Source organism: Macaca thibetana, chromosome 9 (assembly GCF_024542745.1).
Source record: "Macaca thibetana thibetana isolate TM-01 chromosome 9, ASM2454274v1, whole genome shotgun sequence".
Classification (NCBI taxonomy): Eukaryota; Metazoa; Chordata; class Mammalia; order Primates; family Cercopithecidae; genus Macaca; species Macaca thibetana.
The window spans coordinates 89087129-89330921 of NC_065586.1; the positions used below are offsets into that span (position 1 = coordinate 89087129).

A 243793-nucleotide genomic window follows, 5' to 3' on the forward strand; every position below is an offset into this window, starting at 1 on the left:
ATTTCTAGGAACACTATGATTAATTAGCCAATGCTAGAGCTCTACACGAGTCAGACTATTCTGATTGGTGCTTTGTCTCTGCTGTTCATTATGGTAGCTATGCCCACCTTGCCTTTGATGGTTGACTGCCGACACTTGGCCCCTGCCACGTCGGGATCCAATTATTCCCATCATATTTAAATTTTGTAGTTGAGTGACTGTGTTTCCTACTGTTAGATCCGACATATAGAGAAGAGAAATTACAGGGCTCTTCAAAGATACAGGTTCTTGCCTCACAAATCTCTTTTGCAGGGCATTGGTCAAGGATATATCTTCTGGACCCTCCTACGTGGAATGAGTAGGTCTAAAGTGACTAATCCACTCCACCATCCCACTCTCCCTAAGCGTTTGGATCCCTTCCTCTACGTTAAACCAAGAGATCAGGCATTTCCAGCTTGCTCACAGTGGGCCCTCTTTTAATCCATATTCCAGCCAACCAAGCAAATAAACTATTAGAACCTTTTTTAATTCCCCGAGCTGCAACATTAAATGCAGAGTCCCTACTTAGTGGGTCCAAATCAATAAATTCAGCCTGATCCAACTCTATATTCCTTCCACCATTATCCCATACCCTTAATATCCATTCCCATGACTGTTCTCCAGATTTCTGTTTATATAAATTTGAGAATTCAAGCAGTTCTTTTTGAGTGTAGTACGCTTCCTCATGGATCATGTTCTCAACCTTGCCTCTAGGTGCCTGCCAGGACTTCAGTCTAGTATAGGTCTAGAAGCAAACAGAGGTGTTGAGGGTGGCTCCTGAGAAGAATCAACATTACTTTACCTGGCAACTGCCACAGGGGAGGCCATCACTGTTGCCTCAGGCAGTGCAGAGTTTATCTCCTCAGACAAAGGTGGAAAGGCTGATGACAGCATGGGTCAGGGAGGGGATGTTGCCACTACTGGGGATGGTGAAGCTGTTCCTTCTGGCAAGAAAGGTTCATCAGAGCTTACAAACTCAGTGTCCCCAGCTTCATCAGGGTCCTCCCACACATCCCCATTCCAAGTTACAGGGTCTCATTCTTTTCTAATCAATGCCCTCGCTTTAACAGTAGACACCAGTGAGGTGCACGCACCTTTCATTGCAGGTCAGCCACGCACATGATAAGAGCTTGTGTCTGTTTCTCCACAGTTTCAGCTCTTTCTCTAAGGAGATAAGACTCTCACTCAGGGTAATCTTAGAAGACTTGAGGCTCAGTATCTGCTTCTGAAGCCAGGAGACAGAATCCCTGAGTTCATCATTTTCTCTCATCACTTTGTCCACTGAACTTAGGAGCAATCAACCAGCTTCCTTATGTTCCTTGGTTCTCCACATACGGTCAAAGGTATTGTATAGAGAGTTAATGAACTCCTTGCCTCTCATGAATGGTGAATCAGGAGTGTCAAATGCATTTATTTCGCATAACTCTCTGAACAGTTCATGCCAAGGACTATCAGTGTTCTCCACACTATTAGAAGTAGAGTCCTTAGCATTTTTGGGTCTAATCATATTAAGCAGCCAACTCCAGAACCCCAAAACCAATAAAAGAACTCCATCCTTAATATTCTGTTCCTGGTTGAGTGCGGTGGCTCACACCTGTAATCCTAGCACTTTGGGAGGCCAAGGTGGGTGGATCACTTTAGGTCAGGAGTTCGAGACCAGCCTGGTCAACATGACAAAACCTCATCTCTACTAAAAATACAAAAATTAGCCCGGCACGGTGGCAGGCGCCTATAATCCTAGCTACTCGGGAGGCTAAGGCAGGAGAATCACCTGAACCCGGGGGCAGAGGTTGCAGTGAGCCGAGATTGCGCCACTTCAGTCAGCTTGGGCGAGAAAGCAAAACTCTGTCTCAAAAAAAAAAAAAAATTATGAATTTTGTTCCTCTAGAACCACTCCTGGTACAAAAATCTGCATTAGTCAGGGTTCCCCAAAGGGACAGAACTTATATATATATATAAAATATAATATATATAGGAGTTTATTAAATATTAACTTACATGATCACAATGTCCCACAATAGGCTGTCTGCAAGCTTGAGGAGCAAGGAGAACCAGTGCAGGTCTCAGAACTGAAGAATTTTAGAGTCCGATGTTTGAGGGCAGGAAACATCCAGCACAGGAGAATGATGTAGGCTGAAAGCCAGTCTTGCCATTTCATGATTTTCTGCCTGCTTTATATTCACTGGCAGCTGATTAGATTGTGCCCACCAGATTAAGAGTGGGTCTCTTTTCCCCAGCCCACTGACTCAAATGTTAATCTCCTTTGGCAACACCCTCACAGACACACCCAGGATTAATACTTTGCACCCTTCTATCCAATCAAGTTGACACTCAGTATTAACCATCACAGAGATGGTTCAACACAATCCATTTGAGCCCAGGTTCACAGCTCAGTCGGCGTCAATAGACTTTGACAGGCACACTTCCTGGGAACAGATAAAGGATCTGAGCTTCCAAGAGTTCAGAGTCTGAGTACTAGTTGCCTCTGCTTGACTCTTCTCATCCTCTTGAGACCTGGTGGGGTGAGGAAACTGACCTTGAGTAACCGAGCCTCATGACCTGTCCTGGAATGTGGATTTCTCATGCTATCCCAAGTGCTTCCTCTAAAGTGAGTTTCTAGAAATCAAATCTTCGTTACACAGAGTGCTGCTTCCCACAGAAATATTTCCATAATTCTAAAAGGAGGTCCATGGCAGTGTATCCTAAACCCAGCTGCTCATCAGAATCATACAAAATCATCAGCAGGGCTGGTTAAACCACAGATTGCTGGGTCCAACACCCCCAGTTTCTGACCTAGTGAATCTGAAGTGGGCCCTTGAATCCATATTTTTAGAGAAATGCCCAGGTACCTCTAATTTGGAAACGGGTATCGAAACCACAGGACAGGTGACCTTTAAGGAACTTTCTTACTCTGGGTGTATCTCCACTTAAAAATAGAGAATTAAAACATAGACACACTTAAGAAACAGGAGGAAACTTTTCCTTGCTCAATCTAGTCGTATGATGGTAAACCTCTTCTGCTAAGATTCAAAGGCTGCAAGGTAAGTAATACTTAACTGCTTCTGAGTGCATTAAATAATCGAGCCTTGAGTCTTGAGGTTGGAAAGGTACTTTCAAATGTCGCAGACGCTGGGTATTTGGATCAGGAATGTGGTCTGGGTGCCTTCCAGACAGAGCCTGCCTGTGCCAGGCTGGCAGGGTCTCAGCACGGCCCAAACCCTGTCTCCCCTGGCTTCTGAGAGCTTTGTTTCTGCCATGTGGGAAGGAAACCGTCTGGGTCTAGAAATACACCAAAGCGCCAAATATATCTGTGGATGCTAGAAGTCTGGAATCAGAGACGATTAGTGCTCAGAAGAACTAGCTAGCCATTGTCTAGTTTTCTTCTCTTGCCATTTTAGAGGTCGGGAGCTGTGAGCTCCAGAAAACTTTGACGCATGTCTGGGAAGTGTCAGAGATGGGTCTAAACCAATGACTGGGTCTAGTCTCTCTAGCTTATCTCTGTTTGGTTCAAACATTACTGTTTTTAGGTATCTGTCAAGATAATAAAAATCAAGCATTGAGTGAAATAAGAAGGCTAACTCAGGAAATTTAGGACAAGCTCTTTGTGGCAAAAATATAATTAATAAGTTTTGGAATTTTTTCCCCTTTGTTTCTTCCTTGGGCTTTTTCCCCAAAATGAATGCTTTCAGTGTCTGTTCATCTTTAAAAGTAAACAATAAGTAGGACTTCATGATAATGGGAATGATTTCTTTTGCTATCAGATTTTGCCTGATTGAGGTGAACTACAAATTAAACAAACCAATCTCATACAGAAAAATACTATAAAATTGTTAGCTTGCAACTGCACTTAAAAGTGGGTATTTAAGGGCCCGGCATGGTGGCTCACACCTGTAATCCCAGCACTTTGGGAGGCCAAGGTAGGTGGATCACCTGAGGTCAGAAGTTTGAGACCAACCTGACCAACCTGGAGAAACCCCCCTTTCCACTAAAAATACAAAATTAGCTGGGTGTGGTGGCGCATGCCTGTAATCTCAGCTACTTGGGAGACTGAGGCAGGAGAACCACTTGAACCTGGGAGGCGGAGGTTGTAGTGAGCCGAGATTGCGCCATTGCACTCCAGCCTGGGCAACAAGAGTGAAAGTCCATCTCAAAAAAAAAAAAAAAAACGTTATTTAAAATACTTTAATCAAATATTTATGTTCCAGAAATTGTTCTAGGTACTAGGGATACAGCAGTGAACAAAACAGACTAAAAATCAAAAAGCACTTTCCTCCTGGAAATTGCTATCTAGCCAGTAAAATATTAGACATTAATTCAATTGGCAATTTGTAGTTATAGTCTAAATAAATACAACTTTAAATGTTAACCATCAAACACAGTTATGTCATGTGAAAACAACCTAACATGTAATACCTTTTCTTGTTCTTAAAAAAGACTTTAGGACCGGGCGTGGTGGCTCACACCTGTAATCCCAGCACTTTGGGAGGCCAAGGCAGAGAGATCACCTGAGGTCAGACGTTCGAGACCAGCCTGGCCAGCAGGTGAAACCCCATCTCTACTAAAAATACCAACAATTAGCAGACTTAGTGGTGGGTGCCTGCAATCCCAGCTACTCAGGAGGCTGAGACAGGAGAATTGCTTGAACCCTGGAGGCGGAGGTTGCAGTGAGCCCAGATCGTGCTATTGCACTCCAGCTTAGGCAACAAGAGCAAAACTTCGTCTGGGAAAAAAAAAAAAAAGTCTTTAGAATTATAAGATACTAGCTAAAACTATTGCATTCATTTGCATGTCTATGATCCCTTTATAAAAACAAACAAAACAAGTTAGCCTGTCCACATATTACATTTCCTAGAAACTTTACATCTCTTAATGGGGCTTCCAGGATTTAAAAGGATTAGCAGTGTTTGCCTTGGGCCAAACTTTCCTGAGGCAGCAAATGCTTGCCTTCACAGTCTGGGGGATTCTGGTCAGAATCCTTTTGGTTACAAAGAGACCCAACTGAGTGTGCTCAAGAAAAGGGGCCTTAGTCATGAGAACCCAGTGGAAAAACACAATACAATCTGTGGACCAGAGCCCAGTGCAGCCAGTTCTCAAGGGACTAAGATGGGAAACCCCAGATAGGAACAGGATCTCTCTCTCTCTCTCTCTCTCTCTCTGTAATGGCTTCTCAGCTTTTCTCAGTGCATGTACTTCCCCTCTTTTCTCCCTCTGGCTTTCTCTGTGATTTAATTGCTCCTCTCCCAAAATCTCATCTTGCTTATGGGCCATAATGGCCACCCAAGCCTCAGTTCTGTCTTGCTTTTCAACGGTAGTTGCTATCACTATCACCACTTGGGAATTTCCCTTTGGAGGCTCTTCTCTAGAGAGAGGCCTGACTAGTGTGCCTTCTTTTCTGGAGCCAACCATATAAAGTGTAGGTTGCTGGCTAGTTTGTAGTTGATTCTTTTCACTGGGTTAGATGTCACTCCTTATTCTACTGGCTGCAGCCAGAGTCAGATGGTATTAAAACGACAATTGGGGTCATTTTTTTTTTTTTTTTTTTTTTTTTTTTGAGACAGAGTCTCACTGTGTCGCCCAGGCTAGAGTGCAGTGGCATGATCTCTGCTCACTGCAAGCTCCACCTCCCGGGTTCAGGCAATTCTCTGCCTCAGCCTTCCAAGTAACTGGGCTTATGAGAACCCACCACCATGCCTGACTAATTGTTTTGTATTTTTAGTAGAGACGGGGTTTCACCATGTTGGCCAGGCTGGTCTTGAGCTCCTGGCCTCATAATCCACCTGCCTTGGCCTCCCAAAGTGCTGGGATTACAGGCATGAGCCGCTGCGCCCAGCCTGAGGTCATTTTTATGCAGCAGCACCTGTCAATGAGGCATGCCTGGTTAATTTTTGTATTTTTAGTGGAGACAGGTGTTTGACCATGTTGGTCAGGCTGGTCTCGAACTCCTGACCTCAAGTGATCCACCCATCTCGGCCTAGCAAAGTGCTGGGATTACAGATATGAGCCACCATGCCCAGCCTTCCTGTTATCCTTGACTGCTTTTGAATTCACATCAAATCCCAATATCTGAGCTCAGGGTAAGCTTGGGCCAGGGTGGACCCTTGGTGGAAGTTAAAGGAACAGCCTCCATCTGGGCAATTTTCAGGTGAAGATTATGGTAGATTGTTGGCAGATTTCTGCCTAGAATGGAATCAAGGGGTGAGCTAAGTATAGATAGTGAGATTTTGGTTTAATCAATCCAGAGAGGATAGTGGATCCTGGAAAAGTATAAATGGTTGAGCTTTAAGCTCAAAATACTCTTCTTGTCAGAGAGAGGTTGGCTGAGAATTTCATCCTAGAAGCCCAAGTAGGCTGGTGAGATGGAATACTTAGTATTCCAGGAAAAGCAGGAGGGCCACTTGGAAGGCTGCTGTCCTTTGATCAAGTGGGGTGACAATGCAGCAAGTTTTGTAGAGCTGGTGATCAGCAAGACCCATGCTGACAGTGAAGGTGGGTGAGCAAAGATTTGAGAGTGCAGACTTTGGGGTCAGACAGAAAGTTCCAGAGCTGCACAATTGGGTGAGCCTCACTTTCCTCATCTGTAACACGGAAGTTCTATCTATTTCTTAGGGTTGTGAGGAGGGTTAAATATGACATTGTCTGTAAAAGTTTAAATGTTAGTTATAATTAAACCAACTATAGTTGTTAGCATCAGAGTATTTGTCCATGACCATTGACGAAACACATGACCATGCAGTATTTCACTTGGCTTTTACCATTCAGAATTGCATTTCCTGACCACAACAATGGGTAGAAATTAGGAGGAAAGGAAAGCACTTTGATACTTCCTTTGAGGTGATCTCTTCTTTCTAGAATTCTCTTTTAATCTGGGCTCAAAGCTTCTATTCTAAGGTTGAGGGCTAAAAACCCCTGGGAAGGACAGGACTTGAATCAAAATTTACACTGAAGTTCTAAATTATTTTTTAATGAGAAATATGTTTGGTGGTAAGGGCAGGGCTGGGGAGGAGAAAGACATAGTATACTGGGTACTTAAAAGGAGCAACAGTGAATGAAAATAGGTCAAGGGAACCAAAGACCAGGTATTCACTTTTTCTTATGACCAGCTTGGCCTGTGTTTCACCAAAAGGTACTCTGTTAAATTGGATGACCTCTCTCAAAAATTCATAATGTGCGCTACTGTATTAGAGGCTCTGAGAAGTTCTACAGCCAAGAAGATGCCTTCACTTCATTTAGTTCAGCATTCTTAGGTTTACTGTCCACAGAACCTCTTTATCAGCATAAGTCCTATCAGCCTCCTGAGGAACCAGGAACACACTTTGTAATTCTGCTCCACATCTAATCAAAGAAGGGGGTCCACCCAATTCCAACTTCTCCCGTATCTTCTCACTTTGACTTATCTAGGTGCATTGAAGACGACAAGATTAGGCAAATATGATAATTGTCTTCAAATGTCTGGAGGGTTGGCATTAGACAGTGGGATTTAGATTTGCTCTGTATAGCTCCAAAGAATAGAGTGAAATTCAGTTCTTTGGATCCCAGGAAAGCAGACCTCACTTCTGAATAAGAGAGAATTTTTAAAAATTGCCTTAGTTGGGGGCCGGGCGCGGTGGCTCAAGCCTGTAATCCCAGCACTTTGGGAGGCCGAGACGGGCGGATCACGAGGTCAGGAGATCGAGACCATCCTGGCTAACACAGTGAAACCCCGTCTCTACTAAAAAAATACAAAAAACTAGCCAGGTAAGGTGGCGGGCGCCTGTAGTCCCAGCTACTCGGGAGGCTGAGGCAGGAGAATGGTGTAAACCCGGGAGGCGGAGCTTGCAGTGAGCTGAGATCTGGCCACTGCACTCCAGCCTGGGCGACAGAGTGAGATTCCGTCTCAAAAAAAAAAAAAAAAAAAAAATTGCCTTAGTTTTTGAAAAGGCATTATAAGCATATGGTATACAATTTAAAAGGTGTTAATACTAAGTGAGGATGTGGATCAAGAAATCTTTACAAACTGCTGGTGGTGTAGTCACTTGGAAAAGTGACCGTTTCTATATTCTGTAACCCAGCCATCCATCTGGTGGTATACACGCCAGAGAGACCCTTGTGCACATGCACCAGGAGGTGTGTACGAGAATGTTCCAGGAAAGGCTGCGTGTGCCAAACTGGAAATGAGCAAATGTCTACCAACAGGAGAATGGATAAATTGTAGTATTTTCATACAATGAAATTGTACACGGTAATGAAAATGAAAAACTACAGATCTATGCCACAACATAGACAAATCTTTGAAACTTAATGTTGAATGAAAAAAGTAAGTTGTAGAAGACTCCATATAGCAGGATACAGTTTTTATTAACTCAAAATCAAGTCAGATGAAATAATATATTGTTTAAGAATATATCTGTATAATTATTTTTAAAAGATAGCAAGAGACAGCATTATTGATTATACTCAAAAAACTTAAAAAAAAAAAAAAACAACTGTCGGCCTGACACAGTGGCTCACGCCTGTCATCCCAGCACTTTGGGAGCCCGAAGTGGGCAGATCACCTGAGGTGAAGAGTTCGAGACCAGCCTGGTCAACATGGTGAAACCCTGTGTCTACTAAAATGCAAAAATTAGCTGGGCGTGGTGGTGTGCACCTGTAATCCCAGCTACTCTGGAGGCTGAGGCACAAGAATCGCTTGAACCCGGGAGGCGGAGGTTGCAGTGAGCCAACATCTTGCTAGTGCACTCCAGCCTGGATGACAGAGCAAGACTCCGTCGCCAAAAAAGAAACAACAACAACTGTATTTCAGGGGATAAATGAAATGTGGTTGTCCATACAATAGAATGTTATTTGGCAATAAAGAGAGACAACATGCGGAGACACGCTACAACATGGAGGAACCTTGAAAGTATTTTGCTAAGTAAAAGAAGCCAGTCACAAAGGACTGCATATTATATGATTCCACTTACAGTATATGCCATTTCAGAATAAATAAATCCATAGAGACAGAAAGTAGGTTGTAGGTTGCCTGGGTGGATAAGGGACAGACTTGGAGGACAGAGTTTTTTGGAGGGGTAATGAAAATATTCAAAAATTGTGATGACAGTTGCACAACTACAAATACACTAAAAACCATTAAATTGTACACTTTAAATGGGTACATTGTATAATATGTGAATTATATCTCAATAAAGTTGTTATACAAAGTAGCGACAGAATAATAGACATACAATTCAGGAAGCGGGTATTTATGGAGGAGGAAGTGCAGTAGGGAGAGGGGACACTCAAGGAAGGGTTAGAGAAAGCGCCCAGAAGTAGCCTCTATAGAGCTGAAAATGGTCTAGTAATAGCTATGAGGTTCTGTCTGTGTGTGTCGGGGGTAGAGGGCATTGGCATTCTTGATTTTTAAAACTTAGACTACATAATTTGCATATATGTTGCAAATATTCTTTTGTTGGTATCAAATAATTCATAATGAAATCTTAGTACAAAATGTACAAAAAGACTGCCTAGGTGAGGTGGCTCCCGCCTGTAATCCCAGCACTTTGGGAGGCCGTGGCAGGTGCATCACTTGAGGTCAGAGGTTCAAGACCAGCCTGGCCAACATGGTGAAACCCCATTATTACTGAAAATACAAAAATTAGCCGGGTGTGGTGCCCACGCCTGTAATCCCAGCTACTTGGGAGGCTGAGGCAGGAGAATTACTTGAACCTGGGAGGTGGAGGTTGCAGTGAGCTGAGATCGTGCCACTGCACTCCAGCCTAGGCCACAGAGCAAGGAGAAGGAGAAGAAAGTATAAAAAGACATGTAATAAAACTCGGCCTCACTCCTCCCAGTTTCCCACCTTGAAGACAGCCACTGCTTGCTGGTTCTTGTGTGTCCTTCCAGAGAGTCTACATGTTTATAACCAGGATGTGTGTGCACATGCAGAAGTGACTGTGCTCTCTGCACACTGTTCCACACATTGTTTCACAAACCCAATATGCTTTGGAGAACTTTCCAAACCTGTATGCAGAGTAGCCTTGATCATGTTACTGGCCAAGAGGCTTTATGTCTTATTTGGGAAGAATGTATGTTCTGGAGTCAGGCTGCCCTTGGTTAGCTCACAGCATGTTCCTTTGCTTTATTCAGACCTGAAACAAAAAATCCACTTCATCTCAAACGGCTCTCTTCCATCACCCTCTGCCTGCTTCCCTTCTATTTCTACTTAGCATAACTTGGCATGATATATGTGCTTGTTTAGTTGTGTCTCCTCCTCCTCCTCCTCTTCCTTCTCCTCCTCCTCCTCTTCCTTCTCCTTCTTCTTCTCTTCATCTTCCTCCTTCTCTTCCTCCTCCTCCTCCTCCTCTTCCTCTCCTTCTCCTTCTCCTCCTCCTCCTCCCCCTCCTCCTCCTCCTCCTCCTCCCCCCCTCCTCCTCCTCCTCCTCACCCACCTCCTCCTCCTCTCACTCTACCACCCAGGCTGGAGTGCAGTGGTGCAATCATGGCTCAGTGCAGCCTCTACATCCTGAGCCCAAGCAATCCTCCTGCCTCAGCCTCCTGAGTAGTGGGGACCACAGGCACAAGCCACCATGCCCAGCTTAGTTGTTTGTTTTCACCTCCCCCATTAGAAATCGAGCTCTGTGATGGCAACGACCCTGTTCCTTTGCCCTGTAGGGCATATTGCAGTAGGCACACAATAAGTATTGATGGAATGACTGAACAAATCAATGAAATCCAGCTCCATCATGTACTAGCTATAAAATTTTGAGCAAGCTACTAAATCTCTCCTTCCCTCGGTTTCCTCATTGCACAATAGTATAATAGTGGCCATGAAGATTAAATAAATATATATTTCCAAAACACTTAGAACAGGGCCTGGCACATAGTAGCATTCATTCTATGTGGGCTCTTCCTATTAGAGTATCCCAGTGCAGGAATGTACCATAATTTCTTTCACTGGTCTTCTATTTAGGTTGTTTCCGAGTGGGGCTGCAATGCATACTTTTCTACTTCATGCCATTTTGCTCATGAGCAAGTCTATCAGTTGGATGAATTTCTAGAAGTGGAATTGCTGGGTTCAAGGGTACATATATTTTTAATTTTGAGAGAGAATGCCAACTTGAAGAGATAATGATGAGCAGAACTGGACCACACTGGAAGATGCTGTTCCCAACATCAGACACTATTTAGTCACAAGGCTCTGTGAGCAGGTCTCAAGTATGGGGTGGCAGTAATTCCTCCTGCAGGTGGGAGGCTGGGCTGTGTGATCTGCAAGGTGCCTTTAGATCCAGAATGCAGTATGTTCCATACTATTATTGGGTAAGTGCCAGGCATAGTTGCAACATAAAAATGCAAACCTAAAATATTTCATTTTCTATCCCACTGGTGGTAATGGAGATACTCTTTTAACTTATTTTTAAAGTAAGAGCCAGTTTTCTATTCACACTGTAGCGTTTTTTATTTTTTCACTATTTTTTGGACCTTTTTGAAGGTATTTGGTATAAGAATTTTTAAACGTCCAGCAAAGCTTTAAAAAAAAAGTGTGACCAATTATTTGAACTCTCCTTATACAAATTAAACTTTTCTATAATGATTGGGGTAGGAGGTGGGTCAAGAAATATTGTATTTCTTTTTTTTTTTTTTTAACTTTAGTGGCTCTTTTTTTCCTGTTGAGTCTAGTCAATAATCCACATTCTACAGCCACTCAAATGTCAAAATGTTTCAAAAATATATAAAAAAATAAAGAAATGAATAGAAGCGTCCTTGTTCTTTAAATTATTTCTGTGTTACCCTGAACTGTAAGTGAACCCTCCTTGCTTATAAAAGAAGCAGCTGTTCATGCAATTGAAACCATGGTTCATTACAAGCTGACCTCGGATTCAGGAGTAAAACTTCCTCTATTTTACTACGACTATTCAGACAGGGACTGGAGATAAACAATAATCAAAATCAGGATGGAACTTGACTGGGAAACCCTCTATGTTCTTTGGCAGAATTATAGCAGCTCTGGAATTGCCAGGAGTGAGGCAATGTGAAATGACCCTCAAACATTCCCTTCGAAATGCAGTGGGCCCAGGCTGCCAACTCTGAACCGACAAAGGCCGATTGTGACGACTTCTTAAGCATATACTTATAGAAACATTAATTATCACCAACCCTATTTTAAACATTTATAGACAGTTGAGATGAAAGGACCCTTTTAGATCCATTTTTATATTCCCTCTTGTGAGAAACTATGATTACAGAGTGTTGGGTGTTTTTTTCCCCCTCCTTGGAAATTTTTATTTCTAGGTCTCATTCCTAAAATACTAAGTTTGGTTTGAGGCTTAAATCAAGTGAGATATGAGAAGATAGCAGGGAAATTCAATGGGTAAGTGGAGGTGATGACAGGAAACTGATTGCAGTGTGGGAGGTTTGGGCATCTTCATCAGGAAATGACCCATTTTGGAAATGTGGACAACCAGTTTGCCAGGGTGCCAGTGGGAGGTTATTCTAGAGTGAATCCGCTAAGGTCTAAGACAGTGGTTCTCAAACATTAGAGTTCATCAGAGTCTTGGGGTGGAGCTGCTTTAAAATGGACAATATGGGGTCCCACCCATGAAGAATTCCATCAGTGTGTCTGGGGCAGAGGTGGGGGTTGGGGGAGCAGCATTTTAACCAACACTCCTGGTCATTTGAATGCAGGGAGCTTGAGGCCACACTTTGAGAGGAATGTGGCTTGAAGATTGATTATTCCTAGGCTGTCACTCAAAGGGCCTTCAGGCATGTGTCTACTCAATCTACATTTATATGCTCCCTTTCCAGAACCCAAACCTACCGCCTCTTCCTAGGTCTCCCCCATGGTGCATGGCATCCTGTGTGAAGGTTGGTCCCCAGAATGGTCTGTGGTAGGCCGTGTGCAAGGGGGTTCTTGGCTGAGGAATGCTTTAACTTATTGGAGTCAATCATAATTCTTTATAGAGTCATGAAAAAAGAGGAGGGAGAAAGAGAGGTCACAGGCCAAACTAGCCACCCTTAGGGAGTAAATGTCCTTAGCATTTAGGATCCCGAACTGGGCATAGTGGAGTGAATATAATGGAGAGGGCCCGGACTTGGCTTTGGTAGGGATGACAGTCCAATGGCACAGTGCAATATGGCAGCCTATATAAAAAGCGAGGTGGTTTGAAGAAATCACAAAGGTGAACAAATTCAATGAGCCTTTGTTTGAGACTTGGCCCTGCTCATGTTTCCCAGTGCCCACTCTTCCTCTCCACCCTCCTTTTCCTGTACTCCCTTCTCCAGGCCAAGAGAACATCTGTCTGTTAGTAGTTCACCTTCTCATTCTCTGCTCTGTACATGTGAACATGAATCACTAGACATACAAAATAGGGTGTCAGGAGGACAGGAATGTGCCTCCCGTCGGGCCCAATGTCTCTTCCATCCAATTCGCAGTGTCTGAAAAGCACCTCTGGACCAAGGCCAGCACAGACTGTTGCTCTTCTTCCTTCTGCCTCTAGGTTTCTGCACATGATACCCAAGTTCAATCAGATAGGAATATGTGCCATTCACCCTGAAGCAAGCTCTTTCCCAGTACTGCCAATGCCAGGAGGTTCCAATTTAGGATTGAGAGAGGGAGCTGTTATTTATTAAGTACTACTATGTGCCAAACAGTTTGCATCCTCATCATGTTTAAACCTAACAATAACCCGGCAAGGTGGGCCTCTGTGTTACAAGTGGGGAAGCTGAGGTTGAGAGATGCTGTGACTTGTCCAAGATTGTACACATAGGACTAGAATGTGTAGGTGGAGGGAGGGCTTTATGCTTTCTGTTTCTGGTTGTTTTTATGATTTGCTCAACTTTGAAGCATTTGCTGTAGCTGCATTTTATGCCCATTTAGGAAGCAGTATAGTGGAGAGGTGAAGAATTGGGCCCGGAGACAGATCACCTGGGGCTCTGCCTCTCACCAGCTGTGCAACTTCTGGCATGTTGCCTTCTCTAGCCTTCATTTCTCTTGGGATAACAACAGTAGTGATCATAATAATTCTTGGCTCATCAAAAACAAGTGACAACGAAGGCCAGCAAGGTGTCTCCTGCTTGTAATCCCAGCATTTTGGGAGGTCCAGGCTGGAGGATCACTTGAGCCCAGGAGTTCAGCCCAACCTGGGCTATATGGCAAGAGCCTGTCTCTCTACAAAAAATTAAAAAATTCAGCCAGGTGTGGTGGCTCATGCCTGTAATCCCAGCACTTTGGGAGGCCGAAGAGGGTGGATCACCTGAGGTCAGGAGTTTGAGACCAACCTGGCCAACATGGTGAAACTCTGCCTCTACTAAAAATACAAAAATTATCCGAGTGTGGTGGCACATGCCTGTCTGCACTCCAGCCTGGGTGACAAGACAGAAACTCTGTCTCAAAAAAAAAAAAAAAAAAAAAAAATTCACCCAGCGTGGTGGTGCGTGCCCGTAGCTCTAGCTACTTGGGAGACTGAGGTGGGAGGATTGCTTGAGCCCAAAAGGCAGAGGCTGCGGTGGAGCCGTGTTGGGCCACTGCACTGGAGCCTGTGCAACAGAGTGAGAACTTGTCTCAAATGAGAGAGACAGAGAGAGAAAGAGAGAGAAAATGAGAGAGTGAGAGAGAGAAAATGAGAGAGCAAGAGAGAATAAGGTGCTTAGCACAGTGTAAGTGCCTCAACTAATATTGGCTATATTATAATAATCATCATGATCTTTACAAGCTCCCTTAAAATGGGATATAAATACATGATGAAAACAATGGCTAAGTGGTGCAGAGCGAAGGCACAAAGAATGCATGCATGAACAAAAGAGTTACAGTGATGGTTTAGTGGTGGGAGGGAGGGATGGGTCACAGAATGACTCAGGGGCAGATGTGCTGGGGCAGTCACTGACAAAATGGGCCAATGCTGTTGGGGCAGCCTCCTGAGATACCTCCCCTGTTCCATGCACGGGCTGAGCAGGCGGATCCAGGTTAGCAGAGGCCAGATGGGCTAGCACCCTTGCAGGGGGTCGCTCCCCAGGACCTCAGCAGTCTAGCCCCAATTATGGTGGCTGCTAATTACCTTCCCAGCTGCAGCTGTGGGACCCTGCTGGGTGGGTGGAACTGAGGTTGTGGAAGTGGGGGTGATTCTCAGAGATTAAAGAGGGAGGCGGGTCCTGACCCCGCCCATCTGGGAGCTCCTGATCCGCTTGGTACATCCCAGCTCTGTGCCTCAGGTGGATGCACCTTGGTCTGGCACCCCGGGGAGGGAACCTGGGACAGAGCAGAGGATATCCTGAGGGGTCGATTAGAACAGGTCTAATTGATTAGACCAGGAAGGCAGAGGTTCTGCTGGAGAGAGAGGTGGGGCAGGAGCGGCTAAAGGCATTCCTGTTTGATCCTTATTTTCCAGATGGCAAATTGAGGATTAGAAAATTAATCCAGGTTTGAATTCGGAGAGGCTGAGTCCTGAACAGGCTGTTAGAACAGTGGGCTGTGGCCCCAGAGAGAGGAGAATCATAATGAGAGACAGGACTAGCTGGATTTCCTAGGCTGACTAAGAATCCCTAAGCCTAGCTGGGAAGGTGACAGCATCCACCTTTAAACACGGGACTTGCAACTTAGCTCACACCCCACCAATCAGAGAGCTCCCTAAAATGCTAATTAGGCAAAAACAGGAGGTAAAGAAATAGTCAATCATCTATTGCCTGAGAGCACAGCAGGAGGGACAAGGATCTGGATATAAACCCAGGCATTGGAGCAGGCGACGGCAACCCGCTTTGGGTCTCCTCCCTTTGTGTGGGAGCTCTGTTTTCACTCTATTTCACTCTATTAAATCTTGCAACTGCACTCTTCTGGTCCGTGTTTGTTACCGCTCTGAGCTGAGCTGAGCTTTCGCTCGCCCTCCGCCACTGCTGTTTGCCACAGTTGCAGACCCGCCGCTGACTTCCACCCCTCTGGATCCGGCAGGGTGTCCCCCGTGCTCCTAATCCAGTGGGGCGCCCATTGCCACTCCCCATGGGCTAAACGCTCGCCATTGTTCCTGCATGTCTAAGTGCTTGGGTTTGTCCTAATCGAGCTGAACGCTAGTCACTGGGTTCCACGGTTCTTTTCCCTGACCCACGGCTTCTAATAGAGCTGTAACACTCACTGCATGGCCCAAGATTCCATTCCTTGGAATCCCTGAGGCCAAGAACCCCAGGTCAGAGAACACGAGAGTTGCCACCATCTTGGAAGTGGCCCGTGGCCATTTTGGAAGTGACCGGCCACAATCTTGGGAGTTCTGGGAGCAAGGACCCCCGTAACAATAATACCTGCACTGGGCAGGTTGCTTGTGGAGTCCGATAGTGATAATCTGGGACCAGTAATTAGTCAGCTATATTTCCCTGTCTTCATCCATGTATCCAGTATTTATGATGTGCCTGTGAGCTTGGTAATTATTAGTATGTCTAAGTCTTTGTAGGGCATACAGATTTTCCATCCATTGCCTGAAGGTATTTAATTGTCCAAGGATAAAAACTATAATAATAAAAGTACTGAATCCCACTGATTTAATATCTACTATGTGCTGTTTATAGTCTCACTGTATTGTGACAACAATTGTAATTACGTATTATCAGGCCATTTTATAGATGAAGAAATTGAGGCTGAGGGAGGATAAGGAGCTTGCTCTCCAGTCAGGACACAGCTTCTGGTCAGTGCTGAAGCCAAGATTCATATCCAGACTCTGCACTATAACGCCCTTGCTCTTAGTATAACTACAAAGCCCTTGCTCTTGGTTGCTGGTCCAGGGAGGAGTCTATTGACGGTGAGAGATCACCCACTAAATCAAGGTGGATTTTTGAGCTCTGGCTTCAACGAGAATGGTCAAAAAAGACTTCTTGCAAGGGCAGGACACAAAGTGTTCTGCAGCCTGAGGAGAGGAGGTATTTCACGAAGGCGAGAGAGGTCAGCGAGGAGGAGCAAGGACCAGAGACATTGAGGATGGTCACAGCTGCTGCTGCCTCCCCTGAGCTTCCCAACAGCCCCATGAGGGAGGAGGGACAGGGATAACACCTCCATTTTGAAATGATGGGAGCTCAAAGAGGTTATGTGGCTTGTGCAAGGTACCCCGCTACTAAATGATAAAAGTGTGTCCCTGGACTCCTTTCATTTTACAAGTAGAATGGAACCATGGAAGTTTTGTGGCTAGAGTGTGGGAGATGGGGAGGTGGATCCTCTTGTATCATTAAATGTATAATTTTCATTATAAGTATGAGAGCATCATTCTTAACTTTTTTTTTTTTTCATGCCACAGATCCCTTTGGCAGTCTGGTGAAGTCTGTGGATCCCTTTGCCAAAAAATAGTTCTGTTTTTAAAATTGTGGTAAATACAAATAACATAAAATGTACCATCTTAACTATTTTTAAGCATACAGTTCAGTGGCATTAAGTACATTCATACTGTTTTGCTACCTTCACCACCTTCCATCCACAGAATTATTTTTATCTTGCAAAATTGAAACTCTGTACAATAACTCCCCATTTTCCCTACCTTCTGGCTCCTGGCAACCACCATTGTACTTTCTGCTTCTATGAATTTGACTACTCTGGACACCTCATTTCAGTGGAATTATACAGTCTTTATCCTTTTGCGACTGGCCTACTTCACTCGGCATTTTGTCCTCAAGGTTCATGAATGTTGTAGCATGTGTTGGAATTTTCTTCCTTTTTAAGGATGAGTAATATTCCATTGTATGCATAAATCACATTTTGTTTACCCATTTATCCCTTGACGGATACTTGTGTTGCTTCCACCTTTTGGCTATTGCAAATAATGAGCCACATAATGTTTTAAAATACATAAAATTACATATATGTATATACAGTAGATATCATATATGTATATTTACAGAAATTATATGCAATGTAATTACAAAGGAAAATGTTTATGTTGATATACAGGTATCTATCTATCTGTATCTATCAGGGTCTCACTCTGTCACCCAGCAAGAGTGCAATTGCACAGTCATGGCTTATGGCAGCCTTGAACTCCTGGGCTCAAGTGATCCTCTCACCTCAGCCTCATGAGTAGCTGGGACTACAGGCACACACCACCATGCCTGGCTAATTTTTAAATTTTTTGTTGAGATGGGGGTCTCGCTTTGTTGCCCAGATTGGTCTCAAACTCCTGGCCTCAAGCTATCCTCCAGTCTCAGCCTCCCAAAGTGCTGGGATTACAGGCACAAGCCACCACTTCTGGCTTTCAATATGCTTTTTAAAAATTGGCCAGGTGCACTGGCTCACACCTGTAATCCCAGCACTTTGGGAGACGAGGTGGGCAGATCACTTGAGGTCAGGAGTTCAAGACTAGCCTGGCCAACATGGTGAAACCCCGTCTCTACTAAAAATACACAAATTAGCCTGGCGTGATGGTGGGCGCCTGTAATCCAAGCTACTAGGGAGGCTGAGGCAGGAGAATCACTTGAACCTGGGAGGAGGCGGTTGCAGTGAGCCGAGATTACACCACTGCACTCCAGCCTAGGTGACAGAGCGAGACTCCATCTCAGAAAAAAAAAAAAAAAATTGATTGTGATATAGAAATATGTCAGTTCCTTTACTAATGCAGTTAATAAAATCTAGCACAGGCTTAATAACTACCCTAACTTGGAAAAAGCAATGAATGTAAGTGATATTTTGAGATATGCTCCATTACTAGCATATGCTATGAAAATATCAGTGATTTCCATTGCTAACAAAGTCCCAGGTATGGCTAACATTCCTGTGGTTTGTTGCCTACATTCATAATAGAAGGAAATGCCAAATTTCAGTTGGATATTTGTGAAAATACAATGATTATTTCTCATATAAGTCCAGGATCCCCCGGAATTCTCTTCCCAGGCCCTGGGAAATTACAGTCATTATGAGAGCACAGCTTTAGAGCTCAGGGAAAGCCTTATTTATAACCCTCCAGGCCTGAAGTGAGGGCTCTAAATTCAAACTTTTTGGTTTGGAGTGATGTTTTCCTGGCTTGGCCCAGCTGTGTGAACTTGCCTGTCTGAGCCTCTGTTTCCTCATCTATGGTTGGACACCAATATCTGCCCCTTAGAAGTTATGGCTTCCTGTATGAGCCTCCTTTAAAAAGATGAATAGACTGGGCATGGTGGCTCATGCCTGCAGTTCCAACACTTTGGGAGATCAAGGCAGGCAGATCACTTGAGGTCAGGAACTTGAGATCAGCCTGACCCACATGGGAGAGAAACCCTGTCTCTCCTAAAGATACAAAAATTAGCTGGGCGTGGTGGCAGGTGCCTGTAATCCCAGCTACTCGGGAGGCTGAGGCAGGAGAATCGCTTGAACCTGGGAGGAGGCTGGTGCAGTGCTGAGATTATGCCACTGCACATCAGCCTGGGTGACAAAGTGAGACTCTCCATCTCAAAAAAAAAAGCAGAAAAGGATAAAGCCAGGCAAGCATTTTGGCCCAGGTTTATCTAAATCTCAAAAATCCCCTTCTCTATCCATGATGGATGGCAAAATAGAAAGCTTTTTACATCCATGTTTTCCAGAACCTCAGTTTCTTCCTTCCATTCAGGGTAAACAAGACAACTCAGCCAGACCCTGACTCTTCCTTCTATCTCAGTCTTTTGGGAGCCAAGAGTGGCATCTTGTTTTCACAGACCCTAAGTTGTCTAAAACTTTTACATACCAGGGGGTGGTCTGGGATCCTATCAGGGGCCATAAAAGACCATAGGCAGCAAAGATAGGGGATCAGCAGGGATATTCTTAAACAATTCACTGGAAAAAGGAAGCCACAAAGGGAGGTTTACACGCAGGTGTCCAGGCATTCTAGCTATGTGCCTTAAGATAACCAAATCCCTGGCTGAAGATGGCAGACAGGAATGCACTAAATTTGCTGCCTGTTGGACAGGTTTCATCTCTTCTGTTTTTTTTTGTTGTTGTTGTTTGAGATGGAGTCTCGCTCTGTCGCCAGGCTGGAGAGCAATGGCGCGATCTCAGCTCACTGCAACCTCTGCCTCCCGGGTTGAAGTGATTCTCCTGCCTCAGCCTCCTGAGTAGTTGGTACTATGGGCACATGCCACCATGCCCAGCTAATTTTTGAATTTTTAGTAGAGACGGGGTTTCACCATGTTGGCCAGGATGGTCTCAATCTCTTGACCTCGTGATCCACCCGCCTTGGCCTCCCAAAATGCTGGGATTACAGGTGTGAGCCACCACACCTGGCCTAGTGTCTTCTGTTTTATTACTGAGTATCTCATACTGAAACCTTTTTTTTAACTATGAGATAGGATAATAGTAACTAGCTCATAAGATTGTGGATTGATTGAGATAATGCTTATGGAAGCTCTTGTCCAACCCGAGCTGAAGCTGCAACACCGCTGGGAGGGGATTTGGGTGCTCCCCACCCCCTTACCCCAAGGTCTATTTGCATAAATTGATGTGCACATCAGTTTGTTTCTTAATTGAGAGAAAACAGTGGAGTTCCTCCCACCAACCTCTGCCTCAGGAGTACCTGGGAGGGAGAGGAGAATGGAGGGCATGAACCACTGTTTTTGTCTCCCTGTCCCCAGTACTGGGGTGGGGAAGGAGCTGTGTTTATATGATACTTTTTGAACCTGTGTGCAAGCACTGTTGGCTCAGAGTCCAAGGGACAAAATGTGACACTGAACAAACAGGGAGAGGACAGGTCTTCCCACATCCCTTCCACTCTGCCCAAAGGGACCGCCGGCAGGGGCCCTATGGAGAGCAATGGCATAGTGGGGAGAGAGCATCGGGCCTCACAGAGATAGACTATCATGAGAAACTCAGTGCTGTGTATATGGAGACCAGAATCCCCTGGGAATTCTGGAAAATAAATGTTGAGGGAGAGGGAAGATGTCAAACAAGGCCTAATTTGATGAGCAGATGGGGGCTGGGAGCTGGCAAGAATCTACTATTAATGTCGACATTACCTCATTTGCACTGCTTCTCTTTTGAGCCTGGGACATAATGAGCAAAACAACATCTTCCCAGAAACCCAAGAAATTCCTCTTCTATTTCTGAGTCTGAGATACAGTAAAGTATCACACATATACTTGCTTACTAGCAATATTGTTGTTAAGGTATTACTCTGCTATCAGCTGTGTTGGAGAAAGGTTAACAGGGTCAAATGGCTGCTTGTTAATGATCGGGGATTCAGTCAGGTTTCTCTGACACGAAAGCTCATACTTTTTCATTCTAGGATAACTTTTTCCCTAAATTTATCTTGGAAAAAAAGAAAATATGTTCAGTAAGTTAAACATAGAAATACCATATGCCCCAGCAATTCTACTCCTAGGAATATACCCAATAGAATCCAGGACAGATAATCAAACAGAAACTTGTACATGAATGTTCACTGTTCACAATAGCCAAATATGTAAACAACCCAAATATCTACAAACAGATGGGTGGATAAACAAAATGTGATATGCCCATACAACGGAATGGTCTTGAGTCACAAAGAACGAAATACTAATACATGCTACAATAGGGATGCACCTTGGAAACATCATGCTAAGTGAAAGAAGTCAATCATCAAAGACCACTCATTGTATGATTCCAAATATATGTTATGTTCAGAAAAGGCAAATCCATGGAGACAAAAAGCAGATTAGTGTTTGCTGGGGTTCAGGGTAAGGGGAATGGGGAATGACTGCTAATGGGTACAGGGTTTCTTTTGCAGGTGATAAAAATGTTCTAGAATTAGATAGTAGTGACACAACGGCTATACAACATCATAAATGTACTAAAAGCCTTTGAATTGTATACTTTCGAAATGGTTAAAATGGTGCATTTTAGTTTTTTTTTTTTTTTTTTAACCATAATAAAAAAGAAAACAGCAAGGAGTGAGTATTTAAATAGGGACATTAAGCACATTCCAGCACTTTCCAGGTGCTCTCTTTCCCAGAAATCTATTTTCTAGATTTTTAGTACAATAAGAACTTCTCCATTTGCAACTACTTAGGCAACTTCATCTAAGCCGAGCACAGCTGAGAATCAAAGAAAACACAGCTCTAAGGGTCTCCTTCAATGTCTGTGAGAAGAAGGCCTGAAGGGTGAGCTAAGTCCATCTATGTCTTATAACTTGGTATGTTCCTGGATTATAGTGATTTTCTAAGTTATCAAGACAAAGTTAACTCCATTCTGAGTCTCTAGAAAACAATTTTAGTCATCTCAATTTGCTTTCTGCCTTGCTGCATAGCAAATTATGTGGTCCTTGATTCATTTCTGAGAACTTTGAAGACTTGAATGGAGTTTTAGGATAGACTCAATTTTGTAATAAACTCATGTTCTTCAATGCGCTTGATTAGGACATTACTCTGAACCTAGGACTAAGTGTTGAAAGACGTGTGTTCCACAGAATAGCCACAACGACTCCAATATGACACTGGCCCTTGGATTTTTCAACCGTGGGACAGGGTGGTCTTCAACACAAGGCTATCATGAGAGTTAAATATGATACTGACAAGCTATTAATTATTGGGTTGGCAGCAAGAAATCTCTGGGCTAATATAGTACTAATACTAGCTAACATGTATGATGCATTCGTGCATTGTATATATTATGCATAGGCTAAGTTCTTCTTTAGTCCCAGTTAGCACATAAAGATAAATAACTTACCCAAGGTAAATAACTTATCCAAGGTGCCAGAGCCAGTAAATGTTTGAGCCAAGATGTGACTCTAGCAGCCTGAGCACTGCCTCTGATGCATAATATATTACATTTTTCCTATAAGGTCAAGGAAAAAGTCAAGCAGAACTGAGGGATGTAATCAATGCTTTTAAAAGTATCTTGAGTATCTTTGTATGAAATGGCATCCAAAATCATTGGAGCCGGCTCAAAGCTGGTTGTTCGCATTTCTTTCAAAAATCCGCACTCAGTAAGAGTATTTACATTATGGAAATTAGCAAATGCTCCTAATTAGGGCTTTTTTTTTCCTTTTTTTTTTTTCCCGAGAGCCTGTTAAACATTTGCCAGCATACCACTAGCTAAAATAATTTCTGGGCCAGGTGTGGTGGTTCACACCTGTAATCCTAACAGTTTGGGAGGCTAAGTCGGACAAATCAGTGGAGTTCGAGACAAGCCTGGCCAACGTGGCCAGGCTTAGTAGAGACAACCCTGTCTCTACTAAAAATACAAAAATTGGCTGGGTGTGGTGGTGCATGCCTGTAATCTCAGCTACTCTGAAGGCTGGGGCAGGAGAATTGCTTGAGCCCAGGAGGCACAGGCTGCAGTGAGCCAAGATTGTGCCACTGCACTCCAGCCTGGGCAACACAGCGAGACCCTGTCTAAAATTTAAAAATAAATAAATAAATAAAATAAAATAATTTCTATTAACAGAAAGAATATCTGATAATGATAATAAAAGTATTTTTCTTCATTTGCAAAGCTGCAAATATAAATCCACAAAAGCAGGAGGACTTCTCTTGATGAGTCTCAACTTTGAAAGAAAGAGAGGAAAATCATAACAGAAAGAAACCTGAGACTGGGCTCAATGGCTCACGCCTGTAATCCCAGCACTTTGGGAGGCGGAGGCAGGTGGATCCCCTGAGGTCAGGAGTTTGAGACCAGCCTGGCCAACATGGTGAAACCTCGTCTCTACTAAAAATACAAAAAAATTAGCCGGGCGTGGTGGCAGGTGCCTGTAGTCCCAGCTACTAGGGAGGCTAAGGCAGGAGAATGGTGTGAACCCGGGAGGCGGAGTTTGCAGTGAGCCGAGATCGCGCCACTGCACTCCAGCTTGGGTGACAGAACGAGACTCCATCTCAAAAAAAAAAAAAAGAAAAAGAAAAGTGAGTTGAACATTAGGGCCTTTACCTACTAATATGGTAGTTCCCCCTTATCCATGGTTTCAGTTGCTGGTGGTCAACCACAGTCCAAAAATATTAAGGTATTTAGAGAGAGAGGGAGAGAGGGGAGAAAAGCAGGCCACATTCACATAACTTTTATTACAGTATTTTTTACAATTATTCTGTTCCATTATTATTTATTGTTGTTAATCCTCACTATGTCTAATTCGTAAGTTAAACTTGTCATAGATATGTATGTACAGGAAAAGCATAGTATACATAGGGCTCAGTACTATCACAGTTTCAGGCCTCCACCACAGGTCTTGGAACGTCTTCCCCTGTCAATGAGAGGGGCTCATTGTACCTAAAAAGGATGCTCATTCTTCTGCCTTATACAAAGGATAAGGCAGTTTTTGGTATCCTTAAGGGGGTTTGAATAAGGTGTCCAAGTTTCTCAATGTCCTGGAAACAGCCCTCAGAATAGGTGAGCTATCACAGGTCACAGAGCTGAGACACGCCACGTATTGCCTGGCTGTGTCATGATTTGTGTAACCATCACAGAGCTCGTAGGTTAGTTGTGTTTGACTCTTCCAAGCAATGCTAAGAAGGCATTCTGAACCTATAGCCTTGTACCATTGTGTAAATACATTCCTAGAGGGAAATTGCTGGGTCAAAAGCATTCTCATAAAGATTTCGTTTTAAAAACTCAAATATTAGAAAGTGCCTGTGTGAAACCTGGCTAATGACAGTTACCTCAAAGGCAAATACCTCAAGTACCTTTTCCATGGACATGTTATTTATCTATTCTGACTCTAAGATTTCACAGCTCTCACAGCCCTGTGTTCTCTGAGATTGACATTGCAGTAAGCAGCAGGAATGCCCAGGAGAACTTGTCAAGAGGAAGAAAAGACAGAGTCACAGACAGCAAGAAAAACAATATAGAAGAAAGTGAAATAGAAAAGATGGCTTGGGGCTGAAAGAAAGGCATTTCAAAGTCAAAAGAAGAGGAAAAATAAAGCTAATTTTTACCTGAAAGAGGATCTTTTAAAGTTTTCTGGCCAGGCACAGTGGCTCACGCCTGCAATCCCGGCACTTGAGGCTGAGACACACAGATCACGAGGTCAGGTATTCAAGACCAGCCTGTCCAATATGGTGAAACCCCATCTCTACTAATAATACAAAAATTAGCCAGGCGTGGTGGCATGCACCTGTAGTCCCAGCTACTCGGGAGGCTGAGGCAGAAGAATCACTTGAACCCAGGAGGCAGAGGCTGAAATGAGCTGAGATCGTACCACTGCACTCCAGCCTGGGCAACAGAGCGAGACTCTATCTAAAAAAAAAAAAAAAAAAAAAAAAAACAATGTTTTCCTTTGAAAAACCCATAATGCTAGTAAATAGTAAGGTTCTGATAAGAAAAGCCCTGAAATAGGAAGAGACCCCTTGTTTTGTAGACGGAGAGCTGAGTCTCAGGGGCCAACCAACTTGCTCAAGGACACATGGCTAGTTGAGGACCAGAGCTGTGGCTCCTCAGTCTTGCTGCATCATGGCCTTTATTTTTCGTTCCAATTTTCTCCACTTATCCCTTTATAATTACTCTACTTAAGCAATATAGATTATTCATTCAAAGCTGGAACATCATTTTCTCATTTCAGTGAGTTTAAATAGCGATGACAGGGCCTGTTCTTAGTGTCTAACAATCAAAACCAATTATGACTCTTTCTTTCCTTCATGTAATAAAACACACTGTCCTTTTCAGAATGTAGTGTTTTTATTCTATGACATCAACAGGCTAATGAGAACAATAATATGGCAACAAAACCTCCAGAGAAGATGTATACTAAATATAATCAAGTAAGCCCAGTTATTCAGGATTGTGGAAATAGTGTCATGGATACAAAATAAAGAAAAAAAGTAGCTCAAAGGATACTGAACTCATGAGCATGAGTCAGGGCACACTCATGTGTGTTCATCCCAGTGATATGACCAGCTACAACAAGCTCAATTTCCTTCTGCCTTTTGGAGGGCATTGACAAGCCCCTGGATACTTTCTTGGTACTGAATCCAAATTCCCCAAACTGCCCACGCTATGCTTGGCAAACCCAGAAAATGTTCCCATTTTGTCCCTATAGCAGAGGAAAACCGAGTCAAGAGCCACCCTAAGCACTCATTCAATTAATTACCCATCCATTCATCCATCCATTTATCCATCTTTCCCTTCATCTATCCCTCCCTTCTTCCATCCATCTATCAAACATTTGTTGAGCTCCCATCATGTAGGAGTTCAGTTAGTGTTTATGGAAATGGTTCACTGATTGGAAATAACAGCGCAGTCTTGACTTTTGGCTTTTTACTATCCCTGGGTGTTTGTTCCTTGTTTATAGAGAAGGATAGCCAATCCTGAGGTTTTGGTTCCGCTATGGAATTGATATGGATGTGGTTGCTCTTCTCTCTGTCATTCTGTGTATAGCTAGAGAAATGAAGCAAGAAAAAAATGAATATTAAAGGCAATCCTATTTTTCTTGGACTCTAATTTGAAAAGCTCATTTATTTTTTTGACATCCAAGGAAGAGTATTTGCCAATGAGCCCTTCAATGAGGCAAAAAGAATTCCAGTGGATCCCAGGAAGACAGTCTGTGTTTAGGAAGGAAGTATCCTGGGAGGTCCCTGTCTCATGCAGAGAGAATCCTGGCCTAGTCCAGCACTAGAGGCATCTGACACCAACGCCACTGGGAAATTGCATCCTCAGTTGTCTAAGGGGCTCTGGTCATGACCATGCCCTTTTTCTTCCTTGGCAAAATTGTCCATGTTTCAGTTTCAGGGGACTGAAGAATCTACAATCTTCTCCTAAAATCCCAGGATAGGTTCATAAAATGTGACTACCTGAAATTGAAGAAAGGAGAGTGACAAAAGTAGATGAGATAATCTATTCCTCCTTCACCCATCAAGACTGTAAGCTCAATAAGGACAGGAATTCTGTTAATCATGTTCATTGTTTTATCCCTAGGGTCTGGCAATATGATATTCAATGCTCAGCAAATATTCATTTAATTAATAATAGTACTGTTGCAGTCTTCTCAGGAAATATTTGTAGCACCCAAACTGCTAAGCAATAGAAAGTACATCAGACTCAGAGTAAGAAAGCTGGAGTCTGATTTCTTTTTCTTTTTCTTTCTTTCTTTTTTTTTTTTTTTTTTTTTTTTGAGACAGAATCTCACTCTGTTACCCAGGCTGGAGTACAGTGGCTCAATTTTGGTCCACTGCAACTTCCACCTCCCAGGCTCAAGAGTGATTCTCCTCTGTCAGCCTCCCGAGTAGCTGGGATTATAAGCACACACCACCATGCCCGGCTAATTTGTGTATTTTTAGTAGAGACGGGGTTTCACTATGTTGGCCAGGCTGGTCTTGAACTCCTGGCCTCAAATGATTGACCCACATAGGCCTCCCAAAGTGCTGAGATTACAGGCCAAGCCACCGCACCTGGCCCCGAGTCTAATTTCTGTTTACTAGCTGTGGGTACCAATTTTCATGTTTTCAAAATGGGATCAATAACATCTACCTCACAGAGTTATTGGGAGGATTAAATAGAATTACATACTTAAGGGGCCATAGCACAATGCCTGACACAGTGAAATGTTCTTAAGAAATGCCAGGGGACTGCGCAAATCTTAGAAAGAGGCCTACAGTGAGCCTAGAAAGGAAGCATCGTTGGGTGCAGTGGCACATGCCTGTAGTCCCAGCTACTTGGGAGGCTGAGGTGGGAGGATCTCTTTAGCCCAGGAGTTTGAGTCCAGCCTGGGCAATATAGCAAGACATTGCCTCTAAAAAAAAAAAATATATATATATATATATATATATATAAAATAAAAAGGGAGCACCAGTGAGAATGTAACCACTGAAAGAGAAGCTAAATTCATGAAAAGTATAAGGACAATAACTGAATCCAAATTTCCCAAACTGCCCAAGCTATGCTTGGCAAACCCAGAAAATGTTCCCACTTTGTCCCTATAGCAGAGGAAAACTGAGTCAAGAGCCACCCCAAGCACTCATTCAGTTAATTACCCATCCATTCATCCATCCATTTATCCATCTCTCCCTTCATCTATCCCTCGCTTCTTCCATCCATCTATCAAACATTTGTTGAGCTTCCACTATGTAGGAGTTCAGTTAGTGAATATGGCAATGGCTCTCTGAGTGGAAATCAGTGAGGCAGTTCCTGTCCTTATTGAGCTCACAGTCTTGATGTGGTGAGGGAGGGATAGATTATCTCATCTATTTTGTCCCTCTCTTTCCTTCATTTTCAGACAGTCACACTTTAAGAACCTATCCTGGGATCTTAGGGGAAGACTGTAGATTCTTCAGCCCCCTGAAACTGAAAATCATTTGTCATCCTATTATAATGACAATTTTTTTTGTTTTTGTTTTTGTTTTTTTGAGATGGAGTCTTGCTCTGTCACCCAGGCTGGAGTGCAGTGGCACGATCTTGGCTCACAGCAACCTCTGCCTCCTAGGTTCAAGCTATTCTCCTGCCTCAGCCTCCCTAGTAGCTGGGACTACAGGTGTGTGCCACCACACCTGGCTAATTTTTTGTATTTTTAGTAGAGATGGTGTTTCACCATATTAGCCGGGATGGTCTTGATCTCCTGACCTCGTGATCCAACTGCCTTGGCCTCCCAACGTGCTGGGATTATAGGCATGAGCCATCATGCCTGGCCTATAATTGCAAAAATGTTTTATGACTGACAATGAAAAAAATTTTTTAAAGGAAAATCAGTAGAAAAGTTTTGCTGGTGTTTCTTTGACAATTTTCAGTGCTGAGCTTATTTTCATGTGAACAAGACAGGCTTTCAGCTTTCCTGAGTTATCAGGTGATAGCTCAATAAAATTTGCTTTCAAAGTACTTATTAAGAAAAATCATCCAAAATTTGGAAATAAAGCAAAGACATTGTTGTGTGTCCTTGTTTCAGTGACATACTAGAGAACGGTCCAACAAGCTCACTTAGGGATCAACTTGTGCTCTTGGAATTATTATTTTGCTTTACTTACTCTTTACTATTTATATGAACTGAAGGTTTGTGTCCCTCCTCAAATTTGTGTGTTGAAGCCTTAATTCCCAGTGTGGCTGTATTTAGAGATGGGGTATCTAAGAAAGCAATTAAGGTTAGATGAGGTCATAAGAGTGAGACTCTGATCTGATAGGATTAGTGTCCTTATAAGAAGAGACACCAGCTTGAACACATTGAAGAAAGGTCAGGTGAGGACACTGTGAGAAGGTGGCCATCTGCAAGCCACGAGGAGGGCTCTCACCAGAAGCCAAACCAGCAAGAACCTGGATCTTGGATGTCAAGCCTCTACAACTGTGAAAAAGTTAATTTACATATTTTAAGCCACCTAGTCTTAGTACTTTGTTGCGACAGCCTGAGCTAAGACACTGTTGCTTAATGTTCAGACTCTGTAACTTTGGGCATTAACCTGTGGAAGACTGATAAGTTGCTTGTGGATGTTTCTAGTAGAGACGTAAATTATTTCTATTTGTAGAAACGAGAGTGCAAAGATCAGTTTTACTGACCTGTAGGACGGTAACCATTTTATATCTAATGCTGTCATCTGAGTTTCAGTTTTCCTGATTTGTAAAACGCCAATAACAGTTCCTCCTTCATAGGGTTGTTGTACGATTAAATGTAACATGTGTAGCAGTTGTAGGGCACTGCCAGACATGTAGTAAGCTTTCAATTAAATTACACTCACTACAATTATTTAGATCGGAGGTCTACAGATGTGTTTTGTTGGGTTTGCACAGCGTTTAAAAATATGAGTGGCCAATAGGTAAAAGTCAGGATATTTCATGTAATTCAGGTGTTAACGTCTCTTTAAAAATCAAAATATTAGTCAGTACAAGGCTTAAATTATTATATGGGAACCAACAACTCTAAGTTGGTGGCATCTGCCCTTTGGGATGGGCGGGTATTATTCCACTTGCCATAGGCCACACCTGGGCCCCTTTGTTCCTTTATATTATCTTGCAGGTCTTTGAGGCATCAACCCCTGGTTTAGAGCATCATCTTCTTGTTCCCCTATTGAAATAACCTTCAGCCCAGTTTCCAGAGGCCCCAGAACCAGGACCCGCCCAATAGGACCCCAGTGGTACTTTAGGGGAGCCCTTCGAGTGCTCATGGCTCACCACGATAGTATGGGACGTCTTCACAGAAAATTGTCCCCTTCTCATCTCTCCCCCAGCCCTGCAGGAAGGGTGTGGTATACTCAAAGTACATAGAGTAGACATCCTCTTGGGGCTTTCTGAGATGTAGCATCCTGCCTAGATAGTCTTGGTGACTTAGCAGCTTGTAGCCCTGTGCCAAAGTACTAGACTAGCTGATAGTAATAATTACCTTTAACGTGAGTCCCACTCCCCGCCATGCTGGCCACTTGATGTAGAATCCTCCAAACAACTCGAAGTAGGTATCACGGGTCCACAATCTGAAATTCCAAAGCTCTAAAAACCCAAATTCTTCTTGTAGCGAATCTAACCTGAACCACCATGAAGCTGCATATAGTCTTTATTTTTCCCGTCTAATATAAATATCCTGACATTTTGCTGCAGAAATGGTAATGTGTTTGATTACTGGGTACTGCCCCAAACCCTGCTAGAGGTATGGTGTTCAGACTGTTCCTTCCAGGGTTTGAAAACCTGGCTCCAAGTGTTTCAGATAAGGTATCGAGAATATCTATTATTCCCATTTTATAGATGAGGAAGCTGAATCCCTGAGAAGTTAAAACAAGAAAATCCACATTATCTCCTGACTATTCATCAGTCAGTCCTTCCTGGATGGCCTTGGGCACCTTACATTGACTGTCTGGATTTCAGTTTCTCTTTCTATAAAATGACAGGTAGCACTATTAGCTGTCATACACTGAATGGATTTTAGGTCATTTCGTTCTCTCTAAACCTTCCCCACAACATGGGTGTTATGGTTATCATCCTTATTTTGCTAATCAAGAAACTGAAGCTCAAAGAACTGAAACAATTTGCCCAAGGTCGGCCAGCCAGTCAATGAAGCACTGACATGTGAACCAGGTCTGTCTGTATTTGGCATCAAACACCCTTTCATGGGATTCAAGAGCTTCTTGCAGCTCTTGGAAAAGTCCCTTTCTCTTGTATCCCTATCAGATTTCTTCACCGAAAAAAACAATTCCTGCCCCATTTTATCTTTCCCTCTTCATATTTCAGCAGCCACCACCCTGATAGAGAAGCCAGGAAAGCTTTGAAAATGATGTTTACTGTCCCCCATCTCCTGCCTTCCAGGGAAGGGTTCAAACATGTCAACTTTTAGGCTATTGCAGGCATTTCTAGGACCCCGCCTCAGTGGTCTGTCTCTCCGGCTTCCTGCTGTAAAGATTTCTGCAAGTAGGTGCAACATTTCTCTAGGGGCTCTTGGCCCCAGTAGGTCTGAAACCAACAGGCCCCAGCTTCTGTTAATGAGATCTGTTCCTCCTCCCACCATCTCTCCTGGATGATTCTCCTCCTCTCACATGGGGGACACAACAGAAATCACAGGAGCTTCTGGCTGCCTGTGCTTAAGAACCCTGGCCTCACTGAAAGTGTTGAAGGCCTGGCTGGAGGAGCTGTCATCTTCCAACCAGTTCAGTTGACCAAGGAAGGAGTGGCTCATTCTTATAATGTCATGTTTTCCAACCCAGTTGCTGAGAAAAACTGTCTCTTGGTGAGAAATACTACAGCGGTTTGGGAAGTCAGCTGCCTGTAATCATGGGCACTAGTAGATTCTAACTGCCCATCAAGAGAGGCTGCATGGAAGCAGAGGTGCAGACACAGGGAGCTGGTTTCTCCTTCCCCATTCTTTATCCCTCTGACTTTGAGCAAGACACTTGATCCATTATAACTATTTCCTTGTCTGGAAAATGGGGATAAAAATCTCCAGTTCTGCCTATCTCATAGGACTACAGGGCGAATTGCAGTGGTAATAGATGTGACAACCTTTGCAAACATCACATACAAATATGTAAGCCTGAGGGCAATGGATGAGTTATGGTTATGTGAGTTATGGTTACCTGTGTAGGGTATCCAGGTTCTTGGTATCTTGAACAAAGAATTGGACAAAACACACAAAGCAAAGAAAGAATGAAGCAACAAAAGCAGAGATTTCTTGGAAATGAAAGTAAACTCCACAGTATGGGAGTGGGCCTGAGCATAGGGGCTCAAAAGCCCTGTTACAGAACTTTCTGGGGATTAAACACCCTCTAGAGGTTTCCATTGGTTACTTGGCATAAGCCCTATGTAAGTGAAGAGGATGAAATAGAGTTACAAAGTCATTTACTCTGTGTATGCCCTATGTAAATGGAGAGGATATATGTTTCTATTTGATTTAGTTCTAGGAAGTCAGCATGAATTGGCCTTATGTTCTCTGCCTCCAGACCCTGTTCTCCTGTCTCAGTTAAGCATGAAGAAGAGAAGCTAGCTTTATAAAGAGATGAGATCAAAAGTTTAGTACATTGGACTCCAATAGGTCCTGACAATAATCCTTACATATATATTTCCAGAACATATCTCTTTTTCTTGTTTCAAGATGACTGCAAACTACTGGGTCTTAGAAATGATTGGAGAATTGTGTTTCTTGTGTCATTTAAAAGCATTTTTATGTCTTAAGATTGTGGTCAACACAAGGAATGTAACAGGAGTAAAAATCAAGAGAAACAACAGATAGCAGAAACAAACCCACACCCACTTCTGGAAGTGAAATTATCAGGGACATATTGTAAATAAGTTTTTTAATGTAAATTACAAACTTGAACATATTTGAAGGAAATAATAGGCTCTAAAAAATCTAGTGGATATGAAAAAGAACCAAATAAAACTTCCAGAAATAGAACACATAGGAGCTGAAATTAAACACACTGGAGTTTCACAGACAAGTTTAAGGGACTGCCCTAGTTGGGAGAAGATGAGAGGCAAGGCCTTCAATGGAAAGGAACATTAGGCTTGGAATAATCGGAATTGTGGGTGATGAGTGGGAGGAAAGGAAATTAAAAAGCTGTATGAATTGGACCTCTGAGAGCTTTAGGAATCTCAAAGATGTCAACTATTTTGATAACCATAGTAGCATTAGCATTGGCACTAGGGCCATTTCCTCTTGCACCAGACGCCAGAACTTTTTTGAGAAAAGTGATGGAAGAGGGAGGCACCACCAGCTCTTACTGTCATTTAGAAGTAGTGCCCTGTCTATAAATTCCAACTGCAATCCAGAACAAGAAAGAATAATTGGCAAACTCAGGAATTATTCTTGAAAATAAGCTCTAATTAAATGAAGGCTACTTGTATTTTCTAATTTCATAGTTTGAAAATTGAAGCCTGGAATTCAGGTTTATGAAATTTTTTTTCAGAAAGTGAGGCTTCTTATCAAAGTGAAAGGTTACAGGAATGAATAGAAATAGACATCTGTAGGGAACCTCAAATATCTGAGACAGGTCTCAGTCAATTTAAAAGTTTATTTTGCCAAGGTTAAGGACACCCCATGACACAGCCTCAATATGTGTAAAATGTACACTAGTTGCGTCCTCCGGTAAGGTGGGACAACTTGAAGTGGGGGCTTCCAGGTTAGAAGTAGATTAGAGACAAAAGGTTACATTCGTTTAAGTCCTTGATCAGCCTTCCACTGAGTATACAATTCAGTCTGCCTCAGTGAATGTGCATTTTTACATAAGCAATAGGTGAGAGGAAGCAATCAGATATACGTTGTCTCAGGTGAGCCTCCCAGGGATGACTTCGAATAGAATGGGAGGCAAGTTTGCCTTAACCAGTTCCCAGCTGACTTTCCCCTTTCGCTTAGTTATTTGGGGGTCCCAAGATTAATTTTCCTTTCACACATCAAAGCTCAGAGTCATAAAACTTGGCACTTGGGGAAAAAAACCCCAGAGCGACTGTAGTACAATGCCTTCACTTACAGAAGAAGCAACTAAGACCTAGAGAAAATGTGGCAGCCCCAGATTACAGGCAACCTCCTAACTTCTAATTTGATACTAAAGCAATACAATCAACCAAAGCAGTCTCCCTTGGGTCAGTTTTATAAAAACAAACAAATAAATAAATAAATAAAGTAAATGTTGTAGGTGAGATTGTGAACAGCAGATCATCTGGTGAATGGTTGAGGAAATCAAAATATAAAGAGACGAGGCTGGTTTCAGTAGAGGGAGGTGAGCCTGCCAGGAAAGGCTTGGAGGAGATGAGCCTTGAAGCACGCCCTAAACATAGTATCCACAGACAGGATGTGATGATGAGAAAAGGCACTTGAGGCAGGGGAAATGTCATAAGCCAAGACCATGAGGTGGGAGCAGATGCAGACTGGCTTGTGGCTTGGTGGATACATTTACTCAACAAGCATTTACCAAAGGCTGGTCATGGGTTGGCACAGCACAGGTGCACTGGATACAGTCCCTGCTCTCATGGAGCTTACAGTCCAGTGGGCTGGGGAGATGAAGGAGGGAGATGGGACAGTCAGTAGGAGTTCAAATATCAAGCTGTTGAAGAATTTTTGAAATGTTCTGGGGAGGAGCAGGACATCAGCAAAAGGGTTGGGAGAATAATCAGGGCAGTGACCTGTCTTGCAAGCAGAGTCCTCAGGAAGTGGGAACCATCAATGCTGTAGTGTCAGGGATGGATGAACCCCAGAGGCTCTGCACCTGCCTCCCAGTCCATGCGTCATTGCAAGGTTGCAGTTAGGACTGAAGGTCATGGATGCACCAGCACCAAGCTCCTGATAAGCGCTCACTTAATAGTGGCTATCATTACCGTGACTGTGGGAACTTCCTGCCTCTCAGGGCCTTTTTATACCAAGTTATTCTTCCAGGAAACAGACCAAATGGGAAACAACTACTTCAAAGGGCTGGAATTGTGGGTGCTTTGTGTTTTTTTCTTTATACTTCTCTATGCCTTACAAGTTTTTCTACCTTAAATATACACTACTTTTAGAATGAGAAAAAAATAATTATAACAGCTTTTTTTTTTTTTTTTTTTTTTTTGAGACAGAGTCTCACTCTGTTGCCCAGGCTGGCGCACAATGGCACGATTTCGGCTGACTTCAGCTTCAACCTCTGCCTCCCGGGTTCAAGCAATTCTCCTGCCTCAGCCTCCCAAGTAGGTGGGAGTACAGGCGTATGCCACCACGCCTGGCTAATTTTTTATATTTTTAGTAGAGACAAGGTTTCACCATGTTGGCCAGCCTGGCCTCAAACTCCTGACCTCAGGTGATCCACCTGCTTTGGCCTCCCAAAGTGCTGGGATGACAGGCCTGAGTCACCTACAACAGCTTTTTGTAAGGTATCTACTTAAACTACTGATATTAACCATGGGTATCAAATGTACTGATATAAAAAGATATCCACAATATATATTACTGAGTGGGGAAAAAGAGCAAAGGAGCTATGGGGCAAAGCATGTACTGCAGTCGCGTTATTGTAAACAACCTTATGTATATGTATTTGTATATACAAAACATTCCAGGCCAGGCACGGTGGCTCATGCCTGTAATCCCAGCACTTTAGGAGGCCAAGACGGGTGGATCACCCACCTGACGTCAGGAGTTCAAGGCCAGGCTGGCCAACATGGTGAAACCCGTCTCTACTAAAAAAAAAAAAAAAGAAAAACCATAAATTAGTCAGGAGTGGTGGTGCATGCCTGTAGTCCCAGCTACTTGGGAGGCTGAGGCAGGAGAATCACTTGAACCTGGGAGGCAGAGGTTGCAGTGAGCCAAGATCATGCCACTGCACTCCAGCCTGGGTGACAGAGTAAGATTATTGTCTCGGGAAAAAAAAAAAAAAAAGTTCTGGAAGAGCCTACACTGAACTCTGGGGGCGGGGTGGAGTTTTACTTTTCATACTCTTCCATAATGTTTGAACATTTGCAACAAACGTGTTGGTCTTGCAATTTTTCAGCCAAAACAACAGATACTAGGTATCACTTAAGGATTTATTGTGTGCTGGATACTTACTAAGCACGTTCCTTCTCATTCCTAGTGGCTTCTACTGTTTTCCTGTTCTGGGACCACAGGGAACAAGACCTGTCTACTAGATGGACCCTTTCTCAGGCCCCTTGGATCTTCCTTTCAGGGTCTGCACCTCCTCCAGGAGGGATCAGGATTTGAAGCAAGAGACGCCATGAGGTTATTTTTCTGTCTCCTCTGCGTCTCTGTCCAGCTTTCTTGCTGGGAGACATGTTTGAGATGGAGATAGTGACAGGGAAGGGAGCTTCAGGGGGCCATGGCACGTCCTGTCCCGAGCGAGCAGGGAACTGGAATGGGAGAGGATTAGGGAGGCACCCTCCCTTCCACCCTGAGCACTCACCTCTGGCCAGCAGTCCCACCAGGCTTGCTTCCTCTCACCCTGCCCAGCCCAGGAAGGAGGAGGTGGAAATAATTAACACCTACATGGAAACTCTTTCACACAGGTTGTGAACTCCTCCAGAAATTTGCATTTTAAACCCTTGGTGGCTAATTGTGGAATGCAACGCTTTGTCTGGCCTGAAAAGAAGGGCAGGCAATGGAAATCAGGTGAAGAGAGGAGGGGGTCCTCTTTGTGCTGGGGTGTGTGTGTGTGTGTGTGTGTGTGTGTGTGTGTGTGTGTGCTGGGGGTGCAAACATTCTACTTGCAAGCCTGGTGCAGATAAAAAAGCTGAGTTGAGGGGGTGGGGCTGTCACCCAGAACAGATGACTTCCTCCCCACTCTCCACAAGGTTTCTGGACATGAACTCCATTTCCAAGTCACCGGCCTGCCTGTAATCTGGGGCTGGTGCCCCAGCCCAGGTGGCTGGCCTATGTGTGAAGAAACAGGTCTGAGCCTGCTTTGAGGGGCGGGGGACTCCAGAGAGGAGTGACCCAGCTTGAGCTGGAGAACTCTTCAATTATTAATTAATTAATTAATTTTTTTTTTTTCAGACGGAGTCTCACTCTGTCACTCAAGCTGGAGTGCAGTGTTGTGATCTCAGCTCATTGCAACCTCTGCCTCCCAGGTTCAAGCGATTCTCCTGCCTCAGCCTCCCGAGTAGCTGGGATTACAGGCACGCGCCACCATGCCCAGCTAATTTTTGTATTTTAGTAGAGGCAGGGTTTCACTATGTTGGCCAGGTTAGTCTCGAACTGCTGACCTGAAGTGATCCGCCCGCCTCGGCCTCCGAAAGTGCTGGGATTACAGGTGTGAGCCACTGTGCCCGGCCTAATTAATTTTTAAATAAGTAAAACATGCATGAAGAATTCCAAAGGTTCAGAAGTGAAAACCAAGTTTCCCTTTTAACCCTAGTTCCTATGTTCTTCTCTCTATATGTATAAATACACGTATGTATAAATATGTATATATGTATATGTGTGTATTTACATTTGGGCAGTCTATACAACACACTCTTTTGTTTTGAGATGGAGTCTCGCTCTGTCACCCAGGCTGGAGTGCAATGGCATGATCTTGGCTCATTGCAACTTCCACTCCCTGCATTTAAGCGATTCTCCTGCCTCAGCCTCCCAAGTAGCTGGGATCACAGGTGCACATCACCATGCCGGCTACTTTTTGTATTTTTAGTAGAGATGGGGTTTCGCCACGTTGGCCCAGCTGGTCTTGAACTCCTGACCTCAAGTGATCTGCCTGCCTCAGCCCCCCAAAGTGCTGGGATTACAGGCATGAGCTGCCGTGCCCGGCCACAACACAGTCTTAATTATCTTGTTTTTTTCCACAAAGCAATGCTTTTCAGGCCTGCTACTTGTAAGATCTTGTTAATGTGATTAATTTCCCTGTACTCAATCTTCTCATCTGTAAAATGGGAGATAATAGATATATTTCCCTCATAGGGCTGCTGTGAGAATTAAATGAGTTAACGCATGTAAAATCATCATGTCAGAGGCCAGAGTGACTCCATCTTGAATAGGGGCTGAGTAGGATAAGGATGAGAGCTGCTGGGCTGCATTCCCAGGAGGTCAGTCATTCTTAGTGACAGGATGAGACAGGAGGTCAGCGAGACTGCTATCACAAATTATGGGTCATAAAGACCCTGCTGATAAGATAGGATGCAGTAAAGAAACTGGCCACAGCACACCAAAACCAAGATGGTGACCTCTGGTCGTCCTCACCGCTCATTATACGTGAATTATAACACATTAGCTTGCTAAAAGATACTCCCACCAGTGCCATGACAGCTTACAAATGCATGGCAAGTTGTAATGAAAGTCACCCAATATGGTCTAAAGGGGGAGAAACTCTCAGTTCCTGGGGAAATCCCTGCCCTTTTCTCAGAAAACTCATGGATAATCCACCCCTTGTTTAGCATATAATCAAGAAATAAACATAGAAATAGCCAGCAGCCCTCAGTGGTATTCATCTATGATGTAGCCATTCTGTTGTTTCTTTACTTTCTGAATAAACTTACTTTTACTTTACTCTATGGGCTTGCCCCGAATTCTTCCCTGGGCAAGATTCAAGAACCCTCCATTGGGTCTGGATCGAGACCCCTTTCTGGTAACAATTAGACCAGTGATTGGCACGCAGAGAGCTCTAGAAAAGTGTCAGCTATTGTTATTATTGTGGGAATTGAAAAAGTAATAAAGAATTAACCCCAAGATCCTGAATTTTTGTGTTTTAAGATGTATAAGGGCCGGGCACGGTGGCTCACGTCTGTAATCCCAGCACTTTGGGAGGCCGAGGCGGGCAGATCAGGAGGTCAGGAGATTGAGGCCACCTTGGTTAACACGGTGAAACCTTGTCTCTACTAAAAACACAAAAAATTAGCCGGTGTGGTGATGGGCACCTGTAGTCCCAGCTACTCCGGAGGCTGAGGCAGAAGAATGGCATGAACCCGGGAGGCGGAGCTTGTAGTGAGTCAAGATCATGCCACTGCACTCCAGCCTGGGCGACAGAGCAAGCCTCTGTCTCAAAAAAAAAAAAAAAAGATGTATAAGGGGTGTGTGTGTGTGTGTGTGTGTGTGTACGTGTGTATATGTAGAGAGAGAGCTTTAATGTTATAGGAAAAACTGGTGATTGATTCTGAGATTCTAATCTGGAAATTGGGATATTAATATGATGAAAATATAACAATAACCACAACAACAACAACAAAGTTCTATTTACTGCCTGCCTACTATGTGCCCGGTGCTGTTCAGGCCTTTGACATACCTTGGTTAATGCCTGCAACAAAACTTTTACTAGTGAGTATTTTTATTCCCAGGGTATAAATGAAGAAACAGAAAGTCTGGTAAATTAGCAACAGATACACAGTAAAAGAATAGAGACTTAGTCCTTTATGTTTCCTGTTGATGTCAATCACATAGTGCAACAGCAGTCATGAGTAAGTGCAGATCAATGCTGTGTATTTTATCAGAGTCCACACTGTTCTCGTTCCTGTGGCATGGTCTGTGCTTAAAGAGAATGAAAATAAGTAGGGGAATGAGTGACCTCAAACTTCATCAATACCTCATTTGTTGATATTCTACAGTATGTGATTTTAAGGTAGTCATTGAAGCTGTTCTTTCTAAGATGAAATACTATTTTCTCTTTCTTTCTTTCTTTCTTTCTTTCTTTCTTTCTTTCTTTCTTTCTTTCTTTCTTTCTTTCTTTCTCTCTCTCTCTCTCTCTCTCTCTCTCTCTCTCTCTCTCTCTCTCTCTCTCTCTCTCTCTCTCTCTCTCTCTCTTTCTTTTTTTGAGACAGAGTTTTGCGCTTGTTGCCTAGGCTGAAATACAATGGTGCGATCTTGGCTCACTACAACATCTGCCTCCTGGGTTCGAGTGATTCTTGTGCCTCAGAGTCCCAAGTTGCTGAGATTACAGGCCTGTGGCACTACGTCCAGCTAATTTTTGTATTTTTAGTAGAAACGAGGTTTCACCATGTTGGTCAGGCTGGTTTCTAACTCCTGACCTCAGGTAATCCTCCCACCTCTGCCTCCCAAAGTGCTGGGATTACAGGTGTGAGCCACCGCACCCAGCCCATTTTCTTTTTCCTTTTCTTTTTTTCAAGACAGAGTCTCACTCTGTTGCCCATGCTGGAGTGCAGTGGCAGAATCTCAGCTCACTGCAACCTCTGCCTCCCAGGTTCAAGCAATCCTCCTGCCTCAGTTCCCCCTAGTAGCTGGGATTACAGGTACGTGCCACCATGCCCAGCTAAGTTTTATATTTTTAGTAGAGATGGGGTTTTGCCATGTTGGCCAGGCTGGTCTCAAACTCCTGACCTCAGGTGATCCACCTGCCTCAGCCTCCCAAAGTACTGGGATTACAGGTGTGAGCCACTGCGTCTGGCCCATTTTATTTTTATTTTTATTTTTGAGACGGAGTCTCGCTTTGTTGCCCAGGCTGGAGTGCAGTGGCACCATCTTGGCTCACTGCAAGCTCCGCCTCCTGGGTTCATGCCATTCTCCTGCCTCAGCTGCCAAGTAGCTGGGACTACAGGCGCCCACCACCACGCCCGGCTAATTTTTTGTATTTTTAGTAGAGATGGGGTTTCACCGTGTTAGCCAGGATAGTCTCGATCTCCTGACCTCATGATCCGCCCGCCTTGGCCTCCCAAAGTGCTGGGATTACAGGCGTGAGCCACTGCGCCCGGCTCCATTTTATTTTTCAAATGGGTGACAAGCTGCCTCTTCTTAAACGCAGCAGGAGAACTACGCTTGGCCCTTCTTTCAGTCTGTCCCTAAGGCATCACCTCAGTGCTGCCCTTGACTTAGTGGACCTTGGATCAGCCTTTCTGGTATGGGTCTGTTAGCATGGCAGACCCCTGTCTGTAGTTTTCATATGCTGCACTCTGAGAAATTCACAGAGCGTGTCTCAATAGAAATGTACATAAACCCAGAACTGAAGCGTGTTCAAGGAGAGTCAGTCTTATGGGGTAAATAATGACATCTGTTTAAGAGGCTTTCTTTTTTTTTTTTTTTTTTTTTTTTTTTTGCCTGCACTCTGGGTTCTCTGCATTACAGGTAGTTGGAGGAGGCTGGGCATGGTGGCTCACACCTGTAATCAAGCACTCTGGGAGACCAAGGTGGGCAGATGGCTTGAGTCCAGGAGTTCAAGACCAGCCCGGGCAACACAGTGAGGCCCCATCTCTACAAAAAGTACAAAAATTAGCCAGGAATGGTGGTGGGCATCTGTGGTCCCAGCTACTCCAGAGGCTGAGGTGGGAAGATTACTTGATCCCAGAAGGTTGAGGTTGTAGTAGCCGAGGTTGTACCACTGTACTCCAACTTGAGCAACAGAGAAAGACCCTACTTCAAAAAAAAAAAAAAATTACAGGTAGTTGGATTTGCAGGAAGCCCAACTCCATGGTGAGTGAGCTTTAACAGTAGGTTCCACGTTTATGGAAGCCAAGAGGGGTAAGGTATTACCAGGAGGTGACACGAATGAGTGTTTGGTGACATTAAAGTGGCGTGGGTTTGGTTCCCTTTCTCAAATGCTGGAGGGCAGCTCCATACCTGCCCAGTGGCTTTCTCCTTCTCCACCCCAACATGGAATTTAAAAGGCTTGGTGACCTGCCCATCTGGAGACACCAAGGAGGATTGGCAGTGAATTCTTTGGCTGGCAGGCAGTGTGAAGTGGCCCTTGCGTTTTCCTGGCTTTGCTAGCTATGCCTGGGACTCTTCCCATTGAAGAGCTGGCTCAGGGAGAACAAAAATAGCAATGACGATTCTAAGCAAATGTACAACTAAAAATTCCACTGATGGATTTTCTGATGAAAATAAGTCATAGGAAAGATTGCTTAATGAGCTGAAGTGGAACCATTGTAAGTTCTGCCTGGTTACCCTGGTTCTTTTGTTCTGTGAACTGCCTGTTCATATCCTTTGCTTATTCTTCTATTGAGCTGTACATATAGATCTTGCTGATTGATGTGAGCTCTTTGTGAAATAGGAAATGAAACTTCCATCAGTCAAAGATTACAGTTTTCCCCAATGTTATCTTATTTTGTTCATAGAATTTCTTTTGGTTGTGTATTATCTAGTCAAATTTATCAATTGTTTCTTTGGCTTCAAGGTTCTACGCTCTACTTAGAAAGTTCCACTCTTATGTGATACATTTTACATGTTTGCTTCAAGACATTTTGTGGGTTTTTTTAAAGTTTAAATCTTTGATCTAACCAAATTAATTTTGGTGTTAAGGGTTGAAATGGGGGTCTAACTAATTGCATTACTTTTTTCTTTTTTTTTGTTTTCGAGACAGTGTCTTGCTCTGTCACCCAGGCTGGAGTGCAGTGGCCGGATCTCAGCTCACTGCAAGCTCCGCCTCCTGGGTTCACACCATTCTCCTGCCTCAGCCTCCTGAGTAGCTGGGACTATAGGCGCCCGCCACCTCGCCCGGCTAGTTTTTTGTATTTTTTAGTAGAGACGGGGTTTCACCCTGTTAGCCAGGATGGTCTCGATCTCCTGACCTCGTGATCCACCTGTCTTGGCCTCCCAAAGTGCTGGGATTACAGGCTTGAGCCACCGCGCCCAGCCTGCATTACTTTTTTCTAACTGATATTCAATGGTCCCCAAATGATTTATTGAGTGATCTCTCTTTTCCTCACTAAATGCCACTTTCCCCATAAACTAAATTTCTGCATGTATTTCACCCTATTTTTGGTCCCCTCCAATTTGTTATACTATTTTTTCTCTATCATAAACCCTTAAAATTATTGTTGTTTCTTAATGTATTTTTTTTTGGAAACAGGGTCTTGCTATGTTGCCCAGGCTGGACTCAAATTCCTGTGTTCAAGCAATCCTCCTGCCTCAGCTTCCTGAAGCCTTGAAAGGATTGCAAAGTGCTGGGACTATAGGTATGAGCCACTACATCTGGCTCTCATAGTGTATTTTAATATCTAGTTGGAGTAGTCCTTCCTAGAGTAAGAGACAAGATCTTACTCTGTTGCCCAGACTGGAGTGCAGTGGCATGATCCTGGCTCACTGCAACCTCCACACTGGGTTCAAGTGATTCTCCTGCCTCAGCCTCCTGAGTAGCTGGGACTACAGGCACCTGGCGTCACACCCAACTAATTTTTGTATTTTAGTAGAGATGGGGTTTCGCCATGTTTGCCAGGCTGGTCTGGAACTCCTGACCTCAAGTGATCTGCCTGCCTTGGCCTCCCAAAGTGCTGGGATTACAGGGATTACAGGCGTGAGTCACCACGCGTGGCCAATTATCCTTCTTTGGACCTTTTCTAGTCATTTTCATGTTTATTTTTTCTGATAAATTTAAATATCAGGCCGGGCACGGTGGCTCATGCCTGTAATCCCAGCACTTTGGGAGGCTGAGGCGGGCAGATCACCTGAGGTCAGGAGTTCAAGACCAGCCTGGCCAACATGGCGAAACCCCATCTCTACAAAAATACAAAACTTAGCTGGGCCTGATGGGGAGTGCCTGTAATCCCAGCTACTTGGTAGGCTGGGGCAGAAGAATCACTCGAACCCGGGAGGTGGAGGTTGCAGTGATTGGAGATGGTGCCAGTACACTCCAGCCTAGGCAACAGAGTGAGATTCCATCTCAAATAATAATAACAATAATTAAATAAATATCATTTTATCAAGCCCCTTTACCCCGTTTTCTTGACATTTTAATTGGAAATGCACTGAGCTATAGATTAAATTAGGGAGAATTAATAAAAAGAAGGGCATGTTTTCACATTTAGTTCTGTTTTCTTTTATGAACCCCATTGGAACCTGAGAGTTTTTGGTTAAGCATGGTGGCTCATGCCTGTAATCCCAGCACTTTGCAATCCTTTTGAGGCCAAGGTGGGAGGATCGCCTAGGAGTTCTAGACCAACTTTGGCAACATGGCAAACCCTGTCTCTATAAAAAAATACAAAATTAGCTGAGTGTGGTGGCTTGTGCTTATAGTTCCAGCTACTCTGGAAACTGAGGTGGGAGGATCACCCGAGCCCAGGGAGGTGGAGGCTGCAGTGAGCTGTGATCGTACCACTGCACTCCAGCTTGGGCAACAGAGTAAGATCTTGTCTCCAAAAAAAAAAAAAAGAGTTTTCTTCTTGTTAAATGTTTTCCTAGAATTTTTACCTTTTTAGCCTCTACAGCAAATAGGTGCTTCTCATATTTTCCAACTGGCTGTGTGACATTAGACAAATCACTCACCTTCTTCAGACCTCAATTTTCTTGTAGGTAAAGAAAAGCATGTATCTCTAAGATCCCTTCTTCTAAAGCTAGTTGAGGCGTTTATGATGTGGTTCTTAACAATGCAAAATGTTGGTATTTTCAGGGGCAGCTTTGCCCTCATTGAATTTTCATGAGAAAGACCTGGGTCAGCTCAGTTTCTCTGGTCCCAGCTGTGCAAACAAATACCTGGGTCAACCCTAATTGGAGCCCTCTGTGAGCCCCCAACCCCCTCCACTGATTCACCAAGACTCCACTGTGCCCTGAGATTCCTCCTGCAGGCTGGATACCTCAGCAGGATGGGCATACCCCAGCTTTATTCCACACCCAGTTATGAGGCATCTATCTACCATGTGCCAGGCGCCATGCTAGCCTCTGGCTGTGGCCATTGACTGTTTATCTGATCGGGGTGGACAACCACTTTGGATGATTCAGGCCTCCAAGTGCAATGCATTTCAGGACTGATTCTGAGATTGTTTTGGCCTCCGTGTATTCTGAGCCAATTAACTAGTCAATAGCCTTTTCTCCAGTGCGCAATGAAGACACAGACCGGCACACGACCAGGTGCTAAGTGTTGCTTGGTAGCGCTTCGGGGAGAGGATGCGCAGAGAGAGTATTTCTTAGTGAGACTAAGACTGTCAGGACAGGCCGGGCCCAGCAGGGCCGGTTCAACCCCCTTCCAGGGCGGAATCTGCAGGACTTTCCGGCTGCCCGAGCACCCCACTGCGTTGATGACTGGGTGGCAGACTCACACTCCTGGCTAATTCCAGGAGAGACTCATTTAAGCATTTAGCCTAATTGTTTCTTTAATTGAAAGTCTGCAGATAAGCACAGGTTTCTTTCCTATGCAAAAGAGGCTTGAGCTAGAAGAAGCAAGCCAGTGGTATAAGAAAACAAGTGCTAATTTTAGCCTGGCTTTGGGGAAGGGGGCTTTGTGCCTCTGGGTTCTTGCATCATAATGTGTTCGAGTTAATTTGACGGGTGGGGGTTCTTAGTTACCCAAACACTTTAATAGGATTGAAATAGGCTACTTTCAGGCCTTGCATGGATAAGAATGGACTGGCTAAGCCCTCTTTTCTTTAAGAAAACAGCTCCCACACTTGCGCAGGCCAAAATAATTAAGTAATTAGCAAAGGCATTTGTCAAAATGCCCAGTGGGGCTGACGAAAATGACAGCTTTGAGAAGGATGAAGAGTTCACAAACAGCATTTTCTCCCAGCTCCAGGTTGGGGTCAGGCCTGGGGCCTGTGAGGAACACGCCTGCCTGGGACTCCGGGGTCCCAGCTCAACCTTTGGGGTTCAAGTTCACTTCCCTGTGGCAAAAGCCAAGCTCCTATTTCTAAGGAGGCAGTCTTGAAAGGCCTTTGGAACATCAAAGGACTCTACAAACGCAGTAAGTAAAAAATAAAGGAGTCATTTTCCTTTTCAAAGGATTGAAACCGTTAAGCAGCCAAGTCCATGGCAGAAAAAGCATTTGTGGTTTGTGGAAATTAAAAAGACTGAGGAAATAGCTAGAGGTTACGAGGCAGTCATTACCCTCAACAGTGAGCTTACTCTGTACCTACTGTGTGCAAGGCAAATAACCTGGATTTTCTTAGAGCCATAAGAGTCTGCCCTTACGAGGCCCACACAGTGATTGCTGTTGTTGGTTACAGGTTAACTGAGATAGTCTTTGTTTTTGAGAGAGAGTCTCGTCTCGCTCTGTTACCCAGGCTGGAGTGCAATGGCACCATCTCGGCTCACTGCAACCTCCGCCTCTGGGGTTCAAGCAATTCTCCTGCTTCAGTCTCCTGACTAGCTTGGATTACAGGCACCCACCACCACACCCGGCTAATTTTTGTATTTTTAGTAGAGACGGGGTTTCACCATGCTGGCCAGGTTGGTCTCAAACTGCTGACCCCGTGATCTGCCCGCCTCGGCCTCCCAAAGTCCTGGGATTACAGGCGTGAGCCACCGCGTCCGGGAACAACTGAGATATTCTCTCAGCACAAGAGAGAAGGCGACATTAATAATAACAACCACTTAGGGGCTCCTTCAATATGCCAGGGATGTGGGATCTCATTCAGTGCCCACAACAACCCTATCATGTTGGCATTTGTTTTTCCTCCTTTAATGGATAGGGAAACAGGCCCAACAAAGTCAGGAAATTTAGAGCTGAGAGTCAATGTCAAGGAGACGTTAAGACCTCTGGAGTACAAAGGACCTGGGTTTGACAGCAGATTCTACTTGTGTCGGTCACAAGGAATAAGAACTAGGGAAAGATCATCAGATTTAGAAAGTAGGAGTTGTTGGTGGCTGGAGAGTGGTGTTTCAGAGGAATCACACTGTTACAGGAAAGGGGTCCCGATCCAGACCCCAGGAGAGGTGTCTTGGATCTCGTGCAAGAAAGAATTCAAGGGCCTGGCGTGATGGGTCATGCCTGTAATCCCAGCACTTTGGGAGGCCGAGGCAGATGCATCACTTGAGGTCAGGAGTTTGAGAACGGCCTGGACAACATGGTGAAACCCTGTATCTACTACAATTACAAAAACTAGCTGGGCCTGGTGGCAGGCGCCTGTGATCCCAGCTACTCAGGAGGCTGAGGCACAAGAATCACCGGAACCTGGGAGTGGGCGGTTGCAGTGAGCTGAGGTCGTGCCACTGTACTCCAAGTTGGGTGATAGAGCGAGACTCTTTCTCAAAAAAAAAAAAAAAAAAAGAAAAGAAAAGAAAAGAAAAAAGAAAGAAAGAATTCAAATTGAGTCCATAGAGTAAGTGAAAGCAAGTTTATCAGGAAAGCAAAGGAATAAAAGAATGGCTATTCATAGAGCAGCCCTGAGGGCTGCCGGTTGCCTATTTATTTATTTATGAGACGGAGTCTTGCACTGCTGCCCAGGCTGGCATGCAAATGGTGCAATCTCAGCTCACTGCAACCTCCGCCTTCCAGGTTCAAGCGATTCTCCTGCCTCAGCCTCCCAAGTAGCTGGGATCACAGGCACCTGCCACCATGGCCGGCTAATTTTTTGTATTTTTTAGTAGAGACAGGATTTCACTATATTTGACAGGCTGATCTTGAACTCCTGACTTTGTGAACCGCCTGCCTCAGCCTCCCAAGATGCTAGGATTACAGGTGTGAGTCACTGCGCCCGGCCCGGTTGCCTATTTTTATGGTTATTTCTTGATAACATACTCAACAAGAGGTGGATTATTCATGCCTCCCCTTTTTAGACCATATAGGGTAACTCCTGACATTGCCCAGGCATTTGTAAACTGTCGTGGTGCTGGTGGGAGTGTAGCAGTGAGGACGACTACAGGTCACTCTCATTGCCATCTTGGTTTTGGTGGGTTTTAGCCAGGTTTTTTACTGCAACGTGTTTTGTTTTGTTTTTGAGATGGAGTCTCGCTCTGTCACCCAGACTGGAGTGCAGTGGCACAATATTGGCTCACTGCAACCTCTGCCTCCCGGGTTCAAGTGATTCTCCTGCCTTAGCTTCCTGAATAGCTGGGATTACAGGCTCGCACCACCACGCTCAGCTAGTTTTTGTATTTTTAGTAGAGACAGGGTTTCACCACGTTAGTCAGGCTGGTCTCGAACTCCCGACCTCAGCCTGAGGTGATCTGTCTGCCTCAGCCTCCCAAAGTGCTGGGATTACAGGTGTCAGCCACCACGCCCAGCCAACACTGCAACGTGTTTTATCAGCAAGGTCATCATGATCTGTATTTTGTGCCAACCTCCTAGCTCATCCTGGGACTTAGAATGCCTTAACCATCTGGAAATATAGCCCGGTAGTTCTCAGCTTCATTTTACCCGGCCCCTACTCAAGATGGAGTTGCTCTGGTTCACACGCCTCTGACAACATGGCAGGTGAGCCATGGTGAGAATCAGGCGTGAAGAGTGAGTCTTCAAAAGCAGCCGTGGGGGGAGAAGGAAGGCATTCTCCGTCCACCTGGGGACTCTTCCCAAGCTGGTGGGAAGACCCGAGCAGGTTTGTAGGTTGAGGGCAGTGGCCTGAAGAGAGAGCGAGTTTGAGGGTGCCAGAAACAGAGGGAATATTTGAGTAAGACAGGTCCTTCCTGGAGGAGGTGTCCCTAACTCGAAGCTTAGAGGGGAGTAGGTTTAGGGGGCAGGGAGCGGCAACCGTTTCTGAGAAAGAGGAAGGAAAAGAAGATGGAAAGGTTGTGTAAAGTTATTGTGGCATTTGAAGTTAAAATGAAGGAGTCAATTCACAGGCACTTAGAGGGGCAGGGGAGGAGAGCTGAGAGAACTCAGGTTGAGGGGAAATGGCTGACTTGGCTCTGTCTATGGGGAAGTTAAGTGGGCTAAGAACCAGTGGGGTTGGGTAAGGGGGTGATGGAGTGGGGACTTAAGGTCTTGATGCTGCCTCTGTAGGGGCTGAAGGTTGTGGCGGAGTCAGGAGCTTGGAGCCCATACCTTGAAGGCACAGTATTTCCATAGGGTTAGCAGGGGAGGGAAAAATGGCTTCCCTCTACCCTTCTAGGTTCTTCGGCCAGGCTACAAATTAAATTGACATAAAACAGATGAACTGGAGAAGAAGCATTTTGATTACATGCATACACAGGGAGTCACACCAAATACGAAGGGCCAGAAGATGGACGCTTATATACAGCATCCTGAGCTAAAGACAGGAATAGGGGCCCGGAGCTTCTGGGGGTGGTGGAGACCGGCAATGGGAGGGTGAGGGGAGGAGATGTGTGGTGAATGGAGGTTGTCTTGTTACACAGATGAAAGTCGGGCAATAAACGTTTTCCGGAGCAGCCCTCTTCCTGATACAGATATTTTTACTGATGTCCATTTTCTTTATGGATGTAAATTTCTTTTATAAAATAACAGCTTTTCAGAGCTGCTGCTGTGCCTGCAGTTTCTCAGAATAAGCAGCTCAAAATATGCCAAAGAAGTATATTTTGGGGTGGCATATTCTGGTCTCCTATAGTCATATTTTGGGGTGGTGTGTCCCAAGGCCCAACAGGTACGAGTGGCATCTGAGTTGGAGGTGGTGGGGGAGCCTCCAGTGGAGGTAAAACTGAAACTTACAGCATCTTAGAAGGCCAAAGGTCAAAGCATTGGGGGCATCCCCGTGAGTGTTGACAGACAAGAGTGTGTCAGGTACCAAAGTATTCCAGGAACAATGGCAAGGAGGGCAGAGGGGGGTGGTGATGAGGATGAGGGGAGAACTTCATAAGTGATTTGAAGAGGTGGGACAGTGGTGATGGTTTAGTGACTTGGAGGAGAAGGAGGAAGCCTCAACCTTTTCTTTTTAGAAGAAGTAAGAAATACTGGGGCTTTGAGTATCAGTGTTACAGACTGAATGTTTGTTTTCCCCCAAATTATTATTATTTTTATTTCGAGACGGAGTTTCACCCTTGTTGCCCAGGTTGGAGTACAATGGCATGATCTCAGCTCATTGCAACCTCCACCTCCTAGGTTCAAGCAATTCTCCTACCTCAGCCTCCCCAGTATCTGGGATTATAGGTGCCTGCCACCATGCCTGGCTAATTTTTTGTGTTTTTATTAGAGATGGGGTTTCACCATGTTGGCCAGGCTGGTCTCGAACTCCTGTCCTCAGGTGATCCGCCCGCCTTGGCCTCCTGAAGTGCTGGAATTACAGGTATAAGCCACTCTGCCTGGCCTGTCCCTCCACTCCCCATTCATAAGTTGAAATCCTAACCCCCAGTGTGACAGTATTGGGAAGGGGAATCTTTGGGAGGTGATTAGGCATGGAAGTGCCCTTATACAAGGGACCACAGAGAGCCCACAGCAGCTTTAAGAAGTGTCCGAGCTAGAAGAGCTCTCAGGTCATCCAGTCTAACAGAGGGGAAAAAAGGAGGCTCCAAAAGGCCACAGATGAGGGAAGATGACGGAGTTGCAGGGGGTCATGCTGTTTAGGGCTCTGCTGGAAGCCATATGAGAGAGGGAGTGCAGTGGGGAAATGGTCAAAAGTTTGTCCAGAGTGGACAGGCTGAAGTCAAATCCTGGTTCTCTTATTAGCACAGGGCCAAAAACTCAATAGATGGGAGTTATTGTTATTGTTATTATTATTATTACTTCAACAGAGGACTAGAAATAGGTTAAGGATGGCTCTGGAAATGACTGGGAGAGATCCCAGAATCTGCAAGTTTCACAGCCAGGCCTGACATTGAGTAGATGGGGCTGTGTATGTGTGTGTGTGTTCGTTCGTGTGTGCACATGTGTTGCAGGGGTGGGCCTTATCTCTTTCCAGGTGCACACAGGGGCGTAAAGCTTGCCTTCTAAGTGTGGGTGACATTCTAATCCACCAAAAGAGCATGCTGTCGGCAAGTGAGTGTTCCTTGTTCATTTGCTCTTGGTCTGAGTCCCAGGCACTGGCCTCCCTCTGGTGAAAGGGATACGCAAATTCTGTTTAATCTCCAGTTTCCAAGCTTGGCAGAAGCCGTCTGCCTGGAAATCGCCTTACTCTGCAGTTGATAGTGCTTACCTACCTCTGCACGCTCAGGGTCTGATAGAGAGTGGGTGCTCTCAGGCTGGGTGCAGTGGCTCATGCCTGTAATCCCAGCACTTTGGGAGGCTGAGGTGGGTGGATCTCTTGAGGTCAGGTGTTTGAGACCAGCCTGGCTAACATGGTAAAACACCGTCTGTACTAAAAATATGAAAATTAGCCAAGTATGGTGGTGGGCACCTGTAATCCCAGCTACTCGGGAGGCTGAGGCAGGAGAATCGCTTGAACCCAGGAGTTGGAGGTTACAGTGAGCCGAGATGGTGCCTGGTACTCCAGCCAGGATGACAGAACAAGACTCTGTCTCCAAAAAAAAAAAAAAAGTGAGTGCTCTCTTGTTCAATCAGTGAATTAATACACCTTCACGGCTTTTGGGCTTTCGGTGGGGAAATGGCTCTCTTACCACCTCTACCGTGGGTTGGCTGTATGGGGTTAAGTAAGGAGGAATTTGACAAATGGGGGTATAAATCCCACCTTTATCATTTACTACCTGTGACTCTCACCAAATCATTTAACTTCACAGAGCCTCAAATTGCTCATCTATAAGATGACAATAATAATTATTTCACCTTAGGATTCAGTCATATGTGGCTGTAACGTTCTCAGCATCATGTCTGCCTGGCACTCTTGGTAATGATGAGTATTTCTTATTGTCATCATAGAGCTGGGTATGACAGCAGGCGCAGATATGCCTTCTCTTTATTTATTTAAAGCTGAGTGCCTCTCTTGTCCCACATTCTAGAAAGTGCTAGGGATAGAAGACATACTCCCTGCTTCCCTCTTAGTATCCACTTGATTTGGTGCTTCAGTGAAAGAAAAGCCAAGCAAACTTTTCCTTGATTCCAACCCTGAGGTGCCTTCAACCCCAGGCGTGTTTCCCCTGCAGAGCAGCCAGGTAACTGCAAATAGCCCTGGTGTTTTGGGGTGCTCACCACAAGCAGAATAAACCCCCTGCCTGGAAATTACTTTAATTTTCAGTTGACAAAAAGGTAAATTGTTGGCATTTTTTGCTTGGAGCCTGGAATGTAACCTTGCATGGCTGCCCCAGACATTCCAGGTGGCAGCTTCCATTAGCCAGCCCAGATTTCTAGCTTAAAGGAGGGGGAGAAAAAGAACTTCAGTAATTTTGCAGGGGCAAACCCCTCAATCATTATTTAATTCTACCAATTTCTCTTTCTTTTTTTTTCGTTTCGTTTCTGTCTTGTCTTGTCTTTTCTTTTTTTTGACAGTCTTGATCTGTCGCCCAGACTGGAGTGCAGTGGCGCAATCTCAGCTCACTGCAACCTCCACCTCCTGGGTGCAAGCGATTCTCCTGCCTCAGCCTCCTGAGTAGCTAGGATTATAAGCGTGGGCCACCACGCCCGGCTAATTTTTTTATTTTTAGTAGAGATGGGGTTTCACCATGTTGGTCAGGCTGGTCACAGACTCCTGACCTCGTGATCTGCCCGCGTCAGCCTCCCAAAGTGCTAGGATTACAGGCGTGAGCCACCGCGCCTGGCCAATTCTGTCAGTTTCTATCCCTTCAAGTTCCCTGCCACTCCTGTCCGTGTATACAGCAGAGCCAATGTGGACATCCCGTCAAACGGTCTGTTTTCCTTTTTAACCTTCAATCCTGTATTATGACAGTCTGCAGGCTTGTAATTTTTCGTTGCATGAGAGACTCCTTCCCGTGATCTACCACTGTTTGATTTGCGACTGGCTATGGGTCATGAGAGCAGGCCCCTCTGTTTTATTCCTTTGCAGGATAACTGGGATGCGGTAGGCTTTTAGTACGTGTAGAAGGAATGAAGGGGCGAATGAATGAATGCGTGGGTTCCAGTGTTTCCCAAGGCCAGAGCGTTTTTGTCTGTCTAGTCATAGATTTCCATAGCATTCCAGAAGGAAGGGCATCGTTTAGATGCGGTGCTGGTCGCCTTCCACTCAAAATATGTCCCAGAGATGCCTGTCTGGGGTGGGGTTCCGTGGAATGCAGACTGAATGGAATGCCTTTTAGGCCCAGTGAGAACCTGAGGCCACTGCTGCCATCTTGTGGACAGTATTTGAAACATAGGAGACGTGATTGCCGTTTCTCCCAAAGAAACCTTGGCAGATTCTATTATATGATGGAATATTCTCCTTAGCAGTGTATTAGGCCAAGTTACCAGACCCGTCCTTAACCTATTTCTATTCCTCTGTTGAAATAATAATAATAACAACAACAACAATAACTGCCATTTACTGAGTTTTAGGCACTGTGCTAGTAAGAGAACCAGGATTTGACCTCATCCCATCTACTTGGGACCCAACTTTTGGTCATTTCCCCACACTCTCTCGTTTTTTGAGTTCTTTCTCTTCTTTCTCTTCCAACTCTCTACTGTGATAGTGTATCAGTCCCTGTACTCACATCTTGTCTCAATGATTTGCTTATGTGTTTGCCTTTCCAACAAGACAGTGACCACCTTGAGGACTGGTCAGAGCTGTTGAGTACAGGGATTTTATTGACCTCTGTGCACCAATTATGTACCAGGCCCTGTGCTAGATTAGGAGTGCGTGAACACACATCAAACTGGACTGTAGGCCTTCCCAGTGTATATGTGCAGGGTGGGTGTGTGCAAAGCCATGGGAGAGACGTGGAGTGTGTTTCTGGAATATATTGTAACTGAAGATGGACAAAGGCAGTGGTGGAGGGATTGGTAATTTAACTAGTTATTTACAACCTCATTTTTATATAAACTGGCCTCCCCAGCACTGCTCAGGAGAACCTTAACCATTATTATTATTATTTTTGAAGCAGAGTTTCGCTCTTGTTACCCAAGCTGGACTGCAATGGCGTGATCTCAGCTCACTACAGTCTCCACATCCTGGGTTCAAGCGATTCTTCTACCTCAGCCTCCTGAGTAGCTGGGATCACAGGCGTGTGCCACCACGCCCAGCTAAATTTTGTATTTTTAGTAGGAATGGGGTTTCACCATGTTAACCAGGCTGGTCTGGAACTCCTGACCTCAGGTGATCCACCCGCCTCGGCCTCCCAAGAGTGCTGGAATTACAGGCATGAGCCACCACACCCAGCCAACCATTATCAAATTTATATGTACAAATGTTTCTTTGCTACTTACCACGGAGCACTTGATATAGAGTCACTTGTATGCGAAGCAATTTACTTGCAGCTGGGGATGTAGAGGGAGAAGAAATAGCCTCTCTCTTTGAGACTCTCCGGGATGGAAGGGGACACAAAGTGAATATCACATATGCCATATAGCCTCTATTTTAAGTTGGACTGCCCCCAACATGTCCTCTGTGTTGGATGAAGAAAACACAGGCAGTTTTCATTTGAGGCAGTACTAGACAGAGTCAAAGCTGATTAAAAGATTGTGAAATGGAATGCAAGAATGAGAATAAATGTATAAATTAAAGCAAAACTTTCAGAAAGCTTTAAACCTACAGGCAAAACCTAAAGGTTTTTAGTCAATTTCCTTTTGTATTGGGCTATTTGGGTAAAAGTTCACCAAGGGCTCATATGTCATGCCAGTATATAAAGCAATGTCACACAGAGTGACTGGACTCAGGGCAGCCATCTTTTCTCCTTTATTCAAGACCTGAGTATGGCACACTCATCATTGGTCAGGCACAAGGCCAGGTGCTTCCGGGACAGGGAAAGAAGAGGACAAAGTCTCTACTCCTGTTGGGGGCTGGCAAGTTTCCTGGCTTTAAGTACCAGCATCACCAGTACCACCTGTACTATACCAGTAACAACATCTATAGGGGCTAAAGACAAAATGGAGAGACAGGGGATACAGAGAGGAAAACAGTGAGTGAGAAAGCAGCAGAGGGAGGAGAGGGCGGGCGAAGAAGAGCAGAGTGAGGAGATGGATTCTAGAGGAGGTGGCAGAGATGACTCGGAGGCCTTGGAGGAGGCCTGGACTCAGCTCAAACAAGAAGTGTCCTCTTTGGGCCCTTCTAAAATGCCTGGCAGCAACCAGTGTCCCACGACTGTCCCCAGCAGGCTGCAAAGTTACTATCCTTTGTGACTGCGAGGAGGTCTGATTGCTGGACCTGCATGGTGTGTGTCCGCAGCACCGGCATGTTTGTTCTGTTGTCAGGAGTGTTGCAGAGAAAGCAGTCTCACTAGTATTCACATTTTTCCATCATCATGCTGTCTGAATGTGCCAGCCTTCTGGACAGAGGAGTTTGGCTTGTGACCCGGTTGGGAGTGAGAAAAGGGCATGAATGATGGCCCCCTCATGTGAGGGAAAGCTTCTGAAACAGGCATGCCTGCAGGAACCTGAGCGAGTATGTGCATGTGGCACTGGCATGGACCCACTTCTGCGCAGAGGTGGCATGGCTTCCACCCAGGTGTGACCTCTGGATGCCATCCCCACCTGCATGCTGGGCTCACAGAGATGTCCCCCGGCAGCAGCAAAGGGCCTGGAGGCCCATCCTCCCTGAGAGCAGAGCTTTGATCTTTTCACCATCAGGCTCATTATCAAATGTCTCGGGGAAAGGAAAAATATTTGGGAAAGAATTTAAAAGCTGTTCTCTTTGAAATAGGTATGAATGCCAGCCATCTCAGCATAGTTCTTCAAAGGATTGTGCTTTTGTAGTATGCTGTGACTTTTATTAAAAGCTGTTATGGGAAACATTTGTGCCCTCTACAAATATACAAAGAAGAACAAGGCTGGGCACGGCGGCTCACGCCTGTAATCCCAGCACTTTGGGAGGCCAAGGCAGGCAGATCACCTGAGGTCAGGAGTTCAAGATCAGCTTGGTCAATGTGGTGAAACCCCGTCTCTACTTAAAATACAAAAATTAGCTGGGCAGGGTGATGGGTGCCTGTAATCCCAGCTACTTGGGAGGCTGAGGTGGGAGAATTGCTTGAACCTGGGAGGGGGAGGTTGCAGTGAGCCAAGATCATGTCACTGCACTCCAGCCTGAGCGACAGAGTAAGACTCTGTCTCAAAAAATAAAAATAAAAATAAGAACAACAGTTAATATTAATGGGGACTTCACAAATGTGGGAACTGCACTAAGATCCTGATGAGCCATTTCTGTCACCTTTTGGTATAATAACTTTTTTTCTGAAGGCATGTATGTTTTTACTATGAACCCTAAATCTGAGACAGGTCTCAGTCAATTTAGGAAGTTGATTTTGCCAAAGTTAAGGATGCGTGCCCATAACACAGCCTCAGGAGGTCCTAACAACATGTGCCCAAGGTGGTCGGGGCACAGCTTGGTTTTATCCATTTTAGGGAGACATGAGACATCCATCAATATATATAAGATGAGCACTTTTTCCATTCAGAAAGGCAGGACAACTCAAAGTGGGAAGGGCCAGATCATAGGTAGGTAAGAGATTGGCAAAATAAACTTTCTAAACAGACTGAGAACTGTCTCAGATATTTGGGGCTCACAAGACAAAGGTTGCATTCTTTTGAGTTTCTAATGAGACTTTTCAAAGGAGGCAGCCAGATACGCATTTATCTCAGTGAGCAGAAGGATGACTTTGAGTTCTGTCTGTCCTTTGTCCACAACAAATTTCCTTGTGACGGAGGTATGTAGCTTTTCTTATCTTAGCAGGTATCTTTTTTTTTTTTTTTTTTTTTTCTTGATGGAGTCTAACTCTCTTGCCCAGGCTGGAGTGCAGTGGCGTGATCTTGGCTCACTGCAACCTTCACCTCCCAGGTTCAAGTGATTCTCCAGCCTCAGCCCCCCGAGTAGCAGGTGCCCGCCACCATGTTCGGCTAATTTTTTGTATTTTTAGTAGAGACGGGGTTTCATCATGTTGGCCAGGCTGGTCTCAAACTCTTGGCCTTAAGTGATCCACCCGCTTGGGCCTCCCAAAGTGCTGGGATTATAGGCGTGAGCCCACTGTGCCCGGCCTTTAGTGAGTATCTTTTTTAGGAATAGAACGGGTGGCAAGTTTGCCTCAAGCAGTTCTCAGCTTGACTTTTCACTTTGGCTTAGTGATTTTGGGGTTCCAAGATTTATCTTCCTTTCATATTACCAACCAGTTAAGAACAGCCAGAGGATAAATATTCCCCTCACGGACGTTCCAAGTCAAGTTTTGTTTTTTATTTTTATTTTTATTTATTTATTTATTTATTTTTATTTTTTTTGAGGCGGAGTCTTGCTCTGTCGCCCAGGCTGGAGTGCAGTGGCCGGATCTCAGCTCACTGCAAGCTCCGCCTCCCGGATTCACGCCATTCTCCTGCCTCAGCCTCCGGAGTAGCTGGGACTACAGGCGCCCGCCACCTCGCCCGGCTAGTTTTTTGTATTTCTTAGTAGAGACGGGGTTTCACCGTGTTAGCCAGGATGGTCTCGATCTCCTGACCTCGTGATCCGCCCGTCTCAGCCTCCCAAAGTGCTGGGATTACAGGCTTGAGCTACCGCACCCGGCTGTTTTTTATTTTTATTTAAATTTTTTTTTTGAGACGGAGTCTCGCTCTGTCGCCCAGGCTGGAATGCAGTGGTGTGATCTCAGCTCACTGCAAGCTCCGCCTCCTGGGTTCACGCCATTCTCCTGCCTCAGCCTCCCAAGTAGCTGGGACTACAGGCGCCTGCCACCACGCCTGGCTAATTTTTTGTGTTTTTAGTAGAAACAGAGTTTCACCGTGTTAGCCAGGATGGTCTCAATCTCCCGACCTCGTGATCCGCCCGCCTCGGCCTCCCAAAGTGCTGGGATTACAGGCCTGAGCCACTGTGCCCGGCCACTTTTTAAACCCAAATCAGAGCAGTACATTGCCTCTTAGAACATTTGCTTTTCTTCGTATACTTTTATTTTAATCTTGTGGAAATTCTATTTTACTGCTTGATTCTACTTTTTGTCATTTTTTGTGAGTTAACTCAAAGTGCTCACTCCTCTTTTTAAAAGAAACATGAAGAAGTTTAATTTGAAAATTGATGAGGCTTCAAGACAGACTTGTAGATCTTAGCGTACTGGATGGGGACTTGCTCAGCGTACTTGAAGCATATTGAGGATTCTTTAGTAGAATTCACATTTTTCAAGAGCAGAGAGTCCAAGTACATGTTCTTTAGAAAGAGGGGAGACTACTGTCCTCTCCAGACCCAGAGGGGAGACTATTGTCCCCACAGGAGGTCCTTAAAGCAGACTTATGGCAGGCCGCTTTTTCCCCATTGCTCTTGGGGGCCAGCAATCAAGGTGGAGAAAGGCACCCCATGGAGATGGAGAGTGGCTAAGGAATGGCCATTAATTCCAGCTGGAACCTTCTCAAGACTCTACTTGGGGCAGGGTATAAATTGGTACTCAATTTCAGGAAGCAATTGGCAATGTATCTCAAGGGCATTAAATATGCTCGTGCCCTTTGACTCAGGAATTTCCCTTTGACTCAGGAATGAATGAGAAATTCATTCGCCTATTCAATGATGCTGCTCTGTCTCATGCACAAGGTTGGGTGAACAAGACAAACATTGTCCCTGCCCTTATACTGTTAGCAGTTTAATAGATCTAGAGACTCCAAAATACAAGCAAAGATCTTTGTCCATGGATGTTTAAAGCAGCATTGTAAATAGCAAAGAATTCGAAATAATGTATATTGTTATATATATCCTCAGTGATAGGAGATTAAATTATAGTAGATCCATGTGATGGAATTTTAAATGACCATTATAAATTAGGTTTTCAAATTCATTATGTGTGGAGAATGTTTATGAAGTATATATGTATATATATATTTTTGAGACAGAGTCTCGCTCTGTTGCCCAGGCGGAAGTGCAGTGGCGCAATCTCAGCTCACCACAACCTCTGCCTCCCAGGTTCAAGCGATTCTGCTGCCTCATCCTCCCTAGTAGCTGGGACTACAGGCATGCGCCACCATGCCTGGCTAATTTTTGTATTTTTAGTAGAGACAGGTTTCACTGTGTTGGCCAGGCTGGCCTCAAACTCCTGACCTCGTGATCCACCTCGGCCTCCCAGAGTGCTGGGATTACAGGCGTGAGCCACTGTGCCTGACCTGTGAAATAAAATTTTAACAGAGGGAAGAAAAGCAAGATATAAAACTGGAGAGTTGGCTAGGCATGGTGGCTCATGCTGGTAATCCCAGCACTTTGGGAGACTGAGGTAGTTGGATCACTTGAGCCTAGGAGTTCGAGACCAGTCTGGGCAACAGGACAAAACTCCTTTTCTACAAAACAAAAACAAAAACAAAAATTAGCCAGACATGATGGTGCGTGCTTGTAGTCCCACCTATTTGGGCGGCTGAGGTGGGAGCATCATCTGAACCTGGGGAGGTCAGGGCTGCAGTGAGCCATGATTGTGTCACTGCACTCCAGCCTGGGCAACAGAGCAAGCTCTTGTCACAAAAACAAACAAACAAACAAACAAAAAGGCCTTGGAGAATCATGAAGGCAAGGCCAGGGAAGTTCTGGAGGTGGGATCCCAATTGTATGTCTTTAAAAAGGGCAAGAGTAGAAGGAAACACCACAAAATAATGTTAACAGTAGTTATCTCATGATAGTGAGATTATGGATTTTTAATGTTATTTTTTATGCTTTTTCCCAATAAAGTGTCTGCAGTGAATATAAATGAATTTTAAAATTTTTGAAGAAAAACTTTTTTTTTTTTTTTTGAAATGGAGTCTCGCTCTGTCACCCAGGCTGGAGTACAGTGGTGCAATCTGGGCTCACTGCAAGCTCTACCCCCCAGGTTCACACCATTCTCCTGCCTCAGCCTCCTGAGCAGCTGGGACTACAGGTGCCCGCCACCACGCCCAGTTAATTTTTTGTATTTTTTTAGTAGAGACAGGGTTTCACCGTGTTAGCCAGGATGGTCTCGATCTCCTGACCTTGTGATCCGCCCGCCTCAGCCTCCCAAAGTGCTGGAATTACAGGTGTGAGCCACTGCGCCTGGCCAGAAAAAACATTTCTAGGAGTTATGTTTGGGGCTTCTGTGCTGTGGTTGTAAAGGAAGAATTATCCCTTAGATTCCCCCAGCTGCAACATTCCTTCTAGGCTAAGCTTGTGTAACTTGCGGCCTGGAGGCCACATGCGGCCCAGGACGGCTTTGAATACGGCCCAACACAAATTCGTAAACTTTCTTAAACTGTTATGAGAGGTGTTTTGGTTTGTTTGTTTGTTTTTTAATCTCATCAGCTATTGTTAGTGTTAATGTATTTTATGTGTGGCCCAAGACAATTCTTCTTCTAGCGTGGACCAGGGAAGCCAAAAGATTAGATACCTGTGGTTTAGGGTTTATTCATTTGTAATGTGTAGCTACAGTGCACTCACATTCACCACTTTATGGTATTTTATTAAATGACTATACCTCAATTTATTATCCAATCTACAGTTAGTGGAAAACATGAGAGTTTCTCCAATGTTCTGCAATTTCAAACATTTAAAAATTTTTCTTCAGGTGCACTGTGTTAATATCTCTTTAGAGTACAATCTAAGAGTAGCATTGCTGGGTCACAGAGCAGGGACTGTTACCTTTAGTAGATAATGACAAATTGGTTTTCACTGTGGTTTTACCTGTTTAAACACCTACCAGCTATGTATAAAAATATATGTTGTTGCACAGCCCTCTTGAGTCCTTGATATCAGACTTTTAAATTTTTTGCCAGTTTGGAAGATGTGAAATGATAGTTCATTGTGGTTTTAATTTGCATTTTCCTCCTTTTTAAACAAATTGAGCATTGCCATATTGGCCATGTGAGTTTTCATTGCTGAGAGGAGCCTGTTTAGGAGATGCTGTTTGTATGTCCCTGGAATGTTGGGGTCGTGGCTGACTTGGAGCAGCTGGGGAGGGTGAGGAGGGTCCAGGAAGGAGGGAGGTGCTGCCCTGAAGTCCAGTGTGGAGCCATGAGGAGCAGCGGCCTTGCCACAGTGGCAGAGACAGGTAGAGAGTGCTGCCCAGCCGGGGAACTTCTGGTTGATTCTCTGTCTTGATTAGAGGAGAGCCTACTCTGGTTACTTCGATAACAAAATTCACCCACTTCCCACCCTCCGCATCCTGAGGAGCTGGGCAGCAAATGTCCATGGAGCGAGGCAGGGGACTGGGGGTGACTGGCAGGCACGCGACTCCAGCCAATTTCTGCATGGTGAAATGCTGGCAGACTTTTCAATGTGTCGGGAAAAGCTCAAAATACCATCTTTAATGTGAAGTTTTCCAACGGTTAAACATTGTCAGCTAGTTAAATAAAGGTGGTTTGGGCCAAATCAACAGTCTGTGGTGCTGAATGTCGCTGTCAGAAGGCTGAAAGTGACCCGAGCTTTGGTTGTGAGACAAGATTCACTTCTCAGACAATCAGCAAGTATTACCTGTCTCCTGAGGCCTGGGGACCTACTTTTGTGTAGGGAACAGGAGAAAAACTAGGCCCCTGACTTCATGGAGGCATCAGTCTGAGAGGATACTTCATGCTTTTAGCACTTTTGTGTGTGTGTGTGGTAAAACAGGCATGACTTAAAATGTACCACTTGTAGCTGTTCAGTTCACTGGCATTAAGTGCATTCACACTGTTGTGCGCCACAGAACTCTTTTCATCTTACAAAATGGAAATTCTGTACTCGTTAAACAATGACTCCTCATTCCTCCCCTTCAGCCAGCCTCCTCTGGCAGCCACCATTCTACTTTTTGACTCTATAGATTTATTTATTTATTTATTTATTTATTTATTTATTTATTTAGAGACGGACTCTTGCTCTGTTGCTAGGCTGGAGCACAGTGGTGTGATCTTGGCTTACCGCAACCTCCATCTCCCGGGTTCAAGCGATTCTCCTGCCTCAGCCTTCCGTGTAGCTGGGATTACAGGCATGTACCACCACGCCCTGTTAATTTTTGTATTTTTAGTAGAGACGGGGGTTTCACCATGTTGGCCAGGGGGGTCTCGAACTCCTTACCTCAGGTGATCTGCCCGCCTGGGCCTCCCAAAGTGCTGGGATTACAGGCGTGAGGCACCGCACCTGGCTGTCTCTGTAAATTTGACTACTCTAGGAACCTCATTTAAGTGGAATCATACAACATTTGTCATTTTGCATCTGGCTGATTTCACCTAACATAATGCCTTCAAGATTCACCCATGTTGTAGCATGGGACAGAAAGTCCTTTCTTTTTAAACCAGAATAATATTCCATTGTATGTAGATACCACATTTGGTTTATCCATTCATCCATCAATGAACATCTTAGTCTGTTTAGGCTGCTCTTAGAGAATACCATAGACTAGGGGCTTATAAACAACAGACATTTATTCTAGCAGTTCTGGAGGTTGGGAAGCCTAAGCTCAAGGCTCTAGCAGATTCAGTGTCTGGTAAGAACTTGCTTCCTGGTTCACAGATGACCATCTTCTTGCTGCGTCTTTACATGGTGGAAGGGACAAGGGACCTTCTGTGAGTCTCTTCGATAAGGACACTAATCCCAGCCATGGGGCCCCTACCCTCATGACCTAATCACCTCTCAAAGGTCTCACCTTGTAATGGTTCCATTATGAACCTTTGCCTTGGGGGTTCAGATTTCAACACAGGAATTTGGGTTAGGGCCACCAATATTCAGTCTATAGCAGATTGCTTCTACCTTTTGGCTATTGTGAGTAATGCTGCTGTGAACATGGGTGTATAAAAATCTCTTCAAAGTCCCTGCTTTCAATTTCTCTTTTGGACATATACCTAGAAGTAGAATTGCTGGATCGTATGGTAACGCTATATTTAATTTTTTGAGGAATTGCCCTACTCTCCTAGCATTTTTTGTTTTAGAGACGAAGTCTCACCCTGTCACCCAGGCTGGAGCGCAGTGGTGGGATCACAGCTCACTGCAGCCTCTGTCTCTCAGGCTCAAGCCATCCTCCCACCTCAGCCTTCCGAGTAGATGGGACTACAGGCATGCACCACCATCCCTGGCAATTTATTTTTATTTTTTTGTAGTGACAGAGTCTCCCTATGTTGCCTAGGCTGGTCTTGAACTCCTGAGTTCAAGCGATCTTCCCTACACAGCCTCCCAAAGTGCTGGGATTACAGCCATGGGATTACACCATGCCTGTCCTTTCTTAATATTTTTTACCTGATTTCTTTAATTCTGATTGTGCAGTTAGAACTTGAGGGAAAATCAGCCTCATTTTGGACAGTGTTGATTTATTTCTTTTCTAAGGCCACATTGCAAGAGCAGAATGGCTGTTCCCTTCCAGCTTCTATCTATTTGGCTGTTCTCGTCCAGTAATGATGATGGCAATTAGAAATCATGATTGGAATGATAAAATATGTTGAGGTCTTACTTTGTCTCAAGCACGATTTGAAACACTTTGACATATTGTAAATCATTTTATCTTCACAATCATTCTATGGAGATTGTTGCCCTAATTTTACAGATGAAGAAACTGAGTCACAGAGAAGCAGACCCATAAAACGATGCTGGGGTGGACGAGATCATTTCATTCAATGCTTACTTTCACCAATGAGGGAAAGGAGCCCCTGAGGGGAGATGCCTCACATCGTAAACCAAGCTGGGGTGAACTTGCAGGCTTGCAGACGTCTGGAATCCCCTGGCCCCATGCTCTTGCTGCCTCTAAGACAGGATTCTATTCATTTATTTTGTTTATCCCAGTGACCCAGGCAAAACCTCATCTGAGAGGCTTCCGTGCTGTGTCTGAATCCAGCTGGATCTTCCTGGTCGTCGTCCTGATCATTACTGGGGCAGGACTGAGCTGAAATATGATGGGGGAGGATTACAGGTTTGGCTCTAGGATTTTGTGAAAACATATGGAAGTAGCATATTAATATTAGTCAAGGACTGAAAGAGCCTTTTTAAGAACTCGAGATAAATTCTGGCAAAATCAGGTTGCCCCGAGAAGCATTCAATGTACTGTGAGAGAGTTGCTAAAAAAAATTACGTTTTTTCCCCCTTGTTCAGTTTATTTAAATAGTAAAAACCTGGAGTCTGCATTTCTTGTAAACTTGCACCCCTGAAATTATGAGTCAGACCCTACATATGGTGGGCCTGTGTTTTTCATTATGTTCCCTTACTCGTTAGGGTTTGCAGTTAGTCCGTGTTACACGTTTCCTTCATGTTTTTCTTGAACTTCATGAACTCTGGCATTTCATTTCATGGATGTATATCCAAGGGAAAAGTAGCCTTCCTTTGATCTTCCTCAGGACCCCATTATGTTTAACCTAAGAAAGATTAGGGAGTTTTCATTCAACGCTGAACAAACACAAAATTCAGCTGCAAAAATGGCGGGTGCTTAATCTATTTACAACATCAACTCCATTATGAACTAATTCCACAGCAAGCCGACTTTGAAAAGAATTCTTCTGAATGAATTCCCATCTGCCTTTGGAGGCTGGATACATATGGTCTCGAGTACTAAATGTATTAGCCTCACAAAGGAATCTATTTAGCACAAAATATGTACGCCGTACAGGGTGTTCAAACTTTGAGATCACCATGGCTGTTGGTTCCCTAGATGGGAGTCGAGTTGCTCTTTGTGTCCTCTCTGTCTCCCCAAAGAGAATGGGCAATTTCTGGAAAGTTCCCTCACCTTCTAGTTGCGTTTGTCACAACATCTGCTTCACGGTGGTGAAACAAGTCAGCTCCGGTCCTTGGGCAAACAATCCTGTGAGCTGGGGTGAGCTTGGAGGGGCAGAGAGCTGCCACTTGGCCAACACTTGGATGCCAGACAGCTCAGCTTCCCTCTGCCCGTTTGGGGTTTCCCAAATGGGTTTTCGAATCTGTCCATCTTTTAAATAGCCCTTTAACGCAACATGCAGGTCTAATTGTGACATTTTTTTTTTCTAGCCTTAAAACGAGAAAAGAAGAAAAAAACAAAATCAAGTGTTAGCCTGTCAGGATTTTCAGTTCCCTGTCATCTCATGGCATTGATGGAGATTTATTTTCCTAATGAAGGCTCCAGCGTTAATGGTGGTAGTTGCTAGAATCAGTTAGGACTAAGTGTTATTTAATTCACAGTGAAGTGACAATCTGACTGGACTGTGATTAGTTCCAGCTTTTAGCTATCATTTATAGGTCACCAGGCGGCTAACAACCTCAATTGAGAGACCATTATCTTTTGACAAGATGAAGCTTTTTTTCTGGGGGAGAGGAGGGGAGAGAGAGGAGCTCTACCGAGAAAGCCCAGCTCATTGCTCTCCATGGGAATAACTTCATTCCTTTTTTTTTTTTTTTTTTTTTTTTTTTTTTTTTTTTTTTTTGAGACAGAGTCTCGCTGTGTCGCCCAGGCTGGAGTGCAGTGGCCGGATCTCAGCTCATTGCAAGCTCCGCCTCCCGGGTTTTTACGCCATTCTCCTGCCTCAGCCTCCCGAGTAGCTGGGACTACAGGCGCCCGCCACCTCGCCCGGCTAGTTTTTTGTATTTTTTAGTAGAGACGGGGTTTCACCGTGTTAGCCAGGATGGTCTCGAACTCCTGACCTCGTGATCCACCCGTCTCAGCCTCCCAAAGTGCTGGGATTACAGGCTTGAGCCACCGCGCCCAGCCAATAACTTCATTCCTACTAGAGCTTTGCTGCTACTTACTCAAAGCTTCCACGCTACAGTCACACACTGTTTAAGACCAGGATATGTTAGGAGAAATGTGTTATTAGGTGATTTTGTTATTGTGTCAACATCATAGAAGGTATTTACGCAAACCTGGATGATACAGCCTGCACACACCTAGGCTCTATGGTACAGCCTATTGCTTGTAGACTACAAACCTGTCCAGCATGTTACTCTACTAAATGCTGCAGATAATGTAATATAGTGGTAGGTATTTGTGTATCTAAACATCGTAATATAGAAAAGGTACTCGAAAAACATGGGATTATACACCTACAGTTCAGGCATCAGGGTGAGACCTTCTCTCCAAAAAACTATGATGTTATAATCTTATGGGATCACTATTATATCATCCAGTCTGCCAATGACCACAATGGCACAAGACTACCGTAGATTCTGGTTAGGTATTGTGAAGTCAAAGAAGGAAAAGACTTTCCTCACAGCCACTCGTTTATCCACTCTGCAACTGTTCCTTGAGGGAGTCATTGCAGGAGAGTGTATTGGCAGGGTTCCCTGGTACGAAGGCTATTATTCAGCCTGCACATACTGGTATGGCTGTTGTGCTTTTTGTTTGTTTGTTTTTGTTTTTAAATAGCATGTATCCACCATGATGGGTTGCGCATCTCTTCTGATTGGTTGGTGCCAGTGCCATACTGATTGTTAAAAATTCCAGATAACACCCTTGCCCGGAGCATTCTTTTGTGAAACCTACTTTTTCTGCAAGAAAATGCCGTTTTCAGTTAAACTCCCTTTCATCGTTAGAGTGTCTCGTTTATTAGATAAAAGCTGTAGACTCTTAGTTAAAGTCTAAGCAAGATGACATGACGTTGTTAGAAAGTAGTAGTTTGGGTGTAGGTATAATATGATTTGAAAAAATTGGGAGGTTATATGTGCTTTGGGGCCTGGACCCAGAAGAGCTGGCTGCTCTTGAGGGCTATGGCAATACTCAGTCGGCCTCCTAAGACAGAGGTCTACAGGGGGAGCCTGAATCGCAAATAGGAATTATACCCTCTGTTCCACTGGAACAATGCAATTGTTCCCACTACCACCCCACACACGGCAACCTGCACCACGCTGCTCGGAGTGGCAAGAGCCGACCTCTTCCTACCCCCTGAAACTGGGATCTTCCTCCTTTCCTTCTGGGTCTTGGGAAAGTACTTACGTCTTATCTTGCTTTTGCTCCCCTCCTATATGTGAGTCTGTGTTTTCTGTATAAAAGTCCCAGGGTTAAAACGAAAAGAACCTTTTTTTAGTTCTACTTTTGGAACCAGAACATCCGACTTTAACCAGTCGAATGCAATGCCTAAAGCTACCTGCTGGGCATTGGGAGTTGTGAAGGTGCTTTACACACATGCTGCCATTCAACTTTCACCTCAATCCAGTGAGACAGGATTATTTCTCCCAAGTCCTGGATGAGGCTGAGGCAAGACCTGGGATGCAAACCCAGGCCTGCTGCTTCATGGGACAGCTCTTATAGGTGCTACCTCTGCTCTAAAGGGGCTTACAGTCGGTTGGGAAGATGAACCATGCCCCTATAACTGCAAGGTGAAACTAAATATCACAAAGTTTGTCAAACTTGAGGTCCTGGTTTTACCAAAAAACAATTGTAATGAACCTCACAAATACAAACTTTGCATACATTTCTTATACTAGTAATAATTTGGTGCATTTCCTTGTATATGTACCCAAGTATTTGGGTCTTGTCTTTAAATCGATTTGTAATTATGCTCTTCAAAAATTTCCGATACACTAACATTTTCCTATGCCAGTCACAAAATGTAGAAAATTGTTGTTCTGGGCCGGGCGCAGTGGCTCACACCTGTAATCCCAGCATTTGGGAGGCCGAGGTGGGTGGATCACCTGAGGTCAGGAGTTTGAGACCAGCCTGGTCAACATGGTGAAACCCTGTTTCTTCTAAAAATACAAAAAATTAGTCAGGCGTGGTGGTGTGCGCCTGTAATCCCAGCTACTTGGGAGGCCGAGGCAGGAGAATTGCTTGAACCCGGGAGGTGGACGTTGCAGTGAGCCAAGGTTGTGCCATTGTACTACAGCTCGGGCAACAAGAGCAAAACTCCGTCTCAAAAAAAAATTGTTCGTGTCTACGGCCATACTGTCCTGAACATGCCCGCTCTTGTCTGAACTCAGAAGCTAAGCAGGGTCAGGTTAGTACTTGGATGGGAGAAAATTGTTGTTTTCATTCTTGCATCAATATATGGGATTTCATTATGTATTAAATGATTCCCCTATAAGTTGGCATTTAGGTTGTTTCTGATTTTTGTACCATGATAAAGCACACTGTAACATACGTTTTTGCACATGAACCTTTGGCTGCCTTTCTGATTTTCTTGGAGTTACTAGTCAGGAGTGAAATTACTCATTCCAAGGGCATAAACAGTTTTAAAGCTTTTAACATACATATTTCTCCAGAAAGGTTGTACTAATTTTTCTACTTCTAAGATTGAATAATCACTTTGGGGTATAAGAGGTGTCAAAGAGAAAGTGGCATTGGATGGCCGGGTGTGGTGGCTCACGCCTGTAATCCCAGCACTTCTGGGATGCCAAGGCAGGCAGATCACCTGAGGTAAGGAGTTCGAGATCAGCCTGGCCAACATGGTGAAACCCCGACTCTACTAAAAATACAAAAATTAGCCAGGTGTGGTGTCAGGCTCCTGTAATCTCAGCTACTCAGGAGGCCGAAGCAGGAGAATCGTTTGAAACTGGGAGGCAAAGGTTGCAGTGAGCCGGGGTTGTGCTGCTGCACTCCAGCCTAGGTGACAGAGTGAGACTCTGTCTCAAAAAAAAGAAGAAAGTGGCATTTGAACCAGAACATTGAGGGCAGGCAGGAGTTCCACCAATGAAGGCAGGGGTGCCATTGAGAAAGGAGGGGACAAGGTATATGGGAGATGATGAGCATTCAAATTCAGCAGCGTTGGAGAGTATCCTGTGTATTGCCTCTTACTGATTTTGTGTATTGAATGCTAGGATTTGGGGCAGGCCATAAAGGGAATTAAAATATTGAAAACGTGAAACAACTTAGCAAAAACACTGACACAATCACCATTGCTGTTTAACTTTGTCTAAGCGTCTAAAAGCATTGTCATTATTGTACATTTCTTACTCCCCTCAGCTCTATGTTGCCGTTTGAATAGAGCTGTTTACTGATCTTACCATGCTCTCATATAACAGGACGGTTTTCTCACATGTTCTAGAACATGCTGTCTTTCGCGTTGACATGGAGTCACACTGTGTTGCTGTCACTCATTACTTGACAATCTCAACCTTATGTTCCTCTTGACAGACCTCCCACTGGTGGTGTAGATTTATGGTTAAGAGAAGCTGGCAAGGCACAGTGGCTCACGCCTGTAATCCCAGCACTTTGGGAGGCCAAGGTGGGTGGATCACCTGAGGTCAGGAGTTTGAGACCAGCCTTGCCAACATGCTGAAACCCCGTCTTTACTAAAAATAGAAAAAATTAGCTGGGCGTGGTAGGTGGTGCCTGTAATCCCAGCTACTTGGGAGACTGAGACAGGAGAATCGCTTGAATCTGGGAGGTGGAGGTTGCAGTGAGCCAAGATCACGCCATTGCACTCCAGCCTGGGCAACAAGAGCAAAACTCCATTATATGAAAAAGAAGTTAAGACTGCCTTGGTTCAAGTTCCAGCTCTACCACTTATTGGTTATGTGGCTTTGGGCAAGTTCCTAAACCTCTTTGTGACTTACTTTCTTCAACTGTAAATGGGGTGATATGGTTTGGCTGTGTCCCCACCCAAATCTCATCTTGAATTGTGATCTGAATTGTAATCCCCATGTGTTGAGGGAGGGACCTGGTGGGAGGTAACTGGATCATGGGGATGGGTTCTCCCATGCAGTTCTCATGATAGTGAGAGAGTTCTCACAAGATCTGGTTGTTTGCTAAGTGTCTGGCATCTGCCCTGTTTGCTCGCTCTCTCCTGCCACCTTGTGAAGAAGGTGCTTGCTTCTCCTTTGCCTTCCACCAGGATGGTAAGTTTCCTTAGGCCTCCCCAGCCATGCAGACCTGTGAGTCAATTAAACATCCTTTCTTTATAAAGTGCCTTGTCTCCGGTAGTACCTTTATAGCAGTGTGAAAACGGACTTACACATGGGGTTAAGAATGTTACCTACGTTTATAGGGCTTCCTTGTCCTTAAGTGGGTTAATACACATAAACCACTTAAAACAGTGCTGTGCACAGAGTAAGTCTCTTTAGTGTCAGCTTTTTCTTCTTCTTTTTTTTTTTTGAGACAGAATTTCGCTCTTGTTGCCCAGGCTGGAGTGCAATGGCGCAAACTCGGCTCACCACAACCTCCGCCTCCCGGGTTCAGCGATTCTCCTGCTTCAGCCTCCCGAGCAGCTGGGATTATAGGCATGCACCACCATGCCCGGCTAATTTTGTATTTTTAGAAGAGACAGGGTTTCTCCATGTTGGTCAGGCTGGTCTTGAACTCCCAACCTCAGGTGATCTGCCTGCCTCGGCCTCCCAAAGTGCTGGGATTACAGGCGTGAGCCACTGTGCCAGGCCAAGTGTTAGTTTTTATTATTTATAATGTTATATTCAGTTTGACCAATTGGCTAAAATTGGGCAGGATATTTATAAAGGGCATATGGCCCAGAGGTATGCCATGGCCTTCTCTTCACTGAGACAAGGCCAGAAAAATGCCTCCTTCCCAACTTGACCCACAGCTACAACCAACAGCCAGGGGCAAAGGTGAACCATTTTTATTCAGTTTCATGACAGAGGTTAAATAGACTTTTATGACATCCATACAAAATATAACAATGGTTGTGGGCATAAATAAGAATTGTTCTAACTATTCTGATTTTATAATGCACAGCTCTTTTAGTTGATTACAAATATGAAGTATATCACCTCAAGATGCAGAGATTTTTGAATTCTATTTAGCAATTTCAAAAAACTGAATTCTAGGACCAAAGACACATAAAAAGATAATTTTTAAATGGAACCAGCCACCTGGAAAAATATTTTGAAAAACGTGATTTAAACTTTAGAAAATACAACTTTTAATACTTAAGAGATAACATGATGCAAATGTTGCTTGTTGGCCTGACTTTCCAGGACTAAGACCCTCTGGGAATCAATGGGGCTCGGTGACGTAGTGAAACCTGCTACTGGGGTGTGGTCTCAGACACAAAATCACACTGGATATTGGTCCACAGAGGCAGGATTCTCTCATTGCTGGATGACTCTTGAAATGAAGCCTTTGCTTTTGTTACGCATTTGGCTTTACAATCTTCATTGACAAATAGTTCTGGAAAGGAAACAAAAACAGTGGTAAAAGAAATATGTATGTATATATGGTTTTCAGTTAGGGTTTCTCAATCTTGGTACTACTGACATTTCAAACCAGATGATTCTTGTTGGGGAGTGTCCTGTGCCTTGTAGGATGTTCAGCAGCTGTCACTGGCCTCTACCCACCGAGTGCCAGTAGCACCCCCCAAGTTGTTGCAACAAAAATGTCTCCAGACATTGCCAAATGTCCTCTTGGGGGTGGGGAGCAAAATCTCCCCTAATTGGGAACTACTGGTTTAAACCAATAGAATTTTTTTTTTCGTGACGGAGTTTCTCTCTTGTCACCCAGGCTGGAGTGCAGTGGCATGATCTCTGGTCACTGCATCCTCTGCCTCACAGGTTACAGCGATTCTCCAGCCTCAGCCTCCCAAGTAGCTGGAATTACAGGTACCCACTACCATGCCTGGCTAATTTTAAAATTTTTAGTAGAGATGGGGTTTCACCATGTTGGTCAGGCTGGTCTCGAACTCCTGACCTCAGGTGATCCACTCGCCTCAGCCTCCCAAATTGCTGGGATTATAAGTGTGAGCCACTGTACCCAGCTGCCAATAAAATCTAAATCAGGAAAAATAAATAACTAGGCCGGCGCAGTAGTTCACGCCTGTAATCCCAGTACTTTGGGAGGCTAAGGCGGACGGATCACATGAGGTCAGGAGTTGGAGACCAGCCTGGCCAACATGGTGAAACCCCATCTCTACTAAAAATAAAAAAATTAGCCAGGCGTGGTGGTGGGCGCCTGTAATCCCAGCTACTTGGGAGGCTGAGGCTGGAGAATCGCTTGAACCTGTGAGGCAGATTTTGCAGTGAGCCAAGGTTGTGCCACTGCACTCCAGCCTAGGTGACAGAGCAAGACTCCATCTCAAAAAACTGAAAAATAAAATAACTAGGAGCAGCTTTTTAAATGGTTAAGACAGTGGGACTGGGACCGAGTGTGGTGGCTCACACTTGTAATCCTAGCACTTTGGGAGGCCGAGGTGGGTGGATCACTTGAGATCAGGAGTTCGAGACCAGCCTGGCCAACATGGTGAAACCCTGTCTCTACTAAAAATACAAAAATTGACTGGATGTGGTGGCGGGCGCCTGTAATCCCAGCTACTCGGGAGGCGGAGGCATAAGCAATGCTTGAACCTGGGAGGCGGAGGTTGCAGTGAGCGGAGATCATGCCACTGTACTCCAGCCTGGGTGATAGAGTGAGACTGTCTCCAGAAAAAAAAAAAAAAAAAAAACCAAACAAACAAAAAAGCAATTTGACCATCTACGACTATAAAATAGTGTACATATACTCATAGATGACAAACTGGAAGTACTATACTGGGGAAAAATGAAGACACAAAACCCAAAACCCCTGCTACTTGTGTGGCTACAATACTATTTTTTTGAGACAGAGTCTTGCTTCTTTATCCAGGCTGGAGTGCAATGGCGCGATCTCAGCTCACTGCAACCTCCGCCTCCCCAGTAGCTGGGATTACAGGCATGTGCCACCACACCCAACTAATTTTTGTATTTTTAGTAGAGACGGGGTTTCACTATGTTGGAGTTCACTGGTCTTGAACTCCTGACCTCAAGTGATCCACCCACTTCAGTCTCCCAAAGTGCCAGGATTACAGGCATGAGCCACCTCGCCCGGCTGATATTATTAATGTGAATTTTGGAGTAAGAGCTTTTGAATGCCTCCTGTGACATTCAGTGCCACTCGTCCAACTTCTGAGCATGGCTTCCTCTGCCTGGACTATCCCTTCTCCACTTGGCAAACTTGAATGTCCCCTCCTTGGAGGAACTGTCTTAGCAGGGGGTGCCCACGGTTGTTTGTTTCTGTCTCCATAACAGCTCACCTCCCTTAGTAATGTGTCCTTGTTCCCATGGCTGCTAGTTCCCAGAATATGAACTGCTCCTGGGCACCCGTCATGCCAATAATTCAATCGTCTCTATAACTTAATTCCTAGCCTATCGCAGATGCGCAATACATCGTCTGGATGGAGGAAGGGAGGTACTGCTTCTAGGCACACTGCCAAATCTCCCACTTGGATTCCCATTTATGACTGGGGTGATTAGGGGAAAATTTAAGGGGGAGGGTATATGTGACATGAACCTTAAAGAATGAGTGAGGTTTTCATAGATAAATATGGACAGAGAAACAAAATTGGCAAAGGCATCCAGATAGGTAAGGGCAATAATATTTGGGGAGGTTGGGATCAACGATCTAGTTTGGGTGGAACACAGGGTGTATGTAGACCCACAATGAACCCAGATTTGGGGATTCTTGAAGCTAGGACAAGGAATTGGGATGCAGGATGGTTTGGAACAAGAAAGTCTGAAGTCAGGAAGATCAGTTGGAAACGCTGGCTGTGGTCCAGACACACACTGATTGAGACCTGAGTGATTTCTCCTAGAATTGCTGAGACCAAAGTTATTTTCAGACCATAAAGCAAAGTTCTGCCCGTAATTTGTGAAACCCTGAAAATGTGATTCTAATTACAAGACACATTACTTTAAATTTCCCCAAAGCAGAAGGGTTGCAACCCCACGCTGCTGAGCAGGTCATTCTTCTGCACAGTGGTCAGGGCAGATGCCAAGGGAGAGGGCCAACCGCAACTCACAAGAAAGCCAAGACAAGGGGCCAAGGAAGGGCTCCTACCGGCAACGAGTAGAGGAGCACGGCCACGAAGAGCAGCAGAATGAGCAGGAACAGCAAGCCGATGATGACCCACTTAAAGCGGCGCCACACGATGAACTTCATGGTCTTGCATGGGTTGGTGAACCAGAGGAAGGAGGTTTCTGGTCGACTGCATTGCAAAGAAACGGTATCACCTACCCAACTCAGGAGGGATGCATATTTTATCCCAGAGCATAACACAGTTTCAGGAATAAAGAATCATATTAATAAGGTCAAGAAAAGATATTCCCCTTCGTTGACTGAGAAAGGCTCTTTAACCTATGACAGCTTCCTAAGATGCTGAACTTTGGTTTCCTGGAAAGGAGAATTCTTTAAACGAAGCCAGATCACCAACCTCTCCACCCCTACCCACTACTATTAGCTACCAGATTAGGAAGACCACAAAAGCTAATCCATCTCATTAAGGCAATGGGAAGGGGGGCTCTCAGACTGCAGGTGTTTGGGGAGTGGGAGAACAAAGAAGGCCTCTCACTTTGGTAAGTCCAGCTTGGGGTTCATGTTGGGTTCGTCCCGCCCCTTCCCGGCTGGCCTCTCGTCGGCCTCCTTCTCGTTGAGGATTTCCAATGTCATCTCCACTTTCCCCTTCAGTAAAGCAGAGCAGGTTAAACACATGACATCACGTTTCACAAATATTTTTACTTCAACCCAAGGAGTATTCCCCGAGCAATGATTTTTATACTTGTAAAACAATCCTTAGATTGCCTTCAGTTTTTCTCAAGAGATTTCATCCCATTTCCTCGTCCATGTGTTTCTGAACTGATGCTGTGTGGGAAACTTTGAGGACAAATTGCTTCCCCCACTCTCTACTTTTCATTTGCTGTATCCCCCTCTAACGTTCTCACATTGGTCTCCTTGTCTTCCCACACACCTTCCTATGTAACTTCACTTGGACCCAGACTAACCTGAATACCGCTAATATCTAATATTTATTGAGCATTATTGTAGGCTCCCATTAAGAGAACAGAGCCATGTCTCTTCATGCCTATCATTGTCACCTATTGTGCACAGTTGCTGTCATTCAGTAGCTACTCCGTGTACACTAGCTCAATGAGTGAGTGAGTGAATGAATGTTGTCTCCCTGCTCAGGGGTTCCTGAGTGATGCTCCCAGCACCATTTAAATGTTCTACATGGGGTTATCTCGTATAATACTCATGGCAACCCTACAACTACTATTGTGTTCAGGTGCAAATGAGAACAGTGAGGCCAAAGTGAAAGTGGTCTAGAAACTTGCCCACTTTTGGCCCAGTGCAGTGGCTCATGCCTGTAATCCTAGCACTTTGGGAGGCCGAGGCAGGAGGATCACCTGAGGTCAGGAGTTCAAGACCAGCCTGGCCAACATGGCGAAACCCCATCTCTACTAAAAATACAACAAAATTAGCCAGCATGGTGGCGCGCACCTGTAGTTCCAGCTACTCGAGAGGAGGAGGTTGCAGGGAGCGGAGATTGTACCACTGCACTCCAGCCTGGGCGACAGAGTGAGACTTCATCTCCAAAAACTAAAAACAAACTTGCCCACTTTCATAGTGAGCCATACCTAAAATTGTAACTGACTTTCTAAGAGCCAGGAAAGTCCGCAAGGTCACCAACAATCTGGGAAGCACTGGCCCTGAGTAGAGCTCTGAGGACTCCTACCCTTACAGGTCAGACAAAGCTGGGTTTCTGACTTCCGCAAGTTGCTTGATCTCTCCAAGCCTGTTTGTGGAATCGCTGAAATGGGGACAATGTCTACTTCATGGCATTGTCAGCAGAACTAAGTGAGGTTATGTGCAAACTGCTGTATTGTAATGGAAAGCAGTCAGTGGTTTCCTGGGACCAGGGAGGGAGGGAGCAATGGACTCCAGAGAGCGAGCACAAGGACATTTTGGAGGTGATGGGAAGGTTCCGGATCTTGATTATGGTTCGATGAGTGTATACATCTGTCAAAACTCATCAAATTGTGTACTTTAAATGAATACAGTTTATGTAAATTATACACCAAGGTTGTTTTTAAAAAGATTATGAATGTAAGGCACTTGGCATACTGCCTGGTTCAAAATTAATGATCAAAAATGTTAGCTATTTTTAATAATGCATAATGAACTCGGTAGTCTTTTGTGATATGGTATGGTAACCCACACTATTGCTTCTAGATCAAAATACATCTTGAGTTCCTGAACTTGCTTGTAATTTGTGGCCTTTTTATCCAACTAATGCCAGCACATCTTGCTGCTTCCATCCTTTTTTTTTTTTTTTTTTTTGAGACAGACTTTCACTCTGTCACCCAGGCTGGAGTGCAGTGGCATGATCTTGGCTCACTGCAACCTACACCTCCTAGGTCCAAGTGATTCTCATGCCTCAGCCTCCTGAGTAGCTGGGACTACAGGTGTGCATCACCACTCCTGGCTACTTTTTTTTTTTTTTTTTTTTTTTTTTTTTTTAAAGTAGAGATGGGGTTTTGCCATGTTGGCCAGGTTGGTCTTGAACTCCTGACCTCAGGTGATCCACCCGCCTTGGATTACAGGCATGAGCCACCACACTCAGCCCCACCTTTTTTTTTTTAATGAGAAAAGTCCAAATTTGAAGTTCCCTTTTCCGTACTAAATTGTACTAGAAGCCCAGCATTAATTAACTTTCCTGATGAAGAAGAGTCCCAAGGAAAATATAGTGAAACTACCTGAGCTTCTAGTTTTTGACCATTCCAACTACTTCACCTTCCTCCAACTCCAAGCACATGCTTACAGCATCTCCCACCTTATATTGTAAGACAAAGGCAAACATATCCCAAAGACAAACTGTTCCTATAACTTAAACTCCCACCAATTTAAAACTTCATTTTATCTGGAGTAAGTCTATGGATAAAGGGCAAAACCGAAATGATAAACGGCACAAACGATCTTCAACCAGAACCAGGAAATGTTCATACAGCCATCACGCGGGCGCCATCTTTCTCTGCGTAGCACGGCCACCATCCTTTCATGGACTTCTGCTCAAAGAGGGAGGCTGTCTTGGCTTTAAGGGGGTCCATGGCTTTGAGGTCCGGAATCATGTCCAAACTGCATTTCTCTGGTGATTTTGCAGGAATGATAGTGTGATGCAAGTCAAGTTCTAGGAAACCTAGCCAAGGAAACAACAGTAAGTCCAAATGAGCTTCAAGTGGATCAGCTGTTGTTCACAAGTGAACAGAACGTTCTTGTCCGGAGAGAGGCATGCAGTGATTTTGAACATGTAAAAGGTGAGTTAGAGAAAGGGGGCCTGGCAGACATTTAAAGTCTTTCCAGTTAGGATGGAAAATGGCCGAAGAAATAGCCATCCACTGTACAGCATCTCCTGTTTTCTTTCTCAAAGACATGAGCATAAACAGAGTTCTTTAAACTAAAAGTAATGAAATATCTACAGACACAATTTTCACTCAACTCAAGGCCCTTGGATCTGAAATGTTTTCCTTTTAGTTCTGAGCTGCCCTGAGCAGAGAGGTCATTTGGCTTTGGGTAAAGACAATAGGTGCTTAGAACACAGGATGCTGGCTGGGCTCACAGCTATAATCCTAGCACTTTGGGAGGCCGAGGTGGGCAGATCACTTGAGGCCAGGAGTTCGAGACCAGCCTGGCCAACATGGTGAAACCCCGTCTCTACTAAAAATTAGCTGGGCACGAGGGCACACATCCGTAATCCCAGCTACTCAAGAGGTTGAGGCACAAGAATCGCGTGAGCCTGGGAGGCAGAGGTTGCAGTGAGCAGAGATCGCACCACTGTTCTCCAGCCTGGGCAGCCGAGCGAGACTGTCTCAAAAAAAAAAAAACCAAAAACCAAAAACCAAAACAAACCAACACAGGATGCTGCATGAAATGTGCACATCCAAGACTCTCCTAGTAAAACCTCAGAAACAGAATCTTGAGAAGGAGCACGACTCAAAAGAAAATCCTCACCAGGAACTGAGACTCCTAGCCTCAATCAGAGTGTTTGGAGAAACACATCGTCCCTTCTATAATGTGAGGCATTAACTCTTGTTTTGAGACTGAGTCTTTCTCTCTCACCCAGGCTGGAATACAGGGATGTGATCTCGGCTCACTGCAACCTCCGCCTCTTGGGTTCAAGCGATTCTCATGCCTCAGCCTCCCTAGTAGCTGGGACTACAGGTGTGCACCACCATGCCCAGCTAATTTTTGATTTTTAGTGGAGATGGGGTTTTGCCATGGAGACGAGGTTTTGCCATGTTGGCCAGGCTGGTCTTGAACTCCTGACCTCAGGTGATCCACCCACCTTGGCCTCCCAAAGTTCTGGAATTACAGGCGTGAGCAACCGCGCCCGGCCGCATTAACTCTTTAGTACCACTTCCACAGTTAGGGAAAAGTGTGTTTTGGGCTTGGGGACTCCTGTGAGCCCTTTCCTCCAGAAAACGGTGAGTGTGATGTGGGGTCAAGAGTCTGACCTTCAGTAGTGGCAGCAAAGAGCAACAGGGAGGTTGTGGCATTTTCTCTTTAAACTGTCAGACTTAGGGACGGCCCTTCAGCATATAGTGGACCCATAAGACACGTGACCTTAGCCTTTCTTGACCTGTGACTGCTTTTGTTTCCCCTCCCCTTTTGGTTATGTTCTCGCTCGGCATTTTGAGAAACAGTCATTCTCTTTATTTATTGTCTGACAGTTTTGTTTAAATTCCAAAGGAAGGCCAGGCATGGTGGCTCATGCCTGTAATCCCAGCAATATTGGGAGGCCGAGGTGGGCAGATTACTTGAGCTCAGGAATTTGAGACCAGCTTGGGCAACATGGCAAAACCCCATCTCTACAAAACATACACAAAATTAGCCAGGCTTGGTGGCACGTGTCTGTGGTCCCAACTACTTGGGAGGCTGAGGTTGGGAGGATCTCCTGAGCCCAGGAGGTAGAGGTGGCAGTGATCCTAGATCGTGCCACTGCACTCCAGCCTGAGCGCGAGAGTGAGAGACTGTCTCAACAAACAAAGCCAAGGGCAAACCCTTTATTAGCCTAGAATTTACTATCCATATGCTTTATGTAAGCCTACTTGCATACTCATTTGTTTACTGACCTCTTACTAAGCACTAAGTCAAAACCATTGCATTAAGTGCTGTGCAGGGAAAAGGGATAAATAAGATACAACTTTTGGCGGGTGTTTCCTCTGCCAGGAGGGACCCCTGGAAGCAGCGTGGAAACAGGGAGACCAGTCAGGGGCTACTGTAACATGTGGCTAGCAGTAAGTGAGGTTCAACTGGCAAGTGGCAGAGATCACAGGACTAAGAAAATAAGTGTGCGTGATAAAACAGATGACACTGTAGGATGGAGTGGCTGGTGGGGCGTGGGGGAAAAGAGAGGAGGAAAACTACAGAGGACTCTGGGTGCTTTCGCCTGGGTGGCTGGGGAAATGGAGGGGTCGTGAGCTGCTAAATAAGTTCCTGAGGAGAGCAGGGGTGAGTTGAGGGAAGAAATGCTGAGTGAGATTTCAGTCACAGTACAGGCGAGCTGCCCGCCAGGTATAAGGGTGGGGGTTCTGGCCAGGAATCGGGAATGACCCTCAACGATTTCCTTTGACTGTACCACAGGCACTCTGAGAGCACAGGCTACATATCCTGGTTTAGGAGCCACACTTTGCGGAAAGGTGAGAGTTGAAGCATGACCTTCCACTGAGGTGAGAGTGGGTAAATCCCTGGAAAGGGTGGTTGGCAGGTTGGAGGAGAGCAGAAGAACCTCAGGGAAGGCCTGTATTTAAAGAGTGGGAGTCTGGGCACTGTGGTTTATGCTTGTAATCCTGGCACTTTGGGAGGCTGAGGTGCAAGGATTGCTTGAGCTCAGGGGTTTAAGACCAGCCTGGGCAACATAGTGAGACCTCATCTGTACTAAAAAGTAAAAAAAAAAAAAAAAAAAAAAAAAAATAGCCAGGTGTGGTGGCACACGCCTGTAGTCCCAGCTACTCAGGAGGCTGAGGGGGCAGGATTTCTTGAGCCCAGGAGGTTGAGGTTACAGTAAGCTATGATCGTGCCACTGCACTCCAGCCCGGGTAACAAAGAGAGACTTGTCTCCAAAAATAAAAAAAATTTAAAGGATGCAGAAACAAGGCTGGCTAATGTGACAAGGCCAGAGCCAGGAAGAGTGAAAATCTGGAAAGCACAGTGCCATGGGGGGCGAGGGAGGAGTGCGCCAGGAGAGGGAGGGGCCCGGGCTGAGGGTGCATTGAACTAGTGCCCTTACCACAGAAGACAGGAGCAATGGCTGGGGGATTGGGGGACCTTGGTAACTTGGGAACAGGTTGAGGAGGGTGGGAGCTGATTCCCAGGTGCTGAGGAGAGAGTGGCCGGTTTGAAAGTGGATATAGGAATGTGGCATCCCCCTGCAGAAACAGGATTTGAGTCTCCACAGACAGACAGGAGCTGGTGTAAGACCCTCACCAGAGCCCTTGAAAAGGGATGGTACTCACTGTCAGGCCGCACTGCCAAGAGCTCATGCAAGCAGTGGGTGTGTCCCCTATCCCCCACCAGGCCCCCATTACCAAGAAGTATTGAAGATTTAAATAATTGCTTCCAAGTTTTCATTGACCTCACTAATTCCAAGTATAGTTTCTTAGAAGCAATGATCCAAATGGAAGCCCTACCCAAGTAGTCATCCAGAGAAAACTTGTCATTGTCCCATATCTGAATGATCAGCCTGGGTGGGATTCGAAATTCCGTTTGGTCAATACTCCAGAAATGCTCCTAAAACGAAAAGAAACATGGACACACCAGGTGATCATGATGACTCTGAAACGCTCACCTTTGGCTCCTTAAGACAGCATCAAAGCCTGGGGCCTTTCTCGCCTTTGCACCCCCCACCCTGACACTCCCTTGGGCCTCAATCCTTCCACTTGATCTGTATGGAGAGCAGTCAGGCTCCCCAGGAAATCACAAGCTGGGCAACTGAAAGAATGTCCCAGGCTTTTCCCAAAGAAAAAGATTTCTTGCCATGTCCCTATCGGTGTGACTTCCTGCTGCCACCTGGGGGTTGGAGAGTGACTCATCTCCCCACCAAAGACCCCTATGTCCTATTTAGATTATCCTCCTAAGGCCAGGCATTCTAGGCCAGCCCACAGTATCACCCACTGGGGTGTCACTTCTGCTTAGCAACTTTCCACCCACCCCCCGCCCACACAGATGTCTGAGTGTGCTCTCATTCTACATGGGGGTAAGGAGACAGCCCAGATTCTACTCTTTTCTCAGTGCAGATTTAGAATGTCCTGGGATTTTTGGCCTTTGAAAAATACCACTGGGCTGGGTGCAGTGGCTTGTAATCCCAGCACTTTGGGAGGCTGAGGACACTTGAGGCCAGGAGTTTGAGACCAGCCTGGCCAACATGGTGAAACCCCGTCTCTACTAAAAAATACAAAACATAGCTAGGTATGATGGTGCATGCCTGTAATACCAGCTACTGGGGAGGCTGAGGCATGAGAATCACGTGAACCTGGGAGGTGGAGGTTGCAGTGAGCCGAGATCATACCACTGCACTCCAGCCTGGGTGACAGAGTGAGATTCTGTCTCAGAAAAAAAAAAAAAAAGAAAGAAAAATACCACTGGCTTTTGTTTGCTTGTGGTCACTTAAGACCCTCAGATCCTCATACTAGACGCAGGTCGAAGGAGGACTAGGTAACTGTCCTGCAAGTTCTTGCTTCTCCTTGCCTCAATGTTAGCCAAGACTAAACATCTCTCCAGCTCAGGTAGTTCCCTGGTCCTAGTAGAAAGGGAATTTCCCAGTGCTTCATGAATTTGAAGGAAGATCACTGGGTTGTTTGTTTTTCATATTCCAGGAATGTTTTCCTTTGCAGGGCTCAGAGAGCCTGGCTCTGAGGGACTGGGCAGCCCACTCTGCTATTGTCCGTTGCTGCCTGACCGTCCTGGGTAGGATCATGCTCCAAGCACCACAGGGTATGGGGAGGTCCAGCCCTAGATGTGGGTAGACTGAAAGGTAACCGTACCTAAAGCCCTGATCCCCGCCATCAGCCCTGATGCCACACCATCTGAAAGTGTGCATTTTTGATGTCACATTGAGCCTCTGTACCTCCTGAAAGTCCCCTTTGGCACTTTGGGAGGCCAAGGTGGGAGAATAGCTTGATCCCAGGAGTTCGAGACCAGCCTGGGCAACAAAGTGAAACCCTATCTCTACAAAAAATATACAAATTAGCCAGGCTTGGTGATGCATGCCTGTAGTTCCAGCTACTAGGGAAGCTGAGGTGGGAGGATTGCTTCAGCCCAGGAGGTCAAGGCTGCAGTGAGCCATGATGCACCACTGCACTCCAGCCTGGGTGGCAGAGTGAGACCCTGTCTCAAAAAGAAAAAAGGCCCCCTTTGAAGGCATTCATCCCACTGGTATGAAAACCCGCCCACTGGCTGGATGCGGTAGCTCACACCTGTAATCCCAGCACTTTGCAGCGCTGAGGTGGGTGGATCACCTGAGGTCGGGAGTTCAAGATCAGCCTGACCAACATGGAGAAACCCCATCTCTACTAAAAATACAAAATTAGCCAAGCGTGGTGGTGCATGCCTGTATTCCCAGCTACTTGGGAGGCTGAGGCAGGAGAATCGCTTGAATCCAGGAGGTGGAGGTTGCAGGGAGCCAAGATTGTGCCATTGCACTCCAGCCTGGGTGACAACAGTGAAACTCTGTCTCAAAAACCAAAACAGTGCTTACTACAGCATGAGCACTGAGTAGGGCCAGCAGAGGGTAGGCCTAATGCGACACAGGGCTGGTGGCTGGTACATTCTGATCAGGTGTGGGGAGAGGCGGTGACCAGGCAGAGCTAGGGGAAGCTGAGAGAACGTGGAGGCAGGAATGGAACAGGGCATCTATGGAAGACATCTGTTATTATTGACTATGCAGGTTCTAGACCCCCTTTATTGGAATGAAGGCGCCCAGCTTCTCCTTAGCGGACTCTCCCCTTTCCCCCAAATTTGAGAGAAGCTGCCTGTCTCTGACTCTGGAGCCTGGACAATCAGAGCATCCCTGGACAGCAATGGCTGGTTCAGGGATAGGCACATGACCCCCAAAGGCAGAGACACTGAGGCCCAATTCCAGAACTCTGGTTGGCCCCATGAGGGCTTCGCTCTTCTCTTTTTGCTGAGGTTAGAGGGGAGGACAGGATGTTACCTGGGGCTGCCACCGTGAGTCCGTGGAGGAGGGTGGGGCGGAGAAGCGGGGAGCGTGAGACCCATTTCTAAAGTCATCATCACTTCACCGCGGGATCCAGACAGGCCTAAAGCCAGCAGACCCCTGGACTTTTTGGTAATGTGAACCAATACATCCCTTTTCTGGCGTCAGCCGGTTTGAGTTGAGTTCTGTAACTGAAAGTCTAACTAGTTAAGACCAGGAGGGCCCTGAGCCCTCACGGCGGTGTCTCAGAAGGAGGTAAAGCAGACGTGGAGGTTTAATAAGGAAGGACACCCACTTTAATACCGGGCCTCTGCTTGACTCTGCCTAGCCTGGGAAGACGTCAGTCTCCCTGTCACATAAAGAACACACTTGGGTTGTCGTTTATACTAATACAAAACCATTACTTCTCCCCTTTATCCTTCACCGCACCACCAGTATGTGAGGGGAAAGAAAGCTGTGCTCCTCATGCTTCCTAATTACACAAACACCTGTCCTAGCAGTGTGACCTTGGACCAGTATCAAGGTGGCAGATTCCCCATCTCTACTGAAGAGGAGCCAGACTCAGTGACGTCCGAGATCCTGAGCAGCTCCAGCCTTCTGTGAGTTTCTGAGTTAAGGAAGATCCGTGATACCCACTTCCCACTGGCATATTTCAGAGCTCACTTTTTTCGCAACGATACAGAGTTGTTCGGCTGGAAGGTAGTCAAACGGGAAAACAAATCGCCAGTTAAAATTCCCTTCACCATCCAAAGACCTGTAATGGACATCTGTTTTCTGTTTGTTTTCTTCATTGCCAGGAATCCAGCTGAAAGGCAGAGGCAAATAGACTTAGCTTCACGTGATTGACAAGTCATGTAGCCGCAAAATTGTGCAGTAATTAGGGGAGCGAAGAGCAGGAGAATGAATGCACTTTTCTTGGGCAGATTCCAGTTATCTATGGAGCTGGGGGTGATTTATGGAGGGGAGGTGCTCTACTGCATCCAACACAGGTTGTGGCCAAATAAAATATCATCCCTCTAAAACCAAAGCAGGAAACCCTTTAGACTTCAGTTAACAGGGCTAAGGTGAAATTTTCTGGAAAACGTCAACAATGTAGCTTCTATTCTGGGTACATTGAAGCCTGCTGGCTATGATTTGAGTCCTCACAACTATAACTCATCAGTGTCTGTCAGCACTGCTGATAGGTTAAATGAATATGAGTTAGCTCAAAATTTTAGCATTTCCTTTCCCATATTTTACTTAAGCAGACCAAAGAAGCACAAATCAAGTAATCTTACAGCTTCCTTTTTATAAATTATTCTTAAATTCACTATGATAATATTAATGATACTGGCAAGGAAGATGTCAGCTTTTATTTCCACATGCATATCTATGAGCATTCATTTCACTAACATCTTAACTTCTAACGTTCGAGAAGTTTTCTTCTGCTTGTGCCTGGCACATAGCAGACACTAGATAAATACCTACTGAAGGAACGAATGAATGAGTGTGCCCGAAAAGAAGCTGTTGCTACTGGGAGGACTTCTAGTTTGAAACCAGGGGGTAACATTCGATTTTACACTGTCAAAGCAATAGAGAGTGCATGGTTCTCGAAACTGCACATTAGAATCACATTAGAATCAACTGGGGACATTTTTAAAATATTGATGCCTGGACCCCACAGATAGAGATTCTTGGTAGGAGGCAGGCCTGGCTGGAAAAAACTCTCTGAGCCTCATCTCGCATCTGTAAAATAAGATTAATGATATGTGCTCCCTTCACATGGTCGACATGAAGACAGAAAAGATTATGGTTTAGCAGGGGCAGAGTGTGAATGGGGACACCTTTAACTCACAGGTTATCTTCTGTGAACCAGGTATGTACCATGCATTATTTTATTCTTCCCAACAACTGTGTGACTATCTCCACTTTGTGGAAGAGGAAACTGAGGTTCAGAGAGAATATATTAACTTGCACAAGGTCACATAGCCCAGAACTGACATGATTCCCAGGTCAGTCTGATTGCAAAGTCCACACCTGTTACTCTGCCTCAACCATAGAGACTGCAAAGTCACTCGAAAATATTAAGTCCTACTATTAGTAGTGGTATTAATATCAATCAACTACAGTACTTTTCTTTTTGCTAGTCAATTAACTGACTAGATAAGTTGAAAGATTCCTTTTGACTATTAATTTTTTTTTTTTTTTTTTTCTTTTTAAAGAACCAGATTCTCACTATGCTGCCCAGGCTGGACTTCAAACTATGGGGCTCAAGTGATCCTCCTGCCTCAGATTCATGAGTAGCTGAGACTGCAGGCATAAGCCACCATGCCCAGTTTTGACTATTAATTTTTAAGGTAACTCATCGAGGTGAGTTCACGTTCTCTTGGTCACCACCTTAGTGGCCTCACCTCCTGACCCACCCCTAAGGGTCACCATCATCCTGTCCTAGACTGCTCACCCTTACAGCTCTTCCTCTCTTTTCTTGTGAATTTTCACATTTAATTTTAAACATAAATCTTTTCATACTTTAAGACAAGTCAAACAGCTCCTCTAGGTATATGTATTTGTGTGCATGTATGTATAGCTTGATATGTAATATAATACCCAGCTGTGTCTAGTATCTTTTCACATATCGTATTTAGATTTTTATTGCATATTTTTCAAAGTACTTTAAGTTGAGCTTTATTCTCTGATTAGAGGAGTTTTCTCTCAGTTCAGAATTACTTGAGTTTGTTTCCCTAATTTGAAAAAAAAATAATGCTTATGATAGTCAAATAAATTTGCATATATATAATTAGCTGAGATTAGTTTTCCGTAGAGAATGGTAATGAGATCCCAAAATGAGAAAGAATAATGAAGAACTTGATGAAACATTCCCTGTTTACAGTGAACCTAAATGATACTAATTATATCTTTAACAAAGTTTTGATTGAAGGCCACATGGGATTATAGGTGAAAGTTTATTCTGACTTTATGAATATATTAAATGTCACAAGTCTTATCTTTTATATATCAAGGAACCAAACTCAGTCCATGTGGAACAGCAACAATACTATCTGCCAGGCACTGTCCTAAATGCTTTGAATAACTGGATCACCTGAATATCCCTGGGAAGGAGGAATAATCATTATCACCATTTTACAGATGAGGAACAGCGAGCTAACTACCTTGCCCAGCCAGCAGGGAAAGTACCAGAATTTAGTCACTATGCTGTACTGCACGCAACATCTATGATTGAGGCATATGATCAAGGCATCCACACAGACGATTTGAAATTGAATTAGGCAAGTAAGAGAATATTGAACAACAATGACCCTGGAGATGTTGGATGCTGGCACTCAGTGCAGGTTGGTAGAATAAATGACTTCTTTTGAAATCTGTGAACATTTCCTCTTTTCCATAGACATGGGCTTCTGGTAATACAGTATGTAGAAAATGAAATTTTGGAAGCTTTACTTGTGTCTCAAAGGCTATTCAGGGTATCAAAGGGGAATAAAAAGAAACTACATGGCTAAAAAGTCCCAGAAATAATAAATCTGCTCAAGAAACTGAAAAAAAAATCCACTTTGTCAAAAAGGAAACAAATAAATATTTATCAGTTCTTATAATCCTTATATAGCTTTGCTCATAAACAAAGTCCATACAGGTCTCACTCTCTTTCTCTATTCTCTCCCCTTTGCTTTCCAGGAGCTACCTAAGTAGATCACATTAATGAGATAAAATAGCCTCAAAAAACCAAGAATCCTATCTTGGGCGCATTCAGTAATGAAAACTCATGAAGGAGAGAGTCTGTTTCCCTGAGCTTGGCAAAGTCTCTTGTATGCTAACCTCACCCTTTGACGTAGATGTCACTCATTTCCTCTCCTGTGATGCTTTTCTCATCCAAGATAACATCCTTGGTGTTCCAGATGATTACACGCAGGTAGTATCTGCAAGAAGCACAGTTGGAAGGTACTTTTTTTCTGGTCCTGGACCAAGTCCCCAGCCCAGTGTATGTAGCAGGGTCTCAAGATGACTTACTTCTTGGCTTTCCGGGGTGTGATGTTGAAAGGAGGGCCTGGTGGCCCCAAACTCTTGGGGAAAACATCCACCCACATCTGAAGTTTTCCCTAAACCATTTGAAAATGAAAAGAGGACTGAAGTTATATGATGGGTAGCAGAAGCCACAATTTTCTTTAATATTTCTTAGATGAAACTGTTTATTTAGTCCCTCTAATTTATTAGTCCATATGGAAGGCAAGAAGTGGAAGAGAGCAAACCAAGATAAATCTTGTATGTACAATGTCATTTGGGCCACCCACTTTCCATTCTCACCCAGGGGTCACTGATGGCTGCACATGTCCATCTATATCATAGTCTGGGTCTCACCTGGTTAATAAAACTGCAGACTTCCCATCACTAACCCAATCCCAACATACCCACACATACACCCCACATGCAGGCATGCACATGCACACACACACACACACACACACGCACACACCCACCCCCTCTTACAATGACTTAAAATTGGGTCCTTCACCTTTAGCAGTTCTCATGCTGTCATTCTATCCATCACATTGCCCACCTGACACCAATCTCCATTTTGCCATACCCAAGTGTTTCTCTACTTACCTCAAAATACAAAAAGTAATGAATGCAATTAGTGAAAATGGTATTAAATTTTGTAAAAGGAAAACTTACAACAAGGAAAACTTACAACATGGCATTTTCAAAACAGGAGCTCAAACAATGATAATATTATGGTTCCCAAAAGGTAAGGATTCCTGGCCATTGGTTCATTGGTGCCCACCACCAGGTAAGTGGCTAGCAGGAAGGGGAGATGAAAGCCTAGACTGACATTTGTGCTGCCATCCTGGGGAGGTCCTGCTCAGCTCTTTGACTGCCACAGACTGAGCCCATCCGTCTGACTCGAAAGTTCTTCCAGACAGGTCAGGAATGCCATAAAAAAACTATATCAACTGTACAAACCAATTTGTATTCTTCAAACTGTTTTTGAATGTTCTGTAGACTGTATTTAGACAAAAACAAACTGATCTTCAAGAAAGTTGCCAAGGAAACCACTAGATTGGCTTCCTAATGCATTGTGACCAAAATACATTAAGTGCAGCTCTTGAAAAGGGATATATTTTACTATGATCCGACTCCCCTCCAACTAATCTGTAGGGCTCAGGGCTCTACAATTCATCAAGCACTCTACAGAATATTAGGCGTCCAGTGTCTCCCCAAACCCAGCCAGTCTGTGGCTAATGCTGTAGGCAGAAGTGATGGGGGTTTGTGGATTCCCAGGGAGAAATCTTCCTCAATCTGTCATTTCTTGAAACTCCTTATACAGCTAAGGGGCAAGAGGAGAAAAAGGAGGAGGAATAGATTCTTTGGTGAAAGGAAGAAATGGAAATGTAGAACAAAATAAAAGCAAGAAGGAAGTGACAAAACAACCTAGAAAGCCCAGGCCAACCCTTTTGCAATCAGCACGTCCATAGTTTTGCTGTCGGGGTCAACAATATTAGCATCATGAGATTAATCTTTTTTTTTGAGACAGAGTCTAGCTGTGTCATCTAGGCTGGAGTGCAGTGGTGTGATCACAACTCACTGCAACCTCCGCCTCCCCAGTTCAAGCAATTCTCCTGCCTCAGCCTCCCCAGTAGCTGGGATTATAGGCACCCACCACCACAGCCAGCTAATTTTTGTATTTTTAGTAGAGGTGGGGTTTCACCATCTTGGCCAGGCTGGTCTCGAACTCCTGACTTCGTGATCCACCCGCCTCGGCCTCCCAAAGTGTTGGGATTATAGGTGTGAGCCACCTCGCCCATCCTAGATTAATATTTCTTAAAGTGTGATCAGAACCTTTTCAGGTACTTGTTAAAATTCAGATTCCTGGACCCACCCTAGACCTACTAGATCCAAATCTCAGACATGACCTGGACATCTTTATTATAACAAGCCTCCACATAGATTATTTTGTCAGTGGCCATGTCTTGCTTTGCTTCTGTGGAAACTGCTCTCCATCTTCTGGGAGTGGAATGTCCCCCATCGCTATCCACATGGTCCTTGCCTCCCTGATACTGTAGTCTCAGATGGCACCTCCTGAACTGGGCTGAGCTCAATCACTTTCCCAGACCCTGCCCACCTCGCTGGAGCTGAGTGGTCCCATGGTTGGCAAGGGGGCCAAGTTTGGGCAACGAATCCCTAGAAATAGATGGGGCCGCATTACAACACACAAGCGCTCGAGGACTCTCTGTAATACTTTGACTCATAGGAAGGTGATCACAGCAAGAGGGCAGATGAAATAGACCCAGAGAAACAGAGATGAGACAGAGAGACCCTGGTTCTGGTTTGGTCTGAGTCATGGCCAATCTCCTTTCTGGATTTAGAGAGTTACCTGGAAATTCTTACAAAATATTCCCCTTTGATATGACACTAATTTGAATCTCATTTCTATCTCTGTACATCTAAAAGCATTCAAAGAAGATAAAAGGGGCAAACACGTCAACTATTGCCATTGCATGTGGGGCAGGGATAATGGTCTTTAAGGGAGGGGAGGCCCTTTACCTGGGAAATGTTGGGCTGGAAGGTGCTGTGCAAAGTCCTTGTTTCCACGTGCTCGGGGACCAGCCCCTGAGTCCGGAGGATGTGAAGAGCAAGCCGCTCTTCAGGGGCCCCGAGGTGTCGGTGCAGGATTTTGTTGGCTTCTGCAATGGAAAGTGGCATTGAAGCAGGAATGAGTATTTGGGAATAGTTTAGCCAGATTGCCTGGAGCTGCTTCCAGCACTTCATCCCAGACTTTGCCAAAATGGACAGGCAGTGCCAACATGCAGACTTTGACTTGTGAAGGAAGAGTTGACAGAACTGACCAGGAGCCCTGCCCCACCCAGTAACAAACCTAACCTGCGGGCTGCCGATAGTCAAGGGACCGGGATGCCAGAACGGGTAAGCGGGAGCATTCTGTATTTAATTCTGTGGCACGAGCTCATGGCGTGCCTGTTTCTCAGCCTCCCTTGCAGTTAGAGGAGGCCATGTGACCAAGTTCAGCCAGAGGGTAACATGGGTAGAAGTGACATGTGTATCCCCTCCAGACCTGGCCCATAAATCCCTCGTGGGTAGGAGTCTCTATGTGCCTTTTTATTCCGACTGCAAAAAGGAACAGCAGCCTTAGACTCCTGCACTGAAGAACTGCAGAGCTAGAAGATGGCAGGGACCTGGGTCCATGGAGCACTGCTTGGAAGACAGCTACCCACCTGGAGGAATATCTACTTAGAATCAATGAGAAATAAACTTTTGTGTTAGAACACGGACATTTGGAGGTTCAATTTTTACAGCAGCTAGCATCACTGTGGTACTCTGGTTTTTTGTTTCTTGAGACGGTCTCGCTCTGTCATCCAGCTGGAGTGAAACAGCGCAATCTCGGCTCACTGCAACCTCCGCCTCCTGGGTTCAAGTGATTCTCACGCCTCAGCCTCCCGAGTAGCTGGGACTACAGGCATGTGCCACCACACGCAGCTAATTTTTGTATTTTTAGTAGAGGGGGGTTTTCGCTATGATGGCCAGGCTGGTGTTGAACTCCTGGGCTCAAGCGATCTGCCCACCTCGGCATCCCAAAGTGCTGGGATTACAGGCGTGAGCCACCGCACCCGGCCATCACTGTGGTATTCTGAAAACATAGGCCCCATATTCTCTTGACACTTCTCCCATGAAGAGGTGGGGTCTGTGTCATTTCCCTTTGAATCTGGAGACGTACTCAAACACTAAAGTATGGAGAAAAGAGGCTGTGTGACTCCAAGGCTTAGACACAAAGGCCACACAGCTCCTGCCTGGTTTTCTGGGGACCCCCACTCTGGGGGACACCATCCACATGTAAGGAACCTGAGTCCGCAGAGTCTGCCATGCTGGAAAGGCCTGTGTAGGTGCTCTGGTCATCAACCCCAGCCGAGAGCTGGCACAACTGCCAGCTGCGTGTGGGCCACCTGATGGCTCCCCCCGAGCAGGGCTCTCAGATGACTGCAGCCTCAGCCGACGTCTGACTGCAACCTCAGGAGATGAGCCACCCAGTCTCAAACGTAACTTGTGGACTGCCAAGAGCAAAGGGACCAGAACGCCAGATCCGGCGAGTGCGAGCGTTCTGTATATACTCTTGCAGCACAAGCTCACGGCCAGCCTCGGCCAGAACTGTTCACCTGAGCCTGTCCTGAACTCCTGACCCCCCAAAATGGTGAGGAAAACAAATGGTTGTTTTCAGTTACTAAGTTCGTATATCAATAGTAACTGGAACAATCCCCACGACAGGGGGGTTGTTTGTTTGGGGTTACCCTTAACCATCAGACCATGATGCTTCCCAATTTATTTCCAATCCTGTTTGCAAGTTCACATGTTAGCAGCATCAACATTTCGTAAACATCTAATCATCCCTGATACCAAGTCCTCTTTAAAATGGAAAGACAAAACATAGGTTTTTTTGTTTGTTTTTTTGAGACAGGGTCTCACTGTCACCCAGACTGGAGTACAGTGGCACGATCTTGGCTCACTGCAACCTCCACCTCCTGGGTTCAAGTGATTCTCATGCTTCAGCCTCCTGAGTAGCTAGGATTACAGGTGCATGCCACCACACCTAGCTCTTTTGTTTTGTTTTGTTTTGTTTTGTTTGTAGTTTTAGTAGAGATGGGCTTTCACCACGTTGGCCAGGCTGGTCTTGAACTCCTGACCTCAAATGATCCACCTGCCTTGGCCTCCCAAAATGCTGAGATTACAGGTGTGAACCACTGTGCCCAGCCTGAAAACATAGTTTTTTACAATGTCATGAATCAAGCTGAGGAGCAGAAAGCACTTTTCTTCCTGTGAACCTTTCTTCAGCTCCCCCTGGATATCCCATGCACCTGCCACCACCCCCTCTGGGTATCCCTCCCCCATGCAAAACATGGAAGCACAGTCCGCATGCTCTGCGATGCTTACTGCAGTCTTTGTCACAGTGTGGCTAGCTGTTGATGCGTCAGGACAGGCCGTATTATAAATTGCTGCTTGGAAAGAGCAAGACCCCAAGCTTGGACATGAGCCAAATGGGAACGTAGCAGGCTCTTCAAGCCAACCACAGCATCCCTGAAGCTTCTGGGAGAAGGGATGGAACAAATGATGGAATAAACCTGGAAGGGAAATTCCTGCACTACCATCTGGGCATTTTTGAGCAAATTATGCATTACATGGAAATTAGTTCATTACTAGTACTTTGTGTAAAACTCTAATGGCTACGATCTAAAAAGGGCAAGTAAAACATAAGACAGACAAGAAAATGTGTCCACTTTGACACTTGACAAGACAGCAGAACTCTGATGTGGCTGTTGTTAGTGTTGTTAGATAGTGTCACGTGCGCAGAGCCTCGTGGTGTAATTAGGGTACTGGCTCTGTCTATTCACTCCCCCAAACCAAGCAATATATATGGGTTACTATACTTTGTACAAGTTTACAATCCACAGCTAGGTGCTCACCAAATTCATCCAAACTGTAGTCTCGTCCTCCGTATCTGATTCTACTCCCATCTTCGGAAAGGATGGGTTGTGGGAAGCCTTTGAATCTGGCGACATTTTGAAGCAGCTGTGTTGGTCTCAGTTGATCTCGCCAGGTGTTGACTCCAGAACTGTGAAGAGCATCACATGGCTCGGAGTTACGGAGCAGCCTGCAGGTTCTTCTCGGATTCAAATACACATGCTCACGGACTCTTAGGTGTTCCCATACAGTGGGAGCAGGAAATCTGCGCTACACTCCGACTTTGGCCTAGAAATCTATTTCAGAGTCCTAAAAATCCATATGCTATTTTGGCCTCAGCGAAACAGATGTATTTATTTATTTAACATGTATGTAGCCCTCAGTTTCCTCCTCTGTAAAAGTGAGGAGTTTGACTGAGATCACTGAGTCATAATAGGCAAACTCATAAACTAGAAATTGCAAGCTATGTCTCATCAGATACTGTGGAAAGACACTGTATAGCAGGCAGGAGAAGAGGGACATCACAAAATTAAGTACAAGGCGCAGAGAATCCCTATTTCCCAAGGGCAAGGAATCCTTGCTGTCAAACATTGCCAGCCCTCAGTCCTTGACATCCAGGAGGGGCTCAGTGAGGGGTAGCAAGGGAACTGGTCTTCTGGGCTGCCACCTGTGCCATTCCCCAGTGCATGGCACTGCTCCAGCTGCCACCATTTTACACACACTGTGATGTGAGTGGGGTTCATGAGGTGGCCCTAAGATTCCCTAAAATAATCCTGTGATTGAAATCCGTACCTAACTGAGTGACAGGAGCAGTGGCTCAGTGAAGGAAGGCGCTAAGGTAGAGGGCCTAGGCCTCCTCGGGTGCCAATGTCAGAGGCAGCAAAGTGCCTCTTGTACGGTCAAAGCAACTTACACACAGTACTCCTCTGGTATGCCGCAGTGGGACCCAAAGCGGGAAAGGAATCGGTTTTCCAGATCGATAATTGTTTCTCCTACTTTTTCATCCCGGGTAAAGGTGTCATAATCATAGACAGAAATTTTCAGGTCTTTTTCCTGAGGTAAGTAGCAGCTCAGTTCGTACATCCTAAATAAACAAATGCAAGGTCAGAATCTTCACGATCCATCTGGGTACCTCACAAAAACCTGTGCTCTGTGCACAGAATTCCCCGGGCCATGTGTGGTATGGTATGTCCTCAGATGGAGGACATCTGAGTAGGATAGTCAGGGTGGGTGGTGGTGGGTGGCTTGATAAATAGTACATACTAGAAATAAGAACAAGAAGAGAACATATGCTTGCTCAGGAAACCTGTGGGCTTTAAATGCCTAGGTTCAAATCCTACCTCTGCTGCTTACCAGCTGTGGGACTCTAGACCAGTTACTTAATTTCTCTGTGCTAAGTTTTCTCATCTGTAAAGTGGTGATAATAACACCTCCCATCAGTGTCGTTATAAGGGTCAAGTGAAGAAATATTTAGAGAGCATTTGGCAGGAGTGCATTGCTCCAATGCCAGTATAATAATAATGATGTATTATTATATTATTAACTTTATCATCACATGCCCATTAGCTGTTCACCGGAGCACCTCTACCCAGCTCAGAGATGAGTAAGGCACAAGTACCCTCCATAACTGTGCCCCTGCTAGGTTCCCTCTTCTGCCTTCATAGAGACCACTGCCCCATGGAACATCTTTGACTCAGCCCACAGAAGCACAGGGGAGGAGAGTGAGTGCGATTTACCACAGGCTGTGATATGCAGGGTGCCCCGAAGGCTCCCCCTCTCCTCCCAGGCCCTCTGGGTCTGCCCTTGGCTCCAGTTCTTTTTTTTTTTTTTTTTTTTTTTTTAAGAGATAGAGCCTCGCTCTGTTGCCCAGGCTGGAGTGCAGTTGCATGATCTCGGCTCACTGCAAGCTCAGCCTCCCAAGTTCACGCCATTCTCCTGCCTCAGCCTCCCTAGCAGCTGGGACCACAGGTGCCCGCCATCACGCCTGACTAATTTATTGTATTTTTAGTAGAGACGGGGTTTCACCGTGTTAGCCAGGATGGTCTCAATCTCCTCACCTAGTGATCCGCCCACCTCGGCCTCACAAAGTGCTGGGATTACAGACATGAGCCACCGCGCCCTGCCGGCTCCAGTTCTTTAAGGCTTTTCTAGAGAACCCACATTAAAATGTACACACTTCTGAGATGAAGATAGAGTCAGACAGTGCTTCTGTGGTGGGCGAGCAATGCGCACTAGAGGGCGGGCTTTGGGTTCTGTATCTGCACTGTCCACAGAGGGACTCATCCCAGAGAAGGTGTTCAATACATTCTGTTGAAGGAGAAGCTGTGAGAGGCCTCCTCTCTGCCTCCTCCCCTTCTCCTTGCACTCTGGTGTGTGGACTGGTTCCTGCCCAAAGAGCCAGGAATGTTGATCCATTTGAGCAGAAAACGGATGTGAGAAAAGGTGCTTGAGTCATGACACATGAAGCGCCTTACCCACATGTGCCCCAAACCAGCACATTTCCAATCCCAAATTCCAGGAAACAAATCATATGTGGTCTCTGGGAGAAAGAATTCTTCAGTCAAATATAGTTGAGAACTGCTTCTTTTGCAGTTCTTCTGGACATACTAAAGGTTCTGAGAAGTCCTGCAATTATAATCTTTTTAGACCCAAGTGTCTTGGTTTTACTAAGGAATATATTTTTTTCTTGGAACATCAATTAATATCCTGCGGAAGACACTGCTATTCTTTCGAAGGCGATCTGCCATGATGGATAGGACTCTGAGTAATGGCCACGCACATAGGAAAGGTTGGTCCTTTCTGAATTCCTGTTCCAGAGTCCCCAAGAGTCTCTGCAGAGAAGAAAGCTACCCGCTAAGACCGAGGCCATGGACCGGAGCCATCTAAGGGGCTGCAGAGCCGGCGTCTCCTTGGCTCCACCCTGCTGGATGAGGGGAAGTCTGCCCACCTGCCAGACAGCGATGGGCCTAGCAGAGCCTGACAGCACCGCTTCCTTCCAGGGTGCCTCCGAGCAAGACTTTTCCTGCCACTTAATTAAGCTTGTGCCTGGCTCCTCTGAGACGAGCAATTCAGACAGGGTTGCCTTTCTCCCTTCAAAGCTGGCTTTCCCTGCTTCCCTGTCTCCCTCACAGGAGCCCTCCTTCCTGCCCTGCGTGCCTTTTCCTGTCTAGACCTCGGGGCTGGATCAGTGGAAGAAAAGGAAAACGATCAGATTGCGGTGCCAGAGGATTACTTCCATTCCCTGGCCCGGGCGCATGGCCTTGGGTGTGCAGCATGCGGGGCGGGGGTGTGTGTGCGCAGGTATGTGTGTGTGACACATGACAGAGAAAGAACCCGTAAGGCTACAAACCGACAAACTCAAGAAGAAAAGAAGCGTATGGGCAAGATAATAAAGCCAGAAATAAAAAGATATGCCATGCAGCAAACAAGAACACAGTATTCTCTCACTCAGCAAGGTTCTCAGAACAAAACATCATTTTCACAAATGTCTCAGACAGAGAACATTTTTCTACAGGTGATGGCTTTGCCACAAATGTGAAATATCACCAAGGCGGCTGGAAAAGCCTGGGGCTTGGAGTCAGCAGAATTTCTAGCTAAATCTCGGCTCTATCACTTACCCCACCACCCCTATTAATAGAGCTCTGGGAGCCCTGTTTTCTTCACCTGTACAGTTGGGTTGGTAATCCCTGCCCTGAGCAGCTAATAAGTTTGACATGGAGATGGAAATCAGACCATGGCGTGCCACACAGACACTGGGGTCAGATGGTCTGAGTTCAAATCCTCACTTTTTTTTTTTTTTGGAGATGGGGTCTTGCTCTGCTGCCCAGGCTAGAGTGCAATAGTGCGATCTCAGCTCACTGCAACCTCCACCTCCTGGGTTCAAGCAATTCTCCAGCCTCAGCCTCCTGAGTAGCTGGGATTACAGGCACGTGCCACCATGCCTAGCTAATTTTTGTTTTGTTTATAGAGACGGGGTTTCACTAGGTTGGCCAGACTGGCATCGAACTCCTGACCTTGTGATCCACCCATCTCAGACTCCCAAAGTGCTGGGATTACAGGTGTGAGCCATTGTGCCCGGCCCTCACTCTTCTCTTAACAGCTAAGTACATTAAACACTGCATCTCTCTGTGCCTCAGTTTCTTCTCTTATAAAATAGGAATGATGGGGTGGGCACAGTGGCACATGCCTGTAATCCCAGCACGTTGGGAGGCCGAGGCGAGAGGATCACTTGAGGTTTGGAGTTCGAGACCAGCCTGGCTAACATGGCGAAATCCTGTCTTTACTTAAAACACAAAAATTACCTGGGTGTGGTGGCACACGCCTGTAATCCCAGCTACTTGGGAGGCTGAGGCAGGAGAATCACTTGAACCCGAGAGGCAGAGGTTGCAGTGAACCGAGATCACGCCAGTGCACTCCAGCATGGGTGACAGAGCAAGACTCCGTTTAAAAAAAAAAAAATTAAAAATAGTAATAATAATGGCACCTCAGAGTTGTGAGATTTTTTTTGAGATGTTTTATATAAACAGCTCCGCAGACAGCCAGGTGACAGGGTGGTCCCCGGAAAAACTCCAACCGGCCTGTGCTCCTGTAACACCAGTATTAACGCTGCCTGTCTACCCTGCACGCCACCAGAACCAAGCTTCTTCACTTCCGTGAAATTCTTTTATTTTGGGTTTATCTATTTATTACCTGCTCTCCTGTCTAGAAGGTTTATCTAGTTCACAATCACAGGGCCTAGGACAAGGTTGGACACACATTAGAGTCTCCACGCATGTTCCGTGGAGAAATGAAGGCCAGAAAAACATTGAAGAATGCACATTACCTGCCAAAGACTGGGTTGAGAGTGTTGGGAATGTAGTGATCTCGGTCTTCAATGACTTTTTTGCCCAGTGTTATTTTTATGTAAGGGTCACACTGCGGGGACAAAATAGACGGGAGGTTACATCATCATAGGACACAAGGTGAAGTCAAGTTCAGGGACAGACTCAGCTCGCCTCCACACCCACTCCCAGCTGATGACAAGGTGGCCGCCATGGCACCCCTGTGCCTAAGACGAGGGAGCAGTGCTCTCCTTTGGGTGGCATGCAGCCAGTTGTGTGGGCGCAGGGGTGGTGGCGGGGGGAGTCCTGGCTCACACCTGTAAAATGAGAAGGATGAACCAGGGGACCTTAAGCCCCTGCAAGCTCTTAGATAAATCCCCATGGGGACAATCCTCCCGAATACATTGTTTTGATGGAGCATCTTTCCCCTAGTGAGATAACAGACGCCCAGAAAGAAAGAACAAGACAATTATTGTGGCTGATGACTGTAATTATCTTGCTACAGGAGAAGGCCCCACACCCAAACTCTTACCAGGCCATTGTTGTCCTGGGGCTGGAGCTCTAAGCCTCGAACAATGTAAATCCTAACCGTGCATTCCTGTGGGACGCTGTCAGGTAATTCCCGAAACTGTCTGGGAGGGGCTGGCACGCTGGGGTCATCCGGCAGAGGGTAGATCCGAAAGGAGCCCTAAGAGGGAGAGACAGAAGGACTCACAGGGCCCTGGGTGGCCCAGAGAGAGGGCTCCCGGTAAGTCTCCTCCCCTCACAGGGGTGTGGGATTGAGGGATGGAACGCTGTCTTTTGTGGAAGAAATAATGCACATTGCACTTTGCATATTTCCAGTAGGGAAAGTGAAATGATTCTCAAGTAATTACTTGAGAGCTCACAGGGGAGAAGAGAGAGCACAGCAGAAATCGGGAGTCAAGAGGAGAACATAGGCCAGTGTGATGGACGAGGTGGTGGTGAGAAAGAGTGAAATCCTGCACATTCTTTGAAGATAGGAATAACAATAATTACATTTTAAAGCCAACAAAATACCAACAGTGATTCCCCTTTTCCTGTAGCACCTCTGTACTCCACCTCGCACTCCCAGGCAAACTTCTTTCAAATCTGTTTCAAAAGTAACACCTTTCAAATCTCAGCTGAAAGGTGTCACTTCCTCCAGGAAACCTCCCTGATTGCTCCTGGGCCGGGTATGTTCTCTGGGTGCTCTCATCCAACCCCACACTCACCCCGACACAGCCCTGTCCTCTGCATTGAGATAATCTATTTAGTGTCTGGATCCTTCGCTAGACCGTGAGCTTCTAGAGATGGATGAGGGGGCATGAGGTCTCGTTCATCACCCTATCTCCAGGGCCTAACACAGGACTAGGCATATAGTAAGGGCACAAAAATTGTATTTTGAAGGAGTGAGCCAACAAGACCTGCTGGAGAGGCCACATATTTTGCCTTGAAACCAGGAGAAAGCACTGAAGCTGGATTCGGAACATACAGATCTTAGTTCCAGCGGTCTTCATTCAGACAAGTGGCATGGAATAAGCACCTACTATGTGCCAGGTACTAGGGACCCACAAAAGAACTCAAGGACTCTCGTCTGGCGCAGCAGTGGTCAGTAGGGTTGGCTCTTGTGCCATTTGTGATTGCTTGGTGGGAGGCTGTACTGAGGAGGATTTGAGACCATGCATCGGGCATCATCCTCTGGTTCCTTAGCAATGTCTGCTATAGGCAAAGGATTAAGAAGCAGCAGCAGCAGCACATCTGCCATGACTTTGCCAAGCGTGGTTGCAGGGAGGGGCAATTATAACTGCAGATACTTTCCATGTGTAAGATGCTTTCATGGAGGCATGAACCCAGACCTGTGGGAGCCCAAAGCAGGAGTGAGTCACACTGCCCGAAGCAATCAGGGAACACTTGACAAAGAGAGTGACATTTGAGCTGGTGCTTAAAAGAATGAGTAGGACTTTGTCAGACCACAAAGCGGGTAGAAAGGGCATCCAGGGAAGGAAGAAGAGCCTGTCCCAAGTCTCCGACTTGTGAGAGGACAAGGTGTGTCCGGGGCTTGGGCGAGGCTCTTCCAGGCAGGAGGGTGGAGTGTGTGAGGGGGAGGGAGGCAGGGGACCATGTAGCTTGGGAAAGACTGGCTCTGCCTTTGGAAGGAGTTGCGACTTGCCTGTGGAAACCCAAGCAAAGCCTTTCAGTAGTCCAGAGAGAAGATCAGATTTGGTTGCATGGAGGCTGGAGAGGAGTGTGATGAGAAAGGTGATGAGGACTGTCAAGTGAGAAGTTGTCACAATGATCCTGCTGAAAGCATGGTAGGGGCAGTAGGATGAGGAGAGGAACTAGATCTTGGAGAGACTGCATCTTAGGATTCAAGGCTGCTTGGCATGAGCAGGGAGGCAGGAGGAGATGCGAAGATAGCTCAGAGTGCTCTGGCTCCCCCTCCCCCTTTTCCTTTCTGGCACCTTCCAGCATCCCTCAGAGGCTGCAGGACATGCCCCTCCCCAGACCCTGCTTGTCCTTTATCCTAGGCCTATATAAAAAAGGAAGGTGGATTTTAAACAGGACCAACACGCATATCTTACTCACCTTAAACTCTCCGACCACAGAAGGATCTTCATTCTCATCCGACTTGCCTCGGTATAACTTGAATGTATCTGAGAAGTCTGTCAGGCCCTCAAATTCTGCTACATTTTCCAGTTCGCAATTATATATCTGAAAACCACCAACAGAGCCTTAATTTCTCATTAAAGTGCAGGTAAGGTCTACAATCGAAAGGGCTGACAGTATCAAGTGGGCATGAGGTTGTGGAGGGGGCAACCGGAACTCCCACATCGCTGGCGGGAGTGTAGACGGATACAACCACTTTGGAAAATGTCCGGTAGTTTCTGATGGAGTTAAGTAGCCACCTATTCTATGATCCAGAGATCGCATTCCTAGGCATTTACTGATGAGAGGTGAAAACACATACACATGCTAGAAGAATGTTCACAGCAGCTTCATTATCAGGAGACTGGAAAAACAACTTGTGGCATATCCACACAATGGAACACTACTCAGCAATGACAAGGGACACACTATGAATACACACAACCACATGATGAGTCTCGAAACTGCAACGTGGGGCTAAAGAGGCCAGACACACAAAACATAAATCATACGAGTCCATTTAGAGCAAGTGCAAAATCAGGCAAAATCAGTTTGTGGTGAGAGAAATCCAATCAGTTGCTCCTAGGAGGGACGAGGATAGTGGAAAATTGACTGGAAAGGGACAAGGGGAAGTTTTCTGTGGGAATGGGAATGTTCTCTTTCTTGTTTTGGGTGGTGGTTCACACAGGGTATATATAATAATCACAACTTGTTGAATGGATCACTTTATTTTATGTAAATTATTTCTCAATTTAAAAAGCAAGAAGAGGAGGAAGGAGGAGAAGGAGGGAAGAAAGGAGAAAAGGAGGAAGGAAGGGAGGGAAGGAAAGGAGGGGAGGAAGGGAGGGAAGGAAGGGAGGGGAGGAAGGGAGGGGAGGAAGGGAGGGGAGGAAGGGAGGGGAGGAAGAAGGGAGGGAAGGCAGGAAGAGAAGGACGGAAGGAAGGAAGGAAGGGAAGAAAGGGAAGGAAGGAAAGGGAAGGGAAGGAAGGACAGGAAGGAAGGGAGGGAGGGAGGGAGGGAGGGAGGGAGGAAGGGAGGAAAGGAAGGCAAGCAGGCAGGAGGAAAAGAAGGCAGGCAGGAAGGGAAGAGGGAGTGAGGGAGGATGGAGTATGAGGCTGATCCTTCAGCCCCGTTGGATCATTTTTCTGAATTAATGGTTATTTACATGCTAGTATTTCTTAGGCTACACTGAGAAATTATGACAATAACATGAAAAGGTGTGGGTTTTTTTTTTTGCTTTGATGGGGAAAATTATTTCAATGACCAGATATTTCTCATTCTAAAGTTTTTTTTCTCATATACATTGTTCTGAAAACTTTAGCACTGCTTCTACTTGAGTACCCTACAGGCTGAAAATTGAACAAAGAATTAGAAAATTCAAAACATGAACAGAAAGCTCAGAGCTAGTCAGCCATGCCTAGCTCAGTCGCTTGTCTTCCTCCCGTATACATGTTCTCATGGCTGTGATTTTATGCTGCATACATGTGACAGATGCAACTTTTCAGCTCGTGAAACCAATCCCGGTTCAAAGTACACAATGAAGCATGTTGACATCTTGTGTCATTCTGCAAATAGCACTATGACTTCTGGGTTTTCCTGAGTCAAACTGGATCATCATGGCCTAATTAGCGTGGTGCCAGCCCATTCCCAACCATCTGCCAGATGCCTCCGAGCCCCAACGTGGCAGTCACGTAACCATAACTCAATAGCTGTCCTCAAGTCCCTGGAATCTTGGCAAAGCCAAAACTCGTGCGAGAGGGCTCTCTGGGAAGACAGAGGTTTTCCTGGCCCCTGCTCATTAGCACCCACCCAAGGGACCTTTTAGTCATCCTCTGAGCTCTGCCTGTGGCCAGTTTTAAAGGATGTCGATTCTCCACCCACAGCAGCATAGATCCAGGTACCTTGAGCTTGGAATAGCCTTTCTGAATATACTGTCCGCATTTTTCATGTTCCCCTGAGGAAGCATAAAATTTACTCCACCAGTCCATGATTTCTTCCTCCTAAAAACATGTCAAAATGGAAAAGTCTTTAGTGATGTCCTGGACTTCCAATCTATAAAGGAAAATGAATATTTAATAGTTAAGAAATAGGTTCTTCTGACCCTGTTATAGGTGAGATTATATGACTTTTGTTTACATGCACAATAGAGAAAGCCTTCACGATTCTTCTACTCAGAAACTAGAGGTGAAATGACCATTCTTGGCCAATGAAATGTGTTTGGCTATAGTCATACTAGATAATGTTCTTATGTCCTTTAGACACAATCTATTAATTTGTTGGTTTTTACATTTTTATTCTGTTGACTTGATATTTACATATACATATAAATTTAAAGAAAACCTCCAATATATGTTTTCTACTATCTCATTTTCTTAGCCCTTTTAGCCAGTAATGGCTTGTAATACAATACTCACTAGCTAAAAATTAGAAAAACTGGTTTTAATTCAAGTTCCTTCCTTTATGTTATAAGCCATACCCTTAAGTTATAAGCTGTACCGGCTTGGGCAAGTTGTTTAACATCTCTGAGCGTCAATTTCTTCATCCACTGAATGGAATAATAATACAATGGACAAAGCATTCACATACTGCCTTCATCCACCTGCCTCCATGTACCTCCAAAAGTTGTTCTGGAAATCGTAGGGGATTTTTAGGAGAAAGAGCTTTGAAAATTATAAAACGTGAAATGAAAGGAAGGGAGGCATGATGGTTCAGTTAGACCAGGGCTCCCGACCTATCCTAGGAGATTCTGATGCAATCAGTCGGGGGTGAGACCAGGGCATCCAATAAGTTTTCAGAAGTTCCCCAGGAGAGTCCAATGTGGAGACGGTGTTGGGAATCTCTGGTTTCAATGGGTGGTTCTTGGTTGGACAGAAGGGACAGCATGTAAGAGTCACTTGTGGAATATTGTCAAACTATATAGAAGACCTCCCACTCAGATTTATAACAAGAATAGATTCTTATCAGACCCACCCATTGTTTATTTTAACCTACCTTGGAAATAGTAACGCCAAAAGAAAAACAAACAAAAAAACACAGAATGTCACCTGCAATAGCGCCCCTTGGGGGAAAGGAAGAAGGGACAAGAAAGGCTACTTCTTTCTATTTTTTTATTTTTTTGAGACGGAGTCTCACTCTGTTGCCCAGGTTGGAGTGCAGTGGCATAATCTCAGCTCACTGCAACCTCTGCCTTCTGGGTTCAAGCGATTCTCCTGCCTCAGCCTCCTGAGTAGCTGGGACTACAGGCATATGCCACCATACCCAGCTACTTTTTGTATTTTCAGTAGAGACGGGGTTTCACCATATTGGCCAGCTGGTCTCGAACTCCTGACCTCGTAATCCGCCCGCCTCAGCCCCCCAAAGTGCTGGGATTATGGGCGTGAGCCACTGCGCCCAGTCTTGAAAAGCTACTTCTTATTTGTGTTATATTATATATTACATTATATGCTTCTTATTTATGTGTGTGTGTGTGTGATGCATGTGTGTTACACATACTTACACAGAATTACTTCCCCTTTATGGGTCAGCAACCTACCCATGGATTTAGCTCTTTTTTTAAATTTTGACACACCATCTCGCTCTGTTGCCCGGGCTGGAGTACAGTAGTGCAATCTCAGCTCATTGCATTGCAACCTCCACCTCCCAGGTTCAAGCGATTCTTGTGCCTCAGCCTCCTGAAAAGCTGGGATTACAAGCACCCACCACCCACCTGGTGAATGTTTGTATTTTCAGTAGAGACAGGGTTTCGTGTGTTGGCCAGGCTGATCTCAAACTCCTGGCCTCAAGTGATCTGCCTGCTTCAGCCTCCCAAAGTGCTGGGATTATAGGAGTGAGCCATTGGGCCCGGCCCCCCTAGATTTAGAAAAAACTATTCCCATAAAAATTCTGGGCAGAAAATACATGAATCCTTTTTTTTTTTTTTTTTTTTTTTTTTTTGAGATGGAGTTTTAAGCCCAGGCTGGAGTGCAGCGGTGTGATCTCAGCTCACTGCAACCTCCGCCTCCCGGGTTCAAGCGATTCTCCTGCCTCAGCCTCCTGAGTAGCTGGGATTATAGGCATGCACCACCATGCCCGGCTAATTTTGTATTTTTAGTAGAGACAGGGTTTCTTTATGTTGGTCAGGCTGGTCTTGAACTCCTGACCTCAGGTGATCTGCCCGCCTCAGCCTCCCAAAGTTCCGGGATTACAGGCGTGAGCCACCACGCCCGGTCCATGAATCTTAGATGTGGCAAAATGTATACCATAGTTACCTTTTCTGTCAGCTGCTCGTGCCCATGTCGGGTCAGGAAGAGGGCGAACCATATAACAGGTCACATAGATATGGAGACCCCAGGAACATGAGGTTTAAAGAGAAAGAAAGAAGGAAAAATTATTATTCATGCATGCCTTATATTATCAACATTTTGATGAGTTATTTAAATTATTTAAATTTTTCTAAGTCAAGATGAGCCCACAACTGAACCCACTTTACTGGTTTCTTTTCTGAAAATATGCAAAAGGTTACACACAGTATTACAATGAAAGGTTTGGAAGTAGCCCCTTCTCTGCCCCGCCGTCTCATGTTTTCGATGGAGTTAGACGTTTCACAGCTCACACAGGAGCAGGGTATGGAGCTGCTCATCCCCCTGCTCCAGACCTTACATTCTGTTTAGTTCCTAAAATATATCTCCAAACTTGGTGTAATTCTCCTCCCCACAAAAAACTGTCCTGTCACAAGATATGTTTGACTGCAATGTTGTCATGTAGGTACCCCCTCCACCATGCCTATGTTACAGCACCAAATAAATACTCATCCATCAAAGTTGCTCTAATATGAGGATGTGAAGTTTCCCATTGGCCAAATCCTTTCACGTGATTTTTTTCATAGAGAACCCACCCCGATCTAGGGCCCATCCAGGAGATGAGAGAATGAAGAACTGGGAAGTGGGGCCTGAATGTGGTCCTGGTATCTGTTGGGGCATTAGCCAAGCTCGTCCTCAGTGGCAGTTTGAAGACATGCTGACTAGACCCTTTTCTGAGATCCTAACTTTATGTTCATCCTAAAGGGTCTTCCTCCGGCTGCCATGTGAGAGGCCATGGGGCTGCTTCCGTAGGTGCCCCTTGGTATTTTCTGGATTGATTTTTGTTCAGCACAATGGAATTGCCAAGACAGGCAGAGGGACAGATAGGCAATTCTTTCTATTAGATTCATACCAAAGCAAGATTTAAGGGTTAGATCATCACAGCTGAATTGAGATTTTGGAGAGAGTGATTTTATTTCCAAAGTACTCTTACATTCTCAATGGTTCCTGAAATCAGATTTTTAGAATGCGTTTGTTCACAATTCAAACCATTTCAAGGAAAATAACAGTTCATGATTTAAAAGATTTTTTGTTTTTTTTAGACTAAGTTTTGCTCTTGTTGCCCAGGCTAGAGTGCAATGGCATGATCTCAGCTCCCTGCAACCTCCGTCTCCCAGGTTCAAGTGATTCTCCTGCCTCAGCTTCCCAAGTAGCTGGGATGACAGGCGCCCGCCACCATGCCCGGCTAATTTTTTGTATTTTTAGTAGAGACGGGGTTTCACCATGTTGGCCAGGCTGGTCACAAACTCCTGACCTCAGGTGATCCAACTGCCAGCCTCCCAAAGTGCTGGAATTACAGGCGTGAGCCACCATGTCAGGCCTAAAAGGCATTATTTAAGACAAGTTGCTGATTTTAAACTTTAGGATTAGTATGGGATAATTTATTCGTGCCTACACGATCATTAGTTCATGTGGAAAGGTAATGGAAGCAACTGATGTGACTTGCTTTATTATATCTAATAATAAACTTGCAATGGGAATCAAATAATTAAATGGCACAGAAGATTCTTCTTTTAGGCTTAAAACAATCACGTTTGTTGAAAGATCACTTTTCACTCCAAAATCTACTAATAGAAAGAGTGGTAAGAATAATTCAAGTTTTTAGGCCAAGGTCCCACAGCCCCAGGCAGCCTCATGCATTTGTTTATCATACATACATGCACTGTCGCTGGAGAAGCCATTTTGCTGAGTGCTGTTGACATACTGCTTAAGCACTGGAATTGGAAGGTAATTGTTGAGATGGCCATGTACGCATGTCCATGTTATTTGGCTAGCACTTGACCAATTTCCCCAAAGACTTATTTCTCACTTTTCTTGTGATAGTGCTCAGTCCATTTGTTAAGAATTCCCATGGACATCACAGAGTAATGCCATGAGTTTCCGGAGTGTGACACTGTCACTCAAAGACACAGCCTCCAGCTCCCAGCAACAGCATAGTTATTTTTAAGGCATTCCCTCCATTTACCCAGACACAAGGCCTGGATTAAGTGGTAATACATGTGCATTACATGTACATTACATGTACATGTAATGTGCATTACATGTACATGTAATACAGGACATCCGCAAGCTTGTTATTGGCTCTTTCAAAGTGCAACTTTGTTTATTTGACTTTGTACAGATGTGCCATGTCTACTTTGATGAACAAGTGGACTCAGATTTTTAGAGATTTCAACCAGCCTTTCTTATCAACACAGTGTACCTCAACTAGATATTAGGAGAGCAGGCAGATTAAGGCAATTTACAATACAGTGGGAATGACTGATACTACCATCCCCAATCCTGCTATGTTGCAATGTTTAATTCTATGATGTAAACTGAACTTTCATAAAGTGTTGCTACAGTAACATAGTCACATTTCCTAACTATGGTTAAGAAGTGAATGAAAATACTGGCATAGATTGTTGACTTTATTCTTCTCCTGTTCCTCAGTTGTACTTAGGGCTACTGAGTACACTGAAGGCATGTAATAAGAATTGACTGACGATGAGAGATGGCAAACCTGGAGGCAGATTATACAGCAAGATCTTAAAATGTCTTTTTCTAGAGTAGTTGTAAAAATCTACAGAAAAGATCTGAAGTATATTAACTTCTGCCAAGGCTACTAGGCATATTATTAGGGATATCTGGGGTGGTTTACAAAGTGATCACAGTAGTTTTGGCCTATGGGATTGGAAATTTGATATTGTCGTTTGTGACTATGTAGGATTCCCAGAGAGTAGAATCAAACACACTCCTGCACAGTGCTGGCTGTGGAGACTATATTTTATACGGTCCAGTTGTTAGTGAGTTTAATGCAGTGGGAAGGAAGTAGATTTTTTTAAAGGCACTGTTTATGGACATAACATATTAAAGTGCAATCATGTGCATTTTTGGGCTAGTTTGCACATTAAAACACGCTGTGAATGTTCATCATAGATGCCAAGAGAAACAGGGAGATATTTGGTGTTTTCTTTTTTTCTGGGCTGAGACTTTTTCCCCCATTCCTTCATGTAGAAGTGGCTGGAATAGTTCATTTTAAAATAGGGCCTTGAGTGAATATTTCAACCAATTTCTTCACTTCAAAATGACAGTGAATATAAAAACCTGGGTGTCCCATATACTGATAAATATGGTCATTAGAAATTTTGAAACACTTCTGCTTTATGTAGGGGAAAGAATCTGGCGTGTTGTGTTATCTCTGATCTGAATGTTGCAATGCTATAAATTTGCTTCTGACACTTCGCTTTCTAGCAAACGATCTTTCTCAGACTGTCTACACCTGTGGTTCTCCGATGTGCCCGCATATTAAAATCATTCGAGGAGATTTAAAAACATACTGATGTCTAGGTCCCTCTCCTTCTTGGGAGGTGGGGCCTGGGCATGGGTTTTATTTTAAGTATTCTGGGTGACTTATTAGTGAAGGTTGAAGACTACTAGTCTACACAGTGTTATAACTGTTGATGAGTGCAAGATTTAGACTCTTGTCTGTACTCAGTCTTCAATAAATGGATTGGCTGATGATTATAATTGCAACAAATTGTTGTCTGACTGAATTCACCAAATGCTTAGACATCTGGAAGATAAAACTGACAGCATCCAATAATGAGCTCTGAAGCCTACCTTAGAAGCCAGTAATGGTTTGGTGTCTTCCATTTCGATAACAATGTCCCGGCATGGTGGGGCAGACAGAAGGGAGGCTGCAAGACAAATACTTTTTAAATTTAAGATACTTAGAGAAATATAGTGGCGAACATTCTACTCCAAGTTCAAGTTTAACAGCCATAGGGTGGATGGTAGAGTTTATTCTTGGACGAGACTTACAGAATAGGGAGGACAACTCCTGAATGTAGAAAATAACCCAACAATCCATCACATTTCCGCAAATATAATATGGTTTTAGACATTTTCTAGGGGATATGTCCACACTGTTTTTAGATAATTAGTCCAGTGCCTATACAGAAAGTGCTCAAAAAAGAATTGTGTCAATATATGTCTTTAGAGGGTGCAGGAGTAGGGGTGGGGAACTATTTTTTATTTCAATAGCTTTTGGGGTACAAGAGGCTTTTGGTTACACAGATGAATTATATAGTGGAGAATTCTGAGATTGTAGTGCACTTGTCACCTGAGTAGTGTACATTGTGCCCAATATGCAGCTTTTTATCCCCCTCCTCCTTCTGAGTCTCCAATGTCCATTATACCACTGTGTATGCCTTTGTGTTCCCATAGCTTAGCTCCTACTTATAAGTGAGAACATACAGACAGCCTACATCTGAAGGAGTCTTCTTTTCTTGAAATTTGTTCCTAAGACACAGAAAATAAATAAGAGAAAAATAAGAAAAAGAAGGGAAAGGAGGGGTGAGAGGCTGGGGGAAGGATAGCATTAGGAGAAATATCTAATGTGGATGACAGGTTAATGGGTGCAGCAAACCACCGTGGCACGTGTATACCTATGTAACAAACCTGCACGTTCTGCACATGTATCCCAGAACTTAAATTAAAAAAAAAAAAAGAAGAAGAGAAAGGAAAGGAAAAGAAAAGCAGGGTGGATTGTTTTACATTTCAGGTCTGAGGTTGCACTGGCTTATTCAGCCCTTATTCCCAACAGCGTATATATAGGGAGAAGACATGTGCCCTGACTTTATGTACAATTCCCAAAATATCTGTGACTCAGGATTTGGGGGTTAGAGCATGGACTCAGTAGTCGTCCCTGGGCTTACTACATTTGATTCAGCTAAAGCGGGGGTACTAAAGCCTCACCCTGGAGTGGGGATAGGATGAGAGGTACATCTCCATTTATTGAAGAAGCATCGAACAGGAAGACATTTAACAGGAGGCCAGAACCCAGACAGAACAAACTCTGTCAAGCCGATAGAACTTTCTGTTTAACCCACTCTGGCAATTGACATACAGGACATAAAGGAGGAGAGGCAAGAAACCTTTTTTGGTACTTACCATGTGCTGGGCACTCAGCTAAACACTTTACGTACATGATCTCATTTCATACCTCAATAATCCTGTAGAATATGTGCCATTTTCCCCGTTTAAAAAATTTTAAAACAAACTGAAGCTAAGAGCAAGCAAGTCACTTGCTTCAGGTGAAACAATCAGTGGCAAGTTGGGGAGTAAGTAACCCAGGTCTGGCTGACTCCAAAGCTGTGTTTTAACCACCACACCAGAGCCTGGAGTAACCATCAGGGGGATACTGGGGAGGAGGGGAGACTGACATTTCCTGAGCATCGGTGATCTATCAGTTACTGTGTGAGGTAGTTTTAGATCTAGGTGGCATCCCTAGACCTGTAAGCAGTCTCTACACTTCCAAGATAGGCTCCCCTGCAGATCCTGACAACTGCACAGTACGGAACAAGACAACCAGAGGGCAGGGACACAGGAACACAACTGAACGCAAGCTCTTTCCTAGAGGATCAGTTCTCCACTTCACCCTCCTCATGAAAACAAAGCCCAAGGGACAGGAGAATGGTATTCTGTGCACTTCCAACATGAGGCCATTAACCTCTCATTGGTTTTATGAAAGGACCAGATTTTCCTTTTCTGGGGCTCTCTGAAACCTTGACCACACTCTACACTGATTACGTAGAGTCACTAGCCAGGCTATGTCTGCCCTGGACCTAGCCCACCCCTGAGCAATAGACACAAACAGATCCACGTAAGTGATTCCAGGGCCAGAGAAAGCGTGTAGCATTTGTACCCTCTGGATGATTTCATGTATTTGGACCAAAAAAACCTTCTCTCATGAGAACAGTAAGAAAAAAAAAAGCCAGGAAAGTGGTTCCTCTCCATTTAGTAACCTTAAAATGAAACAATCCTGCAATTACAACAATCCTTGTTGTTATCAAAAATGCTGCTATTTTAGGCACCATCAATTCAGCATAAAATGTTTTACATGGGACATTTCTTGATAAGCACATGTAGAGTTTTGCTTAAATGTGACTGTGGATTTTCTCCCTCTTCTCTGAATCAGGGATCCAGGATACTCACACCTACACAGCAGATGAGTTTCAGAGGCTCTGTAAAATCAATACCAACCCTTATGAAAGTTTTAATAGAACCAGTTAGTGACACAGCTGCTTAAATAGAAGACATCTGCTTCAGTCTTGAAGCCACCAAGGATCAGCTGAATGAGGCTGTTCCAGCCCTCCCACGGTGTCTAATTTATGAGGCCAGGGGCCCTGGGATCTCTTGCACTGATGCAATATAGCCCCCAGCCCCTAACACAGTCCCTAGCACATGGTAAGCTAAAAGCAAGTAACTATTGAATGGGTAATTGCAAAATGCTGTATCACTAGCTATTATTTATTATGGAAATCTAAAGTAAGTATTATGCCCTGCTCTGTCATTTACATATTAATTATATGTGATAATGAGGTAGGCCAACAGATGGAAAGCAATCTGAAATAAAATCTCCTCCTCTGTCAATGTTCATGGAGTCAGGGAGCTTCCTGTTTTCCCCATCAAGGTATTTATCACACTGGACTGCAACTGCACACTTCCTCATTTGCCTTCCCCGCTGGACTCTTGCTTTGTGAGAGGGGAACATGGCTGTCTTGGTCCCCACTGTCCCCAGGTATCTAGAAGAGCACGTGGCAGTCAATGAGTGCTTCCTAACCATTCAGTGAAAGGTGGAGGAAATGGCTTCATCCCCATCACTGATGTGGGAACAGCTCTCCCTGCTTTGCTAGCTGCTTGTTGAAAAGTAAATAGGGAACATTCATGAGCACTTAACACTTCCTCAAAAGAAGTCTTACATTCACCCGGGAGCGAGACGCTTCAGAGAGGAATGCCTGGAGCACGCCACCCACCCCTAAAACGAGGCCGAGATTCCAGCCCAGCTCTGCCACTTACGAATGATAGAACCTTAGGAAAGTGACATAACACACCGCAACTCAGTTTGCTCATCTGTAAAATGTAGCCAATGAATCCAGGACTTACCTTGAGAACGTTTGTAAAGAGTACATCAGAGTCATGCATGAAAAGCCCCTAGACTTCTGCACAGACTTGCACGTTACCTTTGAGCTGTGGGACGATGTCCTCTTTCCCTGCATACGGGTCGCAGCGAAAGCGGTCCAGGCGCTCGATGGTGCACTGGCCGACGACAGGCTTCCGCCCAAACTGCCTGTGGTCGATGACCTTGATCACCAGTGGGGGCATGTACAATTCCTCCTTGGGCAAGAACTGGGGGGTCACAAAGGTAGGTTTCATTTCTCTTTACGAGACCAGACAAGGGCAGCTTTGAGAAAAATTCCCCTGATGGACCAGTCCAGATTCTCTCTGCCACCTAGCCCAGAGGACTCACAATAGTTACTCATGTGCTAGGCAAGGAGCTCAGTGCTTAAGAGCGTGAGCTGTCAGCCAGACTGCCTGGGTCAAATCCTGGCACTGCCACCATGAACCACCTGGCTAACCCTTCCATGCCCCCATTATTTCATGAGTAATAGTAAAATTGTTGAATTCTATGTGAAGAGTACTAGTACCTGTTCCATGCTGTGTCCTGTAAGTGTGGAATCACTGACCCATGCTCTTTCCTCTCAGTCACTGCCCTGTACTCTTCCCTGTGCTCTGCTTCCTGGGAGGGGACATGTGCAAGGCTAACAAGCCCAGGGCTTTGGTCATCTACTAGCCAAGTTCTGAGCAGACTTTAGAAATGGTCAAGACAAAACTGAACTTCTAAGGGAAATAACTGTGGCTGAGACTCTTTTCGCCCTGGAAATTCCGTGCAGAAATGGATTGCTACTTTTTCCTTGACTCCCCCTGGCTCCCTCTCATGGAATTTGGTGGCTTTGGTGACAATGCCTGATTGGGGAAGCATGAGCTGACCTGGGGGCCCATTTGGTATGTGGTTCAGGTGAACTTCTATCTCTGGCTCCACACAGGAGTAGAAGCTGGGGTCACCTGAGTGATTTTTCTCTTCTCTGCTGACCAAGGCTAGATTCTAGACTAGAACTTGGAAGGTGGGGGAGGTGTGGGGAGTAGACAAGGATAGGGGAGTGGCCCAGGGGCAACCACTTTGGGACCCTGACTGGAAGCATCCTGGTGGCTCACTGTCGCATGATAGGGAGGAGAGCGTGGGCTTTGGGGTTGGAGGGACCTATGTGCAGACTCTGGCCACTCACTTGCTAGCGACGTCCCCTTGTGTAAATTCATTACCTCTTGGTTTTCCCCAAAGTGGGCGTAAGAGAGGTGCAAATGTTCAGCCCGCAGGATTAAAGACGAGGTGTACTGAGTAAGAATGCACCAAGCCCTGCGCTGCAGCTGTCACTGTAGTTAGGACACAGTCACTGCGATATAGAAGGCATGGCCTAACACTATGACACCGGATAAATCATTTCCCCTCTTTAGGCCTCAGTTTCCTCCTCTGTAAAATAAGAGGTTAAAGCACGTGACCCTAGAGTTCAAGAGCACTGTATTGGAGACATCAAGGTCAGGAAAACGACTCGGGTGGGGAAAGGAATGGGATGGTTCTAGGTCTTCCAACACTTCAAGGTAAGGAACTGTCTTTATTTCACCTATTTATATAATAGAGTAAAAAAGAATTTTTTTTTTTAAAGTTAAGAAATTAACTTCTTTAAAAATGAAAAGACTGGGTGACCTCTTCTTGCCCCAGGTATTATGGGGTCAGTGATGCTGTGAACTGGATCCAATGCTCTCACATCTTTAACAACCAGAGGGTAGCCTCAATGGACCAAAAAAGGTGCCATCCCAGGGGCACCTGGAGGTGGGGCACAGTTACGGGCTGCCAGGGTCATGGCCCCATCGCCCCATATACCTTCCCCCACAGCCGCCCCTTCCTCAGACAACCAGTCCTTATCCGGAGGGTTCTGGTCCATGCACGGCTGTGGTGGGGGGTGGGGGGTGGTATATCTGGTCCATGCATGACTGGGGGTTAATATTCTGCCTTCATGGGGTTGACCAACAGCCTGTAATAGATAGCTGAATAGATGGAAAGTTTACCAGAGAAATAAATACATATTGCTCACAGATATTTCTGTGTCACTGGAGTTGCTTTGAAGCTTTAAGAAAGTATTGCCACAGTGCGAGAATTTAAGGGGAAAAAAGTCATTGCAGGGTTTTTGTATTTGTCAGATTTTGGAAATAAACTCTGTGTGTTTGCATGTGTGTGTGAGGCACAGACTTTCATATTTCAACGCACATGGGTGATTACAGAGAATTGATACTGTACCACTTTCATGAAGAGAACAGAACTTGGAAAGTTGGGTGTCTTCTTAAGGTTTTTGATCACCACTGATTCCACCCTTTCTCCTCCACACTCCACAACAAGACTGGGGGATGTGATAGAAGCCATCTGGAAGTTTTTCATATTTCTTAAGCCCCAAGCTAGAATCTAAGAAAACAATTTAAAGAGAGGAGAAGGTAACCCAGCACTTTAAAAATAACATTCAAAAGTAAAAATTCTGTCTTAACTACTGGCAAAGTCTTTATGATTAATTTGAACATTATCCTTGTAAGCTTGTAGGTCATGCAAAGAAAGTGGTTTTGCCCCTTTCTTTCTCCTGCCTGAGCCCATAAAAAAGCAATGCAGTTAAGAGTGTAGAAATCAAATCTTGGCTGTGCCATCTAGTTGTGTCAGCGCTGACAAGGTAACTCACCTCTCTATGACTAATCTACAAACAAGACTGATTGTGTTATCTGTCATGGGGTTATTCTGATGATCACCTATAAACTTCTTTGTTTTTTCTTTTTTGAGACAGAGTCTCACTCTGTCACCCAGGCTGGAGTGCAATAGTACGAACTAGGCTCACTGCAACCTCTACCCTACCCTGAGTTCAAGCGATTTTCGTGTCTCAGCCTCCCAAGTAGCTGGGACTACAGGCGTGTGCCACCACGCCTAGCTAATTTTTGTATTTTTAGTAGAGGCAGGGTTTCACCATGTTGGCCAGGCTGGCCTCGAACTCCTGACTTCAAGTGATCCACCTGCCTTGGCCTCCCAAAGTGCTGGAATTACAGGCGTGAGCTACTGCATCCAGTGCACTTGTAAACTTCTTAACACGTTGTCTGACATACAAGCATTTCAAAGTGATAGCTTCAGCCTTTGAGAACTCTTAGCAAGACAGCCAGAAAAGGGAAATGTTGGGGTGTTAACAGCTGCTTGACTGGACAGGGGAAAGTCTTGAGAGTGGGCCAGACACTGTCTATCAAGCCACCTGGTTGGGGTCATCAGCTTGTATCTGACATGTCAACATTGCTAACATCGCTCACTGCTCCCATTCAACTTCCATCTCTGCCTCCCTGCCATGCCCCCATCTCTTGGCATATACACCATCATTCCCTTCTGGTCCATCTTCCCTCTCCCAGTTCTCCAGTTGACCTGAGAAACTCAGAAACCTGCTGGCTCCCAGTAAATGTGGAGTTTAGATGCCCTCAGGAATGTTAGAATTGACCTCTCCTTGTTGCCTCAGCAAGCCTTCTACTCCCATGAATATCTCCAGTTTTTGGACAAGTTGTAAAGGAAGTTGGAGATAGCAAGAAAATACGCAGCAGGATTCTATTTTCTATACAAAAGATTCCTGCTCTGCAGTCACATCCGTTTGATTTGATGAGTAACACGTGGGGAGCCGCATACCTCAATGGCAGTGAGCTGGACCACAGGCCTGATCCCCTGGGGGACCATGTATAGATTTGGTGCCCTTTGAGGGGGAAGAATGGGAAGGTTGGAGCCATCCTGTGAAACAAACATGGGTATGTCAATGACTCACTTTAGTTCAAGCAAACAGTGCCTAGAATTAACATGCATTTTAAGCAGTTGACAGAATACATGAGGAAGAACACAGTGATGTACCTTGCCCCTCAGAATCAGCTCTGCAGTTACAAGAACTTCCCCGCAGGCTTTGTCTCCATTCATTACTGGGTGCCACAGAAGTTTGGGTGTGATGTCCATTTCTGAGTTCAATTTCACCAGAGGAGAGAAAATGCTTCGTCCTAAAAATTCATCTTTGCCCTAGAGAAACAAAGTGATCCTTAAATTCCCCAACATTCATCCCTTCAAATCTCCATCATCCCCAAGTTATCTTAGAAATTCTAAATGACCTACCACTTGGTCATTGTCAAAAAGTTCCATGATAACTTTGGGTGGATTCTGCAGAACTGTTTGGGGTTCCCCATAGATTTCAACTTCATCAAATATAATTGTTTGGTCCCATGTGGGATTCAGGGTTGAATGGATGATCTCAGTGGTTTTGCTCCGATGAAGGAAACAGACATGAGCATATGGATCTAAAACAGAAAAAGAGAATAACAACGGGGTCATGGCTAAAATCTAACTCCCCAGAACCACTCACTGCAACCATATTCTTTTCCTCTGGATATAATGACAGTGGGCTCTCACCACCTGCCTGGAGACAGGGTTTCTAGGGAGCAGGGAGTTCCCCATGGAAGGTTCTGGCACTGCAGCAGAGGCACCTGAAGCGAGACCCTGATGTGTACTGAGAGGTCTGTCTTTGGAGTATGTCACCACCAAAGTTAATGGGGCCCACAGTTTTTCTCTGCAAGAGTACTGCACTCATGGTTGAGTGAGGCTCTGCAGTCAGATACACCTGGGGTCCACACCCACCCTTCACCCCTGCTGCGTAACTTTGAGGGAAAAAATAATCTTCCTAAACATTGATCCCTTCCTCCATGCAATGAAAGTAATATCTGCTTCACAGTGTTGAGAGGACGAAATGATATAAGGAATGTTAGCTACTTGGGACAGAGCCTGTCCTATAGGAAGTATTTGATAAATGCTAGTTTTTATTATAGTTGTTTCTAATGTTGATGGTAATCCATTCATTCAGCAAATATTTATTGAGTTCCAGGTCTCAAGAGTACAACAGTAACAGGAAAAGCTCAGATGCTTATAGAGTTTACAATCTATGACAGCAGAAAACTTTGTCTCACTATACTTAAGAATGGAGAGAAAGCAATATTATGCATGGAGAAATAATCCATGTTCTCCTCCATGCTAAATAATTTCATCAAACCTTTTTGCAGTTGCCTGGGGGCTGACCTATCTGAAAAATAACACAGTATCTAGCCTGAAACTTTTGTATAAGCCAAAAGTGCTTGGTTTCTAGCAGAGGAGCCATCATATGAACCCTTTGCTTTATGCCCTGATGATAATTCTTCTATCTCCAAAACTGCAAGGAATGTGCTTAGAGTTTTAGGAAGCTTTAGTCAAGAATTTTGGAAAGTTTGTTTTTTTTTTTTTTAACTTTCAGTGATAGAGTGCCCCCTGGTGGAAAATATTTGAAAATGTCTTCAAAGACCCTGTTGGAGATGTATATCGCAGGGATAACCTTGAATCTGGTCAAATTGGTAAGAAAAGGAAACCATTCACAAATATTGGTAAATATTAGTGCTTGGAACACGCTTCAAAATTGATGCGAGCACATGAGATTGTCAGTCAAATGCTCTAACACACTTCCTGTTTGGAAGAAAAAGTACAGCTCGCCGCCAGCACTCATTTCTCGGGGCAAACGGGAAATGGGTTAAGAGGTGTTTTCATAGAAGGCCCAGGGAAACTCTGCTGGGCTTTGAGTCCCGAAGTGGAATGCTCCTCAGATAGCCTGAACTATCCATGGTTCAGCAGAAAGGACTGAAATCCCCAGACGGGCCTGTTCTCCCCTCCTCCCCCGTCCCTTGCCAATAGCCTTCCTCTCAGAACCAGTTCAAAGCAACGAAAGCAGCTGGGTGTCAGTGCAAGAGATGACAAAGCCTCATGGTTTTATGTTATTGAGAATGTGGGGAGCAGGCAGAGGAGAAGGTTAAAATGTACTCCAAACTGCTCAAAGCCTGGTGCTGTAGGCAAATGGGCAAACTTGTCATCTTTTTGATACCTTGAGAGAGCCTACAAAAAAACTTAAAGGATCTTAACTTACCAATCAACCCGAGGGTCCAGGGATGAAAACGCAGCCATGTATATAAACAGAGATGAGAAATCACTTTCTCAGTGCTTCTTATTACTTAATTAATTAATATCTATTAGTATCAAAAGTATCTTCTGTGTATCACTAGCACCCAGCAATGGTGTCTAAAGCATTCCGTGATGATTTATCTAATCACTGAGCAGTTTGCTTCAAGCATGCAAAAATAATCTCAACATGTAAAGGGTTTTTGTTGTTAGAAATGACAAAAAGCATTCACTTGAAACATAGAAGCAAAACAGCATGCTATGTAATCATGCGTAGCATGGAGATTTTTTTTTCCTTTACCTGAAAAGCTATCCTTGTCTAAAGCCAGGAGGTTTCTGGCTTGATAGACATAGCAGCGCAGATGGTAGATGTAGACTCCTAAAAAAACAGGATGAAGATTACTTACAAGAAACGTGACACTGTAAACTGCTATTTTACTGGAATATTTGGAAAAAATACATGTTTCTGATAAATAGGTCACTTGACTCTATTACAGTTCCCCACAGCAAAGGGCACACAGAATAGTGATGATGTGGCCTCCCAAAGTAGTTCTATTTCCTGTAAAATGAAACTTATTTTTTAGGCTGGGTGCGGTGGCTCATGCCTGTAATCCCAGCATTTTGGGAGGCTGAGGCAGGCGGACTGTTTGAGGCCAGGAGTTAGGAGACCAGCCTGGTCAATATGGCAAAACCTTGTCTCTACTAAAAATACAAAAATTAGCTGGGCATGGTGGTGCATGTCTGTAATCCTAGCTACTCGGGAGGCTGAGGCACGAGAATCACTTGAACCCTGGAGACGGAGGTTTCAGTGAGCTGAGATCACACCACTGCATTCCAGCCTGGGCAACAGAGTGAGACTCGGTCTTAAAAACAAAAATCCTATTTTAAAAAAAATACTATAGTAAGCTCAATGCAAAGTGTATCAATCAGGAAAACATTACCTCTGTCATAAACTAACTGAATTTAGGGTACTACTTATTATCACAGACCTTTACAATGAAACTGGGTCTCCAGCAGTTATAGAAATAGAGCTTTCTATACTACTTCAGCATCAGATCTGGGAAACAATTATCATCTAAAAGATTCTTTGACATTTCAAAATATTCATACTCCTTTTATTATTATATTCTCTCTGTCTCTCTATCACACACACATTCACTCTGTTTCTTTCTTTCTCTTTGTGAGATAGCGGAGCATTATGATTCCGTGCACAGATTCTGGGAGCTCTACGACCTGAGTTCAAATCTCTCTAGTGCTCATAAGCCATAAGACTTTGGGCAAGTAATTTAATCTTCCTGTACCTTGGTTCCTTCTTCTGTATAATGGGGACAATAATAACACCTACCTTATAGGGTTGTTATGAGGATTAAAAAGTTATAATATGTACAGTTCCTAGCCCATTCTAAGACCTATATAAGCATTTACTAATATTATTGTAGAGCAGGTCTGTCTCATTCCAAAAACCCTGAAGGTTATTATTGAAACCAACCATTATTTAAATTTTTGTGCTTTTTTTCCTAGTTAAAAATTTCAGGCCGGGCGCGGTGGCTCAAGCCTGTAATCCCAGCACTTTGGGAGGCCGAGGCGGGCAGATCACAAGGTCAGGAGATCGAGACCACAGTGAAACCCCGTCTCTACTAAAAATACAAAAAATTAGCCGGGCGCGGTGGCGGGCGCCTGTAGTCCCAGCTACTCAGGAGGCTGAGGCAGGAGAATGGCGGGAACCCGGGAGGCGGAGCTTGCAGTGAGCCGAGATCGCGCCACTGCACTCCAGCCTGGGCAACAGCGTGAGACTCCGTCTCAAAAAAAAAAAAAAAAAAAAAAAAAAAAAAAAAAAAAAAAAAAAATTTCAGTTTTGGGGGGCTTACTAGACAGAATAAGCACATATGAGACTGTTAAAATCAGTGATTTGACCACCCTTCACCTTATCTATGATATGGTTTTCAACTGCATTTTTAAAAACCCATTTCATCAAGGATGAAAATGAAAGTCATGTTTGCATGACGAGATTTTAAAAATCATATTCAGTGATTTGAAGAGTTTCCTTAAGATCAAAGTTACAGAAGTGGAATTCACAAAGTCATGTTTAAAATTCACTGCTGGCCAGGTGTGGTGGCTCACGCCTATAATCCCAGCACTCTGAGAGTCTGAGATGGGTCTTGAGAGGTCAGGAGGTCAAGACCAGCCTGGCTAACATGGAGAAGATGCAAAAATACAAAAAATTAGCCGGGCATGGTGACATGTGCCTGTAGTCCCCTCTACTCAGGAGGCTGAGGCAGAAGAATTGCTTGAACCTGGGAGGTTGCAGTGAGCCGAGATCGCACCACTGCACTCCAGCCTGGGTGATAGGGCCAGACTCAGTCTCAAAAAATAAGTAAATAAGTAAATAAATAAATAAATAAAATTAAAATAAAATAAAACTCACTGTCAAAATTGCAGGAAACAATGGGGGTGTTTGCTCCAAACACAGTAGTGGCGCTGTGCTTCTGTTTCTCCAGGCTCTTCTCATCCCCATCTTCTGTAGTGTCTGCCCCCTAAAGTCAATTAACAGAGTCAATTAGCAGATAAGTCAATAAACATTGCCTAAAAGCAAACCAACCAACCAACAAGCAAGAATCACAAACAAATGGAATTCTAGCTTTTAAAAGATGTTATCGTGCAGACATCCCATTTTTTAAAAGATGAGTAAGTCCCAGGATAGCAAGTGACTTCCCTGAAGTCGCTTAGCTGGAAAGCAGCCGAGCAGGAAGTGGGAGCCAGCCCTCCTACCTCGAGTCCAGGTTTGCCAAGCCCTGCTGCTGAAAGAAAGGGAAAAAAGGAAAAATGTAGAGGATAAATAGGGAGTAAAAGGATGGGATAAGGAAGAGAAAGAGCAGCAGTAGCAGAGTACTGTGGGGTCAGAGTGCAGAAATACAAAAATAGGCTATTGAGAAATGGCTCCTGACCACCCTATTGTTTTAGATCACCCCCTGCCATTCTCTATTCCTTCCTTCCACCTGCCTGCTTTTCTCCGCTGACTTCTTTACTGTGCTTCCATATGTGCTTCCGTATTGCTCTCTAATTTTGTGAGCTAGCCTTCTGACTTCCTCCCCTTCACATCTGTATCTTTATGAATATATGTATGAATATTTTGTTGAACAGTTGCAGTTTCCAAGATATGATTCCAGGAACTTGTGCCTGGGATGTGAATAGATGTTACCTGAAACAAGGGTCCTAGAACAGACACATTTGGAAAATGCTAGGTCAAGCAGGTGTGTCGACAGTAGTATTTCTTAGAACACTCCTGTGTTAATGGTCTATTCGTTCTACATGAGGTATTGAGCACCCAGGACGTGTGGCTTTCCCTCAACCTGTGAATATTTGCCATCTTATAGTACCAGGCTTACAGGGACCTCTATGGAGTTGGCAGTGCTGTACCCAACACTCACATATTTTCTCTATACCAATATGATCTGCGCTCTGGCAACCTAGTACTTACAAGAGCACCTTCAAGTTTAAAGATGGCAGCTGCACCATGTGTTTCTGAAGGAGCCATTTTTCTCCTCCAGCGTCTGCGGCGGAAGGTATCTGAACTACGTTGTTTCCAGTGAAATTTCCAGCCAATTAAAGAAGCATATTCCCAGCCCTCTTGGTCTTCCAATTCCTCCATGGCCTAAAACAGAAGTAAACATGTTGATGATGATGACGATGATGATGATGATAATATTCCTTTTATTGATAAAACAGGTTATTTGATCAATCAACAGATACACAGTATTCAAAATCTACTCTGTGCCAAGTACTGAGCTACAGCCAGAAATACAGAAAAGAAAAAACCCAGACAGGAGCTCTGCCTTGCAGAGCTGATGGACTGCGGTAGTGCGGAGAGATAACCAGACAATGACAGCACAGTTGTGGGCATACCTGATTTGGGGGTGGGTGAAGCAAGTGGACTCTTTCCCAAATTGCTTTCTGTTTTCTCACTTCATTAGTTCATAAAAATGTTGCTATTGTGATATAGTTTGTAAAACATTAGTATCTCCATTTTACATATGTAGGACAAAAATCAAATGCCCCCTCCCAGGTTTAAATGTCTTGCCTGAGCTAATAGCTGCCATAACTAATAATTAAGTGATAGATCAGAATATGTTATTTCTGTAATAACTAATACATTCATGTGGTACTTTGTAGCTTAAAAACTACTGATCTACCAGTGGTATCGGTTTTCTTTTTTTTTTTTTTTTTTTTTTTTGAGACGGAGTCTTGCTCTGTCGCCCAGGCTGGAGGGCAGTGGCCGGATCTCAGCTCTCTGCAAGCTCCGCCTCCCGGGTTCATGCCATTCTCCTGCCTCACCCTCCTGAGTAGCTGGGACTATAGGCACCCGCCACCTCGCCCGGCTAGTTTTTTGTATTTTTTAGTAGAGACGGGGTTTCACCGTGTTAGCCAGGATGGTCTCGATCTCCTGACCTCGTGATCTGCCCGTCTCAGCCTCCCAAAGTGCTAGGATTACAGGCTTGAGCCACCGCGCCCGGCCTGTATCGGTTTTCAATGTTATATTCTATTCATTCAACAAATACGAGTGCCTGCGACGTGACAGGGATCGTGTTAGGGGCTGAGGACGCAGTGAAGAAGAGATAGGGTCTTTGCTTTCCCACAGCTGACATTTTCACAGCAGAAATTTGATTTAAATACCTTAAAAGTATGACTGGATTTAATAAATGTAAAATAATATGGAATAATATTTCAGATCTGAGAAATGAGAGCTCCATGTGGGTAACTATTGTTGGGTCCATTTTTTTCACTTTGAATAAATGTGAAATGCAGGTTAAGCATAATCTTGTACCTGACCCTCTAGTAACATAAATAGTAGCAGTGAAAATTTTCACATAGCCAAGAGTAAGGCAGGTTAGCAAACATGATCAAAGTCTCGGAAATACTCATAGTAGAGCCAGGCCATATCCTGAGCCTTCTAACTAGTGGCACAGTGTTCTTCCCACTTCAACTTGGTGCCCTCGTGTGGAAGGAGAGGGTTCAAGCACCTTCAGAAACTTCTCACCCCATCAGCCTGGGATAATTAAACAATAAAGAGATATCCATTAAACTAAAGAGTTTCTGCACAGCAAAAGAAACTATCATCAGAGTGAACAGAAAACCTACAGAATGGGAGAAAATGTTTGCAATCTATCCATCTGACAAAGGTCTAATATCCAGAATCCACAAGGAATTTAAGCAAATTTACAAGAAAAAAAAAACCTCATTAAAAAGTGGGCAAAGGACATGAACAGATACGTCTCAAAAGAAGACATTTCTGTGGCCAACAAACATATGAAAAAAAGCTCAACATCATTGATCTCTGGAGAAATGCAAATCAAAACCACAATGAGATACCATCTCACACTAGTCAGAATAGAGATTAAAAGGTCAAGAAACAACAGATGCTGGTGAGGCTGTGGAGAAATAGGAACGCTTTTACACTGTTGGTGGGAGGGTAAATTAGTTCCACCATTGTGGAAGACAGTGTGACGATTCTTCAAAGACCTAGAACCGGAAATGCCATTTGACCCAGCAAACCCATTACTGGGTATATACCCAGAGGAATATAAATCATTCTATTATAAAGATACATGCACACGTATTTTCACTGCAGCACTCTTCGCAATAGCAAAGACATGGAATCAACCCAAATGTCCATCAATGATAAAGAAAATGTGGTACATACACACCATGGAATACTATGCAGACATAAAAAGGAACGAGATCATGTCCTTTGCAGGGACATGGATGGAGCTGGAAACCATCATCCTCAGCAAACTAACAGAGGAACAGAAAACCAAGCACCACATGTTCTCACTTATAGATGGGAGCTGAACAATGAGAACACATGGACACCAGGAGGGGACCATCACACACTGGGGCCGGGGAGTGGAGGGAGGGAGAGCATCAGGATAAATAGTTAATGCATGCTGGGTTTAATATCTAGGTGATGGGTTGATAGGTGCAGCAAACCACCATGGCACACATTTACCTGTGTAACAAACCTGCATGTCCTACACATGTATCTTAGAACTTAAATTTAAAAAAAAAAGACTCATTCATTCATTAGCTCATTTATTTGAGTAGATTACTTACTGGGAGCACATTTCTGAGTTAGCAAGGAGGATACAAAGATGACTATGGCTCAATTTTTGCTTCCAGAAGCTCACCATCTAATAAAAATAATGTCATAGTACCTATCAGAGTTACCCATTCTGTGGAATAGAGAGAGTTCCTGTTTGGACTTAGCTTAGCCTGGGTTCCAACACCAGCTTTGTCACTTACTAAACACTTGGCCTACAGCAAGTGTATTTAAACTCTGTGAGCATTATCTGTCAAATGGGCATAAAATCCAAACCTTACAGACTATAGATGATGCATATTGAGTACCTAGCATTAGGGAAAGCCACTTCTATACCTGCCACTTATTATTATGAGTGTTATTGTTCTATTTATTACTATTCCATTTAAAGCTTACAATACCCTAATTAAAAGGTATAGATATTATTCCCATTTTGCAGATGAGAAAGAAAGGGAATTCAGGGTTTGAATCCTTACACATCTTGTTCCAAGTCCTGAGCTATTACCGCTACTATATTACGCTGCCAAAATAGTTTGTTTCTTTTAACACCTTTGTAGCAGTTCTCAACATTTAGCCTGCCTGGGAATCACCTGGATGGTTTACTGAACTACAGCTGGCTGGGCCCACCCCCAGGATTTCTAAATCAGTAGGTTTGGGGTGGGACATTTCTAACAAATTTCCAGGTGATGATGATATTGCTGGCTGGGGTGGACTCACTTTGAGAACCATTGAGTGCAGTATTCGGCTCTGGATTTGTGAGTAGTTTCTGCAGAAATGGCTAGTTAGCTGGGATTTTGTGGTCAGGAGGGCAGAGCTCCCCAGTCCAGCTCCCTTCCCTTGCTTCTCTTACCCTTGCAGTGCTTGAAGCAGTCTGTGTTAAATCTTTCTTGCGTTTTCGGACCAGCCTTCGCCGTCTATGAGTGTGGTACATTTTCTCTGCTGCAACCCAGGATTTGGGCTTATGATCAGGAGGAATGGTGATTCCATATTCCCAGCCTGGAACACAGTTTGTGAATGGTTACCCAAAAGAGATGCATTTGCCAGATCACCAAATAAACCTCCAGGAAACATTCGGTCACTCTCCCTGCCCCCAAATGTTCTGTACTATCGTGACTGAATGCATGGCTGTTTTCACTTTGCTGGGATATTCAGCCAAGCAGAATACAGCCTCATTCCCATTCAGATCCTCAAAATGCTTCCTTGGTGACCATGTTCTCCCCCACTTTTAGGCTTCCAGTCATTCATGGTAATTGAGTGCACTTAAGAATAAAGCACAGTTCAAGAGGCAGGAGGAAACACCAGGTATGCGTGTGGACTGTGCAGTTGCACAGCCTTGGTTCAAATCCTAGCATCGCCACATCTTGGCTGTTAACTAAATAGGTTTCCAGCAAGTTGGTAAACCCGCCTATGGCCCAATTTCCCCACTGTAAAGATAAAACACACCTTTTGATAGGGTTACAGTATTTTAACACTATCAAAATAACATATGCAAAGCATTAGGGCCATACTTAGCCCATAGTTATTGCCCAGTCAAATGCTAACGATTATTCCAAGATCTGGTGTGTGCATTGAGATCAGCAAAGAGCTTATAATCGATTTGAAATCTTCTGGGTCAATGCCAGTTCTATGCACCATGCATAAAGAAAGAAATGAATCAGATTTTCTCTTTTGATAATTCCAAATGCTATTGTTCACTTAACTTTAATTATGGTTCAGAAAAAGACACACACCAGAAGCTATATCAATAGTCTGCATCGTTGCTGCACAGGACGACTTTAAGGGTAGTTTACAGTTCTCTTTTCTGAGTCAAGGGGGCCCTGAATGTGATGTTCCCAGGGAGGTTATGGGGTGTGGTTAGAATAGAGAAAATCTTGACTCCAGCTCCCTCCCAAATTCTCATCCTGGATCCCTAAGCATCTCAAAACCCAACCAGTTGGCCCCATCACCTGATGTTTTTCACCCCTGCCCACTTAGCACTTGTCCATACACTTGCCTGTCCCTTGGATTCTACATTTGATTAGTCACAGATGGTGCCACATGACCCAGATGCCACAGATCAGCGGTCCCCAATCTTTCTTGTACCAAGGACCAGTTCCATGGGAGACAATTTTTCTATGGACAGGGTTGTGGGGTAGGGGAGGATGGCTAGATTCCCACAAGGAGCACGCAACCTAGACCCCTGTCACGTGTGGTTCACAATAGAGTTTGCACTCTTAGGAGAATCTAATGCTGCTGTGTATCTGACAGGAGGTGGAGCTCAGATGGTAAGGCTCCCTTGCCTGCCACTCACCTCCTGCTGTGCGGCCCTGTTCCTAACAGGCCACGAACTGGTACCGGTCTGTGGCCCAGGGAGCTGGGGATCCCTGCCGTAGACCAAAGTGAGGCCCCTCTCTCCCAAGCAACCTTTACCCTGATTAACCAAGGCCCTGCTGCAGAGCCCTGATCAGGTCACAGATGTACAATTTTACCTTTCTCATCCACTGCTCTATTTATGTCATAAGACCATGCATCATCTTCCCATTCCCAACCTGGAGGACAAGTCAACTCGCTGGGCGATGCTGCTTTGTCGCCGTTCTTACAAAACAAAAATAAAAACAAAGAAGAGAGGTAAGCCATAATGTCAGTAAGATGCAAAGGGTCCGATATAGTTCCTCACTTAACTATGGCATTCACACCTTTACTTAGATACCATCTTAGAGATCCATTTCACTCAGAAAAATCTCTAATCTTTATTCACAATTGCTAAATAATAATTAGTTTAAACTATCTTTTGTTTTTACTATTAGGAAATAGTATTAGGTTCAATCACATGAAATTGCTGTTTTTGTAGGTTAAAGTGGTTGAATCTCAGCAATTTCTTATGGTTCAACTTAATATTATGAAATGGTGCAACTCTCTTTATGAGGGGTTACATGGGAAAGAACCCATCAGAGAATGGGTAAAACATTAAAGACACATGGTTGTTTGTTTGTTTGTTCTGAGATGGAGTCTCGCTCTGTTGCCCAGGCTGAGTGCAGTGGCGCAATCTCGGCTCACTGCAACCTCCGCCTCCCGGGTTCAAGCAATTCTCCTGCCTCGACCTCTTGAGTAGCTGGGATTACAAGCGCCCGCCACCATGCGTGGCTAATTTTTGTATTTTTAGTGGAGACGGGGTTTCACCATGTTAGCCAGGATGGTCTCGAACTCCTGACCTCATGATCTGCCCACCTCAGCCTCCCAAAGTGCTGGGATTACAGGTGTAAGCCACTGCACCTGGCCTGTTTTGGTTTCTTGTTTTTTGTTTTTGAGACGGAGTCTCGCTCTGTCACCCAAGCTGGAGTGCGGTGGTACGAACTCAGCTCACTGCAAGCTCTGCCTCCCGGGTTCACGCCATTCTCCTCCCTCAGCCTCCCGAGTAGCTGGGACTACAGGTGCCCGCCACCATGCCCAGCTAATTTTTTGTATTTTTAGTAGAGACGGGGTTTCACCATGTTAGCCAGGATGGTCTCGATCTCCTGACCTCACGATCCACCCACCTAGGCCTCCCAAAGTGCTGGGATTACAGGCGTGAGCCACCGCGCCTGGCCCTGTTTTGTTTTTTGTTTTTTTTGTTTGTTTGTTTATTTTGAGACAGTGTTTTTCTCTGTCACACAGGCTGGAGTGCAGTGGCGCGATCTCGAGTCACTGCAACCTCCCTTCCCAGGTTCAAGCGATTCTCCCACCTCAGCCTCCCAAGTAGCTGGGATTACAGGCACCCGCCACCACACCTGGCTACTTTTTGTATTTTTAGTATAGATGGGGTTTCATTATGTTGGCCAGGCTGGTCTCAAACTCCTCACTTTCAGTGATCTACCCACCTCAGCCTCCCAAAGTGCTGGGATTACAGATGTGACCCATCACACCTGGCAGACACATGTTTTTGAGTACAGGGAAATGCTACTGGAGGTTCATAATGTTAATCATACACAATTGAGCAAAATTTATGTGAAATATTGACTTAAGTTTGCATAAAACTGAAGAGAGTTATGAAAAGAAAGTTCCTAAGCGAAGGAAAAAAAGGTGGCCCATAAACATGAAAAAATACTTGGCTTCACTTTGAGAGTGAAAATTGAAATAACAACAGGATACCACGTATAATATGTGGCAAATGTTATAAAGTGGGATGGATGGTGAATGTTTAGGCAAACAGGCTTCTCATATTTTTGTTGAAAATATGAATTTATAAAACCTTTTTGAAGGTTATAAAATTTTAGCAAAATTTTATATGCATTGAAACCTAGACCAAATGCAAGGATCTTCCCTACAGATAAACTTCCATAAACATACAAAAATGTATGTTTAAGGATGTTCACTGTTACATTGCTTATAAAAACCAACGACTCAAAACCAAAAGCACCTAAATGCCCAGAAAGAGGGGATTAAATGAATTAGAGTAGGTACATATAATAAAACATTCTGCAGCCATTTTTTAAAAGCTCATAGGTCTATATGCATTGATATAAAAAATGTCCAAGATACATTATTATGTGAAAAATACAAGCTATGAAACTGTGTGTACAACACAATTCTATTTAGGCAGGGAAAAAGGAAGTTATATACTTGTTTATGAACAGAAAACAGACATCAGTGATTATCTTCGGGGAGTGGAATGTGGATTGGGGAGAAGAATTACTTTTGATTTCCTTTAACGCTGCTTGGATTTTTTAAAGACAGAAACATTTCATTTGTTACAATATTAAAAACTAGGCCAAGCTTGGTGTCTCATGCCTGTAATCCCAGCACTTTGTGAAGCTGAGGCTGGAGGATTGCTTGAAGCCAGGAGTTCAAGACCCGCATGGGCAACATAATAAGAACCCATTTCTACAAAAAAATAAAAAGTTATTCCAGCATGGTGGCATATCCCTGTAGTCCCAGCTACCGGGGAGTCTGAGGCAGGAGGACTGCTTGAGCCCACGAATTTGAGGTTAGAGTGAGCTATGATTGCACCACTATGCTCCAGCCTGGGAAACAGAAAGAGCCCATCTCAAAAAACCCTCAAACAACAACAACAGAACTCTAGTTAGATAATAATAAAAATTTACCTAAAAAATTTGCACAATCCAAACTATATCATGTTTCAACATCTAGTTAAATAGGCCTCATTTCTTTTCTAAAGAAAATACTTATTGTGGCACTTGTGTGGCTTAAGCTGTAAGTGGAAGACTCTGCAGAACATAAGATGGAGCAGAGGAGAGGGTAAAGCCCAAGCCAGGTGGCTGCTGGGTTCCCCACAGATCGCGATCAGAGGTGACAGGTGAGAGTTTCTCTCCGGAGCAGGCCACTCACCGCATCCGTGTAGGTGTCCTCGGCCGGCTTCCAATCTCCCCCGGGGTAGCGGCTCTCGTTCTGATAGACTTCATCAGTGAACTCCGTGTGACCCGCATCTGCTTCAGTCAGCAAGCTGCGGGGCGGGGAGGGCTCGAGTTACCCAAGGAGACCGGGTAACTGGCAGCCTCCGCGATTGCCAACACTCAGGAAGCATCTACACCCTGGGAGTGGTACCACTTCCCTCCTCACTTTACCCCTGTTGGTTCTGACTCCAAATTCCTCTTTGTACTAATCGCTTTTGACATTCCTTTGAAGAAAGGGCCTGCTGGAACAATGTGACCTAAATCATAGAGAACTCCTCAAATTAGCAAGGTTGCTCCTTCTCAGTAATGAGGATGGGGTCTGGGAAAACAGTATTGTGGGCAGCTTCTTACAGAGACCACAGACAGAGCCTTCCATGTTTCTGTTGCAGTTCGGGGCTGCTCAGCTTTTTCTCAATGAAACTCTTGGCGAACACTTCAAAAGAAAAGGGAGCTGTCCCCGCTATTTTTTAAAACAGTGGAGACAGTCTCATGAAGCCAAATGCGGCTTGCTAACACAAACTGAAGGGAGGAGTTTAAGTTTTCTGGAGAGTTCCTAGGTAGACAGCCAAACCAGGTCATTTAAGACTCCAAACTCCATTTGGGCGTTTGGGAAATCCATACGGACTCTCTGCCATGTTAATTTTCCTCTTGGATTTGGGATTCTTTGGACAACCCACAGAGGAAAGTTACAGAGGTTTCAACTTTGACTCAAGTCTTCTGCCAGGTAACCTACTCAAATGAGGGGGTTTTTCCTTCATTGTTTCTGCATCTTTTCTCTGCTGTATTCTCCCCTAGAATCCAGCACAGGAAAGGAATCAAAAAGCAAATAGTCCCAATCATTTATATAAATTGGGCATCACTTCTCCGGTCCTCAAAAAAGGAGAGTAAAAGCCCTGGCTGCTGCGTCTAGGATTCCATCCAGCCCTGACATGCTTTGACCTTCTGCTTTTTCTGTCACAATTTCCCTATCCTTTTCCTGTCCTCACTAACCTTCCTTCCTTCCAGCCAATTCAAACCCGATTTTCCTTCCCCTCACTAATCTCCCCCAACTCCACCCAGAGCAAGCTGCCTGAATTGAAAGCAATCACAAGCAAGCAAGCATGTTTGAGTCTTAAGAGAGCAGTATTTTCGCTTCCCTCCCTCCCTCCCTCCCTCATGCCTATGCAATCACAGGAAATGAACAACAGAGAGACCAAACTCTAGTTAGAGGCCTTTAAAATTCAACTTCACAAGCTTCTTCCCTCCCAACTCAAGGATGCTGTCATAAGATGGCAAGAAGAGGGAATGCTGGTTCTAAAGTTGTTGGCAACATTTAGAAAACAGGCTACAGTGTCCCCCAGACTCCAAGGGAACCATCTTTACCACCTTCTACTGTCTATTTTTTTCTTTTTAATAACAGCTTTTGAGATGTAGTTCACATATATGGAATTCATCCACTTACAGTGTACCTCCTACTGCTTCTTGCAGACGTTCTAGCATAATAGTTGAGTAGTGGTTTTGGTGCCCATGCTAGACTTGGATTCTAGCCCCAACTATATCATTGACAAGCTATGCGCCTTTGGACAAGTTATTTAATCTCTCTAGATCTCAGTTTCCTCATTTGCAAAGTGGAGATACTACTACTACTTGTTGGGAGATCATTCTCTGCGAGTCTCTTGTGTTTCTGCGCATCTTGCGAGCTCAGGCACCGACTACCTTTGTTATGGGCTATCTTCTCAAAGATGTTGATATGGGGAACACTGAGATATTGTCTCTGCACAGCAAAGGGCCAGCCTACTTACTGCCCATTATAAAAAATTCCAGTCCCCTAAGCTTAGAGTTCTCTCATATAACTCAATCCACTGTGTGTACAAGTGTCATCTGGCCGTCTTCATGTTACTCTGTGGGGATTGGGGCATGAAGAAGTCGAGCAAATATTGATACTCTGGCATGGCTATTGCTGTGGGCAATAAAGTTCTTTTATTCTAACCCAGGAGTCATGTGCCGGCATCTGTGAAACTGTCACGGGAGACCTTGTTTGCTTGCAAGTAGCGTCAAATCTCAGATCCTTCTTGCCACTGACTCCCTTGTAGGGCTGTAGTAAAGATTAAATAAGATGATGCCAGTGCCCAGCATACTGCCTGACACAGTCAAACATAATAAGTTCTCAAAATGTTAGTTACCAGGTGCTTTTTATATTTGCCTGTCTTATGGTGGAACATCTTTCAACTTGCTACAAATTTCAATGGGCTTAGTTTTGCTCAGTGGGTGTTACACAAATATTATCAAGAATGATGATGGAGATATAATATATTTAGCAATTTCTAGAGAAAGATCTCATTGCTATCCTTTTCACTCAGAAAATGGACAACTTACCTTCTTTCAGGATCAACTATCCACTCTCCTTCCCATTCCCAGCCTTTTGGAGGCAGAAAAAATTCCCTCTTGAGTTTTATTTTTCCTGTGACATCAGAAAACTTATGACGTCCTACTAATCCAGAAGTGCCCCATTTTCCAAACATGAGAGCTTGATTTTCATACTATTAAAAAAGAGATAAAATTGGAGAAACGCCATCAGAGAGCAAAAAATAAAGCTAGCACATACATTTTCAAGTTAATCGAGGACTCAGGCTAGACAACCACAGAAAACAGAATAAAGCTTTATGCTCAGAAGGTATGGACCTAATTTGAGTTGTTATTGATTATGCAACTTTGGATAAATCATTCACCTTTCTAAGACTCAGTGTTCTCATCTGAAAACTGAGGATAATGCTACCTCTCCTATAGAGTTGTTCGGAGTTTAAACGTGCAAATGATTGTGAACATGCTTTTTAAATAGCGATATAGCATCCTAATTGTTTCTATTATAATTTTGAATGGCTCAAGATAGTTCTGCGAACCTTATCTCTTAAATACCTATGAAAGTCCTCAGCTTATGAATGAGCAGATTTTATAAAGTTTATTTGTAAGTCTACTGCTGAGAACTTGGGGCACATTTCCCTGTAGAAACAATATACAATTAATGTTGCCATTTCCCAAGCAGTCCACCAAAAAACCCATCTGAAACATGAAGGTCCTTTAGTACCCAGCCCTTATTGGATCTAAAAGTTGAGCCTTCATTCCATCTGGAGTGTGGCAAGGAGACCAGGGCCTCTCTGGGAAGCAGGCTGAATGGCAATGGCACAGTCTGGCTTCTAAGGCATCCTTTCCAAGTTAGAATCTATAAATGTAGGATGATCTGCTCTTCATCATGGCAACCATGGAGAGGGTAGAGATTTGCCAGTGTGGTGGGTGTCCCTGTTTGGATCCAAACTAGAATTTCCAATTGTCTGCTGATGAATCCACTGAGATGATTTGCATAAGCCATAGGAAAGTTTTTGGCTGAAGGAGAAAAGAGGAGATTTGAGTGGGGGCCTGAGTAGGAAATTGGAATCAAGAGGACACAATAGTGCCTATCTCAGATACTGGCTCTCAGCCTGGAGGGGAGATGTGCTTCAGGCAGAAAGTAAAGGAACTGTTATCCTAAGGGACCTTAGGGCTTGGGGTCACATGACATGGACACAGAATGGAGAGCAAGACCTTCCTGCTGTTCTGCTTGGAAGCCAGCAGAGCTTTAGTAAAATCCAGGCAGACTTTGGCATGGACAAGAGGGTATCAGCGGCAGTGGAGATGGGAGCCTCAAGTGGCTTTGAGCGCTGTGGCTTTAGTCAGCAGGACTAGGTCAGGACAGTAAGAAAAAAGTACTCATGGCCAGGCGCGGTGGCTCAAGCCTGTAATCCCAGCACTTTGGGAGGCCGAGACGGGTGGATCACGAGGTCAGGAGATCGAGACCATCCTGGCTAACACGGTGAAACCCCATCTCTACTAAAAAATACAAAAAACTAGCCGGGCGAGGTGGTGGGCGCCTGTAGTCCCAGCTACTCAGGAGGCTGAGGCAGGAGAATGGCGTAAACCCGGGAGGTGGAGCTTGCAGTGAGCTGAGATCCGGCCACTGCACCCCAGCCTGGGCGACAGAGCAAGACTCCATCTCAAAAAAAAAAAAAAAAAAAAGTACTCATGAGCAAGCACATGTGAAGCACCTCAAAGACTCCCAGAAATCTCGGGAGGAAATTTTGTAGAAAATTAAGTGCTAGTATTAGCACGTGAAGGCAAGAGCCAGTAAAATTTCCATTATTATTATGAATGTGCCTCTGCTTGTACTCACAGGTGAGTCACACAGAACAACAGAAATGGGTGGATCATCTCTCTACATGAGTTGAAACTCAGGCTTCACTCTATGCAGGGAAGGATCCGAAAATGGGAAAGAGTGGAAGGAAGGCCTGGGCTGGTCGATCATTGCTCAGGGCTGCTTTCTCCAGGTTTAGACCCAGCCACAGAGCTGGAGAGCAGGTGGATGCCAAGAAATCCTACAGGAAGGCAGGAATGAGCCTCTCCTTGTATATGCCATGAAGCCCCTACTCCACACATCCAGCTGGCTGGACATCAACATCCTCCACTCAGGGCCTCCCTCGTGGCCTCCAGCACACCCTCTATCTTCACTAGCACTTCCAAGCCTGAGTGCAAGGGCTTGTGTGTTTCCCACACATTCCACTGTTTCTTAAAGTGGTCCCCACTGTCGCCCCATGTTGGAATCACCACTGGTGCTAATTCCTAACCTAAGCTACAGAATCAGAATCCCCAGGGTGCCCCTGGAGTCTGCATGCTTAACAAGATACCCAGTTTTGCAATCTTTGCAATAGGCTGTGAGATCCTTGAGGACAAGGCTTGGCTTCTTCATCATCTTCAGCAGCTGGCTACCTGGCTCAGTGCCTGGCATGAAGCCACCACTCCCTAAAAGCTTCGATGGACAGATGGATGGATGGAGGAATGAATGATTGGGTGGATGGTAGGATAAATTGTCATCATTTATTTATTCATTCAATAAACATGCATTGGGACCTATTATGTGCCAGGAACTGTTGAATTAATAAAAAGTAAAAATAAAAGATGGTCATGGGTTGTCTTGCCTAGCAAGCAGATCAGAGCCACAGTCCTGAACCAGCTGCCAGGCATAGCAGTGGGTAGCAGGACCAGATTTCTAGATTAGCTAAAATGATGACAGTCTTCTCCTCATTGATTTGAGCATGAAGGCCTATGTGTAGAGTGGTGTTCATCTGAAAATTGTCAGAAGAGACCCACCAAATACATTTAGCAAATTTAAGTCAATAAGCACTTGAGTTAAAAATAGTATTAAAAAATCAAAATAATTCTACTTTTAGCTGTAAACATTTGTGAACATTGTTTTCATTGGTTTAATTGTAATGAGACTTTTCATTAACTAGGTGGATTTTAAGCTCAGTGAAGGTTTTACAAATTATCTCTATTGTTTTTGAAGTATTCAGGCAGCTTTTTTTTGCCCCTGGACGAGCCTATCTGAGGCTTCCCTTAAGTGTGAAATGGGTCTTCAGGGGTTTTAAGACCCTCTACCCCAAGTAAGCTTATCAAGATGTGAACATCTCAAGAGTCCCCTCTCCTGGGTTGGGGTGTGTGTGTGTGTACTCTACTTAGTGTTCCTGCATCAGGCACCAATAAGATTATTACAGAGCTCTAGTTTTGAGAGCTAGAAAGGCACCCATTTTCAGTACTGCTGGGAGCATCGCGGTGGAAGTCATCTAAGTCATCTCTTGGAATTATCGCACAAAAGGGTTCATCACCATGGTGTGTTCCGATGTTGACAATAAAATCTCAAGAACATCTTCTCTTATCCCCTTAGGTTAAGATCCCTTGGATGGGATTTTAGGGGATGGTAAGGAGGCCTGTGGTCGTTTTTGGTATGTAAATGTTTTCCATAAAGGTGAAAAGTAAAAGTATCCCTCCCCCAACCAAAGAAGAAAAGATAGTGAATTATTAAAGGTACCATTTCAGCAAAGACGGTGAAAGTTCCTTCTGCGAAGCTGTTAAACTTCTTCTCCACAGCACTTAAGCCTAGCCAGATGTTCACCCGCAGCTCCACAGGCACCTTTGGCCCGTTGTTTTTCTCCTGTGGATACTGTGAGATGAACAATAGCATGTGATGTTACATTAGGCACAGCACGGACTGTGATATTATGTTAAAGCCAAAAGCAGAGTGAACATCTAATCATTGCTCTCACCAGTCTAATTTTATGTTTGCTTCAGTTAAAACATTTCCAGATGACCCTACAGCAAAGATTAAAATCACAATTAAAGCAGCAGATCTCGCAGTGTGATCCATAGATTCCTACCAGTCCCTGAGACATTTTCAGGAGGTCCACAAGTTCAAAACAATTTTTCTAATAACACTAACATGGTATTTATCTTCTTTACTGTATTGGTACTTGCACGGGTGGTGCAGAAGCAACAGTGGAAAAAACTCCTGCACTGTAGCAGGAATCAAGGCAGGATTGCCAAACTGGACCTAGTGGTAACAGCAAAAGTAATAGTAGTAATAACTGCAATCTCAGTAAAGAAACAAAATTCCAGTTTCACTAAAGAATTATCTTTTCCTTCTTTTCCCCTGTGCAAAAACATAAAAATAAAAGGATTCTGTTGATCAAGCAGTAAAGATTACTAATTTTTTTTGAGACAGAGTCTCACTCTGTTGCTGGAGTACAGTGGCTCAATCTCGGCTCACTGCACCCTTGACCTCCTGGGCTCAAGCAATCCTCCCACCCCAGCTGCCAGAGTAGCTGGGATTACAGATGCATGCCACCATGCCTGGCTAATTTTTGTATTTTTTGTAGAGACGGGGGGTCTTGCCATGTTGCCCGGTCGGGTCTTGAAGTCCTGAACTCAAACGATCCGCCCACCTCAGCCTCCCAAAGTGCTGGGATGACAGGCGTGCACCACTGTGCCCAGACAAGATTACCAATCTTATTAAATCTCGACCCTTGAATACATGTCTTGTTAATATTTTGTGCGATGACATGGGAAGCAGACGCGAAGCACTTCTGCTGCATATTGGCATATGATGGTTGTCTTGAGAAAAAGCTCTTGTGCAATTTTTTGAGTTGTAAGTTGAACTAGATTTTTGAAAAATGAAATATCACTTTTACTTAAAACTGCAATTGACAAATATCACTTTTACTTAAAACTGCAATTGAATAACGTGGTGGTTATTCCGATTGGAGTATGGGGCAGGCATTTTTTTTTTTTTTTTTTTAACATAAACAAAGCGAGCCTCTCACTCCAAGGAAAAGAACTCTTTATTTGTTGGTGATGACAAAATTCAAGCTTTCAAGTAAAATAATAGAGTGTTGGAAAACTTGAATCTGTAACAGTAAGTTTGATAGCTTCCCAACACACAAAGACTTTCTGATAAGTGATATTAACAAATGTGATTTAAAGTGTGATTTTTTTCAATATTGTTTGATAAAATGTGTCATAACTCAGTGATTTACATAATTCCATGAATTTTCCAAATGATTGTACATTATGTTACAAAATCATGCATGAATAAAAGAGTCATTCAAAGTCCAAGAAAGAACAAGGATTTTAATGTAGCTGAGTATGAAATATTCATTGATATGGTTTCAGGTTTCACATTGCAATTAACCTTTTTAAAAGCTACCACTTGAGTTTGGTGTTATATCAAAGATGAATATTCATAATTATCTGAAAAGGTTATTATAATACTCCTCCCTTTTCCAACTACATATCTATGTGAGGCCAGATCCTCTTCATATACTTCAACCAAATAACTAATTCCATCAGCTTAAATGCACAAGAAGATGAGAGAATCCAGTTATGTTTCTGTTCAGCAAGACATTAAAGAAGTTTGCAAAAATGTAAAATAGTCTCACTCTGCTTTCTGATTTACTACACAAAATGTATTTTGTAAAAATACATAGTTTATGTTAACAATTATGTTAACATTTTAAATTAAATACATAATTGATGTAATCTATGTTAGTAATGGGTTTGTTATTTTTATGGTTAAATCAATAAATATTTTTAAAATTTATCAGTTTTGATTTCTATTACAGTAAATATTGATAGGTATAACCCACATAAATCAAAGCTCTCTGGGGTCTTCAATCTTTTTTTTCTAAAGTATAAAGGGATCTCCAGACCAAAAAAACTCACGAGTTAAAACAGCTCCCTAAACTGTGTAATGAGTGTTAACAAAATCAATAAATATATAAAACATTCTCTTAAAAGCATTTTGCTGTTTATCCACTAACTTCTAAAACCTAACACAGAGAAGGTGCCTTTGTCTCCTCTCCCACCCCCTGTGAAGTTTTATTTATTAATCAGTTTGCTTCCACCCACTGCTGAGGTCAATTATAATTGTGGTTCTATCTTAAGTAAAATTTATTCTACCAAGAGACACTTGAAAGAAGATAATCACTCTGATTCTATTTACACCCTCCTGATTAAAGAGCAATGAGTAAATTTATTAAAAGTTAGCAGAATCTCCTTGTTTGAAGAGAACACTCTCCCGACTCTGCCTTTTCTCTTCTTAATTGTTATTTCTGTGTCCCAAATCCAAAGAACTCCAGTTGGGGTTGGCCAGAGAGAAGATGTCAAAACATATGGATGGAAACTATTCTGATTTCTTTGTTTCCAGCCCTAGGTTCACCTTTGATTCCCCATATGCACACACAGAGTTCTTAATACGGGACCCTAGAATGGGCTTATGGGCTGTTTAAAGCTCCTAAATTCTATGCAGAATATTAGCTGCACGTGCAGTGTGCATTTCCCCGGAGGATACGGCCTGTGGTTTTCGTCAGGCACTTAAGAGGGTCTATGACTCAAAAAACATTCAGAATATCTTCCCTAAAGTTACGATTGTAAAAAATGTTCACTTTGATTGGTTCATCAAACTGAAATTGATTCAATCTATTGCCCATTTGGTTAGAGCAACAGATTCCATGGACCAGCTCTACCGCTTTCTCTTTCTTTCCCCAACATTCACTAGAATGAAAGGAAGAAAGGCACTGCCTTGCATGAGACATTAGAAGTGAAATATTCATGCCAGAAAGCAAAGCATTCACAATGCCATGTTTATATTAACGTCACAAAGACATCTAAGGAGGTGTCCTTGATTGAAAACCAGCCAACCTCAGATCACACTCTCAGAATGATCACCCCAGAGGGAGGGACCAGAATGGGCTAGAATTGACCCCAAACACCCTCACCGTTCAATGATTAGCAAATGACATAAAGCAGCCCCTTCTCAGGAATACAGCTTTTGCATTTAGTGTGTTTCACGTGACACAGTGAAGACATGTACCTTCAGAAAGATGGTTTGGGTTTTCCCACAGTATTTTCCAGATGCGTTCTCACCACTGGTGGAGTATAAGACCTGATGTGCGGGAATTCGTGCATAGGCCAGTCTCTTCTCTCCCCGGATCATCCAGATGATGATGTCAGGCATGCTGTTCTGTGGCTGGTCATGAGGATTGGATGGAAGAGGAAGCACAGCCATGGTTAGTCTAAATGGAGAGGGACTGAAGACCCTGCAGGCTGGACCCTCAGGGATTCATTTAGCAAAGAAATGCTGTGGTTAGGGCTCTGTCTCAAATTCCTGAGCTCCCATCTTCTAGAACCACACTGTGAGTTTGCAGGGCCGGGAGGCAGGCCAAAGGGAAGGGTGAGAAGCAGAGGCACAGCTTCATCTAGCAAAAGCCCCTCCTACTCTTCTCTGGGAGGTATCTTAGAAAATATTCCATCTTATCTCAAGCATCATTTGAAGAAAGTCACCAGCAGCAGTCAAAGGGTTATACATTGCATATATTTTACAGGACACAGGGTCTCTGGCTCACCATCCAATATTTGCCAAATCTGAAATATTAATTTTGTTTTCAAACCTCTTTTTTTCTGATTGTAAAGGAGATAATCCAGCTTCCAGGGCTGGATATTCAAATGTCCCTATTGGCACAGAGTGGTATAAAAAAATCGCTTCTCGGCCGGGCGCGGTGGCTCAAGCCTGTAATCCCAGCACTTTGGGAGGCCAAGGCGGGCGGATCACGAAGTCAGGAGATCGAGACCATCCTGGCTAACACGGTGAAACCCCGTCTCTACTAAAAAATACAAAAAACTAGCCGGGCGAGGTGGCGGGCGCCTGTAGTCCCAGCTACTCGGGAGGCTGAGGCAGGAGAATGGCGTAAACCTGGGAGGCGGAGCTTGCAGTGAGCCGAGATCGCGCCACTGCACTCCAGCCTGGGTGACAGAGCCAGACTCCGTCTCAAAAAAAAAAAAAAAAAAAAAAAAAATCGCTTCTCCTAAGTCCACTATAAAACCCTGTGAAAGTACCAAAGCATACAAAGTAGAGAATTAAATTACCTATAATCCTGTGTGCTTTTTCAAGTGTATTTCTACCCACAAATATGACTACCTACCTAACCCTCTGATTTCTGAGGGACAGGAGGAGAATTAATATATATATATATATACACACACACACACACATATACACACACATATATACTTTAAGTTCTAGGGTACATGTGCACAACGTGCAGGTTTGTTACATAAGTATACATGTGCCATGTTGGTTTGCTGCACCCATCAACTCGTCATTTACATTAGGTATTTCTCTTAATGCTATCCCTCCCCTAGTCCCCTACCCTCTGACAGGCCCCAGTGTGTGATGTTCCTCGCCCTGTGTCCAAATGTTCTTATTGTTCAGTTCCCACCTATGAGTGAGAACATGCAGTATTTGGTTTTCTGTCCTTGTAATAGTTTGCTGAGAATGATGGTTTCCAGCTTCATCCACGTCCCTGCAAAGGACATGTACTCATCCTTTTTATGGCTGCCTAGTATTCCACGGTGTATATGTGCCACATTTTCTTAATCTAGTCTATCATTGATGGACATTTTTACGTCCACCATCTTTTTAAAATCGTCACACAACAAAGCTAACTAGTAAGCGCTATGTTTATCTCCATTTTACAGATGGGGAAACTGAGGCTCGGAGAGGTTGAATACTTTGCCCAATGTTATACATGGTAGAAACAATGTTCAAATTCAGGTCTTCCCAACCCCAGCCAAAGCTGACATTTTAATCCTCTGAACTACAAAGATCATTCAAAATATTCTCCAACAGTACCATGAAAATGATAATGATTTGTCCACTTTTGAAGACATTTCCAAGATCACCAACTCAAAATTATTCCCCTGCTCTAATTTCAATCACATTCATCATTAGCATCCTCAGCCCAGTTACTCATTGATTTTTACAATCTGTCAGATCTGCTCAATACCCAAGATAATGTAGTAGATTCTCTTTCCACCACCCTATTCTTGGTGCCATTTCGCAGAGCCCTTCTCCCATATCAGGTGACATTCGTGTAGTTTAAAAGTCCTACCTCTTCAGTCAGCTGCATTAATTTATCAAGCCAGTCCTCAATTTCTGCCAGTGTGGACTTCACATCTGTGGCTTCTGACCTCATCCTCACAGCTGCCTCATGTATCTGGGAGAGAAACCTGAATCGCAGCTTTCGGATCTGAGTATCGAGAACTGTGACGTTGGCTTTTCCTTCTGTGAGAGGCAATGTGTATCTAGAAAAAGGAAGAAAAAAAGAAAGAGAGGATTTGAAGAATAACCTAATTTTAGGCTTCAGAACGGTCAAATACATTTGTTTGATTTCCATCTTGCAAACCACATCGACCTCCTAACTGAATCTACAAGCATTGCCTCGTTTATGCTGGAGTTGAGTGCATCTGGCATTGCCAGAGCAGACCTGCCAGTCTCTTAATGTTCATAAGGAATACAGGGAGATGAAAAATCCCAAAGCTATTTTAGGCCTTAGGGTTTAACTTATGGCCCAAAGAGTCACTGGAAAGAAGATGGAAACAGTGGCAGCTGAGAGAAACTGGCTTTCCCTTCTTTTGCTTCCTATAATCATTTTACAGACCCCCAAATAATGGAAGAAGGAGGGAGGTTAGAGACCATGTAGGTAAAGCGTACTTAACTTAGGGAATCCTGGGCCTCTAAGCAGTCTGTGGGTGGGTCTTAGAAGGTCTGTGAAACTCTGGAACTTATAAAGAAAACTGTGTCTATCTGTGTCAACACGTAGTGTGATGTAATGATAAACATAGGCTTTGGAGCCAACAACCTGGGTACTAAGCGTGGCTCCATTCCTTACTAGTTCTATTGTCTTGACCAGTCACTTACTTCCTTGTCCTCCTATTTTCAAATGTGGGACATACTTTTTAGGGCTGTTGTGAGAAGGAAACGAGTTGCTGTATGGAAAGCATTTAGAACAGTTGCGTAGCAAAGTCTAAATAGTGTTGCCATCCTCGTCATCATCTCGTTGTCATCTTTATCATCATCATCTTATCAGATTCTCAAAGGGGCCCATGAACTCCAGAAAGATTTATGAACCACCCGTGTAGGCCAAATCTCCATTCAATATGAGAACTTGGATGTGTTGTGATGAGACCCCCAAGGGTTACTGAGAACGGCTGAGCTAGGGCCAGAATTAGCCTCTGCTGCCAGGCCTTCCCTCTCACCATGGCATCTGGTGGCACACAGGGTGATGTTTTCACCAGGTTCAGGAAGCTCTATTCACAGTGTCCCTACCTAGAATTTCCACTCACTTGAATTTCACCCAGCTTCTTCAGTGAAGAAAATCCTAGCATGACTTCCCTTAAACACTGAATTTCCTGTTACATAAAGTTTAAAAAGATTCCAATTTGATTCCTCAAAAACAGCTCATATCAGAAGTATAAATAGATGACTGTAAATCTTAAAATTCACAGACATTTTCCCCATGAAAGTCATTACCACATGTTTCTGTTTGGTTTCCTAAATAACTATGGCATTGCACTTGAAGGGTTAATTCCCCAGAGTGAGACTTTGAGGCAAAAAGATATCTGGAAGCTGTTAGTTCAAAAGTCACACTTGGGGCCTTGGACAAATAGATGTTGACTGTGAAATATGTGGCAGGAAGAGGGGCTGAGTTGTCAAACCCAGCTCTGGGCATCAGATATGTCATTTCACCTCTTTGGGCCTCTGTTTTCTCATTTACAAGATGAGGAGACTGAAGGACATGATCCCTTAGGACCCAGCTCTAACATTCAGAATTTAAACAAGCGCTCCAGCAGTACTTTGATTCGGGTTGCATTTCAATTACCGGCTTTACCACTAGGAGGCACAAGAAGACAGGGTGACTTAGGGCGTTAGCCCAGCGTGGGGAATAAAGGCCTTTTTGCTTGTGGAAAGCATTCAATATGCTTTTCTTTCGGAACTTCCCTGTCCACTGCTTTATTAACCAATATTTAAAATGAGTTTGTAACGAATCACTTCCCCCTTTGATTTCCATATGCTAAAAGATCTGAGCTGTTTCCCCTCATTGGTTATGAAAGGTCCGCTGGTTCAAGTCAAATCTACTGGTTTCGCCTAACAGAGGCTTGGCCACAATGTTCATTAGGCATTCAGTAAAAGAGCAAGTAAAAAGGCAGTTTCTAAAAATATGTTTATGAATTAGAGATATTGTTCTGAATGGCAAAATCGATGCTCCACCCCCAGATCCCATTCTCCGTAGAAGCCAGAAGTCACCCTTCTCCAGGGTGGGGGTCATCCTCGGGTTGATGAGAAGCAGAGGCTCAGGCTTGCTTCTTCCTCCCCTCCCCATCCCTGGCCTGAGGCTGCCTGGGACGTGCTTCCGGGAGTGGGGCCTCAGCCTCCCTCGGTTACTTTAGAACTGGCACCAAATCAGAAAGTGGAGCTTTTCCTGGTGGTGATTCAGGCACTCCTCCCAGTGAGGGCTTTTTACGAAGTTTGAATAATTCAAAATCACTTCTTAGACAAACATTAGAAACAATTCCTCAGGCTTTACAGTCTTAGAATTTCAGGGAGGAGAGCCTGGATAAAAATTCTGAGATAGGTGTAAGATCACTGTACCTCGTGTCTTCTATAACTTCATCTATCAGCTTCAGCCACAATTCAGCCAGCTGGTTTGCAGGAATTTTACCTTGTATCCCTGATTTTAGAGCCTCTATATTTGTTTGCTGAAGAATTTGAAAAGAGAGGAAATAATTGATAATTGTTTATTATGCCATTATACCTTTCATATAGTTTAACCTTTGAAATCACATAAATATTGTTATATATTCAAAAAACAAATAAAATGAAACCAGCAAAGATAGGAGAGGGAACCCTAAAGTGGAATATAACCAGAAATGAAACAGACCTAATTCCATTTCAGATGAATAACGTAATTACACTAAACTAACCCAAGTAACTTTTGGAACAAAAGAGTATTTTGACCATGTACTCTTTGTTAAAAGGCAAAAAACAAACAAACAAACAAACAAAACCCATAAACATATTGAACTCTAATTAGTAGGCTTATTTTTCACAGTGGTTTACCTACAGATTTTAGGATTGAACCAAGGAGCAAATATATTAAGGATAACGAAGGCCAGATTTCTCACTGCTGGAGAAGAAAGTTAGAGATACAGAAACACGGAGGACTAGAATAAACCTTGTGGTACTGGACTGGAATTGGAAGTATCTTTATGAAGTCATGGCTTTTAATATATTGATAGATATAGAAATAAATAGACGTGTGTGTGTGCAAATTCGTTTGCCGAGAAGGCCTAGAAGCAATGATATTTCAGTAGTAGTGAGCACTCTAGTACCCAGATCTTGTTTCTAAAATGCTATTCCCCACTCAAAGGAAACAGTTGCTTGGAGAAATGGTGATTTACGGACTGGGGCAGAGAAAGTACGAGATAAGCTCAGAACATATGGTTCTATCCCATTGAGCACCTGCCAACAGAGAAGCTGAAGAAGAGCCTACCATGAGTATCAAAAATCCCAATGAGGGGAAAGGGAAAGCCACCGTCCTGTCCGCATTAGGCAGCTTGGTCAGTGGAGGGAGGTGATAAGAAGAACCAGGGTGAAAACTGCTGAAGAGCATCTCAAACACAGTTAGAATACAGGTGCAACTAATTCCTCACCAATGCCTTTGAGATGTACATTGCCTATCAACTGCAACTTTATTTTAGGGACAGTTATGATTAAGTCAATTTAAACCTATAGTTATCATCCCAGATTGCCTTTACAATGTAAAATATTCCACATTTTCCCATAGAGTTTTAGATCAAGTATACTCCTAAAACCCCATATGTTTTGGTCCAGCCCTGGTAGAGATTAGATCTTTAAAAAATTAATATTAACAAAATTTGGAAATCAAAACACCAAAGCCAGATGGATTTTATCACTACCTGACAGGAGTAACTTGGTGTGTATATATATATTTTTAGACAGAGTCTCACTCTGTCCAGGCTGGAGTGTAATGGTGCCCTCTTGGCTCACTGCAACCTTCATCTCCTGGGTTCAAGCGATTCTCCTGTCTCAGCCTCCCTAGTAGCTGGGATTACAGGCTCACATCACCACGCCCAGGTAATTTCTTTTGTATTTTTAGTAGAGATAGGGTTTCACCATGCTGACCAGGCTGGTCTCTAACTCCTGACCTCAAATGATCTGCCCACCTTGGTCTCCCAAAGTGCTGGGATTACTGGCTGAGCCACTGCACATGGCCAAGTAACTTAGTATTTTTGCTTAGTTAGAAATATCCCAAACATATCCCCCTTATCCTCGCCAATCTAGTTGACCAATGTCAACTAGACAGATAATCACAGATATCATATATGTGCAGTTTGCACCAAAGGAAATCCCCAACCTCCAAACAAAAGAAGTTCCTCTAGTCTGCAGCAAGAGTGGAATGTGTCAGACATTGGTTCCTCTAAGCTACCTCTTCCTGCAGTGGAGATTTCCACTGCAAAATTCTCAGAGTTTTATATTGCTATTGGAATGAACCATTCTCCACACAAAAATTATGGCAGAAACTATGAGTTCCTATTCCACCCCCACTCCTACCTTTTTCATCCTCCCCTCTTCCACAGTAAGAAAATTTTTATCTGGGCATACGCCTGCCCAGGCATAAGACTACATTTTCCACCCTCCTTGGAGTCACATGTGGCTATATGACTGGATTCTGGCCAGTGGAAAGTGAGTAGAAATTAGGAGTATGACTTCTGCATCTTTCCCTTCAAGAGAAAGGCTGATGTCATCTTCTCCCCACTGTTTACCACCGCTCCCCTCAGGCTGGAGGGCAGATGTAGTAGTGAGTTGCCTCTACCATGCAGACAATGATAACTACTGAGTGATGGCAGAGCAACCAGGGCGTAAGAGCCTGGGTCCCCAATACCACTGAACCTCCATACTAACTTAGGACCATCTACCTCCACTTTTCCTAGAGACATTACTCTTACCTTATTGATCACTGTATTGAGCACTGTTTTGTGTTATAGTGGCCTGACCTAATTCACCCTGCTTGGTGAAAAGGAAATGCAGAAAAAGAGAAACTTACCAGTCGTTCTGCCATAACTAGGAGAGTGTTCACTGCATCCAGGCGATGACTAATATCCTCCCAGTATGAAGTCAGGGTAACAACTGGCTTGGTGTGGGCCCAGGGCAAGTAATAATAGTAGTTTCCTGGTATAAAACATTGGAGGTCAATGAACACTGAACACTTAAAATGACAGCATGTTTATTAAAGAGATGTGCAGACTGAGCTGCTGATTAATCCACAGGCTTAGGGAATAGCTTTAGGTGATCTGGTTCTTTAATTTGACTCAAGTAAGCAACTGAAGACTAGGAAGCTCTTTTTTATTCAGTCTGTTCTGGAATTTTCTCTGAGACACCCTAGTAGACAGAGCACAGCAATCTCAGGATCATTTAGTGATTCAGGGCCATGCATCTGAACATCAAAGATGGTTCCCTAATGTGGCAGCAGAAAATACAGACAACATAGGAAGCTAGACTGAACATGTCAGTCCCTAAAAATTGTTATTCTAAATAAATGTTTTTGTTGGAAGTGGGCAAAAGAAAGAATTTCCTGTTCTTTGAAAGCTTTAGCTGGCTACATAGGGGTTGGTACTAGAGCCTTACTGTGATTAAGAATTATTAACTGATATTTTCTAGGATGTCTTATATTTTAAAACTGATTGTACAAAAATTAAGTTAAAACTCTGGCAATGCTGTTGGGAAATTTGATCGGTATTCCTCTCTCCCTTCTCTGTACTCTCAATTTGTTGACAGTTTTATTGGAAATTCTCATACTTTACTTTCTATTATGATTTATTTTATAGAGTAGAATGTAAGCTCCTTAAAATCAGGGATCATTTCTCACCCATCTTTGTTCAAATACAGCTATTTAATCCTCACATCAACTCTGGAGAAGAGAAAGAAACTGAGGGTTAGAATTCAGTGATGCGGTTAAGGTCACAGGCTGGCGAGTGACAGAGTGAAGAGCAGAAGCATGATTTCCCAGTATCTGAGCCAGAGTCCATTCATTTCAACTACTCAACCTAAGAAAGATTTGGGGCTTCGTAGGGGTAGAAGCTGCTTTGGGGAGCTCAGTACTTAGCACAGTGGCTACCTTGGGGTCTTACAGGGCAAAACCAATGTTAAAGCTCAGCAGGGAGAGGGTGGCATTGGGGTTCAGCCTCTGGCAATGGGACCTGCAATGTCTTGGGTTTGGCCAGTCTTTAAGGTGCCTGAACCCCAACCATACTCTCTTCCTCATTCAACCTTTTCCTTTCCGCTAACCATAGGCTGGGGAGAACAGTGCCAGAGGGAAGACACAGTGCTTGCTTCCAGTCCCAGGGTGCACCCCCTGTAAAGGTGCAGAGGAGAGAACGGTTAGTGCCAATCTTACCATCAAATACAGCACGGCTGTATTGAGTTGTTGACGCCAAAGGTTTACAGGTGGTGTCAAATTTGTTGCCATAGTTCCCAATGCTGACTTCAAACTGAATGGCCTCACCAACATCTTGCAACATGGTGGCCGAATGAAACACGGCAGACAGGCTGTACTTCCGCCTTCGCTGGTATTTCTATAAAGTATGAGTAGACATAAGCTTCAGTGAAAGGCCTTTTGTCCTTATTTATATGTGGATTTCTAGCAGATGCAATTCTAAACCTAATAGGTAGTGCTGAATTAAATGACAGGGGAGAAGGTTCTTGGACCCACCAGTTCCTCTTGCGCTCATACAAGTGAGCAAAGATAGAAGCACTAGAATGTCCCTTGTGGCATTGATTGAAATGGAGGGAAAAAAATGAAAACAGTACACATGTCTTTCAGTAGGCCACTTGTTAAACAAGTTACATTACATCCATAAAATAGAATGAAAGTTCATAAAAAGACTTAAATAGATCCATATGTGCAACCATGACAAAAGAATATTTTTTGGGCTGGGCACAGTGGCTCATGCCTGTAATCCCAGCACCTTGGGAGCCCGAGGTGGGTGGATCACTTGAGGTCAGGAGTTCAAGACCAGCCTGGCCAACACGGTGAAACCCCGTCTCTACTAAAAATACAAAAATTAGCCGGGCATGGTGGTGCACACCTGTAATCCCACCTACTTGGGAGGCTGAGGCACGAGAATCACTTGAACCCGGGAGACAGAGGTTGCAGTGAGCCAAGATCGTGCCACTGCATCTAGCCTGGTTGACAGAGCAAGACTCCGTCTCAAAATAAATAAATAAATATATAAATAAAAGAGTATATTTTAAATAAATCTATTAGATATTTTAATATTGGCATATTCATAAAGAAAGTCTGGAGGAATGTAACTCAAATTGTTAACAGCAGTTATGTTGGAGAAAGTGGAGAGATTATGGCAAACTTTACTTTCTAACTTACACATTTTTAATGATTTTGAATGAAGTATTCATTTTCTTTTTTTTTTTTGAGGCAGGGTCTTGCGCTGTCACTAGGTTGGAGTGCAATGGTATGATCATGGCTCACTACAGCCTCAACCTCTTGGGGGTTCAAGTGATCCTCTGGCCTCAGCCTCCCAACTAGCTGCGACTACAGGTGTGTGCCACTGCACCCAGCTAAAGTATTAATTTTCTAATCAGAAATAACAATAAAGATTTTAATGTCAGATATAAATAAAAATAGGGAAATAAGGTAAATTTATTTTAAATTGAAATGGAAATCAAACCTTCCTTTTCTTTTTTTTTCTGAGACAGTCTCACTCTGTCACTCAGGCTGAAGTGCGGTGGCGCAATCTTGGCTCACTGCAAGCTCCGCCTCCAGGTTCATGCCATTCTCCTGCCTCAGCCTCCCGAATAGCTGGGACTACAGGCGCCCGCCACCGCACCTGGCTAATTTTTTGTATTTTTAGTAGAGACGGGGTTTCACCGTGTAAGCCAGGATGGTCTCGATCTCCTGACCTTGTGATCTGCCCTCCTCAGCCTCCCAAAATGCTGGGATTACAGGCATGAACCACCATGCCCAGCCCCAAACCTTCCTTTTTCTTTTTAAATTACTGGTTTACTGAGAGAGAGTAGAAGATAGGGTCAACAATAACCACACTGAGTACCTACCAGCCTACCAGAAATGACCATGAGCCCTTCAGGCCTTCCTTCATGGGCACATAAAATCTCTTGAATCCATATCCTGCCCCAAATCCTTGCTCAGCTGGCATATCTTCTTCTTTATGAGACATATTCCCACAGATCTTCAGGCACTGTGCCTTCTCTTGTCAAAGAGCCATGCAATGGTTTAGGTTGTTGTGTTTCGTTATGTACTGTGCATTCCGCCATGCAATACTATCCGCATCCTGTGTCTATTCTAGAACTCTGATGGTACCCAGACTCTGCTTTTAATTATTTTGGGTATATACCCAGAAGTGGAATTTTTAATTCTTTTTTTTTTCAGACTGTGTCTCGCTCTTTCGCCCTGGCTGGAGTACAGTGGTTCGATCTCAGCTCATTGCAACTTCCGCCTCCTGGGTTCAAGTGATTCTCCTGCCTCAGCCTCCCAAGTAGCTGGGATTACAGGCGTGTGTCACCACACCTGGCTAATTTTTGCATTTTTAGTAGACACGGGGTTTTACCATGTTGGCCAGGCTGGTCTCTAACTCCTGACCTCAAGTGACCCGCCTGCCTCGGCCTCCCAAAGTGCTGGGATTACAGGCATGAGCCACCATGCCTGGCTGGAATTTTTAAATTTTTGAAGACTGTTTTAAGAACTTCTGACAGTGACTGAAGCTTGTGGTCTTGAAGAACCCCTGAACATCCTTCTATTACAGAGTCTCCATTTTGGTTAAAGGAGTTTTTGACATGGTATAATAAAACCTTCCAATAGGGTTTTGTCAAATCCCCTCTAGGCCTCAATCTTTCTAAACAGTCTTCCTAAAACATTGGTTTGCAACCTGAGCTGCACATTGAATGACCTGAGGAAGCTTTAACCTGGGCATTGAGAGTCTAAAAGCCTCCCTAGCTTAGTCCACTGTCACCCTGATAGGGGGGGATTAGGGGAGCATGCCACTTGTCAAGAGCTCTGCTCAACTGTCCACAGCTAAGCCCCCTGGAATACCCATGGTCCAGAATGATGTGGAAATTCTGGGTTTGAGCTTGAATTGTGTCAAAACGAAAAAGTGGGAAGTTATTTGGATTAGTCAGAACTATATACAACATAACTTCTTCTTTGTAAACCAGCTAGGATGATAGGAGAAAAGGGAAGGAGCTAAAAATAGGAAGCATAATTTGTGGTCTGAGTCAGGGCCCAGGAGAAAATGGCCGGTATTTAAGCTGGAGCCATCTGTTAAGCCAGGGGCTGCACAGGATGGAAAAGGTTCATGGGGAGGCTCGGATGTGGGGTGGGAACTACAGGGATGATACTGCAGCTGGGCCGGCTCTGCTCTGCAGGCCTCCACATAGCCAGGATTCCATTAGAACTCTGCGGATGCTCTCACGCAGAGCTTGCAAAATGACCCCAGAATCCCTGATAGGACCCCCCCCCGGAGAGTATGAGCCCTAAAAGCAATAGTTTGGGCTTCTGGCCATCAGCACAATTCCCAACAGAGAGGGAACACACTGTGAGCAAGCCGCCGAAGACGGAGCAGCTCTCGGGATCACCGGGCAAGCCAAGACTCCAGGAGGAGCACCCCCACCATCGGCTCACCTGCCCCAGAGCCAGGCTACCCTCCAAGATTCAGGCAGCTGAGAATTCTGCTGCTCCCTCAGACCTTTCCCACTTCCTCTCTGCCCTCAGGGCACAAACAGGTAGAGCGGGGAAGGAACAACAAACACCATTCAGAGAAGAACAGAGCCTGGGACAAGACCTGCCTACAACATGAGAAAAAGAATATAAATTGGGCTGGTGCGGTGGCTCACGCCTGTAATCCCAGCACTGGGAGGCTGAGGCGGGTGGATTACCTGAGGTCAGGAGTTTGAGACCAGCCTGGCCAACATGATGAAACTCCATCTCTATTAAAAATACAAAAAATTAGCCGGGCATGATGAGAGGTGCCAGTAATCCCAGCTACCCGGGAGGCTGAGGCAAGAAAATCGCTTGAACCCAGGAGGTAGAGGTTTCAGTGAGCCAAGATCACACCATTGCACTCCAGTCTAGGCAACAAGAGTAAAACTCTGTCTCAGAAAAAAGAAAAAAAGAATATAAGTTGTAGTCTACTGGACTCAGGTGGGGTTAAGGCCTTGGGACTCTCTTTCTGATCATCAGTGACAGTGCACCTTGTAGATAAGGTGGTATAAAGTTTCAGCAGTCGATTTGGAAAAGGAGGTGATTTCTGTCAAGCAAGATATCGATAAGAGCTAAGAGTTCTTGAAAGTGGCTGTGGACACACAAGGCATGGGATGTTAAAGGTCAGTGACAAGGAGATCAGGTACAAGTGAACACTGCCCAGCATGCCACCTTCGGTGTGTCTACTAAAGGGAGCTGACACCTGATGGAGCAGCTGGAAGAACCTGAAGGTGCTGTTTCTAGCAACATTTTTGAGCCCTTAATGTGGGCCAGACCAATGAGAGCTCTCAAGGAGATTGTAGTTGAGTAGGAGAGAGAATGCAAGTGCATAGAATGCTCCCAAAATACATTCGGTCACATCTAAGGAGACTGGGGAAAGAGGAGCAGGGAGAAAGCGGTCCAACAACAGACTCTTGATCCTGGAGACAAAAAAAAATGGGGTCCTTTAGTAGCAGGGCAGAGGTTCCAGAAGCCAGCAGGTATTAGAATAACACTGGGTTGGCAACCCTTGATCTTCTATCTGCCTGATTCTTACTATGGAAGTGGCCAGGCTGAACCTGCTGCATCCCTCCTGCACTGCAGCCTCTGTTGACCAGGCCCACCGGGAGCAATAGCTCAGTTCTGCTTTAGAAAGATGGGGAGCGCTTGGCTGTTTGGCAACAAAGTTGCCCGTTTGCTGCAGCCTTTTTAGCTTTACCAAAAAGTTTTGTTAGCTGCACAACACCCAGAACAGAGGACCTCTGAAGACGGACAAGGGTCATGATGATGTTACAGGTTGACTGCATTCATTCAGTCCTTCTGGCAGGTGCACAGATCTGCTCATTTCACTCTCTCCTGGGGCTCCTGGTTGCTTCAAGTGTGGCTACATCTTCAGAATCCCGGTTTTTCTCCCTCCTATTCTGTAACGCTGTTAGGTTTTTAAATTTTTGCTTCATTTCACTTTTGATTTTATTAAATTTATTTAATTAAAAAGATGAACTATTTTGCTGTCTGTGTTTAATTATTCAGAGCAAAGAAAATGAATTCTGTTTTGTTTACCAGTCAATAAAAAGCTCTTCTTTTATTCTGTTGACATATTCCGTGGGCAATATACATTGTTGACTTTTTTTTTTTTCTTCTTTTACACTAAATTAATGAAATAAACTTCTTTGCCTGTATGTGTTTAACTATTTGCAGTGAAGGAAACTAATTTTGTTTCGCACTCCAGTTAATAAAGCATTTTTAAAATATTTTCTTGGGTCTCTTTCTCCTTCTCCCTGCAACTACGGTTGTTTAAAACAAAGAGAAGCAGCATGAACTTAAATTACATTCTGGTGATGGAACAAAATAAAGAGGTACCATAATGGTTGAATGTCCATGGTGGCATTTCTGCATAACCCTGAATTCCAACCAACATTTCAAGAGCCAGCTCCAATCTGTAACTACTCAAGTCAAAAACCACCATGTGTCTCTACGGAGGCCTCCAAGTGGTTTCTGGCTATTCTCTTGCATGATCCTGGCTGTAACTAGCATGTAAACTGCCCCTTTTCCCACTCTCCCTCCCTTTTTTTTCCTAATTTTTCCTCAAGATCTATTGTAATTCCTGGACTTCGGAGTGGATCACGTTGTGGAATAGACAGAAAGACTATGACTAGGACCTTACTGACTTTTGTCTTTAACTAGTAAAAAAACAAAACAAATGATCATCTTTGCTGTAATAATTCATGGGGGAGAACGATTTCTTTCCCAGTGTGAAGTTACACGGATGCCCCGTGGCTTGCTGCTGTGGCGATGCTAAGTTCCTTCCTGAGGCTGTGAGGTGGAGAGAGGGCAGTCTCAGGAGCCTGCTCCTTTCCTCTCAAAGGAGGAGACAGGAATGAAATTGGTACAGCTCAAGCACTGGACCACGGGATGTTCCAAACATGTGAAGCCTGGGGAATCCAGAAGACTGCTTTGGATGCTAACCTGCTGATATAGCTGTCTTCTGGAGTCAATGAGCAAGGCCACATTGCTCTGGGGAAGAAGGGATAGTTTCTGTTAAAGGGCATGGCTATTCTCCCTGTCAATCATCCTGCAAAGGGAGCGGATGTAACAGGCAGACATCGGACGACTAGAGGGAGAGGGCCCAGGCTCGCTGGAGAACTCATGGCGGTTGGGCCTGGACTCACATGAAGATGTGTTCCGGGCACCACGGGAGTTTGGGGAGAGCCTGGGGAACCCAGTCCTGCCACAAGGAGACAGGCTGTGAGTAGACAGGAAAGCTGACTGCCATGGACCCAGAACACCAGCCTGACCCCATGAGCTTTGAGAATAGCCACATTTTGCAAGCACGTTGTCACCCGTTTTACTGTATTTTCTTATTCTTATCCCAAAAACTGAAAGTGAAAGCTTATTAAAAGTTGCTGTTTGGTTTCTGCTGTAAAGTGGGGAAATCAGGGCAGGGCCTGTCCTGTGTGCTCGGAACAGAGGGTGACAGCAGCCTGGGGCAGCTCGGGGGCTGGCGGTGATTTGCAACCCAGCAAGGAGGGCCGCCGACAGAGGGGTATCCATGAGCTGGCTGTGCTGGCAAACGATTCAGATTTGTGCAACACACAGGCATCGACCTGGATTCTCAGAAATGGTTGAGGAAGTCAACTGGGAAGATTTCCTGTCTTCAAGGAGGAAGCAGGGTTCACAGCCATTGCAATGTGAGCCCTCAGCACACCTGCCCTCCCGTGCTGGGAAGCCTGAGGCCCACCAGCCACCTCTGAAAATGGAAATGAGTAGTGGTGGCACCTATAGCTCTTGGTGCCAGCAAGAAGTGGCTGTTACAGCCACTTCCCCATGACCCCTAACACCAGTTAGCAAACAGGTCATTCGGTTTGTGCAAAAACCGTATCAGTGCTCTTGCCAGTTTTCAATAGAGTATTAACATCTCAAAGCATGAAGCAATCCTCAAAGGGCTGTTCTAGAAACATGCAGATGAGTGCGTTCATTGTGAGTTGGGTTGCCTTCCAACACCCCCAGCTACCCCTTCAGTCCCCTGGAGGTCTCCTTTTCTATACCATGCATTATTCACACTCTAACATTTACCTCAACAACCAGCAGGTCATCATTTGCAATGGGCTCAAGCTTTTTATCTGGTGGTGTCTTCTCAAGAAAAGTGGCTAATTCAACCAAGATCCTGCCTCTGTAGGCAACTCCTTCCCCCTGAAAGGCAATAATCCAGGATTATTCCTCTAGGTAGCAATAGCAAAAAGAATTGTGTCTCTATTCAGGCTAATAAAACTGCAAAAAGTTCCTCCTTCCCATGGCCCTAACTTTCAAAATGAATCAGTCAGCAACTCTCCCAGCTGGATTCAGGTCTGTGGTGTTTGAAAGAAGAGCCACCGGCTTTAGGACAGATCTCAAAGAACACCTTGGGATGCCAGGGCTGAAAAAGATCTTAGCTACGACCAAGGTCAGAGGCCTTCAAACCATGCTCTAGGCTCCAGAAGGAGGTTGCGGAGCCTGGGAGGTAGGAGGTGGATGGGGCTCTAAGTCTCCCTTCACCGTACTTCAGCAGGGAAGCTCTGCATTTTTCTGTGTTAACTTGGCTGCTTTTCTCCTCTTCTCAGAATAGGGAGGCTGCCATGTTGGCAACCAGGGCAAGTCTCAGAATAGCCAGGAAGTAAAAGAAGAAGATGTAGGAGGAAGATGTTCTGGGTGCAGCTCGGAATGAGGATGAAGAGTGGCTACTCCTCCCATGACACCCAGCAGTGCTGGCAATAGAACCTTCTGGAAAGGACGGGAGGGCTCCCAACTCTACAGCCAGTCTTTTATCCTTCCCCTCTCAGGGCTTTTTCTCTCTAGCTTGGTCCCTTTCTTGAGCCTTGGAGATACCTAAAAGACATTTGGCTTCTGTTGTAGTAAAAAGAGCGTTTCCCATCTCCGGGTTTCCATGTCTTCATCTATGAAATGAAAGGATTGATCAGATCAAGGGTAATAAAGGGTTTCAGGGAGCATGTCATTGCCTAGTGCTTGGTAAATTCCTGGAATATGATGTTGAAAAGAATTCCAAGGCAGCACAGGGGCTTATTAGGAAAGAGAGCCAGCATTGATTATTGATGTCTACCATAAGCATAGAAGTTGGGGGAAATGGCCATTGGCCATCCCCCAGTGAGATCATCTCCACAATCTTTTCCTATCTTTGCATTCTAAGTCTTAGGGAGTATGAAACTTCTATCCTGCAATACTTGATCAGACATTATAAGAAGAAATAATCACATTAACCAATGTTGATTAATAACCACCTTAATTGAGAAACCAACCTTTCCAGTATTCAGCTCATCATAGGGGTCTGGGAATCCTGTGTATTCTCTGGGGCTTCCATAAAGATTCAGGTAACAAGGTCCAAATGTTGGAACAAAGCCTACCTCTGTTTCTCCTGTGTTTACTGAGAAAGAAACATCATCATTAGGTGTTAGGCTCTTAACATTCAATCTATTGAAATAAATATTAGTTATTAGTTAGGTGAGACTATTTTCCTCCATTTTGTGAGTTAGTTGTATTAATGCAAGTTGTAAGCACCATGAGGCTTGCCGTATTTCTCTTTTCTTATTGCTACATAAAATATTAAATAAAAACATTTGCAGATAGCACAGGTAAACTTATTTTTATAAATATATAATGTTATTTAAATAAAGAGCAATTAGACTTTGAAGTTGACCTTCACATTTTTTGCAAGTTTATAATGGGCATTGTATTAAACATGCCATTGCCAATTGGGGCAAAAGATTATATTGTTTTGGGAAGTCACTTAAATGACATATTATATGAACTTCATTTGTTCCTCTAAAGTGTCATTTAATCTTCAGTAGTTAGTATAACTCTAGCAGATGCTGTTAAAAATACAAGATATTTTTAAATTTTATACGTGCTAATAAACTGCCTGCCTGTGGTTGTAAGACCATGTGATATTCATAAGTGACATGAAGATTCCCATTCATTCCTTTCTATCTCTGGTGGTCATCTGATAAGCTCCTTATTTCTGCTACCTGGTCTTAGCAAGACAACTTCTCAATAAAGGGCACTGAGGACAATATAATTAAATAGCTGAAAATGGGGAAAGTGTGGGTGAGGCTGGGGAAATATGCCTTCAGTAACCTGAATGGCCCCCATATGGGAGAGGGATGGACTTGTCTCCAGAAGCAGAGTAAGGACCACTGCTGGGAGTTACAGGGAGATCAGCTTTGGTTCACTCTGTATAAGGCAGAACTTTCTGTGAATTAGAAATGATAAACAATGGGACAGGTTGCATTAGGGACAATCAGAAGAAATGTTGAGGCAAAGCCTTCAGCCTATTTTTCAGCATGTTTTCAGGATAATTCCTGTTATCAATGAGGTTGAACAGATCATATCTATGGCCCTTTCCAACTATATGCTTAAAACTAAGGGAGAAAGATAAATATGGAGCAGTGTCATCAGAATGATGCCCATTAATAAATAATTTACCTAACCCTATAGACATGTACTGAACAATCATTTTCATTATGTGAGGCTCTCTGTATGTTTAAGTGGGCGTGTACACGTTTGTGGGGAGATAGAAATCATGGACACAGGCAGAAAAGAGCTGAATAGCAATCTCAGTGAAGAGAGCAAGAAAAAAGAAACATTTAAGATGTACAAAAGTAATGCGTATGCAGCCTAAAGTTGAGATTTGGTAACACCCTAGGATGCTACATGTCACACATGTTTGGAAATCTCTTATGAAACCCAAAGAGGGACCAGCAGTTTCTTCAACAGAGAGTTCTCTGAATCATGTTATCATCTTGAAGACAGATAAACAGGAGGAATGACTATATACATGAACATATAAATTGGCTTGGCTTTATCCACTGTGGCATATGGAACATTGCAAAGATGATTAATTGATCACTAATAAACAGGGTTTGGACTTCTTTCTGTGTGCTAAAATATTTTGTTTTAGTGGAGGGATGTTGGGTGAGAACAGAGAATTAAAGCAGAGATTCACAGAGAGGAAAGGAAGTCATTTTTAGAAGTTGAATCACACACGAAAAAAAGATTAAAAAAAAAGAGAAAGAAGTTGAATCACAGAATATTCCAGTAAGAATGGATGTTTAAGCTACGGCGCCACAGTCATGTCACATTATGGATGGGCAAGTCAAAGCCCACAGAAGTGATGCAACTTGTCAAAAGTCCCACAAACTGGCAGATTTAACTCCAGACCTTGAAAAAAAAAAAAAAAGCTCAGAAAAGGATACCCTCCACTACCCACCCCATCCATTCCTTTGGTCTAACCTCACCTCTCCTCCACCTGGTTCCCATGATTGACTGTGCTGTCGTGTGTATTTGCTTTTTGTTAAAGATCCCCAGGGATTGAAACACAAATTGTCAAGAATGATCCACTGCATATCAGCTTAATGCCAGCGGCTTAATTATTTTTGTCCAACAAATCTCTCTTCTGGTATGTTACCCCTTTGACTTGTTTCATTGCACATTAACAGAAGGAATCTTCCTTCTATGTGCTCACATCGTAGTGTAGACTCCTGGGAAAACCCATTCTCTAGGCCAGGCATGGTGGCTCACGCCTGTAATCCCAGTACTTTGGGAGGCCGAGGCAGGAGGATCACCTGAGGTTCAGGAGTTCAAGACCAGCTTGGCCAACATGGTGAAACCCCGTCTCTACTAAAAATACAAAAAAAAAAAATTAGTCAGGCGTGGTGGCAGATGCCTGTAATTCCAGCTACTAGGGAGGCTGAGCCAGGAGAATCACTTGAATCCAGGAGTTGGAGGTTGCAGTGAACCAAGATCATGCCATTGCACTCCAGGCTAGGTGACTTGAGCAAAACTCCGTTTCAGAAAAAAAAAAAAAAAAGAAAGAAAACCCATTCTCTCATAAGCTAAGTCTCTTCCTGCTTCCAAAGTTTCCTAATCCGTTTAATGCACCGTGGTCACATCAAACTTCCCAATGTCCTTGCTGAAAAGCCTATACAAAAATAAAATAAAAATCCTTTAGCCTGCCATCAAGGATTTCCTCTGACCTAGCTACAACCCACTTTCCAATAATATTTTCCATGCCTCCTTTAGCTTTTTGAATCCCCTTCATGTTTTGGATTCCTACAAATAATTACTGTATATTTTAGTTTCTAGAACCCTACATAGCTGCACATCTCTGTGACTAAAGTATCACTTTTCAGGGGGAGTGGCAGGATTTAAGTATGTTGTATTTTGATTTCCTAAACACCTACTACTGGTTCTATCATGTGATACTACTACAAAAATATTCATTGATTGGTTAAACAAATGAATAAAGGAATAAAGTGCTTGCCCATCTGCCAAGGTCACTGCAAATCTAAGGACTACTTAATATTCATATAAAGTGTGATTATAATAAAATAGATTGTTTAAAGCAAATAAGAATTGGGCATTGTGTCAATTACATATTTACATGATATCACCTTATATTTGCACACAGCTTCAGAGTTTGCAAAGCTTTCCCACATGCAATATCTCTTTCCTCTCTTACCACAACCCTGGGAGATTATTGTGGCAGGGCGAATCATGCTTATCTGACAGATAATGAACCTCTCTAAACCTCAGAGTCTTCGTCTATTAGGGGAACAAAAGCATCTGCCCTAGGAGAGTTGTGATGGTCAAGCGTGTGACAGTATTGAGCAAACTTGCAAAAAATGACAAGTTCTGTGCAAACCAAAGGATGTGTTATGATCCCTCATTTTGTGGGGAGGGGAAGATCTTCAGGTTGCAAACTAAAAAACGTTCAGTATTTTCCAACCTAGAGATTCACATTGATATTGGGGGAAAGTTACTTGATAAATTTCAGAACAATTGATTTAGTGCTCCATATCTCTACCTACTGAACATAAACGATAACAGAAAATGTTATATCTCACAATAAATTATTTGCAATAAAGCCAAATACGATGGTGTACATTTAGCTGAAAGCATGAGACACGGAGCAAAGCCTGGTTAGCACATTTCTTTTAAGCTTAGCCATGCAGGACAACCATATGGCACTAACACAAAAATTATTACTCTAGCGAAACTATGTTGAGACAGCAAAATGTCAAAAAAAGTTCTAAAGACAGTCAATATATTCTTAATAAGATAACATTAGCTAGGAAGATCTAACAGAAAGCAAAATTACGAAGCATAAACCTGTATATGATGCAGCCCCAGTTCCCGAAGATGAGAAATCTATATAGTAAAAATATGACTGGTTAAACAAGAAAAACACAGGCATTATGAAACAGACATTGAAAACATTAATCAAATCCAGTGCCAGGTACGTGATTTAGCAACACCAGAAAAATCCCAAATTCAGACCCAAGTCACATATGACCCTTTTGTAATGCATACAATTCTCATTGGTTAAATGCAAAATGACACCTGATTTTGTGACAACAAGCAGAACCACCACACGTGAGTAACTCAATCTCACCCAGCCCCAAGGAAGCCAGGAAGCAGAAGAGCTAGCTGCCCAGGGACAGAGGGGTCCTGGTGAAGTTACCAGCATTTCACGTTTTTAATAAAACATTTATTTATCTTACGGCTTAGTTGGGACCAACATCAAAAAATCTAAGTAAATGTGGTCTTAGGCTGTGTAAGCAAAGGCCTGGAGTTCATTGCACATTTGATTGAAAGCATGGTTTGTTTCTTTGTGGGGGGAAAGGCGATGTTGACAGCCCATTGTTATTTTAAGACCCTGTAACCCCATGGTCTGCAGGGCTTGCAATGACAGGCCCCAGAGGCAGAAGCTAAAATTGTTTGTAGCAATCTCTGTTTTTAGTTCTTCTGTATGTTACCACACGTCACTAAGCAAAATGCTTATGCCACTATTTCTGAATAATTATCTTTAGATATTATTTAATGGTTTCTTATGAATAATGAATGGATTTCAGTCATCTTTACCCTCCCCCCATATAGTTCCAGCATGGTTTTTATTTCCTGTAATGGTCACATTTATGATTTTATCTATAGTCATATTGAGATTCCTGACTTGAAGAGAAGAGGCTATTAGCACCCCTGCCCTACCTCCACTCCTCTTCCTCCTTCGGCTTCTCATCTCTATCTTCCATATTTTTACACTGTAATGGGTGATGACATCTACACTTTGTTCAGAGCTTTGGTTACAGGTTAAATTTTAAAAATCAAAAATCAAAATAAATAGTGCTTACATTCTAGCAACCATATAAATATTATTCTCTGCAGAGAAAAGGAAAGGGCTGTGATTACATTTCCTTCATTGCAGCTCCAGTGTTATGATCACTATGCTACTCAGCAGAGAACATTCAGATGGAATCTCTTTCTTACCCTCTATCATTTGCTTAAAATAATGCCACATATAATTATTCATTCATTCATTCATTCAAGATGGAGTCTTGCTCTGTTGCCCAGGCTGGAGTGCAGTGGCGTAATCTCGGCTCACTGCAACCTCCACTTCCCAGGTTCAAGCGATTCTCCTGCTTCAGCTTCCTAACTGGGATTACAGGCCCTCAACCACCATGCCCAGCTAATTTTTCCATTTTTAGTAGAGACAGAGTTTCACCATGTTGGCCAGCCTGGTGTCGAACTCCTGACCTCAAATAATCTGCCCACCTTGGCTTCCCAAAGTGCTGGGATTATAGGCATGAGCCACCACACCCAGCCATGTACCTTTATATTTGTACTATATGTCTGTTCACCACCTTGTCTTCTGATTGCCTTTATATTTTCCCCCCCTTCTGGAGACAGGAAATCTATATGTTCTTCACCATATCTCTAATATCTTCTTCATCTTCTCTCTAATATCTAATACTATATATATATATGTATTATATATATATATATATATATATATAACCAGGTTCTTATTTATGTTATCCATTGCTTTTAACAATGTTTTTTCAAAATATATAAAAGACCTTAAACAAGATAAGGTTGAGAGGAACCTTGGGTTCCCCAAGACAAAATTTTGTCTCAAAGTCTCTTACTTTGTTTCCTGTGTTTAATCTCTCAATATGTTTAATCTATTGGCAATTACAATAATTTTAGTTTTGGTCACAAAAAATAAGCCGCTGGGCCGGGCACGGTGGCTTACGCCTGTAATCCAGCACTTTGGGAGGCCGAGGCGGGTGGATCACGAGGTCAGGAGATGGAGACCATCCTGGCCAACATGGTAAAACTGTCTCTACTAAAAATACAAAAATTAGCTGGGCATGGTGGTGGGCACCTGTAGTCCCAGCTACTCGGGAGGCTGAGGCAGAAGAATTGCTTGAACCTGGGAGGTAGAGGTTGCAGTGAGCTGAGATTGCACCACTGCACTCTAGCCTGGGTGACAGAGTGAGACTTCGTCTCAAAAAACAAATAAATAAGCAAGCTGTTGGTATTACTGTGTTAACATTAATTTTTTCTCTTATCATCTTAACCTCTTTCCTTCATTCCCTGTTACAATTTCTGGCATATATGCACAAAACCATAATGCCAGGTATAGCCAAGTAGTTCTCAAGAAAAGTGTTAGGAAAACTACAGAAAAAACAATGTGTTGGCTATCAGTGCTTGTGAGAATGAAGGCCTAATACACACTATTTTAGGGAGTGAGGATTACATGGTTCATTGGCATCTGACCTTACTGTTCCTGCCAAGGGAATCAGTTGAGAAGGGAGTATTATTGTATAGGTGGGTGGACTTGGGTCAATGCCACTCTAAAAAATAAGGTGGTAGCCCTCTGTATTGACACAAACATTTCATAAAACCACTATTGGGAAAGAAGTTTTGGATGGGAGCAAGAAAGCTGAAAATCTTCAAACTGTAAATTTCATTGTTCCTAAAAGTTTACAATCTATGCATACTGGATTATGACTTTAGCAGTTTACTTATATACTTCAATTATTAATTGTTTTGCAGGCCATCACCAAAACATCATTGAAATGGTTCACTAGGTTCATCACATTTGGCTTCTAAGAAACCAAACCTACTGTTTATTTTTTTCTCCAGAAGTTCTGTATCCAGTCTTGCTCTAGATCTGTTGAATGACTTACCTTCCACTTCCCCACCAGAGGCAGCAATTTTAGAGAGGTGTAGATATGTTGTTCCAACTACATCATTTTTAGTAAGACGGTCCCTATGTAAAATAATAATAATAATAATAGGTTAAGAGCTCCATCTATGAAGATATGTCGTTTCAACAATTAAAAAAAGTTAGAACTGGAAAATACCCCAGACTTCAGAAATGATCATGCCCAGTGGGCCTCAAACTTAATTGTACTTAGTAATCAACTGGAGACTTCTCACCCTCATCTCCTGTCCACATTTTTAATTCAATAAGCCTACAGTGAGGACCAAGAGTTTGCATTTATAAGTATATCCCAATTGATTCTGATACAGATGGTCTTCCAACCACCCTTTAGAAACACTGATCTAGTGAAGTAATTCATTCTGAAGTTATTAAATTGCAATTGTACAGAGAGGCCAAGGGATGTGCCTATGGTTACACTCAATACCACTGTCATAAAATGAATTAATCAATTATAGGCAGATTACATAATTACGATCATGATGATGATGGTAATGATACTTGTCATGTTTCCACTTTCAGGGAGCTAAGGGTGCCTGCTGAATGCTACAACCAACTAGAACATTCCAAGAACGGTCTTGTTATGGCCAATCAGTGCTAGGAGGCTGGTCTAGTAAAAATTCCATCAGAACATTTCAAGGACTTTTCCTTGCCTTCATTGAGGTAGTTTTACCATTTTCTTTTTTAACAATAACAATGAATTGCTCTCAGAATGTTTTGGTGATTCTCCCCAAAAATGCTTGACTGTATTTCTGAAGTCTATTCTGGACAGCCTAATGATATTTAAATCCCTGATCTCTTATCTTGGGGCATTTTCAGAGCACATTCCCCTTCTTTTGTTTATGAGCAGTTGGACCGAAATAATCAAAGCTTTTTTTGCAGTAACACTATTATTAAATTTTGTTTTAAGAAAACACCCAGTTCCAGGAGCAATTCATCCTTTCCTCTGGAAGAAAAGCAAAATACCAGAAAGAGACCATCCAGAGTAATGTTTCACAATATTCAAATATTTAATTCTTTTATGTTGAATTAGACATGTATCTATTTTCAACTCACCAGTCATATACTGTTAGTTTTATTTTTTCACACACTGAAGGAAACTATAAAAATGAAACAGAAAAAAGTAGTTATTTCTCGATGATTTAGTAATTATTAAAGTAAGTACTCTTACTTTTTCTGAAAAAAAAAGAAAGCCAAACCTTGATCTGAAGATTGACGACCTGATTCCACTCTGGGTTTGCATTTTTCTCAATTATGTTTGTACAAACCTGCAAAATCACCAAAGCAAAAGTGTAGGTTTTCAAGTTTCCAAGTTCTAAAAGTTTACAATCTATGCATACTAGATTATGACTTTACCAGTTTACTTATATACTTAAGAACCTGGTTGAACTTTTTCTTGATGATTTGTAAAATATGAAATGGGTTTAACGTTAATCATTGCTGTTTCAATGCACCAGGAACTTGTTTTTAACCATTTTTTTCATTAGGTCTCTGTCCTACAGCATTTAGCAGGGATGGGTGCGGCTGGCCAGAGAGCTTGCCTAAGGTTAAGATAATGTTTGGACCTGAAAAGCAGTTCCAGAAATTCAGTGGTAGCCTTCCCTATGTTAATCTCTCAAAAGACTGAATTTTCTAATTTGTGTTCTGCATACTTTCCACTCCAAAATAAACCTGTGGAGAAGTCTGGCGTGTTCAGACTCAGATAATCTGTGTTCCCGCAGAGTGCCCGGCCCATCAGGGGGCTATTTTAACAAAGAGTAAGTAGGAATTCACTCCAAGGAAAGCACAGTGGTTTTAAATACTTATTCTTAGCAGCATCTGCATTTAGATCATGTACGAACCTTTTTTCCGGCAAAGGAAACTTCTACAAAAGGATCCACGAGATTTTTCTTATCTGCATTGCCTCCAAATATTTCCTTTACTGTCTGTGAGAAGGCATCATCCACTGAAAGGTGATAGTTATACAGCAGAAATGAAATTCAATTCTCTTAAAAACAGCAGAAATTTGGCAAAATTTTAAAAGTTCTCTTATACATCAAAATAGTTGCAACAGGCTAGGCGCAGTGGCTCATGCCTGTAATCCCAGCACTTTGAGAGGCCAAGGCAGGTGGATCACAAGGTCAGAAGATCAAGGCCATCCTGGCCAACGTGGTGAAACCCCTTCTCTACTGAAAATACAAAACTTAGCTGGGTGTGGTGGTATACGCTTGTAATCCCAGCTGCTCGGGAGGCTGAGGCAGGAGAATTGCTTGAACCTGGGAGGCAGAGATTGCAGTGAGCCAAGATCATGCCACTGCACTCCAGCCTGGTGACAGAGCGAGACTCAGTCTCAAACAAACAAACAAAATTAGCCAGGTGTGGTGGCACATGCCTGTAATCCCAGCCACTTGGGAGGCTGAGGCACGAGAATCACTTGAATCTTGCAGTTAGCCAAGATCAAGCCAGTATATGCCAGCCTCCAGCCTGGGTGACAGAGTGAGACTATCTCAAAAAAAAAAAAGACTTGATCTTTTACGGAGGAAAAAAATACAACACATTTCATTCAGTGAGAGTAAGAGATGATTCTCAAACTCAGGCCTGCTTTCAATCGGGAGAAAGGTACTATAGGTCAAAATGATATAGTCCTAGTCTTTTTCAGAGAAATTCAAGAAAATTTGGCATAATCACAAATAATACACTTAACTACAATCTACAGTTGATTAAGCTAAAAAGTAAATAGAGATCAGGATTTTAATTTATTTACTTCATTTTATGTATTTCTTTCTTCTTTAAAAAAAAAAAATAGAGACAGAGGTCTTGCTATGTTGCCCAGGCTGGTCTTGAACTCCTTGCCTGAAGCAATCCTCCTACCTTGGCCTTCCAAAGCGCTGAGATTATAGGCATGAGCCACTGCATCCGGCCCATTTGACACATTTTTGAGAGAAAGGTGGGTATGGGGAGGTCCTACAATACCATCTTTTAAGACCATACGATCTTAAAAGAGGAAAAGGATTCCCAAGAAAAGCAGCAAATCCTGAAGAGACCCATGGCCTGTATAGTGGGTGCAGCCTCCTGGGGACTTGGAGAAGGATCCCATGTCCCAGAGCCCAGCAGGAACCAGACAGGCCCAGCAAGGCAGATAGGAGGCTGGGCCATCAGCCGTGACAGAGGGATAACCAGACTAGTTCCTATAAATGGAATCACTAGAAGCGATCGTGACGTTACTACCCTTTGCTCAGCACTTTTTTTTTTTTTTTTTTTTGAGATGGAGTTTCACTCTGTTGCCCAGGCTTGAGTGCAGTGGCATGGCTCACTGCAACCACCGCCTCCTCGGTTCAAGTGATTCTCATGCCTCAGCCTCCCAGGTAACTGGGATTACAGGCACCTGCCACCAAGCCCAGCTAATTTCAGCTATTTTTTTTTTTTATAGCTGGATAGCAAACACCTTGATTTGATAACAGTTCACATTTTCATTTGGGATGAAAGGGATTGGAAGTGCTGACTGCTCATGTCTCTTTAGCATCCTCTGGAATAAAGAGAAGATACAGAACATTGATAGAAGAAGAGAGAGAGCCAAATGGGCCAAAGGCAGGTACTCAACAAGGAACACAATCAGCAACCAACTGGCTGTGCCATGAGCCTGCTCAGGTAGCTTTCAACGGGACCAGAATGAATGAAAATAAGCCCATGAAGCCCTTTCAGAAGAAAAACATACGATAGGGACACCAATCACTATTAGAGTTTGATTTTAACACATCTCATCACGTAGATAACCGACAATTCTGGGGCAAGATTAAATCAGTACATACTCTGGGGAATGTCCTCAGCTCGGTAGATTTTCAGCAAGAAGGTCACCCACCGGAGGGCGATGCCAGCAGGGAGTAACAAATTACTCTCCACATCATCACTGTCATTATCACGATCTCGTCTCTCAGGCTATTAGGGGCACATGATTTAAATTATACATACAGAAAAGCAGCACTTGGAAAAAGCCAGATGAATGCTTATAAAATGAAACCATTCAGAATTGTTTCCATTAGGACTTCCTGTGTTTGGGGCTTAAGAGTTCAACCTGCCATCAACCACCAGTTTTCCTTCAACCTCAAAACTGCTCCACAAAATCAATGCTCATATTTTTTTGTATCTTTCTGTCATTTTATGAGCACCAAATAGTAAGAGAGAGAGAGAGAGAGAGAGAGAGAGAGAGAGAGAGAGAGAGAGAGTGTGTGTGTGTGTGTGTGTGTGTGTTTCTGATGTCCCTTCAACTTCTCTCTGGCCACTTCTGCACTTTGCCGCCCAGTTTCCTAGAATAATCACTAACCATTTAGGTAGCAATGCCTAATTCTGCAAGTAAGTCATGCTTTCTAGATAAAAGCAGTCTTTCTAATGATGCAAGGACATTGTAAAAACAGATGCATCTTTTCTCAATTAAACGCTCACTCATAGACACCAGATAGGAGTCTAAGCAAGCTAGAATGATAAGTCCATGATGAAGAAAAGAACAGCTTTTGAAGAACAGGGGCAATCAGAGGGTACTGACGGCAAGCTGTGCTCCATTTCACAATTACCCATGCCCACAGGCTTAACTCTTGGTCTTCTTTCTTAGTGAGAAGTGTAGAAAGTAGAGAATGTAAGGACTCACAGGAGGCTCATCTCCGGTTCCCAGGACAAACATGCTGACTTTCATATAACCTTTAGAACCTGAACTGGTATCTTCCGGGTCATTGAGAAGCAGCCACTTTCTCATGACAGCATGGCCTAAAATAGAGAAGGAGTAAAAGGAAAGGGACATGCTAACGAGATGCTGATAGGTCTGTGATTCCTCTGCCATAAGATAAACTGCATTTTCTTGGAAGCCTCCTCATGACACACCAAATTCCCCAGATGAGTCTCCACTTTCATGTCTTGTTTTTTACTCTCCCTGTACACCACCCCCACCATTCTGTCCTCATGTGACAAGACTAAGCTGTACCAACTAGTTTTATAATTTAATTTTGATAAGGTCAGAATATCCTCACGAAACATAGAAATCATCTATTTTGAATGTTAAGATAAAAAAATTAGACATTTGTACTAAGCTACTGTTATTTATTCCCACTAAGCATCCTCTCTTCTCCCTAATATTTTTTAAAAATTCCTTTAATTCTTTGATCCCCCAGATTGTCTTGATTCCTGGAATCATCTTCAGAGTTAGAAGGAATGAATTTAAGACTTCAAATTGATGGGAGAATATTACTTACCAGGTTCATCATAAACAAATCCAACATCAATCTGGGAAAACAATAATCAAAAGTAGTCTAAGTAGATTTTAAAATCAGTCTAGTCACTTTAAAGAAGCCATCATTATTATATGTCAATATCATATCTTGATTACACTTAAATTTCCTTGGGACCCAACATTTCCATCTTATCCTCTGTATCCCCAGTGCCTTGTCTGATGTGTGGCACATGGAAGACTCTCAGTAAATCACTATTGAATGAATGAGCTAGTCTTAGGGCTGGAAGAGACCACGGAAGCAAAGTGACCAATATGTCCCAATCTGCCTGGGTTATTCTCAATTTTACCACTAAAGTCCCAGGCAAAGTGGGACCATTGGTCATCCTACAGAAATTCACCTGGCCCAGTTTCCTGTCCAATTCTCCTCCTCTTCCTCCTGCTCCTCCTCCAGCTAATGCTACTCTTAATATAACCATTGATTGTGTACTTCAGTGTGCCAGGTACCGTGCTAGGTGCTTTACACATACCATCTCATTTACTTTTCTCAATCACCTCATTTTACAGATGAAGAAACTGAGGATCAGAGAGATTGAGTTCCTCTGGGACATGTGGCTACTTGGTGGCAGACAGGGTATGAACACAGGTCTGCCTGACCCAGATCATCCTCTAGGACTTCTAGTGACTAGAGCTCCTTTCTTGGAGAGACAGCCTATTCCACATAGAATTGCTGGGAAGAAGCCAGCCGAGAATTTGTCCTTTCATTCCAGTGAGAGTTACTTAGAGAAACATCCTGAATATCTTGCCTTGTTTGGCTTTCCTTTCACACTCTGCATTTATCATAACTGGCTTTACAGATGGAGCTCTGGGGCCCCCAGTAAGTGGAGGTGGATGGTGGGCTTCTTGCCATGGTCAACACCCCTTCCCTCTGTGGCAGTGGATTCGCTTCCATCCACAGACACAACCCTGGGAAGGGCCCTGATATGGCAGCTTCAGGTCATCTTACTTTGAGAGCTCTGTTCAGTGTTACACTTTGGAAATAGACAAGCCCCAGGCAGCCTTCAGCAAGCGTCATCATGCTGAACCCTTACACATTCCCAAGATGCCACCAAGATGGGTACACAGGAATCACATTTCTATTATGAAAGTTCTCATCTTTCTGTAAGTTGAATGAAGCAGACTGTTGTCACCCACCTTAAATTCCCCCATCAGACAATCTGCCCGCAGAGAGTGAGAATTATAAACCTGCAAGAAAGAAGAGTAGTGAAGAAATGATTGGCTTTGCCTGGCAGTGAGTGAGCAGTACCTTCCTACGCGCTGACCCTTACCCGGATGCTGATGATCTCATCCATCAATTCAGAAGGGGTCATGTTGACATTGTAGAAAAACAACTGCCAAAACAATAGAGCAGATGTTTAAATGTTAACAGGGGATTCGGATTTAGTGGGATCTGATGCTATAATTTTGGGGGCCCTCCTAAAAAAATACAAAACATAAATTCAAAATTAGTTTTGACCATGTGAACACATGGCAAGGCCTGGAGTTTAAGCCCTGGAGTTTAAGCTTCATGGTAAACCTACTTCTTCATGTTGGAAAAAGGAGAAAGGAGTCAATAACAAATACAGCATTTAGTTAACTAAATAAAATTGTTCACCTGGGACTAGATATCTAAAGGCTAAATGATGTAAAGATCCAAGCCTAAGCAGGTATAGGGGTACACCTCTGTAATCCCAACACTCAGGAGGCTGAGATGAGAGGAGTGCTTGAGCCCAGGAGTTCAAGGTCAGCCAGGGCAATATAGTGAGAAGCCATCTCAAAAAAAAAAAAAAAAAAAAAAAAAAAAGAGGAAAAAGATCCAAGGTGACTTCATGTTGCAATGCTTACTAAAACAATTGCTTACAGCTGGCATGACCTGGCGTGTGTTTTAAATTTCTCTGACATCTTTAGCTCTGTTAGTGTCTAGTGACTCTAATTTTACTCCAAGAAAGCATCTTTAAAGACAATTTTGCCCATTAAATTAAGTTAGTGCCTCAGCAAAGTCAATATTGACCACATTGTAAAAGCTAATTTTAAGAAGGTTGATTCTTGGGATATGAATATTAGGTATATAGGAGGTTTAACCATGTTAGGCTAATAAATGTTAATCCTAAAAGAAAAAGATTGAGCATTTATTCCAGCTGAGACTTTTTCCTCCAACTTTTTACTTAGGAATATTTGTAATCTACAGGAAAGCTGAAAGAATGGTAAAATAAATACCACCTTTCACCTATGTTCACCAATTGTTCCATTTTTGGACACTTGCTTTATCTTTCTCTTTTTTAAACTGAACCATTTGTAAGAATGTTCTAGATATCATGACACTTCACCCCTTCAAAATACATTTACATGCATCTCCTAAGAGCAAGGACATCTTCCTATATAATTGCAATACCATTATCATAACCAAGAAATTTAACATCTAACATACAATTTTCACATTTCTCCAATCATCCCTACAAAAAAACTTTAGCTTTTCAAAGAAATCTAGGATCTATGCAAGAATCATACATTGCATTTGGTTTTTGAGTCTCTTCAGCTTCCTTTTTATAAAGAACAGTGCTATTTCCTTCTTTGTTTCTTGTGTTTTTCCTTGCTTCTTGTTCTTCTTTAAATAGAGATGAAGTTTCACTATGTTGCTCGGGCTGGTCTTGAACTACTGGCCTCAAGTGATCTTCCTGCCTTGGCCTCCCAAAGTACTGGGATTACAGGCATGAGCCACCATGCCCATTGTTTTGTAGAATATCCCACAGTCTAGACTTGGGTGAATGTTTCCTCACTTGGATGCAAATTGGCCATTTGACAAGACTTGACACAGGTGATATTGATCACTTCCATTATACCACCTGAGGACACCACATCATTTTTTTTGTTCCCATTATTGATGATAATAAGTTTAATATTTGGTTAAAAAGATATATACAGGCTAGGATTTTTTTTTTTTTTTAAGACAGTCTTGCTGTGTTGCCCAGGCTGGAGTGCAGTGGCATGATCTTGGCTCAATGTAACCTCTGCCTCCAGGGTTCAAGCAATTCTCCTGCCTCAACCTCCCAAGTAACTGGGATTACAGCCACCCATCACCATGCCAGGCTAAATTTTTGTTGTGAGACAGAGTCTCACTCTGTCACCCAGGCTGGAGGGCAGTGGCCTGATCTTGGCTCACTGCAACCTCCTCCCAGGTTCAAGCAATTCTCCTGCCTCAGCCTCCTGAGTAGCTGGGACTACAGGTGCGTGCCACCACACCCGGCTAATTGTTTGTATTTTTAGTAGAGACAGGGTTTCACCATGTTGTCCAGGCTGGTCTTGGACTCCTGATCTTCAGTGATTTACCCACCTCGGCCTCCCAAAGTGCTGGTATTACAGGCGTCAGCCACCATGCCTGGCCAGGCTAGAAATTTTTTTAGTAAACCTCTTATATATATATATATATATATTTGTTTTTAATCATCTTACTTTTGTTTCTCCTATCCCATACAATTTTTTTATTGATTAAGGTACTGGTCTTCTCTTTTGCCAAGGGAGCTAATCCCCCTCAAACTCATTAAAATGGGAAATTTCTAAGGAAGGTGGAGATGTTTGCTGGGCTCCTGGGAATGCAGCTGAGTCAACAGGAAACCTGCATTATCAATGCATCGACAGGGTTTACGCGTTAGGCCCAAGTAATCCAGCATCTTGCCTCCTCCCCTCCCCATCCAGTTGTGCCCTCAACGTGAATCTCTCTGCCTTCCCCCAAGTCCATTTCCAGTGCCCCATCTCTGTGCAGCCCCTACCTCTCGTGAGAATGTGTATACTACTGTACTTGGCTGCCTGCTGTCGTCTGCGATTCCTTTGATGGGGAGAGGTTATAGGTGAGAAGAAAATGGGGCCTTCTGCAGAGCTGGAAGCCAGTTTGAACAAAGGGGAAGAAAGAGAAATGCTGCATGGAAGAAACCATGTCTTTTCTGAACAAAGAGGAAAAAAAGAAAAAAGGACAAACGCCAGGGTTGGGATTAGAAGCTACAGGGAATGAAGAGGAAGTGTGATAAGACAGGCCTGGGCTGGAGAGCAGAGCAGGAGATACAGGCCCGAGGAATCCCAGAAATGTGTCTCCTCAGCACAGTTGGGCAAGACTCTGAAAAGTTCCCTAAATATATCATTTCTCCCCACAGCCCAGTCACAGAGTTTTGTGGCATTTGAGATGGTTGTCAAGGTATCGCGTATTTTTGTGGAGTGTTATAAAAGAGGGCAATAGAACAGGCTAAATTCTCACTATGGGAGGCAGGGCACAGTGCCTCACGTCTGTAATCCCAGCACTTTGCAAGGCCAAGGTAGGCGGAACACCTGAGGCCAGGAGTTTGAGACCAGCCTGGACAACATGGCAAAACCCCATCTCTACTAAAAATACAAATATTAGCTGAGCGTGGTGGTGTGTGCCCGTAGTTCCACCTACTCAGGAGGCTGAGGTGAGAGGATTGCTTCAGCCTGGGAGGTGGAGGTTGCAGTGAGCTGAGATTGCACCACCACACTCCAGCCTTGGCAACAGAGCGAGACTCTGTCTCAAAAAAAAAAAAAAAAAAAAAAAAAAAAAATCAGTATGGGGGGCAAAACAAACAAAACCCCTGTGTGCTAATAACTGATTTAACATACATTATTTTTGCAGCCAAGTATGTTTTGACACCTCTAAAAAACTGGATTAGTCACAGAGAGTTGTCCCTCAGAGACACCTTGCTAATCAGAATAAGCAAAGGTAGATTTAGGAGACATCGCGTCCTCTCTCATAAGGGTCGAAGGGATCCATCAGGAAGGGATCATCAAGAAGCTGTCACAAAAACACCAGAAAGGCAACAGCATCTCTGAGAGCCACTGACAGATGGGACCAGGTACTTTTTTTTTTTAAAGGCATCTCATTATATTGCCCAGGCAGGTCTTGAACATCTGGGCTCAAGCACTCTTGCCATCTCAGCCTCTTGAGTGTTGGGATTACAGGTGTGTACCCCCATACCTGCTTAGCCTTGGATCTTCACATCATTTAGCGTTTAGATATCTAAAAGCTAGATACCTTTTAGATTGTCCCAAGTGGACAACTTTATTTAAGTAAATGCTGGCTGGGCGCAGTGGCTCACGCCTGTAATCCTAGCACTTCGGCGGTGGGTGGATAACTTGAGGTCAGGAGTTTGAGACTAGGCTAACATAGTGAAACCTCGTCTCTACTGAAAATACAAAATTAGCCGGGTGTGGTGGTGCATGCCTGTAATCCCAGTTACTCGGGAGGCTAAGGCAGAGGGATCACTTGAACCCCGGAGGTGGAGGTTGCAGTGAGCCGAGATCACGCCACTGCACTCCAGCCTGGGCAACAAGAGCAAAACTCTGTCTCAAAAAAAAAAAAAAAAAAAAAAAAAAGGCTACATTTGTTACTTACCCATTTCTCCAGAAGTGGGTTTACCACAAAGCTTAAACTCCAGGGCTTTGTCCAAGACCCTGCCATGTGTTCACATGGTTACACCTAATTTTGTTCCTGTGATCTCTGATTGGAACTCAGTGGTGTCTTCACCCGTGAAGCTGCTCCCATGTTTCCCTCCCCTGTGGGACTCGTGAGCAGAAACATGCCCTCTCAACCCCTTTACCTCATCAAAAAATGGGTTGTTTCCTCTCTTGATTCTTGTTCGGTGTGTCTGGCCACAGACGTGAACTTTGACCACAGGCCTTATGTTGTTGCCACTTAACTGTCGGCCCTCAATCACCCGGACGCGGATCTGCAGCACAGAAGCGGGGTGGTCACCCATCCTTTCCCAGCACGTGGGATCCTTAGGCTCCTCAGGTGTTGCTTCATTTCCTTCGCCTACTACGATTGCTAACACCAGGCCAGGGCAGCGGTGTGGTACACCAGGTGCTACCAATTGGGCGGGGCCACGTGGGCTCATTCCCAAGACGGGAACTGGGGTTGGGTTACAGAGACCAAGAGCAGCTGTGGGGATGAAATCATTCAAAGCCGGCCTGGGAAAGGGCAGGGCAGGTGGAGGTCACTGCTCAGACTCCAGCCGGGCACCTGGTCTTGCCGAGCCTAGTGATGAACCAACTCCACAGCTGCCTCCCAAGTCTAAGACAGTGCCCAGAGCTACGAAAAAGACAGTGTTTGTGCTTCTATTCTTTGGTTAGCTCTTTCCTTCTGCCAAAGGGAAGGAGAATTACAGTTTTATTTCTCTGGAGACTGTCATCTGGCTGGACTAAACCCACTTGTGCCTGCAGAAGAAAGATGGAGAGCTTTGCTTACTGGGTTTATGCACTGACATCTCCCTTTACTGGTTGAGCCATTGTCCATTGGAATAGGTCCACTGAAACATCACTGCAATTGCCAGCAGATGGGCAGTGTGAAGATTAAACAAAGATGCAGAGCACCAGGCCGTTCCTACCTGGAAGTCCTGTGGCTTATTGGACAGCATCCGCCGACTGTTCTTTGCTTTGGTGAGCCTCCGAGCAAGCTGAGCTTCCGACACCGTCCCAACTGGGCCCTTAGGCCCAGGGCCCCTGACTGCATTGTCCAACCTGTCTTCATCACCTTCATCTTCTTCCCCATCTCCTAAAATATCAGAAAGAAACCGAGTGAGGGATAGCCCTTATCCTGTAAATGTCCGAAGGCTCAGGTTTCCAGGACACAGTTTTGTCTGCCATCGTGTTTTAAGTGTTCCTAAAGTGGCAGGTGGAGGAGATCCTCTTGGTGACATTGACTTGGGACTTCTTGTGACTTGGAAAAATTCTTTAGGAAAATGTGTTCACAGTGCATCGGGGCTCTTGCTCAGGCTGCCTTCAAAAGAGACCAAGAGAATGGCAGAGATCACAGGGACAATGAGAGGAGGTGGCACCATCGCACCCAGCCAGGGATTGCTAAGTTCTCATCAGTGTTAGGATGGAGAAAGGAAGAAACGCTATGGAACACTGAAGTCTTGCAAGGACAGGCTTCAACTCCATCCCTCCCACTGCAGATCTTTTCTCTAGAGATCTGCTAGTGAACTATTTACACTGTTTCCTGCTTGAACCTCCTAATTCACAACTGCTCTTTCCACCCTCATGGCAGAAAAGAAACTCTCCTCATTTTCTTGCCAAGCACCAAGGTGATCATCGTGCTCTCCCTTCCTCCTCCTGGCTTGTCACTTTCACACACACGTGTCCTCTCTTTTCCCCCCCTACCTTTCCTCTGCACTCAGGAAAAGGTTTACCTTGCTCAGCAGGGTGAAAATCTCAACCCTCTGACATGCATTAGATCCTACTACCTCCTGAATATTTTCAGGCTCCCCAGATGTCTCCTCTCTCTTGTGTACCTCCAGGGGTTCCGTCTCTATTGCAGCCTTTCCTATGCCTTCAAGTAGACACAGATCTTTCTCTCCCCACAAAACCAAAAACCAAAAATCAACTCTGCCCACTACCTCTCCCCTTTCTTTTATTCACGAGTTCTTTGAAACTCACTGACAAACTTTAACTTTTCTTTTCTTAATACACAAAGAGTTAAAACTTCTGGTAATCTGTACAACATAATCTAAGAGAGCCTAGAAGACAAGCCACCCTGTCTAGAACGCTGCTTTTGGATGCTGAAACTCCTTCTCTACGATGCAAGATCATGAAACAGATTTAATTTCCACAGTCACCTGTCAGTCATTCACATCCTGGTATGAATGAGTTTCATCAGATTACTATGTAGCATGGCTCTTGAAATCTTGGGTTCTGAAGCTGTGCAGCCTGGGCTCAAATGCATTCCCCACCTTCCACTTTCCAGCTATGTGAGTCTGAGTAAGTTTCTTAATTTTTCTAAGCTTCAGTTTCTTCATTTGTTAAAAGGGTAAAATAATGGTATTTACCACAGGATGACTGTAAAGGTGTAATTATCTATAGCTGAAGTCTTTAGCACAGTATCTGGCATGCAGCAGCACCCAATAAATTAACTTTTTATTTTTCAGTTTTGCTGTGTAATCAGTTTCAGTCAGTGTCTTTGTCTGTTTGGGCTGCTATAACAAAATACCGCAAACTGGGTGGCTTTTAGACAACAGAAATTTATTTCTTATGGTTCTGCAGGTGGGGAAGTCCAAGATCAAGGCACTGGCAGATTCGGTGTCTGGTGAGGGTCCACTTCCTGGTACACAGTTGGAGCCTTCTCTGCCTCCCACGGTAGAAGGAGCAAAGGAGCTCCCTTGGGCCCATTTTTATCAGGGCACTAATCCCATGCACGAGGGCTCTGCCCCCGTGACCTAATCACCTCCCTAAAGGCCCCACTGCCTAATACCATCACCTTCAGGGTTAGGATTTCAATGGATGAATTGTGGAGGGACACAAACATTCAGACCATTGCAACTGGAAGGGGCTTCTTCTGGAGCACAGGACATTTCCTGGAACCAGCTATGTGGGGCATGGGGATGGGGCACTAGAGTGGGCAGCACAGCAGGCAGGGGGCCCATAGTGAGGAAGAGGCAGCCACCAGGGAAGAGGGGGCCTCCATATGCACTGCTTTGCAATTTAGCCCAGGGTGGGCCCTGCTCCTCACCATCCATTCATTCATGCTTTGCCCATCCTAGCCTGGCTTCTGTTCTTCAAAGCTCAGTGCCCTTTTCTGTATCTTCATATTGGATCTTCCACAGCCTTGAACACCAGTGCTCATATACATATTTTTAGATCATGGCAGCTCTCCTCCCCTGATCTACTTTTTTGGGTTCTTCTGTGGGCCCCTGTTTTTGTCTCCTGCTCATTGAGTGTGACTTCCTACTCTGTCCTCCGATCCTTTGACTCAACACTCTCTAGATCCTCACTTCACACTTCCTTCAAGTAGCCATGGACCTACAGAACGTTGTCCTAGAAGGGACCTTAGAGATCCTTCATCCAACCTACCCTTCACCCCATTTTACGGACAGAAAACCTGAGGTCCAGAAAGCTGAGGCAACTTGCCTGTGGTTAAGTGATTAGAAGCTGAGCTAAAACCAGGACCAAGTTTTCACCCTGTCTCACTGGTTTAAAACTGGATTTAAAACCAGGCTGCAGGTGAAGGACATGTTGTCCTGCTAGTACCTCAACATCTTTTTCAGGCTACTGAGAAAACCTCATGGAAGCCAAAGATAAGGAATCTTTGTCCTCTGCAAGATGATCTGGGCCTCCTCTTGCCTAGTCTTGAAGAGACGTCAAAAAAAGGGCTTACCTGGTTTTTCTCTTAGGGCACCTGAATGCAAGCTCTTGGAATCTTCTTTGTCCTACTCTCTACCAGGTAAGTTCCTCTCCTCCTTCATTTTCAGATGAAACATACTGTCTTCCAACACACCCTCCCTACCTTTTCCAGATGGAGTGAGTCCCACTCTGTCCTACCCACACACATTGTTCTTTCTAGTCCTTGCCACACAGTCTTAGACCTGCTTGTCAACCCATAGGCTTCCCCTACTCCCAGGCATTTCAGAAGCAGGGAGCTTGCCTTTGTTTCTTTGTATCTGTTGGGAACAGGCCTTCAAATCTGGCCATAAACTGGCCCCAAAACTGACCATAAACAAAATCTCTGCAGCACTGTGAAGAGAAGAAAGATGAAAGAGCTTTTCGTGATGTTCACGGTGGCCATGATACCCACGTTGAAGGTTGTGGGTTTACTGGAATGAGGGCAAGGAACACCTGGCCCACCCAGGGCAGAAAACCGCTTAAGGTGTTCCTAAGCCACAAACAATAGCATGAGCGATCTCTGCCTTAAGGACATGTTCCTGCTGCAGATAACTAGCCAGAGCCCATCCCTTTGTTTCCCATAAGGAATACTTTTAGTTAATCTATAGAAACAATGCTTATCACTGGCTTGTTGTCAATAAATATGTGGGTAAATCTCTGTTCCTGGCTCTCAGTTCTGAAGGCTGTCAGCCCCGATTTCCCACTCCACACTCTATATTTCTGTGTGTGTGTCTCTAATTCCTCTAGTGCCACTGGGTTAGTATCTGCCCCATGCCTTACAGAACACCTTACATAAAGTATATAGAAAGGGCTTGATAAATGTGGAATGAGTAAATAAATGGGAAGGGAAACAGGATCCCAGGCACAAATGTGCCTTCACATTTGAAAAACTACTGAACAGCTCTCAGAAAAGAATACCTAGACGGCCGAAGGGGTGCTCCTCCCAACCTTGGCACCAGCCTCAGGGAAGCACTGGGGGCCAGGCGCCTTCCCTCTGCAAACCTGTCCTGGACCAAAAAATGGCTGGGGCTGATAGCTGTTGGTTTCCTCCAAACGACGAAGACGAACTTCCTTCCGTCATCCTGGGCCTAAGTGGGACTTCTTCCTTGCCTTAAATTATACCATTTTGGGCCAGTGATTGTTTATGGCAGTAAGCAGGAGAAAAAGTCGGGGTCAATCATACCCCTTTGCAATGCTGGACTCTGGACAAGTACTCATTACATTCTCAATGGATGCTCTAGAATCAGCCTGCAGATAACGAACAGCCAATTTCTTCTGGGAACATCTTCCGCTATTCAGACTTTAGGCTAAAGGGATGAGTCAGAGGAAACCAGCCTAAGCCATGGTGACAGCCAGCTTCTGTGCCTTGCAGCAGAAGAATATTCGAGCAGGAAACCTCCCCTTTATGTGGCAGGAAGCTGCAGGGGATTAAACAATGGTATGGGCTCCACAAAGAATGCTATGGGTTCCACAAAGAATGAGGGGGCCCCTACGGCACTGTTAAACACACCCTCATGTGCAAGCTGTGTCATGAGCAAAATGCTAGCAGTTGTGCTGGCAGGCCCTGTTCATGAGACCCAGGCATGAGTGTGATCCACAGCCAAGTGGATCTACAAAGAGCAACTCTTTCACCAACACAGAGGGCCACACCAAGTCAGCAATCTCCCACTGAACAGGAAGCTGCTGGTTGTATTAGCTTCTGAAGGCTGTCGTAAGGAAGTCCCACAAACTGAGTGACTTAAAACAATAGAAAGTTATTATCTGGCTAGGCGCAGGGGCTCACACCTCTAATCCCAGTACTTTGGGAGGCCGAAGCAGGAGGATCGCTTGAGCCCAGGAGTTTGAGATCAGCCTGGGCAACATAGGGAGACCCCCCATCTCTACAAAAAAATTTTTTTAAAACTAGCCAGGCGTGGTGGTGCACGCCTGTAGTCTGAGCTATTCGGGAGGCTAAGGTGGGAGGACTATCTGACCCCAGGAGGTCAAGGCTGCAGTGAACCATGATCATGCCCTTGCACTCTGTCCTGGGTGACAGAGCAAGGAAAGAAAAAGAAAGAAAAGAAAATAAAGAAATATGTTCCCTGACAGTTCCAAACCTTACAAGTATAAAATCAAGATGTTGGCAGAGACGTTCTCCCTCTGAAGCCTCGAGGGAAAAATCCTTCCTGTCTCTTCCTAGCCGGTGGCTCCCAGCAATCCTAAGCATGCCTTGCCTGTGGCTGCATTACTCCAGTCTCTGCCTCTGTGGTCACATGGCCTTTCTCCCTGTGTGTCCTCCTCTCTTCTCATAAGAACAAGTTGGCCAGGTTCAGCAGCTCACACCTGTAATCCCGGCACTTTGGGAGACTGAGGCGGGCAGATCACCTGAGGCCAGGAGTTCAAGACCAGACTGGTCAACATGGCAAAGCCCCATTTCTACTAAAAATACAAAAAAAATTAGCCAGGCGTGGTGGTGCACACCTGTGGTCCCAGCTACTTGGGAGGCTGAGTCACGAGAATCGCTTGAACCTGGAAGGCGGAGTTTGCAGTGAGCTGAGATCATGGCACTGCACTCCAGCCTGGGCATCAGAGAGAGACTCTGTCTCAAAAAACAAAACAAACAAGGAACAATAGTCACTGAATTTAGTGTGACTTTATCTTAACTAATTACATCTGCAAAGACCCTGTTTCCAAATAAGGTCATATTCAGAGGTTCCATATAGACATGCGTTTTAGAGGGCCACTATTCAATCCACTAGAGAGGCCATCTTTTTTCTTTTTTTTTTTTTTTGAGGTGGAATCTCACTGTGTCATCCAGGCTGGAGTGTAGTGGTGCGATTTCAGCTCACTGCAACCTCTGCTTCCCGGGTTCAAGCAATTCTCCTGCCTCAGCTTCCTGAGTAGCTGGGATTACAGGCACCCACCACCACACCCCGCTAATTTTTGTATTTTTAGTAGAGACGGGGTTTCACCATGTTGGCCAGGCTGGCCTCGAACTCCTGACCTCAAGTGATCCGCCTGCCTCGGCCTCCCAAAGTGCTGGGATTACAAGCGTGAGCCACCATGCCTGGGCAAGAGGCCATCTTTTGTATCTTTCCAGTTTGCTTCCTCTCTTACTCCAGCCCACAGGCAGCCTCAATCTAATGAGCACACTGCCTTCCCTGCTCCCCACTTCCTCCATGTCTTTGCTTTTCCCCTAGTCCAGGTTAGATCCCACCACCTGACCCTGCAACCACCCCACTGCATGCCCCTTGATCCCTTTCCGCCTCTCACTTCACTGTGCTTACCTGGTTTATTCAACCCTCCACTGACGTCACCTCTGCACCCAGCCAGCTGAACTTGGCTGGGAAGCACAGACATCTTACTGGACTGGTCTCACTTTAATTTCCTGATCACAAACTGTAAGTGTCCTCACGTGGCTGCCGGGACATCTTACCACATTTCCAAGACATCTATCCCAAAGCTTTCTTGGATCCTGGTCTGAGATGGCCACTAATTAACCAGCACAGTCAAATCACTTTATCTTTCTGAACTGCCACCTATTTTGCATCTTGAAAGCTTCCAACATCCTTTCTTTCTCATTGTCCACTATTGACCTGTCTTCTTATTTCATTGAGAAAATAGGCAATTAGAAGAGAATCTCCACATCTTTCCAATTCCAAATCAATCATCTACCTGTATCTGTTGCCTTCTCTCTTGCTACAATTAGTCACTGAACTATCTGTGCTCCCTGACTTGAAGCCAACTCTTCCACATTTGCACAGATCCTATCTCCTGTTGCTACTCAAGTTTCGCCTCTGCGATTTCTGCCTCTTTATACGTTCATCATTTTCCCCCTTTCTACTGGATCATTCCCATCAAAATATAAACATGCTGAAATATCACCGAGCATTTTAAAAAACAAAACTTTCATTGACTCCACAGTGCCTCCTACAGTTACTGCTCCATTTTTCCTGCCCCTCTTGGGAGCAAACTCCCCAGAAGAATAATTTTTACTCACATTCTTCACCCTGCCTCTGATTCTCATGCTTCTTCCAGCCAGCCCTCTGCCCCACTAGTCCACCAAAATTCCTCTTGTCAAGGTCACTCAAGACCTTCATGTTGCAAAATCCAGCGGTCCAGCCTTAGGTCTCTTCTTACTCAAACTCTCTGCAGCATTTGTTCATTTAATCCCTGAAACACTTTCTGCTCTTGGATTCAGCCTATTTGAACTAAAGCGTAGCTGCTCATCCTGGCATTCGCAAATAGAAGTAATCACCAAAGAAACTTCTCTTGGCCGGGCATGGTGGCTCATGCCTGTAATCCCCACTTTGGGATGCCAAGGTGGGTGGATCACCTGAGGTCAGGAGTTTGAGACCAGCCTGGCCAACGGGGCAAAACCCCTTCTCTACTAAAAAAAAAAAAAAAAAAAAAAAAAAAATACAAAAATTAGCCAGGCATGGTGGCATGCGCCTGTAATCCCAGCTACTCGGGAGGCTGACAGGAGAATCACTTGAGCCCAGAGGCAGAGGTTGCAGTGAACCGAGATCGTGCCACTGCACTCCAGCCTTGGCAACAGAGCAAGACTCCGTCTGAAAAACAACAACAACAACAAAAAAACTTCTCTCATCCCGTCTTCTTATAATACATGAACCCTGGCTTTGATCAGGCTTTTTTTTTTTTTTTTTTTTGAGACAGAGTCTCGCTCTTTCACCCAGGCTGGAGTGCAGTGGCACGACCTCAGCTCACTGCATCCTTCACCTCCTGGGTTCAAGGGATTCTCCAGTCTTGACCTCCCAAGTAGCTGGGACTACAGGAGCACACCACCACGCCTGGCTAATTTTCGTATTTTTAATAGAGACAGGGTTTTGCCATATTTGCCAGGCTGGTCTTGAACTCCTGACCTCAAGTGATCCACCCACCTCAGTCTCTCAAAATGCTGGGATTACAGATATGAGCCACTGAGCCCAGCCATGACCAGGCTGTTCTAATAGAATCACAGAACTTGGAGCTGGAGGAGACCCTACATATTATTAAATCCAACCTCCTGATATTGTAAGAAAGGAACTTGAGGCTCAGAGAGGTTAAGTGACATGCCTACTGTCACACAGCTTGATAGTGGAGCCAATGCTCAAATCCAGATCTGTTGATTCAAAATGGTTCAAGGTTCCTCACTGTCCCTCTCTGGCTATGACAAGCTCTTCACAACTCCCTTGTAGGAATGCCATCCTGCCTCTCCAACAATTATAATGTCACTTGGTCAAATCCTACCAAGCTTCTGACTGCATCTAACACTGACCTGTCTCCTTTCTGAATATCAGTAACCGCGTGTGTGATCCACTCTTCTTTACTTGTGACGTTTCCATTAACATTTAGAAATGGCTCTCCATCATAGCTCCAGCAATGTAATCATTCCTGAGATGTATTGTGTCCTCTTTCCAGAAGCTCAGCAGCAATATTCCTGCCAACTGCCCTGTGTGCAGTCACTTATGATAATGACACTTGCCTACGTGGCTTCTGTCCACCCACTCAGTGCTGAAGAGTTGGCAGCCCTAGAGGACCTGGTGATACAGTCAAGTTTGCCTTTGGCATCCCCAACTGCGCCTTTCCCCAGTGCATATCAATGTCCCTTCTTCCTCCAGGCTCCCACACTCTTCTCTAGTACCACTTCTCTCTACCAAGCAGAAGAGAGTGGGCTATCAGGCACTCAGATCTCACATGTCACCAGATCTGCAGGTCATTGTCCCCTCACCTCCATCACTCCGCTTTGTCTGCACCTTGCCAGGGAGGGAGATCCTTGTTAGAGCTCCCCAGTGAAGGCAACTCCTAGGAATGGCTGAGGAAGAGGAGCACTTACTGGTCACCCTGGCTGGACTGGGATCTCCTGGCTGGAACACAGACCCCACTTCAGCCCCTGGCAGCCCCCTTTATCCAAACATTCTCCCTCTCCACTCATCTCCTCCCGGGCTCAAACGATTGTCCCACCTCAGCCCCCAGAGTGGCTGGAATTACAGACGTGCATCACCACACCCAGCTAACTATTTTTGTTTTTTGTAGAGTTGGAGTCTCCCTATGTTGCCCAGGCTGGTCTCAAGTGATCCCAGACTCAAGCGATCCTCCTGCCTCAGCCTCCCAAAGTGCTGGTATTTCTGGCATGAGCTACGGTACCTGGCCTCTGCCTTTGATCCTAATTCTGCTTTTCAAGATGAAGTCTTGTTAAATGGTGGTACTGGTTAAGCCAGAATTTTATCAGTTTGAGCCAAAGGTCATTGCCCAAGCACAACAAAGGGCTAATATCATATTATCTTCAGTGTAAGCTGAAAGGACAATGCAGAACAGGAAAGAGTAAGTTTTGAAGCAGGAAAACAGGTAATATTTTGGAGATAACATATTTTCTTAGCAGGAATGTAGAATAATTTTTTTCTGAATTTCTAAAATGTTAGAAGTTTTATAAATAAATGTTTGTGTCCTACTGAAAGCAATTCATTACCGCACCCCAATTCCTGAGTAAATAACACTAAATGTGCCCTAAGAATTTTCTAGCATATTCTAATACATAGACCAGAGCAAAGGTACCACGGAGGAACGTAAGAGGTAGGGATGCAAACGCAGTCCTGGGGGCAGTTGATGAATCAGCCTGTGAGCCAGCCTAGATAACAAAGCCCAGAGAGCTGTCTCCCTCTGGGCAACATCACGTTCACCAGGTGAAATGTACAACTGCAGCATTTCTCAAGTGAAATCTGCCTCTATCAGGCTCTCCATACGGACTGGGGACTCCCCTCCACATGAGCTGTATTAAACTCTCTGGAGATGGGCGCCAGATGACTGCACGTTTAGAGATCTCCCTTGATGAGTTCCCTGTGTCTAAATATTGAGAATCACTTGCTTATGATGAGCACTTTGATTTTCCTAAACATCCTAGAAAAAAATTGGACTAATATAATCAGTTTACTAGACAAAGCCACTTGATTAGAAACCCAATCCTGGAAACACGGCCTGCAACAATCTTCCGGCACAAGGATCATTTTCCAGTTCAACACGGACCAAGTCAGTCCCTTGTCATGGAGCACCTTTCATGGAGCCCCATGGTCTTCCCATCAAGGACAAATGTCTCAGCCTCGCACCTACAGCCCTCAGGAACATGCTTCCCTTTCAACACACTTCTGAATGAGCCAGGAGCTATGGCATATTCACTGGTGTTCCCCAAAATGCACTTCCTTTTTTTCTTTCTCCCCTTTTTTTTGTTTTTTTTTTTTGAGATGGAGTATTGTTCTTTCGCCCAGGCTGGAGTGCAGTGGCACAATCTCGGCTCACTGCAACCTCTGTCTCCTCAGTTCAAGCAATTCTCCTGTCTCAGCCTCCAGAGTAGCTGGGATTACAGGCGCATGCCACCATGCCCAGCTAATTTTTCTATTTTCAGTAGAGACAGAGTTTCACCGTATTGGTCAGGCTGGTCTCGAACTCCTGACCTCAAGAGATCTGCCCGCCTTGGCCTCCCAAAGTGGGGATTATAGGCATGAGCCACCACGCCTGGCCGAGGGAAATTTCTTTGGTGATCACTTCTATTTGCGAATGCCAGGATGAGCAGCTACGTGTTGGTTCAAATAGGCTGAATCCAAGAGCAGAAAGTGTTTCAGGGATTAAATGAACAAATGCTGCAGAGAGTTTGAGTAAGAAGAGACCTGAAGCTGGACCATTGGATTTTGCAACATGAAGGTCTTGAGCGACCTTGACAAGAGCAGTTTTGGTGAACTAGCGGGGGCAGCGCGCCTGGCCCCAAAACGCCCTTCTTAAAAAAAATTTTTAAACCATATTCAATGCCCACCTATCATTCACTCACTCATTCATTCACTCAACCAACCAAGCATTTATTAACAATTATGACTTCTCAAGGGCTGTGCAAGGCACCACAAATACAGAGCTGAAAAAGTACTTTCTGAAAGCAGTTGTTTCCTGTATAACGATTTGGTCAATCCTCTCGGGAGGAATGTATTACATTCAGCTGTGGGCTACAGTTATTCATGTTTATCTCTTACCTTCCTACTGAACTGCAAGCTCCTTGGTGGCAAAACAATGGCTTTCTCACCTCTGTATGTCCCACAGTCAGGTGTCATTAATGTTTTCTGAACTAGATCAAATTTAATTTTAAGGCTGGGCTTGGTGGCTCATGCCTGTAATCCCAGCACTTTGGGAGACTGAGGCTGGCAGATGGCCTGAGGTCAGGAGTTCAAGACCAGCTTGGCTAACATGGTGAAACCTCATCTCTACTAAAAATAAAAAAATTAGCCAGGTGTGGTGGCGGGTGCCTGTAATCTTAGCTACTCAGGAGACTGAGGCAGGAGAATCCCTTGAACCCAGGAGGTGGAGGTTTCAGTGAGCCAAGATCACGCCACTGTACTCCAGCCTGGGCAACAGAACAGAAACTCCATCAAAAATAATAATAATAATAAATTTTAAGCAAATGACTTTCGGATTCATGGAATGAAAGACATTTGAAGCGGTGAAGTCTGGCTATGAATGAGTTTTTCCATGTCTATGTTTGGACAGAGCACAAATTTAGCAGATGGTGCTTCAAAAATAGACATAAGATTTCAAAAATAGTTTCTTCCAGCTATGGGAACGTAGGCTCTAGTTAAGCGGACTGACAGCTGGCGAATTAAGTTGCCATGGTAACAGGTTTTCAGGTCAAGCCTGGAGACTGGGTCAGCCCTCTTCTCTGTCACGGGAACAGTCTGCCAGGGAGGTCAATGAAAAGAACATCTTTGACAACACACACTTTCAGTCAAGCCACCAGTGCCCCAGGGTCTCTACCTTGTGTCATCTTCATATAAAAGCTCTAAGAAAGCATTCCTTAAAATAGAGCCCCTCAGGTGTTCACTTTCTGTGATATGTGATCATAACTAGCTTCTTTAAATTGCAGGGGCAAATTTTCCTAAGAATATTCACTTTTGTGTTCCAGCATAAATATTTCTAATATCTCCTCTGCAGGAGCCACTATGTGGATAAGAACCTTTAAAATCAGTAGCAGAAGTTGCTGGCAGTGGTTATCTCAGGAGGACGGAACCAAGAGATTTTCACTTTCTGTGTCATGTATCTCTGTGATGTTTACATTTTATTAAGCAGAGTTTTTCTTTTTTCTTTTTTTTTCTTTTTTTGCTCAAGGAAAGAAAAACAAGCTTAAATTGTAAGAATCTGAAAATATATAAATTAGAAGAAGCAGACATTACTTTTATATAGAACGGTAAAGTTTTAGGGTTTAAGAGTCGGCCGGGCGCGGTGGCTCAAGCCTGTAATCCCAGCACTTTGGGAGGCCGAGATGGGCGGATCACGAGGTCAGGAGATCGAGACCATCCTGGCTAACACGGTGAAACCCCGTCTCTACTAAGAAATACAAAAAATAGCCGGGCGAGGTGGCAGCGCCTGTAGTCCCAGCTACTCGGGAGGCTGAGGTAGGAGAATGGCGTGAACCCGGGAGGCGGAGCTTGCAGTGAGCTGAGATCCGGCCACTGCACTCCAGCCTGGGCTACAGAGCGAGACTCCGTCTCAAAAAAAAAAAAAAAAAAAAAAAAAAGTCAACTGAGGCCGGGTGCGGTGGCTCAAGCCTGTAATCCCAGCACTTTGGGAGGCCGAGACGGGCGGATCACAAGGTCAGGAGATCAAGACCATCCTGGCTAACACGGTGAAACCCCGTCTCTACTAAAAAATACAAAAAAAAAAAAAACTAGCCGGGCGAGGTGGCGGGCGCCTGTAGTCCCAGCTACTCGGGAGGCTGAGGCAGGAGAATGGCGTAAACCCGGGAGGTGGAGCTTGCAGTGAGCTGAGATCCCGCCATTGCACTCCAGGCTGGGCGACAGAGCAAGGCTCCGTCTCAAAAAAAAAAAAAAAAAGAAAAGAGTCAACTGAAGGGAGGCCGGGTGCAGTGGCTCATGACTGTCATCCCAGCACTTTGGAAGGTCAAGGCAGGTGGATCACTTGTGGTCAGGAGTTCAAGACCAGCCTGGCCAACATGGCAAAGCCCTGTCTCTACTAAAAATAAAAAAACTAGCCAGGCATGGTGGCACATGTCTGTAATACCAGCTACTCGGGAGGCTGAGCACAAGAATTGCTTGAACCTGGGAGGTGGAGGTTGCAATGAGGCGAGATTATACCACTGCACTCCAGCCTGGGTGACAGACTGAGATTCCATTTCAAAAAAATAAAATAAAATAAAATAAAAAACAAAGCAAGTTAATTGAAGGGAAAAAAAAGCAAATTCTGGGCCAGATGTACTGCTTCTGTCATTCAGGTGTGCAATGCCAAGAGGTATGGATGTCTTGCTGTTCTCTGTCTCATATTTGTTTGTCTTATATTCCCCCAAGATTGTAAGTTGTTTTTTTCTCCTGGTGTCTTTCCCAGCAGGGGGTTCCAGTAGGTGCTCAAAGACACCTTTCCTCAGTTGAACTGAATTACCATGTGATACAGTTTGGATATTCGTCCCCTCCAAATCTCAGGTTGAAATCTGATCCTGAGTGTTGGAGGAGGGGCCTACTGGAAGATGTTTGGGTCATGGGGGTGGATCCCTCATGAATGGCTTGGTGGCTTCTCTGCAGTAATGAATGAGTTCACCTGAGAGCCAGTTGTTTAAAAGAGAGTGGCACCCTCGCCTCCTCTCTCATTTTCCTCCTCTCTGATCATGTGATGCTGGCTCGCCTTCCCCTTCCTCCATGAGTGGAAGCTTCCCGAAGCGCTCACCAGAAGCACAGGCCGGCACCATGCTTCTTGTACAGTCTGAAGAACCATCAGCCAAATAAACTTCTTTTCTTTATATCTTACCCAGCCTCAGGTATTCCTTTATAGCAATGCAAACAGACTAAGACACTGTGTTAGGGAAAACAAATGTTTTCCCTTGAAGCATCTAGATAGTTGAGGCTATTAGAAGTTTTTGTTTTGTTTGGTTTGGTTTGTTTTAATGCTGAAGGAAAGTTTCTCTTAGCCAGATTAGGAAGCCGACATACAGAACGCCACCCTTGACCCAGCCCTGGCAAATATTCATTTTGTAGAACAAAGACAGCACTTCCAGATCAAAGAGCCCGGTTTATTTTCTGTAATAAAGAAATTTCATACCACTTCTCGGCCTTTTGGCTAAGATCAAGTGTAGAAATTTCACTTTGTCATCTTGCACTTAAAAATAAAATTGCCCTGCAAACACAGCTCATTTGCAGACCAACCCTTGGTGACCTTCTTTGTTTGAAATCCAAATACAAGGAACCCAAGTTTTGGTTTATTTCCTGTCTTGATTTCAGACTTCTGATTTCCAGAACTGCGAGAGAATGTTTCTGTTGCTTAAGCCACCCAGTTTGCAATAGTTTAGGACAGCAGCCCTAAAACTAACAGGGTCTAGCTTAGGAGAAACGACAGAATGAAGAAAGATGCCCTGATCTTTCCAATTCAGAGGCTACTCCAGATAGCCCATCAATGAGGGCTGCCTCGTGCAGGCCAGAAAGCGCTTAGTGCCCTTCCCACACAGATACAAATGCTGGTGACAACAGTCATCGGCAGGGGAGGTCCGAAGGAAATGGGTGGGACTACTCGGTTCTGCACCCTATGGTGTTATTGGTGCTGGCCTGTGTCCTCTGTGTTTCGTGGGTTTTTTTTGTTTTGTTTTGTTTTGTTTTTTGTCATCACTGGTGTGGAAGCAAAGGGAGCCATGGATATTCTTGAGTCACTGCAGGGCATCTGCAGTGCTGAGTGTCCAAAGCCAAGTAGTATGCTCAGGGTGCTGCTAGGAAGAGGGTGACGGGCAGAGCATACTGCTGATGTGCTGGGGCCATCTCAGTCTTGTTACCAAGAGGAAGCCAGCTAACCCTCACTGGAAACTCACGACTACTTAGTAAAAAATGGGCCAAAACATTCATAATGGGTGCATAAGCAGGGCCAGGGGCTGAGATCAGGCTGAGCAAGATGAGAAGTGCGGTGGGAGTGGGCAGGGCAGGCAGGGATGGTGCTGCTATGGGTGTAGAGTGAACCCTTGGGTGGCCTGAGAGCCGAGTTCTGAACCAGAGAAGCAAGGAGAAGATGGGCCCCAAGGAGCCACCACACCTGGCTAATTTTTTTGAATTTTTATTAGAGACAAGGTTTCACCATGTTGGCCAGGCTGGTCTCGAACTCCTGACCCCAGGTGATTCACCTGCCTTGGCCTCCCAAGGCGTTGGGATTATAGGCGTGAGCCACCGTGCTCAGCCAGGAAGGAGAGTTTCAAGGAAGCAGGTGAGTGTGGTGAGATAAGGGGCCCCTCCCTTCCCAGGGCACATGTTGAGACTGGGGTAACAGATGGGGCCCTTGGTCATGCATCTTAGGGCTGAGGAAGGGACAGAGACACTTTTAGCATCACATCATCCTGGGAAAACACTGAGAGGGGGTCAGACTCAGCTGCCTGAGAGGCCTGATTGTCCTGTAGGCCCTCCCTCCCTGAGCCCTCAGCCCCAACCCCACCTAGAGTGGCACCTGATGGCCCTGAATGACTGGCAACCCATGTCAGAGACCAAGGACAATGCGGGTTATGCTGAAGAGAAGCAATTGCTTAGAGGACCTGGGCCTGTTTGGGGACAAGATGGGGCCAGCATTATGGGAGAAAGAGAAGGAAGCTCCAGTCGAAGACCACTCCCATGAGACTGGTACTGACAGCAGAGACCAGAGGTGGCACCTTTGGGAGGTGAGGAGACACACGGAGGAGAGCACGGGGCCATTCCTTGAGCCAAACAGCCTGGGGACACTGTATGGGGTGGAAGCCATGAACCTGAAGCAAAGCCCTGGGTCTTCTGCTGGAGCCCACGTGTGCTTTCTGTGCTCACCGTGAGGTTGTTCAGTAAAGGGCTGGTTCACCCTTCCCCTCTACCTTGAAGGGCATTTTGTAAACAATTGCAATGTCTCAATTAGGCAGCCCCACCTGCCTCGCAGGGCCCCTGTCTGGGTGGGCAGGGAGTTACAGGCTTGTGATCAATGGCAGGCTTTCTCTAGACACTTTCCTGTGTGTCTTTAGCAGCCTCCCCTTGGGGGTGGCTGGACCTTCAGAAGGGTCAGCTTACCTCCCATGCCTGGCACGCTGGGCCCACTCAAGTCATTTGGATGTGGAGCAGAAGGCGGATCATAGCCGATCACCAAGTCAATGGTGGCCTGGGTAGAAATAATTCATTGCAAATATTATCAGTGCAGGGCACCAGCATGTTATAGACTCAATGCAAGCGACTTCAGCAGGAGCCAAAGTCTTGGAAGGGGTAAGAGATAGGGAGTAGGAAAGCAAGGCTGGAAAGGGGAAGGGGGACACAAGCTTGACTGTTCCTGTCCTTCCACTGAGAGCTAAGGCGGGGTGGGGAAGGAGCTCCCTGTCACAGGTTGCCAAGTGTATCCTTGCTAAGGGGCCACCTCATCAACAGAGTAAAGTTGTGATAAGCAGGTGTGAACTTGTCACACACCTCCATCCTAGACTGGAGATGCCCTCCCATCACAGAAGTACAATTACAGAGGTTCACTGTAAATGATTAATTTATTTGTTTGCTCATTGCTTATTTCATTATGAATTGCTGAGATTTATTTTCATGCTTCTCTTTAAAGAAGTTTAGGGCCGGGCACAGTGGCTCATGCCTATAATCCTAGCAGTTTGAGAGGCCGAAGCGGGTGGATCACCTGAGGTCAGGAGTTCGAGACCAGCCTGGCCAACATGGCGAAACACCATCTCTACTAAAAATACAAAAATTAACTGAGCATGGTGGCAGGCGCCTGCAATCCCAGCTACTCAGAGGCTGAGGCAGAAGAATTGCTTGAACCCAGAGGCAGCAGAGGTTGCGATGAGCTGAGATCATGCCACTTCACTCCAGCCTAGGCAAAAGAATGAGACTCTGTCTTTTTTTTTTTTTTTTTTTTTTTTTTTTGAGACAGTCTCACTGTGTCACCCAGGCTGGAGTGCAGGGCACAATCTCGGCTCACTGCAGCCTCCACCGCCTGGGTTCAAATGATTCTCCTGCCTCAGCCTCCTGAGTAGCTGGGAGTACAGGCATGCATCACCACGCTCAGCTAATTTTTTGTATTTTTAGTGAGACAGGGTTTCATCGTGTTGGCCAGGCTGGTCTCTATCTCCTGACCTTGGATCCGCCCGCCTCAGCCTCCCAAAGTACTGGGATTACAGGCGTGAGCCACTGTGCCCGGCGAGACTCTGTCTTAAAAAAAAAAAGAGAGAGAACTTTAAGTGACTAACAAGGCTGGGCATGGTGGCTTGAGATTTTAATCCCAGTACTTTGGGAGGCCAAGGCGGGTGGACCATGAGATCAGGAGTTCGAGTCCAGCCTGACCAACACAGTAAAACACCATCTCTACTAAAAATACAAAAATTAGCTGGGCATGGTGGTGGGCACCTGTAATCCCAGCTGCTCAGGAGGCTGAGGCTGGAGAATCGCTTGAACCCGGGAGGCGGAAGTTGCAGTGAGCCAAGATCATGCCACTGCACTGCAGCCTGGGCAACAGAGCTAGACTCCGTCTCAAAAAAAAAAAGTGACTAACAAAACATGTATATAAAATTGTGATTCATAAAATAGGATAAAAAAAGGAGAATTGAATCTGGCTAAAGAGGAAACAAATATGCAGACCATGAAGTTAAATATAATTGCCATTTCTCTTGTGTAATCTGTGACCTCCAAAATGCCTAGAGCCAAACAAAAAGGGAAACTGAAAACGTTATGTAGCTTTCACCAGCAACAGAAGGAAACATACTAGTTCCTTACCAGAGACAAAGTTATTCCCACTTACCAGAGCTGAGATCAATTTCTCACCTGGAGCATTATTTTAGGGCAGAGTTTGCTGTATACAGTACTTTTTAATTTCATGGACTCACAAAATTTCAAAAAAATTGCTAGGGGAAATCAACATTGGGTTGCTAACCCGTATTTTGCCAAATACCTGCCCTTAACTATCATCTGTTATCACAATCATTTTATAAAAGGGAGGCATGTTAACACCAAAAATGAGCAGAGACAAACCTCAGAATAAAGGGAGTCCTTTGCAAATAAGGATGGCGCACACGTACACACACACGTGCACACACATGAAAAAATACAGGACATCATATTTAGGACATACTTACACTGAGAAATTATTCATTGTTTATGTGATTTTTTTTTTTTTTTTTTTTTTTTTTTTTTTGAGACAGAGTCTCACTCTGTCGCCCAGGCTGGAGCGCCATGGCACAATCTCGGCTCATTGCAGCCTCCACCTCACACCTGGGTCCCAGTGATTCTCCTGCTTCAGCCTCCTGGGTAGCTGGGATTACAGGCAAGCGCCACCACGCCCAGCTAATTTTTGTATTTTTTTAAAATAGAGATGGGGTTTCACCATGTTGGCCAGGCTGGTCTCAAACTCCTGACCTCAGGTGATCTGCCCGCCTCAGCCTCCCAAAGCGCTGGGATTATAGGTGTGAGCCACCTTGCCCGGTCTGTTTATGTGAATTTAAATACACATCCTATATTTTCATTTGCCACTTTTCCTACATCTGGTAAACACACACATATACAGTGCATTGCCCTATTTTTTTCTATTTCTCTATTTATCAGTGAATACTCCCCCATAGACTGGTACACCCTGTGACGTGGAACTACTGCTCTGGAAGACACTGAACAGGATAAGGAATATGCCCCCAGCCACAGTTTCACAGCACACAAAGAATCATAAAAGCAGCATCTCATGGCTGAATGCAGGGAGCACTGAAGGGCTTAGTTGCTAAACTTAATCTAAGAATCAAACTTTTCAAACCTAGAAGAACACACGGACAGCCACCCCCTTGATCTGTGGTTTTCATGCTGTGTTCTAGTAACCTCGGGATTCCCAGAGGTGCTCCAGGGAACCCCAAAAGGGTAAGAGGAATTACAGGGGGCAGGGCTTGAGGCCCTTCATTTTCTTTACCCGATGATATGGTTTAGAAGTTTGTTGCCTCCAAATCTCATGTTGAAATGTGACCTCCAATAGTGGAGGTGGACCCTCGTGGGAGGTGTTTGGGTCATGGGGGTGGATCCCTCATGAAGGGCTTGGTACCATTCTTGTAGTAATGAGTGAGTTCTCATTCTATTAGTTACTGCAAGGTCTGGTTATTAAAAAGGGTCTGGCCCCTTCCCCCTCTTCTCTCTTGCTCCCTTTCTCACCATGTGTCATGCCTGCCTCCTCTCCACCTTCCCGCACGAGCAAAAGCTTCCTGAGGCCTCACCAGAAGCCAAGCAGATGTCAGTGCCATGCGTGGACAGCCTGCAGAACTGTGAGCCAAATAAACTTCTTTTCTTTATAAATTTCCCAGCCTCATGGACTAACACACTCCATTGAATCACAACAGTTCTGCCATTCTAGGAGTCTACATATGCTTTCTTCTGTGCTTAAAAAAAAAGAAGGCAGAAAAATCACTGACTTATACCATCGTGCCTCAGAATCATTTCTCTCAGCTAGGTTTTGGGTAAACAGATGATAGCCGACATTTTGAATGTGTGTTTTGATTAGAATGCTGATTTGTGGCAAACCTGTAAGTTTTAGAGACCAGACCAGCAAAATTGCCATTCTCTCACGTGGCTGTTGAGAAGCCTCGCTCTGCCTACAGGGACTCCATCTTTTAGTGTGAATTTTTCTCCCTTTGCCCAGGCTCCCAAGAAAAATAAACTGATTGGAAAAATGAAGGGGTTGGAAGTTATGGGCCAAAGACAGTATCTTTATGAGTGCTTCTTATTAATTATATGAAATCTGGGACTTGTGACACTTGAGTCATTTTTTTAAAAGCACATGCACTTGAGAAAGAGAATTCTGGTCTTGCATCAGACAATATTAAGAAGTACTTTATTTTATTTTATTTTATTTTATTTTATTTTATTTTATTTTATTTGAGACAGAGTCTTGCTCTGTTGCCCAGGCTGGAGTGCAGTGGCGCGATCTTGGCTCACTACAACTTGGGCCTCCCGGGTTCGTTGATTCTCCTGCTTCAGCCTCCCAAGTAGCTGGGACTACAGGCACATGCCACCATGCCCGGCTAATTTTTTGTATTTTTAGTAGAGATGGGGTTTCACCATGTTAGGCAGGATGGTCTAGATCTCCTGACCTCATGATCTGCCTGCCTCAGGCTCCCAAAGTGCTGGGATTACAGGCGTGAGTCACTACACCCAGCAAGATGTACTTACTGAGAGAGGCTGTGACCAGAAAACATCCAACACCCAATGTAATAAAGATTATGAGACCAGGCGTGGTGGCTCATGCCTGTAATCCCAGCACTTTGGTAGGTCGAGGTGGGAGGATCACCTGAGGTCAGGAGTTTGAGACCAGCCTAACCAATATGATGAAACTCCATCTCTACTAAAAATATAAAAATTAACTGGGCATGGAGGCACTTGCCTATAATCCCAGCTACTCGGGAGGCTGAGGCTGGAGAATCACTTGAACCCAGGAGGAAGAGGTTGCAGTGAGCCGAGATTACACCACCACACTCCAGCCTGGGTGACAGAGTAAGACTCCATCTCAAAAAAATAAAAAATAAAAAATAGATTATGATATTACCATCTTCATATTCCAAGGTTATATCAATGAACTGCCTTCTACAGAATGTTTCAAAGAGTATCTGATACACAGAATTATACATAACCACACAAATGTGGGTTATGTATAATAACTCGCAGGCGCGAGCCACCTCGTCTGGCCTTAGACCTTTTTCTTAATGAAATTTTGCTCAATCATCTCACTTCAAAGCCATTCAGTGAGAGAGAAAACACTCACCCCAGTATCTTGCCCCCTTTCATTTAGCAGGGAGATCAGCTTGTATGGCAGGGATCTGCTCTGGTCACCAGTCAGGTCCTTCAGGGCTACGGTCGCTGTGCCAATTAATCTGCAAGGAAAACAGGAAAGCACATAGCAGCCTAAGTAGGAGATAGGCTTCCACTGACTCAGGACCTCTCAACCCCTACCTCTTCATCTGTTATAATTAAAGTTACCTATAGTGAGATGTGGGCCATTTTGCTATGAGCGTCGCAGGGCATTTTGGCAGTAAATGTATCTTCCATCACTTCTCCATTACAAGAGTCAAACTCTGGTGCCTATGAAATTCCTGTCTTTTTTTTTTCTTTTTTCTTTTCTTTTCTTTTGTTTTTTTGAGACAGACTCTTGCTGTGTCACCCAGGCTGGAGTGCCCTGGGGCGATCTCCACTTACTGCAGCCTCCATGTACTGGGTACAAGTGATTCTCCTGCCTCAGCCTCCCAAATAGCGGGGATTGTAGGCGCCCACCACCACACCCAGCTAATTTTTGTATTTTTCATAGAGATGGGTTTTCACCATGTTGGCCAGAATGGTGGTCTCGAACTCCTGACCTCAGGTGGTCTGCCCACCTCAGCTGCCCAAAGTGCTGGGATTACAGGTGTGAATCACCGCTCACAGCCTGAAATTTCAACAGTCATGAAGGAGATAGAAGGGCAAGAGGTGAAGACTGAATAGAGTGGCCAGACAGTGGCTCATGCCTGTAATCCCAGCATTTTGGGAGGCTGAGGTGGAAGGATCAATTGAGTCCAGGAGTTTGAGACCAGCCTGGGCAAGATGATGAGACCCCATCTCTACAAAAAATTAAAAAATTAATTGGGTGTGGTAATGCCTGTAATTCCAGCTACATGGGAGAATAAGGTGGGAGGCTCACTTGAACCCAGGAGGTTGAGGTTGCAGTGAGCTATGATTGCATCACTGTACTCCAGGCTGGACGACAGAGTGAGACCTTGTCTCAAAAAAAAGAAAAAGAAAAAAGAAAGACTAAATATAGCCCACCCCCCTCCCCCCGCCACGCCCCGCCACCCAGAATCCAGAAAGAAAAGTAGGACAAAATTTAGTGAGAGAGGAAGGCATTTCTCTGTAATGGAAATGTAAAAGGACCCATAAATCTTTGCCCACTGTGAAAATAATCCCCCAAGTAGACCTTCTAGGGTTGTAAATAGGTTGCTAGTTCACTGATAGGGTTAGCTTGCTATCCTCTGTATGATGGTGCAGCATTCAAACGTTCAGTGTGTGTACTTCTCTCTTCCTAGAACTTGGTGGAAAATATCAGCCTCTGCCACTTGCCTGTCTATCTCCTATCGTACCTAACATATTGGCACAGAAGTACCCTCGTGTCTCTGCTCACGAGGAAAGCCTCCTCGACGCAGGGATTGCTGCCTGTTTTATTCACTACTCTAACACAGTACCAGAACATAGTAGATACTTAACAACAGGTTCCTGAATGAAGGAAAGAATAAATAAGTCTACATATATTGAGAATTAATACTCAAAACATTTTTATAGTTAGGGAACATGATCAAAAACACCTATAGAACACACGTTCCCCAGCTATATAAAAATGTAACCTGTGAAAAATAGCCTGTAAATTGGGGTTATAACATGAAACATGAATGAGAGTAGGTAAACCGGGGAAGTTCCTTGTGTGAAATGCAGTCAGAAAGGCAGAGAGTCACATGCTTTCAGTATGTATCCTGATAAAGGACAGAAGAAATATTTAGAATGTTTTATTTATTTTCTTCACTGAGACGGAGTTTCGTTCTTATTGACCAGGCTGGAGTACAATGGAGCGATCTCGGCTCACCGCAACCTCTGCCTCCTGGGTTCAAGCAATTCTCCTGCCTCAGCCTCCCAAGTAGCTGGGATTACAGGCATGTGCCACCACGCCTGGCTCGTTTTGTATATTTTTAGTAGAGATGGGGTTTCTCCATGTTGGTTAGGCTGGTCTAGAACTTCCAATCTCAGGTGATCCACCCGCCTTAGCCTCCCAAAGTTCTGGGATTACAGGTGTGAGCCACTGTGCCCAGCCCAATATTTAGAATTTTTAACTGTTACTTACTTATATCCTGTGTACATTGGCACTCACTTACACTAGCAGATAGTATAGAAAATCATTAGCATAAAAATAGAAAGCTAAACATTGAGTCCTTAAAGTGATAGCAGAGATTCCTTATGCCAAAACATCTGGGGTGAGGAAACTGCAATTGAACATTTCTACGTAACTCTGGGCTTTTGGACAAACACAATAATCAGGAAAATTCATCTTGTGGAAAAAGAATTCATTTTATTTTAAAATATAATACAGTTTCTTTAAAAATCAGAAGGTAAAAGTTGTTTCTCAGAAGTGCTCCGGGGACGCCACATGGTAACATAGGCACATCATTTTTGAAGTGATAGATGTTAGCAGTATCTGTATTATTCTCCCCAGTCCTCTTCAGTCTTCAGAAATAGGATTAGATTTTAATGCTAGGGTCCGTAACTCAACCATATAGGTCCAGAGATTTGGCAATATTAATAAGTGTCTTTGCGTTCTATGAATAGGATATTGCACAAGACCAGGAAATTGCTATAGCACCCTGTTTCGCCCAATTTACCCAATGATAGGAGCGCTTTGCACATGATGTCTTCTTGGAAGAGTGCACTTTCTTGTAAAGAACACCACACAAGATGCTCAACAACTGTGATGGACTCTCATCCCTTCTAATATCACAAGCAGAATTTGTAGTTGGGGTCAGGTGCGGTGGCTCATGCCTGTAATCCTAGCACTTGGGGAGGCCAAGGTGGGTGGATCACTTGAGGCCAGGAGTTCAAAACCAGCCTGGCCAACATGGTGAAACCCCATCTCTACTAAAAATACAACAAATTAGCCAGGTGTGGTGGTGCACGCCTGTAATTCCAGCTACTTGGGAGGCTGAGGTAGGAGAATCACTTGAACCCGTGAAGCAGAGGTTACAGTGAGCCAAGATCAGGCCACTGCACTCCAGCCTGGGTGACAGAGCAAGACCCTGTCTCAAAAAAAAAAAAAAAAAAAAAAAAAAGAGTCCGCCGTAGTTGGCAATGGAAAAGAAAATTTTTGCCTCCAGAGGGATAATAGTGAACTTTTCAGCCCTTTTTGGTCAATAAAGAAATAAATTCTCCCAGTCAATGCTGAGAATTGGTGGGAATTTTCTCCTGTTTTATTGTTGTTGCTGTTTTTCCTGCTGCTGTCATACATTTAATGTTTACATGTTACAAAACCATAATTTATTGTTATTATTTTTTCTCAAAACTATTATCTTTTAAGGAAATTTTTAAAATAAAACTATGTTTTACATTAACAGAAAAAAAGATTGGATGGGAATTTTACAGAGTATGTTTTTAGATCAGTATGTTTTTCAGGCTTTTTTACAGGAATATATTTTTTCTCCTTACTTAGATATTTATTCCCGTGACATACTGAGGACACCCATTACTCCATCTTCACCAGACAAAACAGATGAGCCTCCAAACAAGGTGAAAGCCCCTAAAATCTCTTCCACATCTCTCTCAGCCACACAGCATGAGTATTAAGGAGAATTTATTTCCATGGTTTTTAAGTCATGAAATCAGCTAATTGAGTTTTCAAGAAAATCAAAACGTAAAAACTTCAGGTTTAAAAGTCATCCAACTGGTATTAAATGTCTAAATGTGATGAAAGATGTGGAAAGAAACTGGACTTCATTCCTTGCAATTCTATAATTCATAGCCCAACCCTAGGACTGAGACAGCAACACTGCACACTTGAACATCTACCGATTTGCTTCTGCTAAAGTCAAAATGACCTGAATCTCTGTATCAATAAATAAATCTTAGAACAAACAGTGCAACATGCTGGGACTACGCTGAAGGAGAAAGAGGGCCAGCCTGGTGTTGGACCAGTGTGTCTTGACCTCAGCACTACTGACATTTTGAACCCATTAATTTTTTTTTTTTATGGGAGGCTATACTGTTCAGCTAGATACCATTTGTGATCATCGAAAACTTCGAGGCACATTGCCAGTTGTTCCCTGGAGGGCAAAACTGCCCAGGTTGAAAACAACTCCTGTTCTATTCCTAACTCTGTCCCAACTTTCTTAAAGTGCTTGGCTAAGTCACCCAACTCTTCATTATTTGCAAACAAGTGGATTGAAGCAAAAAATTTCTCAAATGCTTTCCAGCTCTAACAGTCTGCTACTAGGCTTGTATATGTGATGCTTTCTATATATGTCTACGGGAAACCATCTAATGTTAAATATTTCTTTTCTGGCCAGGTGTGGTGGCTCACACCTGTCATCTCACCACTTCAGGAAGCTGAGGTAGGAGGATAACTTGAGTCCAAGAAGTTCCAGACCAGCCTGGGCACACACACAAAAAATGAAAAATTAGCCGGGTGTGGTGGCTCACACCAGTAGCCTCAGCTACTTGGGAGGCCGAGTGAGTCGTCAATATGCTACTGCATTTCAGCCTGGGCAACCAAGCAAGACCTTGTCTCAAATAATAATAATAATAAATTTTTTCTCTCTCTTTTTTTTTTTTAAAGTCCTGATCTCTAATTTAGAGAAAAAAAAATCTCTTAGAACATGTCCATGTTAGACCATCCAGAATGCTAGGCAGGGTTTCTGCCTTCAAAGAGATTATCTTATAATGTCATGAATCAAACTAGAATTCACACAGAGTGTCAGGAGAGAAGGTTAGGCCAATAACAGAAATGTGGAATGCAGTGTGTGCTACGTAATACAATAGGGAATAGTGAGGCTGATGGTTAACTGGAAACAACAGGCTTGCCTAAAACACAAAGCCTGGCTGCTGACCCTTTATGGCCTTGAGTGGTTTTACAACCTCCATTCTGACCCAACCAATAACTGCTAGTTTCTCTTCCCCCAGAGAGGGTAGTAACAGGTCACTGACCAGGAATGGAGTAAAATAACAGAAACCAATTATAAAGCCTAACCTCAATTCCTTATTTTAGAAACCTTTAGTTTCATATCCTATTTGGAAAGAAAGATTTGCTTTCTCCTAAAATTCTGATGCTTTTGTAGGGGGGACACATAAAAGGATTTATTATTATTATTTTTTTTTCTGAAGTAAAGATAATGTGTTTAGACGAAGGCCTGGAAAGCCTTGAATCCCAAAGATATTTTTACAACAGGTTGACTTCAGGAAAAATTCAAACAGAACTTCTAGGAGTTTTCATTGTGAATTGAAGAAAACATGTCCCATGGGTAAGTCTGAGCTCTGCAGTGACTCCCAGAGCACTCCTGGCCAGGCCTATTTTCTATGACGTTGCCTGGATACAAAATACTGTGAAAAACTGGGAAATGATGACTTGGCCTCTTACACAGAGGATAAGAACAGTTTGGTCTAACCATAAGCCAATTTCCTTTAAAGGAGGTGACACTAAACCAAGAGCCTTTTTTCTTTTCTATTACTGATGTTATGAAAATGCTAGAATATTATAGTGTGACAGTGATGGGGAAGCTTTGCTCTATACGTTCATGGAAAAGTAAGTCTCCCCATGAACTCCAACCAACACTAAAACAGAAGGACTACTGTCTCAAAAGGGAATTTTATAGTGAAAGAATCTCGACGTCCTCTGGCCCTCCAGCTTTCCTTGTGGAATTAATAAACTGCAGATGTCTTCAAAGTGAAGAAAAAGCCAGTCATGCTTCTTTGTCTTTCAGCCCACGAATGTCATAGAGTTTGGCATCAAGTCTCTATGTGACATCAAATATTACGCAATGGGAGCAACTACTTGAAAATAAGATGTTATGATTGCGGGAATAAAAGAGTTTAATTGTAAACCAGTCAACTTAGTCTTGCAAGTATTGGTTAAGAGCCACGTAAACTGTTTTTCTTTCCCTCCATCTTCTTAAAATAGACAGAGTATAGTTTGTTTACAAAAGAGAAATGGAAAATGTTCTCCCCTCTAGCATGGGCGCAAATGTGAAGGGCCGCATGCCTCTGGAGTGAGTAAGGGCTTTGCCAGCTGACTCTTCCTCCAGGGAGCTCACGTACACCAAGTTGTTCCTCTCTGCAGCAGAGACACAGCCCACATGATTTCTGGAGGAGGAGTAACTTGGAAATTCCTTCATGAAGGAAAAAATGTGTTGGAGGCTGAGAAATAAATCACACGTTGCACTGTTTCTGCCTCTAGAGATGGCAGCTCGGTCTCAACTTCCCGACCTCTGAGCAGGAACAGCAATCTCAACTGGACTGGGGACAAACATGATTCCAAGCTGCTCCTAGGTCCCCTGTAGGAAACCTAAAAAGAGGCTGACCTCCCCACCCTCAAAGCAGTGGGCTCTCAGCTGGCCATGCCTTGTCATTTTGGCAGGCCTATGGCCCTGGGGTTCCAAGGCTGGGCCCTGTCTCCCTCCCCTACACTTCTCCCTCTTCTAGGCCAGTATCTGTCAAGCTCCTGCCCTGATCCCCAGCCAAAAGGCAGGAGAACCAAGCATGCCCCCTGTGAACCAGACTGGTAGGAGAGGCCGTGTCAGCTGACCCAAGAGTCTTCGCTTGGCCAAACTTGAGTGGAGCTCCTGAGCCTCCTCCTAGGCCTGCCTAGTGCTTTCTTATGAAATCCAGTGTTAGCAGAGAATCCTACTCAGCCAGTCTAGCAAACAACCCCCATCCTTGAGATGTGATCACCCTCCATATCTGATCGGGTTTCTCATTCTCTGCCATCCCCCAGGTGATGTCCTCAGCAAGAATCTGTTAGGTTGGGTTAGCCAGAATCCCCCTGACCGTGACATTTCCGCTTAGGAATGTTCCATCCACTGACCTCCACACTGCTCCTTGGCTACCATTGCCCATGCTGTGTCTGAGCGGCACCCCATCTCTCTTCCCTCCCACGAGTCCCCGTTGCAGGGGTCACTTGACCTCACTCAGTCCTGAATGAAGCCTTCCTGCCCATACTGTACCAGGTGTCACTGAATAATTCTTTCTGAAAACACCCATGGCAGCAGCTCATATCACAGGAAGCCCTTGCTAAGGTAAAATCCCCGCAAAGGGCTGCGCCTCGGTTCACCCCTCCACTTGCACTTGCCCACCCACCCTCACTCGGCCTCCGCATCGTCTCCCAAAACATTTCTCAGAATGTGCTTCCCCAGACGTCCCTCACCAGGGCGTCTGCAGATTCCCAAGTCCCTGAGTTCGACTTTTTCCTTTATACCCAGGAAGTCCGAGAAACAATGGTCTAGACAGTAACTCCCAAAGGCTGTGGGAGTAAAGTGGAGGAGGTGGAAGGCTGGGGGTAGGGAAGGCAGCAGGCAACGCGGGATCTGGGGAGAGAGGGACGTGAGTGGTTTTAAAAACATTCAGCATGGGAATCCAGGCTCACTTTGGAGAACCAGGCATCGTCCAATTATTTAATAGAACAAACTAGCAGGCAAACTCCATGAACACCTCCTGGGCAGGCCTAGTGACCTGCGCTCCCCCCGGGAACTTCCGCTCCTGACTCCAGGCCAGGACTGCCGGAGAACCTTGGGGCTCCTTTCCCGTTCATCGAAAGGGGGTGTGGCTTTTTAAAAGGTAGAAGCCCTGATCTTTAACCGTGATTCCCAAACCTGGCTGGCACAAGTCTCGCCTCTACTTTTAGCTCACTCCACGCCCTGGTTTTGGAATCACTGACATAGCCTGAAGGCTGTGGCAGGATTTGAGCGGTTTTTGTGGCCAGCATCTACTGCGCTCTTTTTCCCAGCCCCCTCACCTCTGCCACTGGCGACAATGATATCACTGTAACACCCGCAAAGGGCTGAGTGGAAACCCAGGTCTCCTCACCAAAGCCCTCCGGGTCAGTGAGGCATTGAGGCCAGAGTCTGTGGCTGCGAGGAGCAGGCTTAACTCCTCTGGCATGGAGGAGATCCTGAATATTTTTTCTTGAATAGATGGTCACCTGCTATTTTATTTTCACCTGACCAATTCTGTGCCTGCCTGCCTGCCTGCCTGCTCTGATGGTTCAGTGGAGTTCTGATGCTCTGTCTCCAGCTAATTCCCTCAACAGTTAGAATCAAAGTAGTAGTTTTTTCATCCATCCATCCATCCATCCATCCATCCATCCATTTATTCACTAATTCATGCACTTGAACCTTTTAAGATAAGGAGGGACAGCTTTGCCTAATGACTAGGAACGTGGAGGCAGACAGACCCGACTAATTCAGGCTCAGGCTGCGTACAGGTTAACTTCTCCGGGCTTCAGTTTCCTCAACTGTAAAATGGGGATAATGACAGGTCCTACTTAATGGTATTGTTACAGGGATTAAAAGAATGATATGGCAAGGGCTTAACAGTCACCTTGTATTATTATTTCAGACACTATGCTAGAAAAAGAGATCTATAAAAAACATATGAAGACAGGACTCCTGGCTAGTACTTGGCAGTGAAAGCTGGTCTGAATCAGCAGGGGGCTGGGCAGGTGGGCATGAATGAATAGATAAGAACCCCTTGTAACTACCCACATCCATTTCTATGTAATCACTGTGCAAAGTTCTAAATAGCCCTACATTAAATAGCCCTTCCCCACCCTTAATACTACTTATACCACAAATCCTTTCAGAAAACAATTTTCCTTTTCAGAGTTAGACCAGAGGTAAATGTCAGCTGCAGCTGAATTCTCATAAAATCCAATTTAGTGGCATCTGAATGAAGTTTGTAAACTTCATAACCCATTATAAAAGATTCCCCAGGCTGGGCATGGTGGCTTACGCCTGTAATCCCAACACTTCGGGAGGCCGAGGTGGGTGGATCACGAGGTCAAGAGATCAAGACCATCCTGGCCAACATGGTGAAACCCCATCTCTACTAAAAATACAAAAATTAGCTGGCACCTGTAGTCCCAGCCACTCAGGAGGCTGGGGCAGGAAAATCACTTGAACCTGGGAGGCAGAGGTTGCAGTGAGCTGGGATTGTGCCACTGCACTCCAGCCTGTCGACAGAGCAAGAGTCCGTCTCAAAAAAGAAATCCCCCAAAACAAACCCTCATACAACAACCCTATCTAAACCACCACTCAGACCTCACCCTGCTGCTTTCTCTCCTTTACCCTGCTTTATTTTCTTCGTATCACTTATCACCATCTGTTATGTCATATGTGTATTTATCTGTTCCCTCTACTCAGATGTTAGCTCCATAAAAGGTATGGAGTACCCACAGTGTCTAGAGCTGTGTCTGACACATAGTAGGCATTAGTAAATATTTGTGGCATGAATAAATTAGCTGATACATCATTGAAGATAGTCCAATAACCTTGGAAATTATTTACAGGTTGTAAATCTTCCTCTCCTAAGAGATCACCCGCCAAAGAGCCATCGGAACATAATTACAGCTCTTGCCTTTATGAGATGCCTTTTCTCATTCAGCCTCTCTGGGTATCTTTCTCCAGGGCTGTGGCCCTTTCTTATTTAATCACAAGATCTTAACAGATACCAGCAGGATTGCAGCAGCTACTTAATCTGCCTCCCCAAAAAGTGCAGTTCAGCCTCTCCCTGTATAGAGATAGCCAGCCCAGACCAGCTCAGAACTTTTCAGTGTCGCTGCTCTAACACTGAACTAAAAAGAAATCAGAACTGAGAGTTCTGCCCCAGAGTAACATCTGCTTCTGGTTTCGATTTTCGAACAGCCTGAGAAGCTACTCCAGTGAGAAGCACTTGCTTCAATCCATGGGCTATCTTATCCTTCCTCACCAACCAACCCCAGGAGAAGACAGACCACCTTCTCCCACTGTCATATTTACATGGGGCAAGGTCAGAAATGAGTTTTATAACTAGGAGAAATAAAAGTAATAAAAGCTTAAAGACAAGGTATTTCATATACGAGGAAATGAAAAACTTATGACCAATACCACACTTTGCCCTACCAAATTAATTTTATTCCAAACACAGTTTTTTTTGGTTTTTCTAATTTAAAAGAAGCTTTGGGCTTTGCCTAGGGAGTTAGTACATTTCTTTTCTTTTCTTTTTTTTTTTTTTTTTTTTTGAGACAGAGTCTCGCTCTGTCGCCCAGACTGGAGTGCAATGGCACAATCTCGGCTCACTGCAACCTCTGCCTCTTGGGTTCAAGCAATTCTCCTGCCTCAGTCTCTGGAGTAGCTGGGATTACAGGTGCCTGCCACCATGCCCAGATAATTTTGTTTGTTTGTGTTTTTGCACTCCACCCAGGCTGGAGTGCAATGGCGCGGTCTCAGTTCACTGCAACCTCCACCTCCTGGGTTCAAGCGATTCTCCTGCCTCAGCCTCCCGAGTAGTTGGGATTACAGGTGCCTGCCACCACACCTGGCTAATTTTTGTATTTTTAGTAGAGACAGGTGTTTGACCACGTTGGCCAGGCCGGTCTCGAACTCCTGACCTCGTGATCCACCCGCCTCAGCCTCCCAAAGTGCTGGGATTATAGGCATAAACCACCGTGCCCGGCCGGGAGTTAGTACATTTCACAACGTAAGCTAGGTCTTTTGCTTTTTCTAATTCTATAGCCCCCAGAACAACCTCTCACTTTCAAGTTTTAGCACCCTGGCCCTCAACCTGAACACACACACACACACACACACACACACACACACACATAGAATAAACCTTGGAAGGTCTGGGCTCTGTGTAAGAGGATTTTAATATACCTGTGTAAAATCCACATGCTTCCACTTGAAGAGCTGTGTGGCCTTTCACAATTTAATGAACCTCTTTCAGCCACATTTTTCTCATCTGTGAGTTGAAGATAAGACTGTCTGACTGACTCATAGTTGTTATAAAGATTAAATGCAATTATAAGTGAAATAGTTTTAGCATAGTCCCTAACATACAGTAAACCTAGAAAAAAAACATTAGCTATTTTGTCGTTTATCAGGAAACTGAAGTAATTTTTTCTTAATTATATCAAATGTGCCCTAGAGCTACTATTTATTGAGGAAGTACCACAGTTCCCATTATAAAGATTAAGAAATTTGCCAAGAGTCGCCCAAACAACAAGAAGCAAAACTAAAATTCTACCTAATCTCATGATTGTACAGCTGGCCACATGCCCACACCTCTTACACAAGAACTGGAATACATTTCCTTCTAGGTATATTGTTAGGCTTTTTGTTATCTCCTTCTCACAATGAGGAAAGAAAGAGACCCTCTCATATTGTTTTATATTGTTTTATACACAGTACCTGTTTTAAGAAAAAAACAAGGAAGTAAAACCAAAGACAGGCAGCCCCGCACTAGGCCCAAAACCAGGCCTGGGCCTGCCTGGCCTAAACCTTCTCAGGCTGTTCGAAAATCTAAACCAGAAGCAGATGTTATTCTGGGGCAGAACTCTCCGTTCTGATTGCTTTTTAGTTCCGTGTTAGAGCAGCGACACTGAAAAGTTCTAAGCTGGTCTCCTCTCTCTTCTCTAACTCATGACTTAGAAACCGATGTTATTCATAGATGCCAGACATTGTATAGAAGAACACTGTGAAACTCCCTGCCCTGTTCTGTTTCTCTCTGACCACCAGTGCATGCAGCCCCTGTCACGTACCCCCTGCTTGCTCAAATCAATCACAATGCTTTCATGTGAAATCTTTAGTGTTGTGAGCCCTTAAAAGGGACAGAAATTGTGCACTCAGGGAGCTCGGATGTTAAGGCAGCAGCTTGCCGATGCTCCCAGCTGAATAAGGCCCTTCCTTCTACAACTCGGTGTCTGAGAGGTTTTGTCTGCGGCTCGTCCTGCTACAACAGTACAGCAAAATAGATGCCTTGCTTGAGATTTATATTCAGAAACTGTTTCTAACTTTGTTCTGCATTGGTGTGGGAGTATATATAATGGTGGTTTTGCATGCATAAGTACATATATTTGGAGGGCAGAAAGAATACTAGAAATGTAAATTCTGAGACAGATAATTAAGGTCACTTTATTTCAGACATTGCAATTTTCATCTCTAGTAGTTCAAGTTAAGATTTTAAATTATCTTCCATGTCCCTACTAACATGCTCAAGTAATTCTCCACCTTCTTGAATCTATAGAATAGAATTCTAACACTCAGCAGGGCATGGTGGCCCATGCCTGTAATCCCAGTACCTTGGGAGGCTGAGGGGGGCGGATCACGTGAGGCCAGGAGTTTGAGACCAGCCCGGCCAACATGGTGAAACCCCATCTCTAGTAAAAATACATAAATTAGCTGAGCATGGTGGCATGTGCCTGTAATTCCATCTACTCTGGAGGCTGAGGCAGGAGAATCACTTGAACCCGGAGGCAGAGGTTGCAGTGAGCTGAGATCATGCCACTGCACTCCAGCCTGGGCAACTCTGTCTCACAAAAACAAAACAAAACAAAACCACATGCGCGCACACACACACACAAATTTTTTAAAGAATAATTTTTTAAAAGCATTTTAAAAAATTTTTTAAAGAATTATAATACTTGTTTTATGTCCATGTCTACTGATTGTGTGCCATTTCTGGGTCAGTTTCTATTGTTTTCTCTCTACATTATGGAGGCAAAATCCTTCCCTATGAATTACAAGTGTTTCCCCGGTTGGTGGGAACGTAAACTCTTTCTAGTCCTGCCTCAGGTAGTTTCCTCACTCAGTTCTCAGCTGAAGATTCAAGGGGAACTCTCTGTAAGTCTCTGAAGTGCTCTTTGTCTCTCCTCTCTCTTCTCTCTTCTTTCTTCTCTCTCTCTGTGTGTGTGTGTGTGTGTGTGTGTGTGTGTGTGTGTGTGTATGTTTCTCTCCTCTTGGTCCATTAGTAACCTTGGCGTCTCTAGACTAACCTTGGCGTCTCTAGACTCCCATCTGTACCTCTCCAACTCTGGGAGACCACAAGGATCTGCCTGGGTCCCCTTTTCTTGCGTTGCAGCATGGAAATGAGTCTTTCTAGGCATTAAGCTGGGACCTCACAGGGCTTACCTCATTTGTCTCCCATCTCTTAGAGATCACTGTTCTGTGCCAGCAAAGTCCAACATCTGAAAACTACTGTTGCATGTATTTTGTTTTAGTTGTGTCAGGAGGAAGGGTAAATCTAATCCCTTAGCATAACAAAACTACAGTCAATTCCAAACTACAGTCTATTTAAGGATGAGAATTCGGAGGCCTGGAGAGGGTAAGTAACTTGCCCAGGTCACCCACTAGTAATCAGTAGATCTGGGTCTCTAATCGGCTTCTGCCTGGCTCCAGAATCCCAGCTTTCAAATACCATGCTCTGCTGCCTTCCTGTGAGCTCAGTCTTGAGTTCCACATTTCTCTACAAAAGAGCATGAGCTTTCTGAGAGAGGTTTGTTTCTCTTGTGTTCTGACCTTTGTATCCTGACCCCTTTGCAGCTTAAACCCAAGTTGGAACTAGGGAGCTGTTTCAGAGAGCCGAGGCGGACAGATTCCACATTGGTGGCCCATTATCAGTAAGCTGACATGACAGCTGCAAGGTGCTTCGTAAATGGTAAATGTCATCCATGTAGAAGCATCATAAACTCACTTCTTCACTCATTCATCCAACACACATTTATTTGGAGCCTACCGTATGCCAGGCACTGTGCTAAGTGCTGGTCTCACGGCACCGAACAAGAGTGACATGGAGTTTGCTATCCAGTAGAGAGAGAACAAATGATTAAGTAAATAGAAAAGAACATTTCAGCTGGTGGTAAATGCTGAGTTACATATAGCAGGTGTGTGGACCAGCACATACCCTGAGTACTTGTCTAAAACACAATTCTAACATCTATATGCTCACACAGAATCCTTTTCCCATTCTTATGCTCACATGAGCTCCCTACTAAGAAGGGCTTTGAAAGAATAAAACAGAGTAATAAGATAAAGAGTGACAGGGAGAGGCTGCTCTAGGCTGGATGATCAGACATGGTGAGGCCCAATGACAAGATTTTACATCTATTGTAGTTCGAAGGAAGGAGCACTCCATGCAAAGGGAATAGCAAATGCAAAAACTCTAGGCAATACCTGTTTTTTCTCCTGGGCATGTGTGTCCATGTGTGCATACACGCACACACACACACACACACAAATCTGAAAACTTGTCAATATCTTTTATTTCTACATGTACAGGTTCTTGAGGATGGCACTTTTAGGAACTCAAGGGTAGGGCCAGGATGCCAACAGATCAGGGTCCCCGCCTCAACCCCTCTGAGGCTAAAGTCTGCTCTCTCCTTCTCAAGGTCACTGTGAAGAGCAAATGAGATGAGATATAGTCTCTTCATATATCTGGCCCATTGCAGAATATAGGCATAAGTGACTTCCTATTCAACAGTATAAAAATGCTGAAAATTTTTACCTAGGGTGGAGCTTATAAAAGGTAGCAATACACTGATATTGAGAATTCTTTTTTTTTTTTTTTCAAAATTAGGAGGAAAAATCACTTCTATTTCAGCAGAGAGAATTGATCATTCTACCTACATTTTGTTTCCTATAGGTAGTCAGAGGCTTTTAGTATAACATAAAAGTCAAGTGTACAGGCCTGGATATAAATGAGCTGACTCTGACACACACCTGCTGTGTGACGTTAAGCAGATTACTAAACCTCTCTGAGGAAAAATCGGACCCATCATATGGAGTGTGTGTGAGGATCAAGTGGGATAATGAATGCAAAGGGCTGGGCACAGCCCTTAGCACATGCTAAGTCCTCACCAAGCGATAGCCATTGGCTGTCTGCAAAGGGAACTTTCATTCTTCAGCCTCTGGGAAAATCTTTCCACTCTGACATTTCCTCTAAAAATAACATTTCATGTTCCTCATGAAACCAAGAGGCTCCTCTGTCTCCTTTCTCACCCTCATTCCCTCCGAATGGCTGGTTGGATGACTGTAAAGTGAGGAAGAGGAGAGTCCATACTGAACAGGGCAACCTGCTCCCAGTGCCCGAGGGGTGGGGAGGTCTCACTGCCCGCAGGCGCTGTGAGCCTGGGACTGCCTGGGTCTAGCCCATGCGGGTGTAGGCATGGAGCACAGCCAGCCCAGGCAGCTGGGAACTGTTTGCTAACAGGCCAGGAGCAGCAGATGCAAAACGAGGGCTCGTGTTTGCACACGCCATCTCCATGGTAACAGCAAAGTCAACAGGCAGTACATTCCTTAAGTTGTAGAAAACCCTTCTGCCCCCACCCTGCGCTTCAGGTGAGGGAAGCGGTCCCACACTGAGCTGTAAGTGGATCCTCAAAGGCCAGAACTTTAGTAGAAAAGCCAAAAAGAAAATCCGGGCCCAAAATACACAAATATTTTGGACACACATACAGCTTATTCCCAGATGGTTAAAAAAATGTTTGTTTCTGAAATGCACAGGTAATTTGACCAAGGTGTGGGTATTGGTTAGTTGGTGGAAACTAAACTAATTAATGATCGTGATTCCCAGCTGAGGATGGGGAGGTACACTGCTGAGTAAAAGAGCAGAGGCGACGGAGGGGCAGAAAATCATGCCTTGTTCATTACGGAGCTGACGCAGGGTTGGCCTTCCACTGCAAGACAGTAAACTATGCAGTGGAATCTACAGGACAGAGAGATAATGTTCTAATTATTAATAAAAACACCTCCTCAATGACCTGACCATAAGGCCTAAAATTCCCATGTTGTTCACTTTTTCAAGTAAGTCACTGATGGCCTTCAGTCCAAAAGTCAATGCTACAGGGAAATTAACTATTAGCAGCTGTTATGCCATCACTCGATTACTTTCTCAGAAAGCGCTTTGAGGCGGGGCCTTGAAGGACTGAGCCACAGGACAGGTAAGTTTTGTACAGGAAAAGAATTGGCAGAGGGTGCAGGGTGTGGCTCAGAGGGCAGGCCTCAGCGCATACCACTGTGGGAGCCAGGAAACTTAAAGACACTGGATGCCCAGCAACAGTCAGGGGGATGGAAGATGGGAGGAAGGAAAGATTGAAAAAGTAATCAAGACCAGCTTCATAACTGGCTTAGAATTTACCTTCTTCTGTTATGCCTAACAATTCCCGTCATCATAATATCAGAGTAACCACGTGCTCATTCGGTCTTTTTTTTTTTTCTCCCTCACTCCGTCACCAGCGCTGGAACGCAGTGGTGTGATCTCGGTTCACTGCAACCTCTGCCTCCCAGGTTCCAGAGATTCTTGTGCCTCGGCCTCCCAAGCTGGGATTACAGGTGTGCACCACCACGCCCAGCTAATTTTTGTATTTTAGTAGAGACAGGGTTTCGCCACGATGACCAGGCTGGTCTCAAACTCCTGGCCTCGAGTGATCCGCCTGCCTCTGCCTCCCAAAGTGCTGACATGACAGGCATGAGCCACCACATCCAGCTTCATTTGGTCTTTATACTCAGCAGGCATCAGAACACCAAGTGCAACATAGCTCAGCATGATGCATGGTGCCCCTGAACCTTAAAAGGACCCTCTTAGAACAGGACCTATCATATTTTCTTTGTTCAGAATTATGCATGTCATAGGTTCAGAAAAATATGAAAATGTCCAGGTTCAGATAGACTGTACGTGAACTCCATCTCTAGAAATGCATACAAATGTCCAAAATGAGTGCCAGGATGAGCCTTAGGGTGGGGAGCTGTCCTCTTCCCATCACTGCTGTCATCTGAGGGCCCCACTGTGTTTTCAATAGGTCTAAAATAAATATATAATGGTATCCCAGTATTGTTTTCCTGCTTCCTAACTGGTTCCTACCTCCAGTCCCCACACAAAAAGCCTGAGTGATCCTTTTAAAATATGTCAGATCATAAGCAAAACCTTTTAACGGATTCCCATTCCACTTAGGATGAAATCCAAAGCCCATGCCTTGGCCCACAAAGTCACACATATTGTGGTTTCTCTGACCTCACCTCCTTCCTGCACTTTCACCCCTCACTGTGCCCCAGCCTGGCTGCCCTTCTCACATTTCTCCAGCATCCCCAGTGCAGTCCTGCCTCAGGGCCTTTGCACTTGCTATTCTCTGCCTGGAATATTCTTCCCCCCTACCCCGCAGTGAACTGCATGGCTCAGTTCTTCATTATGTTAGGTTGGTGCAAAATTGTAATTACTTTTGTGATTGTATTTAGGTCTATGCTCAATTGTCACCTTATCACCACTTCACATAAAATGGGATCTCCCTTCCCCGCTACCCCTGACCACTTTCCTTTTTCCTCTGATTTGCTTTTCTTCATGGGATATAACAGTTTCTTCTTTAGCTCACAGCATTTCAAGGTACCTGACACATTATGTTTATATTTTTTAGTGTATTTGTTTATTTTCTAACTTTCTCTAAGTATCATAGCCTTCAGGAAAGCAAGGACTTTAAACCATAGATGAGAGTTTTGAGGCCAACCCATTGCCATGCTGAAATAGATAAGGCATAAAATGAGGAAGACCTCAACTAGGCTGGTGGCTATAGGTCTGGGGAAGAAACACATGCACAAGCACAGACTTTGGAAAGGAAGAAAACATAAGATCTGGGGACAGACTGGATAAGAGGCAAGAGGGGGCTGGGCGCGGTGGCTGATGCCTGTAATCTCAGCACTTTGGAAGGCCGAGGTGGGCAGATCACTTGAGGTCAGGAGTTTGAGACCAGCCTGTCCAACATGGTGAAACCCTGTCTCTACTAAAAATACAAAAGTTAGCTGAACATGGTGGTGTGCACCTGTAATCACAGCTACTCGGGAGGCTGAGGCAGGAGAATCACTTGAACCTGGGAAGCAGAGGTTGCAGTGAGCCAAGATCACGCCACTGCACTCCAGCCTGGGTGACAGAGTGAGACTCTGTCTCAAACAAAACAAAACAAACAAACAAACAAACAAAAAAAAAAGCAAGAGGGAGAGGGTGCAGAGAGGTTTGAAGTTTTAAGCCCAGGATCTGAAACCATCCTGTCCAATATGGTGGCCACTAGCCACACTTGGCCACAGAGCACTTGAAATGTGGTTAGTCTCTGAATTGAGAGGTGCTGTAAGTGTGAAGTAAACACTTCCAAAGCCTGAGTAAGAGAAAGAATGTGTGCAGAATATCACAGTGATTCAAACATTGATTACATGTTGAAATAACATTTTGGATCTGCTGAGTTAAATATATTATTAAAATTGATTTCACCCATTTCTTTATATTTGTGTTAATCTGGCAACTAGAAAATTTTAAATTGCATCTGCACCCTGCACTGTATTTCTGTTGGAGAGGCCTGGTCTAGAATATAAACAATGGTACCATTTGCAGAAAGAAGAAAGCAAAGAAGAGGAGGGCCTAGTCTTAGTAACATGCAGGAGGCTAGTGTGAGGCCCTCCCCTCCCCTTCCCCAAAACTTTGAAATATGGGAAATAAAACTGGCTTTTGGGAGTTGGGGTGGGGAATAAATAATCATGTAATAGTTCACAGCTGAGATATGCAACAGAACCTTAAAAAGCTAGAATAGTTTCCAGTGCAAGAGAGTGGGACCAGAACCTGCCAGAGTGTACGCAGGTATGTATTTATTTATTTAGAGATGGGGTCTCACTATGTTACCCAGGCTGGTTTCCAACTCCTTGGCTCAAGTGATCCTTCCACCTCAGCCTCCCAAAGTGCTAGGATTATAGGCAGGAGACACCACACCCGTCCCAGAATGTATTTATATAGTTACAGAAAAATATGCAGGGGGCATCGGTCAGCAACGGAGAATGGTAAAAAGGATCTCATCAAAGGCAAACATGGGAGTGCCTATCAAAGCACTGTCCAGGGAGTCCATGTCTGTGCAGACTGTCTTATTCTAATGCCAGTAAGCAGAAGACCCAATAACTGGAGTGACCATCTAATTTACTGTACCCCTGTAATCCCAGCACTTTGGGAGGCTGAGGTGGACAGATTAGTTGAGGCCAAGAGTTTGAGACCAACCTGGCCAACATGGTGAAACCTCATCTCTACTAAAAAACACAAAAATAGGCCGGGTGCAGTGGCTCACACCTGTAATCCCAGCACTTTGGGAAGCTGAGGCAGGCAAATCATGAGGTCAGGAGTTCGAGATCAGCCTGACCAACATGGTGAAACCCCATCTCTACTAAAAATACAAAAATTAGCCAGGCATGGTGGCACATGCCTGTAGTCCCAGCTACTCAGGAGGCTGAGGCACAAGAATCACTTGAACATGGGAGGCGGAGGTTGCAGTGAGCCGAGACTGCGCCACTGCACTCCAGCCTGGGTGACAGAGCGAGACTCCGTCTCAAAAAAAAAAAAAACTTTGGTCTCTTGTGAACTTGGTTAGTTTGAGTTGGTAACATAAGACTGGGTCTAAGTCTACAAGGCCGAAGTCCAGATCCAGGGCTAGGGTGAATTTATTAATACTAAGGTCCTTCTGTCCCACGGGGAGCTGTTGGGGAAGTCTCCCAACTTTACCCAGTGGTCAACCCTCGGTGTCACCACAGGCACCACCGTGACCCTTCCCCATGTGAAAGGAAAGAGGCAGTAAGGCAAGGATTAAGGTCTGTTTAGGTCTGTTGGGATTAAAAGGCGAAGAAGACATTACAATGGAAATGGGGCTGAAAGTAAAACTTGAATGAGATGTGTATGGGCCACAAATAACCAGAAGAAGTGATCTGGGTTGTATGCATTATCACTACAGTTCAGATAAACTACCAGAGGTAGGAAGTGCAGTTAATCAAGAAGTTGCGGGCATGTGAACAGCCTTCACTCTAAGTGCCAAGTTTGATAGACTAGTGGTGGCTCGGTGTTTGCAGCTTTTTAGGAAAAAAGTAGTCAGTGGGAAAAAGCGCTGTGATGGATTAGCCACATCTGTTATTGGCTCAGAAGGGAGCAGGGCATGGAATTAAAGCACATTTATATTGGAAGGATTATGTTATTAAAGATGTGTCTCTTCAACAAAATAAACAACAGTGAGATAGTAATACATAAAATGAGAAAAACAGGTGAAAACAACTTACTTATTTTGTCCAATTGTCTCAAAATCTTTCACAATAATCCCAAGGGAAGACGAAAAGTCCAGTGGTATACCCCTCAAGTCAAACTCCAAAATCTGTTCACAGAAAGGTTTTGGAAAAAAAAAAAAAAAAAGGCTGTTAAAGGAGCAGAGATTATACTAAGATGCACCAGTTACCACATGGTGGGTCATTATTTTCACCAATGACAATCTTTTGAAGTTAGGCAGAAATGATTAAATTCTAAACCTTAAGGCAGCTGAGGGGGTGGGAAGGCAAACCAGATGTTGACTTGGAGGACCTGTAGACAACTCCTGGCTTCCTGCTTTCTAGGTTCTGTGGCTTCAGCCGGGTCACCACACACCCCTGCCTCATACTCAAGAGCTGGACTCAACACCTACCACAACTGCTGAAAGAATAAAATGCAGAGTGTATGTGAACACATTTTCTTCAATGGCTAGTTTTAAATTATCTGCTCTTCTTAATCATACTACTATCAAACAAAGAAGATGAATAATCTAAGAAAACATTTTCTAAAATGCCTCTCATTTTAAGTTCCACCATGGTAGGTCAACGCTGTAATACACTGACCTTTCTGAGTCTCTCATTTTAATGCAGTAGGTTGCTTGCTAATGACAAATGTAAAAAAAAAAAGATTGATAAAGCGTCACTGATGCCTTTGATTGATTAGGTAATACATGAATTAAATAAATTAAATGATGACTTGATCCTCCTTGTAGTGGGCTTAGAATGGAAGGAAAGCTTGTTTCAGAACTTCTTAAAAAATTATTTTCAGAACTTTTAAAAAAAAAAACCAAGTTCTCAGTCTCCTCAGTAGCTGGGGATTACAGGTGCACACCACCATGCCTAGCTAATTTTTCTTTTTTTTTTTTTTTTGAGACAGAGTCTTGCTCTGTTGCCCAGGCTAAAGTGCAGTGGCACAATTTCGGCTCACTGCAACCTCTGCTTCCTGGGTTCAAACGATTCTCCTGTCTCAGCCTCCTGAATAGCTGGGATTACAGGAGCCTGCCACCATGCCCTGCTAATTTGTGTATTTTTAGTAGAGATGGAGTTTCACCAGGTTGGCCAGGTTGGTCTTGAACTCCTGACCTCATGATCCACCCGCCTCGACCTCCCAAAGTGCTGGGATTACAGGTGTGAGCCACCGTACCTGGCCAATTTTTGTATTTTTAATAGACATAGGGTTTCACCATGTTGGCCAGGCTGGTCTCGAACTCCTGATCTCATGTGATCCACCCATCTTGGCCTCCCAAAGTGCTGGGATTACAGGCATGTGCCACCGCACCTGGCCTCACAGCTTCTATTAGAACACGCCCAGGTTGGGAATGGTGGCTCATACCTGTAACTCCAGCACTTTGGGAGGCTGAGGCAAGGAGTTCAAGACCAGCCTGGGCAACATAGTAAGATTCTATCTGTATGAAAAATTTAAAAATCAGCAGAGCGAGGTGGTGTGTGCCTGTAGTCCCAGCTGCTTGGGAGGCTGAGGCGGGAGGATCGCTTGAGCCCAGTTAGTTATGGCTGCAGTTAGTTATGACTGTGCCATTACACTCTAGCCTGGGTGACAGAGCAAGACCCTGTCTCAAAAAAGAAAACAAGAGCCAGATGCAGTGGCTCACGCCTGTAATCCCAGCACTTTGGGAGGTCAAGGCAGGTGGATCACCTGAGATCAGGAGTTCGAGACCAGCCTGACCAACATGGTGAAATCCCATCTCTACTAAAAATACAAAATTAGCCAGGCGTAGTGGCACATGCCTGTAATCCCAGTTACTTGGGAGGCTGAGGCAGGAGACTCACTTGAACCCGGGAGGTGGAAGTTGCAGTGAGCCGGGATCGCACCATTGCACTCAAGCCTGGGCAACAAGAGCAAAACTCCATCTCAAAAGAAAAAAGAAAAAAAAGAACACACCCGCCACCAGCAATCCCAGTGGATTTGGGGTTGACATTTCATTTGTGTTTGGTTTCAATTATATAACAGTTTACTTGATAAGTACATCTGGAATACGAAAGGAAAGGGAAAAAAAATGTTGGAAACAAAATGGAATAAGATGGCTGATTCCCTGCAGAGGACATGGCAACTCACAGGAGAGCACCTCTCTCTCTGCCCTTGGTCATGTGGCTTGATCTCAAATATAAAGAGACGAGTTGGGATGATTCAAAATCTGAAGCAGGAAGCACTCTCACATAAATGTTTACTCTTAGAGCTCTGTGTCAGGTACTAGCAATCCGCAGCGACCAACCCAAGGGGTCTCTTGCTCTCATGGAGCTTGTAGTCCAGCTGACTGTGTTCTGGGTTCTGGAGAAATTACAGATAAGTGGAATTCCCTCTCAACCTGCCTGAGACCTACCGGGCGTTTCAGAAAGGCACTAAAAAGGCTGGTCCAGTGGCTCACGCCTGTAATCTCAGCACTTTGGGAGGCCAAGATGGGAAAATGGCTTGAGCCCAGGAACTCAAGACCAGCCTGGGCAACACAGCAGGATGTAATCTCTACAAACGTTTTTTAAAATTAGCTGGGCATGGTGGCTTATACCTGTAGTCCCAGCTATTCAGGAGGCTAAAGCAGGGGGATCGTTTGGGCCCGGGAGATCGAGGCTGCAGTAAGATGTGATTGCACCACTGCACTCCAGTCTGGGTGACAAAGCGAGACCCTGTCTTTTTTTAATTTAAAAAAAAGAAAAAAAAAAGGGGCCAGGCGCGGTGGCTCACGCCTGTAATCCCAGCCCTTTGGGAGGCCGAGGCAAGCAGATCACGAACCATCCTGGCTAACACGGTGAAACCCCGTCTCTACTAAAAATACAAAAACTTAGCCGGGCGTGGTGGCGAGCGCCTGTAGTCCCAGCTCCTTGGGAGGCTGAGGCAGGAGAATGGCGAGAGCTCAGGAGGCGGAGCTTGCGGTGAGCCAAGATCTCGCCACTGTACTTCGGCCTGGGCAACATAGTGAGACTCCGTCTCAAAAATAAATAAGTAAATAAAAAATAAAAAACGCTAGGCTTGGTGACTTACACGTGTAATCCCAGCACTTTGGGAGGCCAAGTGGGTGGATCACCTGAGGTCGAGACTTCAAGACCAGCCTGATCAACATGGAGAAACCCTGTTTCTACTAAAAATACAAAATTAGTTGGGCGTGGTGGCACATGCCTGTAATCCCAGCTACTCAGGAGGCTGAGGCAGGAGAATCGCTTGAACCGGGGAGGCGGAGGTTGCGGTGAGCAACCTGCACTCCAGCCTGGGCAACAAGAGTGAAACTCTGTCTCAATCCCCCCCCAAAAACAAACAAACAAACAAAAAAACCAAGGCATTAAAAAGTTTTTTGTTTCACTTCATTCAAGGATAAAAGGTCTAGCCAGGCGCAATGGCTTACACCTGTAATCCCAGCACTTTGGAAGGCTGAAGCAGGTGGATCACTGGAGCTCAGTAGTTCAAGACCAACCTGGGCAACACAGCAAAAGCCCATCTCTACAAAAAAACTTAGTTGGGGTGTGGTGCGTGCTTGTGGTCCCAGCTACTCAGGAGGCTGAGGTGGGAGGATCACCTGAGCCCAGGAATTCAAGGCAGTATTGAGCTTTAATCATGCCACTGCACTCCAACCTGAGGGAGACTCTGTCTCAAAATAAAAATTAAAAAAAAAAAAAAAAAAAAGGTAAGGGTCTAGTCCGTATCTTACAGAGATTGAAACTAGTTGGGAGAGAAAGATGGGTGGGTGGAGGGGAGCTTTCATGGCCTGGTGACTTGGTGAAAATAACAAAGACATTCATTACTGCTCTTGTCCAGGGAGGTTTGACTCAGCTTTTGAAAAACACAATGGAGCTGGCCATCAACTATTAAAAAGTTAAAGTTTCATGAATAATTGGGTGGTTTAAAAAAATGAGAGAGAGAGAGTAGGAAAATCCTATTCTGTGGGAAGAATTAAATTGTTTCACATATTTGTGAAAATATTAAACACTGAAACACTTCTAAAATAGATGTAAGGTCAACAGCTGGGGGAGGTAAATAAGTTATATATCTTCAGTAGAATATTACACAGTCATTAAAATACTTTTGAATTGAATGATATGGGCATATGCTCAGGATATAATAGTAAGAAAGTGTAGGAGAGGAAATCATTTGCTATATGATGCTAGTTTGTGTATCAGATGTCAGATTTTATTAAATACATTCCTCCAATAAACACTTGGTGATACATCACAGATGTTAATAGTAGGTGCCTCTACACAGTGGGACCCAAGTTAATTTTTTAATGATTAACTGAAGTTTCCAAAAATTTCCACATGAAGTATATTGGACATCGCTTTTATCAACATAAAAACAATATGTCATTACCCAGCTAGACACACAGAGAATCATGTGATATACTCTTGATTTGTCACATGCAGATATGTTTTTAATTATGAGGCCTTCCTTCTGAGACTCTGGAGATGATCTAATACCATCCTTGCTCTACACATGTGCCCCAGATATGCAGTGTAAGTGGACCAAGCCCACATAGCAAGCTCATGGCGGTGCCTGGTAAGAACTCAACTCCCTTGCCAGTCCAGGCTTCCCTCGCCATGCCACTGCTGTACAGAAGATGGTCGCTGGTAAGCTACTGTCCTTGAACTGCCCTGCTCTCTTGGTGAACACAAAGGGAAATGGAGTGGGTGGGGGTGAAATGTAGAGATTCTCCTTCCAAAGGGAAGAGATAACCTCTTACCCAAAGAGAGGACAAGCAGAGATAACTTATCTATTAAAACAAGGTTGAAAAAATGATGAAATCACCTCATTCCAGACAGGGTTCAATTCATTATCAACTTTCTTTGTTTTCTTTTTCTCATCTGCAAAAGAGATAAAGGAAGAGACAGCAATCATTTATAAAAAATTAAAGAGCATGGGCCATTCATGTATTCTAAGAACATTACCCAAAGGCCTACTTGCGCCCACATTTCCCCATTCATCTGCTTAGGATGGAGGTTTACCTGAATCACAGTTTTCCAAATGAAATGGCCTTTTCTGGTCTACAAGATTTTCCCATCTCCAGGTCTACATGGAGTCAAGGGATGTGATGTTCTGCCCTTCCCTCACCAAGGCTACCCAGAGCCTCTGCATCTCCGGCTTGCTGTAGAAAGAAGCCAACAAAGCTAACCTCTGAGATGCTGATATTGCTATTTTATAGGCAAGGATATTGAGGCTCAAAGAGTTAAGACATTTATCTGAGCTCACAACTGGCAGTGATGCCCTGCTTTAAACCTGGAATTTCAGCTTTGAAGCTCATGCTGCTTCTGAGTGTGCTAAGACGCCAGCACAGCTCCAGTATCAAGCTGGACTCCCTCCCATAGGCTTCGGTACAAGGTCATAAGCAGATGAACACTTTCTAGGACTCGCAGATAATTTGGGGCTTCCTTTTCTCTGAGGCCATCTTTTCTGCAGACATAAGATCTTCTCTGTGTCTCAGCCTGGACAGTACCCCACCTGGATGAGCACGCGAGTAATTCAACTTTAAGCAAGTACTTAAAGTTTCCTTGTAGCAATGTCCAAAGAGCAGAGGCTTCTCTTGGGTCCCGAAGTCCTCAAATACCTACCCAAATAAAAGCTAATCTTTGCGCACAAAATACTTTGTAAGCATTATCTCATCTAACCTTTTTTTTTTTTTTTCGAGACAGGGTCTCATGCTGTCGCCCAGGCTGGAGTACAGCGGCGCTATTTCAGCTCACTGCAACCTCTGCCTCCCGGCTCAAGCGATCCTCCCACCTCAGCTCCCCATGTAGTTGGGACCACAGGTGCACACACCACGCCCAGCTAATTTTTCTGCTTGTTTTTTCAGTAGAGATGGGCTTTTGCCATGTTGTCCAGGCTGGTCTCAAACCCCCAGTTCAAGTGATCCACCTGCCTCAGCCTCCCAAAGTGCTGGGATTACAGGTGTGAGCCACTGCGCCCAGCCTTCATCTAATCTTAAAAGCCTAGGAGGAGCCAGGTGAGGTGGTGTGGTGCATGCTTGTAGTCCCAGCACTTATGGGGGCCAAGGTGGGAGGATTGCTTGAGCCTAGGAGTTCAAGACCAGCGTAGGCAACATAATGAAACCCCATCTCTACAAAAATACAATTAGCTCTGTGTGGTGGCACATGCCTATAGTTCCAGCTACTCAGGAGGCTGAGGTGGGAGGATCCCTTGAGCCCAGGAGGTCAAGGCTGCAGTGAGCCAAGATCATACCCCTGCACTCCAGCCTGGGAAACAAAGCAAGACCCTGTCCAAAAAATAAAAATAAAATAAAAAGTAAAAACCCTAGGAGGTAAGTAATTACTATTTTCATCCCCCTTTCACAGCTAAGGAAACTGAGAAGGTGAGTAACATTCAAAGTCACCCAGTTGGTTGGGTGCGGTGGCTCACACCTGTAATCCCAGCACTTTGGGGGGCTGAGGCGGGCAGATCACTTGAGGTCAGGAGTTTGAGACCAGCCTGGCCAACATGGTGAAACCCCATTTCTACTGAAAATACAAAAATTAGTCAGACGTGGTGGCGGGTGCCTGTAATACCAGGTACTCAGAAGGCTGAGGCAGGAGAATCACTTGAACCCAGGAGGCAGAGGTTGCAGTAAGCCGAGATCGTGCCACTGCACTCCTGCCTAAGGGATGGAGCGAGACTCAGTCTCAAAACAAAAAACAAGTAAGTCACCCAGTTAATAAATGGTCCTGCTAGGATTTGAGACCCAGGCAGTCTCACGTTGGTGGCCATACTTTGAATCACTCCTCAGCCTTTGCTTCTCCTTTACTGCTGTGGAATGTAGAAGGTAGTGGGTTTTGTTTAGCTAATGTCACATTGCTTTGGCTCCCAGCACACAGCTGCCTGTGGGACTAACCACCTCATTCTTCCAAGACCTCAGCATAGTAAGGCTGTGAGTCATGGCCGTCACTCTGCTAAGCATTAACTTTTCCACTTGAGAGGGCAACACACAGCCCAATGGTTTCCCTTCCTAAGCTTCAGCATGACACTACTTGTCGGCTTGTGCCCAGACCTATCCTGGCTGGTTCTGCCTGTGCTCTCTCTATGTGACCTACACAGCCCCTCACTGCATCTGACTCTGAGGTCCCCTAGAAGCTGTCCTGAAACTTCCCCTCCCACACTTCCATTTTGACCCCACCCATCCCTCTCCTTCTCTAACAGAAACTCCCAATCCTCCTCTCTGGTTACAGTATAATAAAGTGCTCTTGAGAGAAAGAGGAGACATGCAAAGAATTTTTAACTTAAATAGAACTGGACAAAATGGTTTCTATGTGTAATTGTAGCTGCTCCCTCTACAGAATCATCTCTAGGTGCCAGGCTGTGCATTCTACCGCAGTGTCTCTAACCATTGAGACAATTCTTCGAGGTAAACGTGGTCATTCCCCTTTCTCAGCCAAGAAAATGGAGAGTAGTTAACCTGCCTTCGATCACAAAACTAATAAGGAAACAGAGCCAGATTTTGAACTACATCCCTCTGGCTCCAAACTCTGTGTGTGTGCGTGTTTGCCACCAGACCACAGTGCCTTATTGGAAGCTGTCGGAAATGCTGGATAATGAAGATGCATAAATATAACATGTGTGACGGGCTTGGCATCTTGGAAAATGTCCGTAAGGAAGTTCATGGTCACTTTCCAGGGTATCCTGAAACTCTCCAAGATTATTTGCTCTCATACACAAAATATTGCATCTGTGAATTTTCTTGGAGGAAAGAGCTCATTGCTCTCATCAGATTCTCAAATGTGTTAGTGACCTTGAAAAAGGTTAGGAATCCCTGCATTCAACAAGCATGAAATAGTTCCACCAATCTCCCTCTACCTTACCACTACCCCTGCTCCCATAACCGGGGCTTGGGGGGTGGAGAACTGAGTCACAAAGGAGTGGATCTGGATCCTGAGACCATGGCAGTCCTTCAAGAGAGAAGATAGGCGATTCCAAGAAGTCCCAGCAAGAAGGGAAAGCAAGGAGAAGGCAGCAAATAGTGCGATAGAAACTGAGCACCTGGGCTTGGGGTGGGATTTGCATCACTGAAAGAAGGCACTGAAGCAAAATTCCAGTCTCCAAGTCCCCAAGACTCCAACCAGGGAGCCAAGGCAGGGACAAGGGCTCCAGGTAGATCACAGAAAAAAACAGCACTTGTCAACATGAAGCGAGTCCCAAACCTGGTTCCTGACCTGGGAAACAGAGTGCATGGAAGTCTCGCTGCAAGCTACCTTGACGCCGAGCCTGGGACCACGGATCCTCTCTGCCCTCAGGAGGGACAGGATTGTTCCAGAGTCAGCAGATGGGGAGTGTGAAAAGATTCATTTGTTCATTCATTCATTCACAAACATTTATTAAGCATCCACGGCGTGCCAGTAACAGGAAACAGAAGAGTGTAAGATAGTTCTTAGTCTTAAAAAGTTCCGCAGGCTGGCCGGACATGGTGGCTCAAGCCTGTAATCCTAGCACTTTGGGAGGCCGAGACGGGTGGATTGCCAGAGCTCAGGAGTTCGAGACCAGCCTGGGCAACATGGTGAAACCCTGTCTCTACTAAAATACAAAAAACATTAGCCAGGCATGGCAGTGGACACCTGTAGTCCCAGCCACTCAGGAGGCTGAGGCAGGAGAATTGCTTGAACCCAGGAGGCAGAAGTTGCAGTGAGCCGAGATCGAGCCACTGCACCCTAGCCTGGGTGACAGAGCGAAACCCCATCTCCAAAAAAAAAAAAAAAAAGTTCTACAGGCCAAGTGCAGTGGCTCACGCCTGTAATCCCAGCACTTTGGGAGGCTGAGGCAGGAGGATCACCTGAGGCCAGGAGCTCGAGACCAGCCTGGCCAACCTGGTGAAACCCCATCTCTACAAAAACCACAAAATTTAGCCATGCATGGTGGTGGGCACCTGTAATCCCAGATACTCGGGTGACTGAGGCAGGAGAATTCCTTGATCCTGGGAGGCGGAAGTTGCAGTGAGCCCAGATCGTGCCATTGCACTCCAGCCTGGCAACAAAAGCAAAACTCCATCAAAAAAGAAAAGAAAGAAAAGAAAAGAAAAGAAAAGAAAAGAAAAGAAAAGAAAAGAAATAGCAAAAATCTCCACCATGCTCCTGCCTGTCTCATTCTCATCCTGAAGTTCCTTCCTGCCTGTCAGAGGGGGAATAAACAGAAATAATGACTGGTCAGCTCAGGCCAAGAGACCTCAGAGCTTAGCCCACAGAAATGGTTCACTGAGTGAGTTCTTTCGCAAACATTAGTCAGCTCCTTCATTCTTCCACCCAACAAATGTTTGTGAAATGGTGCTTGCCAGGCACTGAGCTGAGCACTATAGGAGACACAAAAATACCCAAGACATGGTTCCTGCCCTCAAGGGGTCTAGTGGGGAGGGGAAATGTGGCTATAGGGGACTGATAGAGAAAGGACTACAGTTGCTATCAGAGGGGTATCGATGCACAGGCAAATTCAGAGGAAAGAAAGATGACTTCAGGCTGTGTGCACAGAAGCAGAGGCTGAACTAGATGAGAATTCGAGGACAATGAGGGGTTGGAAATGTGGCGCCAGAAGACTAGCTCACTCCAGTAGATGCAATAGGGTGGGTGGATCAGGCATGGAGGAGGGAGAACCAGTTACGTCACATTTGGGGACACTCCAGGACCCAACTGGCTGGAACCAAAGAGTGTAGAAGTGGATAGGGGGCAACTGGGCTTTGTGGGAAGGTTATGGTCTCACTGTGAAGCCTCAAGTACCAGGCTAAGCTTCATTTGGCCGATATAAGTACTTAAAGGTGGAGGGTATTAGAAACTGGATTTTATGACTTCAAAAAGTTTATAACCCATGAGGAAAATCCAAGTGGCCCAACAATTCTCCCATTGCATGTTCCTGAACACACGATTCAATTGTGTGTTGAAAACAAAGGGGAATGGCTGAGTCCAGGCAGATGCCAGTTGACCACAGACCAGGTGGAGCTATTCAACCAGAACTTCCTGCAGCTCCTGGCACTCACCGTGTGAGGCTGATGCTAACGGTACTACCCCTAGGGGACGCTCACTGCGGGCTGGGCATTGCTAAGCCCCCCACCTTTTTTTTTTTGAGTTAGAGTCTCACTCTGTCATCTAGGCTGGAGTGCAGTGGCGCGATCTTGGCTCACTACAGTCTCTCTCCTGCCTCAGCCTCCTGAGTAGCTAGGATTACAGGTGTGTACCACCACGCCCAGCTCATTTTTATATTTCTAGTAGAGACTGGGTTTCCCTATATTGGCCAGGCTAGTCTCCAACTCCTGACCTCAAGTGATCTGCTCACCTTGGCCTCCCAAAGTGCTGGGATCACAGGCGTGAGCCACCGCGCCCGGGCTGCTATGCCCTTCACATGCCCTTCACATGCATCATTTCATTGAATCCTCCTGGCAAGCCTATGAGGTAGGCGCTGTTATTATCCTCAGTTTGCAGACAAGCAAAGAGAGCTCCAGAATGCTTAGGTAATTTGCCAAAGATCACAGGGCTAGGACGAAATCTTCTAACCAGGTCTAGTATGACTCCTGAGCCCATGCATTTAACCACTGCACCTCCCATTTCCCTAGCTAACAAGGAAAAACTAAGCGGCTGGCATTGGCTCCTACCCTTCTGGAGAAACCCAGCTCAATCTCTTCCAAGAAGGAGGCTCTGATGTTTTTCAAAATGTGTATATGTTATCTTTTATTGAAAACCTATTCTCACACATAAACACATCAGGCCAAAAAAAGAAAGTAGTTAAATTATTTTTCTTATCAACAGCCAGTCACATATTTATATTAGTCAATTATTTGATTCTACCTCTTTAAAAAAAAAAAAGGTTAAAACTGCAGGCACTGAACATCAGATTGAATAACAGGAAACTCCCTCTCCTTTCTCCACATTACCTATCCCCCAACCTGGCTTCAGCATCTAATTTTATGAAGATGACTGTTTCTTCCTATGGAAAGAAATCAAATACTTTCAGCCCAGAACATAACAACTGACTCAAATGCAGGGCACACTCTGAGTGTGCTCAAGGGCTCAAGTCATTCTTCGGGACATTTCCTGTTTTCCGATTAGCTACGCCTGCCTCTCAGTCAGTTCTGCGGAGGTCACCACTGCAGTAATTAACCCCAATGCCAGCCTCCGAACAAGGTTTCCAGGAGAACTGAACAGCTCTCTTAGTCAAACCGCCCGCCCTCCTGCACAGAACCATTTCCTTTGCTTTTCACTTACCAGCCAGTGTGTCAGACCCTTAATGAAAATGCCTGGCCCAGTGTGGTGCTCACACCTGTAATCCCAACACTTTGGAAGGCCAAGGCCAGAGGATCGCTTGAGTACAGGAGTTCAAGACCAGCCTGGGCAACATAGTGAGACTTTGTCTCTACAAAATATCTTTTTTTTTTTTTAAATGAGAGGGAATCTCACTCTGTCACCCAGGATCTAGTGTAGTGGTGCAATCTCGGCTCACTGCAACCTCCGCCTCCTGGGTTCAAGTGATTCTCCTGCCCCAGCCTGCCGAGTAGCTGAGAGTACAGGCACCCACCACCACATCCGGCTAATTTTGTATTTTAGTAGAGGCGGGGGTTTCACCATTTTGGTAGGGCTGGTCTCGAACTCCTGACCTCAAATGATCCACCCATCTCGGCCTCCCAGTGCTGGGATTACAGGCGTGAGTTACCATGCCCGGCCCATCTCTACAAAATATTTAAAAATGAACCAGGCATACTGGCATGCACCAGTTACTGAATAGTCCCAGCTACTCAGGAGGCTGAGGTGGGAGGGGATTGCTTGCGCTTGGGAGGTCAAGGCTGCAGTGGCCATACCCCTGCACTTCATCCTGGGTGACAGAGCAAGACCCTGTCTCAAAAAAAAAAAAAAAAAAAAAAAAAAAAAGGCCTGAAAGACATCAGGACTCCTGAGACTGACTTGCTACATCTGTGCCAGTGGTCAGCTGGGATGGTTCATTTTATGTGTCAAGTTGGCTAGGCTATGGTGTCTAGTTGTTTGGTCAAAAATAAGTCCAGATGGGCCGGGCGCGGTGGCTCACGCCTGTAATCCCAGCACTTTGGGAGGCCGAGGCGGGCGGATCACAAGGTCAGGAGATCGAGACCACGGTGAAACCACATCTCTACTAAAAATACAAAAAATTAGCCGGGCGCGGTTGTGGGCGCCTGTAGTCCCAGCTACTCGGGAGGCTGAGGCAGGAGAATGGCGTGAACCCGGGAGGCGGAGCTTGCAGTGAGCCGAGATCGCGCCACTGCACTCCAGCCTGGGCAACAGAGCGAGACTCCGTCTCAAAAAAAAAAAAAAAAAAAAAAAAAAAAAGTCCAGATGTTGCTGTAGAGATATTTTGTAGATGTGATAAACATTTACACCTGGTTGACTTTAAGTAAAGCAAAATTACCCTCTATAATTTAGATGGGCCTCATCCAAACAGTTGAAGGTCTTAAGAGCAAAAACTGGTTTCCTGGAGAAGAAATTCTGCCTCTAGACTCGAACGTAGAAACCCTGCCTGAGTTTCTAAGCTGTGGAATTCAGACTGGAGATTGCAACATCAACTTTTATGTGAATTTCCAGCTTGCTGGCCCGCCCTGCAAATTTCAGACTTGATAGCCCCCACAACTGCATGAGCCAGTTCCTTAAAATCTCTCTTTCTGTCTCTACACAAACACATGCACACACATCCCATTGCTTCTGCTGCTCTGGAGAATTCTGACTAGTCCAACCAATAACACTAGGTGCCCACGGAAGTAACATGATGGTAACACATTTGAAATGCTTCCGAATACACACCATCTCACTGATCCTAAAAATCCTGCAGGGAAAAGCACAGATGTCGGCCCAGCCCCTCTGACTGGACTTTCACATCTGTGACGTCTCTTCCTTTGAGCTGTCATCTTGGGAAAATACAAGGCTGAACCCTCAAGCTCAGAGTCCCTCATATATAAACTGATGCATTCAGGTGAGATAGATAATCTCGAAGTTTTCCCCCAGACCTATGGAACATAAGCTTTATGACGTGCTCCCAAGTCCTGAACAGTTAGATTGCTGTGTTTTTCTGAAATGGCCTCAGGAAAAGTGAGGGAGCTGTCTACAAAAGCTCCCTGAGTAACTCAGCTCTTCAGTAGACAAAATAGAACAATAAGATCTCTAGGTTCAGCCAGGAGTCTACATTTGATCTCCCATTCAGAAATACTTCTTCACCTTTTCTAGGTCTTGGAGTCATGCCTCCTTTCTTTTGAGATATATAAAGCCCCAAATGAATTCATCTGCCATTGTGTCTAACATTTCACACACCCCTAAACCACACCCATACATGGCTAGCACTTATTATTAAGTGCTCTGAACGGAGTCACTGTTCCCAGTACTTCCCATGGATTCTCTTACTTAATCTTCACAACTCTAACAGATAAGTTCTATTATGGTCATTCCCAGTTACAGAGGAAGAAACCAAGACACAGAGAGGTTAAGCAACTTATTAGAGGTCACACAGCTAGTAAGTGATGGAGCTGGGATTCAAACCCTGGTCAAAAGAGACAAACAGCAATTAGTTTCCAGAGTTGGAGGATTAAGACCAGAGGGTGATGCCTTGAAGGCTGAGACTATGTATTATTAATATTGTTATTCCCCCTACAATGCCTACTACGTAGTAATTTCTCCATGACTGGAGTAAATTGGACTTCATAAGTTCATATAAGTATGATTACTAGGGCTGCTTTAATGACTAAATGAAAGAATGAATACAAAGTGCCCAGCCCAGGGCCTGGCACACAGTAAGACTAATAAATGAAAACTATCAGATGATTTCCTTCCTTCCTTCCTTCTTTCCTTCCTTCCTTCCTGCCTTCCTTCCTTCCTTCCCTCCCTCCCTCCCTCCCTCCCTCCCTCCTTCCTTCCTTCCTTCTTTCTTTCTTTCTTTCGGCTGGAGTGCAATGGTACAATCTCGCCTCACTGCAACCTCCACCTCTTGGATTCAAGCTGTTCTCCTGCCTCCCAAGTAGCAGGGACTACAGGCATGCGCCACCATGCCTGTCTACTTTTTGTATTTTGAGTAGAGATGGGGTTTTACCATGTTGGCCAGGCTGGTCTTGAACTCCTGACCTCGGGTGATCCACCCACCTCGGCCTCCCAAAGTGCTGGGATTACAGGCATGAGCCACCGTGCCCAGCTAGATGATTTCTTATTACAACACCAGGGCAGCCTCCTTGCATTCCCCCAGGGTGTTCCCAGGCTGTGGAGCCCCGGAGGGCAGGGCCCCTGTGACTGGAGGAAGTGCCGGGTGAGGCTGGGACCGCCCTGGTGGAATATTTCTTCCACATGGCTCCATTCCAGGCCTCTGAGGTTCCCTGGGGCAGCTGGCATGTGAGCAGTGACTGCTCCTCCCTGGCAGGCAGCCTGGCAGCCACCAGGAGCCAGCTAATTTCTACTATCAACAAGGGGCAGAGAAGGTTCTGAGAAAGGCCGGCAGAGACGCCTCTGTCCTCAGGACTTGAGAGACACCTGGGGGAGCACAGGGACACAGGGCCCATCAGGTGGACCTCTCTCCGGGAGTGTCGCTGACTTTGGCTTTTCAACCCTGGCTGCCCTATCGTTCCAGGAAGATGCTGCCAAACAGGTTCTAGGAGAAAGGCACTTTGGGCAAGTGGAAACAGTGATACAAAGCGAGGCTGTTTGGGACATTTCTGCAACAGTCACGGATATCACTGATAAACAGAAATGCCCCAGCAAAAAGGCAGGCGGGGTAACTGCTCCCCTCTCCACTCCCAGTGCCCCACTGGCCTCTGGAAATGACCTTTCAGACGTACAGGCTCTTGAATCAAACCCACATTTTCCAAGGGAGTTGCAGTGAAGTCCAGTCCGTTTGAATGACTCAGCCAGAATCTGCTTCCTAAAAGCTGATGCTGGGGCGTGGTCATGTCCCAGCTCTGCTCACTGCCAGGGCTGCCGGGAAGGGTGCCCAGGAGGGCCAGGCACCCGGCTTGACTGCCTTAGTGTTTGTGTTGTGTGCTGGGCATATTAAACACGTTCACGCCTGTTCCCTACAAGGGAGGCTGGGGGCAGTGCTCACATCTGTAATCCTAGCACTTTGGGAGGCCAGAGGTGGGAGATGGCTTGAGCCCAGGAGTTTGAGACCTTCCTGGGCAACATAGTGAGACTCCATCTTTACAAACAATTAAAAAATTAGCCTGGTATGGTGGCTTGCACCTGTGGTCCCAATTACTCACTTAGGAGGCTGAGGTGGGAGGATCACTTGAGCCCTAGAGATCAAGGCTGCAGTGGGCCATGGCCTGGGTGACAGAGCAAGACCCTGTCTCAAAAAAACAAACAAACAACAACAACAAAAATAGAAGATATGAGTACACTCATTTTACAGATAAGGAAACTGAGGATCAAGGTTGTTAACTGACTTGCCCAAGATCATGGAGCCAGTAAGTAGCAGAGCTGAGCTTGAGCCCAAGTCAGCCTTGTTTTCAAACCTGTGCTCTTAACTGCCACTGCAGGCAGAGGGTGCCAGGTGACCTGTCACTTTTTCAGACCTTCCAGTGGTGTAAACTTGGTCTACTTACTCCAACTCTTCATATCTAGACTTCTTCATTAATAAAGATTGGTATCTAATGCCCAGGAATAATAGCTACCATCTATAGGGCTCACCATCTGCCAGGCACTCTTCTAAGGGCTTTGTAAATGTTATCTATTATTATTATGATCCTTATTCAAAGCACAAGAAAGTTAAGTAGCTTGTCCAGGATTACCTGCTAGTAAGAAACAAAGCCAGAATTTGAATATAGGTCTTCTGGCTCTGGAGCCACTCAACCTATTTCTGACTGGTGTATTTCTGAGACATAATTTGCTAGAGAATGAATGAAGTCTCAGGTATTCAGCAAATACACTTCAAACCCAGCTAAGGAGGTAGGGCCTACAGGGCCTCTCAAGGCCCAAGTGTCCTCTAAAAAGGAGATACAAAAGCCCACCTGGTAGAATTGCAGCAAGGGTCAAATGAGAAGACACACATGCCCAGGACACAGGGGACATTACCATGTGTTGGATCAGAACTATCAACTGCTTCCTTCAGGCAAGCTTTGGGAGGATCCGGTCCTCTGCCCTTCCCCCATCCAAGAGATGGTATCAACAGAAAACAAAATAGTCACTTCAAACAACTTTGAAAACAAATGCAAAGCGCTGAGTCAAAAATCTTGATAATTAGATCCTATCCTTCCCAGGCAAATAATTTCCAGTTGAGTTTACCCTCAGCTTTAGACCCTGGTGTCTCACCATTAATCATCTCTTTCAGTGGAATTTTTGGCCCTGCCAGCAGTTTAATTCACTTTCCTCGACCCTCCTTCCTATGCGGTGCATGGCTTTCACCTGTGGGTGCTTTCGCAAGCTGGGCTGCTTGTTTGCTGTGGATCGGAGGGAGAGCTGGGAGTCAGGAGTGTTTGTGGGCTGGTGTTTGTCAGTGGGGCCTGGGACAGGGACAGAGGGTGAAATTAAAACGAGAAGATGCCAAGCACAAAGAAAACCAGCCATATGTGAAGCAGTGGAAAAAGGTAAAGGTTAGTCCTTCCCTGCCTCTTTCTGGCTACACAGCTTTGGCCTCCCTTGATATCTGAGTCTCAATATCTTCGTCTGAACAATGGGTATGAATATCAGTCCTCAGCACCTCCTTGTGTTGTTGTGGAGAAGAAATAAGATTACACCCATGAGCCAAGCGTGGAGGCTCACGCCTATAATCGCAGGAATTTGGGAGGCCAAAGCGGGCAGATTGCTTGAGGTCAGGAGTTCGAGGCCAGCCTGGCCAACTTGGTGAAACCCCCGTCTCTATTAAAAATACAAAAAAATAGCAGGGCGTGGTGGTGCACTGCTGTAGTCCCAGCTACTCGGGAGGCTGAGGCAGGAGAATTGCTTGGGCTTGGGAGGCAGAGGTTGCAGTGAGCCAGGATCGCACCACTGCACTCCAATCTGGGTGACAGAGCTAGACTGCATCTCTGAAGAAAAAAAAAAAAAGATTACACCCATGAAAAAGCTTTCTACACTGTCAGTGCCCTGCAAGGCACTTTCACACATGGAAGCCATCATAATGTGTCCAACACCCTAGGGCAAACAAGAGGGAATTTGGGGCCCTAGACAAGTCCTCTGAGACCAAAGATGTCCAGCTCAAAGGCACCAATGCCCCAGGCCCCAGCGTGGTGTGACCAGATGCCCTCAGGGCTGGCTTTGTCCAGGGAGGTTACTGCCAAGAGTAAGCAGTAGAGCCCAGATTGCCAGCCACGTGGGCTCAGTTCATGTGCTTGACCACAGGATGGGCCAAGTTTGGATGCAACCAAGACCAAGCATTCAGGGCTGCGAAAGGGAAAGCATAGGTGGTACAGCCTCGGCAGTGGGCGTTAGTGTTCCAGCTCCACCTGGACCCTGCTGTGAGACCTTGAGCGAAGCATTTCACCCACTCTACCCGAGACTCAGTTTATTCAGCTCTCAAGTGAGGACTTCTTTCTTATTTTTATTTTTACTTTTTTGGTGAGAAAATAAAGGAGTAGGCCAGGCACGGTGGCTCACGCCTGTAATCACAGCACTTTGGGAGGCCGAGGCGGGCAGACTGCCTGAGGTCAGGAGTTCGAGACCAGTCTGGCCAACATGGTGAAACCCCAACTCTACTAAAAATACAAAAATTAGCTGAGTATGGTGGCGCGCACCTGAAATCCCAGCTACTCGGGAGGCAGAAGTAGGAGAATTGCTTGACCCTGGGAGGTGGAGGTTGCAGTGAGCTGAGATCATGCGACTATAGTGCAGCCTGGGTGACAGAGAAAGACTCTGTCTTTAAAAAAAAAAAAAAGATAAAGGAGTATGTTAAAATTGAATAACTAAGTACATGTGAAGCATGAGCACAGTGCTTAAAAGCCAGTAAACCATCACCATCAATATAATTGCCAATAATGATAATGTCTCCTTTCCAGAAGTTTAAACACACTGCACTCTTTTTTTTTTTTTTTCTTTTTTGAGACAGAGTTGCTCTATCCCCCAGGCTAGAGTGCAGTGGCACAATCTCGGCTCACTGCAACATCTGTCTCCCAGGTCCAAGCAATTCTCCTGCCTCAGCCTCCCAAGTAGCTGGGACTACAGGTGCCCATCACCACGCCTGGCTAATTTTTGTATTTTTAGCAGAGACAGAGTTTCAACATGTTGGCCAGGCTGGTCTTGAACTCCTGACCTCAAGTGATCCGCCTGCCTCAGCCTCCCAAAGTGCTGCGATTACAGGTGTGAGTAACCACACCCAGCCTGCACTCTTAATTCACTGAACACTGGCCCTATTTACAGCTTAGACTATAAGATGCATGTGGACAGGGCTAAACTTGCTTTGTTCTCCACCCTATACACAGAGCTAAGCACGCTGCCCGGCAGAGTACCCTCTCCATCAACACTTGGATCAATACTTGTTGAATGGATTCATGCTTGGAATGAGGAAGGAGCTGCTAAACATAGGAGGGACAGAGACAGGGAGTGTCCCGGCAATGAATTCAGACTGTTAGGAGGGGTAAACAAAAACATAACGTTTTGTTTATTGAAAGAAAGAGAGAGAAGGGCAAGGATTTTTTTTTTTTCAATTTATAAGCTGCACTATTGAGATGAAAAAGATGATGAAGGTCATAAACCAACAAACGGAGGTGAAATGAAGTGGACCTCACCCTGCCAGTCAAATATTGGATTTTTAATACTTTACATTACAAGAAGTTACGGTTCCAGTCTCCACTAATAAAATGGCTCAAACTTGACTATCAGCGGAACTGATTCACTGCTAAGCTATGTCACCTCTGAGCTTCTGAGTCACAGCATATCATAAAGGCTTTCATTGCTCTGTTGCAAACTCACCCGAGGAGGGATGGGTTTTGTTTTTCTTTTTCTTTTTTTTATGTTCTTTTGTTCTTGGTACACTTTCTTCCTTTTTCAGACTGGATCCTAATGACCCCAACCACTAAACAACTCAATCCGTTCAGAGGGAGAAGAACTGTTTATCTGAGTTGGTTGTGTAGTCACAGATTGTGAAGAAACCTCTTCATCCGTGCTGAGCTCAGTGAAGACGCATGGACCATCTGGAATCCAGTTAAATCCTGATCTGTCTCTGCCTCAGCTCCCTCATAGGGAAAATGAAGATGGCAGTAATACCTACTTCCTAAAAATGAAATGAGGGCCGGGTGCGGTGCCTCATGCCTGTCATCTCAGCACTTTGGGAGGCCGAGGTGGGCAGATAACCTGAGGTCAGGAGATCAAGACCAGCCTGGCCAACATGGCAAAATCCCTTCTCTACTAAAAATACAAAAATTAGCTGGGTATGGTGGCATGCTCCTGTAATCCTAGCTACTCAGGAGGCTAAGGCAGGAGAATCGCTTGAACCTGGGAGGTGGAGGTTGCAGTGAGTCGAGATCGCTATTTCTCACATGTCTTTTGCTCTGCTATGGTTCCCAGCACAACTCTGGCCACACGGACCTCAGGGCTGGGCTCCACTGGCCAAGAGGCCACCAGGCTCTTTCAGGCTGCTGCTGGGCCCTTGCCAGCGGGCTTTCCATCACAGGAGAGCTGCTGATCATCACAGTGATCCTGCTGATCACTGAGGACGAGGCCTGCACGGCAGCAATTCTCACTCTGAGCTAATGCAGCAAGTGTGAGCTGAAAATCCAAGCCAGAGAGTTGCTAAGAACCTACTATGCTCACACCCATTAAGATGCTACTATGAAATAAAGAAGAAAAAAAGAAGAAGTGTTGTCAAGGCTGTGGAGAATTGGAGCACTTGTGCAGTGCTGGTGGGAATGTAAAATGGTGCAGGCTCTATGGAGAACAGTAGGCCATTTCCTCAGGAAATTAGAAATAAAATCCCAGCATTTTGGGAGGCTGAGGTGGGCAGATCACTTGAGGCCAGGAGTTCAAGACCAGCCTGGCCAACATGGCAAAACCCCTCCTTACTAAAAATACAAAAATTAGCTGGGCATGGTGGTGCATGCCTGTAATCCCAGCTACTTGGGAGGCTGAGGCAGGAGAATTGCTTGAACCCAGGAGGCAGAGATTGCAGTGAGCAGAGATGGTGCCATTGCACTCCAGCTTGGGTGACAGAGCAACACTCCGTCTCAAAAAAGCAAAAAAAACAAAAAAACTAAAACTAAAACAAACAAACAAAAAAACCTGTACATTTAAAATAGTTAAGATGGTAAATCTTACGTTATATGTGTTTTACCACAATTAAAAACAAATAACCTACTTGGGCAATGCCTTTAAGTTGTTTGTGCAGCCACAGCTGACCAGCATCCTGTTTATTCTGAACAGCTAAGCCTGGGCCACCCCTTGGAAATGTCCCCCAGGACTCTGTATGTCCCTGCAGCAATGGGGGAAGAAGTGGGGCATAAAAGCCGGGAGACACGAGCACTTGTCATACAACATTCCGTGTCAGCACTATGACAAGTTCTTTAGATATTTTATCACAATTGCTCCCGACAAGCTCCCTGAGAGGTACAGATTATTCTCCACACTCTGTAGATGAAGAAATGAAGGCTCAGAAATAAAGTTGCCCAAAGACACCCAGTTCCTAGCGATAAAATCAGGAGTGAAAATTAATTTTTCTAATCCAAAGGACATCCCTTTCCAGGTATTGTGTTAATTACAGAAAGAAGGGGGTTCTTTAAGTGAGAGGTTATGTCAACCAACAGATTAAAGATGGAAAAGAACAGATCTAGTCCCTGGAAAGAGATGGGGTGGAGAGTTCGTATTCTAGGGCCTCAGAAGGCTGCCCTGTGAGTAGACACATCTGGTCTACCCACTTTGTCTTGGGTTTCCATGCCCCTTGACCACAGTTGATTGGAGCAGGGCTGAATATCTGACCAAAACCAAACCAATGGGTGTTTTTCTCTGAGCTATCTCATGCATGAGATGCTGCCACTGTAGTTGGATGTAGAGTCAGGACCCAGTCACCTTGTGGCAACCCAAAGCCCATGCAAGAGGCCTCACTAAGGATAGCCAATTTGCAGAAAGTCAACAATTATAGCCAATATGCAGAAAAGTAATGGCTGCCATGTGCAGGGAGAAACAGAGGCAGGAGGGTGCACAGTCCCTGGGAGGTGGGGAGAAGTGAGGTGACACGATTCTGGTTCCTGTGAGGTCTGTGATCTGGACTCTAGATTTCTCTCTGGCTTTAGAAAAACCAAGGTTTCCTTGAGTACAGTGAAGTGAGTATCTGCTCCTTGCAATGAAGCAATTCTGAACCGTGACTCCCTATCTTTTCAGATAGTACAACAGGCTAGGGAGAGAAGGACCTTATGCAAATGAACCGCAGCTCAGCTTGGTTGAGGAAATGCTCCCCAATTTGATCTTTGGGAAGACACCACACTTTGTCTTCAAAAATCACTTTGTATTTCTGTTTTCCTTCGATCTCCTGGTGGCCTTCCTGCCTGCTGCCTCAGGTGGCTACTGCCCTCATGCTGGCTTCTTGCAGAGCTACCCCAACCAGCCCTGTACTCGCCCACAGGGTGCACACTCCAGCTGGAAGCAAGGCAGTCTGATGTTCCATTTCACAGTAGAATGTGAGGAAGGATGGCCGAATTCGCCTGTCCAGTGTGGCTTCCTTATTAATTTAATTCAATCAGGCTGCTTCCTCAGTGTCTTTCCTTATTAGTGCCTTCCTTCTGATTCCAGCCCTGGGATGAGCTCCACCTGTCCTGAGAAGCATTTGACTCAACTAATAAGCCTTCTTACTAGTCTCCCTGACTAGTAGGAATCTGCTGTTCACATTGCTGCCTAACGAGGCTCCCGACTGGTTGATGAGTAAAGTTCAAACCCTATTCATACCACATTACTCCTCCCCAGGGCTCCCTGGTCCTTCTGTGCTGTTCCAAAGCCTGGAATGTCTTTTTTCCATTATTTCTGTCAAATTTCCACTCATCATTTAAAACCAAGCCAAATGACACTTTCTCCACAAGGTTTTTCACTCTTTCATCTACTCAGATTGTAACTTTTCATGTCTATTCTGGTTTGCATCTCATTCTTGTGGGCTAACTAGACGGTCACCTAGGCCTAAAAGTCCAAGCTATCTTATGCATATTTTTCTAGGCTTAGTTCCAGAAATAACTCTCTGGTGCACTGTAGCGCTCCATGAAACTATTATCAAATAGGTAAGGAGATTTATAGATTGCCATGTGCAATGTCACATGTACATTAATTTAATCCTCAAACAGCCCTGCAAGGCAGGAGGTATTATTAAGAACACTGAAACTGACGTGCTTTTTTGCTGTTGTTTTTTTGGGGTTTTTTGTTTTGTTTTGTTTTGTTTTTTTTTTTGAGATGAAGTTTCACTCTTGTTGCCCAGGCTGGAGTGTAATGGCACCACCTCAGCTCACTGCAACCTTCACCTCCTGAGTTCAAGCAATTCTCCTGCCTCTGCCTCCTGAGTAGTTGGGACTACAGCTGCCCGTCACCATGCCTGGCTAATTTTTTTGTATTTTGAGACAGGGATTCACCATGTTGGCCAGGCTGGTCTCGAACTCCTGACCTCAGGTGATCCACCCACCTCGGCTTCCCAAAGTGCTGGGATTACAGGCGTGAGCCACCATGCCCAGGCTTGAAGTTGAAGATTTTATCTGCTCATGAACAACTAGGGATTGCAACTGGAATTCTCATTTAGGCATCCCTGGCCCCAGAGCTCAGGGCCTTTGCACCCTCATGCCCAGTAAGAAGTTAACTGATAAGGCTTAAGGTATCAAATGTCCCATAACTTTTTCTGAGTGAGAACTGTACTCAGACCTGCTCAGAGCACACCCCTGTGCAATAGAACAGCTGTTCAATAGAAAGTAGACAGTGAGTCACGTGACCACTGCCATATCATGGCATTCTATATAGTATGTTTCATGTATGAAGGTTTAACATAAAAACTGGCAGCTTCATGTTTTCCTTGCCAGGAACAAGAATGCAAAATGTCTAAGATGCCGATTTGCTCCCAGAGAACAGGTGCTACGAACTGGTTATACTCAAAGTTCATGAATATTTGACAGGGTTCTTTACTAAGCCTCATTCACAAACACCTGAGAGAATATTAAATGTAATTCAGCTGGAAAGAAGGGCAATTGGCTGACTTCCCAGGGTCTCTTTCAGGACTAAGCATCAAGGACTTTATCACACCAAGGTGTCTCAAATCTCCTGCCAGTTCTTTTCTTACATGCTCAATATTTAAAATGTGTATTCAACATCAGTGATGTGCTGGGTGTTGCAGAGGATATAACAATCCCATGCCTTCTTGGCAGGGCCAAATCCTAGGGGAAAGGAGAAACGCACGCGTGATTAGAAAGGAAAACCCATACCAGACAAATACCAGCACCCCTAAGCTGAGGGCACGCAGGTGAGATGTGTTGTGAAGGAGGAAAGAAAAACAAGGCACATTAATTAATTTTTTAGGGGCAATTGTAGCTTTATAGATGACTGAGACCCTGCCGTGTACCTCTGAGAGTTCCCATGCTTCCATAGGGTGGGGCCACTTTCCTTAGGCAGTGAGTCTCTAAGCCTAGTTCTCCAGGAAGGGTTGGGAATGACACAGTAGATTAAACACTTTTGCCTTCCTGATTGTTTTGTCAATACAATACAGTGGTTTTATGGGAATACCCGGGTAGTGTGATTATCAGTTTGAGCTGATAGGGATCTTCTTGATGAGTCCTGTGGTTCTCACTGGGTGAACCAAGGCTCTGTCTGGGCAATGCACCAAGTGCCTGGACAGACCACAGGGAATAATATCCATGAAGTCTTTCTCACATCACTTCCTCATTCTTTTTTTTTCAGATAGGGTCTCGCACTGTTGCCAGGCAGTAAAGTTCTCATAGCTTTGGAGCTTATTTAAAAAATGCTTTAAGGCCGGGCGCGGTGGCTCAAGCCTGTAATCCCAGCACTTTGGGAGGCCGAGACGGGCGGATCACGAGGTCACGAGATCGAGACCATCCTGGCTAACACAGTGAAACCCCCGTCTCTGCTAAAAAATACAAAAAACTAGCCGGGCGAGGTGGTGGGCACCTGTCGTCCCAGCTACTCGGGGAGGCTGAGGCAGGAGAATCACTTGAACCCAGGGAGGCGGGGCTTGCAGTGAGCTGAGATCCAGCCACTGCACTCCAGCCTGGGTGACAGAGCGAGACTCCGTCTCAAAAAAAAAAAAAAAAATGCTTTAAAAGATATATTCTTGGTGTTAATGTCCCCGACTGAAAAAAAAATCAACTTTATAATTTCAAACAGCAAAGCAGGTTTTTAACTAAAAATACACGTGTGTCTATTGGATACATCACAGCCTTTGGGATGTCTAGAGATTAACTCCCTTTCAGATAAGCCATTATAGCCCCATTTCTCAAAAGAAAAAAGTACTCTCTGAGAGGTTAAGTGGTTTGCTCAAGACTACAAAGTTTGATAGGCTAATTAGAAAGGGGATATTCTAGAAATATCTAGGCTCACATTCCAAAAACCGGTTCAAGTAAAATAACAGGAATCTGGAAAAAATAAGTAATAACATGACAATTATCTGGCGGCCATCTGGACAGTAGCAGTAGACATTCCACAAGGAAAAATTTACACAAGACCAGAAGGGAGAGAAAATTCTGGCTGATGGAATGGGGGATATCGTTAAGGAGAGGATGAGAAAAATGCTATAGTAGCAACAACTATGTACCCAAGGAGATGGATGTTTTATGTGAATGTAATGTTGCCACATTGTAAAGACACAATAATATAAAAGTATACAAGGAAACCTCTGCTCAATCACCTTTTCAAGAGATTGGACACAGAAGCAAGGGATGGGTCAAAGGGAAAATGGAAGCCAATGTCAAGATCCAGCAAAAGCATCTTTAAAAGAAAAGAAAAGGCCAGATGCAGTGGCTCATGCCTGTAATCTCAGCACTTTGGGAGGCGGAGGCGGGTGGATCACCTGAGGTCAGGAGTTCAAGACCAGCCTGGCCAACATGGTGAAACTCTGTCTCTACTAAAAAACACAAAAATAAGCCGGGCATAGTGGTGCCTGCCTGTAATCCCAGCTGCACGGGAGACTGAGGAAGGAGAATCACTTAAACCTGGGAGGTGGAGGTTGCAGTGAGCCAAGATTATGCCATTGCACTCCAGCCTGGGCAACAAGAGCAAAACTCTGTCTAAAAAAAAAAAAAAAAAAAAAAAAAATAACACACACACACAAAGGTAGAAGCTGTGCTTTTGAAATGTGTATATTCATGGCCGGGCACAGTGGCTCACACCTATAATCCCAGTACTTTGGGAGGCCGAGGACGGCGGATCATGAGACCAGGAGTTCAAGACCAGCCTGACCAACATGGTGAAACCCTGTCTCTATTGAAAATACAAAAATTAGCCGGACGCGGTGGTGGGCACCTATAATCCCAGCTACTCAGGAGGCTGTGGCGAGAGAATTGCTTGAACCCAGGAGGCGGAGGTTGCAGTGAGCCGAGACCACACCACTGCACTCCAGCCTGGGTGACAAAGCGAGACTCTGTCTAAAAAATAAAATAAAATAAAATAAAAATGAAATGTGCATATTCACAAAGACATGCTCCACAGGGACACCCACTGCAGTCCTGTTGCTAACAGGTAGTAGTTGGGACAACTTACATGTCTATAGCAAAAGGTCGAGAAGGATTCAAATCAAATTGTTCAGCGTGGTGGCCCTGAAGGACTAACAGTGGGAGAGAGAAAGAGTAGAAGAGGTGCAGGGAGAATTTGCACTTTTTAGTGGCATTAATCCCTCTGGATTGTTAGCTTATTTTATGTCTACATGCATTTTTAATTTTAGAAGTTAAAAATATTATATTATTTAAAATTAAAAAGTTTTTTAACAACCTGTTCTGTTTGGAGGAATCGTCAAGTCTCAGAGGTGAAATTGGTCTCAGAGGTCTTGTAGACTAATCTCAGCTAGATTCAGCTTCACAGCCTGGCTGGCTGCATGGAACTTAGGGCAGAATGGCCACCCCTGGCTCACAGGCACTCACTGCAGCCTCACGATTCGGATCTGGCTCATGGAATCTGGTGCACCCCAAGGATGTGAAAAATTACATAAGCATTGTGTCTTTCATAATCTATACCTACGCTGCTAAACATCAACAACAACCATGCACCAGGACTACAGCAACCCGCAGATCCTCCTAGTTGCTACCAGGCCCTGAGTAATTTGACAGCCTCAGAAAAGTCGCTCACAGTTGAACACAACTGGGCGCTCATACCTGTGCAGTACTTTGGGAGGCCAAGCCAGGAGGATTGCTTGAGCCCAAGAGTTCGAGGCCAGCCTGAGAAACAGAGAGAGGCCCTGTTGCTACAAAAAAAATTAAAAATTAGCTGGGCATGGTGGTGTGAGCTTATAGTTCAGCTACTCAGGAGGCTGAGGTGGGAGGATCGCTTGAGGCCAGGAGTTCGAGACTGTGATCACACCACTACACTCCTCCCTCCTGGATGGCAGAAAAAAAAGAGAAAGAGAGAGAAAGGGAGAGAGAGGGAGAGAGAGAGAGAGAGAGGGAGAGAGAGAGAAAGAGGGAGAGAGAGGGAGGGAGAGAGAGAGAGAGAGAGAGAGAGAGAAAGAAAGAAAGAGAAAGAAAGAAAGAAAGAAAGAGAAGAAAGAAAAAAGAAAGAAAGAAAGAAAGAAAGAAAGAAAGAAAGAAAGAAAGAAAGAAAGAAAGAAAGAAAGAAAGAAAGAAAGGGTTTTAACATGAAAGACTGAGGTCAGCTATAAACCAGTTGGTTGTCAGTACAGCACAATCCCAAGTGCAGCGTAGCTATAGCCTAATAAGTGTAGCTATAGCCTAATAGGGCCTCAGTGTCTATGCGAGCAACACCATTAACAATTATTTCCCCTGGTCTTATAGTTTGAGAAGAGCTGCTTACTGCCCTGACTTTGCTTATTTACCCAAGTGGCAAAATGTTTACGTATTTCAGTTAACACAGGGACTTTCTTTGATGCTGCCTTGATCTTCTGGTATGGCTTTTTCCTTTTTTCTTTCTTTCTTTTTTTTTCTTTTTTGAGATGGAGTCTCGTTCTGTCTCCCAGGCTGGAGTGCAGTGGTGCAATCTCTGCTCAGTGGAACCTCTGCCTCCCAGGCTCAAGGGATTCTCCTGCCTCAGCCTCCCAAGTAGCTGGGATTACAGGCATGGTAGGGCTTTTTCCATTTTACCATACCCTACCCCACAACACACTATGAAGTATGTCTGCCTTTGTTCCATGTTCCCTCTGATGGACAGTATTGTGCTATAAGTATCCTCAGTTCAGTCAGAACTTAATTTACTTAATTTTACGCAGTCCTCAAAATTGGGGACACACCTGTAAAGGGTTTGCCATCACCAGGATTTTAAACCACCGACATAGACTGAGAGCAGGAAGAAAGCTGTGTTCATTACTATATCCCCTCCAGCACCTAAGGCAATGCATTTCACATCTTGCTGAGAGCAGATAACTCAACACCTGGAACTAGAAAATTATAGAACCGAAAAGATGGAAGACATCTAAAGACCAGTTCCCATCATGCCACAGCTGAGAAATTGGAGACCCAGGTAGTTAAATCAGATATTGAGTTAATGTCAGCTAGAATGCAGATGTTCCTACTCTTTGGGTTGAGTATCCTTTCCTCTGTCAGGTTGCTTGTTAGTTAAATGAATGAATGACTTTACCACTTGATTTGCATGAACAAAGGAGGCCAGAAAAGAGACTAAAGTTAAATGTGTAATTGGTTAGATAGACTATATTTGCCAACTTCACTAAAGGTTTCCACTTTCAATTGATTGTTTGCATTCATTGACTTAGATATATTTTTCATCATTTAAAATGTTCCATCAGTGCATACAAACTCCAGACAAATAACAAGTCAGATTTCAATATAGTGTTAACTCCAATTCTTCTATAATCTATAAGACTTAAATAATTACATGATTGGACTGATCCCAATATATTTTAATGTCTTTATATGTCAATGATGAAGGATGTAAAATCTTCATATTATGTCACTATTATGTAACTGCTTCAAGAAAACAAAAACTTAATAAAACCTAACACATGTAAATAAACTCTGACATCACATGAGTCCATGATATTAAGTAGCCAGATTTTCAAACCTCTTTGTCCTTTAAGAGCCCAATTTTAAGCTGGGCGTGGTAGTTTATGCCTGTAATCCCAACACTTTGGGAAGCTGAGGTGGGAAGAAAGTTTGGGCAAGGGAATTATAACCAGCCTGGGCAACATAGCAAGACCCAGTCTTTTTCTAAAATTTTTTTTTTGTTTTTTTTTAAATCCAATTTTTGCTCTTCAGATTTTTTTTTCAACCAACCAACAATTTGCCAGCTCTTTTTTTTTTTTTTTTTTTTTTTTTTTTTGAGACGGAGTCTTGCTCTGTTGCCCAGGCTGGAGTGCAGTGGCACGATCTCGGCTCACTGCAACCTCCTCCTCCTGGGTTCAAGCAATCCTCCTCAGCATCCCAAGTAGCAGGATTATAGGCCACCATGCCCTGCTAATTTTTGTATTTTTAATAGAGATGGGTTTTTGCCATGTTGGCCAGGCTGGTCTCAAACTCCTGCCCTCATATTATCCACCCACCTCAGCCTCCCAAAGTTCTGGGATTACAGTGGTGAGTCACCACACCCAGCCAGCCAGCTTTGAGTTTCATTTTTTTCATTTTCTTGCTCATCCTCAGAGGGAGAGGTTTAAGAAGAGAAATAAAGGGGAAAAATGGGAAAAAGAAAGGTGAAAGGTATAGATGCCTCAGGAACTGACAGGGAGTAGCAGTCAGGCTCCTGGAAGAAACGAGAAATGTAGCAAGGCATGGTCAGGAAACACATGTCTATCTATGCTCCCACTCTCTCTGCCTTTCCCTCTCTCTCCCATCCCTCTTGCCAAGAAGTGAGCCGGCAATCTTACTAATGACAAACAAAATAGATAAAGCCTCCACACTGAGAGTTAGAAACCCTACTTTAGCCAAAACTAAGTCACTTACATCGAATTGTGCCATGACAGCATTCCTGTCCCCTCCCCTGCAATGGCAATCAAGTGTCATAGGAAAATAGCCTTTTGAAATTACTATGAGCCTTTTATTTTTTATTTTATTTTATTATTATTATTATTTTTTGAGACAAGTCTCGCTCTGTCGCCAGGCTAGAGTGCAGTGGCACGATCTCGGTTCACTGCAGCCTCTGCCTCCTGGGTTCAAGTGATCCTCCTGCCTCAGCTTCCCGAGTAGCTGGAACTACAGGTGTACGCCACCATGCCCAGCTAATTTTTGTATTTTAGTAGAGACGGGGTTTACCATGTTGGCCAGGATGGTCTCGATTTCTTGACCTCATGATCCACCCACCTCGGCCTCCCAAAGTGCTGGGATTACAGGCGTGAGCCACAGTGCCCGGACAAGCCTTTTATTTTTATTTATTTTTACACCCAGGCTGGAGTGCAGTGGCATGATCACAGCTCACTGTAGCCTCAAACTCCTGGGCTCAAGCAATCCTCCTGTCTTGGCCTCCCAAAGTTGGCTCAGGGTTGGTGAGCCACCGTACTCAGCCAACCATGTGGCTTTTAGAGATGATCTTTGTCTAAACCCTTCTTGCCTGTTTTGCAGAAAAGAAAATTGAGATCCCAGAGAAATGAAGTAACTTGCCCAAGGTCATTCAGCAAGCAAGATAGAACTAGATCCCCAAACTGCAAACTAGCAGTCCAGAGTTCTTCCTCAATGATTAATTTAAAAGCTACAGAATGTATAAGAAAACACCCCAACTGCCTAGATACAAAAACAATTACAAAGACACAAAAGGGCAGGAAAACTCAGTAAAACTATGAACTTCACCCCACCGCCCAAAAGCCCATTGACAATCAAGCAGCCTCAGGCTGATTCAAGGAGTAATGGTGCCTCCAACAATTTAATTGCTCTTCTTCCTCCTTTACCCGTTTCTCACAGGCAGATAAAATTAAAATGCATCTAAGGCTACTGAAACTTACTTTGAACCAATACAGACCTTTGTTGATACCTGAAATTTAGGGATTGGCAAATACATTTTCCACCAAGAGCTTACAGAAATCACACTCTTCGAGCTAAAACATCAGGTCATTCCATGAGTCTTAAGCCCTGGAGAAAATGAAATGCTTTCCCCAGAAATGGGTCCTGTCCCCTGTCCTGCGCAGGTAACAAACGCTGCTGGAGAGACTGGCTTCATCAGCCGTCTAAACGCAGACTTTTCAAGAAGGTGACCCAAGAAACTAACATTCCAAAACAGGACTTCAGAAAAAGAAGAAAACTTTTTCTTACCCTTAAAAATAACAGAAACAATAGGATCCGGCTTGCCAAATTTCGTTTTAGGGATATTGCTGGCGGATTCCACAATCACTCGCAGCATGGTTCTTAGCTGGCAGAAAGCAAGTTTCAGCAAACGAAGTGGAGACTCGGGCGCTGGAGCTCCGGGTCGCACCGCCCCGGGAGAGAAGTTCTGTCCCAGTGAAGGGAAGATTTCTCCCAGGGACGGGGCAAGGAAGAGGAAAAGGCAAAAATGGGTGGACCTCTGGCGGATTTTACTGAAGGCAATGTGTAAACTGATACCGAACTCCCCGCGTCTACGCAGTGCCGCAGGCACAGACTTACGAATTCGGGAAATGTGGAAGTGAAAAGGACACACCTTAAACTAAAAATAATTCCGTGCAACAAATGAAACCAACATGAATTTGGAGCTAAGAAATACGGGTAGCTCAGGAAACCACTAAAATGTTGCTGCCTTTTAGCAATGGTTCGTGAAACTGAATTAATTGATTTGTCCATCACTGCTTTCATTTTCTTCTGAGTTTCGTGGAGTTTTAAAACTTTAGTCATTTTTTTCTTTGGACATTTCGCTGTTCCTTCTCACGCTATTGAACACACCCACTCAGTATTCTTATGTTCAGCTTTTTTAAAGTAGCTAAAGGGTGCCTCCTACTGGACGGCAAAGGAATGACAGAGTTTATTTCAAGTAAACGCGATCGGGGCATGGGAAGGAATATGGTTTTTCAGAATTGATGTACTGTGAGTTGATCCTTTGCCATATATATATATATATATGACTTATATATATATGACCTAACATAGAATTTCTTCAAAACACCTTCAGAGGTGAGAGCTGGGCGCCTAAGTTTTCCTGGCTCATCAAATGCTGCCAATTGCCTTCAGTGAAAATGGAGAAGGGATTCCCCACTGTTTCTGGACCTACAGCTGCCCATGGTGTCTTTCTGTCCCAGAGGGTGCATGAAGACGGTGCAGCCTGGCTGAGATCACAAGAGGCGGCCTGGGGCTAGTCAGCCAGATCTGAGTGTGAGACTCTGCCTCACCACTCTGAGCTATGTCACCTTAGCAAGTCTCTTTTTTTCTTTTTCTTTTCTTTCTTTTTTTTTTTTTTTTGAGACGGAGTCTCGCTCTGTCGCCAGGCTGGAGTGCAGTGGCATGATCTTGACTCACTGCAAGCTCTGCCTCCCGGGTTCAAGCGATTCTCCTGCCTCAGTCTCCCGAGTAGCTGGGACTAAAGGCACGGGCCACCTAGCCCAGCTAATTTTTTTTTTTTTTTTTTTTTTTGGTAGAGACGGGGTTTCACCATGTTGGCCAGGATGGTCTCGATCCCTTGACCTTGTGATGTGCCCGCCTCGGCCTCCCAAAGTGCTGGGATTACAGGCGTGAGCCACCATGCCGGCCAGCAAGTTTATTAACCTCTCTCTTCCTCAGTTTCCTCATCTATGAACTGGGGATAAAGGCTGTTATAAGATAAAGGTCATAGCATAGGGGCTAGCACAAAGTACACAGTAATTTGCACATGTAAGAAATTCATGCTTATTTGTGATCTCATAGCGTTTCTGTTAATGCAGGTTG

At 44.6% G+C, this 243793-nt stretch overlaps 1 protein-coding gene across 2 annotated transcripts; it reads right to left on the minus strand.

Moving 5' to 3' along the window:
- Positions 1-69510: 69510 nt before the first annotated feature.
- On the minus strand, positions 69511-242571 carry MYOF (myoferlin). 2 transcript variants are annotated; one of them, XM_050802712.1, is made up of 54 exons: positions 242216-242571; positions 216757-216812; positions 211989-212080; positions 192164-192272; positions 187462-187549; positions 171670-171836; positions 170884-171012; positions 166573-166635; positions 166439-166489; positions 165270-165300; positions 164672-164787; positions 163839-163965; positions 161892-161995; positions 161250-161318; positions 161107-161150; positions 160016-160098; positions 157155-157193; positions 153287-153411; positions 152070-152186; positions 145182-145359; positions 143832-143956; positions 141356-141462; positions 138816-139008; positions 136739-136894; positions 133403-133534; positions 129883-130046; positions 127463-127577; positions 124627-124732; positions 123009-123154; positions 119543-119716; positions 118490-118598; positions 116366-116443; positions 114208-114389; positions 113956-114114; positions 113740-113838; positions 112339-112500; positions 110168-110333; positions 106764-106840; positions 103071-103082; positions 100725-100823; positions 98763-98888; positions 96709-96864; positions 96179-96270; positions 92270-92440; positions 91359-91507; positions 88435-88574; positions 85903-85991; positions 85716-85811; positions 82564-82705; positions 79376-79475; positions 75695-75885; positions 73264-73373; positions 72753-72900; positions 69511-70076 (listed from the first exon to the last, which is right to left on the minus strand). In XM_050802712.1, exons 1-54 carry the CDS (start codon positions 242301-242303, stop codon positions 70038-70040), a joined length of 6186 nt encoding a protein of 2061 aa, XP_050658669.1. In that variant the 5' UTR covers positions 242304-242571; the 3' UTR covers positions 69511-70037. The 2 variants fall into 2 exon arrangements, with proteins under 2 accessions (XP_050658669.1, XP_050658670.1); XM_050802713.1 differs by lacking the exon at positions 157155-157193.
- Positions 242572-243793: the final 1222 nt, after the last annotated feature.

Coding starts and splice junctions, on each gene's coding strand:
- MYOF (XM_050802712.1), bottom strand. CDS start 242,303: ATGCTGCGAGTGATTGTGGAATCCGCCAGCAATATCCCTAAAACGAAA. Junction 166,490..166,572: donor ATGAGATCATCAGCATCCGG/GTAAGGGTCAGC, acceptor TCTTTCTTGCAG/GTTTATAATTCTCACTCTCT. Junction 73,374..75,694: donor ATGGCGCCCGCGTGATGGCT/GTATGAACATTT, acceptor GCTTTACTGAAG/GGGAAAGTGGAGATGACATT.